The sequence below is a fragment of the Odontesthes bonariensis genome, chromosome 6 (assembly GCF_027942865.1).
Source record: "Odontesthes bonariensis isolate fOdoBon6 chromosome 6, fOdoBon6.hap1, whole genome shotgun sequence".
Classification (NCBI taxonomy): Eukaryota; Metazoa; Chordata; class Actinopteri; order Atheriniformes; family Atherinopsidae; genus Odontesthes; species Odontesthes bonariensis.
This window is the reverse complement of record NC_134511.1, coordinates 26304523-26555564: the sequence shown is the minus strand read 5'-3', so window position 1 is coordinate 26555564 and position 251042 is coordinate 26304523. Positions and strand designations below refer to the sequence as shown.

The 251042-nt window shown below is 40.3% G+C and overlaps 8 protein-coding genes across 14 annotated transcripts; 3 read left to right on the top strand and 5 right to left on the bottom strand.

The window, feature by feature from the left end:
- The first annotated feature begins 8123 nt into the window (after nucleotides 1-8123).
- ube2l3b (ubiquitin-conjugating enzyme E2L 3b) lies at nucleotides 8124-15185 on the top strand. Its single transcript, XM_075468168.1, has 4 exons — nucleotides 8124-8181; nucleotides 12394-12489; nucleotides 12572-12758; nucleotides 13714-15185. The coding sequence occupies exons 1-4, from the start codon at nucleotides 8155-8157 to the stop codon at nucleotides 13866-13868; spliced, it is 465 nt and encodes a 154-aa protein (XP_075324283.1). The 5' UTR covers nucleotides 8124-8154; the 3' UTR covers nucleotides 13869-15185.
- Nucleotides 15186-17631: 2446 nt separating this feature from the next.
- Nucleotides 17632-54743, bottom strand: ydjc (YdjC chitooligosaccharide deacetylase homolog). Of its 2 annotated transcripts, none has more exons than XM_075468165.1 (6): nucleotides 54622-54740; nucleotides 50358-50533; nucleotides 36351-36510; nucleotides 28112-28211; nucleotides 26227-26404; nucleotides 17632-18244 (listed from the first exon to the last, which is right to left on the bottom strand). In XM_075468165.1, the coding sequence occupies exons 2-6, from the start codon at nucleotides 50519-50521 to the stop codon at nucleotides 17914-17916; spliced, it is 933 nt and encodes a 310-aa protein (XP_075324280.1). In that variant the 5' UTR covers nucleotides 50522-50533; nucleotides 54622-54740; the 3' UTR covers nucleotides 17632-17913. The 2 variants fall into 2 exon arrangements, with proteins under 2 accessions (XP_075324280.1, XP_075324282.1); XM_075468167.1 differs by having other exon boundaries at nucleotides 18011-18244; nucleotides 26280-26404; nucleotides 54622-54743.
- A 3976-nt stretch (nucleotides 54744-58719) lies between these two features.
- Nucleotides 58720-70343, bottom strand: ak6 (adenylate kinase 6). The gene is made up of 6 exons (XM_075468164.1): nucleotides 70012-70343; nucleotides 69850-69920; nucleotides 68552-68644; nucleotides 59725-59783; nucleotides 59274-59419; nucleotides 58720-59152 (listed from the first exon to the last, which is right to left on the bottom strand). Exons 2-6 carry the CDS (start codon nucleotides 69878-69880, stop codon nucleotides 58963-58965), a joined length of 519 nt encoding a protein of 172 aa, XP_075324279.1. The 5' UTR covers nucleotides 69881-69920; nucleotides 70012-70343; the 3' UTR covers nucleotides 58720-58962.
- On the top strand, nucleotides 70101-89279 carry rad17 (RAD17 checkpoint clamp loader component). Of its 3 annotated transcripts, XM_075468160.1 has the most exons (17): nucleotides 70101-70200; nucleotides 70375-70464; nucleotides 71260-71475; nucleotides 71913-71987; nucleotides 72252-72390; nucleotides 74455-74585; nucleotides 78449-78501; nucleotides 78868-78993; nucleotides 80351-80420; nucleotides 80503-80614; nucleotides 80750-80944; nucleotides 81345-81448; nucleotides 81541-81687; nucleotides 82042-82170; nucleotides 83655-83775; nucleotides 84189-84246; nucleotides 88470-89279. In XM_075468160.1, exons 2-17 carry the CDS (start codon nucleotides 70423-70425, stop codon nucleotides 88660-88662), a joined length of 1911 nt encoding a protein of 636 aa, XP_075324275.1. In that variant the 5' UTR covers nucleotides 70101-70200; nucleotides 70375-70422; the 3' UTR covers nucleotides 88663-89279. The 3 variants fall into 3 exon arrangements, with proteins under 3 accessions (XP_075324275.1, XP_075324277.1, XP_075324276.1); XM_075468161.1 differs by having other exon boundaries at nucleotides 70178-70464; XM_075468162.1 differs by lacking the exons at nucleotides 83655-83775; nucleotides 84189-84246; nucleotides 88470-89279 and adding an exon at nucleotides 82892-83645.
- A 9176-nt stretch (nucleotides 89280-98455) lies between these two features.
- noxa1 (NADPH oxidase activator 1) lies at nucleotides 98456-131425 on the bottom strand. The gene is made up of 16 exons (XM_075468163.1): nucleotides 131351-131425; nucleotides 129458-129646; nucleotides 127362-127444; nucleotides 126043-126151; nucleotides 123544-123678; nucleotides 116650-116757; nucleotides 115909-115968; nucleotides 115780-115817; nucleotides 115495-115633; nucleotides 111046-111114; nucleotides 110846-110933; nucleotides 110322-110428; nucleotides 107747-107910; nucleotides 106293-106401; nucleotides 100100-100223; nucleotides 98456-99944 (listed from the first exon to the last, which is right to left on the bottom strand). The coding sequence occupies exons 2-16, from the start codon at nucleotides 129629-129631 to the stop codon at nucleotides 99838-99840; spliced, it is 1614 nt and encodes a 537-aa protein (XP_075324278.1). The 5' UTR covers nucleotides 129632-129646; nucleotides 131351-131425; the 3' UTR covers nucleotides 98456-99837.
- Nucleotides 131426-132337: 912 nt separating this feature from the next.
- Nucleotides 132338-147598, top strand: dpp7 (dipeptidyl-peptidase 7). Its single transcript, XM_075468159.1, has 13 exons — nucleotides 132338-132516; nucleotides 133358-133484; nucleotides 133558-133697; nucleotides 134856-135019; nucleotides 136412-136547; nucleotides 139921-140002; nucleotides 140181-140347; nucleotides 144218-144278; nucleotides 145065-145183; nucleotides 146280-146436; nucleotides 146727-146791; nucleotides 146875-146945; nucleotides 147047-147598. Exons 1-13 carry the CDS (start codon nucleotides 132430-132432, stop codon nucleotides 147150-147152), a joined length of 1482 nt encoding a protein of 493 aa, XP_075324274.1. The 5' UTR covers nucleotides 132338-132429; the 3' UTR covers nucleotides 147153-147598.
- On the bottom strand, nucleotides 144431-181931 carry LOC142382378 (endoplasmic reticulum mannosyl-oligosaccharide 1,2-alpha-mannosidase-like). 4 transcript variants are annotated; one of them, XR_012769933.1, is made up of 15 exons: nucleotides 181649-181931; nucleotides 180897-181016; nucleotides 179274-179382; nucleotides 178978-179096; nucleotides 176745-176878; nucleotides 174541-174647; nucleotides 174169-174348; nucleotides 173872-174020; nucleotides 169900-170088; nucleotides 167760-167950; nucleotides 162048-162168; nucleotides 160014-160208; nucleotides 152796-152927; nucleotides 150696-151206; nucleotides 144431-144766 (listed from the first exon to the last, which is right to left on the bottom strand). XR_012769933.1 is itself a non-coding variant. In XM_075468155.1 (14 exons), exons 2-14 carry the CDS (start codon nucleotides 180999-181001, stop codon nucleotides 151000-151002), a joined length of 1938 nt encoding a protein of 645 aa, XP_075324270.1. In that variant the 5' UTR covers nucleotides 181002-181016; nucleotides 181649-181931; the 3' UTR covers nucleotides 148529-150999. The 4 variants fall into 4 exon arrangements, 3 of the variants coding, with proteins under 3 accessions (XP_075324270.1, XP_075324272.1, XP_075324271.1); XM_075468155.1 differs by lacking the exon at nucleotides 144431-144766 and having other exon boundaries at nucleotides 148529-151206; XM_075468157.1 differs by lacking the exon at nucleotides 144431-144766 and having other exon boundaries at nucleotides 148529-151206; nucleotides 174169-174345.
- Nucleotides 181932-197195: 15264 nt separating this feature from the next.
- top3b (DNA topoisomerase III beta) lies at nucleotides 197196-249986 on the bottom strand. The gene is made up of 18 exons (XM_075468154.1): nucleotides 249747-249986; nucleotides 246868-246999; nucleotides 245492-245598; nucleotides 242427-242501; nucleotides 239194-239390; nucleotides 235363-235519; nucleotides 234704-234817; nucleotides 228542-228632; nucleotides 224557-224711; nucleotides 221578-221683; nucleotides 220273-220419; nucleotides 216257-216430; nucleotides 211548-211676; nucleotides 211143-211292; nucleotides 206627-206727; nucleotides 202328-202529; nucleotides 200799-200986; nucleotides 197196-198253 (listed from the first exon to the last, which is right to left on the bottom strand). Exons 1-18 carry the CDS (start codon nucleotides 249814-249816, stop codon nucleotides 197978-197980), a joined length of 2571 nt encoding a protein of 856 aa, XP_075324269.1. The 5' UTR covers nucleotides 249817-249986; the 3' UTR covers nucleotides 197196-197977.
- Between the last annotated feature and the right edge of the window lie 1056 nt (nucleotides 249987-251042).

Genomic DNA, 251042 nt, shown 5'->3' with positions numbered 1-251042 from the left:
TCCATTGCATTAGTCCAGATGGGAGGTGATGAAGGCATGGATGAGTGTCTTTGCCACAGAGTTAGAGAGTGAGGGTCGAAGTCGAGAAATGTTTTTAGGGAGAAAAAAGGCTGATCTTAAGGCACTGTGATACAGAATCCAGACTTCACAGACAATTCGTAGGGACATTCATATGTAAAAGGTTGCCTGAGTCAAGTACAGGAAGAAAGGTGGCAGCAACCAACTTTTTCCTGGCAGCAAAAGAAAAACAAGATCTGTGAAGAAAAAAGAATCCCAGTTTCAACCTTAATCTTTTTACCAGGTTTTCTGTGTGAGTTTTAAAAGAAAGCCTATCATCAATCAAAATGCCAAGATACTTGTAATAGGTCACATGTTCAATCTCACACCCTTGTATCGTTAAAATGGTGCGGCTCGAGTACTTTCCTGCCATTGGAGAAAATTATCAGTTTGGTTTTGGCTGCATTTAAAACAAGTTTTAGCTCAACAAACTGACATTCCACAAGGTTTAAAGCGAACTGTAACTTGCCAAGAACCTCAGCAAGGGTGGAGCCGCAGCAGTATATGACTGTATCATCAGCATTAAAATTTTATTTGACATTAGGGATATTTCTGCCCAATAAATAAATAAATAACAAACATAAGAGGGCCCAGCAATGATCCAGCGAGTCTATTATGTCATTAGTGAATTTGAGGGAGGCTGTGATAGTGCTCTGTCATTTTCCTAAAGCCAGACTGAAATGGAGAGAGAATATTGTTAGTGTGGAGAAAATCCTTCAACTGATCATTAACTAGACCTTTGAGGACCTTTGACAAAATGGACAACTTGGATACGGGTCAATAATTATTCAAGCAGGTAGGGTCCCCCCCTTTTAAAAGGGGTAGAACATAAGCAACCTTCCAAATTTCAGGAATGCTATTTGTAGTAATAGTGAGGTTAAAGAGACATTGGGGTTTAGCAATAAAATCAGCAGCTAACTTTAAAAAATAAGGTTCTAAACGATCTGGGCCTGCAGATTTGGTTATGTCCAGAGAGAGGAGAGTTCTATGGACCTCTTCCACTGAGAACAACATAAAACTAAAGGAAGGTTGATAAGCAGATATGTGACCAGGATCTGGAGCAGAAGGTTCAGGATTAAGGGCAGGTGTGGCAATGGGGGGAGAAGACCTGGAGAACAGGGAGCCAGAGGCAATAAAATGCTTATTAAAACAATCGAGCATGGAAGCCCTATCAGTTACAGTTGTGGCATCATTAACAATACAGAGTGGGAGTTCATTATGATTATCTGGGGCTGAATTAGATTTGATCACTTTCCAAAATTTTTTAGGGTCGTTTAAATTTTTGGTAGTAGCAGAGAGATAAAAATCAGACTTGGCCTTTTTGATCAGAAATGTAAACAATTTCTGAGCTGCCTAAATATAAGCCTATATGCCTCGGCCCCGGTCTTCCTAGCCCTTAGCCCAAGCAAGGTTTCTATTGTGCAGTACATCGGCTAAATCAGGCGTGAACCATGGATTATCCCTTCCTTTGACCTTAGGTGCTGTTTACACATACCCGGGTATTTTGATAAACGAAGACCTTTCCCTTCGTTTGTGCCTTTCGTTTATACACAAACGGAGTTTTTTCCTCCGAAAACGAAGCTAAAAAAAACTCCGGCAAAAGTGGAGATTTTTTAAAAACTCCGTTTAGCGTTAGTGTATAAACTGGTTGAAAGAGACAAAAACGGAGTTTTGGGAATGGAATGAGGAGTTGTCGTCATAGTACAGAGCACCGCCCCTATCCGCCATGTTGGCAGGATGCTAGCGTGAAAACGCCATTCTCTCCGTCCATTGTTTATCTGGCAAGCATGGAGGTACTAGCAGCATTTCTGTTGTTGACAGCTATACTCGCTTGTGTGGTTTTGAAAATTACAGTCATACAATGTATTGAACAACAAAGACATTTTTCACGGCCTTAGCAGTTTTATAGTCCAGCGCAACGTGTAAAAGTAGCTCAGTCTCGCTATCAGTCCACACACATGAGCCTGGCGCCATATTTTCTTCTTGAAAAGGATCCGGAAGTTCTTCCTGTCAACGGTTCTCTATTAGGCTTCTGATTGGCTTGTGTGGAATTCTCATTGTTCTAACACTGCCACCGTCAGGCTTGGCGCAATTTAACAGCTCTTGATAGCGTATTTATGCGGATCAATGTAGACGTGGTTTTTTTTAAAAACGGGGCTGTGTGCACCTAGTTTTTTTTTGCAAACGAAGGTTAGAAAATATGCGTTTATCAAAATACCAGGGTATGTGTAAACAGCACCTTATATTGTCACAGCCACTGCTGTGACACTGGGTCCCTGACACATCTTCCCTTGATTGCCCCATTACTTTAAATACCTGGTCTTCTCTACCATTCTTCGCTAGTGTGTTCATGTTTTTTTGTTATGCATATTTGGCTAATAACCCTGGACCTTGACAGCTAGTGTTTTTTGTGGATTATTTTCAGTACTTGGAGTACCCACGGTTTTTGTGCCGCCATCTTGCTGGCCGACTCTTCTGCTACCCAGGCCAGGTTTTTTTCTGTGAGAGTTTGTTCACAAATAAACTTTGTTTTAACTGAATTTGCTTCACCCTGACTCTGTGGCCCGCTCCGGGATCCGCACTTCAATAGAGTGTGACATATATCTTCTGAAGGAGACATGTTTGTTAACCAGAGAAGAAAAACTTTCAGAGAAGAATTCCCATGCAGTCTCCACATCATTGATTAATTCAATACATCCCCAATAAAAACTATACAGACCATGAAAGAACCCCTGTTCAACAAAGGCCCTAATATTACGTTTTATCAAAATACGGGGTATTTTCGGGACTTTGGCATTTATGACTGCAGGAATCACAACGTGGTCATTTACAGTATGTCATTTGCAAGAACACCTTATATAGAGTACTTGTGTGGAGCATTAGTCAAGAACAAGTCAATCAAAGATGATTTATCAGGTAATTTTACATTGGAATGTGTAAGATTTAATGACACACAGACGTCTTTAGAGGTATCAGATTTAGAATTTAGAAAATGCCAATTTAAATCACCATTTAAGATTACTTCATTATTTAATTTTATTGTAAAGGTTAACTAACAACTGAGTCAAAGTGGTTAGGGCCTCAGCAATAGCTGATGGGGGTCTATAACAGCCCACAGCAGTTACGGGAAATCCGTTTGACATCTTAAGGTGTCAAACGGGTTAAGGAACTCGGACTGTTTACTGAGTGATTTGGACAGCAAGACATTTACATTAAATTTGGATTTTCAATAAATTGCTACCCCAACCCCTTTCCCGGGACGATTGGCTCTAAATATATTGTAGCCTTTAATAGAGATGGCTTTATCAGAATAAGATTTACTGAGCCATGTTTCAGACAGAATAATGACATCTGGGTAAGTTGATGTTTCCCAAATGCGCAGCAAATCAATCTTTAATGGCAAACTCCGAGGATACAGGTGGATTATACCTAGCCCCGTCCGATCAAAAGCAGGATCAAAACAGCAGGATCAAAACTAGGCTTCTCGACGATGGGAACTATGGAGGTTACTTTAAAGCTGGGGGGTAACTGCACCAGATGCAAGGGGGGATTTAATAATGTTTTTGATGAAGGGGCAGAGAGTTGGAAGGCAGGCTTTCACAAGTGTCCTGGACATGGGGTCAAGGGAGCAGGAAGAGGATTCTGCTTCGGTGACCAACTTAGATACAAGTGGAGCATCCACTTGATAGAAGGAAGAAAGAGAGCGCTGAGGAAGGAGGGTTGGCGGTCTGTCCAGTGTGTGAGTGCCAGGAGTTGTTGGTGAATGGTTTCCACCTTAGTTGGGAGAAATCCAGGAACTTAGAGCAGAGGTTTATGGCAGGGGTCCATCCAAGTGAGGGACGCAGCAAGAGGGTGGAGCAGATGGTTGATGATTAAGAATAGTGTTCTGGGATGGTTTTGCTGTGAGGTAATCAGGGTAGAGAAGTAGACAGTCTTCGTTCTGGAGAGAGCCTCCTTATAATTCAATTCAATTCAATTCAGTTTTATTTATATAGCGCCATATTACAATAAATGTCATCTCAAGGCACTTCAATCGTACAGTCCAATTCAAGCCATTGGAGTTCAATTCATTATAATCATAATACAATCAAATCCAATTCATCAAATTTAAAAATTAGTCCAATTGATACATACAGAGCCAATTACAAAACAATTTCTGAGCAAAGGAAACCAACAGATTGCACCGAAACTTCTCTTCAGTCCAATCTCCCGTCCTGAGCGTGCCTGAGGCGACTGTGGAGAGAAACGACTCCCTTTTACCTTTTACCTGTTGGAACAGGGAAACACAATTTAATGCCAAAACAATAATGCCAAATGTACATAATGTCATATGAGAAATTGAATGGAGGGAAAAAAGAGAACATAAGCCGCATTCGGACTGTAAGAACCTTCTGCAGTTCCCATAACCTTTTAATCCACAGGGCCGTTTTCTCCCGCATTCGCACATACAGGAACTCGGGACCATCGCCCTCAGTTCCTATAACCATTTTAGCTCCTTCTCCGAGGCTGGGTCTGTTCTGGGTTCTATAGGAACACATCTGACGTAGGTGTTTGGTGGTCGGTAGCTACGCCCCTTGTCATGCTGTCATGGCTGAAATGTTTCCTCATACCAAACAGACACAACCTGCGGGTGTTTGATAAGTTAAACTCACACGTGGTCTCCTTTGTCTGCGGCGCTCTGCTCTCCTTCCTTCATGAAACGAAATATGGCCTGCGCTCCATCCTTCGTCTCCTGACTCTCTCTGTGTGCTCTTCCAGCCTCGATGTTAGACGCCTGATGTGATCGTCCATGATTAATATCACCATCATGCAGACCATGAACACGGTGGCCTCCCCGCTCTCCATATTAGCTTCTTTGTGGTGTTTTTTTCTTCTCTCCTTACTTTTACCGGGTTTTGTTTTGTTTTGTTGTTGAATGTGGCGCTAAAGTAACACGTCACTGACGCAGATGGTTGCACCGCATCAGTCCCGACGTGGTCCCGACTCATGTGCGAATGCAGACTGAAACAGTTCCCCTGGGGAAGGGCAGTTATCAGAACGAAATTCGAGGTGGCCCGTTCTTAGAACGGTGTTCTTAGAACGGCTCTGTCCGAATGCGGCTATAGTGAGAAAAGATGTAACATTAAAGGCCCCCCAGCAGTTTACGCCTATATAAGCTTAACAATTGATTGTTTCAGGGTCACCTGAGCCATCCCTAACTATAAGCTTTATCAAAAAGGAAAGTTTTAATCTTAAATTTAGAGAGGGTGTGTGCTTCCTGGACATTTACTGGCAGCTGGTTCCACAGAGAGGGGCCTGATAACTGAAGGCTCTGCCTCCCATTCTACTTTTAGTAAACCTGCGGTTTGAGAGCAAAGTGCTCTGTTGGGAAAATATCTAACAATGAAATCTTTAAGACAGGGATGTCAAACTGATCCTTGAAAGCGCAGGTGTGGCTTCAGGTTTTTGTTCCAACCCTGCAGCAGCACAGCTTATTTATTTCATTCAATCAACTGAACTGTCTGCACTGAAGGTCTTAACCAGTTCAGTTGATCAGTATCAGAGGCTAAGAGGAGATCATTGGTAACTTTCACCAGTGCTGTTTCTGTGCTATGATGCACTCTGAATCCTGACTGAAACTGTTCAAATTATTCATTTTTTCTGTTGTTGTGTAAATTATCACAAAGTGATCCACAAGTTTTGCTGGAGTGGCACATGACTGTGAAGAAAAGGATGGTGAAATTAACTCTTTAAATCTTATAGCATTCTCTGAAAGACACCTTCTATATGTAAATTTCTTCTCAGAAGGTATATAGTCAAGTAATGTGAACTCAAAGGTTATCAAAAAATGGTCAGATCAGACAGGGTTACGAGGGAACACTTAAAGGGGAAGTTCATTTGTTTTAAACCTGGACCTTATTTCTGGCTTAAAATACGTTCATCCTCTCACCGATAACAGTTTGGTGAAAGTCGGGGTCCTTCAGAAGATATTTCTACACATACGTCTAGTGGGATGACTTCATCGCCGCGCGCCGCTGCAGCACAGCTTATTTACTCCGGTAAGGACGTCAATCGTACTCAAAGTCATCGTCTACGTCGTTAAAATCTGATAAATATCCTGCCATGTTGCACAAAACTAGCAGTAGCAAACTCCGTGTGAAGTTAGCCGACCGTCACAGAGCACGGAGTAAATAAGCTGTGAAGGGAAGAAAGAAGGGACTGTTACCTGTTAAGTACAGCACATTTCCTTATATGGAAAGCCTCATCGGAATGGTGGGACGTTTGCATGTTGGAATGGCAGGATGTCGAAATAGCGGGATGTTGGAATGGTGGGATGTCGTAATGGCGGGATGTCGGAATGGCGGGATGTCGGAATGGTGGGATGTCGGAATGGTGGGATGTCGGAATAGTGGGTTGTCGGAATGGCGGTTGCCGTCATGCTAAGCTAAAGACCTAGACACAACGCTAAAAAGTGAAAATGAAAACCAAAGATCTGTAGGAGTGAGAGTTAGAATATAACAAGTATGCGATAGAATTAACTATGCAAAAATGTGTAACTTATAACAAGAAACGTCCAAGAGGAGAAAGAAATTCCACAGAACACAATCTAGGTAACGGGAAGTGATGCAAATGCATCTTACAGCAAAACGTCAGAGATCACGGATCACATATACTGTATATTGTACTGTCTGCTTATTTTTGCCACTGCCTTCCCAGTATTTCTGGCTGAGGTAAACAAGTCTATTCTATTCATTTTGAACGATTTTCATTTCTTTCTCCTATCCTATTGGATCCACACTGTCTTTATATTTTCTAAACATATATATATATATTTTTTTTTTAAGTATGCTGTACATGCTGTAATATTGCCCCTCATAACTCTTTCAATGCATTCCACAACATAGGCGGATCCACTCCCCCAGTATCATTCAGCTCAAAGTATATTTGAATTTCCTCTTCCAGCTCTGTATTGTATGTTAGGATATGATAATATTTTTGTAAATTGCGAGGATGCGAAAAGTGGGTAAAGTCCCACACTGTTGAACGTAAATCCTTCAACACATCAATGATTCCCAGCTCTTGTGCCACTGGGTTCATTTTCTTCACAAATTTTACAGGATCATGAGAAACCCTTCCCACTCAATTTAAAAAAGTACATATGTACCTAATATATGTTCATAGTTAACAGTGCTTCAAATTAAGATAGCCACCCCTCTCTTATTGCCAGATACATGTGACGATAAGAAGACATGTTTAAACCCCAGTCCATCTAGTTTTGTGTGCTCTATGTCATTTAGTTGGGTTTCCAGTAGGAAAGCTATGTGTTTTTTCATCTTAAATTTGGATAAAATCTTGCTCGTTATTATTGGATTTTGGACACCATTTACATTCACTGAAGTACCAGTTCAAACTTGCTCTTTTATGTTTTGATCTCAAAACCTTTAACCATTCCTCCACTTTATCAAGAAAAAGTGAAGAACAATAAACGTCTCAACATCGATTCTTGAGGCATCCAAATGAGTAATGAGAAATTACTGTGTTCCCAGAATACACAACGTGGCAAAATGAGTCTGATCCTGAGGAGCCGATCAGCAGTCAGCATCCTAAATGTCTAATTAGGCTACATGACTCACAAAGTTTTATTTTTTATCATTTAAAGGATTTAACATATTTTGCCTCCACTTTGACGAGGTTACTTAGAAACATGATATCATTAATTGAAATCATTTCAATTCAATAATGCTTTATTAATCCCCAAAGGGAAATGACTCATGACGACCTCTGAAGATTTCTACCACACTTTCCTTTATGCAACACTTCAACATTCTATATATTTGTCAACAGATTTTTATTTTATTTTGTTATCTATCTTCAACAATTCTTCATCAATAATGAATACTGCAGCAATATAATTTACCTCTGGGGATTAATAAAGTCATGTTTTAATGATCTCATGTTTCTAAGTAAACTAGTCTAAGTGGAAGCAAAATACTGAAATCCTCAAATGAGAGTCATGTAGCCTAATAAGACATTTAGTATGCTGACTGCTGATCGGCTCCTCAGGATCAGACTCATTTTTTGCCGCGCTGTGTATTCTGGGAACACAGTAATTTCAAGATGGCGGCGAGCAGGAGGCTAGCCAAGGTAAATGTCTTGATTCCGTCATTTTCAGTTATTCTTTTAACACTTAAAGACTTACTTTTGTACAGATAATGCTTTCATCTTTTGCACAACATCATATGAAGTGGTATTGTTATGTGAAGACACAATTAGTACCAATTTTAAGCCTCAGATGTTCTAAAAACGAGAGGTCATTGCTGGCCACCTAGCCAACCAAATATTAACGTCAGGCAGCAAAGCACCGGTAAATTAGGCCAGAGAGTTTAAGGTTAGCCTTTCAAAGACATAGAAGATATGAATGTTTCAGTTTCTAGCTGCAATTGAAATTCAGTTGTACATCGGCCGTTTTACCGATGAAGGGTTTGGGAGTGGCGAGCTTTAGACGCTGTGTTAAAATTTATCGGCCTACGCCGTGGGCTAATAAGCTAAATTGCTATCTCCAAGTATTGGTTGCGTATGAGCTAGCCGACCATGGAGTTCGTTTAACAGACAGCATAACATGTTTTGGAGTGCGTAATTGGGGCATAGGTGGGCATTTTGGTTCTAATTCCCAGCTAACATTTCCTGTACTGTTTCGTGTTAGCGACATGTGTTTAATGTCGGTTTCGTTTTGGAAAGCGCCCGGAGCACGTTGCGCAAACTGTCTTATTCCGAGTGTTTGCACTAACGGTTGTTTGTCACTTTTTACGATATGAGGTCCCTCAGTTCAGTTAGATGGCATTCTTTTCTATTTGGCAGTTGGGAAAGATTCTGTTGTAGTACAGTAGTTTAGCCGCGGATAATGATTGGTGCTATGTGGACAAAAGTGAAACCACGCAGAGCGAAAGACGGATGAAACGCGTCGGTAGCTTTATTTTATCATTCCACTGTGCTTCTGAAGAGGCTCAGCTGTGTGGAAAGAAACAATACTCCTACTAAACGAACATATCAACAACCCATAATTGACTTGATATACAGTTGTCTGCGTTGATGGTCGGTACCATAGTTAGCTCTACTGTGTGCTATAGTGACAAGTTGCTATCCACAGAGCTTTGACGAAAACGCTTTGACCCCACCTCCATCTTGACTGCATCACTGATATATAAATGGTTGGGTTGTTAACAGGCGTTTTACAGAAATTACTTAGCTTCAGTACCATTTGAAAGCAAAAATGTCATGGAGTGAAGTAGTACTTTGATTAGGTATGACTTTAAGTGCATTGAGATTCTTTAATATGAATCCCTTCCTCTGACATGAAAGTACATGACATGAAGTCTCTTTGCTAAAGTCTGTTCATCGCTAATACCTTTTATCAGTCATGATGTTAAGACTAAATTTGACTTGATAATACCATAATATTCTTCAAAGGGAAAAACATTGCTATAGGTAGTTGTTATAGATAGATTACAGAATTAAAATAAATATCAGCTTACAAACATGTAGAAAGTCTAGCAGAGGGAAAGGGGGGGTAGAAATCTTCAGGGTTTTGTTTTTGTAGCATGGCATGATGATGTCACACACAGCATCAGCCGGTAACACAGGGGAACTCTCTCTGCAGACGACATGGACAGAAACTCCCAGTTGAACATCTGGGGTGCAGAGACACTCCTTCTCAGTGACATGTCCAGAATTACAGCATCTGTTGTTAACCAGCCCTGTCCAGGGTTCCCGCAGGGAACCTTATAAATTTAAAAAGGGAACCTTATTTGTAGACTTATAAAGTCTACAAATGTCTCAAATTTGGAACTTTAAATTTAAAGTCTTAAAAACGCCCAGATTTTCATCCAAGGTCTTAAATGTCATTTTGTCAAGTATTTAAAAAAAAAAATAATAATAAATCTACTTTTGTTAATTCCCAAGAAGTGTTGGCCACATAAAATACACTGAGTAAAACATGGTAATCAGAAGTTGATTGTGTGTGGTCTGTCCTTCTGAGGGGCTCTAATAGCTGCCGGTGTTGGTATGTGGTGATTAAACTACAAATCTGAACCATTTCCTGTTTGCAGCTGAGATTGGTGCTAAAAGGGATGAGCTCAGACATATGTAGGGTGAGGTTGTATATCCACATATATTATTTTTCTGTTGGGGAAAAAAAAAGGTTTTGAATTTCTGGGATCATTTGAATGTTTCTGGTCATGACTCGTGTTGATCTAAGATTTCATTCATAATGGCCTTAAAAGGTCTTAAATTTACCTTACTGAAACCTACAAGAACCCTGTCTGTAGTCATCCTCCTTTACTGTTACCTCTGTCTGCCCCTTATAGTGTTAAAACTGAAGGAGTTGTTAACAGTTGTTCTCGTAACCATGTCTCAGTGAAACAAATAGTATTGCCTGGGCCTGACTGACTAGCACCTAACAGCAAGAAAAGCACACAGTTATTGTGATCTTACTGCTGATCACGATAAAGCCTCTAGCATGGTTGCCGCGTCTGCGAGAAGTGTTGATGACGTCACGATTTCGTGCCCGCCATATATAGTGGCGCAAGTCGATGCGCCAGTAGTTGCAATCTTCTCCGTCACAGAGGTGGCGCTGCTACGTGAAGGTTACCGCTAACTATTCTACAACCACAAAAGTGGAGAAGAAAACAATGCCCCTGTCAAGAGCAGGAATAATGTCATTAATGATATTGCTGCAGTATTCGGATCATTTTAATTTTTTGATTCAGTTAAGAGGTGAAGGTCTGAAGCCACCGGCATCACCACTTGGAATCTCTGCCCTCTTCTTTGCCTTCACGTATCTGTCCCGTAGCTTCTTCCACACATTCTTACAGAACTCTCCCTCTTTCCCCAAAGTTCTGCCAATCTGTGCACCAGTTTTGCCAGTTTACGTGGTCCCTGTGCTGTTTCACTGCAGTTTCGTGCAGGTGTCTGTACAAATGCACCTCCTGACTGAGCCTGATCTCACATTGGTCCATCCGGTTCGTCGTTCTTGGCGCAGCCAAGTTACAAAAATCGAGTGGTGCACGACAACGCGCTGCGCCGTCTTTTCAAGGCAAGCGCCAGGCCTGAAACGTCATTTTGACGTCACGGTCCGCCACCGCCGTGAGTGACGCATCAACTATAACTCCGGCTTAACACTGCTTCCTTTACACTTGTGTACTTTACATTAGTGATGGGTAGATGAGGCCTCCTGGAGCGTTGCGGCACATTACCAAACTGTATTGATGCTGTGTTGGTATTTGCTGCCCAAAAATGGTCTCCAGTGAAGAAAAACAATGCCAAAACTTCCTCGTGTTTTGGTTCTTTGTTTTATTTGTCATTCCTTATCTTCACTACTAAACATGGTTTCTTTCTGGGATGGGTTAGTGGTGAAGGTAATTTTTACTTGCTCAGAGGTACTTCTATAGTATTACTGTTTCTGTTACCGTAACTTTCACTAACTTCACCTAATCTCTATGTGACACTTTGTTTGTTAATGGCAACACCAGCTACCTTTTTTCTCTTTCTCTGTCAACTCCAGGGCAGCCCAGACGCTGCTGTGCCTCATGTCCCATCTAGTGGTACAAAGTGATAATACAGAAAAGTCTGCTCAGCCCCCTTTTTTTATCCTCAGTCAAATATCTCAGCTGCATAGTAGATGGATGTTTTTTTTTTTAACACCATAGTTGTTGCTTTTTCCAACTCGGTTGATGGCTGCAATTGCATATTTTATGTTTTTATTAAAAAACATTTTGTATTCTACGAATGGCACCTTAAAGTTTGTCAAGTCGTCCATAATGTTGTCTCCACAAACGTTGGGTCGCAGTGATAGCCATAGATGCATCTTTACCTTATAAACTGTGACTGTTAATCAAGGTAGTGTAAAAGCATCATTCAACGATAGCGTCTGGTTTTAAGAGTCTTTGTTGCTGAATGTGTCTGGCACCTTATATTCCCCACACAATGCTGACATGCATGCAGCCAAAACCCTTTTTATTTTATTTTTTTTACAATGACTCCCAGATCCTGTGCCTTGTGTGCACATTCTGTTTCTTGAGGTTTTCATTTGCTCCACCTATGGGCTCCGCTAAAGCCACAGACCTGACACCATACATGTTGTTGACCTTCAGGCTAAAGTGTAGCTTCTTCAACACGCATCCTTGGTCATAGACTGAACTGATTACTGAATACCAAAATAGAAATAATCTAATGAAAAAACTGCATTTGGAGTGAAATACACTCATCCATTGACTATGGTTTTACTTCCATGTCATCATGCTCAGGTTTTGGGATCTTTGTGTTGATGTTTCTTGCCTTTTTGTATGTGTGTTCTGTTAGGAGCTCGAAGAGATTCGCAGGTCTGGAATGAAAAACTTCAGGAACATTCAAGTTGAGGAATCAAACCTATTGTCATGGCAAGGGCTCATTGTTCCAGTAAGTAGTAGTTCCTGTTTAACTGCTTCGACACCTTTAAGCCTTTTAGTTTTCTTTACTAACCTGCTCTGCTGACTTTCAGGACAACCCTCCTTATGACAAAGGTGCATTCAGGATTGAAATAATTTTCCCCACCGAGTACCCTTTCAAGCCTCCCAAAATCACATTCAAGACAAAGATCTATCACCCCAACATTGATGAGAAGGGCCAGGTGTGCTTGCCTGTGATCAGTGCAGAGAACTGGAAGCCTGCCACCAAAACTGACCAAGGTGGGTGATGCCGAAGGCCCTCTAAGTAGGCTAATGCTACATAGTACTTTTTAATTTTAAAGTATCTCATTATGGTTCTGTATTTGCTTACAAAGTGTGCCCTTGGATTAAACTATTTGATCAAAGGGTTAACATGTTTTTGATCCTTTTAAAATGATAAAGCTCTATCAGTAACTGACAGATGTTAACTAGCTAAGGTCTTAGCATAAGAGCCACATCTGAACAAGCATGAAATGTATGTATCATTATTTTCTTAATGGCAGATAAAACAATACCTAAAATCCGGCACCAACCGTTTGTTGTTGCTTCGCTGTTAAAAACAATCCAGTCGTAAACATTACTGTCAATATCCAAAATCTGTAGGTCTTATACCTTTAGCCAAGTTCCGACTTGAAGTTTTTCAGTGTTGGATTGTTGTGGTGTTCACACTACAGTGTGTTTCTCTGGTGTTGGACAGTTTTGAAATCATCCTGTGTGTGAACTGTATCACGTAGTGCCTGCTGTCATGCAGTTTCTCTCTTAATATTACTGTTGCACTGCACATTATCCCAGTAGCTCCAAGTGCTTCACTCTTTTGCTCACCTTATTGGAAGCCTGTCGTGATGTTGCATGCTGGAAACTTCGGAGACGTTTTACCCAAACTCCGCATGGTTTCCTAATCATCATGATTGCTGTATGTTTGTTTGTTTCCGGATTATTCAAAGTGGCATTCACAGACCCCATCCCATGTGCCCTCATTGGTTGTAGCTCCTCGCTGACGGCCCACTGAACTCTTCTCTCCCACTGACTACATTTTCAGTCAGAGGCTGAATATGTAGTCGGCAAGCCTCATAAATCACATCCCCTGGTGTTTTCCTCCTTTTTTTTGCAGCCTTCATATTCCGAACAAGTGGCAGAGACACAGAAGTATGATGACGTGAAACCTGATTTTTCTCTGGCTTTGTTTGTCTTGCAGTTATTCAGTCCCTCATTGCGCTGGTGAATGACCCTCAGCCTGAGCATCCCCTGAGGGCAGACTTAGCAGAAGAATACTCAAAGGACCGTAAAAAATTCTTGAAGAACGCCGAAGAGTTTACAAAGAAACACGGAGAAAAGCGGCCAATGGACTGATCACATGACAAGCTCATAGCCCTCTCTGTCTCTGTCTCCCCCCTCCTCTTTTCTCCTTGCCCGACCAAATTCTGATCCTTCTCTCTCGTCCCTGCTCTCGTCACTTCCTTCCTTCCTTCCTTCCTTCCTTCCTTTCTTCCTCCCTCCCTCACTCTCCTCTCCTCTTGTTTCCCACACCGCTCCTCCCTGCAGCCCTGGAGCACCCAGCTGAAGGCAGGCTGCAACAGCCAAAGCCTTGCTCCCCGTCCAGGACTCTCTGTGGATCAGGCAGCCTCTTCATCCTCCTCCTCCTCAGCCACAAATCTTCTGGCCATTTCTAACTTTATACTCTTTCTTAAGGCGAAAAATGGAAAAAAGAAATGCTAAGGGAACACGATGCTCATATTTGGTTAGATGGAAATATTCAGATTAATGTAAGACTTTTCTGCTGGCTTATTCGCTGTTAAACAATTCTTGTTGTAATAGATCTCCTGTAGACATTTCTTTTTCTTTTTTTGATAAGCAGAACAGAACTGTCTGCTTTTTTAAATATTTTGACCCATCATATATTCAATACTTTGTCATGATTTAAAAAAAAATGTGACAGAAGAAGCTGTAGCTTGGATGTGTGTGCTGGAAGAAATGTTTATCCTCTTCACCTCCATCACTTGTAGAGTTGCACTGTGAGTAAAAACAAGTGATTACCACCAAACACTCCAGACTTGCAGTTACCAGCACACAGATCAGTACACAAACTCCCCCACCCACCCACCCACCCTCCCTGATGTTCTTTTGATTATTTTTTGCAGTTAAGACATCACCATCCTGTTTAATTAGTTTATTGCATGGCAAATGGCTGTTGTGTGTTTCTTTTCCTTTATCATTTGCTTTCTCGACTGGAAACTGTTTTGATTGGCACTTCACGTATAAAATGGTGGGACGAATCTGGATTAGTTTGAAATCTTCCATGCATGAAACTTCATTCACAGCTGGACCCTAGAGTAGAACCACCTGTCATGTTAGAACCAGAGCCCGATATCACACAGAGACAAATTCTAGCTGCAGATCGACTGTCAGCTTCACCGCTGGAAGGGAGCTAACTTGTCGGAGGGGTAAGGAGGAGCTAGAGAAGGATGCCCTTGCTTGAATAGTGCTCAGCTCCCAGAGTCAGTCAGAAAACAAGCATCTGTGAGGCAGCTAGGAGAGTGCTGGCTGTCTGGGGATGAGTCAGGACATGGAAAGGGACTGCAGTGGCTAAAAACCACCATGTAACACCTTTTTGATCTGGTCCCAGTATTGTTTCATAATAAAGATGGCTAACCATTTGGCCTCACTGTGTCCCTGGTGAAATGAATTTTGCGTGTATGGCTGTGTGACAAGACCAACGAATGACGGCTTGGTAGAACAAAGTTAATTTAAACATTCTTTTAAACACAACACAGACATATTTGGTTTAATGAATAAACCGTTGTTCTAAAGTGTGATTTGTATCGCGACTCAGTTCACTCGCAACATTTCAATCTTCATAACAAAGTGACAAAATGTTCATTTTGAAGCTAGTAAATGGACCTTGGTTGTGTTGTCCGTTTCCAAGATAAAGATTGGCTCTTTCTGCCTCATTTGTCCATTGAGTTATATTGGATGCATGTATGTGGGTTTGTATTCCATAGTGGTCATTTTACAAACGCTTACAAAAGCCCCCCCCCCCCAAAAGGAAGACGCCTCAAGCAGAGCCAGACTGAATGGTCTTTGGTTGTGAGAAGAGAGGAAAAGATCAAGGAGATAAAACACTGAGCAGTGCTTGGTTGTTGTAGCAACATAATTAAAGATGTTTCTGGGTCATCTCAGCTGGCTCTAATTTGAAAGGGCTACTGTCAGAAAGAAGGTAACTTATTACGATATATATATCAATAGAAGAGTCAGTGGTTCCAACTCCAAACAAATATTGTATTAACATAATTTCAAACTTATAGTACATCACAACCTACTCTTGATCCAGTACTGTAAAAAATGTTGCAGCTCTACTTTGTGTTCATTTCCACAGAAATAATCTGTTTGAAGAGTTTCAGTCAGGATTCAGAGTGCATCATAGCACAGAAACTGCACTGCTGAAAGTTACCAATGATCTCCTCTTAGCCTCTGATAGCGGACTTGTGTCTGTGCTTGTCCTGTTGGATCTCAGTGCTGCATTTGATACGGTCGATCACAGTATCTTCTTACAGAAACTTGAACATGTTATTGGGATTAAAGGAACTGCATTAGGCTGGTTTAAGTCATATTTATCTGATAGATTTCAGTTTGTTCTTGTAAATGAAGAATCTTCCTCACACACCAGAGTAAGTCATGGAGTTCCTCAGGGTTCTGTGCTTGGACCGATTCTTTTCACTTTATACATGCTTCCATTAGGTAACATTATTAGACAGCATGGCATAAATTTCCATTGCTATGCTGATGATACTCAGCTGTACATATCTATGAAACCAGATGAACCCAATAGGTTGGTCAGACTACAAGCATGTCTTAAAGACATAAAGACCTGGATGACTCAGAACTGTCTGCTTCTAAATTCAGACAAAACTGAAGTCGTTATCTTTGATGAGGAGAGACGGCATCCACACTTCTATGCAGCTTCACACCTGCTTCTACCCCCCCAAAACTCCATAATGACTGATGTCTGCTCCCATACCACCCAAATTAAATAAATCAATAAACACAAGAGTAGAAAATCCAGAATTTAAAAAAAAATGAAGACATAAACTAGAACTGAACAAAAACATGAAACCATTAAATGTGATTTGCTGAATATCAGATCTCTCCTTTCCAAGTCTCTGTTAGTGAATGAGTTGATCTGTGATCATCATATTGATATATTTTGTCTTACAGAAACCTGGCTGCAGCAGGAGGATCATGTTAGCATTAATGAATCAACTCCCTCTGACTGTTTAAATGTTCATGTTCCTCGAACCACAGGCAGAGGGGGAGGAGTGGCAGATATTTTCAGATCAGGGTTACTAATCAGTCCCAGACCCAAGATTAGTTTGAGCTCTTTAGAATCTCTGATTCTCAGTTTTTCCCAAAGTGGAAATCACAGAAACCTCTTCTCCTCACATATAAAGCTCTTAATGACTGGGCTCCATCATATCTTAAAGATCTCATTGTTAATGTTTTCCTAACAGAGCACTTCGTTCCCAAACTGCAGGTTTACTTGAGGTTCCCAGAGTTTCTAAAAGTAGAATGGGAGGCAGAGCCTTCAGTTATCAGGCCCCTCTCTTGTGAAACCGGCTGCCAGTAAATGTCCGGGAAGCAGACACCCTCTTGATAAAGCTTATAGTTAGGGATGACCCTGAAACATCCCAGAGTTAAGCTGCTATAGGCCTAGCTTGCTGGGGTGGGGGTGGGGGTCCTGCCCTATTTCCCCCCTTTCATTTCCTCATTTGACATTATGTACATTTTGCATTATTGTTGTCATTAACTTGTGTTTCTCTTCCTCAGCAGGTATCCCTGACCTGGTGTTACGGTGTTTGTTGTCCCCCCTTTCCTGTCCTCTCAAACCCCAGCTACTCGAGGCAGATGGCCACCCTTCCTGGTTCTGGTTCTGATGGAGGTTTCTCCCTGTTAAAAGGGAGTTTTCTTCTCCATGATTGCCTTGTGCATGCTCAGGAGAGGGGATCAGTTCAAGGAAAGCGATATGTTGGTTTTCTTAGCGAGACTTCTTTATATGAATTCATTAAAATGATACAGAATTGGATTAAATTGATTTGGATTGAATTAGCTTGCGTGACACTGAACTTAAACTTCTTTTAATTCTTTTACAGTTCTTTGAGAGGACCTCTGTAGTGAATTGGTACTAAATGAAAAAAAAAAAAAAAAAAACTTGTAAAGCACAAAGAAGCAACCAGTCGTCGTCAATCACTAGCACTACCAAGATGGTAAAAACACAAAACAAAAAACTTTCAAACTTTACGCACAGCAGATTTAATAGATGTCTGTATGCATATTTTGGATCTTCTACAACCCAATACCAGTGTCAAGTCATTTGATGAGTATGTGTAAAGCCCAGAGGCAGTCAGAGGTCTTTAAAGCCACAGAGCTGCACTCTCTCCTGGCTGTAGAGCGACAACAGGGACGGGTCTCTGAGCACACTCAGCTCATGCTGTCTGTCAGCCGACTGGGAGAAGTCATCAGGGCCCTCTCCACAGCCACCTTCCTTGGAATGACTGGGATAACCTGGATGAACCATAAGCTCTGCTGTGACCACAGGCTGATCAAAACCCGATGCACTCCTGGAGGTAGTAGCTGAAGACCCTGCAGCCAAAGCATATTTGAGGGCCCTCTGCAAACTTGGGATGGACATGTTCTGACCCATGGTGGTCAGTCCCAGGTACACATCTGGCCACCTATGGATATCACAAATGTAATTAACATGTGCTGGTTTTGACAAGACTAGGCCTAGGAGCTCTGTGGATGATCAATCCACCTGTTTACAACAGCTGCAACATTCAATAACACACATCTGTGTCAAGTTAACAACACCATGACAACCACAATACATACACATTGATTCATTGTTAATGTTATTTAATTCTTTATTGAGAAATTGGAGAAAAAGACTTGTCAACTTCTTTTATTTTGTGGCTTGCGATAGCAAATAAAAACATAATGTTTTGACATGTGCAGCAATTAAGACATTTGGGTATGATATGTGGAATTTAGAGTTATCTAAAGCTGAAGTAGCAACGAAATAACTTACTTAATAAACTTACATGACAGGATAATTAGAATTTTTCATCATTTGGGATTCTGTTTCTTCATAGTGAAATGATATATACATACTAAAACTAATCCTGTTCTGTTTGAGTAACCCATGTTCTCTGCCGGAAGTGATGGACCAACATGAGACGGATTACGGTAAATAAGAGAAAAAAACGTAAAATTAAAAAATTGTACGAAAGTTCAAATTTGAAATCAAGAAAAGTAATTGAAAAAATAACACTTAGGAGGTCCTTTAATATCAAATGTGTTAAATATTAATATTTAACACATTTGTCCCTAACAACAAAAAATGTGATCTTCCCAAAAAATGCTGTAAAAATATTACATAGTAATATTTTATTCCACTTGAACTGTTTCGGCCTCAAATATACATATCAAATATTAATTATAGTTTGGGGATTTTAACCCTTTAAAGGCTAGTATGTTTACATTGACCCACTGTTTTTTTGTTGAAAACCCCCCCCCCCCCAAAATAAACTAAAATAATTTCCATAAAATATATTTCAAGGAGTATTTGATTATTCTTGTTAGGCCCTAAGATGGGTCAATGATTGGCAAAAGCATTGATTTTCATGCATTTTTACTTGCAGAAAACAGTAAAAAGTGTGACATCTTGCTCGATGCTTTGAACGGTAATAATTAGCGCCATCTGGTGGACAAATATGAAAGAATAAAAAACTGAAAGCTAGTAGTCCAAAATTGAATCTTAACATAAAGAAATACATCAGCAGAGGTTAAGATAAATATGTGATCAAAAGTAGCATTTTCAATGATTTTCAATGGGACATGTTTTTTCATTGGGAACAAATATTCAAATTTTGTGTAGCTTAGCCGTTTAAGGCTAATTTAAGAAATTGAGACGACAATAAAAAAAATAAAAAAAAAACGAATATCCTCAAAATTTGAGGCAAATTTGAGCTATATTCATTCAGCATGGTCAAAATGGCTTGGAAATAAGAAACTGAATGGCAAAATATGTTACTCAGATCTCCTAAGGGTTAATGAAAATTAACTGAACTTGCTGCACTCCACTTCTTTTGATTTTCAATACAATTTTTAAATTTTCAAATTTCAAGTTAAAAAAAAATCTGACTTTTAGTTTCAAAACATATGTTTTCAATTTCAAACATTTGTTTCAAAATAACAAACATTATGACCCTGAAATGGCTCCACAAAGAAGGGCCATCTCTCAAAAGTGAGAAGAAACAAGAAAAGAGATTTTTGTAATGTAACTATCTGATAATTCAGCACACTAATAGTTTGTTGGTAAGTGTTTTCATTCAGCACGTTCAACAGTGGAACTGATCTCATGCCAGCTGTTTTCACTTGCCTATTTGTCAGTGTGCAGTGTCAAAGGTGCATCTTAAATATGTGCCTAACTGTAGACTTTCTCTACGAGCTTATAACAAGCCTTCCGTTCACCTACATATCGCAGCTTGCGTACATGTACTATACATTTATTTTTCTCGTTTTTATTTAGTTGGAATCTTTAAGAAAAATGCATCTTCAAACTGAGAGGTGACTCTCTGCTTTTAATCTGACTCTGCTCATCTTATTTCTCTACTTCTGTTATTGTGCATTATTGTTGTGCACTTTTGTCAAATCTGGTTGGTTTAAATGGGCTTCAGAAATAAACTTGGCTAAGTAATTCATTCTTAGAACTTACTGGCAGTTGAGACTATTGACTACATGTAACAGTGCCACAGTCTGGAGTCATAGCAAACTGAGAGTAGAATAATTGCTGTTCATCTACTGAATCAAATATTGCTGTTAATCACTGTAAAATCCTAAATAAACATGAGGTAATTTGCTTCATGAAGGAGCACGTGGGGAAGTGTTTGGTTATGTGTTAAGTGTTTGGCCATATCCAGTCACTTCTACACAGTTGCTGTAAGTGTCACCATGTGAGGAGCTCCCACTGGGTGTGGGGAGCACAGGGGTGGATGCAGGCTGCTCAGTGGGACTTCATGTAGAAGGCACAGAGTTGTTTAAAATAGACTACTTGATCAGAATTGCAGTTGAGGGCAGTTCATGGAACATTAAGAAACTAATAAATAAATTCCGCACATACTCACAAAATGGACACGCTATCATCCAGCTGCTATACCAGAGGTGCAACAGTACTGTAGAATAGATTACCAGATAACTCCTTTCAGATTTTGTGTACTCTATATTAGTCTAAAGTACTGCACAACATTCTGAAGTAAGATACTCATTTCATTGTTATGATAAAGTAAATTAAAAAAACTCACGTGTATGAAAAACTGTGAATGGAATATGAAAATATATATACTAACACACAAGAAGTGAATGTTTTTTTTTTTTTAAATGCAGTGGGTTTTGGCAGAAAAACAATGGTGAAAAATAAATTTGAGAACATTTTAGATCTGCCTGGTACAGGTTTAAACTGGTTTGTCCAGCCAGAGAACATACATGACACCTGACACATGAGATGTTGGTGCTGCTGGGCAGAAGATAGCTTTTTTTTCTTTAAGAAAAGGCCGAGTTTCAGTTTTATGCTCCTAAATAATACAAATCAACTTGCCTTGCCTGAGCCCAACGAGAAATGAAGTGTATAAAAGCTGTACGATGCAACTTTAAAATCAGTCATTCCCCGGATAGACTGGACTTTACTCTCTCCTGTGTCTATTCTGGCTGTTTTTCTGACTCCAATAAACACTTAGGGCAGGGGTGGGCAATTCATTTTTAAAAGGGGCCACATGAGAAATCTGAATCCTGTCAGATGGCCACACCAACAATAACTTGAACTCGATTCTGCTCAACTTTCTCCCACAGTAAAATGTACGGAATTATTTATTTTTAATAGCTGGTAATCAGAAGAATAAAAACAGTCTGTAAATATTTGTAGAAATACGTTATGTTAAATTGTGGTGTATAGCTCAAATAGGAAAGTACTACAAGTACTAAGTAATAAACAATAACAAAAATTTAAAAAAACCTAATAACAACTTTATACAAAAACTATAACTTTTAATGTTTTTCATTTCATAATATAAAGGATCTATTTGGATTTGTTGAATCAGCTGATCTTGTTGACAAGAATCTTCTGAGCATGCCTCCTCAGGTGAGGAAAGCTCTCCTCTTTGAGGGCAGAGTAAAAATCCAGCAGAGACTGACCTGAAGTGCTCTGCCAGAAGTGACTGCAGCTCAGTGAGTTCCATCTGAACATCACTGGGCGCATCATCCACACTGCAGTTGAAGGGAGAAAAAACCATGTGCATTTCACCCTCAACTGTTTTGAAATTGCCTTGAAAACTCTCCATGCAGAGCTTCTAACATGGATGAGTACTTGTGGAGGTGATCAGCTGATCCTGGGGCTTCCTTTAGTGTTGGCAGGTGGGTGAGAATGTTTTCCTCCAGTTGGCTTGAGAGAAGCAGCAACTTTCTCATGAAAGCCTTCCCTGCACTGTACATTTCATGCACAAAAAGGCCCTTGCATTGCAGTTCAACATTTAGTTCATTCATCAGTGCAGTCACATCCACAGCAAATCCCAGGTCTGCCAGCCAGTCTTCATCTGACAGCTGTGGGATGTGACTTCTTACTGTGTGTCGGAAGAGTGGCACGTTCTCAAATGCGCCCTTTTTCTCCGGGCATATCAGGGCAACAGAGTCCTCTAAGTACTCCTTAATAAACTCTCCCTCAGAAAACGTCTTACTTTTTCTGGTGATTTTGTGAGAAATGACGTAACTCGTCCTGACGGCTGCATCTCTTGGTGTGGAACGTTTAGTAAAAAGTCCTTGTTGGGTTTGCAGCTTTGCTATGAACGCACCAGACTCCCTTGTGCACTCTTCATCAGACAGATTTCTGTGTTTATCCTTATGTTTGGTCATGTAGTGGCAATTCAAACTGTAATCTTTTTACACAGCGACCTGTGTACCACAAATTAAGGACACGGCTTTACCTTTGACTTCTGTGAAGAAGTACTTGTCAGCATAGGCGCCGATGCTTCGGGGCCGGGTGCTTTAGGTTACATTGACATTAACTTCTCGTATGCATCACCAGTGTGTAGACTGTGTGTGTTTGTGAAAAAAAGCGAGTCATGCAAGCACGGTGAGCACCCACCAGCAGAAACACAAATCGCCGCCCCTGCTTGTCAGACCATGTCTTGTTGAAAACACGGCATTCATAATCAATTTTTTTTCTTGGCGTGAGCTGACATCTTGAGGGTAACCTGGCTAGCATCACTTGTCGCTGTTCACTGAAGTGATGTCAGCGCGCACTGAGTGCGTCCATACGGAGGAAATACGAATGTATGGCTTTTCAGAATAAAAGCAACACAGTGGTATTGCATGCATGGCTTAAATATTTTTTTTTGATTTATGATTGACCTTGGGGTGGTCGGTGGCGTAGTGGGTTAAGCAGCCACCCCATGACCAAGAGGCTACAGTCCTCGCTGCGGCCTGCCCCGGTTTGAGTCCCGCACCGGACGGCCCTTTGCTGCATGTCTTCCCCCTCTCTCTGCCCCCTGCTTTTTGTCTCTCTCTCCAACTGTCTATCCATTAAAGGCATAAAAAGCCCCAAAAAAAAAAAAAAATTATGATTGACCTCGCGTGGGCCGGACAGGGACACACAAAGGGCCGGATGTGGCCCGTGGGCCGTAGTTTGCCCAGGTGTGACTTGGAGGGAACTTTGGTAACTCTTGCTACCACTGTTCCTGTAATGAGGCAATTTCGCTAAATGTTTGTGTAAAGTCCAGTGTTAAAACTGGCCCTGTCCTGGATATTTTTACACAACAGTATGAGGATCTAACATCAGCACAGAAAACAGTGTTTTTTTCCCCCCCTCTTTTCTGTCTTCTCAAACCCCAGCTGGTGGAGGCGGATGGCCACCCTTCCTGGTTCTGGTTCTGCCAGAGGTTTCTTCCTGTTAAAAGGGAGTCGTTCCTTTCCACAGTCGCCTCAGGCACGCTCAGGACGGGAGATTGGACTGAAGACAAGTTTCAGTGCAATCTGTTGGTTTCCTTAGCTAGGAAATTGTTTTTGAATTGGCTCTATATGAATGAATTGGATTGTTTTAAAAATAATTATGATTACAATGAATTGAATTCCAATTGGCTTGAATTGGACTATACTATTTAAGTGCCTTGAGATGACATTTGTTGTATTTGGCGCAATATAAATAAAAATGAATTGAATTGAATTGAAAAGTTAGATGCATGTTCTTCACCTGGTTAATTTATCTCTCTGTCTTTCTGTGATTGTAGATTATTTCACTTCAGTTACACAGAGATACAATCTTAACATTCCTGTTTTAAGCAATGAAGTCCTCCTACTGTTACATCATCATCAAATAGAGGGTATGTATTTGATGTCATTTGACATGTGTACTGTACCTCGTTAGGCCTGTGTTTGCCCATATGGGTTTCAAGTTGCTGTGTGGCTTTAGTTGGACTTTGCATTTAGCCAATTTGAATGTGAACATTCTTTTACTTTGTGTGATGTGTTTATCTGTATTGCCTTTGTAATAATTTAAGGCTTAGGGTAACCCTAACCCCTAACCCTTCAAGTTGCACTTTGAAACCCATATGGGCAAACACAGGTGGGGCCACCGTGGAAACTGCGGACAAACCCACTTGGGACCCTTATCAAAATGACAAAATTGAAGCACTCCAGTTATCCCTTATCACATCTTCAATTTGGAAAGAGAATAGTTCTTTGTGACACACAAAATGGGAGCTTTTTGTTGAGTGCTTCGATAAATCAGTTTTACTTGTCCACATCTTTTCTTGTGTTGCTATTTTCCTTCATGTATCCATCCCATCCATTTAGCTTGTCTTTCTTACTGCTGGCTTGCTATTCTTGAGATATGCTTTTGGATGTACTGGAGTTGCATTGGGTTGTTCTTGGTCAGGATCCTCAAAGCCTTTATCAGTTCCCATCTTCCTCTTGAGTTGCCATGGCAATGCCATCTACTGCATCCACTGTGGATGGGAATGTATGTGGTGGAGTTGCTCTTATGTCCATGAACAACCACAGGAGAATTTCGATCATTCAAAAATAAAAATGACATTGCTAAAACCTAAGTGGACATTTATTGACTGTAAAGTGGACTACATTATTTCAGGGCAAGATTCACAAACAAATCAAGTACTTATCGTGATGTATGTGTGTGTTTCTGTCTGTGAAAAGTTCCAACAGAACACACTCCTCCACATGCAATGATGATCCTTAGTGCAGCTAATGACATAGTATCTATTTTAGCTTCCACAATGATTAGATGTAATCAAAGGCAATATTTGACTGGGTTGATGAACAGCATTCACTTTTTTACATGTAACCTGTTTATTAATGTTAAGAATAATAATAATAATAATTAATGTTGGCACACGATCAAATGTAAATGTCACTGTCTAAAGCTTAACCTGTCAATGTGTGCGATCAAAATATTATTTTCCACGTATTCTCCACAACAGGGTGGCAGAATGATGTGCACAGCAGAACAAGCAGTCTGTATGAACATCTTTGCACACTGATAAACTGCGACATGCACACTCATTTACTTGACATGAAAATGCATCAAGAGTAAACTAAGTCTTATTTTACTGGTGCTGATGTGTGCTTATAAAACGTGTCACAGGTGTCAGACCTCTGCATCACAGCCTTGTGGATGTGGGATACCTCAGTTGTGATGACACGCTCGTCCAGTGTTAAACTGTTGCATCCAGACTAGCTAAACATGCTGTTTCAGGCCATTCTCTCCTTCAGTGCCATGTAACTGTAGGAGACCAACTCCAAAACAAAAGTCTGTAACAGCTTATCAAACAACAAACTTCTCTTCTTATCTTTTGATAGAGGTGTACAAGTCTAAGGTGGCCATTTATTTTTGATCAAAGGAAAAAATGGGACAGATTCTTCAGAAAAGGCTGCAGATGAAGTTTTGGAGATTATTCTATGTTTGTGTGTGTGCCTGGTAGGGAATCACAGCTTATTTTGTAGATATAAATAGGGAAGGCTTGTAGAAAAAAAGGTTGAAATCACTGTTCTAGACTGTGGCACTACCAGGTACAGTCATGACTTTGTTACTACTCAGTTTGGAGATACATCCCTCATGTAAATGTGTACAGAGGCTCTCTTTCCATCTTAACTTTCACTAACCTGAGTATTAAAAACATCCTGAGTGATGATGTTTTAGTAGTTGGTTGAGATACCCATTTCTGTGCTGAAAATCACACATGCGTTGTTTTTGTGGACCTCTGAGAAACTCTTTCTCTCTAAGGTGCTCTTGTTGTACCCAATCATGTTCATAACTTGTTGCCTATTGGCCTTAATAGTTAGATGTTTCTCCAGTTGTTTCTTATTAGTACCACTAACTTTTCCAGTCTTTGGTTGCCCCTGTCCCAACTTTTCTGAGATGTGTTGCTGCAATCAAATTCAAGATGAGCCAATATTTTTCATAAAAAAGTCAAATGTCTGACTTTCAACATTTTTTATTGTGTGCTGTGAATAAAACAATGTCCAATGAGGTGTGCAAATCACTGCATTCTATTTTTATTTAGATTTTACAGTGCCCTAACTATTTATACAAGGGGATGTATATAGTAGAATTTCTTGTCAGATAAACAAAGATTAACCCACACTCACATACCTGATTCCATAGTGTTTGAAAATTGGAACAGAGTCCAGAGCGTCCTTTCCCACCTGCATGTAGAATCTTTGGAGGTGTTCTGGTAGCCATGGGCAGTTGCGTAAACCTGGTTCTACTGGAACACGAGTGTAGGGAATCCTGAGATCTGAGAGGACTTGTGCAAACACCTCACGCACCTCTGGAGAATATTCACATAGTACAACAAAAATCACTACTCTTTCATCCTCCAACATCCACTTAATGCAGTCATCAGTGTGGCCAACAGTAAATGAACATATATCCACCTGAAATATTAAGGTTTGTTTGGAAATAGTAAATGATTGATAACCAATAAAAGATTTATATAAAAAACAACTCTGATTGTATTCCAGCACCAAATCTAAATGTAGGATGTGTTTCTTTATCCTGTCCAATGAGATTATTGAGACTATTTATTAATTTATTTATGTCTTTAGTTCTTGAAATGTGAGATCACTGGCAGATAAAATGAAAGAGCGTAAGAGCCGTGACAAGGAAGCAGTGAGAATATCAAGAAGACCAAATTCTTTATTTCACTGAGACATGGCTGCAGGTCATACTCTAGCACCTCTCTACTAAGCTTTCAGATTATATGAGCAGACAAAAACTGTCGACAGAAAGAAAGAACTGTTAGCTGTGAGTTTCTGTCAGTGTTGTCCACTGAGAGAGATCACCTGTGATACCTGCTGACACCATCAGCTAAGTTGTTCCCTCTCTCTGCAACACTTCAAATTTCTGAATGATTTTTTTCTTATTTTACTTTTAATTTATTTTGTCATCTCTCTATGGCAATAACATATATATATATATATATATATATATATATATATATATATATATATATATATATATATATATATATGTGTATATATAAAAGGACAATAAGTCATACTACAAGAATGTAGTCTCTCTTTGGGGATTAATTCAATTCAATTCAGTTATATATGTAGCGCCAAATCACAGGAAAGGGCACAAATAGATTAGAAGTTAATAGAGTATTAAAACAGAATAGAATAGAAAAATACTTTATTCATCCCCCAGTGGGGGGAAATTCAAATTAGTCAAGTAGCTCAAAAAATGTTTAATATTTACAATGATTGTATATTAGAACAACAATTCAACAACAGCAACAACAACAACAACAATAATAATAATAATGAATAAATAAATAAATAAATAAACGAGAGAAAAACATGCAGTTGCTATGAGATGAGCCTCTCACTGCAACTTCCCCTCTGTCCTGCCAGGATGCTTTGGAGAAGATTATATTATTATATATTTATATTATATATATTATAGAACTGAACTGAATTCAATTGACCAAGTTACACAATGGGGAACTTTTAAAAATTTCCATAGTAATTCATTTGCTTTGACTGTATAGATCATGTATAGATGTATAGATCAACTGCTCCAGTAAATTGAAATATTTTCATAGCATTTTAGTTTCCACTGATTTCAAAACATTAGATTTTTTCACAGTACAGCATATTTTCTTTGTAAAAATGATTTTCAATCAAAAATAATTTCTTTAATTGGTCCATATTTACTTATTATGCAATTACAAAGAGCTAAACTTTTTTTACTCCCGTTGCTTGAAAATAGGAGCATGAAAGGATGTAACTCTGAAACATACATGACTCTGTACTGCTACAGCTAACAATAACCTCATTAAGCGCTGAAAAAATCCATATGACCCACTGTGGTCACCATATTGTAAAATGCTTTGCGTCAGCCTAATTACAAGAATCTTAGCTTTCTAACTGTATGTCATATGTCCCCCCACTTATAAACAGCACAGGTGTCCACAATAGAAACTATGTACAGCTGACAGCCCACCAGCAGCTCATAATTGGCTATGCATTACCTGGCAGTACATGAACATGTTGGTGTCCGTCCATGTGTTCAGGTAGGTGGCCCATCAGTTCCATGAACTTCCTGACTTGAGCCCTCAGCTCTAGCTCCACCTGCACATGAAGGAAAAAAACACCTTGAAACCATTACAGAAAGCTTGCCACATGGCTCTTCTCTTTGTAACCACATACAAACCTGATCTGTATTGCTAAGTGGGCCTGCTCCTTGTTACCTGCCTTTTAGCAGTGTGCTACCATAATTCAACTTCCAAATATACAACATAGAGACACAGCATTAATCATCATCTTTGTGGTGACATCAGTAACATAATGCATCCCCCAGTCCCTTATCCTAACACTAACCATCACAGCTGTGCGCCTAACCTAACCTTAACTAAACCCCAACCATAAACCTAAGTTTTCATGCAGTGTATACTTCTAAATTCATTCTATATCCCAGCAGATAAATTGCTGTGGTTGGTGTCAAATGATGAGAACCATTGTGTTTCAGTTAACTTGTTTTATTATAAGACATTATAGAACAGGTTGCATACAGTCTAAAGTGTATCCTAGGTATTTTCCCCCCATGGATTTCCCCCAAACTCCCAGCCAATCTTGGTGCTTGGACATCATATATGACATCATACACAGTGTGACCATTTACAAACTGAAAAGATAAGATAGATCAGAAACCCAAGACGTTCCCTACAGAAAGATCACTCTGATTGGCTGATCAGTTTGGTGAATGAACACTGTATCAGATTCTGCTGAGATAAAACCTCCAGGACACACTTTCTGAGACCGTGGCTCTGATGAACATCCTCATAACCACTCCCACTCCCATAACAAAAGCTGAAGCTAGGAGATGGTTCTCAATTTAAAAGAGAATCAAGATGTTCCTGCAAAATGCAAAGGGCCAGGAATGTCTCAATGCATTGGCCATGCTTTCCAGGGAAAGACAACTGGTTAGGAACATGCCTGACTTCAATGAGAAGGTTATTGATCATTTTGATACTTTTAAAGAAAGACGAGCAGTAATGCAGTTTAGTGACACATGTCGCTCACTCTCACACACATACATACATAGTCAGTGAGCATCAAGGCTTCATGTTGTCACTGTGAGAAAATATTGTGACTTTTATGTGCTTCAACTGCATTGAACAACTTAGGATCAGAATTGTGATAGGTTACAGGACAAAGCCAATGTACAGGACTGTTTGACTTTCTAAGAACACACTTACAATCATTTCACTGTTGATTTCTTTGTATTAATTTTTCTATTCTAATGCTGTTTTAAGACAAATATGTTCATCATTGCTCATGCTTCTTCATGGTCATTGTATAGAGTGTATAGACAGTTCTTTAGAAATTATATTCTGAGATCGACGGACTTCCGGTGACATGGCAGCAGTTTGAATAAGCCCGCGCTACCTCCCCTGTTAATAAGACTTAATTCTCGTTTAGAATCATGCTGTAAAGAAAATGAATGAGTGAGATAACTAAGTAATGAATCTCCGTTCCGGGATAGATAAAGATTTCCACGAACTCCAACCAAAGAAGAGGAAATCTGCAAACAAACAAACGGGGGCAGACGAAAGCCGCAGCATGGCCGCACAGGGCAAAATGCACAAACTTTTTGCTGATTTGAAAGAGTCCTTATGCCAAGAGTTTCAAGTGTTGAAAACGGAATTGAAAGATTTTCGTCGGGAGACTGAACGCGACATTCAGAAGATTATGCAACAAACGGCTGATCTGAACGAAAAGCTTGAAGCGACAACAACGCGCGTGGATCACTTGGAAAGTCGGGTGAGCGATTTGGATGATGCTGGAGCCAATAATCAACAAACTATGGAATGGATGAAGTCTCGAATTGATGAACTTGTTGAGCAAACTGACTACTTGGAAAATAAGTCGAGACAAAATAACATGTGCATCTACAATGTCGCTGAAGGACGTGAGGGGAAGGACATGGTGGGATTTCTCACGCAGCTGATTAAAGAACTCGGAGTGCTTGATGAACTGAACATAATTCGTGCACATCGCACTTATCAAGAGCGAGGAAACTTTGTCCGTCCGATTATCATTGCCTTCCTTAACAACAACATGAAAATGCGTGTGCTGCAGGCTGCATGGGGAAAGAGGGAGGTGATGCTCAAAGATACAAGGATTTACTTCGATCATGATTTTACGCTCAAGGTGAGGAAGTAGAGAGCGATGTACAAACCAATCAGGACACAATTAAAGGCCCAGGGGATGAAATCGCACATTGTGGCGCCTGCCAAACTAAAGATTTTCAACGAGGACGAGTCCACTACGACTTTCCCAACCCCAGGGGCGGCGATTCAAGCATTAGAAGAAAAAGGACTTTATAAAGCTGAATGAACTCGCAAGGAAAAAAGGATTATGCTGGCCGAATGAACCCCCTGATATGAAGATGCGCACTGCTTGGACATTGGTTACGGTAGGCTCCGTGATGGAACAAGTGAAAGTATGGCTCGGTCTGATTGAGATTATTTTGCAGCTAAATATAAGTTCATTTTGGACATGACTGGAAAGGATCTGTTTAATTTTGGACAATTTAGGGGGAGGGGGGGCTTTCAAGCTGCTTTTTTGGGGTATGTGCACAAACGTGGTTACAGGTACCCTAAATTCTGAACTAACAACTCTCACCACAAGATGCCACCAAATTAGCCGGTGGTGCAGATGGAACTTTGTGGTAGAGCCCTGCACTCCCGCGGGAGTCCCGCGGGACTCGCGGGACCCAACGCAAAGCAGTGCGGCGCGGGACACATTTTGAAAGCTCATTGCGGGCGCGGGCGGGAGGGGGAGTGCCCAGTGCAGGAGCGGGCGGGAGCGGTGATAAGCTGCAGTCCCGCAAACTAAAAACGTGAGAGGAAACTGAGAAACTGAGAAGAAATAAAGCCTAACTAAAAGAAGTTCAAACGCGCGATCCATCTCTCCTTTTATTCAGGAGATGCGCATTGCACAACAACGAGGGACAGGGCATGGTTACTTAAATAATAATTGGATTACATGTTACATTTTCAACATTCCGGGTTTAGAAAAGGTAGGGTAATTAATAACACATATTGTTTTCATTCCACTTGTTTGCATTTAAATCAATGTAACGTGAGCTGTAGGCTTAGATATTTATGCTCAAATCCACTCAAAGTAGGGGGCGGGGCTCCATCACGCAGTGTTTAAAATCATATTAACTAAAAATATATACTTTTACTTCCAAGAATGGAAATGTGAGGTGTGGCATATAACATATGTACAATGTATTATTCTTAATATTCACAGTAGATTTTGGTGAGTATGTTGGGTAGGCTTATTGCTGTAAAGCCTCAGCTGCTTGTGCCATCTAATGCGCTCCTACACTATGTGGCCCACGTGAAGGATCAGTGGTGTGCGCAGCTAAGATCATGTTTCTTTCCTCAAGCCAATGACAAGAACCTCCGTGAGAAGTAACGCGAACGTCTGAATCATGCGGGAATTGCGGGCGGGAGCGGAACTAAAAATCCTATCTTTTTGCGGGAGCGGGACTGTAAATTCTGTCCCGCGCGGGCCTCTACTTTGTAGATCTAAATGTGTATGAATGTGTGTGTTTTTGTGTTGAATGTTTATTTGTTTCCTTTTTTGTTTTTATTAATCCTGCCTATCACAGCCTGAAGGTTTTTCAGAGTATTTTCTTAAGGTTTTTCCATAAAAAGTTATCATGATACCATTAAAAGTAGTTACATGGAACGTTAAAGGTATAGGACATCCTATTAAAAGAACCAAAATACTCACAGCACTTAAAAAAGAAAAGGTGGAAATAGCTCTACTGCAAGAAACCCATCTTACACCAGAAGAACATCTTAAACTGCAAAAAGACTGGGTTGGACAAATATTTTTTTCATCTTTCAAACAAAATAGTAGAGGAGTGGCTATCCTAGATCATAAACACACACCCTTTGAACTCATGGAACAGATTTCAGATACAGAGGGAAGATATATTCTGGTTAAAGGGAAAATAGGAGATAAAGAATTAACACTGCTTAATATATATGCTCCTAATAAAGACACGCCTTCATTTATTTCTGATATGATCTCACTTTTTAACTCTCATTGCACAACATTAGGACCAGTAGGGGGGGACTACAACCTAACTCTTTCATGCTTAGATAAATCGTTTCATTCCGGTGGGTCTAACTCTAAATCTGCAAAAATATTGAATGCTTTGGGACATGAAACAGGTTTAGTAGATGTATGGAGAGTTAAAAATCCCACAAAAAGGGACTATACTTTTTTTTCTAACAGACATAAAACGTACTCTCGGTTAGATTATTTCTTTCTCCCAAAAAACTGTCTGAATCTGATTTCCTCTTGTGAAATACACGAAATCTCCAAATCGGATCATGCTATGGTTTCTTTGGAAATATCATTACAAAAAGCATACAAGTCTAAAACGTGGAAGTTCAACAACTCACTTTTGGAAGATAGAGTGTTTTGTAAGAAAATGGAAGAGTGGATTGAAGACTTTATTATGCACAATGTAGGCCTATCTGACACAGCTCCTCATATACTCTGGGATGCAGCAAAAGCAACTTTGAGAGGACATATAATATCATATTCCTCATATAAAAATAAGCAAAGAAAGTCAATTACAAATAATTTGAAGGAAGAGCTGCTGTATAGAGAGGCACTCCATAAGCAAACTCAATCTGAAGAAAACTGGAAAAACTTACTTAAAGCAAGAGGCGATTTTAATTTAGACCAATCTAATTACATTAAACAAAGAAGCAAGTTTTTGAAACGAAACATTCATGAATTTGGAAACAAGCCAGGTAAATTCCTAGCACACTACTTGAAAAAGGAACAGGCTAGAAGAACTATAATGGCTATCAAAACTGAGAATGACTTAGTATATGACCCTTTAGAAATAAATAAACAATTTGTTAATTTTTATAGTAACTTATATAAATCCGAAAACGTGTCAGCCTCTGAGGTAAAAACATTTTTGGAACATTTAGATCTCCCCCAGGCCACCGTATCAGACCAACAAATTATAAACGATGCTTTCTCTGAGGAGGAGGTACTTGCTACTATAAAACCACTGCCAGCAAACAAATCTCCTGGCCCAGATGGTTTTTCTGGAGAATTCTACAAAATGTTTGGGCTACAATTTAAACCTGTCTTTATGTTAATGGTTAACAGCTTTTATACTCATAACGTAATTCCTGCTTCTATGAAAACAGCCAGAATTTCTGTGATATTAAAGGAAGATAAGATCCCCAGAGTTGTTCCTCATATAGGCCTATACGTTTGCTTAACTGTGACTATAAAATTATTACAAAACTTTTGTCTAAAAGACTAGAATCAGTTTTACCCAAGCTAATCAAATTAGATCAAACTGGATTCATCAAAGGGCGTCACTCATCTGACAATACCAGACGGCTATTCAACATTATACATCTTCTAAATAAAGAAAAAACGCCCTCCCTATTAGTATCCCTTGACGCCGAGAAGGCATTTGACCGTTTAGAATTTGATTTCCTTTTTTTAGTATTAGAAAAACTTAAGCTAGGTCAGAACTTCATTGAATGGATTAAATCAATATATAACTCCCCAAACGCCACTGTTTATACTAATAATGTGGAGTCAGCTCCTCTGCAACTAGGAAGAGGTACCAGGCAAGGCTGCCCTCTTTCTCCATTATTATTTGTTATGGCACTAGAACCATTTGCTGAGATGATTAGAACTAATCCTCTGATAAAAGGAGTTACTGCAGACACACATTCTCATTCAATTTCACTTTATGCCGACGACACATTATTGTTTGTTACTGACCCACTGTCATCATTGCCTCATGTTTTAGCGGATATTCAAACTTTCTCTAAAGTTTCAGGTTATAAGGTAAATTTACAAAAATCAATTGCTTGCCCACTTAATATTATGATGGACGATGACATTAAAAAAGAATGCCCTTTTTCTTGGTCAATACATGGTTTCAAATATCTTGGAATACAAGTAACACCTTCTTCAGAAAATCTATTTACGTAAAATTACAACTCTTTGTTGGAGGTTTGTCAAAAGAAGCTGCAGACTTGGTCTACTCTCCCACTCTCTCTCATTGGTAAAATTAATGTTGTCAAAATGAGTATACTTCCTAAATTTATTTATGTTTTTACTATGTTTCCATGTTATGTCCCGTTTTTCTTTTTTAAGCTAATTAATAAATCTTTAACAAAATTCATATGGAACAACAAAACACCCAGGATTAAGCTAGCTACGTTATTTAAATCCTATGTTAAAGGGGGGTTAGGACTCCCTAACTTTCAGTGGTATTACTGGGCCTGCCAGGTTAGAAATATTTTAAGTTGGAAATTAGAAACTAGCGCTCTATGGGTGTCACTTGAGTCGTTAACATGCTATCCATTGGAGATTATATCTACACTTTATATTAAGGCATTACGTCCCCCGACAACTGTAGAGGGGATGCCTCCACTACATGCCACTCTGAAAGCATGGCAGGACTGTAACAGGTTCTTAGACAAAGACAGTTTTATAAGTGTAAACTCTCCTATTGCATTTAACCCAGATTTTTTGGCTCTTTCACAAACAAATTTTCGAAACTGGACACTTAACGGTTTGAAGACTTTCTCCGACATGTTTGACGAGGGTTCTGAGTCTGTGAAATCATTTGCTGACATCTCTAGAGAATATCAAATTCCTAGTTCAGATTTTTTTAAGTACTTGCAAGTCCGCCACATCATGGTTAATTTGCAGGAAAAGGGACAACTTAGACTCTGCCCCACTGAGCCGGAACAGTTTCTATCCTCGGCCTCATCTGTTAAGGGGAAGATATCTCTTTTTTTACAAAATGTTAGCCGAAAGATCACAGAACACTTTTCTGTCCTTGAAATCAGTTTGGGAACTAGAACTAAAAAAGAATTTCAGTGAAAAAGATTGGTTAATGTTGTGTACAGACTTTACTTCTCCTGTGGCCACAAATATTAAAGTTAAAGAAAGTAATTATAAATTTATTTATAAATACTACATAAACCCAGTTAAGCTTAACAAGTTTGATGGAGTAAATTCTCCCTTGTGCAAGAAATGTGGAATTGAACTGGGGACATTTATGCATCTATTTTGGGACTGCAAAGTTGTTTATTCTTTTTGGGAGAAGATTCATAAAGCAATTCAAGACATGTGTGAATGTACTTTTGATTTATGGAATTATGGGATGGGAAATGAGCTTCCTTACGCAAAGAAATGTGTTTTTGCAATATTGTGTTACTTTGCAAAAAAATGTATACTCACTACTTGGATATCTCAGTCAGGACCGACTCTTTTACAATGGCTGGATCAGATAATAGACTTTTTTAACAACTGAAGAAAGTATAAGTACACAACACTTAAAGCAGCTGGATGTCAGGTCTACATGGTCATTAGTACATAAGTACATAGACACAGTAAAACTTACTAATTAATCCTCTCTGCGAAATAGGTAGGAACTTTTTATGTATTTTCTTTTTTCCCCTTTGTCTTATTTTTTTATTTTTTTTTGGTTGTTGTTTTCCCCTATCTTGTGGACAAGCGCTGTCCACCTTGTGTGTGATGTATGTGTGATATGTGCAAAACTGTAAATAGAAAAAAAATTTAAATTTAAAAAAATTATATTCTACATTTCTTCATTAGCCCTCAAGAAAAGTTGAACATGACAGAAAAGAAAATAATCAAAAGAAAGTTTGGAGTAAAAATGTGTTTGGAGTGTATGTGTTTTGGATTTCAATCTTGTTTAAATCTGATCTGACTTTGAAGCACCTCATCTTTCTGTTTTGGTCTTTTTGTGTAAGGCCAAGATGCTCTGATCACACCAAGACAAGCCATCTGGGATTCCCTAATTCTGCTTTAGTTACTGTAAAAAGTTTTATGATCGTATCTTTGAGAAAAAACTAATTATATGTGAAGGTTGGCTTGGCTTCTCTGTTTTGTTTTGTTTGTTGTTACTGCATTCTTTCAACATTTATAGTTCACTGATGAATGTATGCACTTTAATTCAATTTGCACTTAAAGATTATTATGTTGCTGATCTGTTCAAAGAACCAAAGACTTTATTCACTGTCCTCTGCAAATAGTGTTTAAGCAGTCTTGAGGGTTTTGAATATATTACCTCTTGTAATTTCATTTTTGTTCAGTTGTTCTTGCACTTCATGCATGGAACCTTTAACTTAAACAACTAACAAATTAAACCTTGCTGATGTGTACCTCTTTCATATTGAGCTGGCCTCTCTCCAAGGCCTGGCGAAAGCCCATCTTCCCATGGAAGAAGCCTTGCTGGTTTATGAGTGTGGAGGCCTGCTGGAGGCTTTGACACACTGGAGTGCCCTCTGACAGGTTGGCATGGAGGCCAATGGGGATTTTGTGTCTAATTAGGGAAAAAAAAGAAGAAGAAATTTTTGTTACATTAGATGGTGCTGATTGAAATAGTTCAATCTCCTAACTTAGAAAGATTACACTATATAGACACATTTCTAAGGTGTCATGATAACCATAGGCATATACTGCTGAGGGACCTCCCATGATGCACCTCTCCTCCCTCTGCTCTCTTTACTCTCCATGTACATATGACATTATTGGTGTCATTAACTTATGTTTCTCTTTCTCAGCAGATATCCTTTGAATGGTGTTACGGTGTTTGTTGTCCCCTCTTTCCTGTCCTCTCAAACCCCAGCTGGTCGAGGCAGATGGCCACACTTCCTGGTTTTGGTATTGATGGAGGTTTCCTCAAACAGAGTTTTTTCTTTCCACTGTCACTTTGTGTTCACAACAGGGGATTGTTGGTTTCCTTAGCTAGCCAACTGTGCATTGTGTTATATGTGCATTTTAGTAAACTGGATTTATTTGGATTACAATTGGCTTCGATTGGACTGTATCTTTGAAGTCCCTTGAAATAACATTTGATGTGATGTAGCATTATATAAATAAAACTGAATTGAGTCAAATAAAGTGTTCATTTTGCTGAAACATCATGTTGTCACTTTTTAGAAGTGGTGATAATACAAGGAGCAGAAGTCTGGAAACTTAACTGTTGGGCCATCTCTGATGCAAACAGAACACCATACTGAATCATTTTCAGGATTAAGATTCAGGATCCAAGATTAAGGTAAATGGACTGTACCAATATAGTACAGGCAAAGTGGGATTTTGTCTTGTCCAAGGACACTTCAACATGTGGTTCGGGGAAGCTGGGAGTAGAACCACGACCTTCCAATTGGCACACGACTGCTCTTCCTCCTTCCACCTTCCACCCTTAAGTAGGTCATTCAACTTCATCGGAGTTACAAGCTAAAGATAAAAGCTAGTACCTTCAAATTCTAGCTGCTCTATCAGCCAGTAGTGAAGAGCCAAAGATGTGCATTTGAAAACATAATTTGTCTTGTTTGCATTTCTGAAACCTGAATTTGACCCACAGACATATTGTCTCTGGTGCATGGTCCTTGTCAATTCTTTTTAATTATTTTTTGGGGCTTTTATGCCTTTAATGATGTGGGACTCAAACCAGGACCAACTGCAGTGAGGACTATTGCCTCTGTACATGGGGTGCCTGCTTAACCCATTACGCCACCGACCAGCCCTTGATGTGGGCATGTTTACCATGTGGTTGATGAAAGTGAACATGACATGTTCATTTATAGTCATTTAATTCTTAACCTTGATTAGCTCTGCATTCCCTCAAAAAGTTTTATCATATTTCTGAGTGAGAGAGAGAGCTCCCTCCAGAGGTAGGGTTCATCCTGAGAACAAGAGGATCTGGCTAATGTGTCTTCTGTTTGGTTGAATTCCTGTGGGCGCACAACACTGGTCTGTAAGCTATAACTCGAAAACAAAGGAGAAAGTTAATCAAGTATCAAAGTAACTTTTCGAATCAGATCCAGAACATGGAAGTGAGCAGTTTGTCAAACCATCACAACAAAGTTTACAGCCAGACAGCTGTTTGGTAAGTATGCTCATTACTTGCAACATTATGCAATATTACAGATATGTCTTTTTTCAGTCCCTCATTTTATATAGAAGTTTCTGTATACTCCCTTGGTAATGGGTGCAGATGGGGACCGTCAGCTTTGGACCGTTTTCAGACCGTGCAAAAATGCGGCAGCAAGACTTTTAACTGGCACCAATAGAAGATCTCACATTACTCCAGTCTTGGCTTCTCTTCATTGGTTGCCAGTCAATTTTAGAATTCATTTTAAGATTTTAGTCTTCACTTTTAGGGCCTTAAATGGTCAAGCTCCACAATATATTGCTGACCTGCTGAAACCCCATTCTTCTTCTCGAATTCCGAGGTCGACAGGTCAGATGTTGTTGGTTGCCCCACGTACTCAGTTTAAAACTCGTGGGGATCGGGTGTTTCAGGCAGTGGCACCAAGACTGTGGAACTCTCTCCCGCTTTCCTTACGCTGTACTGACTCCATTGACTCTTTTAAAAAGCAGCTGAAGACATTTTTATACAGAAAAGCTTTTAAATAATTAAATTGGTGTTTCACAGTGTATTATGTTTTATTTAATTGAATTTGTTCTATTGGGTTTTATCTGTGAATCGCTGTGTTTTATTCTGTTTTATCTGCGAAGCACTTTGTGATTTTTATCTGTGAAAAGTGCTTTATTCAAATAATGTTTTTTACTTACTTAATTACTTAAGTGTGGTAAAATACCAACTATGGCAGAAAACATCTGGCTCAAGAAGTTGAAAATGTAACAATGCTTACACACTCCTCTGTTGTTAGCTCAGGGTAAGTTCTTTGTACACAATACCTGAAGCGCATGGAGGTTGTAAAGTTAGACTATAGTTCCCTTTTGTGAGAAACTCAGTTGTGCAAGCAACAAATGGACACGTTCAGTTGTTTTGTGTTTAAATGTATGAACATAAAGTAAGGTTAAGGTTAGACCCTTGGCTGCCTTTTCACTGAGTGTAACCATAAAATCTGTTCATATGTCTACTGTAGTTCTTTATTATTGGGCTGTTCTCTGAAAAGCCTGCAGCTGATCCAAAATGCTGCAGCCAGAGTTCTGATGAGATCTAACAGGAGAGATCATATTTCTCCAGTTTTAGCTTCTCTTCATTGGCTCCCTGTTAAATTCAGAATAGAATTTAAGATTCTTCTCCTTATATATAAAGCTCTTAATGACTGAGCTCCATCAAATCTCATTGTTAGATATTTTCCTAACAGAGCACTTCGCTCTCAAACTGCAGGTTAACTTGAGGTTCCCAGAGTTTCTAAAAGTAGAATGGGAGGCAGAGCCTTCAGTTATCAGGCCCCTCTCTTGGGGAATAAGCTGCCAGTAAATATCCAGGAAGCAGACACCCTCTCGACCTTTAAGATTAGGATTAAAACTTTCCTTTTTGATAAAGCTTATAGTTAGGGATGGCTCAGGTGAACCTGAAACATCCCATAGTTAAGCTGCTTTTCTGTCTTATCAAACCCCAGCCGGTCGAGGCGGATGGCCACCCTTCCTGGTTCTGGTTCTGCCAAAGATTTCTTCCTGTTAAAAGGGAGTCGTTCCTTTCCACAGTCGCCTCAGGCACGCTCAGGACAGGCTCTTGCCACATTTGTCAGATTACATTTAGGCCAAATCCGGTTATCTCTCCTGCTCCACTACAACCAATCCCAGTGATAAGAGCACTATTTGGGCACATAATACTTGATTGTGTCAGAACACTTCCCAAAACCAAATCGGGAAATCAGTACATTCTTCCTCGGATGTGTGTTACAAAACATTACCCAGAAGCAGTCCCGTCGCACACACTCGCACAAACTTCTTCTCCACCTTTGGTCTTCCAAAGTCCATTCAAACAGACCATGGCGCTCAGGTTCCTTCTTCTCTATCAATTAAACACCAAACGTCCAGCGCATCATCACCCACAAGGTGCACTCCAACGTTTTCACCAAACATTAAAATTCACAATGAAGAAATTCTGCCTTGACTCAGGAGAAGAGTGGGATAAGGGTTTAGCTCTCCTTCTTCTTGTGGCACAGGAAAGCGTGCAAGAATCCACAGGTTTTAATCCTGAGGAGCTGGTGTTCGGACACACTCAGTGGGTTACATGGCACTGAAAGGATCGGATTATTGGCTAAATTACAATAAGATTGAGTTATTAAAGGACAAGACCGTTTTTTTGACATTGAGCCCTTGATTTCACATTATAACATAATGTTCTACTCACCCCTGCTTGTTGTTGGTAATTTGGAGCTGTTCCGAAGATATTCGAGAGGCGTCTGGCTGCTCTCTTGAGATATTCGGCCATGAAACAGTTTCCTATGGGCAACGTTATACAGGCACAAACTATGCTGTTTATAATTTATTAATTACTCTACACTAGCACTGATAACGTGGAGGTGCGTCGCTTACTTAAAAAAATTCGGGTTACTGTAATTTTGCATTTTTGTCGTAAAGTGGGTGTTACTGACGTCATCATCGTGCTACTACCACAGACAGCCCACAGACCCACTTTACGACAAAAATTCAAAATGACAGTAACCCGGATTTTTTTAAGTAAGCGACGCACCTCCACGTTGTCAGTGCTAGTGTACAGTAATTAATAAATTATAAACAGCGTAGTTTGTGCCTGTATAACGTTGCCCATAGGAAACAGTTTCATGGCCAAATATCTCAAGAGAGCAGCCAGACGCCTCTCGAATATCTTCGGAACAGCTCCAAATTACCAACAACAAGCAGGGGTGAGTAGAACATCATGTTATAATGTGAAATCAAGGGCCCAATGTAAAAAAAACGGTTTTGTCCTTTAAGTGCATGTAGACACCTTAATCGGACAAGAAATTGGATTGGCTCGGGTTACTCGCTATTAGATTAAGACGCCGAGATAACTCGGTTGAAAGTCAAATTAAACGTGCTTGTAGACGGTGAAGCACGTGGTGAATTGGACTTGGCGTTCTGCGCATGCTCGAGATTTTTTCCCGGGGTCGTAAACTGGAAGTCGGAAGGCACGATATTACTGTTGTTGTCGCCGCCGTCGGAAAGAAACAAACAACGCGATGGAGAATGCTCCGTTGTGCATCGCGTTTGTGCAAAAACCAGCTCATCATAGACCAAATGTAGAGGGACGTAGCTTCATCTTGCTCTTTGTTCGCCATTTTCTCGAATGCCTGAGTTTGTTGTTGTTGTTGGTGGTGAAGCGTCAACCCGGAAGTGGCTCTATTAGCAATAGTTGAAATGGGTACAGCGCCACCTATCGTATCGGAGTATGACATGCTTTGTGCCTCTGATCCGATTCATTCACTGCCATATATCCAAGGAAAATTACCCTTGCTCAAATAAGGAGCAACTCATTCTTATTGTAATTTAACCAACAATCCTATCCTTTCAGGGCCATGTAACCCCACTGACTGTGCGTGGCCCTCTGTGGTTGTTCTGAAAGAAAATACTTATCTGACACGACTACCTCCATCCAAAATTTACAAGACTATGTAAGCTCTTTCAGGGAACGACTCCACAAGGCATGTGAAACAGCCCGAAACGCTCTCACCATGTCCCAGAAAAAGATGAAAAGAATGTTTGACAGAAAATCAGCAAACAGCATGACTTCTTTCAAGCTGCTGGATGCAACTGCTCACAGTAGCAGGAACTTAACAATAAGCTGTCTCTCAGCACATGCCACTGGTAAAAAACAAATTTCTCACTCCAAGAGAAAATTCAATGAAAATCGTTTAATCGGTTACTCTCACTACTTGTTTCTCTTTGGATGTTTGCCAAGAACTTGAAGAAATAAAACTAGAACTTAGATCACAGAAAAACAGACCATAAAAGTAAACCGAGACTCTTTAAGCTGCACTGAAAGAAGACAATTTTGTCATTGTAAAATCAAGTTTTATTTTATAAACCCTGCGCCCTTCACACAAAAACACACACAAATACAATTATAAATGTACTCATATAACATGATAATTTAATAAGTAGGGAAAGTCACATTGACACAACTCAAGCAGAGAATGACAAGCCAGTAATGAATTAAATATTTACATTTAAAAAAAAAAAAAACATCTTTAAGCTTGGTCTTTGTATATGTAGACAGGTCTGTGTAAGCATGTCATATGTGCAAAACAATAGCAAATATGAAACCCGTATAAATACTGATGTACAATAAACCCCATAGTTTCCAAAAGAAAAAAAGAAGAAAATCTGTGCAAAGACACTTTCGGGTGGGTGACAAAGTGTTAACGCACCTACCAATTCCCAGTTCTTCCCTTCAGGCAAAGTTCTGTGGCCCTTATATTAATAAGGAAAAATTGAGTCATACTGATTATGTTATTGGAACTCCTGATCGTGAACGAAAGTCCCGCATGTGCCATGTTAACATACTGAAGCCGTTTTTTGCTCGTGATGATGACAATGTCACTACAACTTCGCCCCCTACTCCGTCCTCTGTAGTGATTGTCACATCAACCCCTCCTTTTTAGTATTCTCCTGAGAGTGATTGTCTGTGCTGTTGATTCATGTGCACGTTTTCAGAATTCTGAAATCCTAAAAGAGTTTAGATTTAATTTTAATTTTTTCAGCTGGTGGAAAATAACCATCCTGTGTTCTCAGACACTCCATCACAGACAACTATTCTCGCTCACGACATTGATGTTGGTGATCATTCCCCGATTAAGCAGCATGCTTACCGTGTGAATCCAGCAAACCATGCACTTTTCTAGCACGATGTCACTTACCTACTGGAAAATGGACTAGCAACTCCAAGTTGTAGCACACCATGTATTCTTGTGCCAAAACCTGCCAAAACCCCACGTTTCTGCACTGTTTTCCAAAAAGTAAACGCCATAACAAAAGCTGATTCATATCCACTTTCCTGTATGGAAGACTGTATTGGTCCAGCCAAGTTTGTAACCTAACTTGATTTATTAAAGGGTTACTGGCCAGTACGTTTAACATCACATGCATTGGAAATCTGAGCTTTTGTCATTCCTGATCACTTCCTGCAATATGAAGTCATGTCATTTGGTCTCCTGAAACCTTTCAGAGACTCATTAACATGGTCTTGAGCGGTGTACAAAACTGTGAAGTATACCTTGATAACATTGTTTACTCCAACACATGGTCTGAGCACATTAACATTTTGTCCATTTTTTTTTTTCCAGATTAAAACAGGCTTCCCTAACACTGAATCTAGCCAAATGCGACTTTGCCTTGGAAAGGTGACTTGCCTTGGAAAAGAGGTAGGTCAAGGACATGCGTGAACACTCACTGCTAAAGTCCAAGCCACCTTAGATTTCCCTGTACCATCATCAACTAGACATGAACTCTTCCGGTATGGCGACGAGCTGAGTGGACGTGTGTTAACCTGCTCTGCTACCCTGTTGGCTAAATTCTACTTAAAAATTGTGTTTGAGTGGGTGAAATACCTCCATTTCGATAGATAAGCTTAGGGTAATGCCTGTGTCACAGAAAAAAGTCAGTCATGGTCGAAATAAAACTCTTCAGGCTAAATTGTCGGACTTTACGAGGTCGAGTACTAGCAAGACATCTTCAGCTAACATTGAAGCCATGGAATCCGACGAGGCTAATGCTAGCTCAACTCCGGAGGATAAAACGTCGGATAGAAGCAATTATACTGCGGCGGCAGAGAGTCCGGTCCTACGTCGGCCGCCATCTTGACGATTTAAAATTTTCATGTTACTCCGGTGTACATAAGTCCTATTCTAGAATTGACTTCTTTGATATCTGCAGAGCTAAGGCATAAAATTAAGGAATGTTCTTATGATGCTATCCTAATTTCAGACCCTGCTCCCAATTCATTGGTATATCAGGACTCAAAACGAGTGAAAGACGCTAAGATTTGGCGTTGCAAACAAAAATGGTTGGCCGACCCCGGCTTTGTCTCGTTCCTGGATGAACAAATTAGTTTTTAATTTGAAACTACTACAACAGAAACTTCAGCAAGCATGAGATGGGAGGTCCTCAAGGCTTTTCTCAGGGGGCAAATAATCAGCATCACTAGCTCGAAAGCAAAATTAACTTTTCAAAAGGCAAAAATTTTAGAGACGAAAATAAAGGAAGTAGAAAATGATTATTATCAGACAAAATCCCCAGAATCTCATCAAAATCTGTTGCTGCTTGGAGCACAATACAACGAATTATCTGCATCAAAAGCGTTGGCCAGTCTACTGTGACTTAAGCAGTCTATGATCAGGGTGAAAAACTTCTTGTATGGTGTCTTAAGCAGCTACAGAGCGAAAGAGCAATCACCTCTCTGCAGTGATCAAGGGGAAACCATTGTAGATCCAACTGAAATAAATGAATCCTTCAGGAAATTTTATGAAAGTCTTTATAGCTCAGAAATAATTAATGACAATTCGGAACTGAAAGTGTTTTTAGATAGTATAAATATACCCAAGGTACCAGAAAACCTTGGGACTAATTTGGAGAAAGATATTACAGTAGAGGAATTATCTTCTGCAATTGATAGTATTAAGGCAGGAAAACCCCCCGGACCTGATTGGCCTTCCAATTGAAATCTATAAAAAAAATTGAAAAATAAATTGCTAACTCTTGTTTACAGAGCCCTTCCAAAATGGTTCCTTGCCATCGTCTCTAAGGGGAGCATTAATTACTTTGCTCCTGAAGGCAGGCAAACCAAATAGTACATGTGAAAACTGGAGACATATCAGTCTGCTAAACGCAGATTTGAAAATACTTAGGGAGTTTGGTAAGATCTCAGGTTATAAGATATTTTTCTGAAATCGTCAAAAACTGCAGTAACAACTCTCGTGTCCTGTTTGCTACAGTAAACAGATTAACAAACCCTCCAGTTTCACTGCCTTTAGAACTCATTTCAACATCCAAGTGTAATGAGTTTGCAATATTCTTTAATGACAAAGTTCAAGGCATTAAAAATGCAATAATTTCCACAACACAAATAACTACTCTGCAGCCAGCTAGACACCTAGAGCTGACACATTTCACACCTGTTACTGACAAAACAGTCGAAGAGACCATCTGCAGTCTGAGTTCATCAACGTGCTGCCTTGATGAGTTGCCCACTAGATTCCTAAAGTCTGTGCTGAGCAGTTTGTTACCACAACTTGCTCATCTAGTCAACATCTCACTCCAGACTGGAACATTTCCAAAGGTCTTAAAAACTGCTGTCATTAAGCCTCTTCTAAAGAAGAGCAATCTTGATGCCACAGTACTGAACAACTACCGGCCCATATCAAACCTGCCATTCTTAGGCAAAGTCCTAGAAAAAGTTGTGTACCAACAGCTTAGTGACTTTATCCTGTCTAACAATGCTTTTGATACTTTCCAATCAGGCTTTAGGCCCCACCACAGCACTGAGACAGCTCTGATCAAGGTGACAAATGACATCCGTCTGAACACAGATGCAAGTAGAGTCACAGTCTTAGTTCTGCTGGACCTGAGTGCTGCCTTTGACACAGTTGACCATGCGATCTTATTACAGAGGTTAGAAGACTGGGTGGGAATCTCTGGTCGTGCTTTAAACGGGAGCAGGTCGTTTAGGCCATTGGCGTTTAGGCCGCAGTCGTTTAGGCCCCCCTGCAGTCGTTTAGGCCAACATAGGAGTCGTTTAGGCCAGGCTACCTGCAGCTGAAATCTTTATTATTGTACATTCGTTATTATTCGAAGTGGGCGTTTTATTTTGAAGACGGTTTGTGCAGTTCCTCTTCCTTTCTTCACGTTCACCACTCGACATGTTTACACCGGTGCGGCAGTCACTGACGATGTAAGTTATGTTCATACTGATGTGAAATGAATGTGTACATGTTACTTACCTTTCTGATAGTGTTTTCTTGCTCCTGGTGGTTATTTGCACTCTTTAAAATGTCCGTTTCTGCTCGTTGGCATGATCGCGATTTAGCATTGTTAAGCTAACCAAATTTGTATTATACAGCATTATTGTCCAATGAATGCGGCAATGCGGATGATTATTTCCACAATTTTATGAATTTATAAATCACCATTTATTAAATAAAAAAAACGTTTCCACACTAAAGTTGGTTATTAAATAATTTACCATAGTTATGTAGGCTACCCAGACAGACCAGTAGAGCTGACTTATATCTTATAATAACGAATGTACAGTAATAAAGATTTCAGCAGCAGGTAGCCTGGCCTAAACGAATCCTCTGTCGGCCTAAACGACTGCAGGGGGGCCTAAACGACTGCGGCCTAAACGCCAATGGCCTAAACGACCTGTATCCCTTTAAACTGGTTCAAGTCCTATCTGGAGGACAGGAAATATTTTGTTGAAATTGGTAACTGTGTCTCAGACCAAATGGCTATGACCTGTGGGGTTCCCCAGGGGTCAATCCTGGGACCCGTATTGTTCAATCTGTACATGCTTCCACTAGGCCTGCTAATACGCAGTTATAATGTGTCCTACCACAATTATGCAGATGACACTCAGATCTACGTGTCACTGACGGCAGGAGAACACGGGCCTGTAGATACACTGTGTCGCTGCATCGAACAGATCAGTGTGTGGATGCAAAACAATTTCCTCCAGCTAAACTCAGACAAAACTGAAATCATTGTCTGTGGCCCACAGAAACAAAGAGAAAGTGTTATCAGTCACCTTGAGACTCTCTCTCTAAAACCTAACTGTCAAGTTAGAAATCTCGGGGTAATATTGGACTCAGACCTGAACTTTAACAGCCACATTAAATCTGTAACATCAGCAGCTTTTTACCATCTAAAAAACATTGCCAGAATCAAAGGAATAGTGTCTAAACCAGACTTAGAGAGACTGATCCATGCGTTTGTCTCCAGCAGGTTAGACTACTGTAACGGCCTACTCACTGGGCTCTAAACGGGCTATAAGACAGCTGCAGTACATCCAGAACGCTGCTGCTCGAGTTCTGACTAGAACCAGGAAATACGACCATATTAGTCCAGTGCTCAGGTCTCTGCACTGGCTTCCTGTCGCTCAGAGAATAAACTTTAAAACAGCTCTGCTTGTGTACAAGTCTCTTCACGGTCAAGCGCCAAAGTACATCTCTGACATGTTAGAGCCATATGAACCAACTCGGGCTCTGAGAACCTCAGGGAGGGGTCTCCTGCTGGTGCCCAGAGTCAGGACTAAACAAGGTGAGGCTGCGTTTCAGTTTTATGCTCCTAAAATCTGGAACAGTCTTCCAGAAGATGTGAGACAGGCCTCAACTCTGACAATGTTTAAATCCAGGCTGAAAACAGTTCTATTTAGCTGTGCATATGACACCTGAAAGTATTTTATCTGCACTCTTCACTTTTTAATTACTTAATGATTATTTTAATGGGTTTTAAATTTCTTTCTTTTTTAATTTCTTTCTTTTATTTTTTTATTCCTTTTTAATGGTTTTATTGCCTTCTTGTGATTTTATGTAGCTGTAAAGCACTTTGAATTCCCCTGTGTATGAATTGTGCTCTATAAATAAAATTGCCTTGCCTTGCCTTGCCTAAGATTAATAAGTCTAAAACATCCATTATCTTATTAAACCAAGCAGACAGGGAAAATCCAACTAATGTAGTTGCACAATTTAGGGCCGTCAATTGCTTCACTTATTTAGGCATTCAAAGTGTTCCATTGCTTAGTAATATCATAGAAACTAACAAAAGACCAGTCATCTCAAATTCTTTAGATAGATGGGCTGCTTTACCAATGTCGTTAATAGGAAAATAAATACTCTCAAAATGAATGTACTTCCTAAACTGTTGTATTTATTTAAAAATGTACCTCTGCCAACACCAAGTAATTTATTTTCTCAGCTGAAGACACTTTTTAATCAAGTTTTGCGCCTATCATTGTTGTACTTGCCTTATGATAGGGGAGGGCTTAAAAGCCCAAATCTACTGTGGTACTACTGGGCAGTGCAACTAAGAATATTGATGTTCTACTACTCAGAGGAGAATGTGCCACTGTGGAGAGAGATGGAAGGTTATACACTGAAGCTGCCTTTGCCCATTTCCCTGTACTCAGATAATTTTAAGAAACTCAAAATTAACACCAAGAATCCCATGGCTAAAAATATGATTTGTGTGTGGCAACATATTAAGAAATATCTCAAAGAAGCTAACTCAATCTCATTATTTGGTCCGATATGGGGAAATTATCTCTTCCCCCCAGGTGGAGGTGAGGGGGGATTTAAAATTTGGGCTGAACAGGGGTTACAGAAAATAGGAGATCTTTATAGTCCTGATTATAAACATCTGATGTCTTTTGATGAAATTGTTGTCAAGCACGACATATCTCACAGCCAGTTCTTTAGATATTTACAACTGAGAAATTTCATTAGAACACAACCAAAACAATCCTTGTCCATTCCTCGCCTATCAACACTCGAAGAAATGATGGTGAAAGACTGCCCGGGAAGGGGCTTGATTTCCAAAATATATAATGAACTGGTTGGGGAATCTTCAGAAACGTCAGTAAATAAGCTCCTGAAGAGAGGACCTACAGGAGAATATCTCCATTCAAGAGTGGGAGAGGGCTTGTAACAAAGCACAATCACAAACAGTGAACACATGTCTAAAGTTTCTGCAATACAACTGGTTTATGCATATGACTCCAGTTAAACTGAATAAATTCAATAGTGCCATGACAGATGTCTGCATAAAATGTGACAAGGAAAAGGGCACGATTTTCCATTGTTTGTGGCAGTGTTCTCAAATAAAGAAATTCTGGGAAGAAGTGAAACAGTGTATTGAGGAAATATTAGAGATACAATTACATTTAGAACCAAAACTTGTTCTACTGGGTATCTATCCACCTAACTGTATAATAAGAAAGAAACATCGCTTATTTTTGGACATAGGTCTGCTGTTGGCCAAAAGAGTCATTGCAATGGCTTGGAAAGAGGAGGATAGATAAGTAAATGGCTTTCAGAATTAACATTAACTCTGCCCTTAGAAAAGATTACGTACGCAATCAAGGGTAGGAAACCAATGTTTGATAACATCTGGGGCCCCTTTAGAAATTTTCTTGCAAATAAAGACTTGTCTTGTTTGGTGGAAACTCCCAGGGATGAGCCATAAGTAGCCCTCTGGGTTCATTCATTTGGAGAAAATATTAACTGTGTGGTGTTGAATGACCACTATCTAATTTATGTGCAATGCATACTTGTGAGTATGAACAGTGAACAATTGACTTTGTGTATACTTATTCCCCCTTTGTTTACTTTTACTTACTTATGTACTACTTGTATTATTATTTTATGGTGTATTTAAGTCCTTTTTTTCTCTTTAGTTATTTTTATTTACTTATCTGTGTTGCTGTTTGCTGTTATGTCTTGTTCTGTATGGCTTGGGGCAGGAGCTTTGAATCCCAGTGGGCATACATGTGTGTTATTACGTTGGAAATAAATAAAGATCTTGTTGGAAAAAAAAACTAGACATGAACTTTGTCGATTCCAGGATATTACCGTGGTTTCTGTAAACATTTTGCATATGTTGTTGCGCCACTCAATTCCGTGACTAGTTCTCTCACACCATTTGCATGGCCATCTCCATGCCAAACTGCTTTGACTCTGCTAAGGCCTTTCTTTGCAGTTCCCCATTCATTGCAGCGCCAAACTTCTCTCGTCCTTTCAAGTTGGAAGTTGATGCTAGCACTAATAGTGCAGGTGCAGCATTACTTCAAGAGGATGACCAAGGTATTGATCATCCTGTTGGTTTCTTCCCCAGAAAGTTCAATAAACATCAGGACAGAAAGAAGCACTTTCCTTGCTTCTTGCACTATAGCACTTTGAAGTGTATGTTACCTCCACTTAATGACCTGTCATAGTTTACACAGACCATAACCCACTCGTTTTTCTGGCACAAATGCGTAACACCAATCAAAGTTGGAATATTGAGTTTAAACTGAGTTTTAAAGGTCAAATGTGATCTGTTGGAGCCTATCCCAGTTTTCATTGAGTGAGAGGTGGGGTACACTCTGGACAGGTCGCCAGTCCATCACACTCACTCCTAGGGGCAATTTACAGTCACCACTTAAAAAAAAAAAACATGCTTTTGGGCGGTGGAAGGAAGTCAGAGTATCTGGTGAGAACCCACAGATACATGGGGAAAACATGCACACTCCACACAGAAAGGCCCCAGCTGGGATATGAACCAGGAACCCTCCCACTGTGATGCGACATTGCTAATCACCACACCACCATGCAGCCGCAGAACCCCAACCCCTCCATCAATTTAGCATCTTTCCAAGTTTGCTCCACCATGTGTGTGTTACACTGTATATGTAAAATCCTAACACTACAATACCTTCGAGCCAGATCTGCTGCCTCTTTGACAGCACAGGCATTAACCAGCAGTGACACATTGGAAATGCCTCCAGCCAGGAAGCAGTCCACAATCCCTTGGTTCCTCCTGTGACAGTAGCCAAAATCATCTCCCGTGATTACCAGCATCAATCTTGGCTGTGGCATTTTTGCTGTTTTCTGCGGTGGACACACAATGAGACAGATCAATATTTAGTGTTAGGTTGGCGAGAACTCTGGAAGTTGATCAGGCTGTCCATTAAACAGTTTACATGGTCCGCATTCTTGTTTCTCTTGTTCACATGTAAAGGTATCTTTAAACTGAATGCAAAACTGCTCCCAGTGCTTCATCTGTACCCCGCAACTATAACACACAGGAGAAGTAAGAGACATCCATTTATCCATCATCCATCCATCCATATATATTTATATATATAGTGAAGTGAGGAAAGAAATTATACAAAAAGTTTTTCCACGGTTGTAAAAATGACAATTTCCTCCGGTTTAACCTTCCTTCTCAAGTCTCTGAGAAATGTTGTGGGACAGATTTTCTTCTTCTGTGCGATTTCTATGTTAGCTTCTCATCAAGTTGTCAAAATTTCATTATCAGTCCCCCTGAACTGAAAACTCATTTAAGAACTCAGTTTGACTCCACACAACTCTCTGATGTGTGATTGGCTGCAGAGAGGCATTCACATCTGATGGACTCCAGAAGGAACTTTCTACAGAACAATAGTTTATAGTTGTATTTAATGTGAACAGAAACACTCAGTATTGATTAATGCTGGTTTGTTAACTCCACAGATGCCTTCATGCTGCATGGATAATTTGGCCTTTTCTGGGAAAAAACTAAGTTGCAAGAGGTGCCCTCACTACTGAACGTTTCCCCTTTCCAATGAAAGAAGAAGAATCTGTTAAAAGATGACCCTAAAGAGGTTCTTCTCAGATGTAGAACTGGATGCCTCCCTATAGCTGTTCCATCAGAGACTTTCAGTTAAAGATGGAGAATATTTGTCCTCAAATAAAAGACTGAACACTGACAGAAACAACTATGTGTTTGAAACTGTACAACATCTCTGCTCTGCTGGAGTGTCATCAAACCATTTTGAAAATCTTTTCCAGACTGGATGTTAGAAACAGATTCTCAGTCAGCCACTGGAGAACATAATGATATCATATTCTGGACTGTAATGGATGATAAGAAACAGATTTTTATGGCTTCATAATTAACACCAAATTCTTTTGTCAAAGACGTAGATCCGTGAATACCAGACGCTTTTATACGCTGAGAGGACAGGGGTCCGTTTCACAAAGCAGGTTCAACAAACTCTGAGTCTATTCCTGATCTCTGAGTTGATCTACTCTGAGATAGAAAACCCTGAGTTTTCGGTTCCAGAAACGCTGATTTGAGTGAGTTTAGTCAACTCTGAGTAGTTTCACCTTGAGTTTAACGTGTGTGCCACAACTTTAAAAAGCCAGCATCAATGGAGCCCCGATTCGACGAGTCACCATGGCAACGGGGAAGAGGAGGGGCTACGTTTTTCACCAACCTCGAATTGGAAATCTTAATGCGCTCATACGGCGAGTTTCAATACGTTTTTAGAAAGAAGTGCATTGCAAAAGCGTAAGTTTAAATGTAGTCCTTTGTAATCACACTAATATTACAGGGGAAAACTGCTTGAATGGTAGCCCATTCATTTATTTCATTTAGGTGCAATCCCGCGGGGGAGAAGCATTTCACCAGTTTAAGAAATATAAAAACATTGTTCAAACAAGTGAACAAGTGCTGTGCAAATATCCTGGTTCACGTGGCAGTATTACTGGCAGATGGAGAAAAGTCACTAAAGTCACATGCCTCACACCCTGACAAAGGAAGGGATGTAGAAATATGTGAAACCTGTTTCACATCTACAGATAAAAAAACAAATGGCATCATCATCTCAGTCGTCAAAGCACTTACATTCGTATAATGTATACATGAAGCCTCAGCTTTGCTTCCTGACACTGATCATTCCACCTCACTTACAGATTTTAAAAAGGGAGTCTTTTGTGGACTAAAGTATTTTCAAATTCATTAACATTCAGAACATTTCATTCAGAAAGGCAGCAACATATTATGCAGTAAGAACAAAAGAACACGCTCACAATCTGACTATTTAAGGTAAATTAATCTAAAGGTTATCCATCCATTTTCAATTCCTGCTTAATCTGTCGGGGGGAGGGGGGCTGCGGAGCCCCCAGCGGTCATCAGGCGAGAGGCGGGGTACACCCTGGACAGGTCACCAGTCCATCACAGGGCCACCCAGAGACAAACAACCACACACACTTACCCGCGCATACTCCACACAGAAAGGCCCCGGCCGGGAGTTGAACCTGGAACCCTCTTGCTGTGAGGCGACGGTGCTAACCACCACACCACCGTGCAGCCCTCAAAAGCTTATGTCCACCATATATACCAAATTTTGTCATTGGTGAACACCTGTTTAATTCATTCTAAGCTTCCAGTACCATAGGTAAAAGTCTGCCATTCTGACAAACCAAACTGCTTGAAAACCAATCAGAAATTGACGGAGTTATGATTATTCTAGTTGCCTCTACAGACCTGCCTTCATTTGGACTTCTGCTTGATTCAACTGCAATTTGATGGAGGAAAAAAACTGGGTCTGATAAAGCCTGTAAATATGCTTTACACTATCACTGTTTTTGTTTAAACAGGTTTTGAAACACGTGCGCACAGCCGATCAAAGTCATTGCGTGCACTAGCTGTTTTATCATCAGTGCTCTGAGCTCACTCACTGGTCCAGTATACCTCTACCTCCCAGAGGACAGCCTGAAAGGATGACATCACACTATATCCTGCTGGTTGTACGGTTGATAATCCCAACTCTGAGATAATCCCAATTACTGTGCCCATGTTTGTTGCCCCAACCACTGCATCCTCAAAAAAAAAAAAAAAAAAAAAGTGTGTACACCTGGGTGTTCCCACTATTGTGAAACCAAGCTGGAGAAAACTATGCCTGATATACAAGTTTGAAGAAAGAAAAAACCACTAAGCAACTGAAGATCAACATGCTTCTTGTAGTTTGGTGGTCTTGTTTAAAGAAATGCAACATCAATCTTGTCTAAATCCTGGTTCTTGGTTTTTGTTTTTTCGCAGGACAGCAGTTTGCTAAATTGTGTGTAAGAGCTGATTTGCAACATTCCACATTTGAGCAAATTGACTTAAAACCAGTGAAAAATCACACAAAATGATCATGTGACTTGCAACAGTTATGACTTGAATACTTGTTGGGTGTGACAGGTAACCAACTGGAACTCTTGACCAGGGCTACAGCACAGAATTAGAATATCAAGCTGTGAGCAGGAAGGGAAACAGCCAGTACTAGAAACGCTACCAGTGCGCAACGTCATGCCTTTACACCGACAAATCATAGAGGTTTAAAGTTTACTGTTGTTATAATTGGCTTTGTTCTTAGACATTATCTATTCATATTCTGTATTTTACCAAATAAGCCATGTTCCTATCTTGTACTTTTCCACTCTGCTCATTCTACGCAATGTATGTCCTGGAATGGTCCAAGACCTTAAGACGGCATAAAGGGAATAAATAACTTGGTCAGATGAAGCTTCTCTCTCGGGTCAGATAGGTCTAGTACAGTAGATAGATGCCTGAAACAACACACACACGCACACACACACACACACACACACACACACACGTTGTTTATCTCATCCCAGGAACATGACGTGGACTGCTCATGTCACTAATAACTGGCCAATTATACTCGGTCGCGTGTCCCTCTGCCAGATAAAGGTGAACAAGATAAAAGGTAAATATTTACTATTTCCAGAGATGGGCTGACGGATTTCCTGCCAGCTGATCTGTCACTCCGCTGTCATCCTTTAGCCTACATGTGAACAATAATCGCTTCTTGGTCTGTGAACTCTAAATTTCTCCGGTTATTGTTCTTGGGCTTCCAATGAAAGAATCGGGCAAAAGCTGAATTCCGATCTGCTTTTCAACTGTGGATTGTTCTACATTTACTATAATCTTGTCAACATCTCTCAGGAAAGCGCAACTAAGGCTCGCTCTTCATCAGTCACCAGGAGGATTCCTCTCTGGGTAAAACCAACCGAACCGAACCGAACGGAGGCAGAACGAGCGGCATTTCCCCTGTCTTTCTCTGTTATATAAGTGTCCTCTTTAAGAGACTGTCCCTACTGGTCATACAACATGACCGAATGACTTCGAATAAAACTCAACTTACCCATTGAATCCCACGCGTTTGTCCAGGTTTGTCCAAGGCCACCACAGACTGCACCGTGGGACGCGACCAGCCGCAGGTCGGAGATAAGCTTTACTTCCGACTAGCAGGCTGCTTTATATATAGGAAGGAACATGGAGTTTGTCTTAATCTAACACGACACCCTCTGCTGGAGAAAGCGTGACATCGCCTAAGGGAGGTTCGGAAAAAGAAAATCAACTTAAAGATGTCATACCTTTTAATTCAATTCAATTCAGTTTTATTTATATAGCGCCAAATACAACAAATCATGTCAAGGCACTTAAATAATAAAGTCCGATTCAAGCCAATTTGAATTCAATTCATTGTAATCCTAATTATTTATAAAATAATCCAATTCATTCATACAGAGCCAATTCAAAAACAATTTCCTTGCTAAGGAAACCAACAGATTGCACTGAAAACTGTCCAATCTCCCGTCCTGAGCGTGCCTGAGGCGACTGTGGAAAGGAACGACTCCCTTTTAACAGGAAGAAACCTCTGGCAGATCCAGACTCAGGAAGGGTGGCCATCCGCCTCCACCAGCTGGGGTTTGAGAAGACAGAAAAGAGGGGACAACAAACACTGTAACACCATTCAAAGGATACCTGCTGGAACAGGGAAACACGAGTTAATGACCACAATAATGTCACATGTACATAATATCATTTGAGAAATTAAACAGGGGAAAAATAGAGTGAAGTGAGGAAAGGTGTGACAGGTGAGGCCCCCCAGCAGTCTGGGCCTATAGCAGCTTAACTATAGGCTTAACTTAGCTTAACTATGGAAAATGCCAAGCTGGTTAGATAGTTTGCGTGAAGAAAAAAGGAAGGGCCACTTTATGTGGCACTTTTTATTTCCAAACCTGAAAAAAGTCCTCCCGTGGTTTGCTGTTGTTCCAACAGATGCTGCCATCGGTAACACTGGCATACACACCTGCTCATATACAATGTGTTTGGGACACGTATGGAAGAATGTCATATCAAATTATTATTAAAAATGAAAAAAACTATCGACATTTGTTTGTTTTTCAACTTTATTTCTCTTTATGTTTATATTTCCAGCCTCCTCTCACTTATTACTTCCCACCCTCCCCAGACCCCAACTGAATTAAGTGGGCATAGAAAAAGGGATGGATGGATAGATTCGTTCACAGACATGTTTCTATTCAGAAGCTCTGTAGTCAAGTAATGTAAGGTCAAAGGTTATCAAAAAATGGTCAGATGGGGCGGTCGGGCCCCATGGAATGCATTTCTCTCCAATGCCATTATGGAGCATGTAACTATGGAGTTGCCAGGTTTTAACCAGTTACCAGGTTTTTTCCTCATCAAGTGAGTCACTGAGTGGGGAAATGTAGTAAAAGTGTGGACACGTTGGTGGTGAACCACAAAGCTTGACATCAGAGCTACACCTCCTTTTCCTGACCACCACCCAGCCAGGCTGGGGCCCCAGTTGCTCGGAGTCTGCTGAGGAACAGATAATGGGATTAGATATAAGTGGTAGGTCCAAACGGGCTAATGTGGCTTGGCTAGCTACAGGGTTAATAGGCTTTGGTGATTGATAGCCAAGCTTCCAATTCAGAAAGCCTCGCCTCCAAAACTACAACATTTGTTACATGTACCATTATCGCTAAAGGAGGCAGAGGAGTAGCTACTCATCTGACACTCTAAACAAGTGAAAGCAGAAGATGAACCAAAAACCCAGTGTTATAATGATTACCTGGAAACGTGGAGTACTTTCCATGTAATAATCAGGTAATCATTATAACACTGGGTGTTTGATTTAATGCAATATTCCTATGAGATTATATGAAAACAGATGACAGGTAAATTTGCAGGCCTTATTCAGGGTTAATACTAAAAAAAACTACCACACAGGTAAGTACTATGCATCTAGATGTTTGGTTCAAGATACTATTACCATGAAATAAAACAGAAACAGGTAATTCATCACTGTGCAGCTCCGATTTATGGTTATCACATAGAAACTATCATCGGTGATTGCTGGTTGCGGAAACACTGGGTTTAATCAGCATTACCCTTAAGCTGATAATGTTAGATCATAAGGGATGGATTTCAGAGCTATATACATGGTAAATACCAGTTTTGACTTCTTTCATGCCATCTTGAAGGTAGGTGGATTCTAATCTAAAATACTATGGAAAAAACATCTTACACCTCATTATGTTTAACATCATAGTACTACTTTTAAAACCAAAATTTGACATCATCTTATTTTTAGCAGGTAACTATATTAGGAGTGTAATGTTAACATATTTTTACCAAACAGTTTAGCCTTGTTGCCATTTCTTTAAAAGTGTTTCCTTATTACTGTTCTGGTTTCATGCCCCTCATCACCCTGTAACTTCAGTTCTGGTCTGTTATTACCATGATGTATTCACTGATTGTTACAAAGTTATAACTTTTAGATTACCATGCTGTTACCACACTACTACCATCTCATTATCAAGCTGCAATGTATAGTGCAACCCTTTAGTTTTAAAAAAAGTATGTATTATTTCAGTAATATATACAGCACAGGGACTCTGTCAGAGCTGTCACTGAATTTCATTGACAAACTTAGCCACCTTACACAATCGTTATGTTCGGGCGTACACATGTGGCGTGTAAGGTGACAGAAAAGGGCGTGAGTGTGTGTGTGGCTGTGTGCATGTGGCGTCTCCAGACTTGCACAGTATCAGAAAATATTCTTGAAAACTATCAAGACAGTTTTTGAAAATGATTTAAAGGAGCAGTTTCTTTTTTTTTAAACCTGGACCCGATTTCTGGCATAACATACGTTCATCTACTCACCGATAACAGTTTGGTCAGAGTGGCCGATGCCCCCGTTCACTCCCGTTTTATGGATATACGCGGATCTCGAGTGATCTAAATAGGGCCCGAAGGATGCTGACTTTCACCAAACTGTTATTGGTGAGTAGATAAACGACTTTTATGCCAGAAATAAGGTCCAGATTTAACAAAAATGTACTTCTCCTTTAATGTTATCTGGCGTTTTGGTAGACGCCAACAACTGATGCTTTGTGTGACATGAAACAAAAAGAAACTTGGCTTTTGTTCACCACCTCACCATCTGGGCCTGCCTGAAAAACGTTTGCATGCATGGATCAGAGTTTTGGTGCAGGTGCACACATTCCCCCCATCCCATCCATCATGTCTCAATATGCAGAATTACTTTCCAAGCGCCATGCTGTGCACATGCAGCAGACAGAATTAAGGTCCCCTGGAACATCTCATAAACCATACAGGATCACATGTGATGAGGCGTGTTTTATGTGCAGCACTTTAAAAACTACGATCTGCTCAAAAATACTTTCAGTCCCATAGCAAAGCTTCAGATGTTGCAAGAAAAAAAAAACTTAATGTTCACAACATAGCTTTAATTCCTATGTCCTCTCAAATGTAAAAATCTGGCCAAGATAATCAATAACAATCACACAGCATCACACAATCAATACGTGCAGCTAGTTCTTAAATGTGATCATGACCTGAACCACTTGTTTGGGCGGAAGTTTAGTTTTGCTTATAATAAAAACTGCAAATACAACTTGAAAACTACATCAAACAAAAAAAAGTGATCACATTAATGTTCACCTAATGTTTCCTCGACTATAGAGAGGAGAATGGGGAGAGCGCTGCGCTCATGGTTCCAACACAGTAAGGAATCTGATTTTACTCATGTCTTGATAAGTAGGGAGGAAACTATTTCCAGACAATTATTCTTTACTTTGTGATCATCTGTATTAATATTCACACTTACAGTTATTTACATTACTGAACAGATTGTGGTCGAGTAGTGAACCAATTTAGTCGATTTACTTGGACTGTCCCAAGTCTGTTTGAGAGGTTGATCTTGCTCGTATAAAACTATCACCTCAGTTTGTGTGCATGGAAATGGGAGGGCTGATGTTGTGAATGTGTGTGGCAGAGGAAGTGTTGCATAAAGATCTAAAGTTGTAGATTTCCCTATTTTGGATAGTAAAAACTTACAAAATAAATATATGATTTGCGAAATATTTGGAATGCGTGCCCAGAATTCAGAATGAAACAGTGCCTTGACTCATGCAATCAAACTGGCTTTATGTAGTTAAATGTGCCAGAACGTCTCCCAGCTGCTTTACACTGAACCCGTTTACAACAACCCCCTCAAACTAATAGCAGGTGAGTTTGGCTGCTCAAGAAAATATACACATCTGAACATATCAATCTTCATGTTGGGAAAATCTATGAAAATAAACGCAGATTCAAAATGACTATACTGGTTAATATTCCAAATAACTTGTGATGAGCCTGCTGCGTTTGGCCTCTAGTTATGGTCCTTTATCCACTGTTCTGTCCACAACAATATTTGTTCCAGGTTTCGCTCAAGATCTTCAGGAGTGTTGCTGGGTAACTGGTGGACAATCTCCTCACTGTAGGCATCCATGGCCTCCTCGTAGATGGTCTGGAAAATCTCACACTGGACATTGTCCTGCAGCTTCTTTCCCGTGTAACCCCTGTCAGCCGGACAGAAGACAAGAACAACACTGCTGATGAGGGATCAATAAAGCACATATAGTCAGGTAAGAATCTAGCTTGAAGTGAAATCAGAGCAATATATTTGGTGAGGTTGTTTACCTGCCCTCTAGCCGTGTGTACAGCTGAGTGTTGTCTGTGCGGAGGACAAAGACGATGTGGAACCAGCGTTCAGGGAACAGGTCACAGCCATGATAGTCAACAATCACACCACCTTCCTCCATCTTTTCATCCAGCTCGTCCACCACCTGCAGGATCCCAGGAAACCAAACCAAATCATTTCAATCAGTTTAAAATCAGCATTTTCCATCCACTCAGCTGAATATAATGACATTATTATTGTCTACGTGCAGTCAGAGCCTACTTAAAAGCCAACATTTCTTGAGAAACGCAAGATCTAAGAAAGAGAAAATCTTGAAAATCTGTTGCTGCTCCATTATTGATATCCATTTAGTAAACTGTCTCTAGTTATTCCCCAGTCATTATCACAAGAAATGGGATTCTAAAAATATTCCTTTCCATGTGTTTAAAAGATCAGTGGAACTGAACTCACCCTGTCCTCGTCCAAAATAGGACACTGGTACTCTTCATCATAGCCATCGTAAAGTTGCCCTGGGGAAAGACATAATTGGGACGGCTTTTAGTATTTATCTGGCAAAACACACTCCCAATTATTTTCTACACACAAAGACCACACCAATGAAAGCCCTTTGTTTAACTTCATAGTGCGCTGTTTGCAGCACTGTGGCCCGAATGATTAAAAAAAATTAAAATTCACTCCTTGTTAAACCCTGCTTCCATAGTAGCTCTTTCCCCTGACATCTTGCAGTCTTTATGTGTCCCCTGTGTAAAACCATGTTAATGTCAAGAAATAGCCCAAAGCACACAACACTCTATCCTGTCATCACACCAACGATGCAAGACAGCCCTTGAGATTGGCTCTATAAGGTGAGAAATCCTGTTTTAGTTTTATCTGGGTGACATGCTTTTCAGCCAATGTTGATGGGACCAGCTTTTATTAACTCAACTTTTTTTATATAGCACCTTTCAAACACAAGTGTGTCGCAAAGTGCTTTACAGAGCAAAAGCAAAATTTAGATAAACAGCCAAGGCAAAAAGACGAGAATAAAGATGTTTTTTTTCCTTCTTTTGCTTTAACCGTCCTGTCCAGCATTGGCACAGAGACCAGCAAGCAGAATGCTGGTCTCTGTGCCAAACACATTTCCATAGCCAAGGGAAGCTTTATAGATATAAAGCTGCCGATGATGTTTAAGTACCATCTATTTTTTTTTATTTATTTTATTTTTTTTTTTTTGTGAAAATTATATATTAATGCTGAACCTGACAGGGGGAACGAAGCAAGGGGGAGAACAAAGAAAAGAAGGAGACAGAGATATTTGGATAACATAAGAAAACAACAGTATAAGAAAAACAAGACAAAAGCAGACAGCCAGCTGCTACATCTGTAGAGAGAATGAACAGAAGACATCCTACAGCCTCTGTGGGGAAACCAGGCAGTTTTTTTTGGTTTCAAAGACAAAGAACATGGTTACTGATTTTAGAAAGGACTGTACTGTCATCTTACTGGTGGTTATTTCTGGTAAAAATGTGGAAATTGTGAAACTGTATAAACACCTGGGAACGGTTATTGATGACAAGCTGATTTTCTAAGCCCATGTGGATTCACCTTGCAAGAAAGCTCATTAGTGAATGTATTTTTAACAGAAGCTCTGTAGTTTTAATGTGGATTCTACTTTTATGAGACTGTTTTACTCTGGTTTCATTAAGTTTCTGCTTACTTTGAACTTCATCTGCTGGTTCGGACTTTTAACATGTAAAAACAGAAACAGATTATCGGGAATTGTCAGAGTGTGCAGCAAAATTGCTGGCACAGCCCCGAGTAACCTCAGTGACCTGCATGGTCATGAGGTCAGTGAAAAAAGGCCAGACTGATCGTGGTAGAGCCGCACCCCCCCCCCCCCCACTGCATGGAGAGTTCCGGTTGCTTCCATACGGACGCAGATACTTGCTGCCAAGATGCAGTGACTAGACTCTGAAGTGACTTACTGTGATTTTAATGATGTATCCTTTCATTCGTGTTGTTTTTATGTTGTAACTACTGGCTGTGAAACTAATTGCTCCTATGGGATAATAAAGATACTTGAACTTCAACTTGCACTTGAATCATCAGGAGCACCTGCAGGAAGAGAAACTGAGAAAAACAAAGAGCAACCACAGAACCCAGGCAGCCCACCGCAGGGACAACCACGGCCCCAGAAGAAGAAAGAAAGCCCTAAAACAGAGGTCGGCAACCCGCGGCTCTTTCATTCTTATGCTTGGATTAAAAGGTATCCATTTGAAGTGTATTTTATTTGTGCTAGTTTTTTTTTTGTTTTTAAATTGTAGTTCTAAATTGGAAGATTATTGTGATCTTGAAATATGAAAATAAAACTGTATTTTATTATTTATTTGTATAGGCCCGCCAAAATGCTGTGTTTATCGAGACTTTCAAGCCCAGGTGGGCTAAGTATGGAGAAATGTAAGAAAATATCTGAAGAAAATAGAACACTTAATGATGCCTGGGCAGATTCCTTAGCATTTACCTCTGACGAGAGTGGCTTACCAGCATGCCTAATTTGTGGTGAGAAAGAGACATTCAACTCGGCGTGTTTTTCTTTATTATTATTGATATTTTTAAGAGTTCAAAATGTGTTCATTACATAAATAAGGCTCAGGTTTGTAAGGCTCTCTGAGTGTGTTTAAGGTTTTTAGTCATTCTGAAGGGTCACTGATGGGTAGATCAGTCTCCCATTTTGAGGTCGGTAGGAAAATTGACTCATCCATCTTGGACAGTAATCTATAACTTTTTGATAGCAGTTTTGGGGTATGAAGTTATAGACATTCTGCTACCCTAATAGGAAGTTCTGAGTCTAGTTGGTTGAGGATATACTTCTCATTTATTAAGGAATCTATTGCTGCTTATCCCATGTTGTGATGTGGAGTGTGTCGAAAGACAAAGTTTCTACTTTGAATTATAAATTCAAAATTCTTTATTCCTTTGTTGTTCTACAAAGTGAAGTTTTGCATTTTTTGTTTTGCAGGATGTCAGGGTTGTTCCAGATGGGTGTAAGCTTACACGGGGTGATTGAAGAGTTGGTTATTTTAAGAAACTTCCACCAGGCTGTCAGAGGGGGGCTGATGTTAATGCTTTTAAAACATTTGTGATGTTTGATACCTGAGCTGATAAATGGAAAGTCAGACATGTCCAGGTTATCACACAGTGCTTGCTCTACATCCAGAAGTGGTTTATCTAGTGGGCTAGATTTGTACCATTTGGAGATATGTTGTAACCTATTGGCTAAGAGATAATGATGAAAATTAGGTAGCTCGAATCCATCACTGTCTTTGGTCTTCTGTAGTTTTTAAACTGGTAGTTTGTTTTTCCAGAGATATAAGAAGATGTTCATTGTATTGTATGAATCTAGTAACTTAAAACAAGTAGAGGACGGTTTGAAAGGAATCATTGAAAAAAGGTAATTTACTTTGGGCAGGACCACCATTTTTAATGGTGGCTACTCTCCCTATGAGTGATGGTAAGGACTTCCACCGTGTGTAATTTAGCTTTTTTAGTTCTGAAAGATGGGAGGGGGGGGTAAAACCTAATTATGTAATATTTCCTGAATGTAAAGTGGTAGTGGGCATATTTTTGAAACTGCAGTTGGGCAGAACTGTAGTCTTAGACCAGTTCATAGCAGTCAGAAACTGAAGAGAATCTCTATATGATCTTATATCTTGAAATACAAGTGGTGTACTGATGGAAGAAGGTGTAATCTCTAGGAGTGGGGTGATGGGAGCACCAAGCAAAATCCTTCATGTATTTTTTAAAAAGTTTTTGTGGACTGTTAATTCTACTTCTACTTTGACTCTTCTACTTATCAGAATGGCTACGCCTCTTTGTCTGGAGTTGTAACAGGCTGAATACGCATGAGGAAACTGTGCTGTGGTGAGAACATCAGCTGCTGTCTTTGATAAATAAATTTCCTGTAATAAAACAATGTCTGCCTATAGATTGTTCAGTCGATTAGAAATGTTTAATCCCTTCTCCCTGGACCCAGCTCCATGCACATTCCATGATATAAACCTTTGCGTGGACATGCTCAGACTAAGTGAGTGCTGGATGCTTGCTAAAAATGCGTCTGCATACACGTGTGTGCGAGTATGTGGATGTCCGTCAGCTACTTACATGTTGAATGTTTCAATGTGTTTGCTTTTGTTTGGGAGCGTGCAATAATTGTGTGCGTTTGTGTGGAGTGAGTGTGTGTTGGCGTGTGTAAATGTGCTGTCGGTGCTGTGTACGTGTTGTCTTTGGTTGTATGTGCTGTGCAAATCTCTATATGTGCCGTGCATGTTCACATGAAGATAGTGTACTAAAGTGAAAATGCAGCTCGGTGGGAAATAAAGAAAGAAAAGAAAAACCATTTGAGCGGATTCAGATCACCTGTAGAGCAAAGGACTAGTGTTCTGGTCACGGTGCAGCCGTCTGTTGACATATAATTTATCCACTGGGATGACAGCACTGGAGCCTCCTTCCATTAACTTCCTCTGGATCGGGAAAAGGACCTCGCTTCTTTCCAGGATCTCTTTGAGGAACTGGTCGTTCACACATAATTCTGTTCCTCTCAGCTCCCTGCTACAGCTCTTCATTTTCTCCTTCTGTTTGAAGCGTTTGAATTGAACCATAATAGGTCATGGTACATGCCCATTGGGTCTCTTCACTCCCAGTTAATAATATTCTGAAAATGTGTGCAGAGTTTCCTCTGTGGCTGCTTTACAGGGTGTCTAATTGAGATTACAATACGCATACAAAACGTTTTACAAAAAGAATGAGAGAAGAAAGAGCTCTCAGAATGATCCGTGTTCTGTTCAGTACATACAGTTGGAACAACAGGTATATCCAAACAGCAGGTGTTGGACTTAAACAGTCAGTGCCCATGGGCGAGTGAGAACTGTGTGCTGCATATTGGCCAACACCATCCCTCTGCCTTTTGGTGTACACCGTCAAATACGGCCAGTGGTTCCAGAGCAGATTAAAATAGCCAATGAAGCCCACATTATTTTGTTCTACAGTTGACCTGCAACCAGGTAGGAAAACTAAGAAGTCTACTGAAACGGCCAATGACGTGGTCCATTGTAGGGACGTTGGCAGAGAGAAAACCCGACTTCCCACACTTTCAGATAGCTCAGCAGCTGGGTCATGTGAGATTTGGTCACCTCAGACTGTTGAAGAGAGGTGCCATTTGTTCCAACATCAGGGATGGGAATCGAGAACCGGTTCCGATTGGTTCAATCCATCGACATCATTTGCATTTATGCTTAACGATTCCCTTATCGATGCCGGGCCCCGCGTGCCCATCAAAACAACGACGTCACGCTCGCGCGAGAGGCGATCAGCGCGAGCAACACAGTGTGTCAGAGAGACAGAAGCGGTCCAAAGTGTGGCTTAATTTCACTAAAAAGGAAACTGACAGCAACATGTAACCTGTGTCACACCATCATTTCATGTAAGGGCGGAAACACCAGCAACACGCAAAAGCATTTGTTGACAGCGCACGGCATAAAGTATCAGGAGTGCCGTGTATTTGACGCTCGACGTCGCCAGTCATCCAGTCCTACACGGTCTCGCAGTGAGGGTAATGTCCTATGTTAAAATTAGCACAACGCAAGTAATGACAGATTCTGTAACGTTATTTGACGTAGGTGAAAATTAATGCTGTACAAATAGTATCTCATTTGATCCATTTTAGATGACAGCGGTGAAGAACCGAGTACTGCTACTTTTTCTACCTCCCAAGCTAACGTAGCTCCATGTCCCAGCCCCACTCCCCCCCTCTTTAGCCAGCAGCAAACACCATTCACACTTGCCGCAAAGGGCAAAATGACGCAGGAGAAGTTAGACGACTGTCATCGTGCAGTCACACAATTTGTTGTGAAAGTTTATCTTGAATCTTGAAAATCCACCATCCACATGCAAAGTTCTAAATAGTTAATTGATGGACAAAATAAGTTTTAAAAAAAAGGATACAAATTTAAACCTTTCAGTACTGATTACTGTCATGTTTGTCTTTCAGATTAATTAATTAATTAATTAATTAATTAATGTCTGAAAGACCTTTGAAAAACTATAGACAGAGATGCAGTGGACATGCAGTGGTACATGACTGATCCACTGGAAATAGACCCTCTGGATGAATGATCTAAATGCGTATCCTCATCTATTTCTGCTGGTAAAACTATGAACCTTGTAAGTCTTCTCAAAATATGAAGGAGTTGTGAGCAAAAAGAGAAACTGGCTCAATCTAAATTCCACTGAAAAAAAAAAAAATCATGTTCCCTCATAAAAACCTTGTTCCCCATCCCTCATAATCACCCCCTGAAATAGATACACAAGCACACCCAACCTGTGACATATTTTTCCAGCACAGCTCTGATCAAGGTGACAAATGACATCCGCCTGAACACAGATGCAAGTAGAGTCACAGTCTTAGTTCTGCTGGACCTGAGTGCTGCCTTTGACACAGTTGACCATGCGATCTTATTACAGAGGTTAGAAGGGTGGGAATCTCTGGTCGTGCTTTAAACTGGTTCAAGTCCTATCTGGAGGACAGGAAATATTTTGTTGAAATTGGTAACTGTGTCTCAGACCAAATGGCTATGACCTGTGGGGTTCCCCAGGGGTCAATCCTGGGACCCGTATTGTTCAATCTGTACATGCTTCCACTAGGCCTGCTAATACGCAGCTATAATGTGTCCTACCGCAATTATGCAGATGACACTCAGATCTGTGTCACTGACAGCAGGAGAACACGGGCCTGTAGATACACTGTGTCGCTGCATCGAACAGATCAGTGTGTGGATGCAAAACAATTTCCTCCAGCTAAACTCAGACAAAACCGAAATCATTGTCTGTGGCCCACAGAAACAAAGAGAAAGTGTTATCAGTCACCTTGAGACTCTCTCTCTAAAACCTATCTATCAAGTTAGAAATCTCGGGGTAATATTGGACTCAGACCTGAACTTTAACAGCCACATTAAATCTGTAACATCAGCAGCTTTTTACCACCTAAAAAACATTGCCAGAATCAAAGGAATAGTGTCTAAACCAGACTTAGAGAGACTGATCCATGCGTTTGTCTCCAGCAGGTTAGACTGCTGTAACGGCCTGCTCACTGGGCTCTCTAAACGGGCTATAAGACAGCTGCAGTACATCCAGAACGCTGCTGCTCGAGTCCTGACTAGAACCAGGAAATACGACCATATTAGTCCAGTGCTCGGGTCTCTGCACTGGCTTCCTGTCGCTCAGAGAATAGACTTTAAAACAGCTCTGCTTGTGTACAAGTCTCTTCATGGTCAAGCGCCAAAGTACATCTCTGACATGTTAGAGCCATATGAACCAACTCGGGCTCTGAGAACCTCAGGGAGGGGTCTCCTGCTGGTGCCCAGAGTTAGGACTGAACAAGGTGAGGCTGCGTTTCAGTTTTATGCCCCTAACATCTGGAACAGTCTTCCAGAAGATGTGAGACAGGCCTCAACTCTGACAATGTTTAAATCCAGGCTGAAAACAGTTCTATTTAGCTGTGCATATGACACCTGAAAGTATTTTATCTGCACTCTTCACTTTTTAATTACTTAATGATTGTTTTAATGGGTTTTAAATTTCTTTCTTTTTTAATTTCTTTCTTTTATTTATTTTTTTTATTCCTTTTTAATGGTTTTATTGCCTTCTTGTGATTTTATGTAGCTGTAAAGCACTTTGAATTGCCCTGTGTATGAATTGTGCTCTATAAATAAAATTGCCTTGCCTTGCCTATTTCCCAGTCACTCCATCCCCAGTAACACACATTCATCAATCTCCATTTGTAAAAAGATAATAATATATGCTCCCTGTCCACCAACTATATCAGCCAGAGACCGCTCGTGTCTTCTTACCGCTCCACCATAGAGAGCATCCTCACATACTGCCTCTGTACGTGGTTTGCCAGCTGCACAGTGGCAAAGAGGAAAGAACGCCAGAGGGTCACCAAAATGGCTGAGAAGGTCATTGGGTGTCCTCTACCCACACTGGAGGACCTTCATGGCTCTTACTGTCTCAGGAGAGCCAACACCATCCTGAAGGACTCATTCAACCGGGACACTTCCTGTTTGAGCTGCTGCCGTCGGGCAGACGGTCCACGGCCATCAGAACCAAGACAAATAGACTAAAAGACAGCTTCTTTCCAACTGCTGTCAGAGCCATAAATGCCTCTTTACGGTGAAATCTGTGCAATATACTGGTTTTCTCATAAGTGCAATATTGTGTTAAATATATAGTCATATTGTTTTTTTAAATGTAGTATTTATACTGTTTTTTTATATAGTACATACTGTCCCTTTATAGTTCTATTGTGTACAAGTTGTTATATGTCTGCACTGAAAGGCCTGCACCTTACTTTTCGTTGTACTTGTTACCATGACAATAAAGAAAATCTGAATCTGAATCTAAAGGCTGTTGACTGGCTGCAGCATGAAGGCTCTAGCATGGTTGCCGCGTCTGCTAGCGCGAGCGATTTCGTGCCCGCAATATATAGTGGCGCAAGTCGTTGCGCGCCAGTAGTTGCAATATTCTTCGTCACAGAGGTGGCGCTGCTACGTGAAGGTTACCGCTAACTACTCTACAACCACGAAAGTGGAGAAGAAAACAATGCCCCTGTCAAGAGCAGGAACACTGTCATCAATGATACTGCTGCAGTATCTGAATGATTTTAATGTTTTAATTCAGTCACTAGAGGTGAAGGTCTGAAGCCCCCGGCATCACCACTTGGAATCTCTGCCCTCTTCTTTGCCTTCACGTATCTGTCCCGTAGCTTCTTCCACACATTCTTACAGAACTCTCCCTCTTTCCCCAAAGTTCTGCCAATCTGTGCACCAGTTTTGGGAGTTTACGTGGTCCCTGTGCTGTTTCACTGCAGTTTCGTACAGCTGCCTGTACAAACGCACCTCCTCACTGAGCCTGGTCTCACATTGGTCCATCCGGTTTGTCGTTCTCGGCGCAGCCAAGTTACAAAAATCGACTGGTGCACGACAACGCGCTGCGCCGTCTTTTCAAGGCAAGCGCCAGGCCTGAAACGTCATGGGCCGCCACCGCCGAGAGCAACGCGTCAACTGTAAATCCGCCTTGATGCTTCCTGCTGGTGCTCAGAGTGACAGCAGTCAACGCAAGGCCTTTTAGAGCAGCACATCTTTTTAGCCAATAAGGCTAAATAATATATGGGATAGAACAGGAATGCCTCCACATTCTCCAAGAACCTCAGCCAGTGTGTGGTGTTTACTGCTGCTACTCTTACCTTCCTGAGCCAGGTCTCCAATGTTAACATACGTCAGCCCTGTCCGCTTGGCCACCTCCTTCCCTAAAGTTGTCTTTCCAACACCAGGGGTTCCTGTGGATGGAAAGATAAATACTAGTGTTAAGAGAAGATCCTTTCAAGTCTGCAATCAGAATTCACCATTTGCTGATTATGATGATTTCCAATATGCCGTTCTCTAAGGCATGAGGGACTGAGGTCAGCTTTCAGCCTGTGCCTCTGTATTGAAACTTTTATCTTCAACTAGTTCAACTATTTCTTTTTAGACAGTAACAAGTTCAAATGAGTAAAACATACTCTGATATGATTACGCAGTGGAGAGGCTGTAACCATGTCTGAACTTGAAACAAGCAGAGGGTGCTTTCTGTGTGTCTGAGTTGACTAAGCTGCATCATGTATAGTAACAAGAACACCGGCAGTAAATCATAAGTACGGAAGCCCAGAGTGGACGTGGTACGTCTAAAAAAATTTCTGATGGTTTTCTCGAGATAACGAGTTAATTTACCGATGGTTTTCTCCCCAGTCCGCCCCTGTTTATATGTGTTTATGTATTTCTGGCAAAGGTGTACCCATTGTTACCCCCCTTTCATTGAAAACTGAATAAAGTAGCCGGAGACGGCTGGCTCGACTGCAGCTCAATAGGCGTTTACACCCAAGTGATCCTGCTGATATAGTCAACTTCATCAGTGACCAGCTGAGGGGACCAGGCCGTCTCCATGGTTACTGAATGATGCACAAGAGGTGCCGTTATCGTTTTATCGTTAAAACGATAACGGCATGATTGGTGTGTGTTAAACCTGATTCCATTCTTCAAATACTGGTCACACCAGCGGGATTTGCTTTGTGCTTTTTCACAGCAGAATTGTTACACAAACGCTCCACATTCCATGTTTGATTCATAGGCTACTTTATTCAGTGTTCAGTTAAAGGAGGGTAAAAATGGGTACACCTTTGCCAGAAATGCATATAAACACATATAAAACAGGGGCGGACTGGGGAGAAAAAGTGGCCATCGGTAAATTAACTCGTTATCTCGAGAAAACGATCATTGTTTTCTCGAGATAACGAGTTAATTATCTCGTTATCTCATGAAAAACATTTAAAAAAAGTTTATATGTAGTACCACGTCCGCTCTGGGCTTCCGTACGTAAGGAACAGTGTCGGCAAACATTCAGCATACAAATGTAGACAATAGAACATAATGAACAGTGTATTTGTAGCTACAGTTTCACAGAGGAAAGAGCAGGGGAGCCCCCTGTCAGGCCACACAGGAACATCACCTGTTAGCAGAATATTGGGTCGCTTCGTCATCCTCACGCGTGCATCCGACACGTGTCTGATTAATGTCGATCTGAAAAAAAAAAGAATAATCCTATTATTCCGTTGCTTCTTTTCAACTCAATTTACATTTCAGTTTTTACAAACAACGACATGAAACAAACCAAGAAAAAGTATGGAGCCAAACAAAGACGAGACTTGTGTGACTCCTGGATGTTGCGAATCAATCCCGCAAACGTCAACAGGCGCTGCCGTAAACCGAGGCTTTACGTCAGTATTACGTCAATCAGTCTGTTTGTTTGTTGCACGCTGAGTCCCTGAAGTTTTACCTTCGCTTTTTATGGTGTAACAAGGTAAAGTTAACTCTGAGAGAAACTAGTGAGCCTATCTCATCACTAAAATGTAAAGTTCGCTAAACAGCCGTGGCTTCTTTCTCATAGACAACTATACGAAGACGTTGTGTTGGAATGCCGACAGACTTTGGATTTGAGTGGGTTTTCACTAATGTGTCATTTGTCCCGTGTTAGCTCCATCCCCTAGCATCACCAGCTGCCCGTTGGGAAACAGGCTCCAGGATGAACAAGGTTCCGCTGAGAGATAAAGCCGCTTCAAGCAGAGTAAGTCATTTTTATAAAGCACATTCCCAAATAACGTTTGGTCGCTAACAAAGCACAACCCTTTCACAGCTAGTGGAATTGACGTTCAGTAGAGTGCAAGGGGGCAAAAAATATTTAGGAAACATTTCTTACTCCTGCCCGCGGTGCCCACTGTTTTCACTTTACATGGGTCATTTTTTCACCACATTCTAAGAGAACTTATACCTCCCTCACAATGTAACTATAAGCCAATAGATTTATACGGTTTGCTCTAGAAGCCTCCAAGTGACAGTAAAACACAGAACTGCCTTAGTCTCCAATGTGAACTAACAGGATTTTCAGAGAAAAGGAAAGAGACTGTTTAACTTATATTCCCATTTTTACACCTGAAACATAAATACCATGCCATTAAAAGTGACCTTTTTCTTTAAATAAAAGCCATTTTGGACAAGCTGTCTTGAAGTTGGGCTGCACAGTAGTGGTTAGCACCCTCCCCTCACAGCAAGATGGTTCCTGGTTCGAATCCCAGCTGGGGCCTTTCTGTGTGGAGTTTGCATGTTCTCCCCGTGTATGCGTGGTTTCTCTCCACATACTCCGGCTTCCTCCCATCACTCAAAAACATGCATGTTAGGTTAATTGGTGGTAATTGTCTCTAAATTGTCTGTAGGAGTGAATGTGAGCGTGCATGGTGGTGTCTCGCTTGTCTCTGGGTGGATAAGAAGGCATAGAAAATGAATGGATGGATGTCAAAGAACCATTTCAGTTAACAGCCTCAGTTCTGATAAGAAACACTGTCTTCCTCTGGGTTTCTAACAGGTAAAGCACTGGGTGGACCCATCCTTCACAGATTTGCCAGAGAAAAGCTTCTCTGTGTCGAGAAGGAGAAAGAGCAGCCAACTTTTGGGCTCCAAACCTGAGACGAAAAGGCCCACAAAGAGGAGAGGAGAGGCAAGCATCTCTGACCCGCTGATAGAGCCAACACCAAGGGACTGGGATGGACCGTGGGTGGACAGATACTCGCCCCGTTCACAGGTCAGCTTCAGGACTGATAATGTTTATTCTGCTATCAGTGCACACATTTAAACCAAGCTACTAGCTGCTCTGCTAAAAGCCACCTCTCCTAAAATGATGAAAAGGTCTTTTGTGCACAATTGAAAATATTTTGATATACCTCTTCATTTAGCCAATTGATCCGGTCCTCTGTTTTACCTGGATTTTTACATTATATAAAATTTCTAAATTGCTGTCTCATTCATTTTTGAAAACATTGCAAAGGTTGCCAATCCTTATGTAATATAGCTGTAACAAAGCACGTACCCCATGGCTTCATTAATCGCAATTTCTTTGACATATACTTTAATGTTGAATCAGGAAAACAGATTGAATTGGTCAAACCCTGGTTTATTTGACGGTGTCCCTTTCTTGTAATGCATTCTGCAATTGTGTGTGTGTGTGTGTTTTTTGTGTAGGTGGAACTAGCTGTCCACAAAAAAAAGATTGAGGAAGTTGAGAACTGGATGAGAGCTCACACAAACACATCAAAGGTAACCCAAGGTTATATTGCCTTTTGTAGTGCACAACAACTTCAGTAGCCTAGCCTTAACTTGTAGACGTTAACCCAATTATTGCCCTGGTCGTGACCTTTCTTTTAGTGATATGAATAACATAATTTGTAAACTGTTGTGAACAAAATAAGTAAATACTAGATTGAAACTTGATTTTCAGAGGGGAGGATCTTTAAACAGTGTTTTCTGTAAAGGTCAGTGAAGCTGAAGATTCAGGTTTAGCTTACGTTTTCTCTTCTGAAGGGTGGTATTTTGATACTGACCGGACCATCGGGCTGTGGAAAGACTGCAACAGTCCAGGTTCTGTCTCTGGAGCTGGGCATCAGAGTTCAGGATTGGACTAACCCATCAACCATGGACCCGTACAGCAGCAGGCAGCAGGGTAAGGAGAAAGCTTTAACACATCAACACCTGAGATCTCCTGGACAATGTGCACACATTTTGGACCACACGGTCTCTGCCGTTGCTGTTCACGTCTCTGTCGTGAACAGCATGCAGGAAGCAGGACATGCATCAAAAGACATGCTGTCAAAATAGCTTTTTATTTTGTTTACAGTATGTCACATGGATGCTGAGGCTCCCAGAGAATTGTTTTTGTATTTAACCTATTCATCGTACTGTTGAGGAACTGAAAAGGGACACTTTGGAAGATTAACTGCTACGTTCCGATTCAGACACCTGAACTCAGCTGAACTGGAATTGTTTTGGGTCTGAACCTCACATTGGGCCTCATGCAACAACCATTCGTACCAACAGATTTGTTCTTAAGTCGTGCGTACGAGTGATTTAAGAGAATTTGCGCATTCACCAATTCTTTCGTATTTTAAGTTTTCTTTTGGTGATCCAGACCTGTTGTAGGAGTCACGTAAAATAGTCCGCTGTTATTCCAATCAAGTGTGCTTGACTAATGGATTGTTTATTTAATTACTTTGACTGCTCTATAGCCCAGGGAAGGCATGCCAGATTATTCTGGCATTCTGCGTTTTGCACAATATTGCCATGAACAAGGGTCTCCCACTGCCTGAACCAGCCCAGGCAGACAACATGCCAGAAGACCCCCCTCATGGACCGCCCCATCAAAGTGCCATCATGATGAGGCAACAACTGATTGCACGGCTTTAGTTGCAGTCATCGAGCGCCTGGCTATGGCGAGACGTTTTTTTTTAAGCCACCTTTTTGCACCTTGATGTCATTCTCATGACTCAACACTTCATGTCACAGGAGAGAGGAAGCACAGCCTTATATGGTATTATTTTGGGCGTGGAGTATGCAAATCTACTATCCTCGTGCACGTGCACTTAAATGCGCACGGGTGGCATTCATCATTTACACAGGTCGTTTACACACTTTTTTTTAAGTTAAGAGCGTTTGTTGAATCTGACGTGGCGTGTTAGTACGAGATCTTTGTACGAAAAAAGTGAGAGAAATTTAGAATAAAAATACGAAAATGTTCTTGCATGAGGCCCAATGTGTCCCGGGCTGTTCTTGTCTTTCTCAGACAACCCATAAAACCAGCACAAATTAAAAAGAAAATGTTTAAGGAAAAATGTTCATCTTCCCCAACAAGTGAACTCTTTGGTGACCCTGCTTTGCAGTTAAGGGTTAAAGGTTGCAGATGGTAACCCCAACTTACTTATACTTAACATACGTCACATTGTGGCCCAAGTAATGCTCATCAAACCATTTTTCAAATGCTGCAGGCACAGGCACAAACTGTCTCGTTTTATGATCTTTAAATTTCAACAACAAGTCAAGAGACATTTGCTAACTCATATGCAGCCCTTCTGGAACATCTGTAGTGCATGTTTGATTGATAGATAGATAGATAGATAGATAGATAGGAAAAGGGAAATTAAAAGAAAGAAAATAGCTTTATTGTACCAACCATAGAGCAAAGTCAAACTGAAAATCAGCATGATTTTTATTGATTCATGGCAATCTACATTTAGTTCAGTTTCATCCTAAAAACTTTTCTTTTCTCTATATACATTCAGATATGTAGACGTGAACAAAATGATGTCCATGTAACCGGTGTATTTTTGTATTGTGCTGGTTCCATAGATATAACTTTAAGTATACAAAGGAGAGAGATTAGGGGCCTGAAAGGAATTCATAGCTGGTACCCCAGAAGGAGAAGTTAGGAAGGGGGCATTGAAAAAAATTAAACTTGCACAACAGACACAATGGTTTTAGGGGCATTAAATGTCAAGCATATGAAAACTTTTATTTTTGAAGAGATTTTGTGTAATCATAACAGCAACTTCAAGACATCCTGGTTACATCCACTCAGTGTTTACCAATGGACACAATTGTGCTTTTAAGGGAAGAATACAGGCAATTGCAGTGTGATAGATGAAATAGATTGCCTTCAGCATTATTCTAAGCTTATGCAGACTTCTCTATGTTGTTGTTTTAAATGCATCTTTAATTATCCATCCTTTTGCAGAATGGAGGACAAATGGCTTTAGCTCCCAGTTAGCCCAGTTTCAGGAGTTTCTCCTCAGAGCTAACAAATACAACTGCTTGAAAATGGCAGGTGATGGAGGAACTACAGAGAGAAAGCTCATACTGGTGGAGGTATGCACAACACTGTCAACTCTGTTCCTGTGTTTTTCTGAAATGTTTCTCCTATTCCTCTTTAGTACCCCGTTACAACAGTGTTCTGTTACACAAAATTAAAACTCTGACTCCTCCTCCATCTATCTGAGCACAAAACACGTGTATGATTTTCCCAATTAATATGCTAAGTGAAAGCATGCTTTAGGTTGCAGAGGGAATTCAATATCGGTAAGTTTTCCTAGGACTTTTTGTGATCAATCTATCATGACTGTGAAGTGAATTAATCTGCAGATCAGAACTGAATTTTCCGTGTTGTGTGTGAGTGGCATGTGTGGAACGTATTTGGTCTCCTATGTTAAGTTTAAAGCACTTTAATGGCATTTTAAACCTCAGCTACAATGCATGTTTTTTATGAAGTATACAACCCACTTGGATTAAGATTAATTGAAACAGATCTCACTGGAAATGGTATTACTTAGGATACGTTGACACTGATGTCAGTTGGTTATATGCCATTTCAGGATTAGTGGGGAATGAATTTCAGTTTCAAAAGAGATGGCAACTTACAAACTCACACATCGGCACATACTTACGAATACACAGACACTACAGACTACACATACAAACACATCCATATCGGGGCACAAACCAACAAACACAAAAGAACATGTGCACACACTGAAAAACGTGCATAACAACACACAGCACATAGATACATACAAACATGTAACAGGACACTTGCATAAAAAAAACGAAGTTTTAATCATTTTAGATTAAACACTTTATTATGATCATCCTCTGGACTGCATGGCTCATAAATAACTGATTTGTTCTTAAAAAACAAATTACCCAAATGATAAACATTCTTTAAAACTTAAAAAATTGTAACAAGGTAGTAGTTTATAACAACAAGTTAAGGTTTTTGGTGATTTGTCCTCTTTGGTATAAAATTGGTTGCGATCAGTCCCTCCTGCCACGAATTGGGTCAAGCTCATTTTTAACCAATCAGCATTTGATAGATATCGATTCCTCTTTCTTAGCAGGTATACCTGGCTTTCTGTTATGGTGCTCTTCCCTGTCCGCTCAACATTAAAATGACCTTACATTACATTAAAATGCTAACATCTAGTTACCTTGTGTTGATTCTACTCTGTGGATAGTATGCATTGTGTGCCACAGATATCAGTTATGCGCCCCTATTAAATTTAATTAGAATAGATTACTCTCCATTTAAATACTGCCAAATCACGGAGGCGTTGCTGAAACGCGTCAAGCTCAACAGAGCAGATTGCACCAGCACAGGAAATCCGACACAGAATCAAAAAAATAAACTTCCGCCCCCTTTCAAAATAAAACACAAGACGTAGTTCATGTAGCCTATCATAACTTTACATCAACATTACGCCATGACCAGTGGCACCAGGTCAGCAGTCAACAGGTTCTTCCATGTCGGAGAAGCAAAGTGAGGTGTTTGTTGTTGTTGTTTCCCTTATACACTGTCAATAATGGGGTGTTGGCAGGACACGGATGCCGACTTCAGGGGTGAAAAGCAAACTTGGTTTATTTTTCAAAACAATAAAAAGTCAAAACAAAGGTGCGGCTGAGCCGGATGACGTAACTAAACTGTGGAAACAAAACATGAGTATTAACGTGACAAAAGACTTGACATGACTTGAAAACACTTAACTTGGTAGACGTGGCATGGCATGAAAGGTGAAAACAGCATATGGTGAAATCGGGGTATGAATTCACAAACTGAAAGGGGAAACCGGAAAACTAAATACTGAAAAGGGTGATTGGTAAATGGGTGCAGCTGAAGACAATGGACACAGGTGACGTGAGTGAACTAATGACCAGAACATGGGGACTGAGGAAAAAACAATGGCAAAACTAAGACATGGCAAGACTTAACTAAACATGAACTTAAAAACTAAGACCTGAAATAAACTAACACATGATAAAACACAAAAGAACTGAAAACATGGGGAAAACCCCATGGACATGACGTACAGTTTATTGCAGGATCTTGCAGTCTTAATTACGTTCCGGATTATTGCGGGATCTCCCATGAATACGGCTGGCTTGCAAGCCGCTGCCATGTGCTCCCGGTGGGAATTGACGCCAGTCAGAGGCTGGAGGGAAACCGTGGTGCAGCCGTTACGTGGTCCCCGGTGGAATCCCCCAGTAAGTGTACCGAACCACCTTAGGCCAAAGGTTGATGATCAACTTTGCAGTTGTATCATCAGACCTAAGTGTCATGGTACCAGCTAAAGGTTCAGCCCACATACAGAACACACTCAGGTTACATTGAAAAAATGTTTATTTAGAAAAGGTGAGATGATGGAACACAGGAACGGGACATCCGCTGTATAATGAGTCGGATAGTTAAATGCAAATAAACAATGGATTGAGGAGACTAGTTTTTCCAGGTCCTGCTGAGACATCAGGTCTTTTAACCTTGATGTAGTCTTAAGGTGATAGTAGGGTGACTTTGTTATTGCCTTACTACACCCAGATTTCTGGCCTGGTTTGTAGTTTTTAGGTGTATAGATTGAAGCTCTGTGGTGACCTGTTATCGTTTCGCTTTGGCTCCAAAGACAATTACCTCAGTTTTGTTTTTGTTTAGCTGGAGAAAGTTGTGGCACATCCAGTCATTAATCTAACCAAACCAAGAGCCTGTACAGGGCCTCGGTCTCCTGGTGACATTGTAATGTATATCTGCGTGTCATCTGCATAGCTATGGTAGTTTATTTTGTTGTTTTTTATAATCTGTGCCAGTGGGAGCATGTAGATGTTAAACAGAAGAGGTCCCAGGATTGAACCTTGGGGAACTCCACATGTGATTCTTGTCTGCTCAGATGTAAAGTTACCTATTGACACAAAGTACTTCATGTTCTCTTAGTATGATTTGAACCAGTTTAGTACAGTTCCGGAAAGACCCGCCCAGTTCTCTAGTCATTTGAGTTATATATTGTGGTCAACTGTATCAAATGCAGCACTGAGATCTATTAAAACTTAGACTGACATTTTTCCACCGTCTGTTTTCAGACATATGTCATTAAACACTTTGGCCAGGGTAGTCTCAGTGCTGTGGTGCTGTCTAAAACCTGACTGGAAGGTGTCATAGCAGTTATTTTGTGTTAAAAAGGATGGACACGGTACATATGCTGAACCTGCTGCTGATGTACCAACTGCTTGTCTAATATTTTGGATTTTGTCTGTGAAGAATTTGGCAAAGTCATTGCAGGCCATGGTGGAATGAAGTTCAGTTGCCACTAACACAGGAGGGTTTGTTAGCCTGTCAACTGTAGCAAATAAGGCCTGAGCATTATGACTGTTTTTGGTGATGATGTCAGAGAAGTAGGACTTCCTTGCATTCCTCAGTTGTAAATTATAAAAGTGAAGTTTCTCTTTATAGATCCTATAATGAACCTGGAGATTTGTTTTTCTCCATCTGCGCTCAGCTTTCCGACACTCTCTTTTCCCATTTTTCACCAGTGTGGAATTTCGCCATGGAGACTTCTTCCTTCCAGAGATAACCTTCACCTTAATGGGAGCAATAGCATCCATAACATTTAACATTTTAGCATTGGAGCATTAGAGAACACATTATGTTTAAGTTCATGCACAGGTTTGAATCTTCATGTGACAATTGAAGCTTCATGAGTCCCTTGAGAGTCTTTCAGCACCTAGTTCGACCTTTTGTATCATAAGCTTGTCCACCGGAACCTCAGACCCTTATGTGAATGTATACCCCACTCGCTGATCTTCTCTCCCCACTTCTACTATCCCCAACTATTTTGATTCAGGTTATGGCAATAAAGTCTATTCTAAACTATGCTGTGTCAGTTTATCTTCTTAGACATGCTTGTTTTCTTCAGGATTTCCCGAACCAGTTTTACAGGCAGCCTGGCAGCCTGCATGACATCTTGAGGTAAGAACTTAACAACTTACATTTTACAACTGGCAACTGCCTTACCTTTTTCACATAGGAAGCTGAGAGATGTAAAGATTTTGTGATTACACACTACCCTCAATAATGATATACATCTTATTTGGACAGTCTTATTCCTTCTGGTTTAGTTTTTGCCTAAGTTTTTGAGAGCTGCTTTGCCGCTGCTAAGCAAGCTTTATGATTCACTGTTAGTATGAGGAAGTGTTTCACCTGATGAAGAACATACTGCTCACTAAATGTGTTCAGTTTTTTTTTAAGGTTTTGTTATTGTCCACAAATAATTGCTATAGTACCTGCATGTTTCCTTTCTCTGTTTGAGATGGTGTTATCTTATATGTCTTCCAGGCACTTTGTGAAAACTTGTCGATGTCCCCTGGTGTTTATTGTGTCAGACTCTCTGAGTGGAGATGGCAGCTTACGCTCTCTTTTTCCCAGAGAGATCCAGGAGGAGCTGGGCATCAGCTGCATCAGGTTCAAGCAATGGACCGCTGATTGTGACAGGGCTAGTAGGCCTTTATGAAAACCCCAAATCACTGTGTTACATAAAGCTTAGAAATTCTAAATTCGATGAAAATACAGATGTGCTCTGTGGTTTTCATTGAATTTGTGTTTGCATTCCTCACATTTTGCCATGTAGTTTATTGAGAGAGCAGTCAGCTCCTGGACTCATCCTGGAGCTGACCAGTACCCAGTTTTCCCATGTGATGCTCAAATTATAGATACAGAAATATTGCAAACAAAAGAATAAGAATTGGTTGTGATAATATTCCTAATACAGTTAATTTACGTTTGCATTTACATTTATGCATTTAACAAATGCTTTCATCCAAAGCAACTTACAAGGAAAAAGAAGACAATTACATTGTCAAGAGTCAGGTAGACCACACAAACCTATGTTTAGGTTAGTTAAGTGCTGTTCAAGAGAGAGCTGGGTACCTTGTTGTCAGGAATGGCCTGATCTTTCTTGTGTTGAATAGTGCATAGCGGCACTACCGGGCAACAGAGGCCACATTGATGACAATCTTCAGTTGAACACAAAGTTTAATTTTTTTGCTCTGTTACAGTTAATGTTTGTGTCTGAATGGGTTTAGTCCTTCAAAGGTTACTATTAGATTTGTGTGTGACCTAATCACTATAGTCTTCCTGTATGTTTTTAACTCCACACTTGCTCCTTTGTTGTTGACCTTTCAAGCTTGTGTCCTCTTCCTGAGATCTGGGAGCTTAAGGGATGAATGCAGAATCTTAACTGATCATTATAGAGATAAACTAGATACTAAAACAAACAAATGAAAATAGATAAATTGATTAAACAAAATTAAACTAAAGACAATGCAATTAAGATGCACTTGTATACTAAGAAGTAAAACGAGCTAAAATTAATCGATTAACAGACAACTAAATAACTACAGTGAAGCTGCCCAATGTTTATTAATTGTTTCATGTAAAATTCCGATGATGTACAGTTAATCAGAAAGAAATACACCATTCTCATTTAATAAATCAAGCTTTAGCTAAAACAAGGTGCACCTCTACATGGCAGTCAAGGCTGGATATGTAAATAACATCACATTTTTAATATATACCCTACAGCTTTGTGTCGCGCAGAAAAAAGAATAATGGGATATCGGTTTTAGTGACACCCCATTTATATTAATGGTCTCTGTCTAAACATCCCTATAAACATTTTCTGGCTAAGTTACTGAATTAAGGCTGTGAACGTTTAGAATACACTGCAGAAATTTGTAGTAAGTTTCAATGTTTTGGCATTTATCTTGATGTTGTGCAATTATGTCTTTCAACTGGATGGTGCATTGTGGGGTTTTTTCAGCTTTAATCCAGTGGCCCCAACTACAATGATGAAGGTCCTGAATAGCGTTTTGACCCTCGAGACAAGAAGGGTGAGGGAAGCCTCACAGTTAATTCCACATAGAAAACCTTTTTTATTCTTACATAATTTCCTTTGCTGATCACTTTCAACAGACCAGTGGAAGGATGGGTCTCCCAGACCAGACAGCACTGGAAACACTGTGTTCAGGAAGCTCTGGGGATGTTCGTAGTGCCATCAATAGTCTCCAGTTTCTCTGTCTCCCAGGTCAGAGTTAATCCACACACCTCACCATACAGCACAGGACAAGTAGTCAAGAGTGTACACATGCCTACGGTTACATGTTTTACATTTGATTGGTGCTTTAGCCTTGTTTAAGTAAACTTTAGTATTTTTTTTTAGACACTTCATTGGAAAAGGGGTTACTGTGGAAGAAGGAGAAACCTGTAATGGCACTGGGAAGAAGTGTTTCTATAAGGAACCAGAGGATGAAAAAGTCAAGGAAGACGAAGGAGCTTGAAGAGCAGCAGGCTGTTGGAGGGAAAGATGCTTCTCTTTTCCTGTTCAGAGCACTGGGAAAGATCCTGCACTGCAAACGTGAGTCATGTCTCATAGTTTTACATGCAAGCCCTTCCTCTGGTTTACTTCCACGTATGATTTCTGCAGTGAAAAGTATTCTACATGCAAGTGTTGTTAGATCAATTTATCTTAGTCCTCTGTGTATAGAAGCTCAGAGGGCTTTATGTCAAAAAGCATATTTCCTTAAATAGAGGCTGGGTCCTTGTTTACTTCAACAGCTTTAGGGTACCAGGCTTCTATCAGAGGCAGGACTTTATTTCTCATTTGATTGATTGATTTGTCATATTTTTCTTCAATTAACGCTTTAAAACAAAATCTAGAGAAAGTCCTTCACACCAGCAAGCATCTGATCACTTAGGAGCTGGACTGCTGCACTGTGGCTTTGATTGTTGAAATTGTATTTTGATGCGTTCAACAGGAGAGAATCCCAATGGTGCTGATGCAACTGAGGGTGCCTCTGCACCTAGCTTACCGTGTCACCTGTTGCAGCATTACAGAGAAGCATTGCTAATTAACCCTGAGGTAAATGTTTTTTGTTTTTTTTGTTTATAGGATTTCTCCTTTTAATTTGTTTATAGAACATTCAGAACTTAATTTTCTGTCTTTTCATTCAGTTAGTTGTTGAGCGTTCACACATGTTGGGAGAAATCTTCAACCTGTACCTTCACCAGAACTACTTGGACTTCTTTTCTGAGATGGAAGATGTGGACCGAGCCAGCGAGTATCTATCTGATGCCGACCTCCTCACATCTGATTGGACAGTAAGTCTTTAGAAAGAAATGATAAACTAATAACCATGCTTTGATCAATAAACTTAACAGTATTCAGTAAACTGAAAAGTTCTTGCTTTTAGCATACTTAACTGGTGTTTGTACAACAACACTATCTGTTCATTTCTATCCCTCCAAAACTCTTGGTTGATGGAATCTGAACCAAGTCTGTTGTGTTCAGCAACATTAACAGGCTATTCAAGTGTACACTGAGAAACTCACGGACTCCCACACACAAAAGTCAGAAAAGAACATGAAGTTCTTTTTAAAGATGATCAGTGCTTTTCCATTACAGCAGGACAGCAAAGGTGTTATATATCTGTGTTTTGTTTTGTTTTGTTTTAGAGTCGCAGCATAATGAGTGATTATGGGTCTTCAGTGGCTACCAGGGGTCTCCTTCACTCAAACTCACACCAAGTGTCTGTCGGCTTCAGGCCACTCCACAAACCCAGTTGGTTGCTAGTCAGCAAAAAGGTATGACACACTGGGGCTGATGCTCTGCTCAGTCACAGTTTGAGGGTTTGGACAGATTTAATTCTTTGTTGTTGGGGACAAGGAGATAAAGTCAGCCAATGCTGTGTCCTCATATGATGCAGTCAAAGTCTCCTTCACCGTAAAAAAAATGATCAAGAAGCAAGTAATTAAATCTGTAACACCTGTTCCTACTGCACTGTAAGATAACACCATGTATTTCCTTATTTCATGATGATATGTTATGTGGGAAATGTTCCGAAAATGTATTTATCAGCTACTTTGCTGTGTCAAGTGCATACGCATGTTAGATCAAGGCAAGCTCTCAAATCCCAAAAAACTTATTTGGAAGTTTCCTCACTTGTTGTGACTGACATGTGCACTTCATTATGACTTCATTTCATGCTACATACTCTTCTATTTCAGTAAGTATTCAGACAAGCAGTGTTACTTGGGCTTGTGTTAGTGAGATGCTACTGTTACAGTTGCAACCAAAAATACAGAGCTTGTTTTGATTATCTTCTTATGATTATAAGTGTTCTAAAAGACCACTGAAGAGAGGGAAGGTGTGTGTGTTGTTGTTGTCCTTAAAACATGGTATTGGCATCCATCACACTTGCAACTCAACTCTTTCAACTCTTGGTTCTTATTTTTTAATGTAAAAGATTATTCAAACCATCCTGTGCCACTCATGCCACTCTCTATCTCCTCTTCCTCAATGCAGACTAACTGGTATGGAGTTTTAGATCTCCTGAAGTCCACCACCAGCTCTTTGGTCTTGGTGGTGTTCAGGACCAGACAGTTCTTTTTTGGTCCAGCCATTTAAGGACTCTACAAGGTCCCTGTACTCCTTCTTCTGTCGACCGAGCACACATGCCTCAACAGCCGTATCATCAGAATACTTCTGTATGTGGCAGGACTCTGAGTTGTATCTAAAGTCTGACGTGTACAGGCTGAAAAGAAAAGGAGCCAAAACAGTACCCTGCGGAGCCCCAGTACTGCATTCCAGCGTTCCAGAAACACATTTCCCCATCCTGACATACTGTGGTCTGGCAGACAGATCGTCTATAATCCACAATGTCAGGGAGGGTCCACCCCCATACCTAGAAGCTTGTCTCTCAGTATGGGAGGCTGTATGGTGTTGGAGGCACCAGTGGTAATTGGAGCACTAAGGGCCGTGACCCCCAAACTGGGAGAGTGGCTCCAACAGATCCCAGAAATGGCATCAGAGATTTTTGCCCAGAAGAGCTCAGTTCTAGGAACAGCTTTGATACTGAGGAGAACCCTCAAGCTCCCAGGCCTCTGGTAGAGGACCCGAGCCTGAAAGGGTGAACAACCACAAAAAGGGCGAGGGTGTAGGTTGTTATACCCCCAACATAACTACCTCCTGCATATACACTCTCCCCATCATCTGCTGGTATTTATGTGTAGCAGGTCAAGGTAGATTTTGTAAATATCAGTGCAGTGACAGTCATTGTTTCTTATAGCACCGTGACAACTGCCTGGCTGCCCAGTCCCTGTTCACGAGCTTCTGTCTTACACCAGTCAACCTGCATACTCAGCTTCTGCCATATATGGCCAAACTCATCCATCCTCTGAGGAACCAAGGTAACTCTCTCTCACACTTACATTGCACAAGTAACGTTATTTACTTAGTTACATCTGCTCACATCATCCCATTCGTATCGGCCATTGGCAATTAAAATCAAAGTTCTGTATAAAATGTGATAAAAGTATTGCGTTCTGTTATCGACCTACTTTAAATATAGTAATTATTGTTGTACTTCATCTCAAGTTCATATTGTTTTTTTGTTTTTTTTAAAGACTGTTGTACTTTTTCACACAACTTTCATAAAAATGTATTGATGAAGAAGACATTTTTTTAAAAATATTTTTGAGTGATCGCAATTAATTGATATGTTGTGGCATCTCATAATAATCCATGGAGCTTTGTTAACTGATTTGAATTAATGTGACTGTTGATGAATGGTAACTCACGTTCCCTATATTTTGGTCCCAAGCCCAGATCAATTTTATCCAGGATGTGGCTCAGATGTCATTGAGGAGATACCCCAGCAGGTACAGCACACACTTGATCTTCCTGCAATTTGATTCAAGAATGTTGGGGAGTCTGCAGTAGAACAGAACCAACCAGCTTCAAACGGCAATAATCTATACTGTAGCCTTCTGAACAGCAACTGCTGAAAGTAAATCAGCAGAGTTGAGTGTGTGGAGTCTGCACAATTTAAAGAGCATACACTTAAATATCCAACACCAGAAGCAACATATGCACACACTTTAACCACCTCCATTTATGTAAACGCAATAAGGTAGTGATGATGCATAATGACAAACTTTATTCTAGTGTTACAAAGTGCTTCACATAGAAATGAAATCTTGTAAAAACTAATTGAAACAAATCAATACAACAGTGTAAAATATGATACAATTGCAGGGCAGTTTTCCATTTAATCAGTCAGAACAAAATCAGCAAAATCAGCAAAATTTCTCCAATAAAATTACACTGTATTGCCAAAAGTATTCACTCACCCATCCAAATAATTAAATTCAGGTGTTCCAATCACTTCCATGACCAAAGGTGCATAAATTCAAGCACCTCTGCATGCAGACTGCTTCTACGAACATTTGTGAAAGAATGGCTCGCTCTCAGGAGCTCAGTGAATTCCAGCATGGTACCGTGATAGGATGCCACCTGTACAACAAGTCCAGTTGTGAAATTTCCTCTCTAAATATTCCACAGTCAGCTGTCAGTGGTGTTATAACAAAGTGGAAGTGATTGGGAACGACAGCAACTCAGCCACGAAGTGGTCGGCCAGGTAAAATGACAGAGCGGATGCTGAGGCTCATAGTGTGCAGAGGTCTCCAACTTTCTGCAGTCAATCACTACAGACCTCCAACCTTCATGTGGCCTTCAGATTAGCTGAAGAACAGTGCGTAGAGAGCTTCATGGAATGGGTTTCCATTATTATTTTTTATTTTTTTCCTTTCCTTATGGTGACCCTTTTTATGAAGTGTTTTGAAGTGATTTCAAACACCAAGTAAGTACAGGAGCTTCAGAGAAAGTTGGTAGACATGCTAACCAACCGACTTTAGATGTACCAACAAATGAATTTAACATGTCAGAATACTAAATGTCTGACATGCACTCCATTTGATTAAATTCTTGATTGCTCTCTTTCAGGTCACTTAAGAATCTGTTGTACCCGTCATCATATTGCTGACTGTGATGCACTGAATCTCTTGTCACATATTTCTGGTGTCCCTAAGGTCTCTCCAGTCTCTGCTTATGTCTTTGCTTTAGTTTATATAACTACAAAATATTAAGGCGTGATCTTATACTGGATCCTGCAGGCTTCGTTGACACAGTTTGTAATAATCAGGAGCTTTGTACACACTACTGGGATGACGTGATCACCGCGCACCGCTCCGTGCTCTGTGGCGGTCGGCTATCTTCACACGGAGTTTGCTACTAATAGTTTTGTGCAACATGGGAGGATATTTATCAGATTTTGACAACGTGGACGACAACTTTGAGTGCGATGGACGTCCTTACCGGAGTAAATAAGCTGTGCTGCAGCACAGTTGCAGGACAAGCAGAGATGTCCTGCTGTAATCTTTGCTGTGATGGTACTTCATGCTACTCACTTTGATGTTCTGGTTCGGATTCTGACTCCAACACATACGTCTGGATCTCACGTGTTGCCGCCTTCTAGCCGGCAGTTGGAGTAGTTGCATGTTCACAAGTCATGGTCATCTCCTTTCTGCGCTAATCTCCAGGAATTCAACCAATCAGAAAACACTTTAGCCAGATCCTCTCGTTCTCCCAGGAGAAAGCTCTCCCTTGTTCTGATCAATTACAAACTATTTGCAGTTATGAAGTGTCAAATCTAATCTAGAGGTAATCAAGATCAACCCATTTAGGCCGGGAAAGCATTGCCGCATTTCTACCTTTAAAACCGGGGGCGCTGTTGCGTTATTCTACCTTTAAAGCCGGGAAAGCGTACACGTCTTTTTTCCTGCAAAGGGTTGTTTTGCACCAATTTTCTTCAGATACTTTTATGTTCTTACATTTCTCCATACTTGGCCTACCTGGGGTTGAAAGTCTCGATAAATGCACAGCGTTTTAGCGGGCTTATATAGCTACGGCTTTCGGCGAGTGTGACGCATATTTTGAGCGACAAAAAAAAATATATATATATATATGTTAGATCGATTCTTTAATTGGAAGCTTAAGAACAAGCCGGAGTAATCTCAAGTTAAATGAAGTCTTTATTTCTGGCAACAAATGAAGTATCTCAGCGCTACTCGGTATGACAAAACTCTCGCAGGAAATCCGTCAGACAGAAATATTTTAATATTTCAAGATCACAATAATCTTCCAATTTAGAACTACAATAAAAAAAAAAGTAAAAAAAAAAAATAAAAAAAACACAAATAAAATACACTTCAATTGGATACTTTTTAAATTTATTTAAGCTGCAGCATAGTGCAGCAGGTCTCTGCAGGTGAGTTTTACTCCTCCAATTTCTTTTTCCACCAGATTTTCAGGTGACAGAAGTGCTGGGATGAGGTTAACCAGCACTTGAACTCTTCTTGAACTCCACATCGATATCTTAGACAACGCACATATCAGAAAATGTCACCGCTTAAACAAGGTTTTTAATGCTTCAACAAATGCTGCTGGAAGCCTGTTTGAAATCAGCATTAGGCTGCTATGCCAGGTTTCTTAGTGACAGCAGTCTGCAAGTGTTTTGGGCAGATTATGTGGAATAACAGCCATTTTTTATACAGGAAAAAAGACGTGTACGCTTTCCCGGCCTTGAACTTTATGCAAATTTGCCACGGCAGACGGAGTGCGTTATCCAATGACAGTCCTCGCTCGCAGATCCGGATCCATGGTGCAATATGAAATAATGTTCCATTGCTGACGATTTATACACATTCATTTCCCTCCAAAACTCAAATTTTTAGAGGGAGAAACTTCGGTTGGTTAAAATCACAAGTTATTTACTTTCCCCCGGAGCCATTCTACACGCCCCTCTGTACACACCCACTGTAGTAGCAACACGGCGAGACTAGGCATCCAATCCGGCGAGTTAAGTTGACGTGCCGGAACAATGGACGGCTACCGTTAATGGTAGAATAACGCAACAGCGCCCCCGGCTTTAAAGGCAGAAATGCGGCAATGCTTTCCCGGCCTAAATGGGTTAAGAATTGAGAAACTGGAAGTAATCACACCATGTCCACTTTGTATGCTTTTCCATTCCACTCAAAAGCCAGTTGTTAGTGGAAGTGGACCTGTGTTCATTTGGATGTTCATATTTCCACACTATGTCATGTTGCTGGCCAATTTAGTTAATCAACAGCAGGTTGGAAACCTAACTGTGAGATGATTCTTGAAAAATTTGTCATGTTTTTTAGTTCTTCAATGATAATATTTCTCTGTTTCAACATTAGTTGTATTGTCTTTGTACAATTTTCTGTTAAATATAGGATGTAAATATTTTGCTAATCGTGCCCTTCGGTTTTGATCACATCTTACAGAGTCTGAGCTTTTTCTGAATGTTTGTTCTCAGAGTTTGGAGTTTATCTAGGTTAAAACATTCTAGAAATGCATCATTTGTCCATCCATACTTGATCTTGGAGCAGTAAACACCAACTATTGAAAAGTGTCATTCCTGATTATTTCTAACTATGCTGACCAAGTTTGGTCAACTACTGCCCTATAACTTAGGTTGGTTGCTGCATAAGACGGCAAAAATGTGACCTCTTTATTCACAAATTTCCACAAACATATGCAAAGTGAACATTGTGGTATTTTCTGAAATCTCTAAAGAATTCTTAAAAACTGTTTCATACATATGCAGAATAAGCCAGCAGTTTTCACACTTGTGATTGGTGCCGTGTCTTAGTTTTGATTCAGTGCTCTGAAAAGACCAAGCAGAATAATATGCTTTACAGAAAAGCTGAGCAGGTAATACACTGACAGTGTATATTTTTAAGGTATTTTTCAGATGTATGTGTTATCTTTGATTGAAAGCCCATGCTAAGTGTGTGCATTGTGGTCCATAAGTTGTGAAACCAAACGGAGGTCACAGATCACTAAACATACTTGTAGTTTAACACACATAACACGAAGCACTGATTAGATACAATAGGATGGTGTCCTGTTAATGTAAATATGGTATTAAATTTCACACGGGTGTTTTTCCATGAATATGGTCATGCATTACTTTTGCACAATATCTTAAATTCACTCTTCGGCTTTGTAATGTGTGTAGATTCAAACTGGAGACTCTAGCAGACAAAGAGACGGGTCAGCTGGAAGAAGAAGAGGAGGAGGAGGAGGAGGAGAAGAAAGGGGGCCAAGGTGGGGCAGATGACAGTCTACCAGCCAGTCTGCCCCAACCTGTTACAAACCAAGTTCTATTGGAGGACGAGGATCTGATCATAGAGGAATATACGAGTGATTAATCCAAACAGCTCTACCATTCTTTCTTTGCTACAGTTTTTTTTTTTCATGCTTGAATGTTTGTTTTATATGTATATACATATATATAGATTATTGGCTGTTATGTGAAAATATTCATGCTTTGTGAAATAAAAAAAAAATGATTACTCAGTTATTTTTTTCATAAGAAGAGAATATTTTTGTCATAAAGTTCTTATTTCTCATATTAAAAACTAAATTTTGATGTTTTTCTTCACAATTGTGATTGCAACCCTTCTTTTTTTGGCTTCATATAGATGTCATCTTCAGCAAAGGGTGAATCTGTTGTTAGAATCCAATCAAGTGACACTAATGGATCACTTCCATCAGTTCAGACAAATAATTATAGTATTTTAAATGCATGTTTAGCACTATTTTTTTTATTTTTCATATTATGATTTAATTTTTCTCAGGGACTGTTGAAGCTCAAGTAGCCTCTTATGGACCATAAACAAGTACAACTTATCACAAACTTATTTTCTGATGTTTCCCGTGGCTGAAAAAAACCCAGCAATGTTTATTCAGACCTGTTTAGATGTGGATGAGTGTGTTAATAAAAATGAGAAATTCACTGAATTGGTTTCAACCTCAAATCAAGAAAGGGAATGTTCTAATGTGGTATTTGGTAAGTTTATTGTGTTGTTTTTTCACTGTCAAGTCAGTTCCAGGCCACCTTCAAACCAAAGGGGAATGCTTACTTTTCAACTTCATGCAAATCTTTGGTATCACTAAAAGATGGCGCTTCGTTAACATCAAAATGATTTTGCTGGCATTACAGCCAAAGTATCACATCTGCTGCCAAAAGCATGCCTTGTTGAAATCTCAACATTGAATAAAGTATTTTTCTATTCTATTCTATTGATTTGATGCTATGATGAATTAAAATTGACTTCCTTTCTTTAGTATGTTTATCTTTACATGTACCGTATGTATAGAACAATTTCTATTAAGAAATAATGTTTTCTGTGATTCCAACTTATACAAGACGACAGATGTTAGAAATACTGTTTTTATACAAATTTTTAATTTGTTTCCTTATATTTATTTAGTTTTTTCCCCAAGACAGTGGGGTGTTGGGAATATAAATCTGCAACCTACATTGTTATTTCAGTCAAACAGCCTGACCACGCATGTGACTGGCATAATAACCACGAAGGAAACTATTTTTGATACACAAAATATTTTAAGATATCTTTATAGTCTAACAAGCAATTTATATGAATGAGATTAAAAGCTGACAGAAGGTGAAAACAATTGAGTGACACATAGTGTTCCTCTTACCCATCTCATGTACACAACAGCCTGCTGCCCACCAGAGGTCCGTTTCACAAAGCAGGTTTAGTGAAAACTGAGTTTATTAACCCTGAAATTAGGGAAACCCTGAGTTTTCCGTTTCACAAAGGGAGGTAACTCAAACCCGAGAAAGAGGGGTAAATCTACCCTGTTTCACAAAGGGAGGTAACTTAAGCTCTCGGTCAGTTACCGTAGTAACAGACTCTATGAACCTAACCTGGTCGGGACCAGGTTTTACTCAAGAAACCTCGAATTTCTCTTTGTCTCTGCCCTCTTTCAGCCACACACGCCATTTGATTTCCTCATTCATTCAGTCAGCAGAGCGAGTTCTTCTACTTACTTAAGGCCAGCCATACTAACAGATACTTAACTTCGTTGTGACGAGTGAGGATCTGGCAATGAACATCTCTCTCTCTCTCTCTTTTTTTCGTTTTTTTTTTTTATTGCGGTTGGCAAACAACTTATGGAAGCATTACCATAACTAAACAAAAACATGGCCCTTAAAACAATAAAAACCTATTTGATAACAAAGTGCCCTTTGCCCTTGCAAAACTCTCATCTGCCATACATTTTGTGTGAATAAATATTGATATATTCAGACTTTGTTTCCACTGTAAGGAGTGTGGATCACGTGACAATTACCTAAGTCTATATACATACTGTTTATATATATACACCCATATATACACACACACATACATACACATCCACATATACACCCACATATCTACATGTGCCTACACATTTACATAGACCTTACTCATATACACTAATTTATATACTCTTACATATTTACATAAACTAAATTCTATAATACAACTTGCACTGTTTTAAAAAATAAAAAATAACCTGATATCCTCTGCTTCCTGATTCTTTTTGCAATAAATCAACAATAAATTTCATTTTCATCCTACTAAGATTTCTAACCAACTTATTTCTCTGAGCCTGATAATTCCTAAAATATAAAATAACATGTTCAATTGTCTCATCTTCCCCACACTCACATTTCCCTGACTGATGTTTTCCTATCATGAATAAATGTTTTATTCAATCCATTATGTCCAATTCTAAGACGTGATATGATCGTCTCTTCTCTCCTACTTCTTTCTGATCCTCTCATTTTTCCTATTTTCTTTGTATTTTATACAACCAACGTCCTTTTCTTCCTTCCTCCCATAACTTTTGCCATCTCTCTTCCATTTTTTGTTTTATAATACCCCTTTTAACTCAGTCTTACATTAATATCAATCAATATTCGTTTTACACTCTGTTTAGCCATTCTATCTGTCATTTAATTTCCCTTAACTCCGTAATGCGCTGGTACCCATATAAAATTAACTATAATTCAATTCAATTCAATTCATTTTTATTTATATAGCGCCAAAAACAACAAATGTCATCTCAAGGCACTTATATAGTAAGTCCAATTCAAGCCAATTGGAATTCAATTAATTAATAATAATCATAATTCATAAAATAATCCAATTCGTTCATATAGAGCCAATTCAAAAACAATTTCCTAGCTAAGAAAAGAGCCCCATCATACTAATTCTATAAAGAGTTTGCTGTATTTCAATTAATATATCTGGTCTACTATCTGACTTACTATTTTGCAGACTAATCAATGAAGAACTAGAATCTGAACAGATAATTGATTTTAATGGTTTAACCTCTTCTATCCATTGAACTGCTAAAAGTACCGCAATCATTTCTCCAGTATATACTGATACTCCATCACTTACCATTTTCCCCACTTTAATATTAAATTGAGGTACAATGAGACCTATCCCTATCCTATTACCTATTTTTTTGATGCATCAGTATATATATATATATATATATGTGTACATAATTATAGTATTGATTTATATGTTCCAGTACAATATATTTATTCATACTAAAATTATATTTATTCTTCTTTTCTAATAATGTCAAATCTACTTTTGCTTCAGGCATTATCCATGGTGGAACTGTAGGTAATGGAACCATCTGACTTATGTCTATTTTATCTAAATATATTTCACTAATTTTAGTGTTTACTATCGTTCCAAAACTTTTAATTTTCTCTTTTCCCCAACCTGTTTCTAATACTTTTAAAGTTGGATGATCTTTTCTCTGTCCTTGTAAATTTGACCAGTAGTTTAAGGATAATTGTTCCCTTCTCATTTTTAGAGGCATTTCACCCATTTCCACCTGTAATGCTGCTATAGGAGATGTTTTAAAGGCACCTGTACATATTCTTAAAGCCTGATATTGAATATAATTTAACTTTTGAAGATTTGTATCTGCAGCTGAATTATAAACTATGCACCCATAATCCAAAATTGACCTAATTAACCCTGTATAAATAGCTTTCAATGCCCTCATTATATTCAATACCTTCCTACATTTATCTATTATTTTCTTAATGTGTACACCCCAAGTCATTCTTTCATCAAACCATAACCCAAGAAATTTAAATTGCTTAACTCTTTCCAATTCCTGACCATATAATTTCAACTTAATTTCTCCATCAACTCTTTTCCTTTTAAAAAACATTTTAGTTTTTTCCACAGAAAACCTAAATCCCCATTTATATGACCAATTTTCCACCATTGAAATTGCTTCCTGGAGCTTCTTTACAATAAATTTTAAACTCTTTCCTCTTTTACACATTGCTCTATCATCAGCAAAAAGTGAACAACCCATTCCACCTTCTGTTTCCTTAAACATATCATTAACAATCACAGAAAATAATAATGCTTCCTTGTGGTGTCCCATTTTCTATGTTAAAATTCTCAGAATATTCCTTCCCTATTCTCACTTGTATTTTTCTTCCTTCTAAAAATGTTTTAATCCATTTAAACATGCAACCATTTATACCCATTCTTCTAATTTTAACTAATAACCCTTCCCTCCACATCATATTAAACGCTCTTTCAATATAAAAAAATACTGCTACAACACACTCTTTATTTACTTGAGCCTTCCTAATTTCATTCTCTAGACATATTACTGGATCCATTGTACTCCTCCCTCTCCTAAATCCACTTTGATATAAGTCCTTTACTTTCTATATAATATAACAATTTTTCATTTATCATTCTCTCCATTATTTTACATATATTGGATGTTAAAGCTATTGGTCTATAATTTTCTGGTTTTGATTCATCTTTTCCTGGCTTTCTAATTGGTATAACCACAGCTTCTTTCCAATTTTTTGATAATTCTCCCCCTCCCAAATTCAATTGAATAATTCCAATGAAATATTTTTAGAAAATTCACTTAAATTACTTACCATTACATAACAAATCTGATCTTTCCCTGGAGCTGATCATTTATATTTTTTAAGTGCCCTATTCAATTCCATTATTGTAAATGACATATTCAATAAATCATTCGATTCTACCATTTTCTCCAATAGCTCCTTATTTTCCAGAATTGTTTTTTCTCGCCATTTTTCCCCCTTCTACACTGATATTTTCAGAACTATGAATTTTAACAAACACTTTTGCTAACATCTCTGCCTTATCTTTATCTTTCACTGCTGCTATTTCTCCATTATTTAATACTGGATATCCATTCACTCTTTTAATTCCTTTCATTATTTTAATCATTGTCCATACCTTAGATATTTCTGTCTCCCTCCCTACTGAGTTACAAAAACTCCTCTAATAATCTCTTTTTGCATTTTTAACAGTTCTTCTTATACCTTCGCCTGTAATTTTTTGTATTCATTCAAATTCTGAGGGTTATGATTGCTTTTTAATACTTTAAACCCTTTATTTTGTTTCTTAATAGCTGCAGTAAATTCTATTGTCCACCATGGTACCAACTTCCTTTCATTTTTCCCACCTTTTATCCTTATATAGTTTGACTAGCCACCTCTACAATAGCAGTACATATATAAAGATTAATATCCTCAATACTACTATTTAAATCCACTTTTCGTATTTTTAATTCACTATTATTCCTAAACGTTTTCCAATCTGCAGATCTAAAACACCATTTTTCCATCTTATTTGTACAATATTTCTCTATATGCATTTTAACTTCTATCATGATAGCGTAGTGATCACTTCCTATAGTTGTTTTATTAAGTACTTTACATAAACTATTACCTGCTAAAGAATTTGAAACTATTGTTAAATCAATGGCTGACTCTGTATTATATCTAAAATTAATTATTGTTCCACTCCCATCATTTAACACTACTAAATTTTTAACATCCATTATTTCTTCAATTACTTCCCCATTATGATCATTATCACTACCCCATAATGAGCTATGCCCATGAAAGTCCCCACACCAAATCACTTTACCCTCTAAATACTTCCCAAATTCCTCCATTAACTCTAAAGATAGTTTTTTACATGGATTATATTTTTTCAATGTAAACACAAGAAACTTGTGCTAAAGAAAAATAAAAAATAAATTACCAGACTCAGTGAATCATTCCCTATACTCCCTATATAGATCAGTGAGCAGTGCTGACCAACATGTCATTGGGGTCATCAGGTGGGAACCTCCTTTCATCAGTAGCCCCTTTCACACTGCGACCCGCTACCTTAGCGGGTCCAAATTGCACCTTCGACCCGCGTCGAGCAATGTGAACGCTTGGCGTGTTAGGTGACCCGTGTCGCCTGAAGCCGAGTTCAGGGGGCGTTGCCTAGTGGCAGAGCGTCACACGAAACACATAAAATGCTGGGCGTGTACAATGACGTAGGCACAAGCCATGCGTCGGAGGTAGGGTTAAATACACCTTGAGGACTCGTTTTTGCAATTGTATATGCAGTTCATGGAGATGTTATTTTACGGGGTGTGGATGGTTACAACGTGGGATGCCGCCGAAGAACATATGCGGAGAATACAAGAGCACTATAGTCCCCGAAATGTGGCGGTAAATAACGTCCTCTGCTCGGAGGCTGAGGAGCTCGCGGACCTCCTTGTCTCCCCAGTTGGCCATATTAAAAAATGTCTCGGAACTTGATGTAGGCTAAAACAGAGTAAAACTTGTCGTCGCCTGTCGCTCTTGTTCTGAATCAGCTGTCCATTCTGTCTTTTAAACTCCTCAAGTCACGCCACACCCACGTCCACGTCCGACCCGCGTCAATTGCGTTCACACCAAACTCGGCTCGGCAAAAAGACTAGGGTCCGGCGCGGGTCGAAAGGCGAGTCGAGTTGACGCGGCAGCCCGGGTCGGCGGTGTGAACGCAACAGCGGACACGCTAAATTCGCGGATTAAACGCGGGTTATTCGTCAGTGTGAAAGGGGCTAGTGTTTCGTCTAGTTGGGCCCACGACACCTCCAGGAGGCTAGGCAATGACCACTGGCGTCCCAGAGTCACCCCCCTAATGCCAGCCAACACTGCCCCTCACACCACAACAACCATAATCTACCTCAGCCTCTCACCAACTGCACACCAGTCACAGCGGGGTGGGGATGCAAACCCTGGTTCGGGTAGGGGGAGAAATAAAAGAGGTAAGATGAGTAGGAATGGGATTCAAACCCTGGTTTGGGTAGGGGGTAATGAAAGTATAGAGGGTGCCAGAGGTGGAGGCAGGACAAGACATACTAGCAGATTCAGCAGACAAACTTACCTAAACAGTCCTATAATCACTAAAAATGCCAGCAAAAACAAAGCCATACAACTCACTCAAAGCCTACTCACCCAAAATAGCCGCCTTGTTTCAAAAGGATCACATGTGCCAAACCCTCCACTTAAATATCTTGAACTTCTTCTTTGCTTTTTCAAAAGTCTGTTTACCCTAAGTGCTCCCCCTCCTCCAAATCCACTGACTGGACTTTACTGCCTCATCTGACACTTCCTTCACTATTTTCCTCACACTCTGTCCACTTACACCCAGCTCCCTCAACAATGAGACAACAGACTTTGCAACAAATCCTCTACATCCTACTTCTACTGGACAGATTCTAACTTTCCATCCTCGCTGCTCTGCTTCTGCCCCCAACTCCACATACCTAAGCTTTTTCCATTCATATGCTTCTGCTACTAATTCCTCCCAAGGAACAGTCAGCTCTATGAAATAGACTCTCATTCTATGCCATCAGATACCATCTGGGACGAGCCCACAACCGACATGATTTCAAATGGGGCTCTTTTTTCTTAAACTCGTGCATGTTATTGGATGAAGAATCTGTCCGTCATCTTGACTGACACGCCACTTCAGCCACTCCCAATGACTCAACCCATGACGTAGCTCAGAGTTTACCTGACTCCCGCCCTCTGGAGCATGAATGGGCGGACATAACGCAGCCATAACGCCGCCCATTCATCCAAAGTCCCACCCAGTGATTAATGATTGGCTCTGATTATTTTCTAATCGGACGAAACACATATGACTCCCAGGCTCCTCAGATGGTTGTGTGAGGAAAGGGAACGCCCCCGCGAGTAGTTGGTGAACGTAGCCAGATGACGTGAGTCAGGTTAGGATTTTACTGCCTTATCTGACCCCTCCTACACTATTTTCCTCACACTCTGTCCACTTACACCCAGCTCCCTCAACAATGAGACAACAGACTATGCAACAAATCCTCTACATCCTACTTCCACTGGACATATTCTAACTTTCCATCCTCACTGCTCTGCTTCTGCCCCCAACTCTACATATCTAAGCTTTTTCCTTTCATATGCCTCTGCTACTAATTCCTCCCAAGGAACAGACAGCTCTATGATATAAACTCTCATTCTACTCCTAGACCACAAGACTATATCAGGCCTTATATTTGTAGAGGCTATCTCCTGGGGAACAACAAGCTTATTTCCTAAATCTACCTGCATCTCCCAATCACAAGCATCCTCCAAGCTGCCATGCCTCCTTATCGTCTTTTTAACTTTCTCCCCCTCTTGAACAAACTGAATTGCAACTCTCTTCACCTTGGACCCTCCTAAGTTTACCTGCCTTCGTTTATCTTCAATACCTGCAGCTAAGCTTCTTAATACTTGGTTATGTCGCTACGTATACCGGCCTTGTGACAGACTAACCTTACAACCTGACAAAATATGCCTTAGAGTTGCAGTACCGGAACATAACGGGTCTCCATTTACCCAGAGTTTTAGGTTCTGGGGAGTTGACAATGTTGCCCCTATCAAAAATCTAATACTTCTTTCCTCCATACTCCACAGTTCTTTCCAACTAAGCTTTTTCTTCTCTACACCCAGTGGCGGTCCGACACTGATTTACGCCCCGGGCGAAACCCAGTGCTGGTGCACCGGGTTTCGACCTACCACTACCACTACCACATACTTGAGTCCAATCTCCATCATCCATCTCATCATCTCCCTCATCTTCAACCTGAGACGCCATATCAATCCAGTCACAAACCAGTTTATGCCAACCCCCCTAACGCCACGTTGCTCCAAACCTCCAACTCCTCCGAACTACGATTCTCAATTCGCGCAGTCGCAGTCTACAACCCTGCGAATCCTCCTGGCAATGAACATGAACAAACCGGGAGACTAAATACTGTGGAGGGTGATTGGTGATTGAGTACAGCTGATGGGAAAACACAGGTGAAGGAAGTGAAGCTGATGGCAGGGCAGGAGAAAGACTGAGGAAAAAGGTGGCATAGCATGGAAAAACTAAATACGAGACCTGAACCTAAAACTTAAAACTAAAGCCCTATTCGGACGGGACTAGTTCAATGGGGGGACGTATGGTAATGTTGGTTAACCAGACGACGCCAGGGAGAAGAAATTACCAATTTGGACGGGACAAGAAAACCCTGTAATGTTCATCTAACATGCGAGGAGTTGTTGGTTACGCACAACCGTCACATCCTGGATGCTATGCACGTCTTCATTTCACTTCCGTAAACCCCATCTGTAAACAGACATGGCGCCGACCAGGTCGAAGCAGGTGCTTGCAAGCAGCGCTTCATCCAGAACCTCCATGTTTGCAAACAGACACACCTAATTGTTTCTCTCTTTAAAAGGATGTGACGACATATTCCGTACTTATTACCGAAGGTCGCATTCGCACGGGATTAGTATTACCTATGGTAGATACTCCGGACCGTTTCACAGGAGGTAGAATTCTCGGCAAAGTTTACCGACATACTCCGCTATCTTTACTGACTTTACTGTGATGTTCTTGTGTTTCAAATACATGGGCCAGACGTGGCCATCATACAGGCCAGGGGGATCAGGCACCAGGTAGTTCCTCGGACCGGACTAGATTTCCCGGTTATTATTACTTTACCCCAGGTCCCCCCATTAAACTAGTCCCGTCCGAATAGGGCTTAAGACATGAGAAAACTAAAACATGGTAAAACTAAGAACTTAAACAGAAACTAAAAACGTGGCAAAAAACCCACAGATATCACAGAGACACAATATTTACATTTACAATTGAAGTAGCCATATCCTGAATCACATCAGGGGCTCACTGATGACCCTTTTCTTTGTTTAGTTAACGGTACAAAATAAAAAGTCTTTGCTCTACGTTGGTTCAGAACAGAGGCAGACAGAAGGCCAAATTTTCAGTTCAGTAGAAACTTTAATGTGAGTATTATAAGATACAAGAACAGTATTGTAAATGATGCCACGAGACAGAAAAAGGAAAGTCTATATGACAGATGGGTCATGCACTGTGTGCCTGGTGAGCGCTCGTACTACATCACTACCACATACATGTATACAGGGCACTGACAGCAAACAGCTGTGGTGAGAGTGACAGGCTTGGTTGCTTTCTAATGTTACTTGATTGTTCAACTGTTTACAGATATTATATGTATGGAATAATTATTGGATCTTGATTGCATGTGGGCAAAAACATAAAAAAACAAATCAATGTAATGCTTATGCACGTCATGTCTCCTAACTTACATAAATACGTGCTGTTGCTTTCTGCTACGACACATATTTTTTGTTTTCTGACTTTCATACCAGCTCTATCTCCTCTGTCTCTGTCTCTAAAGCGTACATTCAAGTTTTTCTTTTTTTCATTTAAACATGTAGAGTGCTATATCTACAGCGTCTACTGCATCCGAGGGGGGACTGTTGTATAAAAGTACTGCAAAGCTAAAGTAAAAATGTAAAAGTAAAGTAGAAGAGTGCCACATGAATTCACAATCTCTTTTAACCCTGACATTAATTTTGAGTCAATATAAGGAAAATCTCTCACTGCTGATTTACGACTTCAATATCACATACAGTGAGGACATTACTTTTAAGAGAATGGATTGGTTAGATGAATAAGAACATCACTATCTCTTTGAAAAACTTTTATCAGGTTGCAGTTAAAGGTAATGATTAAAAATTGTATTCAGCGAACATACTCGCTTTTAATGACACGTTCATGTATTCATCCTTGCTGCCTCGTGCATTCTCTGTTTATTTGGACGGAGTGTCAGCTGTGCATGTCCTCTGAAGTTAACACTACATGTATGCAAGATGCAATGTAGAGGCAGTGTAGGGGCAAATCTGATTGGATATCCAACATTCTTTAATCAAGGGGCTTAAATACCATCTTTTATACCGCAGCTGTTGGTTTTTCTTCTGTGATTTTAACTTAACTAAACTAAAGTCCTACAAAATGTCCAGACATTTAGTATAAACATTCTTGGCTATTATATACATAAGAGGGAATTATTCACCTTCAGGGCCTTCAGGCCCTAAAAATATCTAATTCACATTTTAATGTGACCTACACTTAAAGATAAAACTCTTCTCTCTAGATATCTGGAGATGTATTACCAGGGGGAGTTATATCACCAATATTCAGAGCACTACAGAAAAATCAGTAATAGCATTTTAGACATATTCATATTCAAAGCATTAAAAAGGCAATACTACTGCACTTTGTAGAAGGCTGTTGTTCTGATTTTAGGGGTTAATGGGTTTATTATAGATAACCCCAAATAAGCTAAAGTTCTGAGCCCTGGATGATGCTGTCATTCTCCCTGTAGGCAAAGCAGCTGGGAAAGATGCCAATATTTCCGGCACAATGTCCCTCCAGCCATTCCTCATTAACTATGACAGAATGTGAGAAGGAAACACAAAAAAAGCAATGAACACTTCTTGCATCTGAGTCGAAGACAAAGCAGCATGAAGATGCACTCAAGAAGATAAAACTCTTTATGATTCAGCAATTTAGAAATGTTTGTCATTAACCTTGAGAACCTCACCTTCACCCAGGATATCTATGGTGTCACCTTCACTGAACTCCAGGTCCTCTGGGCCCTGAGCAGCATAGTCATACAGCGCCACCATCTGGTAGAGGATGGTGCGACTAACCAGGGGATCTTCCCTCTAAAAAAAAAAAAAAAAAAATCAACAGAACAATGAAGGAAAATTAGTTCAGCTGTAAACTACAGTGTACAATAACCTGGAAGAATTGTACCGTATATTCCATTAAAAAGTGGTTGAAAATACTTCAATTAAAAAAAAAAATTATGCCTGTGCTTGGCTTGGCACTGCCAGAATGCTCTTGTGTCAACTGTCATGTTTTTTTATGTTGTCATATCAGCCCTAATATTTACCAATTGCCTCTCTGCTGTTTTGATTTATGATCATCGCTCTCTGTTCCACATCAAGGAGTCTATGGAACGCCTCTTTAATAATTGGGATAGCTGCAAACAAACTTTTCCTCCATGGTTTGTGTGCTCTTCCTCCTCACCTTAATATTTGTTACTGTTCACAACCAGGGCTCCAGGTAATCCTAAAAAGAAAATGAGGAAAAGAGGCTCCAGGGCAGACCTCCAGGATAAGATTAGGCGAGCATCCTGGTCAGCGGTATTTACGACCAGTTATTCTCCAAGATGTGGTTGGTAATGCGCCCTCGCTACCACAGCCATGTTTTTTTTCTCGTCTGATGCTCTGGGGTCTGTATATTGATGTAAACACGGTGGTCAGATTGTCAGGCCTTCATCACTCACACCGCTGGACGAGCTCCTGACCTGCCGCAGCTGGATATGTCGTGACTGCGCAAGGCGTTTATTGTCAGTCCCGCTTTGAATAGCTGATAGTTGAATCTAGTCGGATTGCCCTGCTGAACACTCATTCTATTGTCAAAAAAAAAAAAAATCATACTCTCTTAATAAGCATTTCATCAAAGAAAACCTGAATATTCTGTTTCCCACGGAAATGTGGCAGAAGGACAGCGAGTTTATTCACCTAAATGAACTCTGCCCTGCTGGCTGCTCCACTATCGGGGTTCCCCGTTTGAGTTGCCGCAGTGGAGAACATGCTGCTGTGTATTCGGACAAGTACGCATGCAGACAACAGCATAGGACAGTGCACTCTCAATGACAATGTGATGAAACATGCACAGTATATCACTGCAGACATTGAAGGACCTGAGCCGACCTCAGGAAGAAGAGACGCTCTGGCCCCTCCTGTACACCATATATATGTTGGCAGACCACTCCAGTTTATTATCCAGCACCACCCCCAGGTATTTGCAGGTCTGAACGGTCTCTATCTCCCCTCCATCAATGCAGACTGACTGGTATGGAGTTTTAGATCTCCTGAAGTCCACCACCAGCTCTTTGGTCTTGGTGGTGTTCAGGAGCAGACAGTTCTTTTTGCTCCAGTCAGTAAAGGCCTCCACAAGGTCCCTGTACTCCTTCTCCTGTCCACCATGCACATATGCTACAACAGCCGTATCATCAGAATACTTCTGAATGTGGCATGACTCTGAGTTGTACCTGAAGTCTGATGTGTACAGGATGAAAAGAAAAGGAGCCAAAACAGTACCCTGCAGAGCCTCAATACTGCATTCCAGTGTTCCAGAAACACATTTCCCCATCCTGACATACTGTGGTCTGGCAGTCAGATAGTCTATAATCCATGATGTCCATGAACTCCTATTTATGGCAAACAAATTGGAAAAGCAGTTTCTGTACAACCTGCTTCCTGTTTGGATAAAAATGTCATTCATGATCATTTCCAGTCTGGTTTCTGTAAAATGGATTACACTGAAACAGCACTACTTAAAGTTTCCATGGAAATTATGATGTTTTCGCATTCTGGAAAATACACAGATCATGTCTGAGTCTACAGGGCTGTCATGTGGAGTCCCTCAGGGCTCTGTTTTTGGACCTATTTGGTTTTTGTTCTTGCTTTAGGTCAGATAATTCAGCAGTTCAGGAATGTTTCCTACCATTTCTTTGCTGGTGATATTCATCTGTACTGCTCATTTAAACCCTCTGAGGTCCACAAATGGTCCTACTCAAAAACTAACTGCCTGACAAGCATTGGGCAGTGTTTGAACAATAATAATCTACAGCTTAATTCAGACAAAACTCAAACTTTAATTATTGCACTGGACAGTGTCATCTGAGTTTAAACAGGAACTGGGTGATTTAGGATTCTCACAGAAGTCCAGTCTCACAAATGTAGGTGTAATTTTTGATCAAGCTTTATCCCTGGAACATCACTAAAAACAACTAATAAGAAACTGCTTTTTTCATTTGAGGAACATCTCAAAACTCAGATTAATGGTGTCAACAAGTGATCTAGAGATGATAATTCATGCTTTTGTCTCTTCATCCGGTCATTTCTTTAACATTCAACTCGACATGAAAAGTTGAGAGTCTTTCCCGTCCAGGCCTTCTGGTATACCAATCATTCTTAGGTTTTGCCTTCAAGACTGATCAAGTCCTCAACCACAGATTGTAGGTTTTCATTCATCTGAGTGGTAGATTCCAGTCACCTCCTCCTCCAGACTGGAAAGATCGTCAGAGTAAGAAGATTAAGTAGCTTCCATCCTGGAAATAGTGGCAGTGTGCAAGACTACTGTTTCATTACTGGCATGGAGAGTGGCTTGAATTGGAATCAAAGTGATATTAAGAGATGTAATAAGTTCACTCATATTTTTCCGAAGTTTTCCAAGCTCGCTGAGTAGCATATCCAATGTCAGGGGTTGAGCATTACTTGCATCAAAGGCCGCCTTGCTGGTGGTGTTGGCTTGTGGGCTAAAGTGTTGAGTAAGCTGTGCTTGGTTTTTAGAACAACCTCCCAGTGATTTACTCCTTTTGGCTAATAAAAGAAACAGAACGCTTGTAGAAGAAAAAAAAAGAACAATACATGCAAGAAAATCAGAAGCTTAAACCAGATTACTGTTAAAAACAATTATCCATTGCCACTCATAACCTCTACTTTTGAACACTTGCATGATGCCACTATTTTCAACAAACTAGACCTCTGTAATGTTTATTATTTAGTTCACATGAGGTAAGGAAATTAATGGAAAACCCCCTGACTTCGACAGTAGTTTAAAAACTACAGTCAAGTTGCTTTGCCCGTAATCAGACTCACCTCAACATCCAGGCTTTTCACATGATCACCCAAGGCAGATCAAGCCTTCCAGAAGCTAAAGGAAAAGTTCAGTTCGAGAAGTAATGAACAGTTTATGGTGGAGGTGGCTGCCTCCGACTGTGGGGTGGGGGCAGTGTTATCTCAACGTGTAGACCCTGTAGGTAAGCTACATCCTTTTGCTTTCTTTTCTCAAAAAATAACACCAGCTGAGACAAACTCTCATGTAGAGGAGGGTCGAGCAGCCTTTCATTATATAAACTTATCACAAAAACATGTCATATCTAGGTGGCTGGTAGGTGGCAGCTAGCTTGCTGGGAATTAAGGTTATAGGTTATTTCAATTTCACCATAACTTTACCGCCCTGGTTCCTGTAGCGGACATAACTGCCTGCAGGTCAGCTTTGTCTTGTACCCACTCCTTGTCGACTCTGGTCACATATTGCTCTGGATTTGGTTCCCAGTCTGCCCCCCTCAGAAAGCAACACAGTAATTCTCGCTGTAGTTGACAGCATTCTCAAACCAGCACATTTTATTTCTCTCCCTGAGTTGCCTTCAGCCCTGGAAAAGGCTAAACTGATAATTGATAATGTATCAGTGTCCATGGCATCTCTTTCAACAGTCTCTAACTGGAGTCCACAATTAACTTGGGTGCCATCCTTAATTAGTTTGACTTGCAGATACTATCCTCAATCCAATGTTCAAACAGAATGAATTAACCAGGAATTGGAAATAGCCCTCCACTCCATAGTTTCAACCAACCCTGCCTCTTTGAGCACCCATCTGTCCAGGATTGAAAATGTACACAACACACAAAGCTCACATGGTCTTGATAATTGCCTCTCATTTCCACCTGTTGCCTGTTCCATTTGCACAACAGCAGATGAAATTGATTCACAATCAGTGTTGCTTCCTAACTGGACAGGTTGATTTCACAGAAGTGTTATTGACATGGAGTTACATTTTGTTGTTTAGGTGTTCCCTTTATTTTTTTGAGCAGTTTATATATTGATGTCAGCAAATCTGGAGAGGGACTAAAGAGGCATTCATCAGGACAGCAGACCAGAACCAGCACCTGGCCAACAGAAGGAGGACCATGGCTTCACAATACCACCCAAGTCAAAACATTTGGTTATCCTCTCAAGACATTCCTTTAAAATCCATGTCCAAAAAGGTCTCACCTAGCTACCTTGATCCCTTCGACGTTGATAAGGTCATAAAACCTTATTGCTATTGAGGTGTCTGATACTTAAGAGAACATTTGAAAATAAGCATCACTAAGGTTGCTGAATGCATAGGCTCCAAGTGTATCACTGATGAAGGCCACTGAGTGTATGTGTCCCCAACCAGAGGAGCATATAGTCAAATATAGAGATTCGGAGGAAAATACATGCCAAAGATGTGAAGTCGTATACATTATTTTCTGGCTAGATGCCTGGAGACAGGGACATGGAGCGTCTTCGGGGCTACCAAATAAGGGAAAGTTATCCCACATAAAAAGGAGCTGCAGACGAAAAAGAGGGAGAGATATCATTTGAACATTGGGCTCATTCATCTCTCCAGACTTGATGCATCTTTTCTGTAAATTCGAGACGGACCTGATGAATGCAATAAAGGTTTCTATGTTCGAATAAGTCCGTGTCAGCAGAGTTCTTCATCACCAATCTACACATCGGCTCATTGAAAGCGACAATCCCTCATATACTACACTATCCATCTCAAGCATCCTCCTGAAGAGTCATCCCAATATGCATGCCTCTCTCAGTTGAATCCAGTGTCCTTTAATCCTCTGTACCCTCCTGCTGATCCTCCACCTCCCGCCTGGGTGTGTACAGTGAGACAGATTTTGGACGTCTGATTATGTGGGTTGGAGCCTCCAGTTATGGTCTGGAGGACTCTTGGATTCCTCACTTCTTCATCCCCATCTGTTGAGGGGGAGTACTGTTTTTCACTGGGTTTTCCCTCCAGGTGGAGTGGTGTGCAGAATTGTTCTTGTCTTCACCTTTGGGCAGAACTGTCCTAAATGGGATTGCAGTTACCGTGTTTGTTGGCCTCTTCATGCCATGACCTTCAGCATGCACTAGAGTGATTTGCTAGGATGAAAGTCAGTCCCTCCAGGTCTGGGGTCATGGTACTCAACCACAAAAGGGTGGAGTGCCTTCTCTGGAGATGGGTTATTGCCCTAAGTGGAAGAATTTAAGTATCTTGTTCACGAGTGATAGTAGTAAGTTAGAGTGGGAGATGGACAGATGGATTGTGGCTTTCTTAGCAGTGATGAAGGCACTGCTCAGGTCCATTGTGGTGAAGAGGGAACTGAGCCGAAAGGCAAAGCTTTCAATTTACTGGTCCAGCTTTGTTCCAACCCTGACCTATGGTCATGAGATTTGGGTAGTAACCAAAGGAATGAGATTGCAGCTGAGATGAGTTTCCTATGGAGGCTGGGTCAGAAGTAGGTTAAGGAGCTTGCAGGCATGGAACTTGGAGTAGAGCCTCTACTTGTCCACATCGGAAGGAGTCAGCTGTGATAGTTCGGGCAACTAATTAGGATGCCTCTTGGTCACCTCCCTTTTGGAGGTTTTCTGGACACATCCAGTAGGTAGGAAACCCCATGTAAGATCCAGAACTAGCTGGAGGGATAATTTTCCCTTCTGGCCAGGTCGGAGTCCCCCAGAAGGAGTTGGAGAGTGTCGCTGGAGAGAGGGATGTCTGGGCTTCCCTCCACAACCTGTAGCCACTACAACCCAACCTCAGATAAGTATAAGATAATGGATGGATGGATCAGTGGAAATAACCTCATGATCAGTGTGATGTTGATGTTGCCATCTTCACTCAACTTTAAGAAAAACCCTTTTCCAACTTGAAATCCTGTTCTTGCGAAGTATTCCTCAATTTTCAGCCTTCTAATTTTGACGGTGTTTGCCGTTGGGAACAGTGGCTTTATCAGAGACAATGAAAACAGTAACAGATAACTATTAGGTGGTGAGTTTTGATAATGTTAAGGAGCACTGTAAATCTGTTGGGTTAACTGATGTGTTTCTTACATGTTGTGAGTTAAAATCCTTACCTGGCACCACAGGGTGACTCTGCCAGCCTCAGCAACTTCTTGCAAGGTGTGGCCTGGCTCGATGTCCCCCATCAGAGGTGTCAACACATGGTAGCCGTGCTGTTTATGTCTGATGGATGAGAAAAGAAGATTGAAAGAGAGATAGAGCTGAGAAATTAAGTATGAATGAAATTAAGAATGAAGCAAACTCTTGGAAACGATGGAAAATACATGTCAGAGGATTCAAGTCCTAAAGCCTTGATGCTCTGATGCAATTTATTTGTTTTTAGACACAAAGTTATGTAGAATAGATGTCTTTAATTCCATCATTATGCTTGTATGTGGAACAGGAGCTCTGCTTCAGTATGCTGTGTCTCATGTCTTAACAGGAACAGATATTGAAGAAAGAGAGTGAAGTTGCCAGAGAAAAGTATGTTTTCAGATATTGGTTCTCCAGATTCTCCGAAAAGCCTCTAGCATATCAAAAATGCTGCCATGAGAGTTTTGGTGAGAACAAGCAGGATAGATCATATTTCTCCAGTTTTAGCTTCTATTCATTGGCTTCCTGTTAAATTCTGAATGTAATTTCAGAACTTCTTCTCCCCACATATAAAGCTCTTAATGGCCAAGCTCCATTACATCTTACATCTCTATTACATAGTTTGATATTTTTCTGATAAAGCACTTTGCTCTTAGACAGCAGGCTTACTTATGGTTATTAGAGTTTCTAGAAGTAGAATGGGAGGCGGATCCCTTCGGTTATCAGATCCCTCTCTCGCAGATCCGGCTGCCAGTTTGGGTTCGAGAGGCATACACCCTTTCTATGTTTAAGATTAGGCTTGAAACTTTCTTCTTTGATAACGATTATAGTAAGAGGTTGGCTCAGGTGTCCCTGAAACATCCCTTGATCATGCTGCAATAAGCCTAGATTGCTGGGGTACCTCCCATTACTCACCCTTCTTCACTCTGCTCTGTTTACTCTCCATACACATATCACACTGTTGTCTTTAGCTTGTGTTTCTTTTTCTGAGGAGGTATCCTTGGCCTAGTGTTGTGGTGATTGTTGAACCCCTTTTATGTCCTCTAAACCCCAACTGGTCAAGTCAGATGTCGGCCTTTCCTGAGACTGGTTCTGCTGGGGATATCTTACTGTAAAAAGTTTTTTTTCCCACCAACACCCTCATGCAAGATAGGGGATTGAATTAAAGAAAAGTTTCAATTTAATCTGTTGTTTCCTTTGCTTTTGAATTGGCATTGTATGAATTAGGCTAATTTGGATTTTAATGAATTTGATTTGATTGGATTATGATTTAATTAAAGTTAACTGGATTATAATTGGGTTAACTTGAACTGTATCTTGAGATGACATTTATTGTGATTTGGTGCTATACAAATAAAACTAAACTGAAAAATTGAAGTAGAACTTGTTGATATTCAACGGTGTGGACAGGGGATGGTGGGGCATTTGTGTATACCGAAGACGTAGCTGAGATGCATTATGGCCCAATTTCTTTGCGATTTGTTCCTTCAGTTCATGGTATGGTGTGTCCAGAGGAACAGATAGAGCCATGGTGTATGTGTAGTGGACCTTAACCACCACATTTCCTGCCTCTGCTCCCTGAGCCAGTGAGCCAGCATCCTAGGAACAAGAAACAAAAGACAATTTCAGGATAGAATATACTGTTGCCCATATCACTTGTCAGAGGTTTATAATGAAACTCAGATTATTTTTAATGCATGCTTAATGACCACTTTGAGCAATCCTAACAGACATTACACAACATACCTCAGTACTATGAGCATAAAACAAATCACTTACAGTTTAGTAGTCATTATATTATTAATATTATTATTATTAGATTATTATGAGGATTATTGTAGTTTTGGTTTAGGGGCTGCACAGTGGTGTGGTGGTTAGCACCGTCGCATTCCCAGCTGGGGCCTTTCTGTGTGGAGTTTGCATGCTCTCCCCGTGTATGCGTGGGTTCTCTCCGGATACTCCGGTTTCCTCCCACCCCTCAAAAACATGCATGTTAGGTTAATTGGTGACACTAAATTGTTCCTAGGTGTAAGTGTGAGCGCCCAGCCACTGGGGAGCACAAGACAGTGTATTTCTAGTCCCAAGTGGATAAATGGTGAGGGTTGCGTCAGGAAGGGCATCCGGCGTAAAACATGTACCAAATCAGTAATGCGAGATCGACTCACTGTAGTGACCCCTGATAAAGGGGAGGCTGAAAGAAGAAGATTATAGTTTTGGTTTGTGCTGGCTTTTGCGATAGAATATACAGTATGTGTTCAAGACAAACCTTGAATCTAACATTTCTTTTTTTAAATCTAAATTAACATACACAACCAGTTTTATGCAATCACATATTCCAAGATGTATTGCATGTCCTTGACTGATTCCTGTTGACCCACAATACATAAGGCCCCCAACTGTAAGCTGTGAAACTTTATGTTCCCGAAAGCAATAATCACACTATTGCCTTAAAAGTTGTGGAACGGTGGTATGTTTTTGCTCCTTTCAAATGTTTACATTGGGACCCACTGCTTGCCAGTTTATGACAGCCTGTCTATTTTTTTTCTCTTTGTCCTACTCAGAGACCGAGTATATCCATGTCAGAGCTACTTATGCAGTAACATTTTTTTATATTAAAATCCTTTGTAGTCTTTAGTTTTAATCATTCCTTTGATAGATTCAGTGACTACAGTACAAGAGGCAGCAGATCAGTGCCACAGAGTGATAGAAACTCCATCCTGTTTTACTATACAGTAGATAGGGGTGTTATTTTTCTTATGAAATAAAATTTTTCACCGGTAAACAAAATTATGCAGCTATACCACAGAGCAGTACTGTTTTGGCATCTGTCTACAGAACATCCAAGAAAGTAATGGCTTTTCTGTGCAAGTTTTTGCCTTTTTGTGATGTCCTCCTTGGCTCCAGTGTATGATGGAACTTCCCTGGAGCTTATGCTTGATATTTTTTCTTCACTCCATACCATCTTTTGTAGACTTTAGAGACTGTAGAGTTTTATCCTTATACTGTTCATATTTTGAAACTTTACAATAACATAAAATGTCTGAAACGCTGAGGCTAGATGCATTAGTTTCACGACTAAAACTGTGTGTACACAGATAGACATACTTATTATTTTCAGCAGAGTTATAAAGCTGCTTATATGGATGGATCTCTTTCATAAGTCTCAATTATCGTAAAACTATACGCACCTGCATCAACCCGATTTCCATTCCCAGTTACAGCCATGAATGGATGGATACTCCCTTAATGAAGTTGTTTTCATATCATTTGCACCACAGCTAAATAGATATGACAATGAAAGTCACAGTAAAGAATTACCACTAAATGCAAAACTACAACTCTAATCAGTGAAACAGATAACATTTGTTTCATCTTGTAGTCTCCATTCATCCATCCATTTTCTATACCCGCTTAATCCAACTTGGGGTTGGGCTGGATTCTATCGCAGCTGTCACTGGGCAAGAGGCAGGGTACACCCTGGGCAGGTCACCAGTTCAACACAGGGCCACAAGACAAGCAACCATCCATGCTCACACTCACTCCTTGGGACAATTTAGAGTCACCAATTAACCTGACACACATGATTTATTTTGACTGGAGTACCAGGAGAGAACCGCTGCATACAGAGGGAGAACATGCAAACTCCACACAGAAAGGCCCCAGCTGGGATTCAAACCAGGAACCCTCCTGCTGTGAGGCGACAGTGCTGACGACCACACCACCTTCTGGTCTCATCATGAATAAAATAAAAATTACTGAATACATTTTTTTTTTTTAAAACCTCTGTAAGTTCAGAGTAAAATTCCCTGTTACAAACAAAGCAGTTTCTTCACAAGTCATCAAAAATCCCTCTTTATTTAGATCAGGCAGAAATTGAAAGAGAGAGAATGTAACTCTCTGTCAATGTTTCAGAGTTTGTGGCTCATATATTTAACATTTGCAAAGAAAGAAGCTGTGACTAAAACTTCTAGCATGCAAAATGAATCTGTTCTAATGAGGGTTGATGTTACCTGATTGCTTGTTGCGTTGGCTGTATACTTGGGGGGTCCTGAGGGTGGTGGTGGTGCGTGGGTAGCAGTGGTGTAGGATGGAGGTGGAGTGTCTGTGGTAAAGTTTACTGCAGGGAAAACACCATGTTAGACCACAAAGAGTAAAAAGCTAATGGCACATTTTCCAGTAAAAGGTTGTGGACTTTGAACTTTCTGTGCAGTTTCTGAGATGAATACACTTACAGACTAACAATGGGAAATCTTGGTCTACACGCAGAGTACACATACTTTATATAAACACAGTGGTTCAGAAAGCTTTTCTTTCCTAAGCAAATTCAGGGTAACAGTAAATTTCATGGAGACTAAAATCAAAAGCAACCTTCTGGTAAAATAAATATAAGATATTGCGATCTGAAATTATAAAAGAGTTAATGGAGTGCTTTGTTGGAGCAGATCAGGGAAGAGAAAGTGGAAAGGTCACCCTCACCAGAGGTGGAAGGATTTCAGATAAAAAAAGAATCAGGAGATGTGATTTAGAATTTTACACTGAGGTGGAGCAGCACGGCTTGGCTGGGCCTGCGGGCGAGTGGGTGGCTTAAGTCCTGGTGGGAGGGGAATTCCACTGGGAGCTCTCTGTGGAGTAAGTCAAGACACAGGGGTCAGTGAACCATCCAGCAGGAGACCTACTTTTGTTTAAATAACCAATGTAATGTCATAACTGTTACAAAATAGACAAATACATTACATTCTCATTTTTGTCTTTTGACGTCCTCACATCTATAGGTTCAAGCATAGACACTGGTAGGAGCCCCCTCTGAAAATGAAAGACTTACCAATCAATACATGATGTAACAATTTTTACAGCTTTGTAATAAGCACTTAGAGTCAAAGACACTGAATTATCTGTATTCTGAATGCAAATTTGAGCGTTCTTGAAACTTAAAGAGGAAAGTTTTCTTGCAAAATGATTGCATACTTTTTTTCTGGCTTGTTTGTACAAATGAAATGATAAATTTGTTACAAAATTATTTACACATCTGGCATTTTGGCAGAGATATTGTCATTCAACTCTAAAACAATAAAAACAATAAAGCATAACAGAAACAGAGTCTCATGCTGGGTTAAAAGCCAGGAAATAAAAATGGGTTTGAAGACGAGTTTTAAAAATGGAAGTGAAGGGGCTTGTCTAATGTGGAATGGGAGGTCGTTTCATAATTTAGGGCCGGCAACGGAAAAAGCTCTATCTCCTCTGAGCTTCAATTTTAGCCCTAGGTACCTCCAGGAGCAGCTGATCAGCTGACCCGAGGCACCGGGCAGGAGTAAAAGGATGGAGCTGGTCAGGGAGGTGAAGCGGGGTGAGCCTATTTAAAGATTTAAAAACAAATAAAAGAATCATAAAATGGACTCTAAAATGCACAGGCAGCCAGTGGAGGTTGGCTAAAATGGGACTAATGTGCTCCCTCTTACGTGTTCCAGTTAGGAGGCGAGCAGCAGCATTTTGGACTAACTGGAGACGTGCGAGGGAGGACTGACTCCAAGATAGGCTGTTTCAAAGTGCGTATGTGCAAAGAAGGGCTTCACCTTTGCCAGCAGCCTAAGATAAAAAAAATCTGGACTTCACTAATGCACCAATTTGCCCGTCCAATTTAAAATCACTGTCCTTCTTAAAACCCAGGTTTGTGACTGTTGGCTTCCTGTATTGCACCAAGGGGCCCAAGTCAGGAGGGGGCTAGCAAGAGCTACTGGGGCCGAACACATCACTTCTGTCTTATTTTCGTTGAATTTAAAAAAGTTTAAGGACATCCAGGCTTTAATGTCTTCAAGATATAACAGAAGTGGTTTCAGAGAGAAAGCCTCCCTGTTCCTTAGTGGCACATAGATCTGGCCGTCATCAGCGTAACAATGAAAAGAGATACCATGCCTCCTCGGAATGGAACCCAGGGGCAGCAGGTACAATGAGAAAAGCAGGGGGCCTTAAATTGAACCCTGTGGAACCCCATACGACAGCGGAGCAGACCGGGACTCAGAACCACCAAGGTTCACGCACATGGCTCTGTCTGCCAGATAGGACTTGAACCAGTCCAGGGCGGTACCAGAGATGCCCACTAGGTGCTGCAACCGAGGCTCTAAAATGTTGTTGTCCACGGTATCAAAAGCCGCTGTTAAGTCCAGGAGGACAAGAGTCACATAGTCTCCAGAGTCATTCGCAAGGAGGATGTCATTAAAAACTCTTAATAAAGCTGACTATGCTATGCAGTGTTTTAAAGCCAGACTGGAAGACCTCCAGGACATCATGCTCATCTAGAAATGATTTTAATTTAGTATAAACAACTTCTCCCAAAATGTTTTGAATAAAAGGCAGCGTGAAGATCGGTCTAAAATTGGCTAGCACACCAGGATCAAGACCGGGTTTCTTAAGCAAGGGTTGCACCACAGCATGTTTAAAACTTTGGGGCACAATACCAGAAGACAGACTGCTGTTAATAATGGCCAGAACCAACTGCCCTATACTAGGGAAGACCTCTTTAAAAAAGTGAGGCGGCAAAGTGTCACAGGGAGAACCTGATGGCTTAATCTGGCCAACCATATCTTCTAAGGTCTTCAGAGACACAGGCTCAAACAAATCAAACACAGCCGAGCAAGGAACAGGGTCAGAGGGGTCAGATGCAGGAATAGAGATGAGAGCCCTTGCAGTAGTAACCTTGTCCATGAAAAAGTGCAGGAAGCTATTGCACATTTCAGGGGACACCTCTGTGCACACAGACGGGGGGGGGGGGGGGGTTAAGAACAGTTTCAATGGTTTTAAATAGCACACAGGGGTTGTGACGATTAGAGTCTATTAGACATGTATTCTCTTCAGGCCTCTTCAACAGTGCTCTGGTAGCAGCGCCAGCAGTCTTTTATGATTTGGTGGGAAACCTGCAGCTTGTCCTTCTTCCACCTGTGTTCAGCTTTTCGGCACTCCTGTCTAGCTGCACGAGTTCTCACATTAAACCAGGGTTCAAGTTTAGCTTTGGGCTGCACAGTTTTTAATGGCGCCACAGAGTCCAGTATGGTCCCGCAGGAGGAGTGAAACCAAAAACCGAGCTCCTCCGTGTTTGCAGATATTGAGCCAGAGGGGACACACAGCTGTTTAAAAGCAGACGAGAACTGACCGGCAGTGACAGGGTTATAAAATCCCCAACAAGGAGGACATGATCTTACTTGGGCATAATTTCAGCCAGAAGATCAGAGAAGTCATTCCTTATTGCATTTGGGGGGGGTCGGTAGATGATGGCACACAGCACCAGATAGGAGCGATCCACCTTAAATAAATTTGCCTCAAAACTGGAAGAGGAGAATGAGACGACACGCTGCTTACATTTAAAATAGTGATGGGATACTTGATTCCATTTACTGACTCAAGTTTGTATGAGTCACTCACTAAAGTGAATCGGGTTTTCGAGTCACTTGAATCAATCACCCAGAGTGTGCGCCATGGAATGTGCAAACAAGTTCCAAACCACATCCCAAATCATTGTGAAAAAGGCTAAAAATCAAGAAGTCTCCAAGGCGAAACATTTATTTTTCTTACTTTCTCTCTAAATAAATTCAAATAACCCAAAAAGCCAATAAATTAACATTCAGTGCGAAACGGTGCAAAAATATAATAAAATGTATGAAACTGTGCACAAATAGAAAATTTAAATAACCTAAACAATAGTGCAAAAATAATAATATTCTAACATTCAACACTGCACCATTAGAATAAAATAATTATGTACAGAATGAATGAACTCCTGCTTCCTTCAAAATAAAGCCGGGAGGGAGAGGGAGCAAGTGAGCTTCGAGCTGCCTGTGAACTGTGAGTCATGCACGAATCATGAGTCCTGAATCGTGCGGAGCAACGAGTTTCTACAAGCTGGGAGAGAGAGCGAGGGAGCTGTGAACGGCGAGTCCTGAATCATGAGTCCTGAACTGTGCGGAGCAGAGAGCTGTCAAGTTTCTCGGGTAAAGGCTGATTTATGGTCGCCGACGGAGAGCCTCCCGGAGACGCTCTCCTTTGCTTGCGTGCGAAGGTAAACAATCAACCAACGACTTTCACGTCGCGAGATTGGGCCGTTTAACGTAGCGACGCCTAACTTCGAAAGGACGGACTACGGAGACGGATTGCGACGGAGAGGCATACTGAGGCCTTAAGCTGTGAGCTGTATTAGCTCCGCTTCAGCCACGGAGCTAATACAGCAATTAGCTTTATACATTTACGCAATTGCAGTTAGAATAACAGTTGTGTGGCATGTGTCCTCTTTACAGTTAGCTGGCAGTAGCAGCGATGAGTCAGTGAACGAGTTAATGGAGACAATGACTCGTAACTCCCGAGTCAGTAAAAAGAATCTCGAGTTTTGAACGATTGACTCACGAATTGCACATCACTAATCTGTTCTCAACAAGCGCCATCTATCGGCCGGGTAGGTTATGTCACTTAATGTGCTGGTCCTTCATCCACAGAAAATGCTGCAGAAAGTCACAGTCTTACGTGGAAGTTAGTTCTTGACAAAACTAGATGGTGCCTAGTTTTATATTTTATGTTGCAAGGTTCAACAGGCTCACACCTGAATTGGCTGTAAACTTTAAGCTATACATCCATCTGCTATTATTATCAACTCAAATCTACATTACCTACAGGCAATATGCTATGTGAGCTAGCTAACCAGTCTCGCTATGGTCATCTATTACAAAGTTAAAATCAGCAAAGAGACAGATTCACCCGCTTTCCATCTGTATAAACAAGTACATATTAACAGTTTGAACAGTTTACTTACAGTGTAGGAAGTTAACGATCTGTCGAAGGAGACGTTTTGCTGTCGCTGCCCAACTTCCAACTCCGAATGACGCTATAACGAAGAATCTTTTAAAAATAGCGCGTACGATGTGCGGATCTGCCTAGAGTGTGCAGCGCTTCTGCTGTTTGACAGTACATTGTTTGGAGGCGGGGCGTGTCGCTGCCCAACTCCGAATGCAGCTGAAGCCGAGGTTTGAAAAGAGCCCATACGATGTGCGGATCCACCTAGAGTCCGCTGCTATCTGGGAAGCCACTGTAGGAACCGCAGGCGGCCAGGCACACACACTGGCGCCATATTGGCAAACATCAAGCCGACTGACTAATAACTAAGTAACAAAATAAGTAATTAACTTATTACGGAGCTCCTCTCACCTGTCCATCAAATATGACATTTATCATTCCATCCCTGTCCTCCTCTCCAAACAAAAACACCAAGGCCCTTCCAGGCACAGTCAGCTCTTCCGGGCCCCGAGCCATGTAAGGGGCCCGCACACGCATATATCGAGAGTCCCTAATAAGTAATGAAAAGACAAAATGATTCACACGTCTGCACGTATTGTTTTGCTACAATATACTGTTTAAGAGTTGTATTACCAACATATAGTCATGTTACCAGCTCAGGTAAATCCTTTCTGTGTGATACTGTGGAATACTTACTGAGCTCCAACCATCTTGGGTTCATAGAAACCAGGTTTCTGTGCAAAATACAGCGGGACAGTTAGCAACTGGAGTGACTGAACGCCATATCATCATTCATACACTGAATGACACAATGGTAAGACTTACCTGCTGCCTCAGAGGTTCAAAGCCTCCAAAATCATCATTGGGAATCATTGAAGCAATCACCTGTAGTAACAAAGCAAACAAATATTAATGAATACTCCACATGTGACTTCATGTAGGTGAACTTCCATTAAAGATATTTGATGATTGATGTTATCAAAATGCCCAAAATTATGTAGCCACATTGGCCTAATGGGCAGGTTCATCTGAAGCCTATAAGGTTACTTATTACTCCAACTACAGTTCCTTTATGCCTCAAAATAAGTTAAACAATGGTCAGTCATACTGAAAAATGATTCCATCACTATATTCAAATTCAAGAGAGCACTGTAGAATACAATGCTCAAAAAAATTGTAATCAACTATACGACAGGCAGGATTAACTTAAAAGTGTTCTCATTACTAATCATTTAGTTTTATCAGTTCTTTAGTAACTTTTTTTAACCATAATAAATGCAGCTATTTGACCCCAGAACTGCTGGAACTTGTTTGGCTGTAGGATCCAGGATGGCAAGTTCCTGCATTTCTCCAAACCACATAGTAGTTATAAAGTTAGGCAGCAACAGATGACTACTGAAGGGCCCACATAGCTGATATGAGGTCCAATCAGTATTTGTTTCCCCCCCTCATAGTAATATAATGAATGTAACAACGATAAGTCAGATTAGTTCCAGTTATACTGGTAACGATGAATCGTAAGCATCATGTTCCTGTAAGATATTATTTACTACAAGGACCAACTACCTTTGCCTTGCCCAAGAAGTCTCTTTGTCGTAGCTGCTCAATCTCCTGTTTCCTGGGACGAAACACCACACCCTCAGGGACAAGGAGAGGAACTGGGATCATCTTCCTCTGTTTTCAAAATCACAATAAATGTTTTCAATGTTTAAAGACACCATTTAACTTCAGAATACTTGAGGAACCAAACACTGAACTGAACTGAACTGAGTTAAATGATACTTTATTAATCCTCAAAATATGAAATTAGTTTGCAATGTAAAAAATCTAAATAGTTTAGTCATTATCCATCCATCCAATTTCTATACAATTTCTATGGGAAACTGGAAACTCCTACCTTCTTATTGGGCAAGATGCAGGGTACACCCAGGACAGGTCACCTATCCATCATAAGGCCAACATAGAGACAAATAACCATCCATACTCACACTTTCTCCTACGGTCAATTTGGAATCACCAATTGAACTAACATGCATGTTTTTGTACTGTGAGAGGAAGCCAAAGTACCCAAAGAGAACCCACCAATGCTCAGGGAGAACATGTGGCTCAGGTGATCCTGGAACATCCCATAGTTAAGCTGCTATAGGCCTAGACTGCCTCGGGGCCTCCTAGGGGACCTCCTATGACTAACTTGCAGAAGGGACATATAATCCCTCCAGCGAGTCCTGGGTCTGCCCTCTCCCAGTAGGACGTGCTCGGAAAATATCCAAAAGCAGGCAACCAGGAGGCATCCTAACCAGATGCCCGAACCACCTCAGCTGACTCCTTTCGATGTGGAGGAGCAGTGGCCCTACTCTGAGCTCCCTCCGGATGGCGAGCTCCTCACCCTATCTCTAAATTTTTATTTTTTCTACAGATTTTATTTGTTTCAATGATTTCATTGTTGGTTGATTACTGTAACTTATTATGGTAAGAAATACTTTCAGTTATTCACGCTCCTCCTCACCAAGATGGCGGCGTGTGCGGACACAGCGGCCCCCCTCTGTCCCGAAAATGTGGTGTATACATATTTGTCTTGTCGGTGTGTTCGAGTGATTTTATGTTCTCGTCATGTTTGTCCATCCCGAGGCGCACATACGGCCGGGGGACTCTTATTGATATCGGAAAAACCTGGCACACACTAAGGAGCTATACAACCTCGGTCTACTCCGGCGGCCCACTTCAGCATGGAACCCAACCACTGCAGTACACCCACAGAGGAAGCGCTGCAGGCGGTGTGCGAGGAGGCAGAAGTGGGGCAAGGGTATCCGGACCAGGCTAGCGGCTAATCCACACAAGCCCGCTATATCATCCATCGTACTCGCCAATGTACGCTCCCTGGACAACAAACTGGATTACATACACCTGCTAAGATCGACCCAGCAGACTGTGAGAGAGTGCTGTGTTTTTTTGTTCACCGAAACATGGCTCAACAACAACATACCGGACCCTGCCATCCAGTTCGACTAGCTAACATGCTACAGAGCAGACAGAGCCTTCATTGGAAAAGGTAAGATCTGCAGTGGCAGGGTCTGTGTTTACATCAGGGATGCTTGGTGTCAGGACACTGTGGTGGTTTGCAGACATTGCTCACCCCTTGCGGAGATTATGATCATTAAGCGTCGGCCTTTCTATCTACCGAGGGAGTTTTCTGCCATCCTGCTTGTTGCAGTCTACATCCCTCCCAGCTGTAACAACAACGATAGAGTGATCAACAGACAGCCCATCCAGCCCATTGTGGCTGGAGATTTCAACCATGCAAATCTCAAAACAGTGTTTCCTCAGTTGTACCAGCACATTGACTTTCCAACAGGGGCAAACAACACACTGGACTTGGTTTACACAACACTGAGAGGAGCATACAAGGCCTCACCCCTCCCCCATATTGGCGCTTCAGACCACGTCCCTGTACTGCTAATGCCAGCATACAGGCCAAAGGTTAAGCCTGATTTATACTCGGAAACCAGGTTGTCTGCGTGTGTGTCGCAGTTAACGCAGACATGCCCCCCCCCCTACGCAGACACTACGCAGACACTCTGGTGCACCTCCTCAAAATTGTAACTCACCGCAGACAGTGCCGCAGACATCGCCGCAGACATCGCCGCAGACAGGAGAGAAAGGAGGCCTCTGATTGGTCAACTCTACATCCGCTAACCGGCTGACGCTAACCGTGCTAACCGTGACGATTCTTTCCCTCTCTGGCAGCTCCAGTAGTAGCAATATTTCTTCTATTTCTAGATCGATCAGCTGCATCTCAATCAAAGTGCGCATTCGTCCAGTCGCCATTGTTGTTGAATGACCTCCGTAATTGTGTAGCGTGCTCTCAGGAAAGACAGAGAACGGAGAAGATTCGCCCTCTTGTCATTTTACTCTCTTGTCATTTACTCTCTTGTCATTTTACTCTCTTGTCATTTTACTCTCTTGTCATTTACTCTCTTGTCATTTTACTCTCTTGTCATTTACGCTCTTATCCCTTACGCTCCGCAACTCTCTTGTCCTCTCTCTATTTTACTCCGTAACTATTAATTCCCAATTTTTTTAGACTTCCTTTTTTTATAAAGTCTGGTCCGACACACGCGAGTGTTTGCTAAATCACACCGCCCGGCCCAAGAAGAACAGCCGACTCAACGTCACCCAGCCGGTCACCAAGGAAACGTGGTCTCCAACAACGACGCCCAGCCGCTGGTAACCAAGGAAGCGTGGTCTCCAAGGACTGACGCTCACCTTGTAAAGAACCACGATACTCTACGGCAAAAGTAAGGCGCATAAAGTCTGATATCTTTGGAGCAGTGGAACTCTGCTGAACTCGGAGTGCTGAATCCTTCCTCTGGAGGTGATGGTTGTGCAGAGATCCGTAGGAAATAACCGGCCGAAGTGATTAGCCATAGCAACTCGTGAAGGCCCAGACTGTATTAACGTTTTAACCCCAGGTCACTAGTCCTCCCGTTTAGCTAAGTTATCTCTCCCTTTCAACCGTGTTTCCTTATAACTATTGCAAAATACCCATATTCTGTCTCTTATCAATTGTTTATACACCTATATACCTGTGCAATGTTGAATAAATGTTTGTATTAATCCATTTAAGAGTGTAACAGACAGTTACTAAGTCGGTTGTCACTTCAAACAGAACGTACGAATCAGAATGAGACTGATTATTAATTGATTATTAATTTAACATACCAGGATCGTAAGATTTTAAACAGTTTTCCTCTTTGGACTGTATAACTTAAATAAGTCAAAACAAAACAAGAGGTGGTGCCCTGCTATTTTCGAGGTAAATATTAATTAATAACGTGCCAACGCTACAATTGTAACACCCACAATCCTAGCTTGTTCGTGATTGTCCCTCTTGCGTTGTGGCGTGGGATTAACATAGCGCAGACAGCGCTTCAAGTCATAAATCAAAAATAACTGCGTCGTGTCTGCGACAAGCTCACTGCGACACACTGCTGCGAAGTATACACGAGCCTTTAAAGTCACCAGACCGGTCCAGAAGCAGGTACGGGTGTGGCCAGAGGGTGCCTCCTCAGCACTTCAGGACTGCTTTAACACCACAGACTGGGACATGTTTAAGCAGGCAGCCACCTACAACCACCAGATTGACATCCAGGAGTTTTCAGACACTCTACTGCCTACATCAGTAAATGCATTGATGATGTCACGGACACCAAGACCATCACAGTACGGGCCAACCAGAAACCATGGCTGACGGAGGAAGTCCATAGGTTACTGAGAGCCCGGATTGCTGCTTTCAGAGCAGGTGATGAGGCTGGTCTGAGATCAGCAAGAGCCAACTTGTCCCGTGGCATCAGACTAGCAAAGAAGCAGTACAGCAGCAGGATTACGCACCACTTCACTGACAGCAGAGACATGAGGAGCCTGTGGCAGGGGATACAGACCATCACAGACTATAAACCCCGACCACAGACCTGTGACAACGACATCACTCTACTGAACAGTTTGAACAACTTCTTTGGACGGTTTGAAGCTGACAATGGCACCCCTGAAAGAAGGCACCACTCGCTCCAGATGACCAGGGGCTGTCCCTGTCTTCAGCCAGCGTGAGGAGATCCCTCTCCAGGATCAACACTCGCAAGGCTGCAGGACCTGACAACATTCCTGGCCGGGTGCTTAAGGATTGTGCAGAGCTCACAGATGTCCTCACAGACATCTTTAACACCTCCCTGAGCCAAGCTGTTGTTCCCACCTGCTTCAAGAGTACCACCATCGTCCCTGTTCCAAAAAAAGCCTCTCCATCCTGCTTCAACGTGCCCTGTGGCACTGACCCCGATCATCATGAAGGGCTTCGAGCGGTTAGTCATGCAGCACATAAAATCTATCCTCCCACCTTCCCTGGACCCTTACCAATTTGCATATTGGGCCGACCGGTCCACTGATGATGCAATTTCCACCACCCTCTACTCAGCTCTCACTCACCTGGACACTAAGGACTCATATGTGAGGATGCTGTTCTTAGACTTTAGTCCAGCTTTCAACACGATCATCCCCCAGCAGCTGATACAGAAACTGGACTGTCTAGGACTGAACACCTCACTGTGCAACTGGTTGCTGGACTTCCTGACCAGGAGACCACAGGCAGTCCGGGTCGGCAGCAACGCATCCTGCACCATCACACTGAACACAGGGGCCCCCCAAGGATGCGTGCTCAGCCCCCTACTCTTCACCCTGCTGACTCACGACTGCACACCAACACACAGCAGCAACCTCTTCATCAAGTTTGCGGATGACACTACTGTGGTGGGGCTCATCAACAACAACGATGAGTCAAACTACAGGGACGAGGTGAGCCAACTGGCCGCGTGGTGCAGAGACAACAATCTCTTTCTTAATGTGGGGAGATTGTTGTCGACTTCTGGAGAGCCCCCACCCATCACCCTCCACTGACCATAAATGGTGATGCTGTGGAGAGAGTGAGCAGCGCCAAGTTCCTGGGTGTGCACCTCACTGAGGACCTCTCTTCGCTCAGCAGCGCCTCTACTGACTAAAAACAGCCAGAGCACCAGCCCCCATAATGCACACCTTCTACTGTGGAACCGCCGAGAGCATCCTGACCGGCTGCATCACTGTGTGGTACGGCGGCTGCACTGCATCCTGCAGGAAGGCCCTGCAGCGCATAGTGAGAGCAGCTGAGAGGATCATCGGCACCCCTCTCCCCTCCCTCCAAGATATCTACAACACACGCCTGGCCCGCAAAGTACTCAGCATTGCGGGTGACTTCACCCATCCCACCCACTGCTTCTTCAGACTCCTGCCCTCCGTGAGGAGACTGAGGAGCCTCCGGGCGAGAACCAGCAGACTGAGAGACAGCTTCACCCACCAGGCTGTCAGGATGCTGAACTCACTCCCAGCACTATCCCCCCTTCCCTCTCTGCCCCCTGCCCCCACAAACTCTGGACACTGACACCCCCCTCCCTCCCAATGCACAAACCAAATGGCACCAGTCCCTTCACCAACTCTGAACAATCGACAAACCAAATTGCACTGTGTATAGTCAATTAGTGTACATGAACTGTACATAGCTCACTGTAAATTCTGTTTATACTGTTAATCTGTTTATACTGCCATATGTATATATATATATATATATATATATATATATATATACATATATATATATACAGATTTGCCACTGCTGTTTTTATATATCTTTTCACTTGTATATATATTTTTTAATATATTTTTTTTTTACCTCCTACTTTATATATATTATATTTTACTTCATGTTTATTGCTGTTTTGCACCACGGATAAGAGGGAAACACTATTTCAATTCTGTGTATGTCCTGCACATATGGCAGTATTGACAATAAAGTTGACTTGACTTGAAGTATTGAAATAAATACTTGAAATATTCAGTCTGCAACATCAGTGTTGTGCAGTGCTTGGTAAAGTTTATAGTAGGCCTATTTGTGTACATTCTCCCTATATCTCAAACTAATCATGTTGCGGGTTTGTCACTATTTTTTTTTTTTTTACATCTAAATTATCTCTTGCATAACAATGTCTGGCCAAAAATCTAGCACATGCTATTTCCTAAAATAATTTTTTTTTTTATAAATGTGTTTTTTTTTTTATCACAGCAGTGTGAAACTGGCTGCAATAGTGTGTGATCATTGAGGACTGTGTTGGGTAAATGAAAACTAATAGCATTTTCACAAATATGTATGTTTTGACTGAAGTGTGTCATTTTGCCAACAATCTAAGAATTATGCAAATTGAGTGTGGTGTTTGGATAATTGTGATTATATTTTGAAAAAAACAACCCAGTTTTCAAAATTGCGTGTAAACAATTGAAAAAAAAACTAACAAAAAGGTCTCGAAAGATATTGACAAAATGTTATTAAACTTTATATGGAGAAACAAAAAACACTATCTTAAAAAATCAGTAATAATGAACTGATATCATAATGGTGGCCTTAACTTTTTAGACTTTTACACTTTAAATACTTTCCAAATAAATTGGCTTAAACAGTTTATCAAGAACCTATCTTCAATTTGGAACTTCATAGCAAATTTTATTTTCTCTAAATTAGGCCTAAATTTGTTTATACTTTGTAATTAGAATGTTGAAAAAATCCTCTCAAAACTATTCAACTTTCATAAACAGATGCTTCTTTCTTGGTCATTGATCTATAAACATATTTTTCCCACATATATACTACATATGGAACAATAACGACATCATATATGGAAACAAATCCTTATTTTGCCCTTTTTGGTTGTGGTTTGTCAGTTGTGTTTTCTCTTTTGCTGTTGTGATTTGCACTTCAGGGCCACCGTACAATGGGGCTATAGCATCTTAAGAACTCTGACGCACATATAAATTGTATTTTTGTGACTTTAAGGATTTTTTACAAGTCATAAGTACTTTCAAGTGTGAAATAAAGGTTGCAACTCTCACTTCAATGTTGTCCAAAGCCACCTCTATGTTTCCTCTGCGTCCTGTTCCTCTGTCCTGGGAGACTGACAGCAGAACCTCCCTGGCTCGTTCCCACTGGCCCATCCGGCAGTAAACAGCTGCTGCATTATGTAATACCTAGGGGACACATTACAATTACAAATTCAACCAATATCTATTTAATCGTAAGGTTGATGAAAAGTCTCAATTCTCAATTATTGCATAATTTTCTACAGCAAATAGTACAGTGTGAGAGATGATATGATTTTTTTTTTTTTGTCTTGCTTGTCAAACTTATTTCCTGGTTTTGGAACAAAACCCCATGCACTGCAGTTTTGACTGAGAAATATAATATAATTACATAATAATGTAATTCTTCCATAGTCCTGAACTCAGAGAAGCAGCATCACTGTTCCAGTATTTATCAGGGTGACACGTCTGTAAAATAGGTGTTTCTGTTGGAGCAGTGTTTTAAATTAACAGAGGTTCATTCCCTTTTTTCCACGTTGAAGAATAACATTATTGGAGAAATGCAGCAGGGTGCACTGTTTCTCCTTTTCTGTATCATAAAAATGAACAAGCTATCTTTCTGATGTTTAAGTTCAGTATGGATTATATTTTAAATGTTTGCTCTTTTCAGTGTGATAAGAACTAGCAGCAATATTTTACTCAGAATATTTGTTTTTAGAGAATACACAATACAGAGCAGGGACACTGATTGTAGAGCAATAAGCAATAACAAACATCACACGGATTCAACGGAAAGCAGAAAGGGAGGATACAACATATCCTGACATTCTGTTACATGAAATTCTGTTACATCAAAAACAAGGTTTTTGATGTATCATTTCTATACATGGATTACAAAATATGTTGATCTGTTTTAGTTTTCAGTGAGCAGTGTTGTTCTGTCACATCTGGATTTAAAGCATTTTCCCAATGGGTTTCTCATTCATTCACACAGTCATATAGTATTTCTTATTCTACACATGCACACCATCACCTCACAGCAAGAAGGTTCCAGGTTCGAATTCCAGCTGAGGACTTTCTGTGTGGAGTTTGCATGTTATCCCCAAATATATGCATGGGTTCTCTTTAGGTACTCCAGCTTTCTTGCACCGTCCAAAAACATGCATATCAGGTTAATTAGTGACTCTAAATTGTCCCTAGGAATGGGTGTGACAACTCATGGGGGTGGGGGGGCAACAATCTCTTACCCCAAAAATGTACTTCTGGAAGAATGGTGGTCAATAATTCCCATATACTGTTATGATTCTGATTCGTCTGCCTACTCTGCTCTCCCTGTTTGCATTTAGTTCATCTCATCCACCTGCCTGCTGCTGCTCTGCAGAGCAATCAGACTCATTTCTCACACCTGTTCATCAGCCCTTTTATGACAGGCAGACGACGCCAGATTTTTTAAATCCTTATGTGTGTCGTTGGATATCTCTGTTCTGGACACCGACCCCGTTTCTGCCTCTAGACCATCGTCTCCTGCCTAGCCCCATGAAAGGATTGTTTGCTTCTGGCTCCCTGGTTCTGACCTTGTTTCTGTCTCCCGGATTCCGAGCTCTGTTCTGCCCCTCAACTGAACCCCAAAGGTTTTCTAGACCTCGCCTCTGGTTCATGCCTAACCATCCCACGAAGGAACGGAACCTCTGCCCACAGTCACGAACGGATTCCGAAAAGGTTAGTGGCATCCTTTCAGAGCTCTCGATCTTTGCAAGCCACTAACCTGTTTCTCCGTCCCCAGTGGTTCCAGTCCTGCTGCTGGTGGTTCCTGTCCAGAACTCTTTTATTGCAATAAACCTGTTAACCTTTTATTTTGCTGTCTGGCTGAAATTCTGGGTCCTCTGTCCCGTCCATTACATAAACACACACCTAAACCTTGTGGAATGCTTGAACAAAAGAGTTATAAGCTGTTATAGCTGCAAAGGGTGGGCTGACGTTATATTAAACCCTATGGGTGTAAAGGCAGATGAGAGAATACTTTTGGCAATATAGTGTATGTGAAGACTTGACATTAAGAGGTCAGTGTGCTAATTTCTATGAACATGGTGGTATGGACTTCCTGGACTTTTTTTTTTTTTTTTTTTTTTTTGCACATTAAATAATATCTTTATATATTTTTTTTTTTTCTAAAACAGGGGGTCTAAATTGTTTTCCTACTATGTAGCTATAATACAATCCCTCAAATTGTCAAACTCTCAAATTTTTCCTGGAAAGACCAGGCAACGTTTACGAGAGCTTTACAAATACAACTTTTCCTTCCCTAAACACAAATCTTTATTTTTAGATAACTGGTTTGCCCAAGGCATTCACCTTCTCTCATATTTATTTTTTTCCTCTATGGCCTCAATCAATGAAACTTGATGTGTTTGCTCCCACATGTGTTTTGCCATTTCGACTACACAATAGAGAACCCAGCTTATTGGGGATTTATTTCCTTATATTATCATGTGCAGAGTTAGAATGTGTGGTGTGTTAGGGTGAACGTCTGACCTGCCAGCTGAAGAGTTTGAATCTTAGTCCCAGCTGTCTGTAGTCAATGACAGTATTGCCTCTCATATGCTTCTGTGCCCAGATACAGTCTGAGAGTGCCTCCTCTAATCTGGACAGAGAACATTGACACAAATAAACAGAAATTGATTTTAAAAAATCCAAATATGGTTGGATAATTTTTTTTCTTTTTCAATCCATTAACTTAGTGTTTCTTTCTCGTGCCTGGGTAACATTTGTGAGCATTGTAAGCCTGAAGTTCAATTCATTTTCATTTATATAGCGCCAAATACAACAAATGTCATCTCAAGGCACTTAGATAATAAAGTCCAATTCAAGCCAATTGGAATTCAATTAATCGTAATCATAATTATTCATAAAATAATCCAATTCATTCATATAGTGCCAATTCAAAAACAATTTTCTAGCTAAGGAAACCAACAGATTGCACTGAAAACTTTTTCTTTTTCGGTCCAATCTCCCGGCCTGAGCGTGCCTGAGGCGACTGTGGAGAGAAAGTTGTTGCCTTTGGACTTGAGCACCAAAGGGAAAAACTATCTAGCTATATAGTTACTCTCGGTGGTATTTCCTTGGCTTCTCGTACTACAGTGAGGAACCTTGGAGTTATTTTTGACCAGAATTTATCATTTAACCCACATATAAAACAGGTTTCTAGGACTGCCTTCTTTCATCTTCGTAATATTGTTAAAATCAGGAACATCTTGTCTCAGAGTGATGCAGAAAAACTGCTCCATGCATTTGTTACTTCAAGATTGGACTACTGTAATTCTTTATTCTTGGGCTGTCCCGCATATTCTCTGAAAAGCCTTCAGTTGATCCAAAATGCTGCAGCCAGAGTTCTGATGAGAACTAACAGGAGAGATCATATTTCTCCAGTTTTAGCTTCTCTTCATTGGCTCACTGTTAAATTCAGAATAGAATTTAAGATTCTTCTCCTCACATATAAAGCTCTTAATGACCGAGCTCCATCATATCTTAAAGATCTCATTATAAGATATTTTCCTAACAGAGCACTTCGCTCCCAAACTGCAGGTTTACTTGAGATTCCCAGAGTTTCTAAAAGTAGAATGGGAGGCAGAGCCTTCAGTTATCAGGCCCCTTTATTGTGGAACAAGGTTTCAGTTCTCCATAGAAGAGACAGATAAATCCAGTCTTACAATCAGAAGTTGTAGGATGTAGGCACACTGATTGTCTTGAGATAATTTTAAATACTTTCTTTTTGTTTGTGACCTTTGTGTGACATTAGTTGGAAAGGTTATAAGATCTATCCAGATAACCTATCCCTGGACTGGAAGTCTTACCTGTCAACCTGCATCATCACTGCTGCCCTCTGGAAGAAGCCAACAGCAAGGCGTTCATCCTTAGCAAGGGTGAGGTCTAAAGACTGGACATCACAGTGGGGACAAGGCAAGTTTAGGTTCAGGATAAATAGATGAAGACATTATCATGTACTTTCATTTAATTTTCCAATTAAAATCATTCAGTCATAGTTAGCAATATATATATATATATCAGACTTACACAGCCTTTTTTTTTAAACCATGATTTCTGCTGATACTTGAGAACCAGTTGTGATGAATAACCATGCTATCGAGAGAGTTGTTTAAAGATTGGAGCAGCTAATTGCTTTTAAAAGCACAACTAACTGATAGAATAAAAGCTCAAATGAATGTTCTATGTGTTTCACGGAAAGATGGCCACAGGAACATATTCCTGACTCCCAAAGCCTCTGTGCACAGCTTTTAGACTGTAGAGAAAATATACCCTACAAGCAGAGTGGCAAAAGTAAAGTTGTGGTGGACATGTTACTATGAAAAAGGATGTTAGCTGTAAGTTCTTAATCAATCAATCAGACTTTGTTCCACATTCAGTCACTATGAAAACTGCAAAGTGCTTTACAGAATGCAAATGCAGAAACCAGTGAAGACAATAAACACAATATATACCACCCCATAGCCTCAGCTCCAATATACTAAAGGATTGTATTCTGAAAAACAATATAAGGAATGAAAAACTAAGGAAACCCTATCATGTGTAGATCTAAAAGAAAATCGCACAAATTTGTGTGAGGGAATTACTAGAGGCAGGTAAAAAAAAAAAAAAAAGATGTAAAAAGCTGATAAATTTTTAAAATAGAAAATCCTTGAAGGTTTCTTGGGACCAAAATATGCTGATTTGTAAAGCAATGAATTGACAAAAAATAAATAATGTGTCCATGCGATTGGTAGCCCCCTGCCAACATCATCACCTCAGTTGTTGCTACAAACACAGTACTCCATTACATTTATGGTTATTTCTGGATATTACAAGCATGTCACTCTCTCTGCGACACCTCCCATTTTTGTACAGTTTTTTCAAATGATTTACTTTATTTTTCCTAATTTTTTCTTAATAATTTAAACGGGACAAAAATTTATTTTTCTTTGGGTGTTATTCAATAAATTCCCACTCAAACATGCAGTACATACTTCAACAGCAGCAACTTGGAATAATCAGTATAAAAAAAGCTGTGTGCTGATAATGTACGCAACTTTTTTTTTGCTATGTATTCAAGTTATTTCAAATCTACTGGAGGTCACTTCTGTCAGAATGCGGGTTGGCAGGACACGGATGCGGACTCCAGAGGTGTAAGAGCAAACTTGGTTTATTAACGAAACAACAAAAGACAAAACAGGGCGCGGCCGAGCCAGGTGGTGACACTAAACTGTGGGACCAAAAACATGGATTTAACTGTGACAAGAAAAACAAAACAAAACAAAACGCATGGCATGGCATGGCATGGCATGGCATGGCATGAAAAACACTTAACTTGGCTTGGTGTTGCAAGACAAGGGAGATGGTGAATTCAGGGAAAGGAAATCACAAACTGAAAGGGGAGCCTGGGAACTAAATACTAAACTGGGAGTGATTGACAAATGAGTGCAGCTGGAGACAATGAATGCAGGTGACGTGAGTGAAACTTATGAACTGAACATGGGAAGTGAGGGAAAAACAATGGCAAAACTAAAACATGAACTCAAAAACCAAGATATGAAACAACCCAACACATGACAAAAAAAAAAAACTAAAAACATGTGTAAAACCCCATGGACGTGACAACTTTTTTCCACTTTGCATGAGCTCTTTTTTGCATGTGTGTTTAAACTGATTGAAACTGTGCCAGTAATTGTATCCAAGTAAAATTTTGTGTTTGTATTTTTATACATATACATATACATATACATATATTTGATACTTTTTATATATACAATTTTTTTTTAGTCCTGTTCAATACATTTTGTGATATTGTTAAAGGAGAAGTTGAGTTTTTTTTAAACCTGGACCTTATTTCTGGCATAAAATACGTTCATCTACTCACCGATAACAATTTGTTATTTGTTTAATCACAAATACTAACCTTCAAAGCCATATCCAGTTGTCCCAAGGCCATGTGAGCTGAGGCTGCATTAAACAGTATGCGAGAAGTGGGTTCATTAATCTGCTGAAGTTTTGCCAGCGCTCCCTGCCAGTCCCCGGCATCCACGGCCACAACGGACTCATTCCACATCCGCAGTAAATCACTGTAAAGCATTTTGGGTAGGAAACACTGGAGCACAACAAAATAAAGGACATGATCAGACATAAAGAAATGTTGTTGTTTCTTTTTTTTATGATGAAACATAAACTTAATAGTGACATTTTACAGGGCATTTCATCTGTGAAGTAGTCAAATACAAAAGGTCTATACTGATTATTTTTAATGTGTGTGACTTAACATCCGGGTAAACAGGGAGAAGCAATCGATCCCTGTCTCAATTCATCCAACGGCAGCCAATCAAGTTACGCTCCATTGGACAGATCAGCCATGTCCACCAACGCGGGTGATGGTGCTGCGGTGAGTGAGTTTACTTTATTTGCCATTTGTGTTAATAAATTTGAGTAATAGATATTACTCAATATCTATTGAGCTGATCTGATGAATTGAGACAGGGATTGATTGCTTCTCCCTGTTTACCCAGATGTTGAGTGTGGTTCTTTTTCCACAGAATTTTTTTAAGTTGAATTTTTTTCCACTGAATTTTTTTTTCCACTGTTGGTTTTTCAAATTCAAAGTCTGATTTTGATGCTGTAAAAATTCAATATTAGAAATTCGTATTCAAACTCTGATGGCACAGAAAAACTTCCAAACATTTCGCTTGTTCATTGACCAAAGTGGCAACTGGAAACCTTAGTTCTGTTTCAGACTAACGTGGAAATAAGTCATTCTCATGCAAAAATGATGGGACAGTTGTAGCAAATTCATAACAAGATCTTGGAAGTTTGCAGCTTTACCAAATTTCCTCAGCTATTTTTTGCAATAGTGTAATATATACATTATGCATAGAGAATGCTCACAAGTATTGATTTCCCACTACGCCACATTCAAATCCTTGAAAAATGTAAATGAGAAAAAGCAAAATTATCAAACTCTTTTTTTTCTTCTTTTGCCTTTTTGAGAGCATGTTTGTTCATCACTTATAGTATATAAGAATATGCTTATTTTTGATAGGTTCTTTAACATTACTCTACTTTGAGGCTTGTTTTTATTGACAGTGGCATTATACCCCACAATTATAGGGAGAGCCAAAAAGCAATAGTCTTATGATGATAAAACAACATTTTTTAAATATTACAATGGAAAGATGCAAAGTCCCCGCAATATGTCAGCATTTATACCATCATTAAGTATAAATAGTCAGTAGATGTAAAATCCTTAAATATAAAAAAATCTTGAAATGCTGACTACAGTATTTATATAGCTTAGTACCAAAGTATGGTATGTGACATAAGGAAATATGTATCATGTATCAATTCATGTTATGTATCATATATCAAATATGTCATGTATTAAAAAAAAGTAATAGAAGAGAAGGTGAAGAAATTCCTAGCCAAAAGATGAGCGCGCGCGCGTGTAAGAGATGTGAATAAATGTAATCAACAAAACTCAGAATGTTAACTGAATACCTAGAATTAGAATTCTCTGAAATCATGTAAAAAAATAAATAAATAAAAAAAGTGAAAAAGGGAAGAAAAAACTATTGGCAAACTATTTTGATTCTAATCTGTTCCATTCTGCAGAATATTTATTTCCTTGTGGCTTTTCCAGTGTCTGCCAATCCAGGCTGTTCAGTTCTGCACACACAAGATCAATAGTCTCCCAAAGAAATGCCACAAATCTTTGACATGCATAGACTCTGCCAATAATATAAGATTCATTTTAGACTAACTTAGTTATTCCTATGTAATTCCTAGTTTTTTGTTTTTCACTTACCACTTTTTCCAGAATGTGTAGTTGGTTAGAGTTCCTTCAGCCTCGGTCTCACTCTGTACCTGCTGTCAATGCTGAAGTGCAAATAAGAGAAACTAGCCTCATGAGGAGTCTCCGCCCAGTTGCTACAAGGAAGTTTTCTATTCACATTCCCCAAAGATGACCTATGCAGGCTGTAGAATTCACCTGTTTATGTGGCATATATACATGAAAATATCCACATCCATTGACAGCCCATATTTATGTAAAACAGCTATAGCTAATGGCACAATGAGGATCAATATGTTCTTATGATCTGATGAACTGTTTTTACATGTGGACTGTTTCTGTCTCAGGACAACAGATGTGAGGTAAAACAGACTTGAGTATATGGAAACATTTACTATTTATTATTTGTCTGTACCAGAGGTTTTTGTCACAGTGAAATCCTGTATCATGCCATCTGCGCAGTAACAATATGCTTGTTAAAGGCTTCTGTGCTAGGTGTAATTAAACTGACTCACAGTATCACCCTTCCTTAATTCTTTTTACATCATAGAATTTCTGGGAAATTTTGTATGAGATCTATTCTGAGTGACCTTTAATCCCACTGTAAGGGATTTCTTTGAGAAGGAAGTCTTTGTCTTTGTTTTCCAGACGTCATCATTTGTCACATTTCCAGTACTTATCCTCCTGGGTCAACCTGCTGTACAGGTTGGATTTTGTAACCCCCCCACTACAGAAACTCTACAGAAAAATGCGACTTAGTATTCATATTCTATGCTTAAATAAAAAGTCGCAGTACCAAAATGAAAAAAAAAAAGGCTTACAAATGAAAGTCCTACATTCAAAATGTTTAAAATGGTATTTGTAATATATATACACAACATAAATGTAATATATACATATATACGTAATTTTGAAATCGTATTGACTTTGTTTACTTTCTTTGTAAAGTGTTGTACATTCACCTAATTACGAGGCGTACGTAAATGCAGCACACGTGAAAACAGAAGTCATGTGACGTGCGGGGGTCGACGCATTTACGCCATGAACGAAGAAGTCACACGACTCGTTAGTTTCTGTAACTTTGTCTGTGGAATATGAGCAGGATATTAGCTCTAATGTGGGTGGCGGCAGGGCTGCTGTGTGTCGGCACCCTGCACGCGCTGCCACACACTCTTTCACAGGTAACTTTGCTCCTTTATCTGCGCTCTGCGGAGGACGTTTGATTCGGAAGTCTCCGTGCTGTGCTCACAGCTTTTTTTTAGTGGTATTTGCTGTTCGATTAGAATTACTTTTTTTTAATTATTATTTTCATGTATATATATAAACTGTCTTGTCCAATTGCATGTGGATCGAAGCGCCAGAGAATAGATATAAACATGTATTTTTACTCTTTCTTTTTTGGCAAGGTTGGATAATGGAGATTCATTTGACCTGATTCGTGTAGATTTTCTAGTGAGTTATATATATCTATGAATATATCATCCATAAAAATAAAGCTAAATAGAATAGATCGTCTTTCCTGTTATTTATTTTTTTTTTTTTAACATTCTGACCAGCAAAAGAAAAAGAATGTTATAAAGAAGGACGTTGAAGAATCCAATGTCGTATTTGTGTTACCCAGAGAAGGCCATGTAGTTTTTGCCCATATCTTTTTCCTCTTGATATCAGGGAATAAAGATCAGTATGACATTGGTGTCTCACCTTAACCAGCCTTCCAGTGAAGGCAGTTACTACTAGCCAGACAAAGGCAGAGACAGAAAGGCTGAATAACAGAAACGGACTTGCAACCCACCACTGAATGTGATGCACATCGGTTCATTTGGAAGTAGGAGTATAATATGACTGAACATTAGTGAACATTACTCCATATATCTGCGTAAAGCCTGCTCCACACCGCTGACTGCAAGTGCATGTTTGAGTGTGCATTTTTAGCCCCGTTGCTTATCATCTGAAGAGCTTTAGCAATAACAGGATTGCTCTGTATGACATGTGCTGTCTGTGCATTTCAATTATTTTTCCTAGTCAAGAAAACATCCCGGTGCCAAGCCAGATCCTGAATTCACAGAGAGGTACTTCAGTCAGACTGTGGACCACTTCAACTTTAACAGTATGGGGAACGGAACATTCGATCAGCGTTACCTGATCACAGGTGAAAGCAGGTTTCTGTAATAAACATAACAAATGCGACAACAAATGGTTGATTCTCATTTCCTCTCCTTTAGAGAAGTACTGGAAGAAAGGCTATGGTCCCATCTTCTTCTACACTGGCAATGAAGGGGACATCTGGGAATTTGCCCTGAACTCTGGATTCATAATGGAGTTAGCTGCTCAACAGAACGCACTGGTCATATTTGGTGAACATGTATGATAGCACTGGTACAACTAATGAAACATGACAGTCAAATGGAGTTTTTTTTTTTTTTTTGATAAGTTATGACTGAGTGGAAGTATATCATTTGATAAAGTGAAATATCTAATGTCTAGCTGGATGTTTAGAGTTGGACTCAGTTTGTCAGAGGATGTTTATTCCCCATAACTGGTTTGTGCTGGAATTGGTTTGTCAATTTATACAGTCTTTTTTTCTGTTTTCATAACGTATAAAACAAAACATGACATGGAATTGTGATAATTATTAAGATTCAAAATACAGAAGCAGCATAGAAAACACTGAGAGCACATTTACAAGAAAAGTGATTTTTCTGGTGTTAGAAAGCTCCATCACTTCATCTTGTTTGACGAGTGATACTTACAGCTCATTGGAGAAAAGAGAGTAGAAAAGTTTCTGGAGAGGAGTCATGACTTTGGGCACTGCAGAGGTACTTTGTTCAGCTGAGGGAGGGGGAAGAAAAGGATAAAAACATTGGGCATGAGGAGGGCATTCTGGAAATTTGGGCAAATCTTGTGTCACATCTGTTACTGGTTACATCTGTAGTCGATTTGATGCTACTGTAGACCTGAATACATCTGATAATACAGCTAAACCTCCTCACTAATGGGTGTTTGCAGTTCTCTGTTTGTACTGCTGACATCCAGGCCCTCCACTCTTTCTTTACTTGGACTTGAATTTTGAGGCAGAGCTGAAAAGATGATCAATTTGGCCCATGTGCATGTCCTATATCATATTGCAGGGCTCAAACGACTTGACAATTGACAAATAACGATCACATACAGCAGTGTTTCTCATTTCCGGTCCTCAAGTACCACTGCCCTGCATTTTTTCAATGTTTCCCTCCAGCACACCTGATTCAAACGATCAACTCAGTGCAGTGGCCTGATCAGGAGCCATTCATTTGAATCAGGTGTGCTGGAGGAGGGAACCATCGAAAACATGCAGGGCAGTGGAACTCGAGGACCGGAATTGAGAAACACTGACATACAGCACTTAGATCTACCATTTATAGAAATGTATAGAACATTTACAGATTCATAGAAAAGCTTTAGCCTTTCTGCATTTGTTTTGAATTCTTGAGTGACCTCATCTCTCTCTCTCTCTCTCTCTCTCTCTCTCTCTCTCCCATAGAGGTACTATGGCCGATCTCTGCCATTTGGCAAAGACTCCTTTAACATCCCTCTAGTGGGCCTGCTAACAGTAGAGCAGGCCCTTGCTGACTATGCCGTCATGATCACTGAGCTGAAACAGCAACTGGCAGCCCCTGACTGTCCCGTGATCGTGTTTGGTGGCAGGTAATATTCAGCTGAATGACTGTGGTGTTGGTGTCGTCCTTTTGTGCTACTAGCTGAGCACTTCCAGGGTAGTGCTACTACCAGGGTGTTTCAATTAGGTGTTTCAGATCCCTTTTATTTACATGTAATAATGATTCCTTTTGACTGATGTTATGTAATGCAACCAGCGTTCATGGCATTAACATATTATTAATGTTAGGGTCAAGAGTCCAGAGCAATGAGGAGTGTGGGAAAAGAAGAGAAGAAGCAGGTTGGAGGAAAGTGTCAGAGGTGCTGTGTGATAAAAGAGTATCAGCAAGAATAAAAGGAAAGGTGTATAAGATGGTGGTGAGACCAGTGATGTTTTATGGCTCAGAGGCAATGGCACTGAGGAAAAGACAGGAGGAAGAGCTGGAGGTAGCACAGAGGAAAATGCTGAGGTTCTCTTTGGGAGGGACAAGAATGGACAGGATCAGGAATTAGTACGTCTGAGGAACAGCGCATGTAAATGGAACGGTAAATGGACTGTACTTGTGTAGCAGCTCATTGTGTGTCTAGCTGACCACTCGAAGCACTTCTAACACTACATGTCTGGAGCCAGACTGAGATGGTTTGAATATGTACAGAGGAGGGATACTGAATAAATGGGTAAAAGGACGCTGAGGTTGGAACCACCAGGCAGGAGACCTAGAGAAAGACCACAAAGGAGATTACTGGATGCAGTGAGTGTGAGGGAAGAGAATGCAGAGTGTAGGGTTAGACGGAGGCAGCTGATTCGCTGTGGCGACCCCTGAAGGGAACAGCTGAAAGGAAAAGAAGAAGAAGAAGAATACCACTAAACTTACATTGTTGAATAATCTCAAATTTAAAAAGGCCAACTCAGGCTTGTCTCGTAGCCTTGATTTGTATACTGTTTTTGAAATAGTTTTAGCCTTGAAGTCCATTGTTGTTCATTTAAGTGTTATTTTTGTTGAGTTACTGATTGAAATTGGGTGTTTTTTCAGACAATAAAAAAAAAGCCTTCCCCTTGAGATGTTGAAAAAGGGCTTCACTCAATGAATACATTATTTGTTGTTGACTAATATTGTGATTCACATTGTTGCATATCAACAAATCATTTCAGTTTTAGATTGTGCATACATCATGTATCCACCTCTGCAAAGAAATCCTTTGAGCTAAACTGGAAGCTGCAGTTCTAGTGACAGCATGTAATCCTTCAAAACCTTTCACTCTGAATTATTGTTGAAAATCAAAGACCCAATATAACAATAGCTCAGCCATTTTTTCTCCTTTCAATACCTCATTGACCAGCTAGGCAGAAACCCATTTTTTTTTTGTCTTGAGCCCTTTGGATGATAAAAAAAGTAAATTCTTTCATTTGCTAATCCTAGACTATCTCATCTGTGCCTGCAGCTATGGTGGAATGCTGTCAGTCTATATGAGACTCAAGTACCCAAACATTGTGGCTGGAGCTCTGGCAGCCAGCGCCCCCATCCTATCTACTGCTGGTTTGGGAGACACAAGACAGTTTTTCAGAGATGTTACAGCTGTAAGTGCCTACATCATGTTCTTTCCTTTGTTGGCAGACCATTTCTGATTTCTGGATTTTGTGTGATTTGAAGACAAGAACACTGACACTAAAATGTATGTGATTGTTTTTTGGTCACAGAAAGGTGATCTAAACACCAAGTTGCAAGTATAGACAAACACAGTGCGCTTAAGATAATAAAAGGCTATAAATCTGTTAGTCTGTAAATGGCACGATATGCTTAATGCACAAGACACAGATCGGAAGTTCATCATTTACGTTTGAGCTTCTGATAAGAAATATAACATGGATACAAAATGTTGCTGTTGTAATGTTGTGTATTTCCCATTGAGTCATGATACAGAGCACCAAAGTAAATGTAGTGTATGAAGATGTTTCATGAGTTTTGTTATAGAAAGCAACCACAGCTTTAATCAGCCCACACAGAGCAGAGATGATGATGTGCATATTCTTTTCACTATTTCTAAAAGATGCGATCACAAAACTTTTTACTGTAACAAAAGCAGAGTTAGGGAATCCCAGGTGGCTTTTCACTTGTGTGGTCAGTGCATTTACACTTTAAAACCAAAGCAGGAAGATGTGGAGCTTCAAGGTCAGACAAGTTTGAAATGCAAAAGACATATAAAACAGCCAAATAATTTTTTAATCGTGTTAAACTTTTTGTTGAAGGCTAATAAAGAAAAGGAAGAATATTATTTTTGAAGAGGGTTTGTGTAAATGCCTATTAAATCTTTAAAATGACTATGAACAAACATGAACATTATCAACCGACTTTGTATGCGTGCGAGAGAACCAGCAACTTACTTGTATTGCAACTTGTTTCTCTACGTTAGTATACTTACTTGTATTGCAACTTGTTTCTCTATATTAGTATACTTACTTGTATTGCAACTTGTTTCTCTACATTAGTGTACTTACTTGTATTGCAACTTGTTTCTCTACATTAGTATACTTACTTGTATTGCAACTTGTTTCTCTACATTAGTATACTTACTTGTATTGCAACTTGTTTCTCTACATTAGTGTACTTACTTGTATTGCAACTTGTTTCTCTACATTAGTATACTTACTTGTATTGGAACTTGTTTCTCTACGTTAGTATACTTACTTGTATTGCAACTTGTTTCTCTACGTTAGTATACTTACTTGTATTGCAACTTGTTTCTCTACATTAGTGTACTTACTTGTATTGCAACTTGTTTCTCTACGTTAGTATACTTACTTGTATTGCAACTTGTTTCTCTACATTAGTGTACTTACTTGTATTGCAACTTGTTTCTCTACATTAGTATACTTACTTGTATTGCAACTTGTTTCTCTACATTAGTATACTTACTTGTATTACAACTTGTTTCTATACATTAGTGTACTTACTTGTATTGCAACTTGTTTCTCTACATTAGTATACTTACTTGTATTGCAACTTGTTTCTCTACATTAGTATAATTACTTGTATTGCAACTTGTTTCTCTATATTAGTATACTTACTTGTATTGCAACTTGTTTCTATACATTAGTATACTTACTTGTATTGCAACTTGTTTCTCTACATTAGTGTACTTACTTGTATTGCAACTTGTTTCTCTACATTAGTATACTTACTTGTATTGGAACTTGTTTCTCTACATTAGTATACTTACTTGTATTGGAACTTGTTTCTCTACGTTAGTATACTTACTTGTATTGCAACTTGTTTCTCTACATTAGTATACTTACTTGTATTGGAACTTGTTTCTCTACGTTAGTATACTTACTTGTATTGCAACTTGTTTCTCTACATTAGTATACTTACTTGTATTGCAACTTGTTTCTCTACATTAGTATACTTACTTGTATTGCAACTTGTTTCTCTACATTAGTGTACTTACTTGTATTGCAACTTGTTTCTCTACATTAGTATACTTACTTGTATTGCAACTTGTTTCTCTACATTAGTATACTTACTTGTATTGCAACTTGTTTCTCTACATTAGTATACTTACTTGTATTGCAACTTGTTTCTCTACATTAGTGTACTTACTTGTATTGCAACTTGTTTCTCTACGTTAGTATACTTACTTGTATTGCAACTTGTTTCTCTACATTAGTATACTTACTTGTATTGCAACTTGTTTCTCTACGTTAGTATACTTACTTGTATTGCAACTTGTTTCTCTACGTTAGTATACTTACTTGTATTGCAACTTGTTTCTCTACATTAGTATACTTACTTGTATTGCAACTTGTTTCTCTACATTAGTATACTTACTTGTATTGCAACTTGTTTCTCTACATTAGTGTACTTACTTGTATTGCAACTTGTTTCTCTACATTAGTATACTTACTTGTATTGCAACTTGTTTCTCTACATTAGTATACTTACTTGTATTGCAACTTGTTTCTCTACATTAGTATACTTACTTGTATTGCAACTTGTTTCTCTACATTAGTGTACTTACTTGTATTGCAACTTGTTTCTCTACATTAGTATACTTACTTGTATTGCAACTTGTTTCTCTACATTAGTATACTTACTTGTATTGCAACTTGTTTCTCTACATTAGTATACTTACTTGTATTGCAACTTGTTTCTCTACATTAGTATACTTACTTGTATTGCAACTTGTTTCTCTACATTAGTATACTTACTTGTATTGCAACTTGTTTCTCTACATTAGTATACTTACTTGTATTGCAACTTGTTTCTCTACATTAGTATACTTACTTGTATTGCAACTTGTTTCTCTACATTAGTATACTTACTTGTATTGCAACTTGTTTCTCTACATTAGTATACTTACTTGTATTGCAACTTGTTTCTCTACATTAGTATACTTACTTGTATTGCAACTTGTTTCTCTACATTAGTATACTTACTTGTATTGCAACTTGTTTCTCTACATTAGTATACTTACTTGTATTGCAACTTGTTTCTCTACATTAGTGTACTTACTTGTATTGCAACTTGTTTCTCTACATTAGTGTACTTACTTGTATTGCAACTTGTTTCTCTACATTAGTATACTTACTTGTATTGCAACTTGTTTCTCTACATTAGTATACTTACTTGTATTGCAACTTGTTTCTCTACATTAGTATACTTACTTGTATTGCAACTTGTTTCTCTACATTAGTATACTTAAGCCCAATTCGCACGGGATAAGTATTACCTATGGATCACTGGTAATTCATTGTCATGGGCTGCTCTGTTATGAGGATGTCTCAAAAAACGTGTCCTGGAGGTGGTATCTCAGTAGAATGATACAACGCCATTTCACCATAGAAGCCTTTAAATTCAGAATTCTTATAGATAAGAGTTCTGTCTTGAGCCTGAAATTCTGTCTTAACAATATTACCTAATAGAAGCATGTATGCTTTGCTTTTTCATTCTCAGGACTTCGAGAACATTGCGACGGAATGCAGAGATGCTGTGAGAGGAGCTTTTCATCAGCTGAAAGAATTAGCTGAGTGTCAAGGTAAGTCTTTCTGAAGAGGTTGGCTGTAATTTGACGGTTTCACCTAAACAATCAGAATATGGTTTTTTGTTTGATTTCAAGGACTTCTGACAGTGTTATATGTCAGGTGGAAATCTTAATGGAGACCCAGGTCAGAATAAAGAACTAACACTCACTACCGTCTTTCTGCTGGTGTCAGATTACAGTCGCATCCAGTCAGAACTTGCCCTGTGTCACCCTCCATCATCCAGTCAGGACATCCACCAGCTCAACGGCCTTCTGAGAAATGCCTTTACTCTGATGGCCATGCTGGACTACCCTTACAGCACTTCCTTCATGGGCAACATGCCGGCCAACCCTGTCAAGGTAAATGTGCTGTATGAGGAGTAAAATAAAAAAATAAATGAAGTCCCTAACATGTAAGAGTAGAATAAGCAGTGAACATCATGTTTGAGCATTTCCATTTCAGAGCTTTAGTGTACCAAAACATAGTTTCAGACAGCCGGGGTTCCATCCACAAACTAAGTAAAACAATCCCAGCTGCTTGTGCGTCAGATTCAGGGGCATTATCAGCGGTTGCTTAGTCAAGCAGAGGAGTCAAGACCATTTGAACTGTGAACTGCATGTGCAAATGTCCGTACTACTATGAGGTCTTCCACTGGTTTATGAACTGATTTTCCATTCTATATGAAAGTTTTCCATTTGGTTGTTGCCTTGTGGGGTTTGTGGGGCCAGAATAGGACATCTGTCTGGATGAGCTATGGCAGCTCTATGCTATCAGCAAATGCTAGTGCGACCTTGGTCAATCTCATTATACCTAAAACAGCAAAATAAACATTTAACAAAACATTTAAGAAAATACTTCTACTCATTAGAATGGACTGCAAACTGTGTTAAATTAAAACCATAAAGAAAGTAAATGCCTATTTACTAAAGGAATTGTATATTAGAAAGTATTTAGAGTTCAAGTAACTGAACCACAATCCATAAGGACAGTGCACCCAAAATGAATAAAACAAAATAAAACTAGCAAAACTGTCTGTGGAAAGTGTCAAATGGCAATAAAATAGCTAAATGAATAACTATTCACCCATAAATGAATGTCCTGGCCAGAGGTTTCTCTCATTGGGCCTTATTCACCAACAGTTTTTAAGAACAAATTTCTTAAGTCCTACTTATGCACTTTTTACCTGTCCTGGATCCTGTTCTTGGGTCAGAATAAATCCTACCAACACTCTTACGTACATTTGAACATTGTCATCTTTAAACAAAATAAGCGTTGCTGTCTTCTGTTGGGAAGTTCAATAAAATACAAGCATTGGAGTCATTTTTTTGTCAGAGAGCTGCACGGTGGTGTGGTGATTAGCACCGTCGCCTTGCAGGAAGAGGAATCCTGTATACTTTCGGTGTGTAGTTCTCCCATGTTCTCCCGTGTTGTCTCCCTGTGTACTCTGGCTTTCTCCCACCGTCCAAAAACATGCATGCTAGGTTAATTGGTGACTCTAAATTGTCCCTAGGAGTGAGTGTGAGCGTGGCTGGTTGTTTGTCTCTGTGTGGCCCTGTGATGGACTGGCGATTTAGAGTTTCCACCTTTTTCATACTTAGCGTATGAGTGGCTTTTCTTCATCACAGGCCTGCTCACAAAATGGCAGATTTACTGTTGCTGCTAGATATTGTAGATCAGCCCCTTCAGGCCCTTTTATTACCATGCAGAGCGTGATGAGTACTTATTTGAACGCTTTAGGCTACCAAGAGCTGTTCTCATGGACCTTTGCATTGATTTAGAGCCAGCACTGCCGAGCCATACACAGTGGTCCAACCCTGTTCCACTACATGTGCAGGTTCTCCCAACCTTGGGTTTTTTGGCCACTGGAAGATTTCAGCAGCAGCAGGGAGACAGGGTGGGCATATCACAGCAGCCCATCAGCTGCACTCGTGGATGCAATAAATCAACTGGCCTCATATTCTTCTCTGTCCTGACAGAACAGTGTTTTTTTTGTGTTTTTTGTCTCCATCTCGTCCATCCGTCCTACAGCGCACTTACACCCGTGAGTTCCAGCTCGACGTTCCTGCAGAACCATATTTATGGACCTAAAACCCGCAGATGCTGAAGAGCTATAGGATTGCGGCCAATGGAAAGCAGTTTGAGGGATTATTCCATGTCCTTGATCAAGGCAATTCCTTCTCTAGTTTGCACTGTGTCAGCACTACTTGGATATGTGGTCACACTAGTTAGACATGCTGTCCAATTAGTTGAACAAAAAGTCCTACTAGTGACTCTTTTTCAGGAGCTAGTGACACTTTTGTCGAACTAGTTCCAGTAAAATCCTAACTAGTGACACCAGAAGCTGCACTAGTAGCAGCCAAATCAACACAAGTGAGCTTTTTGACTGGTGTGACTCGTGACATCTCCACTAGTTCACAAGTAGTAAATGTTTTAGATCTCACTAGTTACACTAGTGAAGACAAAAAGTCTCAGACTGGTGTAACTAGTAGGTTCTTGAGCCTCACAAGTGTAACTAGTAACATCAAAAGATGTTTTTACTAGTTAACTAGTAAAGTTATAAAATTCTGTACTAGAGACACGAGTGTTACTTTGTGGCTTTCACTGGTTAACAAGTGCAATAATTGTCAGTTACTTGTAACTAGTAAGGTATTTAGCTGCTAAGTGTTAACATGTTGGAGTTTTTGCTGCTTACTAGTTAACTAGTCAGACTTTGATTGTTACTAGTCTGGTTCAAGGGGCCACTAGTCTGTCATTTCGCTGCTACTAGGGCAGCTTCTGGTGTCACTAGTGAGGATTTTGCTGGAACTAGTTCAACTAAAGTGTCACTAGCTCCTAGAACTTTTTGTTCAACTAGTTGGAAAGCATGTGAAAAGCAGTGCAGTAGTCTGTTCGAGGATCCAAATCTTTACTACTACTGACTGCTGTGCTTTTAATACTTTAAATGCTCCAAAATCTTTATTGTATTCTTTCCCAGATCATGTTTGTGTTTGCATTCGTGTAGAATCTGCTCAGAAAGATTTACATGGTCAACATTCCCCACCTTTTCTTTTCTTGTTTCCTTCCTTCCTTTGCTTATATTATGTTATTGAATGGCGGTATAATAGAAACTGGGATTTATGAGTAATCTGAGTTTATATTTGAAGTTCACAAAAGAGTACAGTTAAACTAATTATACTTTCACATGAAAGCCTTTCTGTGTTCCCTGCAAATTCCCTTAAAGTAGATATTTTCGGCTGTTTTGGAGGCATCGCTTATTTAAACAATGAATTTCAGTGTTCAGGTCAAGAGACTGAGAAAAATGCTGTGATTTTAATCATAGTCCTGTTGAAGAAGCCAGTCTTTTTTTTAACCTTCTTGACTGAATGCTTGAGATTTGTGAGCAGAAGTTGCTGATGGATGGTGGAATCCATTCTTTATCTCCACAATGTTTCTGCACATTCTGATTTTAGTGCTGACGTGGCGTATGAGGCTCTTTTCTACGGATGCCACTGTTAATGTTGACCCTGCTTGTGCATCAGTACTGTACTGTGCATAATCCTCTTGTGTCAGTCGCAGGTTTGTGAAACACCCTGCTGTCAGATGGGGGTTTGTTTGGCCTTGCTGCCCAGCAGACTTGCACTCATATCTTTTTTTTATTCTTGCTTTCAACTTAAACTCAGCGGTTCACCTTCCTTCATAACATTTTACACAATGGAAACTGTGTACTTGAAGTGCTTGTCAGGCATCAGAGGACTTTCACTTACTGCTTAGAGTCGTCTGTGAGCTACTATCAGCTGAATTCAGAATATTAGTTCTTGGTCTGCATAATTAATCTTACTGAGAATTAAAGCCTAAGAGCTTCATGACGTTCTGCAACTTCACAAATAGGCTTGTTGTCAGTTTTTCGAGCTGATTAAATGAAGTAAAGTGAAGTCCATTTAATGTTTGAAGAAATGTTTCCGTCACTCCTTTTCACTTAGAAATCAAAGTCATTAAGACTTACACTTTTGCATCTTTACATATTGACCAAACATAAATAACACTGATATATAAAAATATATTCCAGATGTGATCTGTATGAAACTCATACAATATACTGTAGATTGTTGTATACACAATAGTTATTGCCAAAGTTCCTGGTATTTCTATTATGACCAATGAATGGAAAACAGTGATGGTTGCTAGATAAGATCTTTAAATTTAGAATTCTATAAGACTGAAGTTGACGCATTGTGTGACATGCTTTCCAGGTGGCCTGTAAAACCATGCTCAGAGGATCTGACCTGCTGGCTAACCTCAGGGACACTGCAGGTACATCATGCAAATCAACACTCGTACGATGAAGTGTAGAATTTTGCGTGCATCGCTTTTAACAGAATTAGGACAACTCTTAATTGCTGTACCGGGTAGCTTGTAACTAATGTCTGAAGTCATGCCAGTTTGTTTCCAAATGAAATGTTTATTTGAAATGATACAGAGCATACAGCTTCTTGTGTACAGGGTGTGTGGAACATCTGCTCGCATTGTAGGTTTTCTTTAACAAACAAAATAAGCATCCAGCACATCTTGATCTAGATTTGTTACAGGCTACACGGTGCTTTTTTTTCTCCATCACACATTCACAAACAGATGGACACATCAATAGGCAATGTTGAGTTAAGTGTCTTGCCCAAAGACACTTCAACATGTGGTCCAGGAAAGCCGGGAGTTGAACCACGACCTTGCTGTTGGCAGACGACTGCTCTTTCTCCTGAGCTACATCCGCCTCGGCTTTATTTGAAGTGAAGTAGTGTCCAAACCTGAAAATAAGACCGAAAAGGATATTAAAATCAAGCCGTCTTCACTAAATGGTTGCTGCAAATGGGATGATCTATTCACATTTCGTCTCCTTACTGATTGTTTCAGCTTAACTTGCGACTACTGTTTCAGAGCTAGATTTGTAAAAGTCTGAAAAATGTATGAAAGCCAAAAGTCTTTTTATTAACTCGTCTGCTTAAGAAAAAGAGCACAAGTAAAATGTGGAATTGCATCGAAAAGCAAATAACTCCCAAAGCCACGCTTTAAAAAAAAAAGTCGTGTGTGTATTCCGACCTGCAGGGATTGTGTACAACTCTACTGGGCTGCTGACTTGTTTTGACCTGTACAGTCTGTATGTGGAGTGTGCTGATCCTACTGGATGCGGACTGGGCTTCGACAGTCTGGCCTGGGACTACCAGGTACTTCAATATGCACTGACACACAATATATTCTGTTGTTGTTATAAAGAGTATTTATAGTGAATGCAAAGATATTCTGATTTCAGGTTGGTATCAGTTTGCACTGCTTAACGTTGTCTCAGTGCAGGGTTACACTTTGGGTTCATTCTTTAAGACACACTCACACCATGCTCGTTATGACCTCTTCACCTGCATGTTCATGCAATCATCCAATCAGCCAATCATCTGGCAGCAGTACAAAGCATAAGCTGAGAGCTTGATGACAGCCAGTCATTATTTTCTTTTGACTGTGTGGTTCCCTTTACTACCAGTTTACCATCTTCTAATGGTTGTATCCGATTATGGATACAACATGGACGCGTTGCACAGCAAACTAAAGCACTTTGTAGAACCTCGAAAAGGTTGGCTTTGCTTTCAGAACTGCCCCGATTCTTAGTCACATAGATTCAACAAGGTGCTGGAAGCATTCCTCAGAAATAATGAATAAGCTTCTGCACTTGTTGTATTATGTAAACCTCCTGTTCCACCACATGCCAGAGGTGCTGATACACTGAACCGAGATGTCCTTTAGGTGATCACACAGCAGCTCAAATCAGTCCGGGCTTTCTTTGACCGTTACCTGCAGAGCAGTTGCTTACTCGTCAAAAAATTCTTAATAAACCCAAGAGATTGTTGTGGGTTCAAATCTGATTAGACTCATCTACAGTGCCATGTTTAAAGTCCCATACTCTGCCTCCATTTGTGTATGTTATTTTGAACTTCATCAATCCTCTTGACCAACTCTACATGCTGACTTGCACTGGTGTTCTACATGTAATTGGCTGATCTTTAAAGATTTTGAACAAACAGTTGAAATGTACTTGATAAACTGTCTGGTGAGTAAAGACCAACTTTTTGACGAGTAGAAACCTCACAGATGATGCAGAAAGTGGCCTAAACTACAGCATTCCTCACCAATCAGAATTAGAATGAAAATGTTTATATTTGATAGAATTTTGCCTCGTTTTTTATTATGTTGGAACAATATCTCAAGTCGTCTGTGGTGTGTTACTTTGAAAAGAATTTTGACACTCCCCATTCCTCTTTATGATTGCAGGCCTGTACAGAGATTGAAATGTGTTATGAGAGCAACAACTTGACAGACATGTTTCCTCCCATGGCATTCACTGAGAAATCCCGTGAAAATTACTGCTCCAAACGCTGGGGTGTGGTTCCGAGACCTGGCTGGCTTCAGATTCAGTTTTGGGGTGACGGTGAGCCCTGACAATACTAACATTCACTCGAGACTGACTTCAAACATGTACTGACAGTCACAACCCTGATCAGAATAATAGGCACTTATTGTGGGAACAGATTTGAAAATGCCTTCAGAAACAAGTGCACACTACTGATGTCCAAAATGGCTTTGACAGAATGAGCTTAAAAAAGTGCTAATACTAAATGTATTCCTGGACACAGTTGTATTGGTATTATTAGGAAACAACAGCCTTCAAAACTTTCTAGCCATCTTGTTTGATGCTTTAATGAGCTCTCCTGTGTTCAGCACTCTCCACAGCAAGCAACATCATTTTCTCCAACGGTGACCTGGACCCGTGGGCCAACGGAGGGGTGAGTGTTTAACCCAAAAAATAACTTTTTAGTTCACTTTGCTTTGCTTTCCGTCCGAGTTAATCAGGTCTCAACTGTTCCAGGTGCGCAAGTCCCTGAGCTCGTCACTGATAGCCCTCAACATTTCTGGAGGGGCCCATCATCTGGACCTGAGGTAGAATAAAGTGTTGGTCCCTCAAGAGTCTTTCCCGTCCCTTACATGATGTCCATCAAACACAATCTAATGGGACTTTTCTCTCTGCTTGTTTTATGCAGAGGACATAATGAGGCTGACCCACCATCAGTTACCAGTGTTAGAAAGACGGAGTCGGAGCTCATTGCACAGTGGGTGAAGATGGAAAGGAGGAGATTACGAGAGTGAACACGTTTTTTTTCTCTACTGGGATTTATGTACAATTTATTTACAAGACTTCTTTGGTAAAAGTCCATTTCACTTTAAAGCCGTGTAAAAAGTTGTGTTGGAAAATACTGAGGTCATTAAGTTTCCATTCATGTTCCACTCAAACTGAAAATGTGTACAATACCTGCAATACTCACCTTGGAAAGGAGGCAGTGGACCTGATACCAGAATGTGCCATTAACCTGAGGGCTTGGACTAAAGATTGCAGGAGGAGCTCAAATGGAAGTGTTGGACTTAAATCAGAAAGATGCTTAATGTCTTCCCCAATTGAAGCTGATGCCTAACCAACAGACCAAAACCCAAAGATATTCACCTGAAAAACTCTTGACATACCACCAACCATCTGTTTGAGTCAATGATCAACCCAAATATTCTGTTTCTGCTCAATAAAACCTCTTTCCTATCAACATGTTTCATTTTTCAAGATAAAAGGAACTTAATCAGTTATGAACGCATCAAAAACAATTTCTTACTGACTGGTTGAAATAAATTGAATGAAATAAAACCAAAACAGTGAGAACTTTTCAATATTCCAAACAGATTCTGTGCAACGACACCAGGGCGGGATTTCTAATCTGCGTAGGCACTAAAACATGTTTGTCTTTCAAACACATGGACTGAGATGTCTAGAGGAAATGTGTGTGTGGAGGATTTTAGTACCTCATACATTTTAAACCATGCACACTCTGTTTTTTTTAAGGGCAAGTGACAATTGAATCGGTGAAGGGAAAGTGAGTCCTTCTCATTTATTCCTAATTGATTTTGTTCTGTTTGGATACGATTCTGTTATCAGCGCTTCCATCAGCAATTTACAATTCACTTAAAGTATTAATTCATTGTGTACTAATCTTATCCAATCTCTTAAGTTTGCAATGTAAATGTATTGGTTGTAATAATGATGTTTTTGCACAGGCATCCGTAGTCTTCTTTTGGTTTTTCTAAACTTGGTCAGCATCCTTAGCTTTTCTGTTATTCTTCAGCACCCAGTTCCATTAATGGACTACTATACAGTACTTCCTTTTCTTTGATGACTGTCTCAACTTCAGTCAAACTGCACCTTTTCTTTTCCGTTTTCCTTGCCATGTCAACCAATATTTTGTGAAGCAAACTCTTTTTTTTTTTAAACATAAACAAAACAAAATCAAAGCACATTTCGGCCTTTGCACACGCACAAATTTGAATTGGTCCATTCTAAGATGGAATGCTTGGAGGCTCTGAAACAAGCCCTTCTGAGCGGTGATGATGAACATGACACGGTGTATACATGGTGAGGTGTGTGTGCAGCGGTCTGCCTTAACATAATCAGTCTAAAAATACTTCAAACCCACACTGATGGAAGTCTTTTTAGAATAGTTCATATATTTTCAAGTGGTGCCACAGGCATGGCTTTTCATCATTTAAAGCCTCAAGTAAACAACAAATACATTTTCAGCATACCTCAAGAATTATGCTGCAACACATTATTCGGTGGAGAGTTCACAGAGTTCTTGCAGGCAGGATTTACACTCACACTGATAAAGATTAACATTATAAAAATCCTTTTGACTGGTCAGGGGGTTTTTTCTCTCCAAAAAAATGTCCCTTATTTCACCTGGAAAAATAATCTGCAATGATCCCAATGACCACAAATCTGTGGCGAATTTGCAACACGTGCCCATAAAAATAGTTTGAACGGACTGAATTTATCTGAGCAAACACGAAAGGCACATGTTGTCACATGATACAGAAAAAATACACTGCATATACAAGTTTGCTCTCAATACAGATTCACCAAGATCTTTCAATCAACAAGAAAAGCTGGAAAGTAAATTAGTGGCGTTTACTGTCTGAGGACAACTCCTGGAAAAAAGTGCTTACCATGAGCAATTGCAGTTTTAAATACGCATTACAAATCAATTCTAAATGTATGAATCATTTTCTTTCATTTGAAAGAGACTCATAATCTTATTCCCACAAAAATATACATAAAAAATGCTGCTATGGGACAGCACAGGTTTCACAGTTTGTCAGTACATACATTATGTGCAGCAACTCAAATGAGATCAAGGCCATTTGAAAGCCACACAGCAGATGCTGCATTCATGTCATCAGGCAGGGTGAAGAGGTCAGGAGGTCAAGAGCATCACAACCACACCGTGTGTCCACAGCATCAGGAGACGATGACTGTTAGCTCCTTACAAATGCACATTAAGTTCATTTTGCCCAGCTATTAGATACTGCATTTAAATAAAAACAATGTGACAAAGCAGAAGTAATATACAATGATATACAAAGTAATTCTATGACCTGGTCCTTGTAAACTGTTCCAGTGATGTTTTCCTGATATAGTGCATTTTGGAGGATGTAAGCACACAGAAATCTTTGTGTTTGGCTGATCCTGATACAAAAGGAACTTTGTAACAGCTAAAGTCCCAAACAAGTGTCCTGTGCATCCAAACTGAGTTGTTTCTGTTAATAACAATCATTTAATGAAAATTTGAAACAAAGCGATGCTGTCCAGCCTCGAAGCACATTGTAGAACTGGCTCATGTAAAACAATGCTAATGCTAAACTATGTAAAAGTCTTACAGGCAAACAATGATTTAACAAGCAACATATCAGAAATTCCTCGACTCCAAGGTTTCTGAATGCCACCTCTTCCCCTTCTAGAACTCACCAATTTCCACACTAACAAAGGTTTATTCTGTTGTTCGCTGATTTGATGCTGATTTGTTTCAGTGCATTTCAACACTGAATAAGCAGGTGTACTGAGCTATCAATCAGTATTCTTGATGCCTAATGTATTTGTAGGCATCTGTACTTAAACACAAGCATCTGCTTGAAATAAGTTAGGAGAGCGATTCATCATACCGATATCAGAACAGTTCACAAAGAAATGACGTAAATAGCATTTTAAAACAACGTTACAACAGGTATTTTGCCACTTTTTGTGATTCCCAGCCTGAGGAAACCTCTTGGTCAAATAAAACTGGTGTAAATTCAAATTTGAATTGGTATGAATCATTTTGGGCTTAACTGATATGTCTCCAAAGCTGCTAGCAGATTGTTCCTTTATGTAAGCCGCTCACTGCGATGAACTGTCAGCCATCAGGTGATTATTCTGCTGAACAGCGAAGCTGCCTTTAAGACATGAATGGAGCAGAAATATCTGCCCGAGCAGGATGCTCCAAAGTGATCATCTTCAAAGGGAGGGGAACAGTACAAACTGGGAAGTTATCCGCTTCTCCTTGCCCTTTAATGGAAACTCAGCCAGGGAAGTCAGACTGCAAGAGAGCTGGTGTTCAGACAGCTGACAGCTTCTATTTAAGGTATCCATCATGGAATGTCTCAGAATGGAGATGCAAGAGATTACTTGCTGTCTTATAATGGACTTGGGTGGGTATGGGGGGGGGCAACTTGGAAGTTGTTTTGAACACTTTTTCTATCAGAAAACTTGTAGCTATCACAGACAAACAGCTATTGTGAGCTTTCAAAGTGGAAATGTCAGCATCAGTTTGCATATACCTGAATCATTCCACATTCCGTTTGAATCCCGGTCAGATTGTTCATCTCTGCCGATATCGGAATGTTGGAGGGGGACAGAAACCTCGCTCTGCTTCTTCTGCACCGATGCGCTCATTATGAGAAGTCCACGTAATGAACACACAAACAGTAAGGAAAAGAATGAACTTGACGACTCCACAGCATGAAGGAAGTTTCTTGGGTTCAGGGCCACTGTTCAGAAAACCTTCTGTGACTCCCACAGAAAGCAAAGCCTTTCTTTTGGTGTCACACCAACCCTGAGAACGTTGTTGTGTTGCTGTGGTTTTCACACAGTGGGGGGCCATATGGGCAGGGGATGAGCTTCAGTGTTGAAGACGTACTGATCTAAACTGATAAGGTTGAGGTCATCTGAGAAGAGCAGGTAGAGATATTTTAGCGTCTCTCCCAAGAAGAAGCTTTCCATCTTATCTCTGGGGCTCGGATACTCCGGGTCACGCACGTTGTTGATGGAAGTGTAGCCACCAGAAGAAACCTAAGGAAGAAACAAAGGTTTGTTCACATCAACCCAGTGTTGTTATTTCCATGCCACAACAAAAATGAATGTGTTCCAGGAGCGCTTCTGTCTGTGTGAGGAAACAGATGATCATTTGTGTTAATGTAGGAATGAATTGAATGGATTTATATGTACAAATAATCAATCACTTTCCATCCATGTTGGGATTACCTACACTTATTTACCAGTTTATTTTGGCACCTTACCTTTCTCCCTCCTCTATCTATTCTGAGGATTTCAGATGTTCACTAAGCGTCTCATGTTCCTCCTTCCTGATGTTGCTGTTACTTGGAATCCCCACATCTATCACTGCTGCCTTCTTCTGTAATTTGTCGACGGTTAGCCATCACCAGTCTGGATCTGGAAGCCCCACAGCATCTTAGCTCCGTCACTCTCCACCATCTTTGGAGGACTCTCCAGCTTTGACTTTGGGACTTCCAACCTATACTCGGCACAGATGCTTCTGTACATTATTCCCGTCGGCGTGGCGTTCCATCTATGCCGTACCTGCCTCCATGCTGTCTTTCAGACAGGCTTTTCTAGCTCTAGCTCTGACACTCACTCGCCTGCTTCCTCTTAGTGCACACGCTCAGGGTGCTGGACTTGGGGTGGAATCCTCTGTGCATTGTGGGGAGGCTTCTGTCTCCGCTCAGACTTCATTTCTCATTTTCAGCTGATTCTTCAGGACCTCTTTTGTAGGTGTTTAGTTGTGGCTAACTTCCTTGTTGTGGCTAACATCGTGGTTGCCATTGGCCTGTGGGATCCTAAGGTATTTGTTGTTATGTTTCCTTCTGGTAGTTCAGTCACTTCTGTTGTGATCATCTTTCTTCTCTTAGACATCAGTCGGCCGCATTCATCTCGTCCGAATGACATTTCAACATCCTTGCTGTATATGTCAGTGAATTGATGTCTTGCTCAGTCCTCACACACAACTTGAATCATGTCCACATATAAACAAAATCTCAATACTCATCGTGAGTTGTTGAAACATTTTCCGGGCTTTCTGTGGCATCAGAGGACAGAAATATTACCATAATAAGCAGGTGTACTGAGCTATCAATCAGTATTCTTGACTTTTTGCAGGGGCCCTGATGATACTTTGATTTTTTTATCCTGTAAGTGACTTGTCTGTATCTCTTTATATTACACACACACACGCTTGTTTCATTCGGGGGTAATATGTACCCAATCAGAACAAAACAGAAAACTTGAGAAAGCCAACAATTGTGTGGCTTCCTTTCATCACAGAAACCAGCATCTGTGAAATTCCCCGCCCTGGTTTTAGACCAACCTATGAAGAACCATTCTTATCTTTAGTCTTCACATGCAAAGGTAGTTTTGAAATAGAGCCTCTGTGGATCAGCTTTTGTATCACAAATGTATCACTCCTCCTTTCCTTAGATTTTGTCTCTGTGTTATATGTTGCTGTGTGATTAATGACAACACATGTAACTCAACTGTATTAAAGCCCTGTATTCAACAGCATTTGACACAATGTTGTTCGACAAGAGTCTCCCCGAAGTACCGATCCTTCCATTTCAATTTGACTTTCATTTCATTTTACTGACCTTGGTGTGCTTGTTAAAATTTTGGAGAATCTCCCAGCCCCAGTCTTGGTACTTGTGATCCTTTGTGAACCTGTACAGGTAGAAGAGACTCTCCACTGTCTCAGGTCGTAGGAGGTTATGTCTGTCTGCAAGCTATTTAAAAAAAAGAAAAAAAGAAGACAGACATGAGTCACAGTTCACTTATTTGTAACCAGGGGAAAAAAAATTGTTGTTGAGAACCCCTTTGTTTTTTGCTACCAGTTTTGTACAGCAGGGGGCGTAGTTTGTCATCTCGATGATTGCGATCTCACTAAATTCAGAATGAGCTCTCTGAACGCGAGTGGCTGTGAAGGCTAGCGATGAGGAATTTTTCTTTTAATCCTTCACCGTTTAAGAATTAGTCAGCACAATATTCTTATTTCTTATATTATAGTTCAGTTTCATCTGATGTATCTAATGAAATCCATATTTTGTACTATTACTGTACTAGGAGTGCAAATCGTTACGGCCGGAAAACATTGCAAATGTCAACTTGGAACTTTTGACTGTGTGTTCGGTAGAAAACACTTTTTCATGATCTCCAACATCCTGTTTTGTATTTTTGGTTAATGTAATATGTGGTTTTGTAAATGTACATATCGTGTGTAACAGAAAAAAAGCTTTGTGACGTACTTTATACAACTGCTGAAAGGAGATGTTATGGTGCAGTGTGATGACTCATTTCAATTCAGTTCAATTGAAAGCACCAAATCACAACAAATGTCATCTGAAATCACTTCAAAGATACAGTGCAGTTCAAGCCAATTACAATCCAATTCATTGTAATACAATCATAATCCAATCAAATCGAATTCATTCAATTCCAAATGAGTCCAGTTCACACAATACCAATTTTTTATAAAAGTTGCCTCGTTCAGTGAACTCACAGATTGCATCAAAGCCACCCCTCGATCCAAAGAAGAAACCTCTGGCAGAACCGGCGCTACCATCGGCTTCCACTGCCTGTTTGTCCATTTAGGTGCCACTCTGTGTTTTTGCATTGCCGGTTTTTTTCTCACCGCCTTATTTTCGTACTGTCATAATTATAGTTTTTCACCGTATACATTCTTTTTCATACACCTCCACTGTGCCAAACCATTTCCTTTCTTCTGAACAACCAAAAAATTTAAGAGAGGAAACAAGGACCCAACGGAAACTGTAATTGAAGTTGTGTGCGTCTTCTATCCAGCTTCAAATAACCCCCTCATTTATATTTCTTTTCAAATTTGCTGAATTGTTTGGTCAAATTTTTTCTGTCTGCACACACATAAACAGTGATTGTTAGCAATGAGATATTTGGTTTTATATAACCATTCCACAATAACTTTTTACTTCACATTGGCAATATTTTATACTATTATGGCATCCTTTATCTTGTGAAACTGCTGGCAGTATCTACGGCCACATTTTAACCATTATCTTTGGTACTTTTAACTGTAACTCTTAATTATGTGTTTTGGTCTGCAAAGTTTTTAGAGCTTTTTTGTGATCAAGCTGGTGCTTTCTGGACTTTAAGCTCTGGGAGGTTAATGCTAACTGTTTAATGCACCATCTTTAATCTATGGACCTCCAGACTGCACAAAACTAAGTTGCAATCATTCACCCCCCCCCCCCTCAATTTTAAGGAAAACATTTCACGGGCTCTCTTCTACCTCTGATCCCTAAGTATTTATGCCGATGTCTGTTCCTTGTTCCAGAGGTCTGTTTGTGCCCAATTGAGAAGTGGCATCTTGCCTCTGGCGGTTCAAACTGGACGTTTCCATGCAATCCCAGAAGAGAACAGAAAGTGTCACCTGTGTGACTTAAATGAGGTGGAAAATGATATGCATTTTGTGTTGTACTGTCTTTTTTACCATAAAGTTAGACTTAAGCTCTTCCTTAAATTGACCTTGGAATGTCATGATTTATTTTCTATGTCCGATGAGTGCAGACTTACATATTTGTTGAGCGAGAAGGTGTTTTATTTAGCCCGATATGTGTTGGAAGCTTACCAACAACACAGGAGAGCGCTTTATGTTTGAGTGGGGTTTTTGTTTACTGAGGACTGTGTACGCTGGATTATCAATTATGAAGATGTTCTTTTGACTATTGCTTTTTGTTGCTTGTGGCGTGTCTTGTAAGCCCATGTGGGCTGGGCACCTTTTTGGTGTATGACACCGTTTAATAAAAAAAACAAAAAAAAATTGAGATCTCTCCGATTTTGAAATGTCCGACTGTTAGAATTCAGCGCTCTGGGGCTCTAGAACAATATGCCAGAGGAAATGAAGTTGTTTACCTCAGCAACCTCCTTTAAATTTGTCCTTAAAACAGATTCTTATTTTCCTTAAAATATTTGTATTTTTATTTTAGAATGCTTTGATGTTGCTGTAGAGCACTAAAGTTAGAAAGTCATTCATAGTCCAAGAAATCCTGGCAGATAATGTGTGTGCATATAAACGCAGGGAAAGAACTGCAACTGTTAGAAATGTTGTCATAAAAGACAACAAATCTAACTAACACGTTTTGGATACATCTAAAGTTATTCTGGTAAAATAGCCTGTTGTTGGTGTGTATTTTATTGTATAATTAAACGTTTAAGGTATTCAGATCAAATGCTCGCTGATATATTGCTGGTTTTGGGAATAAAAAAAACTGTCTGAGCAACAGATGCTTTACAAAATTGAGATTTTACAACCTGAAACCGACAGAGAAACCATATGACATATGAAATTATCATTGGATTAAAAACAGCAAAGTCAGACAGTCAAACAGTTTCTTATCATCTTAAAGCAGTAATCAAGCATCAAACCAAGCTGACACTTTTTCTAAATTTGCAGCTTCTGCATGAACATCACAAGTTTTACCAGAAACATGAGAAGAAAATGTAGAATTTAACTTATTGATGGCTTTCATTACATCTGAGTGGTCAGTTTCCCTAATCTTAAAGGAACTGATATCACATTCATCAGAGATTGTAGCATTTATATTAGTTACATCACAAGCCAGATCTTTAACAGCTTAAATAAAGAACTCATTAAATCTGTTGGCACAAATGAGTTAATATTTCTTATCAGTATTTATATTTGATCTTATTAAACCACTGCAACAGATCAGAGCAGCAAAGTGCTTTACAGAAAGGTTTAAAAGATTATTAGGATAGTAACAAAAACAATTTAAAAACAACTACGATGGACCAAAGAGCTTTACAAGATGAACAAAATATGATTTTTAAGCAACTTCTGAGCCTGCAGATAAATATGAATTAAATTAAACAGCAACACATTGAATAGAACGAGTGAAATAGAAATAAAAACCATGTGTTTATCATGTGTTTACATGATAACAGTTCAAAGATGCCAATCAAACAGATTAGGCTGTTATCTTTGCTGTTTTAATTGATTAATTAAAGCACTTTGTGCTACATATTTTGTATGAAAAGTGTTGTACAAATAAAGATTGATTGACAGAATGATGATGCTGTATTAAAATTCGGCATTTTCTCCAAGATTATCCGGGGTGAATTTCACCTAGAAACAGAAAGTCCTTTTATCTGACACATACCACATTCAGTCTTCACCAGCTTTGCATATTTTGATGAGAGTAATGCCCTGAACACAAAACCATGAAAATATCTTGTGGGTGAGCCAAAATAGCTCTCGATTATCCACTTAAACACTTGGAAGAACTCAGCCCAGCCACTTCGTTAACTGACATGGGGTGAAGCTTGGTACATGTGACATGTGTGGGAGAGCAGGGCCTTGACGTTGCTCGAAGCATTCTCAGCATGTCTGGATGCTGCTCGAAGCATATATTGTTCAAGGTAAGGATGAACAAACTACACAATGACGAAGATGTAGCAGCATTCTCAGACAGCAGGCGTCAGATAGAGATTAGGTCTGGGCCACATACACACAGAATGATGAAGAGGAGTGTAAGAGGTGGTAACAAGCTGAGGTCATTGAGAATCTCTGTGCATGCTGAAATTAACATGTCTCGGGACGGTCTGTTTAATAAATTCCCCATAAGAGGCTGCAAAGGTGAGTCCAACTCCTTTTTCTCCACAACATATGTAACCTGTCAAGACCTTCAAAAAAGCCTCTTAAAGCCATATGCTAAATCAAACAGGAAGTTGGTTATTTTGAATCAGAGGTGCAGTTTTGGCCTTTTTTGCCTTACATTTTAATGAACTCCTAAAGGCTTCGTCATGAAACCCAGTTTCACTCAGTATAAGCATACAGCTCTTGCCATTAAAAGTAATTGAAAACTTGACCTTTTGTCTAAGGGTGTGGCCGTGGCAACAGCTCGAGTGTGGATGTTTCACTATTTGATAGGAGGTTGATAATTTGATCTTTTGCTTATTACTCTGACTTTCTTTACCACACAAACTTCAAATGTTGACAGATAGCAGGCACCAATTCACCATTCCTCATTTTGAGATTTCTGACTTTTCACATGGCAGCGTGGCAAATTTCGATGTCACGCAATGAAAACTAAAGTCCTTAAAATGACTTATATACTGTATTATCCGAGTGGCACTAAATCTACAGGGTTTCATCATCGTTGTGCCCTGAACATATCTATATGCCGTTATTCTGTCTATCTATAGGCCATAGCCCCGCCCACTGAGGACAGGCAGTGATATCTTTTATATGTTACTCGCTGCTTCTGAATTATTAACCCAATAAACTTATAAGTTTGGTAGAAAATGCCAAAGTCTTTCATGATGCTACTTTCCTAAAGTTGTGTTTTTCTCATTGTTTCTATCAGAGAAAAGATGAATGGAATCCTTCCCACTATTATCACTGATGTATCATCAAGTACAGCAGCTTTAGAAATATCTTTAGAGCCTGATTTGTATTTAGACAGTTTCCAGTTGATGAAAGCTCTCTGAGCTAACGACAGCAATAGTCTCTTTTAAACCATCTTACTTGTATTTTAGACCCAATCCCAACCAGACTGTTCAAGGAGGTTTCCATATTGGATTTGATCAATCTGTCTTTGTTGACAGGATATGTACCTCAGCCTGTTAAGGTTGCTGTAATTAAACCTTTACTTAAAAAACCTACTCTTGATTCAGAAGTGTTAGCTAATTATAGACCTATATCCAATCTCCCTTTTGTGTCTAAAGTTCTTGAAAAAATAGTTGCAACTTTGTGATGATTTCCACAGAAATAATCTGTTTGAAGAGTTTCAGTCAGGATTCAGAGTGCATCATAGCACAGAAACTGCACTGCTGAAAGTTACCAATGATCTCCTCTTAGCCTCTGATAGCAGACTTGTGTCTGTGCTTGTCCTGTTGGATCTCAGTGCTGCATTTGATACGGTCGATCACAGTATTTTATTAAAGAGACTTGAACATGTTATTGGGATTAAAGGAACTGCATTAGGCTGGTTTAAGTCATATTTATCTGATAGATTTCAGTTTGTTCTTGTAAATGAAGAATCTTCCTCACACACACCAGAGTAAGTCATGGAGTTCCTCAGGGTTCTGTGCTTGGACCAATTCTTTTCACTTCTAAATTCAGCTTCAGGGAGAAATTGTCTAGTTATATAGTTTCTCCAGATGGTATTTCCTTGGCTTCTAGTACTACAGTGAGGAACCTTGTATAAAACTATATAAAACGGGTTTATCTTTCACATTTGTAATATTGTTAAAATCAGGAACATCCTGTCTCAGAGTGATGCAGAAAAACTAGTCCATGCATTTGTTACTTCAAGATTGGACTACTGTAATTCTTTATTATTGGGCTGTCCCACATATTCTCTGAAAAGCCTCCAGCTGATCCAAAATGCTGCAGCCAGAGTTTTGATGAGAACTAACAGGAGAGATCATATTTCTCCAGTTTTAGCTTCTCTTCATTGTGTCACGTTCATGGGGTTTTCCCCATGTTTTCAGTTCTGTGTTTTATCATGTTTTAGGTTATTTCACGTCTTAGTTTTTAAGTTCATGTTTAGTTAAGTTTTGCCATGTTTTGCCATTGTTTTTTCCTCAGTCCCCATGTTCGGGTCATTAGTTTCATTCACTTCACCTGTCCATTGTCATCAGCTGTACTCGCTCACCAATCACCCTCCACAGTACTTAGTCTCCCGGTTTGTTCATGCTCATTGCCAGATCCTCACCTGTCACTGTCACAGTAAGTTGTTAAGTTAAGTTAAGTTAAGTTAAGTTAAGTTAAGTTAAGTTAAGTTAAGTTAAGTTAAGGTCAAAGTCTTTTCTTTGCCATAGTCATGTTGTGTTTCGTCACAGTTTAGTTTTGGTATCCGGCTCAGCTGCGATTTATGTTGCCCTTCTCTTTGTGGAACAAACCAAGTTTTGTTTTTGAAGTATCTGCATCTGTATCCTTCCACGCCTGGCACCCACCCTTACCTGACACATTGGCTCCCTGTTAAATTCAGAATAGAATTTAAGATTCTTCTCCTCGCATATAAAGCTCTTAATGACCGAGCTCCATCATATCTTAAAGCTGCCGTCGGCAACTTTTTTTTAGTCATATTAGCTTGAACTGTCATGGGATTCTGGAAGTAGAATATAAAATAGGCTGTTTAGGAAATATCCCGAATTCTGTAGCTGAGCGTGAGTCTGCCCCAGCTTGTGTGCGCTCACACTGGTGTGAACTCATGTAAACAACCTCGTCCACAGAGGGGGAGGGGTTTGGGGGGCGGTTCAGAGCTTGGTAGAGGTTGGGGGAGGGACCTGAAAGTTGTATCAGATCGAATTTTCCGACTTTAGACTCGGAATTTTGAAAACCTGCCGACGGCAGCTTTAAAGATCTCATAAGATATTTTAATATCACCCTTCCTGAGTCTGGTTCTGCCAGAGGTTTCTTCCTGTTAAAAGGGAGTCGTTCCTTTCCACAGTCGCCTCAGGCACGCTCAGGACGGGAGATTGGACTGAAGACAAGTTTCGGTGCAATCTGTTGGATTCCTTAGCTAGGAAACTGTTTTTGAATTGGCTCTGTATGAATGAATTTGACTAATTTTGAATTTAATTAATTGGATTTGATTGGATTATGATTACAATGAATTGGACTCTAATTGGCTAGACTTGGACTGTATCATTGAAGTGCCTTGAGATTTGTTGTGATTTGGCGCTTTATCAATCAAACTGAATTGAATTATCATTTCTGATTCAGATTTGTTTTTTTTATTTTATGTCATTACTATTATTTCTCATTTCCTGAATTAATTTAGACATTGTGATAACATAATGACAGCACTTACCTTTACATCAATGTCTCTTGTGCTGCCTTGATGCATATTGAAGTGAACAATTTCTGGACTGAGGCCCGTCTCCATTTGTATGTACATCTGATAGCAAGTCTCCATCAGCTGTTTGGCCAGGTTCATGTGCTCAGCAGGCAAACCGTTGTGAGCACCAAGGGCAAGAGTGCCAGGCAGGAAACACACAAGATGGTCCTGAAAAAGTGGTAAGCTCTGTTTGGTTGTCACTTTAAAGGTGAAATTAACAAAGAATTTAGAAAACTCAAAGACCCCCTCAATTTTTTTACTTTACATGTAAATTTCAAACCTCGCTGGATCATAAATGATAACATATTCTGAACGTGTAACCTGCTCTGAAGGAGTCTAGCACCAGTCTTCACCAGCTTTGCATATTTTTATGACAGTAATACACTAAACACATATTTAGTGGGTGTGCCAAAATAGCTCTCTAGCTCCCTATAACAAATCAAGTACTCAACTCAGCCCCCTGATGACTCTGACTTTGTACACCACAAACTTCAAATGTGATCAAACAGAAAGATTATCAAAAGTTGATTATCCCTCATTTTGAAAACTTGAACTTTTTGGCATGTTCCTTTAAGAGAGGTCCCCAGCCTGCTCAGGCCTTGACACCAGTGGCCCTCCATTGTGACAAGGGCCAGAGGGCCGTTCATCTCTCTTATAGCTTTAAGTTTATATACTGTATATTTTTAAGATGACAGGATTAAAGTGAATATCTGACTCGCAGCTCACTGGAAGTGACTGATGGGTCGGTCAAGTAACTTTAGTCAACATGTAGCTTCACAGGTTACTGTTCCTTTCTTTATCCAGTGGCTAGTTCAATATGTTAGTGTAGTCTACTACCACACATTTCTTGTGCTGTAGACAAGACTCAGCTATATCCTGGTAATAACAATAATAATGATACACTAATAATGTTATTTGGTCACAGATCTCATTGATGAATAAATGGTTTGACAAGGCAGAAGGGGTTTGCTTTAATTTTAACTTGCAGATGCTTAGTAGCTTCCACAGCATTTAAAGAGGCACAGGTGGCACAGAATGGTTTGACAAAGCTCCATAGATACATAGACTCCTTGTTCAAGTCTCTGTCAGTCTTTGTCATGGACACGGATATGTAGATTATGATCTTTTCATCAGGATGATTAATATCTCACTGCGCTTCAAACAGGCAGGTGAGCCAAATGCTTGTGGTAAATTGAAGTATCTATGACTGACATGATCTGGAAGAGTGAAATGTGAACAAAGCTCCCAGTTATGACTTTATTGAAGCTTTCTGAGCAGAATCCACAGCTCAGCGTGGATCTTTGGGGTCAGCAGCCTATTCTCACATGCGGTTACCTTCAGGTACTCCTGTGTCCTCATAAAATGGGTGTAAGATGGTTTGATTAAACAACACATTTTCGGTGTTTAGTCATTCTATTCCTATTTCTGTCACCTGCAATGCCATTTCAACTGGCTGTCCAAGCAATCTCAGAAGATCTTTCAGTTGATCCTAAATGCTTTAACCAGAGTACTGACCAATACTGCCAAGAGACATCACATCTCTCCAGTCTTTCCTCACAAGACTGTCTCCCTACAAAGTTAAGAATAGGTTTTAAATTCCTTCTTATTATATGTAAAGTCTTTCATGGCCAAGGTAGTACTTATAAGAAAGATATTATTATTCCCCATCACTCCACAAGATTACTTCGCTCTCAGCTTCAGTCTGGCTTCACTCTGGTTTACTTGTTGTTCCCAGAATCACTACGACTAGAATGGGAGGCAGAGCCTTCCACATGGCTCAGAGATTCTACAAGTGGAATATTATTTACACTTTTGTATTATTCTCATTTCTTTTCACTAGTCTTCTTCATTAAGTCTGCAATAACTAATAAACTCGTTGTATTCACTTGAATTTATTTATATCAAATAATTCAATGTGACCCTTGAATTTAGTGAATGACGACTCTTGAATTTTCATGCAATTTCAGACTTTCTGTAAAAAATACTTTTTACTAAAATATTACTGACCATTTTAGGGCTGAACTGTCCATGTGAGAGCTCTCCAACGAAAGTGAGACCACTCGGCAAAGACTTCTGCAACAGGTTCTTCTTTAAACCCTCTATTGCTAGTAAATAATCCTCCAAGAGCCTAAAAAAATAAAGACACGTCACTTATTGGACACCACATGCTATCACTGCTATATATACATGTGTGTTATGGCATGCCGTTCAGGAAATTAACCTTTGAATATATGGAGTGAACCTTTGAATATATAGAATGAACCTTTAAATATATGGAATGAAACTTTGAATGTATGGAGTGAACCTTTGAATTTATAGAACGAAACTTTGAATATATGGAATGAAACTTGATTGACGTCCGATTTCGCAGCAGTGCCTGGGGCCACCTTGTGTTGCCGATCATCAAATATGTTCAATACTAAACTAAATATTCAGCCTGCATTGGTCTATGAATGTGGGTGATTCTTATTGTATCTATATCTAAACAATATATGAAGAGCTTCTCTTTCAGTTCACGAAACCCGTTTCCATGTATATGACGGCCAACTGATTTTCCTTTTGATATTGAAAAAACAAAAATTGGGAAACAAGCCGTTTCCCTATGACCAATAATAAAAGGAGAAATGGGAAACGACTCGTTTTTTAATTTTTTTTTTTATTATTTTATTTTTTTCGAAATGAAAAATGGAAAACAAAAAACCAGCTGTTATTTTTTTTTTCCCGACGGCATCTTTCAAGATAACTTAAAATCGGAAGAAGACGGGAAAATTTTCATTTTCAATATTTATTTATGGTCTGACTTTCCATGGAAGCGATCCTGTCCCGACACATTACGTGCCCACGCAGTACATCAAGGAAAGTTGCTCAAAGGTGTTGAGGAATGGATGGGGAAAGTTTTGTTCTCTTGAGGAGGAAAACGAGTGATGCTGAATTGCAGCGACATGTCAGTGTCAAATTCAAATGTATTTGTATAGCACATTTCATGTAAAAAACAATTCAAAGTGCTTTGCATAAAATAAAAGCATTGCAGCAGGGAGTGGAAGAAGCATTTAAAATACATAAAATAATATAAAGAGAAACAAATAAAATCATTTAAATGAATTTAAAAGCAAGCAACAATCTAGATAAGTTCAAAGATACCGTGCAGATTTCATGCATAGACACATGAGAACAGAAATGTTTTTAACCTGGATTTAAAAATGTCTCCATTTGGTGAAAGTTTAATCTCCACTGGCAGTTTGTTCCACTTGTTGGCAGCATAACAGCTAAATGCTGCTTCTCCATGTTTAGTCTGGACTCTGGACTGGACCAGCTGGCCTGAGTCCTTGGATCTAAGAGCTCTGCTGGGTTTATATTCTCTGAACATATCACAGATGTATTTTGGGCCTAAACCGTTCTGGGATTTGTAAACCATCAGCAGGCTTTTAAAATCTATTCTGTGACTGACTGGAAGCCAGTGTAAAGATTTTAAAACTGGTGTGATGTGTTCAGATCTCTTAGTCCTGGTTAAAACTCTAGCAGCAGCGTTCTGGATGAGCTGCAGATGTTTAATGCTCTTTTTGGGAAGTCCAGTTAAAAGAGCATTACAGTAATGGAGTCTACTGGAGATGAATGCATGGATGAGTTTCTCCTGGTCTTTTTGGGAGAGGAAACCTTTAATTCTGTTGATGTTTCTGAGATGGTAAAAAGCTGCCTTGGTGACAGCTTTGATGTGGCTGCTGAAAGTCAGATTCGAGTCTATCAACACTCAAGATATTTACCAACGCTGACCCTCTTCTCTTTGCTACCAAACAGAATGATCTCATTTTTGTCTTAATTTAATTGTAGAAAATTCTCTCTCATCCAGGTGTTTACTTCCTCCAGACACTGACACAGTACGTCTGCTGGGCTGCAGTCGTCTGGTGACAGAGATGCATAAAGTTGTGTATCGTCTGCATAACTGTGCTAATTGATGTTAAAGTTGGCCACTCGCTCAGATTCATAGCTGCCAATTAAAACAAAATAACTCCGGCCTTCTAAGTAGGACTTGAACCAGTTAAGGACCGCTCCAGAAAGTCCAACCCAGTTTTGCAGCCTGTGCAACAGGATTCTGTGATCTACAGTATCAAACGCAGCGCTGAGGTCCAACAGAACCAGGACTGAAACATTAGCAGAATCAGTATTCAACCTGATGTCGTTTAACACTTTGACCAGAGCTGTTTCAGTGCTGTGATGACGTCTGAAGCCTGATTGAAACTTATCAAGACACTTTCATCCAGAAAGTCATTGAGCTGGTTAACTCTTTCGGTGCCATTGACGTCTATAGACGTCAATTTAAAAAAAACGTTGACTGCCAAAGACGTCTATAGACGTCAATTGCGTTTTTTAACGGAGCGGGCTGGGGGACAATCTAGCGGAGTTTGTCACTAAATCTTAGGCTTGTAAACACTAAACAGAGAATATACTGGCAACATTACCCGCTAGGTGGCAGCAGTGCCACTTTGCACAAAAAAAGAAAAAGCGTGTTTTCTCCGTTTTTTGGGTCAAACAGCTGATTTTGGTGAAACCAACCTATGTTCTACTGTCTATTACTAAAAGACTGAAAATGGTAGAAACAAACTTTTTTTTCCTGATCAAAGAAGAGAGTCTACTCTTTCTTTTGGTAATTTCGGTGTGTACATAGTCATAAGACACACTTTTCTGTGGGTCTTGGAAAATCAGTCAAAATACTGAAAAACACTTGGCAGTATGGGTGGCTCTGAACTGAAAATGGCTGGCAGCCAATGAGTTAAATACAACTTTCTCAATAATCTTGGATATAAAAGAGAGGTTAGAGACAGGTCTGTAGTTGTTCATCATAGAGGCGTCTAGAGTTCTCTTCTTTAGAAGTGGCTTAATGGCAGCTGTCTTTAGTGACTTGGGAAAAATGCCTGATGCCAGTGAGCTGTTAACAATAAGTATTTTGTCTAATTGTTTTGATTTTTTTTTTTTTGGCTAAAAAAGTTGGCAAATTTGTTGCATTTCTCAGTGGAGAGGAGGTCTGGGTTTGCTATGGTTGAAAAACTCACAAATCCTCCTAAACAGTCAAACAGAGTTGGAGAGTTGTTGACATTCTTATTAATCATTTCAGATAAATGCAGCTGTCTGGCCTTGCACAGCTCATTGTTATAACTACGCAGGCTTTGTTTGTACAGCTCATAGTGAATCTGAAGCTTTGTTTTCCTCCACTTATGTTCAGCTTTCCTGCATTCTCATTTCAGGTTTTTGACCGTAGTGGTGTTTCTCCATGGTGTTTTCTGTTTGCTCAAAGTGCTAATTCTTATCGGTGCAACAGCTTCCATTACATTTTTAAATTTTTAAGTTGAAATGATCCAGCAATCCTTCAACCGACTCTGCGCTCATTGTTGGTAACAAAGCTATGGCCTCCCTAAACTGAGCACTTGTTTTCTCATTAATGTACCTCTTCTTAACTGAGAAGCTGGTTGTTTGAACATTCTGAGTGATAAATAAATCAAATAAAATACAAAAATGGTCAGACAAGGCCAAATCAATAACCACAACAGAAGAAATATCAACACCTTTAGAAATGACCAGGTCCAGAATGTGACCTTAAAGGTGGGTAGGTTCTGTTACATGTTGCCACAAACCAAACATGTCCAGCACAGAAGAAAATTCTTTGGCATTACCATCCGTCATATTATCTATGTGAATGTTAAAATCCCCGGTCAAGATAAAATGGTTAAAATCAGTCGAAATAACAGACAATAATTCAGAAAATTCATCAATAAAACTTGCACAGTCTCCTGGAGATCTGTAAATGATTAAGAACAGGATTTTAGGAACACCCTTTAAAATAAAACTCAGATATTCAAAAGAAGTGAATTCACCAAATGAGATCTTTTTACACTGGAATATATCTTTAAATAAGGCAGCCCCCCCCCCCCACCTTTCCTCCCATTTCGGCATTTATCCATAAAACTAAAGTTTGGGGGGGCTGCTTCATTAAGAACAGTAGCACTTGTGCTCTCTGTTAACCATGTTTCTGTCAGAAAAAGAAAATCTAAATTGTGTGAAATTATGAAGTCATTAACTAACAGTGACTTATTGGACAGAGATCTAATATTAAGTAAGGCTAGCTTTGTGGAGTGTACACTGGTCTCTGTTGTATTCTGAGTTGTATGTGGTACTGTTAACAGATTAGATAGATTCACCCAGCAAGATGGCTGTTTTCGATTCCTTCTTTTACTAACTAATACAGGAATCCTATTGGGTCCCAGCTTGTTCTCAGAACAGCTGTCAGTAGTAGGACTACTATAGCAGGGACCCTGAACGCATCAGGCCATGGTATCTTTGTTTTGAACTGTGCTATCTTTGTTTTGAACTCTGGATGTTCTGCTGCTCCTTGAACATCCTGCGAATCTCCTTGTGCCCTGCTCTGCCAGGACAGATGATGTAAGAGGAGGAGGAGGGGGTGCCCTGCATTTCTCGATAGATGGTGGTCGCTGGAGTCCTGGCTGGGATAGAGACATCCTTTGGAGACCTTGGGTGATGTGGAGTAAAGGGTCTGGTGAGGAGGGAGGGCTGGGGGTTGTTTGCCTCGCTGCTGTGTCCTTCACTCTAATCTGTACAGTCATGTTTGGGTTTTCCGTCCCAACAGCATGACGCAAGTGTGCACCAAGTAATCTGCATCCAGTTCGATTCGGATGCACGCCATCAGGTCTGAAACGCTCCTTACAGTTCCAAAAGATATTAAAGTTAGCAATGAACTTAATGCCATGGGCGATGCATGCATTTGAAAACTTTTTGTTGTTTTTTTTCAGTATCAAAAAAGGAAAATCTCTTTGCCGTCATTTACATGGACCCATCTCCAGTGCTGGAGAAGTGCTGGAGAAGTGCCGCGTCAGAGCGCTGAGATATAGAATATGATCTATATTTCTATATGCACTATGAGAGCCCTCATCTAATTTTAAATAGGTCTGCCACGATTAAAAAGGGAGCAAACTTCTTCGTCAGAATAACAGTATTGGGCAGGAGTATCGGGAGGATTTTGGCCCTTATACGCACTCGCCAGAGTTTTAATGATGTCCTCATTGTTTAATATTCCTGCTACGAGATTCCGAACGGACTGACTCATTGTCATTTACTTTTTGCTGCAGTATCCACACGTTACACAAGATGGCCGCATGCACTGCCGTGAAGTCTGACGTCAGTCAAGTTTCATTCAATATATTCAGGATTCAGTCAAAATATTCAGAGGTTCATTCCATATATTCAAGCTTCACTCCATATATTCAAAGTTTCATTCAAATATTCAAGATTCACTCCATATATTCAAAGTTTCATTCATATATTCAGTATTCAGTCAAAATATTCAGAGGTTCATTCCATATATTCAAAGTTTCATTCAATATATTCAAGCTTCACTCAATTTATTTAAAGTTTCATTCAAATATTCAAGATTCACTCCATATATTCAAAGTTTCATTCAATATATTCAAGCTTCACTCAATTTATTTAAAGTTTCATTCAAATATTCAAGATTCACTCCATATATTCAAAGTTTCATTCAATATATTCAAGGATTCATTCCATATCTTCAAAGTTTCATTCAATATATTTAAGGATTCACTCCATATATTCAAAGATTAATTTCCTGAACGGCATGCCATGATATGTATATTTATGTGCGCGTGGGTGTATGTATGTATGTTAATCTTTGGCATCTCAAGAGGAACTCACTGGTTCTCCTTCTTGCCTCCTTGGATCCATTGCTTCAGCAGGTATTCATAGTAGCTATCTGCTCTGGCTCCCATTGTGTAGATACCTTGATGGGTGAATTGTCCACTGTTTGTGTTGATGAACATGGGCACAAGACCATCCAATTTGCCATCCAGCTGGTGGACCCGTTTCATGACTTCAGCCACTGCAGACTGGACAGAAGTCAGGTGAGTTAGGCTGTAAGTATATCTGTAAAATTAACTCACCGAGTTAAAGAAACACATAAATTATCCCCTCAAATTTCTTAGCCTTTATAAACCTTTATAGTGCAGTTTTAACAATTAACTATATTTCTCAGGCTATCCAAGTAGGTACTACCAACATATGAATGTATATTTGACATAAGGCTTGTGTGGGTTTCAGTAAAAATTTGTTATAAACTAGTGCGGTCAACAATTGATACAAATTAACACCTCTTACAGTGAATAAATAACAGGAACATTAAGCAGTGAGAATTTTACCGGATTATAAGCCGTGGGTGTCCACATTGTAATATGAGATATTTACACAGAGAGATGTTACACATGAGGATTTTTAAACTTTTAATCAAATGTGTATGGTAATATTAAATACATACTGCAAATGCTTTTTTTCCCCGAACAGTGCCTGGTTTTAACTGAAATACCTACGTGGTGTAAATGCTTTTTTTTCCAACAGTGCCTGTAACACGGCTGGTTAAAAAAAAAAAAAAAAGACAGTAGCCTACCAGGAAAAGTCATTGATCGCCTTTAATTTAAAAGCTGCATCATATGCATTTCTACGTTTGTTTTCCATGTTGAGGGTGAGTACAAATTTACAATAATTTAGTAGTGTAAGTGTGTTTGATTTATCGTACAATTTCATCTGACCACTGTGAACTATTTGTTAATCTTATTGGTGTAATGTTACGAGGCAAAATGTTTTTGGCGGCATTAAAAAAAAAAAGAAAGAAAAAAACATATTAGCCGCACCTTATTATAAGCCGCGGTGCTCAAAGCCTGGGGAAAAAGTAGCGACTTATAGTCCGGGATTTATGGTATATAAGGATATATATATATATACATGAAACAACATGTACCATCACTTTACAGCCATATCCCCAAATACTGAATGGTAGACCTGGTACACATAGTAACTACTACATAAATTGCCTTAGAAATACTGAAATAAAATACTTTTTTACATTTAAGATGATGGGGATATTTTTATGAAGTTTGTCTGAATGGCAGATAAGTCTTGTGGAATCTTTTGAGTCTCTTGTTTTAGCTTGCTGTTATCAGCCAACCACGGCCCAAAGTTTTAGTTGCTGTACCTTCACTTTTAAGCCAAACTTTGCTACTTTTTAGCTGTGTTTCCATCTAATTGTAAGAAAAACTTGAAGCCAGGTTTTGTAATATTGCTTCATAGAAAAAGTGTGTTGAGTTCCTTCACATAATCTAGTTTGGAGCGTATAAACTAAAGTGTGTAGAATCATCAGCAGTTGGCAGTATAGGCTACGTCCCACATGGCTGAAAAGTAGCCACTGACTGGGAACACAACTTTGAGGAAATAAAACTGATAGGCCTATATAAGAGAGAAAAATGGAGACGGCTCTTCGAGATTTGTTTTCCACTGAGTGAACTGCTTTTATTCTCTCATGAGAGCAGGTTTTCACCATGTTTATTTTCAAGAAGGAGAAACAGCTGATCATTCATGTGATCAGTCATGCAACATGTTCCCTACGTCAGAGCTGGTTTGCCAGTGTTTGATGGTGTTACCATCTGCTCCGATGTGCATAAGCTCTCAACAGGTCAAAACTACCACAAACAACCATGAAGACCGTTGCTTTGTTCATCAACCTTATTTGATACTTAACTTCAAAATCATTGATGATTTTCAGTTTTTTAAGCTTAACATGAGCCCGTAACATTGATTAGACAATATAAATAATCTTGAGATTTAAAGTTTATAACGACATCAGATGTGGCACCTGTCAGCGCTATTAACAAATGCTACAATCATGTGTTTGAACAACATTACAAAGCTATAACTATCAAATTAAAAGAACAAACAAAACTATATTAGCTTGTGTCAGTACCTGTTGAGATGACAAGCAGAGCCACTCTTAAAACTTACTGTTTACCTGGTAGTGAGGTTCCTGGGTGAGGCGGCTGAGCTCTCTGAACTCCAGCTGAATGCTCGTAACTTCGGCAACAGTGCTGTCTGAGGTCCACCGTGGGGGGTGGGCTGTACCTTTCCCAATATTGACATCAGAGTAAGGGATTTTGGATTGCGTGTTGAAAGCTGGCATCAGCCTAGAGCCAATGTCTTTCTGTGAATGGACAAAAAAAAAAAAAGAAGCCCATTACATGTGGACGTTTGCAGCTGAAAGCCACTAAATGACAGTTTTCTCAATACCGACTAACTTGGGAACCTTTCAGGTAGGCACTGGTGCCATCGCTGTCACAACTTTTCAGGCAACCGATCATATCAACAGTAATTGCCACCCCTGTAATTAAGAAAGTGGACAAGATGCAGTTCTGGCCATGTCTCTTTATCAGAAGTTTAACGAGTAATATCTGTCAGACAGAAATTCTCACAATACCATAAAGCCCATTTGTAGGGACTGACAGTCCAGACGCTGAGTGTTCCTGATTTGCGTTGTGTACTGCATCACAGTGTAATGCCCCTTTTCCACCGCCAAGCTAGCCCTACTCTACTCGGTTAGATATAGCGCGACACTACACGACACGACACGGCACGACACGGCACGGCACCAGTACCATTTCCTTTTCCACCCAAACCGTGACCTGGAAGTGGGCGGAGTCGGCCCGTTCACCACTAACGTGACGTCGGTTTCAGGCGAAGAGAAGAAGAGGCGAGACTAAATACACTTGAAAAAGAAAGGAAACTTTGGCAATACCTGCACCTCGCTCACTGTCAATGGGCTGGCTTTCCTTCTCTGGTCTTCCATATTCGTAGTTCTGTTTACTCTCTGTTGCTCTCGCAGGTGTGTTTTCATACATGGCGGTTGATTATTTAAAGCTCCCAGAGCTTCGTGGTGTGTATGACGTAATTTCACCTGACCAATCAGTGGACAGCACTGATCACATGACGTTTTAGTATCGGCTAGTACCGACTAGACCCACCTCTGAAGCAGGTACTAGCCGGTACTAAAAATCGTAACGGGTCCCACCTTCAACCCGTGATGGAAAAGCTCCCAATCAGGGTAGAGTCGTACCGTGTAGAGCAGTACCGGTACAAAAATGTTGGGTGGAAAAGGGGCTTAATAAAGAGTTACAGGCTTATTGACAGCTATTTAATCAAAACTCACATGAGCTGGATGATGGGAGTTTTTTTTCTTGATGAGGTGATAAGATGAAGCATTCTTTTGCACCCCGCCTGGACTTTGTGGCAGGACAAAAAAACAATGCTGTATGGACTTTGTTCCGTTCTCTCTTTGAATATGGGACAGGTTAAATCTTTGATTGGCTGTTTCCAGTCCTTATATTACCATAGCAGAATTCCATATTGTTCATGTTTGTAGGATTAAAACGTGATTGGTTTATCATTATTGGGCTTTTATTGCTTGTCAAGCAGCTGACTGAAAATTAATCCATGTCCTTGAAGTTTTTCACTAATTTGTCATGTACAAACACCCAAAATACACCATTTGTATATCATTTACAATTTACTTGAATGATACTTTGTTGTTTGAAGAAATAAACTTTGAGTAAAATTAAAACTGATTGTAAAAATGAATTGCAGTATTACTACATGAAAGCAACACCAATTTAGTCTGTCAAAATTTCAGAGAAATTATTTTTAGATTAAACAAGACTTTATACTTATTTATAGACTTTTTATTGTTAAACTCTTTATACCACATTCTACACTGTACTCCTGAGTCCAATGAGGAATCAAGTTTGCTAGAAATCCTGGAACAGGATACAAGTGCTGCATTCAGTGACTCTGGCAGGTGGATAGTCCTGAGTTTTACCAGGAACACCAGGTAATGGAAGCAGGAAACAGAGGCAGGAAGCAGCTTCTAAGTACTGCATGGCATGGTATAAATACTGCAGGCAAAGAAATACCCCTTTTTTTTTTTTCAGTTAAATGTTGCATTTCCTTCTTAACACAGAAAACAATCAGATTATTGGCTAAATTCATTTTGATGAATTGACCTTGTACCATTATAGAAAAGATACGAACGGTGGCCTTTTATTAGAGCGTCAGAGGTTAGCTTTTGACGAGTTGACGTGTGATCCTAATGTTGACCATTTGCTTCTGTTTTGACGTCTGGGTGGCATTTGAACAGATACTTTGTGAAAGCATTTTGTTGCCATTTAAGAATCTCTGTGCACAAGACCAAATGGTCCAAATCATTAACAGAGTATGCTTAAGTTGCAGATTTACAGTAAAAACATGGTGAGGGCCACATTTAAAAGATTCGGCTTGTGTTTCCTAAAGTTGTACTTGGAGAATTTTGAAATAGGACTTGGTTTCACTGATATTTCAAGATGGAGATTTTTTTTTTTATTTTCCAGCTTTCGGCAGCTTTGTGGGAATAAATCAACTTCATTTAGTAACGTCAGTCGGTAGCTTTGAGTTCCTGTGACATTATTATACGGTCTGACGACGCATAAACTCTTGGATTATATTCAACAGGCAATTCCTAATGACAGCTCTTCCTTACAAGAAGTGACCAGACAATTTAGTTCTCACCGGATCAATGTTCCCTCTAATTTTTCATGTGTCTGGGCATACACACAAGCATGTTATGTTATATGTGAGAGTCATGCTTTGGCCATGGAAAGTCGTGCTTGCAGCCTTGTTTTGCAGAGTAGATCTGTCTCACTCGAAAAAGAAAAAATCTCACCCAGTTTCTCACCTTGTTCTTCTATTTGCACATACTCAGACAGCCATTCCATCCTAAAAGAACCGCATTTCTTTTTTACTTTGGCTTGGTGAGTGGCTGTGTCGCTGGCGCTGCCCGTTCGTTTCGCCATGATAAGGGGTTGAGTCTCTTAACTCCTTACTCCGCCGCACTGTTGTTAGCTAGCTAACCTGCATGGCGCGTATGGGCAGGGCACATATGCAAGCACTATCAATGCTCTGATTGGCTGCATAGTGTAAGTAAACCGTATCATTGGCTGAACACCTGTCACTCACTGCGTTACATTTTACATTGAAAAATGGTACAGAAAAACATTAGGTCTGGTATTAGATATTAATTAATACGTTTATGGTGAATTTTATTTTATGCGCTACATAGATTTTCTTGTGCGCTGAGAATGTGTGCAGGCGCACAGCTTAGAGGGAACATTGCACAGGATAATGAAGTTTAACAAATTTTCTAGCACCTTTGTGATTGAAAAGTTTTTGTTCACAATTTCTGTACTAATAATTAGAAGTCTGTGAACTCAGGGACGTTCAAAACAGACTGTACTTAAAGACATGGAGAGAGCTGTCAGGATCTGGATTTTAAGTTGTGTCTTGTACTTGGTTATTGGTGTCTTTATTCAGTACTTTGTGTTTTCTGTATTTAGATTTAGTCTTTGTTTCATTCTAGTTCTGTTTATTCAGTATTCAGTTATGTTTTATTTTCTCCTTGTGTATTCCCTTAGTGTGCTCTCTCTCGCCCCCTGTGTTCTGCCATCTCTCTCTCTCCTCAGTCTCTCTCCTGCTCTCATTCACTCACCTGCAACCCGTTTCCAATCAACCACCAGTTCCTACTCCGGTAATCACCTCCGCAGTATATATGTCTGTCTAGTCCAACCACTCCTTGCCGGATCCTCTTCATTACCTTCCCAACTTTGGTCTTTGATGCTTTTGTCTTGAGTCTTGTCATGTCCCCTGGTCTGGTCTTGTCCCCCCGGTCCCTGGTTTTTCCTAGTCTGTCCTTTTGTTTTCTAGTTTCATGTCCAGTTTAGTTTTGATATTCCAGCTTTGCTGCGCTTTTGGTTTATATTCCTTTGTCAAATAAACCCTTTAACTTTATTTTGCCTCCCGTCGTGTCTGCACCTGGGTCCTCCCCGAAACACATCATGACAAGAGCACTATCTGCATTGATCAGTACCATCAACATGAAATGAATGGACATGTGGAGACTCACAGCTTTGTCCAGGAAGAGAGTGTCTCCAGTCAGATGATAGGTGCTCAGCAGGCCTCCCAGGATGCGGATGGTGCTTTCAAACAAATTGACATCTACATTTTTGTTGAATGTAAGCTTTGTGGCCGCCCATGTCTTTGCTTCTTCAAATTCTGAAACGAGCAACGCAAATTTCACAACAGTTAGAACATTCAAGACAAATGATTTACAGTTAACTTTTTAAAACAGAAATTCTTGGTGTAAGTCATGATGTAGCCAAGGCGCAGATGTTCACAATGCACTGCATGAAAATCACTATACCTTGCTTAAGCCCAAGAATCCACATGGTATCCAGGGCATCGATGAGTGTCAGACCCAGACCAAACCACTCACTGTAGGACTTGGAGATTGGCCTCAGCTCGTCGTGGCCCCAAGCATAATCTTTATAACCCTTCCAAGCATGTCTGAAAGCTTCCCGCACTGCCTCCTGCCGGCTAGCTTCTGGAAGATACAAGATGCCTGTTTATCACCGTGTACAGAGGAATATTCTACTTATTCATTTCATGGCTACAGACATCACATTCATACTTTTGTTATTACTATCACTATTATATGGAATAACATTAGTGATTCAATTTGAAAAACAATCCAGAACCAACACAGACAGGAAGCGGTGAATTAAAGAGCAGATACCAGAATCATCTGAGATGTTGAATTCCCGGTTGGCAGGTGAATCCTTATTTTCCCAATCCTTCCGGCCTTCCGTGGCCTGCTCAGTATCAATCACCTCCCCATGCCAGCTGGAAGTCATCATAAGATTTCAAAAAGAAATGAGTAATACAATCATACAGTCAGGTGAAAAAGTAAGCTCACTAATGAAACATGGAGATGAATAACATATCGTGTATTTTACAAAACTTTTACAAAAAAGTTTTAAAAGAATACAAAGCCTGAAAGATTGAATCTTGTGTGAGTGTGATTATTGGGGTGAAAGGGGCTGGTTACCAAACAAAGCAGACAACCAAAGAAGTGATATCCAATATTTCACCATTATAATGTCTCTTGGTACTTTCCTTGAAAAGATACTTTAAAATTCTAAACTCAATATAACTTCTATTACATAGCACTTTTCAAAAGTCCAGAGTTTATGGAGCCGATATGCGACAGCAGAGTTACAACACAAGTTCTCAGCGGTATTATTTACCAGGCAGCTGCCATTTTCTTATCTGGTCCATCATTCAACAACTTTGGCCGGTTCCACGTGACTCTTATTACAATAGTTGCTCCAAGGATTAGTAAAGGAACAGTCACTGCTCCTCTCTAAATGCACTTTTGATCAGATCTGTCAATGTATCAATGAACTTCAGTGAGAATCCATCTTTTAGGTGTGCCACAGGCATGTAAAAAGGTCAGCCAATTATTGCATTTGAGCCTGCGTGCGTCTACAGATCGCTGCAGGGACAGAGCAAGAGCAGGAAGCGGACACCGCGGTATTGGCTGAGTACACAGTAGTGAGCAACTTAAATGTTCAGCATCAAGCACCACAACAGCAGGCAAGAAAATGTAGACTGTATTGGATAGAAAAGGCTACAACTGCAAAAATGGTTGGATAAAGTAAGGGATGAAATTTTTTTTCACAAAAGCTACAGCTCAGTGAACCACACAGCCTGAACACAGTTGACACCATGGTTGCTGTTTTCTGCCCGAAAGGTCATAATTGACTTTGTATCGCGAGGAATTATTTGATTTCAGTACTATACAGCGAGCGCAGCTATGTAGGTAAACTGTGTGTTAGGCGATGACTGCACTACAGTTTCTGGTGTTAGCCAGTCTACGTTGCTGCTCTCCTGGTTCATGTGCATACATTGTAAAGGTGTGGCTTTGGAGGGAACTATGATTTTTTTTCAGCTGTGTAGTTCAACATGTAGTTTTTTATTGGGATGGGATGGGGATACATAGTCCACTGCAGCTTTAAGTACTACAGATCTCAAAAGAGGCTGGCCCTTAGGAAGAGTGGGTCACTCCACATCCCTAAAATGATCCATTTGAATGGAGGTGTAAATTAAGAAAAAGGAGCTGTTGTACTGTCTGTGTTATTTAGACCAAAGCATGTCACAAACATTTCATTAAAACCTCAGGAAATTGTGTTTGCTCGTAAAAAGATGGCACATGTCCCCTTTAACCGGCATCTAGTAGTAAAGCTTTACCACCAACACGAGATGGCCAGTAATGCATCGAGCCGTTTACCAGCTGCCAATGTGATGCTAGTAGTGTACTAATAAGAAAAATATGCAAAGAACACATCTCCTTCAGAAATATAAAGAACAACTGGACCTTGTACAAACCATTAGTCTGCTACGAATCTGCACAGTCATTGGAGAACAAACAGTCATCTTAATTGTTTGAAAATTTGTTTTAACTTAACAATTTAAAACATCATAAAACGCATTTTTAATATGCTTAGGGGCTCAACTCTGCCAAGCAAACAGGGTTATGGGCTGCTTTCTGCCCCCTAACTGTGCACACATCTCTGTGATGACACCCAACAGACACCAGTCTATAATCAATACAAATAAACACAATAGCAAAATATACAAGGGTGGTGAAAATATTGTATAGTTCTCGCTCTTTCCGAAGTGTTTGTGTGCATGTAGTCAAATAAAGCCAATGATTTAGAATATTATTTCAACTTAAAAAGTGCATCCCTAATAAATAGCAGTAAAAGCAACATTGCTAAATCAAATCAAAAATACAAAAATTTTACACATTAACGAAAAAAACATTGCGATTTAAACACAAGCTTCGTCAACCCCGAAGGGTTTCCGCTTTGCGTTCTGCCATTTCCAGACTGGGAGTTAGTCCACCGGGACAAGAAGCCGACACACCTCCGGTCTTACCTGATGACTCGCCCCTCTTCTCCTTCCCTCTTGCTGTCAGCTCCCTCATCTTTAACCGCAGAATCTGAGGTATTTCCTTTCTTCTCAAGACGATTCTGAAGGACAGGGGGTCCTCTCTTGTTGGACAATTTCCTCTGTGGTGATTGGTAACACAAGCAAGAAACCATTTACAATAATACCTCTATTCATAGAAGCAATTGTGTTTGAAAGTAAAATCAGACTAATAGATTATAGACCTGTAAGTTCTACCTTCCCCTAAACTAACTGTCAGTTTGAAAGGCTTTAGAGAGACCAATTGCTCTGTTAACACATTTTCTGCACGTCAACAATGCTAATCAATGTTATGCCGTCATTAAAATTAGAATCCAAGACAACTTGAATCTACATTCAGGCTACGGCTACACGAAAACGAAACGAGGTTTTTTTTGAAAACGGGTACGAAAATTCTTGCGACCACACGGAAACGCGCTGCTGTCCAGACGAGAACGGATGAAAACGATGAAACGATGCAGTACACACGCCGCTGTGTCACGCCACGCTGTGAGACAATAGAGAAGTGTTAAAATTGGCTCACAGCGTCAACGTGTGACTGACGCAAAAACGTTTTAGCTGTAACAATGGAAACGAAACGAGGCCGTTTTCAAACTTTCCCACTCTGGAACCCGTTTTCAAAAACTATCGTTTTGGGGTAGTGGGAACGCCGGCTCCGTGTGGCCGCGACAGCGAAACGATAAGAAAAAGTATCGTTTACAGTGAAAAACGTTTTCGTGTAGCCGCAGCCTCAAACAGCAAAAGTTTAGATGACATTTATTGCTTTAAGAAATCTACTCTGCATGTTTATGTCAATAAAGCATTGGTTAGTGGTGGCTGTTTGTTAAAGGTTTAATTCAAGTTCTGAGGGCCTACTTGAGACTTTTGGGTTTAATGATCTGTTATCTCACAAATATTTACTGTATTTCATTACATAATTTATTTGTCTCAACACCTCTTTGGCCCAAAGACAGAGTTGTGAACAGCTGTCAAATGCAAATTCTACAGATCTGTTCCCCCTTAACTTGTAAGGAAAGCCAAAAAGAGGCCGGAACTCCCTCGGCAAGTTCTTAACAGTTATAGCAATTTCTCTGTGGTGAACTACATCAAACTAAAGTTGAAAAACTACATTTCAATTACATGTCATTTGTGTCATGTCATATCAGTTGAGTATAGTGCAGCTCAGTTGTGTAGAGTGCTCGTCTTTGAATCTTAAAGTGACGGTTTGATCCCAGTTGAAGGCAACACAAGACACAGAACGGCCACATTCCCCCCATTATGTTGATCTGTGTGATTGTAGAGGAAAAAAGAGCTGCTTCATTAGAGTGCTATTATACTGCATATCAAAAAGCACCAAATGAGTATTTGTGGGAATGGGTGAATGAGAACCACATTGTAAATTGTAAAATTACCAGCAGAACTGAAATCAGCCCCAACTGTAAGCACTTTTAAATCCAGGTTAAAAACATTTCTCTTTCGCTGTGCTTATGGTTGAGTTCCTTTAAATAATTTTAAAGCATAATGCTATAAATCCTCTTAATTGTTTTATATTTTCCCCCCTCTTCTTTGATTGTTTTTAACTGCGTTTTAATTTGTATTCTATTTTTTTATTTTCTTTAAATTGCTTGTTTTTATGCTGTTCTTTTAAATGCCTTGTCTTTATGTAAAGCACATTGTAGTATTAAATGCGCTATATAAATAAAGATGCCTTGCCTGCTTAAATGCGAATGTAGAGAAAGTTAAAATGTGCTTTACACACCATTGACACTTTCATTCTGTGAAACCAAAATTACAAAAAAGTCACTGTCCAAATACGAAAGGAAAAGAATATTGAGAATGGCAAAGAAATCGATTATTAACATATGGCAGATATTAAACTATGTACCGTAACTGTATTTAAGAATAAGAATTCCTTTATTCGTCCCACAGTGGAGAAATTTTCACGAATTTTCAGAAACTTCAGCATTTCAAGTCAACAAAGAAATATTAATCCTTACCAGTATGTTCAGAGGACTTGGTTTCTGACTACAGTTTCTGGTTTGTTGCCCATAAACAGACTAGGTTATAACACCCATGTGAATTTAGTCTAAAATGTATTATTACTTCAGAGCTCAGTTGAAATTTGGTACTTTTCTGTGACACTAAAATCACATGATGGTGTGCTAAATATTGCAGTTGAATAATCCAAACTAGATATACAAACCTCAGAAGGCTGCTCTGACTGCAGCTGCTGCCACTGTTGAACAGGATCGGGGGGCACATGAGAACTGAAGGGTCTCGGGATGCTGCTTCTGTCTGGGTCTTGCTCCCTTTCTGTCAGGCCTGCCTCAGCATAGATGTAGTACTTCAGTATCACACAATTCAAGCATGCCCAGCCACAAAAAAAAACCCCAAGACAAACTCAGCATACAACTCCATCTCCCTGAAATCATTGACAGACTACCAGCAACTTATATGCATAGGATACCGTGGGAAATGTTAATTTACAAGCTGCCCTACCTTTAAAGTGTTCAGTAACAGTGGGAGAGGAAGCAAGTCCACAAATGAAAAGGAGAACAAGGATGAAGAGGATGAGGCTTCGCTGCAGCCTGGACAGCTGCTTCCACTTCTGGAAGCACACAGAATGGACAAAAATGTAGAGCAACATCAACTTAGATCCAAAATATTTAATGGCACAGCATTTGTAGTTTTCTTCTGGACCAAACAAGCAACTTAACTGAAAAGTCTCACATGATTTTACTGGATTTTGTGGTGTTCAGCTGCTGCAAAGTGCTCAACAGGACAACAATACACTGATTGCTGCAATTGCATATTGCTTAACCAAGGTGTTAAAATCTTATAAGTTATTTCCACTTGGCCTCAACTACGGAAGCCCAGAGCAGACGTGGTACTATAAACTTTTTTCTGATGGTTTTCTCGAGATAACGAGATAATTATGTTGAGATCTCGAGAAAACGATGCTATCTCGAGATCTCGACATAATTATCTCGTCTATAAAGAGTTAATTTACCGATGGTTTTTGAGGCCACTTTTTCTCCCCAGTCCACCCCTGTTTATATGTATTTCTGGCAAAGGTGTACCCATTTTTACCCCCTTTTCATTGAAAACTGAATAAAGTAGCCTATGAATCAAACATGGAATGTGGAGCGTTTGTGGAACAATTCTGCTGTGAAAAAGCACAAAGCAAATCCCGCTGGTGTGACCAGCATTTGAAGAATGAAATCAGGTTTAACACACACCAATCATGCCGTTATCGTTTTCTCCAGATAACGAGTTATTTAGCTCGTTGTCTGGAGAAAACGGGTTATTTCTCTCGTTATCTGGAAAAAACGATAACGGCACCTCTCGTGCATCATTCAGTAACCATGGAGACGGCCTGGTCCCCTCAGCTGGTCACTGATGAAGTTGACTATATCAGCAGGATCACTTAGGTGTAAACGCATGTTGAGCTGCAGTCGAGCCAGCCGTCTCCGGCTACTTTATTCAGTTTTCAATGAAAGGGGGGTAACAATGGGTACACCTTTGCCAGAAATGCATATAAACACATATAAACAGGGGCGGACTGGGGAGAAAAAGTGGCCTCGAAAACCATCGGTAAATTAACTCGTTATCTCGAGAAAACCCATCATTGTTTTCTCGAGTTAATATCTCGAATTAATTATCTTGTTATCACGAGAAAACGGATGGAAATCTGAGGTGCATATCAACACCAGGGCTGGTTATTACTGTCACTGAGGCTGATCACACCATGTAATCTAGCTAAAAAGTGGTATTGACTGTACCCTTTTCTCTATTCACATCTAACTCAGGGACAACACCACAATTCCATGTCGTAAAATTCAGCAAAGTAGGTAATTAAATTAACAAATTTAATAAGCAAAGGCAAAACCATGGAATTCTGGAGATGAAATAGCTGTTAAAGAGTTTGTAAATAAATGAAATATTTCATCTTTGTCACATGAGCAGTTACAGCAAACAACAGGGGCAGACACTGTTCACTCAAAGGGAAAATAACAGCATCTATGCCAGCACTGGGAGAAGTGGGACACAACAAGTGTCTCTGTTGGCAAACCAGTCAAAGAGGGGAATTGCTTTTCCAGCTCATATAGGCAACCGACTTACCCTCCAGAATGACTGCCTCCTCCACTGCTTATTATTATTGTAACTCCCACTCCCTTGTCCAGCAAGGTTTATAGAAACATAATCTTGTCGAGATGGTGGGTGCATTTCTGTTATTAGGCCCTGAAAGAATAGCGAGAGGAGAGCTGGATGGAAGCTGCAGGCTTATTAGTTCAACATTAGCATGTGATCCTGGCTGGGGGGGACAAAAAAACAAAACTATAGTTTCGCCCCTGTTCGTCTTTTCCACACTGACATAAAGTGCAACAATCGGACGTTAAATTTTCTGCAAGCCTGAGTAACACATGATAACATAAACTGATGGTTAGCATAGCACAACGAGCTTTATGAACGTCAGATACAGACACCACCAAGTTGCTATCAACAGGCTAACCTGTTAGGGTGAACTCAACCTAGAATGAATGCCCATATTTAAAAAAGCTCATTCACTTGGCATAACTTTTACATGGCGTAGCAGTCAATAACAACATAAGGGGGCTATTTTTCCGCAAGAGGGAAAAGTGTGATGTAGCCCTCAGTAGCAGCCGCTACGCCAACTTGTCACCGCTTCGAGTTCATTTCTTGCCGGATTCACATCCTAATTTAGAACCGAGGCATGGCTCGAGGCCTACAAATACCAACATATAACAAGTTAGGCACGTGTACAGCAGAAATCTAATTTGAATACCGTCACTGCACAAAGTATTTCAAAGCAGGTCAGGGAAAAATTAAATACGTGACCTGCATTTTATTACCTTTCAAAGTCAAATATACAACCTGCCAAATCCACTACGAGGCGGATACCAGCAGTCAGTGTTCTAATGGCAAATAGCCCAGTGTTGATTCAATAATTTGGGGGGGTCTCCTCATGTTTAAAACACTCTCCGATACCACTATCACACAACTATCTATCAATATTCCAATAATAATAAAAATTTTGCGAAGATCATAAAAAAACTGTGGTAAATTTCCTCCACTTTGGCTGTGATTCCGCTCACAGGCAATAACATCGATCCATGATGCATTCATAGGCCTGTCGGAAATATCGTAAACACGAGGACTTCGGAAGCATGATACCAGAACTGTAAAATCGTGAAAATTAGTTTCCACAACTGGTATGATCTTGCATTATGAAATAATTTGCTTACGCACATATTATGAAGGGTTTGCGATCGGTAGTATTATATTTCTCTTTATTATCAATATAATATATTTGTCGTGTGCAAAAAACACACTTTTCTATAAGACTCTTAAATTTGGTTCCAATACGCAACTTCCGATTTAATTTGTGAAAATGTAGATTAGGGTTAGCCTGGGAATTCTCATGCTGCTTTGCGCGCGATTTCATTCACACTGCAAAGGCAGCCTGGAAACCACCGCCCTTATTTTTGCCTGAGTTAGGGAACCAATCAGAGAACGGGGGGGGGGAGCAAGACGATGATGATGTCTATGCGCGACACCGAAGCTTGTAGAGTGTTAATCCAACATGGCAGCGGACACAACGTTACCGTTCGATGAAGCCTTAGAAAGTGTTTTAAATAGCTTAGAACGCAAGTTTACTTTTAAAAAAGAGCAACGTTTGGCGTTTAAAGATTTCATTGCCTTCTTCCTCGTCGAATTTCTGTTGCTCTACTAACGTCATCTGGTATAAGTGATACAATTGGCTATGAATCGCGTGCAAATCAGCATGGGAAGAACCAGACACCATGTGATAGACATTCGTAGCGCCCAATAAACGGCTCTAGGCATTCGTAAACCACGCCTCAAATACGAGAAAATGCACACCTAGTTCCCAGACCACCATCTCATCGAGATGTGGACGCATCAGCCAGGCTAGATTAGGGTACTTTCCACATGCAGAATACATTTGACGAGGTAGCTACTGTATGAAAACCACTGTAGTAAGAGTGGTCATATCTAGACTGAATTAGAGAGTATTGTTTAATTAATGACTCGTTTGTGATTTTCTAAACCTTTATTTAATTTGTGAAAATGCAGAAAAGTGCAATTTGACTGCTTTTTTTTTTTTTTTTTTTTTTACATGTAAATCATTCTACACGTCTCTAAAACTGTCCTTAGGAGTGAGTGTGAGTGTATGTGGTTGTTTGCCTTGTTTGTCTCCGTGTGGCCCTGTGATGGACTGGCGGCCTGTCCAGGGTGTATCCCACCTCTTGCCCGATGACGGGAACATCTTGTCTCAGAGTGATGCAGAAAAACTGCTCCATGCATTTGTTCAAGATTGGACAACTGTAATTCTTTATTATTGGGCTGTCCCACATATTCTCTGAAAAGCCTTCAGCTGATCCAAAATGCTGCAGCCAGAGTTCTTATGAGAACTAACAGGAGAGATCATATTTCTCCAGTTTTAGCTTCTCTTCATTGGCTCCCTGTTAAATTCAGAATAGAATTTAAGATTCTTCTCCTCCTCACTTGAAGCTTTCAATGACCAAGCTCCATCATTCGTTAAATATTTCATAGTTGGATATTTTCCCAACAGAGCACTTCGCTCTCAGACTGCAGGTGTCATACCTGCGGAGGAGACGTGACTACCTGCACACCTGATCCTCATCACCTTGATTCCCAGGCGCTGTTGTTTTATGGCGGTTGGCAAACTAACGTAATTGGTGCATTACCGCCACCATCTGGACTGGGGAATGAACTTGAGTATCTCAATGTAAAGCACTCAATGAGATCCAAAAAAGAAAAAGAAAGAAAGAAAGAAAGAAAGAAAGAAAGAAAGAAAGAAAGAAAGAAACAAAAAATAGACAAACAAAACAAAAATGAGAAATCTGAATTCGTTGCATCACTCCTGTACTCCTCAGGAAACTAAAAACATAATTCAAACTGATTTCTCCTATGCTTCTTTGGAATATGTTTTTCAGGTCAAACCGTATTTTTTCTCTTTCCAACTGTAAAATTAAATGTTGCCTGTCTTCGTGGAACTTGGGACACTGAAGAAAAACATGCTCTACGGTTTCAGGACCACCACAGTATGAACATTTACCATCAACATGTTTCTGCATTAGTAACAAGGTACTGTTGAGGCATGTATGGCCAAATCTTAGCCTTGAAAAAACATTCTCCTCTTTCCTACTTCTGTTTGTCATCCTAGGAGTTCCAACTTTTTTGTGAATGTTATAGAATTGTCTGCCAGTCAGCCCTGAGTCCCATAATGTCTGCCACCTCCCCTTCATTTTATGCTTCACAATACTCTTCACTTCAGCTTTCCTGATGCTGACTTGCAGGTCTACACGCTCATGTTTAGTCGCCTTTTTTGCACATTGGTCCGCCAGTTCATTTCCCTGAATACCTATATGAGGTGGTACCCACACAAAGGAAATATCCACCCCTGATTTCATTAGATTATTTGCCATACTTGCAATTTCATAGACAATGTCTTGCCTGGATTCTGAGTGACCAGTCTTAATGCTGGTTGGTGCTTAACTAGAATCTGATGCCACCACTACTTTGGTTGGCCTTTTCTCCTCAACCCATTGCGGCGCAACCCACATCGCCATCAGTTCGGCTGTGTAAACTGCCGAACCATCATTCAGCCCTTTCCCTTCTTCATGTTTGAGCACAGGGATGACATACCCCACCCCAACCCTACTGTCTGTTCGTTTTGATGCATCGGTGTAAATTTTCAGCCCATGTTCATACTTCCCCATTAGGTAACTCTGCACCTCATATTTATCAAAATCACTCTTATTTTTCTTTTCCAGCAATCCCAAATCAACAGTGAGTTCTCCTAATGTCCACGGCGGAGCATTTGGAAGTGGTATTGCAGGACTCACATTCAGTTCTGAGAGACCCATTCCATTTACAGTCATGGATCCTCCAGTCAAAACTTCGTTTCTCAGTACATAGGTGCTCCTGACATTGCTGCAAAACTGCCTGGCTCATGTGATTGGCACAATGTCCCTTCAAGTTCGCCCAATAAACAGCAGCTAGCTGCTCTCTCCTGAGGCACAGAGGTGCTTCCCCCATTTCCACCTGGATGGCTGCGACTGGTGTGCATCTAATAGCTCCACAGCATATTCTAAGTGCTTGGTGCTGTATGACATCAAGCTTTTTCAGCAGCGTTTTGGACGCAGACCCATATATTGAACTCCTATAATCAAAAATAGATCTAATTAGGCCAGTATAGATATTTCTAAGGGCACCTCTGCTTGCTCCCCATTCCGTTCCACACAGGCACCTCATCACATTCAGCACTTTCTTGCTTCTGTCCACCATGGTTTGGATATGTTGTGCCCACGTACGTTTTTGATCAAACCAAATACCTAGGTATTTGAATGAGTTTACTCTTTCCAGCTCATTTCTGGAAAGTTTCACAGGAATATCCTTGATTCTTCTCTTTCTTGTGAAGATCATGGTTTTGGTTTTGTCAATTGAAATTCTAAAACCCCACCTAGTGGCCCAATCATCCACAGTACGCACCGCTTGCTGGATCTTGTTCGTCACAAAATCCAGATTTCTCCCTCTCTTCCATAATGCTCCATCATCGGCAAATAATGCAACTTCCACCAAACCCTCAACATCTTTAAAAACACAGTTAATCATTAATGAGAACAATAATGGGCTAATTATTATCCCTTGTGGAATTCCATTCTCAATAGTGTACTGGTTGCTCATTACCCCATTAACCCTAACTGATATTGTCCTGTCAGTCAGGAACTCTTTGACCCACCTGAGCACTCTTCCGCTGAGCCCCATTTGATGCAACTTAATCAGTATGCCCTCCTTCCACATCATATCATACGCCTTTTCGATGTCAAAGAAGACAGTTACTACTGACTCCTTGTTCACCTGTGCCTTTCTTACAGTATCCTCTAGCATGATTAACGGGTCGATAGTACCTCTGGCCCTTCTGAACCCACTCTGATAATGTTGAAGTAAGCCTTTAGATTCAACAACGTACGTTATTCTGTTATTAATCATCCTTTCCATCGTCTTACCCATTTGAGAGGTAAGAGCTATGGGCCTATAATTACTAGGGATATGTGCGTCCTTACCAGGTTTTTTAATTGGGACAATTACAGATTCCTTCCATCCATTTGGGATTCTTCCTTCCACCCAGACCTTAGGTGCTGTTACTTAAGAACTGGGCTTCCTCTTGTACAGCGCCAGATTGTTGTGAGGCCAACTGTGATAACGCACACAGGCCAGTTTTTGTCAGTGCCCTTGTCTGTTTGACCCAGCACTGAAACCTGTTTGTCCTTTCTCCCACAGTCTCTAACCTCTCCTTGTTCCTGACCTTTTTTCTTGCCTGTCTGACCTGGATTTCCCTTTGTCTATCATAAAAGATAATCTGTTTATTCTAATGCACAGTCTCAGAGTCCATCCCTGCCTGAAGTGTGACGGCAGGTTATCTTGTGGTTCCCAGAGTTTCTAAAAGTAGAATAGGAGGCAGAGGCTTCAGTTATCAGGACCCTCTCTGTGGAAGCAGCTGCCAGTTTGGCTTCAGGAAGCATACACCCTTTCTGCCTTTAAGACCAGGCTTAAAACTTTCCTTTTTGATAAAGCTTATAGTTAGGGATGGCTCAGGTGACCCTGAAACATCCCATAGTTATTCTGCTATAGGCTTAGACCCATGATGCACCAATTTACTCTGCTCTCTTAACTCTGTATGTACATATGAAATTATTGTTGTCATTAACTTGTGTTTCTTTTTGTGAGCAGGTGTCCCAGCTCTGTTGTTGAGGTGTTTACTGATCCCTCTTTCCTGTCCTCTTGTTCACATAAGTCCTTGTCTCTCCATAATAAAGTCTTTTTTTGCATGAAGATCTCCTGCTTTTTGTTACATAGGAAAATGAAAGCCGTTCATAGATTTTTATTTGAAAATTAGTTCCAAGATTCTTATTCTTTTGGTAATTCAAATTTGTAATTCAGACTGGCTACTTAGTTATAAGTTGTTAAGTTGTTGAACTCACTCACTCATTTTTAACATCCTGACAAACTCTGGGTATCTTTACATGAACAGAATTTTCAGATATGAACCTAGTTAAGACCTTATTCTAAATAAGACTGCCATGAATACATCATTATCTGATAATATCAGAAGTAAGGAGTAACAAAACCAAACTTTGTATTCTTATTTTAGTTGCCTTAAATAGACATCTACACAGCTTCATGGCATTACTTTATGACACATTACCTTGGTTTCCAACAAAGTGCAGAACAGAATTGCTATAAAAGAAAAAGAGGGAAAAAAACTGCATTGTGGTTAAACCTGAGTAATAGTTTTGAGGAATGTGGATATAACAAAGAACCTGGTATGAATACTGACATCGCATTGGCAGACAGGGCAAAAACTCTTTTATCAACATGGCTCCAAATCACATCAAATATTATTTCAAGGTACAAGGTAGTGTTCATCTTTTGTTTCCAGAAGAAAACTGAAGCCACATTTTATCCACCCACCAAAAAAACTGTAGTACACCTTTGGTGAAATAGAGTGATAACATGTATTCGTATTTGCAAAAAAAAAAGTCACATGTTTATACATATGCTGTTACCATAACAGCATGATTTCTTATCTTAAAAAGCAAGGCACTAAATAAAGCAGTTCGAAGAACATGAACAAGGCACTCGCAAATTTACACTGAATGTTTATCCATCACTTTATTCATTCAGAATAATGGGTTTTAGCCCAGCTCAAATATGGTTAAAATAAGCTTTTATCTACAATTCTCCATAGTCTCTACTATCAGAGAGAATCTCGCAGGCTATCCCTGCGAGATTTTAAAATCTACTTCTGGTCTTATGTGCTACGCCCTCTATTACCCTAGTTCCTCTGTCTCTTGGAGACCAATTGAGGAGAGTCTTGCTCTACTTCATAGTTTGCAGGACCTGGTGTATGCTAACATACCACTGAAAAAAGCCAAATTACATTTGGGCCCCATTATTTCATTTCTACTCACATCTTACCGTACTGTTATGAAGCAGGTTGGCACAGATTATAAATGGCATAATCACACACCGATTTTCACTAATTTCTCACTTCTTCCTGGTAATAAGGCCGTTTCATTTCCGCATTGGAAGAATAGGGTTGTGAATGTACTAAAAGATCTGTACAGTGTCCATGGTTTTCGAGCTTTTAATGATCTACAAGTTGAATTTGATCTTTCAGACTCATCTTTTTTCTTCTGTCTGCAGTTAAGATCAGCTATGCAGGCATACGTGTCCCGTGGGATACAGATCTCCCCACACACCCTCTACTTCCCTCAGTAGGACCTACACTGGGGATGGTTTCTAAACTTTACAAACTCATTTTTGGGCCTTATAAACCTTTACCAGTTGAGGGTATTTGGAATAGAGATTTAACCCTTGTGTGGTGTTCGGGTCTGTGGGACCCGTTTTCATTTTTTATTAAAAGAAAAATGATACAATTAATTAATTTTTCAAACTCAGACTCACTGGCCTTGGCTCATTTTCTGTGAAGAACATATATCAGAATAAATTTTTAATGACCACACATCGTACACCCCCCCTACACATTTCTATTACACACAAGATGTTCGGGTCCACTGGACCCAGGGCTAAAAGAAGTGTGGAAATTGATGTTCTGTGTACCTACACTCTGTCCTCCTCCTGTCTGGGCCTGCTGTTAGTGTGTGTGTGTGTGTGTGCGTGCGTGTGAGTGACAGAGAGAGTTTCTGCACCTGCGGTTCCCACACAAGTTTGCAACATTTTTGCAAAATTCAAGCATCAACACTCAACACATCAAGCATCTACTCTTGTTTTCCCGCACATTTGACCCTCTGTCTTGCGGGAATCTTTATTTTCTCCCACTCTATCTGCTACAAATTGGAGGCGGGACACTATAAATATAGCTTTGCCAGTGTGGTTTCTTATCACAACCGATCAAGATGGCCAAAAAGATCTCTGCGCAGAGGGCCTTGGAAGTGATTTTGGAAGATAGAGAAGGTTTTGATGATGATGTAGAGGGAGAGGATTCCCAAGATGAGGTTTCAGAATTTGAGGATCACATTTCTGAAAATTCAGAGTCTGAAAGTGACTCTGAAGAAGATGAGATTGAGCATCAGCCAGTTCCAAAACAAAGACGAGCCACAGGACCAGGCCGTCAGCAGCCAGCCCCAGGACCAAGCCGTCAGCAGCCAGCCAGAGGACCAGGCCGTAAGCAGCCATCCCCAGGACCAAGCTGTCAGAAGCCAGCCCCAGGACCAAGCTGTCAGCAGCCAGCCCCAGGACCAAGCTGTCAGCAGCCAGCCCCAGGACCAAGCTGTCAGCAGCCAGCCCCAGGACCAAGCCGTCAGCAGCCAGCCAGAGGACCAGGCCGTAAGCAGCCATCCCCAGGACCAAGTTGTCAGCAGCCAGCCCCAGGACCAGAACAAGACAGTCAGCATGGAGCAAGTGAGGAAATATGGATGTCAAAAAATTCTGAAATTGAATGGTCTTCTCGCCCAAGAAAAGAGCCACCCCGCAAGGCTGCCAATGTGATAAGGATGCAACCGGGGCCAACACGGATGGCTGTTACTCACACACAGAACATCAAGTCTTCTTTTGTGCTATTTATCACAGATTCCATCCAGAAAATTATTCTTGACTGCACTAATTTAGAAGGAAGACGTGTTTTTGGAGAGAGGTGGAAGGAAATGGACCAAACCCATTTACATGCCTACTTCGGGGTTCTTATCCTTGCTGGAGTTTTCAGGTCCAAAGGGGAATCCGCAGAATCCCTGTGGGATGCAGAAACCGGCAGAGAAATTTTCCGTGCAACAATGTCTCTGGAAAACTTTCACATAATTTCCAGGATTATCCGCTTTGACAACCGAGATGACAGACCAGCTCGACGGCAGAGAGACAAACTAGCTGCCATCAGGACAGTGTGGGACAAGTGGGTGTGCCGCCTCCCCCTGCTGTACAACCCTGGGCCAAATGTCACCATTGATGAACAGCTGATGCCGTTTAGAGGCCGCTGCCCCTTTCGGCAGTATATACCATCTAAACCTGCAAAGTATGGTATAAAGATCTGGGCTGCCTGTGATGCCACTTCCTCATATGCTTGGAACTTACAAGTCTACACAGGGAAACCTGATGGAGGAGCCCCCGAGAAAAACCAAGGAATGAGAGTTGTCCTGGACATGTCTCAGGGACTCAGTGGACACAACATCACATGTGACAATTTTTTTACCTCGCACAAGCTGGGACAGGAGCTCCTAAAGAGGAAGCTGACCATGGTGGGAACAATACGGAAAAACAAGTCAGAGCTCCCACCTCAACTGCTGACTACAAAGAACAGGCCTGTCAAGTCTTCCATGTTTGCCTACACGGCTGACACATCCCTGGTATCCTATGTGCCAAAGAAAGGCAAGAATGTGGTACTCATGAGTACACTGCACGGGGATGGAAGAATCTGTGACCAGGAACATCACAAACCAGAGATCATCATGGATTATAATGCCACAAAAGGAGGGGTAGACAACATGGACAATCTGGTGACGGCCTACAGCTGCAAACGGAGGACTCTACGCTGGCCACTGGTGATATTCTTTGACATGTTGGACATCTCAGCAAACAACGCCTTTGTCATTTGGATGGGACTTAACCCAGAGTGGAACAGAGGGAAGCTCCAGAAGAGACGCCTTTTTCTCGAGGATCTGGGAAAAGCATTGGTGAGACCACAAATTGAGGAAAGACAACATGTCCCCAGAACCCCAGCCTCTGCAGCCATCGTGAGGAGGATTCAGGAGGAGAATGCTGGTGCCCTGTCCACCCAACCTACAGAACCACAATCTGCAGAAGCTGAAGTAAGTGTGTTATGCTGTTGCAGTACATGTCTGGCACTCATGTCTTGTGAGAGAGAGAGAGGTGTTAGAAAAATTCCTGATCTTTTCATTATTCTAGGTTGTGAACACCAGCAACAAGAAGAAGCGGTGCGAAGTGTGCGGACCCAAGATGGACAGAAAAACACAATATACATGCATCAAGTGCAAAAAGTATATCTGCAACACACACACAGTAAAACTCTGCCCCTCATGTGTTGTATAGGCTAGTGGCTAAAGGCCATGTGTTCAATGGGGCTCATGTGTTGTCTTGACTGATGTGTTTACTCTATGTGTTCATGTGTTCAGGTTGTGTTGTGCACCTGAATGGGTTAAATTTCTGAGTTCAAAGAAATAAAAGTCAGTAGTTTTGAAAAACCTTGCTTCACTTGTGAATTTGTTTCCACTCATATCTTGATTTTAATTGATTTTCTTTATTACGTTTTAAATAATAAGTTATAAATGTGATCTAACAAAGGTAAAGGGCAAATATTAACCATATATACTGTTTATACAGCTTGTAATTGGGATGAAGTAAACATCTGTTGAGTTTTTTAACATAAAAGTGCTTGATTGTGAGGCATTAAAAACCAAAAAATGCTACGGGTCCACCAGACCCACAAACACTGGCTGAGTAACAACAATAGGAACACCACACAAGGGTTAAATGAAGTAAATGATAGAGAGATCTGCTGGAACACAGTGTGGAAACATCTCAGTGGTACATCTAAAAATCCCAACCATCAGTGAACACAAGTATGTTAAAGGGGAACTCCGGGGCATTTGAAGCGCATTTCCATTGCTAGAGGTTGTCAAATACTGATAGTAGGACACAGACAGGTGCAAATCTGCGCTCCCTGTGTGGAGATCGCGCTGTTCGCACAGCCTGTCATGCGAGGCTAATACGTGGTGGCTAGGGGCAAGCGCTAACCCTTCCACGTAAAACAACAACTTGCACACTGCAGAAACGTCACACCACTTTATAAACCATCCGACAATAAAGTCACAAGCCATACTATCAAAACCATATGCATGGTTCTCACATTACTGGCATGGGGACGTTACCAAACAACTTTATAAACAGCATGTAACTCACCGGTTAGTTGTACGCTCGCGCATGTGAAAGCCCAAAAGAGTACATACATGCCCAGTAATATTGTTGTAATGTTTTAAATACTTGAACGCAGTTTTTCTAGAGAAGATAATTGCTTTGTATATGGGAGTTTCGTCCATTGACTCTTTTGGGCTTTCACATGCGCGAGCGTACAACTAACCGGTGAGTTACATTCTATTTATAAAGTTGTTTTGTAACGTCCCCATGCCAGTAATGTGAGAACCATGCATATGGTTTTGATGGTAAGGCTTGTGACTTTATTGTCGGATGGTTTATAAAGTGGTGTGACGTTTCTGCAGTGTGCAAGTTGTTGTTTTACGTGGAAGGGTTAGCGCTTGCCCCTAGCCACCACGTATTAGCCTCGCATGACAGGCTGTGCGAACAGCGCGATCTCCACACAGGGAGCGCAGATTTGCACCTGTCTGTGTCCTACTATCAGTATTTGACAACCTCTAGCAATGGAAATGCGCTTCAAATGCCCCGGAGTTCCCCTTTAATAGGATGTACCTCACCCCCAGAAGGCGTTATTCTATGAAGATCACCACATGTCCAAATTGCAATCTTTGACCACTTAATACCCAGGGATCATTCTTGCCTGTTTTTTGGGAGTGCGTGATTAGTTTCTGAAAGGAAATATCTGTCACGCAAAGTGACTTAAGATCAATTCTTAAGATCAAGATACCAACCTCCCCGGCCTTATTTCTGCTGAATGACGACTCTTCTTTAAATTCGTCCATGCAACATAGACACATTCTATGTTGGCCTCACAGCAGCCAAGAATATGTTGGCCACATTCCTGGGCTTGGCAGCAGTGGGCCAACTCATTTCTTGAAATTGTCTTGATTGAGTGGTCTGTGGCCCATATGCACGGGGTCAGCCATAAGACTCTGCAGGCCCGGGGGGCAGCACACAGGTTGGGTAAAGAGACGGTGTAGCACGGCCGACCTTGATTTTCTTTTCCTGGGTGGTAGGTTCGTAAGAGTTGCCGGGGGGAGGTCCTAATATTGTTATCTCCCTGCAAATGTAAAAGTGACTTATTTTTTGTTTGCACTTAATGTGTGGGGAAGGAAAAAGGAGAAACAAAATTGTATCTTGATGTGAAGATATACACTGCTCAAAAAAATAAAGGGAACACCTAAACAACACAATGTAACTCCAAGTCAGGGCTACCCAAATCCGGTCCTCGAGGGTCGACGTCCTGCAGGTTTCAGATGTTTCCCTGCTTCAACACAGCTGATTCAGATGAAATGGAGCTCTTCAAAAGGTCGTTAAACCAGCTGATGAAGCATCGATCTGAATCAGGTGTGATGGAGCAGGGAAACATCCAAAACCTGCAGGACGTCGGCCCTCGAGGACCGGATTTGGGTAGCCCTGCTCCAAGTCAATCACACTTCTGAGGCGTTCTGAGGCATGAGGCGGTGTCTACAACCCACAGAAGTTGCTCAGGTAGTGCAGCTCATCCAGGGTGGCACATCAATACAAGCTGTGGCAAGAAGGTTTGCTGTGTCTCTCAGCAGAGTGTCCAGAGTATGGAGGAGATACCAGGAGTTAGGCCAGTACACTAGGAGACGTGGAGGGGGCCGTAGGAGGGCAACAACCCAGCAGCAGGACCGCTACCTGCTCCTTTGTGCAAGGAGGAACAGGAGGAGCGCTGCCAGAGCCCTGCAAGGAGGAACAGGAGGAGCGCTGCCAGAGCCCTGCAAGGAGGAACAGGAGGAGCGCTGCCAGAGCCCTGCAAGGAGGAACAGGAGGAGCACTGCCAGAGCCCTGCAAGGAGGAACAGGAGGAGCACGGCCAGAGCCCTGAAAAATGACCTCCAGCAGGCCACTAATATGCATGTTTCTGCTCAAACTGTCAGAAACAGACTCCATGAGGGTGGTATAAGGGCCTGACGTCCACAAATGGGGCTTGTGCTTACAGCCCAATACCATGCAGGACGATTGGCATTTTTAGATTAGATTAGATTAGATTGGATTGGATTCAGCTTTATTGTCAAAGAGCAAGTACAGGTACAAGCCAATGAAATGCAGTTAGCATCCAACCAGAGGTGCAAAGGTGGGCTTTTATATATACAGAATAAATAGTATGTACATAATATACACAGAATATATACAGGACTAAATATACACACTATATATACTATGTTACTATGTAAGTAACTGAAGATTAATGAATTAAATAATTAAATATAAATAGTGCATACACAGTGCAAAACAGAGTGAAATGAAAAAGAACAGTGCAAACCAGAAGTTGTGCAAATGGCAGTGGAGCAAGATGGTGCTATTGGGTGGGAGGAGAAGACTGGGTGGTTGGAGTAGAGTGGGTGGGTGGAGTAGGATGGAGGGCTGGAGTAGGGTGGAGGGATGGGGTTCAGCAGGATCACCGCTTTGTGGAAGAAACTCTTCCTGAGCCTGCTGGTGCGGGAGCAAAGGCTTCTGTAGCGCCTGCCGGATGGGAGGAGGGTGAAAAGTTTATTGTTCGGGTGGGAGGAGTCTTTTAAAATGTTCCTGGTTTTGCCGAGACAGCGTCGACGGTAGATCTGATCAATGCTGTCCAGCTGTTTGCCGGTGATCCTCTGGGCGGTTTTCACCTGATGCGGAGCAGTTGCTGTACCATACTGTAATACAGTTAGTGAGAATGCTCTCAATGGTACAGCGGTAGAAGTTCACCAGGATCCTAGGACAGAGGTGAGCTTTCTTAAGGCTCTGCAGAAAGTAGAGGCGCTGTTGTGCCTTCTTAACCAGGATGGAGGAGTTAATGGACCAGGTGAGATCATCGGCGATGTGGATGCCAAGGAACTTGAAGCTGGACACACGCTCCCCTTCAGCTCCGTTGATGGAGATGGGTGTGTGTGGATGACTCCCAGCCCGCCTGAAGTCCACGATGATCTCCTTGGTTTTGTTGTTATTGAGTGCCAGATTGTTGTCAGCACACCACGTAGCCAGGTGCCGAACCTCATCCCTGTAGGCCGTCTCATTGTCGCCTCTGATCAGGCCTATCACCGTGGTGTCGTCTGCAAATTTAATAATGGTGTTAGAACCACACATAGGAGCGCAGTCGTGGGTGAATAGGGAGTAAAGGAGAGGGCTCAGCACACAGTCTTGCGGCACGCCGGTGTTCAGGGTGATGGTGGAGGAGGAGAGGTTGTCTACTTTAACAGACTGGGGTCTGTTAGATAGAAAGTCCAAAGTCCAGTTACAGAGGGATGAGTTGATGCCAAGATGGTTGAGCTTGGAGATCAGCTTGGAGGGGATCACCGTATTGAATGCTGAACTGAAGTCAATGAACAGCATTCTCGCGTAACAGTTTGGGGAGTCCAGGTGTTACAATGAGAGTTGAAGTGCTGTGGAGATGGCATCCTCAGTTGACCTGTTGTGGCGGTAGGCAAACTGATGGTCCAGAGTAGCAGGTAGGCACGGTTTTAAGTGTGCAAGGACCAGTCTCTCAAAGCACTTAGCGATGATGGGGGTGAGGGCAACAGGACAGAAGTCGTTCAGGGCCGTAGCGGTGGAGTGCTTCGCCACTGGCACGATGGTGGTGGTCTTGAAGGTGATGGGAACAACTGCTTGGGCCAGGGACAGGTAAAAGATGTCCGCAAAGACCCCTACCAGCTGCTCTGCACAGGCTTTGAGTACGCGCCCAGGTATTCCATCGGGGCCAGCTGCCTTCTGGGCGTTCATCTTCCTCAGGATGTTTACAGACCTCTGAGGTGGAGAGTGTGAGAGGCAGATCATTGAGAGGTAGATCTACCTTGGACATCACATCCCTGTTTTCCCGGTCAAAGCGAGCGTAGAAGTGGTTGAGCTCGTCGGGGAGGGAGGTGGAGCTGGTGGGTGGCGCAGTGTTGGGTGGTCTCTAGCTGGTGAATGTCTGTATGCCCTGCCACATACGCCGGGGGTCAGAGGAGTTGAAGTGTTCCTCAACCTTCAGTTTGTAGCCATGTTTGGCCTGTGAGGAACAGGATCCGGCACCTCTTGGTTTTGGCCTGCCCGTGTTCCGGGATTTATTTAGGCTGATCCGGTACCTCTCGTATAGAAAAAAATATTAATATTAAAAAAAAGTTGAAAAAATTTCATGTTGTTTATTTGATATAAAACAACGTCATTTGAAAGACTCGGAGAGCTGTTGTTGATGCACTGAAAACTACTGGTCATCAAACCCTGCTTCGCAGACAAAAACTTTTGAAATTTGCGGCATCTGGGGAGCAAGCAGCAGACAGGAACAAAGAGTTATCTTTTGAATGCAAACATGTCAAAAAGACAGTTAAATTTACTGTCTTTTTTCAAAAAGAAGGAAGATTTGCATAACGCTTCAAAACGAGTCAGAAAAGCCACGACAAGCGGTGACAAGGGCAGTTGCAGGGGTCATGCTGACGAGCAAAACCGGCCGCAGCAGGAGACTAGCGCCGCAACCGCTAGCCAACTTCACCGATAGCTAGCCAAGCCAGGGCAGGAGGCCGGTACCGCGGCAGCAGCAGGTCAGGTTGCCCCCCAGCCCTCCATGTGCTTGCCAGAGGTACCCTGACTGCCATTAGGTACCGGGATGAGATCCTCAGACCCATTGTGAGACCATATGCTGGTGCAGTGGGCCTTGGGTTCCTTCTGATGCATGACAATGCTCGGCCTCATGTGGCTGAAGTGTGTCAGCAGTTCCTGCATGATGAAGGCATTGATGCTATGGACCGGCCTGCCCGTTCCCCAGACCTGAATCCAATCGAAAACATGTGGGACATCGTATCTCGTTCCATGCACCAACGCCACGTTGCACCACAGACTGTCCAGGAGTTGACTAATGCTTTAATCCAGGTCTGGGAGGAGATCCCTCAGGAGTACATCTGCCGCCTCATCAGGAGCGTGCCCAGGCATTGTAGGGAGGTCATACAGGCACGTTGAGGCCACACACACTGCTGAGCCTCGTTTTGACTTGTCTTGAGGAATTTCCACTTAAGTTGGATCAGCCTGTGATGTGATTTTCCACTTATTTTGAGTAGGATTCCAAATCCAGACCTCCATATGATAATAATTTTGATTTACATTGATCATTTTTATGTTATCTTGTTCTCAACGCATTCCACTATGTAATGAACAATTTTCAACTGGAATATTTCATTCATTGAGATCTAGGATGTGTTATTTTAGTGTTCCCTTTATTTTCTTGAGCAGTGTATTTCAAAGTGAGTTGAAAGCACATCGTTTTAAGGTTCACAAACTTCTCTATTGTTGCTTCCAATCTTTCCAGTCTCTCAGTTTGAGGTATACAGGGTGGAACCACGGGGTGGCGCTGTGGCTCCATGCTAGACAACGCTGCCCAAAAAATCCCTTGTGTGATTAGTGCTGATTTTGAAACAAACCACTCAGAACAACAGTTAACTCTTTTTATGTTAACAGTTTGTATGATACAAAGCAAAATGAGGCAATTACACAGGTGTAACACAAAAAGTAAAAATCCATACTGATATGTGGAATTGTCTCCGTCTTTTCGTCAGTAGATACCAGGAACCAGTTATTTCCGAAGGGGGTGTCAGCATGGCCTTTATGAGAGCAACCTGGCCTCCTCTTATCTAAAGTTAACATTTAGGTGTTATGGTACTTTCATCTAAAAGTTTGATGGACCACTTACCAAACATAAATCTGGACACATGATTGGTCAGGGTCTAACCAATGACTGTGTGTGTATATATATTTGTATATATTCAGACCCCCAATTTTGTCCCCAAAATTCTGATGTGATTACAAAGGTTGACAATAGAAAATGAGAAGTTCAAATCATACCGTTTTGAATTTCAGGTATGTAGTGTAAGTGGGGCAATTTCCTGGCATTGGAATTGGATTGCCTGGTTTCTGCACCACTCAATTCCTAAATGTACAATCCTCTTTGGAATCGATAATTAAGTGTTACATACACTAACTCCATTAAAAAAAATCCCTCTCTGTGTAAATGTTGTGACATGGTTCTAACTGAATGTGATGACATGTCCTGAAAAACCTCTACCATATACAGTAGGAATATACAGCTCTTTTCATGGTGAACAAACACTCTTATGGCAAATTTTGTTCTCAATAAATGTTTACTTCAGTGTAATTCACAAACATACACAAAAAAACAGAAAACAATGTATTGACAAATGCTTGTAATATTATCTACCAAACAAATAACAGGGCCCTCTACACACTACATTGAAACTATACAAAGTAGGCTGCCAGGGCAGACATTTTATCTTTGGGTTTTTTAGGATTGCCACGACGTCCCCTACCCCGCCCCCTTCCTCCTTGTCTCGGACCCCGATACATGGCATGTCTCATTGTGGCATGCTTGAGCTCAACCAAATCTTGGAAGACTGGATCACAGAAAACACAGCCAGTGTGTTGGGTCTCACTGTCAGGAAGAGGAGTGCGAGTTTTGTTGAAGTCCACTGCAACCAGAGAGGCATCACATGCTTCACAGCTCTCTTGAGCAGCCTAAAAGAAGAGACAAGAACATGACACTTTTCTTTATAGCTCTCCCATTTCATTTTTTACATGATGATTTGTCACTTTTTTAAACAACAACACTATAGATGGAAGTCTGAAAAATGCACCTTCCCCCACAATCCATGTCTTTATGGAAGTTCTTGGGGAGGGCTTTCAGACACTATCCAATAAATGGATGTAAATGTAATTTCGACAGAGCCATAATTTCCTGCATATGGGATTTTTTTAAATGAATAATAATAAGACTATAATGACAATAAGTAAAACAAAGAATGAACCCAAATGTAAAATTGCGAGTAAAACCCAGTCAACCCATCACTGATGTAGCGTGCTCTCAGGAAAGACAGAGCACGGAGATGTTTACATTAACCTTCCCCCTTTTTCAAATGTCTTGACATCGAAAACATTTTCACTCTTTACGACCCTCTCAACGGATCAGCTCAAAGGAGATAACGGAGCCAGATGTGAGACCAACCAAATGGGGTCCTTTGTTTCCGAGTCTTCTCTCCCCCAGACCAGCTACGAATAATAAATTATGTAGGACACCTCCTGATAAGGGAAGCAGATGTAAGCTCAACTCTCCTGCTGGACCAACCAAAGGAATGCCACACTTCCCTATTTTCAGAGAGTGAAAATTCCACTATAAACCTCACTTTCCGTAGACTGAAAGTGTGAAAATCATTACTGGACAAATCTACAGATCATTTTGAAACATTCGCCATTCTTGTACCTTCAGTACTTACCAAATTATGGGATATTGGATTTAATAGAATCCCTTTCGTGGAGCCACAGCGCCCCCCAAAGGACATGGATAACGGACACTTTTCACTATGTCAGCCTAAACAACCATGGACAATTTCAACTACGGATGTTTAATGTTCTCATTATGTGCAATGCATAACCTAATAGTGTTTAATTCCACAGGTATTACCCAAACAGCTGCAGATCATTCTAATTAACAGTAACCAAAAGTTGTCATACTATTTCTATCATGATAATATGAAGTATTGTACGCTGATAACTGTTCCATGTTCATATGGGTGTTTATGCCTGCTTGTATGCAACATTATTGTCTGTTAAGAACATTATATTGTCTAAAATCACTGTCATATGGGTTAAATACGGTATAAGAAAGGAGCAGAAATCCCCCCTTTTTGTCTCATGAATTCAGCGTGGTCAACCCCCCTTTTTCCCTTGGGTCAAAAGCCAGCTGAACTCTGATTGGACGAAAGCTGACATGTGATCTCCAGCTTAAAAGAGAGGCGCGCAGGAAATCGCTCTCTTGCCTTGCTCTTATCTCTTCTCTTGCTCTCAGCCCTCTTATCTCAGCTCTTGTCTTTTTCTCCGTAACTATTAATTCCCAATTTTTTTAGACTTCCCCTTCTCTTTTATATAAAAGTCTGGTCCAACACACGCGAGTGTGTGCCAACTCATACAGCCCAGCCAAGCCGCCACTCTTCATCCAAGGACCAAGGATAAAGGAGTCGATTCTACGTCATCCCGCTGGTTACCACGGGAACACCGCTTCGACACCAACTCATCAGAAGGAAAGAACCACGGAATCCCTTACGCTGCTACGACAAAGTAAGGTGCTGGTTTGAGATCTTTTGAAACCGTGGATAAAGTGAAAACTTTCTCTGAAAGCGACGAATGAGCAGACCTCCGCGGGCAGAAGACCGTTGGCACAATATCCGTGTTATGAACCAGATTTAGTCACATTTTTGATAGGTAACCCTGTTAGTGGCCTGCTCCTTTCTTCCCTATTATCCCCTTTGAGTGTCCCCAATAATTCTAATTTCTGTCTCTTTATCAATTGTTTATACACCTATATACCTGTGCAATGTTGAATAAATGTTTGTATTAACCCATTTAAGAGCGTCACAGACAGTTACTAAGCCGATTACCACTCCAAACAGGACGCACGACTCAGAATGAGACTGAGTATTAATATAACATACTAGGATTGCAAGATTTTAAACAGTCTTCCTCTTTGGACTGTAACGTAACAAATTAAAATAAAAGAGGTGGTGCCCTGATCATTTTCGAGGTAAATATTAATTAATAACGCCCAGATAACGCTACACTGAGTTACCCTGAAGTTGCATTAAATTGACAGGGTTCAGATAATATGTGTTTTTAGGCATCAACAGTCTAACTTATTTACTCTGAATGGGACGATGTCTTATGTGGCCAAATTGAATTCTGCCACCATCACATGCCACTGTCACCTGTTATTGTATTGTGTCTGTGTGCATCCCGCCTTTAAGAAATCAGCAGCTGATTTCTTAATATTAGAATGACTGTATGTGCTGTGTACGTAGCTGTGCCTCTAGTGGTAGAGCGTTCGTCCAGTGGTTGACCATTCAATCTCCAGTCCCTCCCCTTGAAGTGTCCTTTTTTGGGACACTTGTTGTCATATGAGTGTATGTGATGGAAATGGGTGAATAAAAAGCATGCTTTAAATAATCTTCAAACTTTATACATTTACCATTTCTAAATAAAATTATGTTGAGATTGGACAAGATTTTCTTACCTGCACTTTGTGTGCATGTTCAAAAAAATGCACCACCACATTGCATTTATTACAGGCCATCTTCCATTTTGGTCCAGAAGTAGGATCCAGCACTAAAACTCCACTATCACACTCCACACATTGTCCAATCCCCAAAGAGTTCAGAGAATGCTGGCAGGATGGATGGGTACATTCATTGCATCCCATGCCTGGGAAAAGCAGATATGAAAGTTGAATTACTCCATCTCAGTTGTATGTGTCTGTCCATCTTTTTATCTTCTTAAGAGATTTGTTGGAAATATTGTCATAGTTAGCATATCCGGATTTACAGTAAAAAGTTAGGGTTAGCTTTTTCATCCATCCATTTTCTACATATGCTTCATTCAATTCAGTCTTGTGGGAAGGGCTGGAGCATATCCCTGCTGTCGTCGGAAAAGAAGCAGGGTACACCCTGGACATACCGCCTGTCCATCTCAGGACCAAGACAAATGAGATGAGCAAACATCCACAATCACACCTACGATTATTTAGAATCCCGAATACGAACAATCATAATGGATCTAGCCTTTGCCAAGAGTTTGCAACAACAAATTGTGTGTATTAAGCCTTTTCTTTATTCACTGATTCATTACTGTTCCTTGTGACTTGCACAACCACTGCTAAAGAACAATTCATAGGCTAATTAGTTCATTTGTTTTAGGTTTGAATAGAAAGAAGAAATCACCAAACTTAAATTGAAACCCAAAAATTGTAATATGGAGTAAAAAAATAAATATATCACTGGTCATAATATTCGGCATTAAAGGATAAGACCGTTTTTTTGACATTGGGCCCTTGATTTCACATTATAACATGATGTTCTACTCACCCCTGCTTGTTGTTGGTAATTTGGAGCTGTTCCGAAGATATTTGAGAGGCGTCTGGCTGCTCTCTTGAGATATTCGGCCATGAAACGGTTTCCTATGGGCAACGTTATACCGGCACAAACTATGCTGTTTATAATTTATTAATTACTGTACACTAGCACTGATAACGTGGAGGTGCGTTGCTTACTTAAAAAAATCCGGGTTACTGTAATTTTGAATTTTTGTCGTAAAGTCTGTGTGTGTTTGTCTGTGGGATGTCTGTGGTAGTAGCACGATGATGACGTCAGTAACACCCACTTTACGACAAAAAAAAAAAAAATCAAAATTACAGTAACCCGGATTTTTTTAAGTAAGCGACGCACCTCCACGTTATCAGTGCTAGTGTACAGTAATTAATAAATTATAAACAGCATAGTTTGTGCCTGTATAACGTTGCCCATAGGAAACCGTTTCATGGCCGAATATCTCAAGAGAGCAGCCAGACGCCTCTCGAATATCTTCGGAACAGCTCCAAATTACCAACAACAAGCAGGGGTGAGTAGAACATCATGTTATAAGGTGAAATCAAGGGCCCAATGTCAAAAAACGGTCTTGTCCTTTAATTACATTTAATGTATTAAAAATGAAATGTTTGTTTATGAATATGAAAAAGAAAAATAGGTGAGAAAGAGCTGATGAGACAACCTTTTTTCATGTCCCGAAATGGTGGGTTACTGAAGCAGTAGGGGCACAGTGGGTAGCTCTTGCCTCGGGCCCCAGATGTCCAAAGCACAAGCTCAAAGTCATCCAGTGGACAGCGGAGCTCCTTGTACAGCTTGATGGCTCCATTTTGTGGAAGACTGTAGGTCTCGTCACAGTGGGAGCAGTGCAGCCTGCTGGGCTTGGCCTGCAAGCACATCTTGGGTTCAGATTTTTGAAGTAAATTTACACTGGTTAAAAACACAACTCTCAGGGTGATCCTTGACATGTAATCTCTGTTCATGGTGGAAAACCAAATGTGCTCTGGATGAGAGATCAAAATGTATCTGCGCTCTCCTACTGCGATGGGAGGGTCTGCACCCCTTAAGATTAAGTTTTTTTTTTAAATCAAAGATCCTGTTGAAAATGCATCTGGAGCACAGTTAGTCCAAAACCATAAATGAGGATTTGACCAACCTGAATACTGATATTGTCACCTAGTATTAAAAGTTGTGTTAGTTGTTATTTACAGTCTCAGTCATGTGAAAAAAAACCACTTCACATTTCAATTATAGACTTTAAAAAATCATCTGGTTCTTACCAAGTCTGGAAATTAGGTAACCCACCCTCTGATGAACATCAACACATTACTGTGTTTTTATTCATTGAAGCCAAAATGCAGGGGCAGGGCAAAAACACCCTTACAACTTCATAAGGAATCATTAGAACAAGTAGTTGCCAGGCCCTGCTAATCAAATGCACTTGATACATTTTTATTTTATTTTATTTAAATCAGAAAATGTGACCACCTCGGTAAAAGCAGAAGTTAAAGTCCGACCAAATGCACAGCTTCAGCTCACATGAAGCAATCTCAACACACAAATTGATTTATGTATTTTTACAAGGATGAACTGTGGCTTCCACCACAACACTCCTCTGTACAGTCACACTACCCATTATGCATGCATTCAGATACAATGACAATGATCAAAAGTTCTGCAACTTCCCAATCCAATCATGAATGGGAGAGTGGCCCACTCATCAAATGGAAAAGTCAGTTTGTTTCTGAAGGTCAGCACTCAACAATGTGACATCATCTGGTCCACAAAAGCACATAAAAGATGCTTTGGTCATATAAAATTAAGTATTTTCAGTATAGACAAAATAAGCACGTAACTTCATAACTTTATTTCCTTAAATATTACCAATAAAACAGTAAATGTGCAAACATAAATGGAAATACAACATATAAGGCAAAAACTGAGTTTTTACAATTGTATTGAGCTTGAGAGACAGTATTGTATTGCAGTATGACAATCCTATTCTTCAACACAGCCTGAACCCTCTTAGGCAAGCTTTATGGAAATGTCTTCCAATAGTATTCAGGAATAGTTCTTCAGGTTTTCTTGAACATTCAATAGCGCTTCTTTGGATGATTGCCTTTTGTTACATTATTTTCTGTAGTCCTGCCACTTCTTATTTAGTCCTCCACTTGGACACACTACACACCATGCCAAGATACGCCACGTTTTTGGCAAATAGCTTTTTGAGAATCACTATTGCAAATTTTCTTAATTTTATCAATCAAATTGTGTTGTCTTTGCCTTTTTTCAAAGCAATGGGAACAGATTATGTGTTTATATCACTGTCTTCTTATTCTTAAGTGACTAAAAATGCCATTTAAAAGGGCAAAACCACTTTTATGTGCTGGAGTACATATATTTGAGTGTCTGAAGTCAATTCCATTTAGAAAAACTTAGAAAACTCATGACCCTGCTATAATGATATCAGAAAATATGTAATTCACTGACCTGTTCAGCCTTGCAGGGGAAAATTACGTTACAAGGTTATTCAGGCCATATTCTCCCAATCTACACCTAGCTTAAAATTCAGATAATGTCTTATTTGCTGTATCTTGGAAGTGGGAAGTTGAAATTATTTTGCTCTTTCTTTTTGCTGTGCTGTTAACATCAAATCGCATCATTCGTTATATAGTTCACTTAATTGAAGAAATAACTGAGCAAATAATGCTATACTACTACTAAAATTTCAAATAATGTTGTTTGTGGAACCAGTCAACAAAATTCAAATTAAAGTTTTCAATAGCGCTATTAACCAGTCATAGCACCCAATGTCCAGTCCCTTATTTGGTATTTTGATAATGGTGGTGGATGATGGAGAACACTGTCCTACATGATGGGTCAAAAACTAACAAAAGAGAGTCTTGTCCAAAATCTCTTGGTATGCTGAAGCATTCAGAGTTCCTTTCACTGGAACTAAGGGGCCAAGCCCAGCTCCTGAAAAACAACCCCACACCATAATCCCCCCTCCACCAAACTTTACACTTGGCACAATGCAATCAGACAAGTACTGTTGTCCTGGCAACCGCTAAACCAGAATCGACCATCAGCTTGGCAGATGGAGAAGCGTAATTCGTCACTCCAGAGTTCAGTGGCGGAGTGCTTTACACCACTGCATCCGACGCTTTGCATTGCACTTGGTGATGTATGGCTTGGATGCAGCTGCTCGGCCATGGAAACCCATTCCATGAAGCTCTCTACGCACTGTTCTTGAGCTAATCTGAAGGCCACATGAAGGTTGGAGGTCTGTAGTGATTGACTCTGCAGAAAGTTGGAGACCTCTGCGCACTTTGAGCCTCAGCATCCGCTGACCCCGCTCTGTCATTTTACCTGGCCGACCACTTCATGGCTGCTTTGGTGTCGTTCCCAATCGGTTCCACTTTGTTGTCATACCATTGACAGTTGACTGTGGAATATTTAGTAGCGAGGAAATTTAAGGACTGGACTTGCACAGGTGGCATCCTATCACGGTACCACGCTGGAATTCACTAAGCTCCTGAAAGCGAGCCATTCTTTCACAAATGTTCGTAGAAGCAGTCTGCATGCCTAGGTGTTTGAATTTATACACCTGTGGCCATGGAAGTGATTGGAACACCTGAATGTGATTATTTGGGTGGGTGAGTGAATACTTTAGGCAAAATAGTGTACAACATCATCATCATTCCCACCCGAGAATGGGAACCAAGCCCCATTAGAAAGCCTTGAAAGCCTTAATACAAACAGCTAATTGGAGCCTGGAGGCACATCATCACAAAGAGTGGCAATGGATATCGATTCCGAAGTGGAGTGACCAACAGCCACCTCTTCTATATTGACGACATCAAGCTGTATGCCAGGACTGCGTGAGACATCAACAATAAAAATAGATATAAAAAAAAAAAAGAGACAAGGTGATCATGACGGAAGGATATGAACTACCAGAGAGCACCATAACCGACGTTAAAGACAACTACTTGGGATCCCATAGGCAAATGGAAACCACGAGGGGGCCGCAAAAAGTCAGCAAGGAAGATGGCCTCCAGTGCTGAACTGCTAAGTGAATGTCACAAGCTGCTGAAACCCAGGGGAAGCAAGGAGGAAAAGGAGGAATAGTCATGGAAAGATAAGCCTCTGCACGGCATGCACCACCGACAGATTGAAGAAGTGGCTGATATCAAGAAGTCCTATCAGTGGCTATAAAAAGCTGGTCTGAAAGACAGCACAGTTGCACTAATAATAGCAGCTCAAGAACAGGCCCTTAGCACAAGAGCAATAGAGGCCGTCGTCTACCACATCAGTGCCAAGTATGAATTGGAAGTGGAGCATGACTGAGCTAAGATCCTGTGGGACTTCCATATCCAGACTGATAAGCAGGTGATGGCTAACCAACCGGACATTATGGTGGTTGACAAACTACAAAAGAAGGCAGCAGTGATAGATGTAGCAATTCCAAGTGACAGCAGCATCAAGAAGAGCGAACATGAGAAGCCTGAAAAATACCAAGGGCTGAAGGAGAAGGCTGAAGAGATGTGGGAATCAAAGGTAGTAGTAGTACCAGTGGTAACTCCCAAACTGGTATAGTGGCTCCAGCAGATTCTGGGAAGAACAAGAGTGTGGAGTTTGTTTTTATATTCATATACATATATATGAACAAATAAATTAAATTCATTTATAGATGATACATTACATACCATCTGATGTAAAGAAAGTTGTGGTATCTCACTGTACTATCTTGATAGCATCTAAGTGGTCAGAGTAACCAAAATTTTCTGATGTTCATATATACTAAGGAAGGCTCAAGTGCTTTCAAGATCCATCTTGTTGTCTTGTGTCTGCATTATGCATTATTAATTGTTGGACAGGGCCCGTATTAAAATGCACAAATACACCAAGGTCTTGCTAATGATGAAAACTGTAGTCATAATTTCTCAAAAATCCAAGAACACCTTTGACTTTGTCAACTGACCTGGATGTACTTCATGAAGCGGTGGCATTTTCCACAACGGGAAAGGGGCTTTCCAGTGGATGCAATGGGGGAAAAGGAGACCTCCATCAACTCATCCATGCCTGCAACACAATACAAACAGTTAGGCTGAACTGGAATAAAGCTGTAACATATATTACAATGCTGTGCATTTTGTATGGTGTTTTCCCATTTTGTTGCAACAACTTGTAATTCAAATCAGGGCTTGGACTTGTATTGAGTTGTTCAAATAAGTAAAGTGAAATTATTAGAAAAAAAAATATATTGGGTTACTGGGAGCTTACAAGGCCTTTTGACAAGGCTAAGAGACAAAGCATCTGAAAGCATTCTGAAAGTCTTTCAGAAGATGTGAATGCAGCACAACATACTATACCTTGGCGGATCACCACAGAGACCAATAAGCCAAAGCTTATGCACACCAAAGCTGCCGTAAGGAGTCAGCTCTGCACAAACCCGTGTAATTAATCAGTAAAGTGAATCAAATGACTCCGTAATAGTATGTAAGTGTGTTAAATAGTTGTTAAATAGGATCAAACTCCTACAGATTTAATGGTAACAGCTCCAAACTTGTCCAGGTTACTCTTAAGACATGGGGGGAAAAAATCATGGAGAAACTTTTTCAAACCTCAAAGGGCGTGGCCGTGGCCAGGTGGTGAAAATCGTGTGATGGCGTTTGTGGTTTGAAAGCCTTATCATCATCGCAAGGTCATGAAACTTGGCACGCACGTCCACCCTGACAACCTCGTACGTATGTTAAGGGTATTATGTGTGGGTGGAGCAAAATGGCTCAGTGGCTCCCCCTAGAAATTTTCAAAAACCCCTCGGCATTGGGGTTATTATGTGCTCGTACGTACGCAGAGGGTATCGTGCGTGTGGCCAGAGCTGCGCTACTACAGCGTCCAGCGCATGCCCCAACGTGCGCACATCTCGGTATACAGCTGCTTACAGCTTTCTAGTTTTATTTGTTTCTCTTTATATTCCTTTATGTAATTTTAATGCTTCTTACACTCCCCGCTGCAATGCTTTTATTTTATATAAAGCACTTTGAATTGTATTGTACATGAAATGTGCTATACAAATAAATTTGACTTTGACTTTTGACTTTGTCTCATAAACCAGCAGATGCCCACCAATACCTTCCTATTCTTCAGCACTCAACCCAAATTGCTTGGCTTGTCTCAGTATAAACAGAGCTTTTCATGCATTTGGGAAAATCCTGTGGTTTAAATAGGGAAGGCAACAATCTTCTGGAGAGCATGGTGTGAGAAGGGAATTGCTACCATAAAAGATTTATTTGAAGAGCGGGTAGTGTATTTATTTCAAGGACTTAAAGCTGCCGTTGGCAGGTTTTCAAAATTCCGAGTCTAAAGTCGGAAAATTCGAACTGATACAACTTTCAGGTCCCTCCCCCAACCTCTACTAAGCTCCAAACCGCCCCCCAAACCCCTCCCCCTCTGTGGACGAGGTTGTGCACGTGAGTTCACACCAGTGTGCGCGCACATAAGCTGGGGCAGACTCACGCTCAGCAGCGTGTGCACAAGCTGTGATTGACAGGTAGGATTCCTCCCCCCTAACTTGATTGGTTAAAAACAGCCGGGAGCGCTTGATTTTTGCAAGCACGATTACAGGCTTTAGAGGGAGCTACAGAATTCGGGATTTTTCCTAAACAGCCTATTTAATATTCTACTTCCAGAATCCCATGACAATTCAAGATAATATGACTAAAAAAAAGTTGCAGACGGCAGCTTTAATGAAAAATATGGTCTCAATGATAAAGGGGACTTTTGGAAATACCTTCAGTTGTGTGCAATGTATGGGTCACACTGTAAGACAGGATGAGAGTGTCCTGCAGAGGTTCTGAAAGTTTCACAACATGATGCAATCATCCTCTGTTTTCTACAAAATGTCTGCTAATGCTCTGTATGGTAAAAGTGAGGATTTGAGGATTGTATGGCAAAAAGATTTAGGCATTGAAATGGAACTAGAAGTGTAGGAGAATATTGTACATAACATGGGGTGGCCAGTGAGAGACATTGAAACAAAGTTTATACATTACAAAAATAATTAATCGTTATAACTGGACTCCTGTTAGACACTTGGTTTAAGTCAAAGTAATGTGTGCTGGAAATGTAAGAGTTCTATCGGTACTTTTCTACATCTCATGTGGGACTGTCCACTGGTTTCCCCTTTTTGGGCTCAGGTAATTGCGACTTTGGAAGAGTGGCTGCAGCAGCCCTTGCCCAGCCCAATGCGTTTTTGTCTACTCTATGACTAAACTGGACTAACAGTTGGACTTAAAAGGCACAGTTGGGGCTAGCTATTGCAGAATCCCTGACTGCTGCCATGTTTATTCTAAGAAAATGGAAAAGCACAAGTACACCCCGTCACAAGGACTGGATCCAGCTTTTGGCAAGTACAGACTCATATGAACTTATGCAGTGAGAAAGTCACTGTCTATGTTCTCTGCTGCGTGGGATAGCTTCCTGACATATATTAAGAAGGGACATCAGTAGAAAGAGAGGTTTACTGATGGATATGGATATGTAATGTTGGTATTTGATGTAATGTATGTGTCTAAGGGGGAAGGATACTATCGTGATCTGGTTCTATGTGCAGCTGTGTAGTGTTTTTTTTCTTTGTGTGCGTATGTTTATTTTTCTATCAATGCCTCTTTGTGATAAGGTAGAAAATCACCTGGATTGTCTTCTGTTATGTTGTATTGTGTTTTTTGAAAAATAAAAATTAATCCTAGAGATGCTTGGCTACAAGATGAACAACACAAGTAAGGGGCAGTGTAGAAGGTTGGAGGCCAAGATCACGGCAACATGGAGGGAGGTTAGCCACCTATCAAAGCTTCAGAGATGTGCAATGATGACAGAACTCTGAAAGAAATACAATAAATGATAAATGGACTGTACTTGTATAGCACTTTTAGAACTTAAAGCGCTTTCATACTACATGCCACATTCACTCATACAGCACATCTTACTCCATACATGCTACATAGAGCTTTCCTCTAAGCATTCACACACATTCATACACCGATGGATGCATCGGTAGGCAATGTGGGGTTCAGTGTCTTGCCCAATGGCACTAAGACAGGATGTGGCCCAGAGAAGCCGGGAGTCAAACCACCAGCCTCCTTATTGGTGGGCGACTGCTCTTCCCCCTGAGCTAAAGCCACCCCAACAAAAGTATGAAGAGCTGGACTACACCAGGCCCTGGTGAATGCCGAGCAGCACAAATTAATCAGCAGCTGATGGATCAGACCCGCCCAGACTGGTTAGCCCCAGTGTCTGACAGTCCTGATCATATCAAAGGTTCCATGGAAAAAAACAGTAAATAACCTGCCTTTGTACAACATGGAAGTTCTTGTCAGGCATAATAACGGATAAGATGAGTCGCACATGACTCAATATATGAGCAGGGTCCAGGACTGTCACTGTCAGTAAGAACTGTAAGATCAGACATACAAATTTGTGCACAGCTTAGATTGACTACAGGACAGCCTACGACTCCATGCCACACACAAGGATACTGGAATGCTTGGAACTCTACAATATCCACAGGACACTAAGAGCATTCATCAAGAACTCAATGGGACTCTGGAAGACAAAGTCACCATTAAGTGCTGTATCTACCAAGGAGATGCTCTGTTCTCGCTGCTGTTCTGCATAAGCCTGAACCCCCTTGGCTAAAGCATTACAAAGAGCGGCTAGGGATACCGGTTCAAAAGTGGAGCAACCATTGATCACCTTCTCTACATGGACGACATCAAGCTGTATGCCAGGACTGAGCGAGACATTTGACTTGCTGATGAACCTCATTAGAATATACAGCAAAGACATCGGGATGTCATTTTGACTAGATAAATGCGGCTGAATGAGAGTCAAGGTACAACATATATATTGAAGAAGTGGTTGATATCGAGAAGTCCTATCAGTGACAAGAAAAGGCTTGTCTGAAAGACAGTACAGAAACGATAATCATGGCAGCTCAATAACAAGTCCTGCACAAAAGCAATAGAGGCCACACAAGACAGGATTACATCTGCAACATCAGCATCATCACAAAAAAGGAACACGAAAAGCTGGAAAAACACTCAGGGCTGAAGGACTTTTAATTTTCGAGGGCGCTGCTGTCCTCAACCTTGCAAACAGTGCAAGGTTGAACTAAGCATTAGGCAAGGCAAGGCTATTTTATTTGTAGAGCACAATTCGTACACAAGGCAATTCAAAGTGCTTAAGGGTCTAAACGGGTATTGTAACAAACTGAAACCTCTCGCTTTAAGCCGAAATCAAAAGTTGGCAGCCCTGCTGGTACAGTAATAGGCCCCAATAGTTAGAAAAGGCTCCAGCCCACTGCAACCCTAAAATGGATTAGCAGGACAAAAAAAACTGATAGATGAATGTTTCACTGTCAGTTGTAATGAAATTTTATCATAAAGTCTCTTGAAGGAGCTTGGGATTGTGTGTTCCTGTGGACACGGTGAACTTACCATTGATGGAATCCACAAAGTAGTGGAACTTCCTCTTAAAGATATCCAGTCCATGCTGCAAAACCTGCTGATAGTTTGCTTTCCCCAGAGCAATAAGATTCAGCTGCTTCTCCACAGCACTACGTATGGTCGGCAGCACCAGCTCTGCATCTGCAAAAGAGCCACACAGCCCAACTTTGATATATGGCAATCTATAAAAGCCACTTAAAATTTCCTATTTTCATAATTACGGTGGCTCATGTATTTTAATTAACTCAATTTGGGTTCTACATCCTAATGATCCAATGTTTATCGGTTGCCATAGTGTTCAAAGATGATTCAGCAATATTCTAAAAAACCCAAATAAAGGCTGCACAACAAACCTTATACATCTAAGAGTGTATGCAAAAACTGAAGTAAAATTACCTATCTTGTAGTAGCCATGTACTAGGACAATGCCAAGGTTGGTTGGCTTCAGCTTGCGCCCATTCTCTACGGTTACATAGTTCCTCTGACAGACGTTATTGATGTGGACTGGGATGCTGGCATCAGTACCTGGAGGAGGAAGGAGAAGACATGTGTAAAACATGTATCATTATCCCATTGCAAAAAATACCATCATGCTGATCCTCTTTACCAATAGGGCTTTATAAGAACCATTATCAAGTAGTGAGTGAACAAAATGGAATTTCTTGGAATTTGACAAGTTTGAAATTATGTAAAGTGAACTGATGTGACTTTATTTCTATTTCTGTGCTGCATAAGTTATTGGAAGCAGATGATTGTTTAGACGCCCAGTCTTTCTCCTGCTATAAACCTCCACCCTTTTCAAGCTGAGTGGAGCTTTTATTTTTCCCACATCTTTTTTTTTAATCCTCTACAGTTCCATTCAATTCAGTTTTATCTATATAGCACCGAATCACTACTGATGTCATTCTCTTAGGACATCTGCAAAATTTCCTGAGCTTTTTAGCATGCTCAGGCATAAAAAAAAAAAAAAAAAAAAAAAAAAAAAAAAAAAAAAAAAATTCAAATAATTTAGTAGAAAAAGAAGCTTTGATAGCTTTTAATAACATATCTTATGGACCAATTTTCAGGCCTCTGATTGAAATCTGTAGTAGTTACATTAAAATGTAACATGTGTAAAACGCAAAAATTGGCCTAAATCGACTGTTAGATCGAAAATGGCTGACTTCCTGTCGGGTTTTAACTTCACCTCCAGGATGCTTCTTTTTTGGTCCTGGCATGTTCTATATCTGTCCCAATTTTCATGCATGTCAGTGAAAGTAGCTGGAGGGGCTGAAGTTTAGGGGGCACTGTTGAGCCATTTTGTCTTGCCCATTTCTGAGATCCATAAAATAATAAAATGTTCACTTGAATTTTGTGCGGATTTTCATGACTTTTAAGACATGTTCAGGCCCCGAAAAAGGCAATTAATTTGCCAAGAAACCAAAAAAAAAAAAAAAACTAAAGATACAATAGTTGTGCTCAGGCCTAAATATAAATAAATCAGATACAATAGGCCTCAGCACTACCTTTGGTGCCCTAATTAACCCATTTAGGCCTAAAACGCCTGGAAAAGAATGCCTGTGGGATTTCAGAAAGACCCCCTAAAACCTGAAGTTTTTCTGGAAAAGCAATTGTGTCAACGCCTACTAAATGATTGATTTCTCAGCCTCTGTAGCAGAAACAAAATTCAAAAAGTATTTGAGAGCTTACACCTGCGGCTTTCTTTGGATATTGAGTTTATTTACATACACCTTCACGAAAATAGAAAATGTAAAAAGTAAAGTGCAGGAACAGCCCTATTTTCAATAAAAAAAAACAAAAAGTAAAGTGCAGGAACAGCGCTATTTTCAATTAGAAAACAGTAATAAAATAAAATAAAATAAAATTTTATATTTAAATTATTTATTTATATATTTATTTTATCGCCAGTAATCTCTTCGTACTGGCAGCACAAGGAGCCCATACACATTCCAATAAACGTTTTTATCTCCGGCACTGTTACGTGTGACCACCTTGCCATCTTTGCTCGAGCTGGAGTCTGAAGTACCTGGTCACTGTATCTATTCGTCTCGGAAACGAGATGCGCCCAAAGCTCCTCAGTAAAAATATGATTAAATGCCTGCAACGGTGTGGCATCTGCAGGTAAATCAAATTTCTCCCCTGGTGTGCGGTTGAAATCTCTCCGTCGATTACGGTGGTAATTGTCAGTCTTCCACTCACATTCAAACCCTTCAAAATCATCCTCGCTGTTATCGTCATCTTCAAACATATGTGCTAGCCATAAATCTCCATCAATTGGGTCAGCACGTTCATCAGCATCATCAAAGCCAAGAAACTCCTCAAACTGCTACCGTCTGAAATGTCTTCCCACTGAAAGTCCTCCATGCTTGTTCGATGTAACTTAACTTCAAAACAATGACACGAGGAACATGACGACACTCTCACGTGTCTATTATAATGCATTTAATTGGCGCAAAGGTCAATATTTGGTGCAAAACAACCTTATACATGAAAAAAGACGTGTACACTTTCCCGCCTTAAAAGGTAGAATAACGCAACAGCGCCCCCGGCTTTAAAGGTAGAAATGCGGCAACGCTTTCCCGGCCTCAATGGGTTAAAGACCACATGAAGGCTGTCAACATCTATGTGAATGTTAGGGTCACCTACTACAATGATCATCTGTGATCAGCACAAACTGAGACAAAAAAATTCTGAGAATTCATAAAGAAACTCAGAACAAGTGGATGATACACAACAACAAAGAGGTTTGTACAGAGGTGGTTATAGTGATTTCCACCATGGGAAAGAAAAAATAGGTCTAGAACTGATTGGTAACCCTGATTTGAAGACACTCCTCCTTCACCTGTGGTTGTAGGAATGTGAAAATTCAAATTGCTAGTGGTGTGGGAAAGAGCAGTGCCTTACCACTGCTCCCACCACATATTGTTTGGGGTCAGGGTATTCTCTGGTGAGGTCAACAACAGAAGATGTTTGCGGAAATCTAAGACACAGTGGCGTCAGATAGAGACTGGGTTGTGGCCACGTACACACAGAACATTATCAGAAAGTATAGGGGAATACCAGTCCACTCTGCTGTGTAACATGTATGCCTGATAATAAATTTCAGACGAGTTCGACTACTCTGGTCTTTTACCCACAACAGTGGGTTTTGATTCATTGATGCTAATATGATCCTCCTGCTGCAGCCAGGTTTTTGTAAGGCAAAACAAAATAAACAAATTAAATTTTGATGATCATCAATCAAATAAATTCCTAATGGAGACTTACAGAGATCTAATGTCAGCCAAACTACATTTAATGGTTTTATGTTTTTGTTAAGTTAAATATGCATTTAATTTGAATGATTTGCTCCTCGTGTTTTTCTAATTTATTCTATTTGGGTGATCGGGGAGCAAACACAGACATTACGGGGGATCCCAGTAGATGTGTGTGTAGAAAGCCCCCGATAACAACAACACGGCAGCTCTGAGCGACTTTCACCAAACTGCTATCGGTGAGTAGATGAATGTATTTTATGCCAGAAATAAGGTCCACATTTAAAACAACTGAACTTCTCCTTTAAGTCTTGCACAACTTGATTATCTTGTTGATGGTGCTAAAGCTTCAATGCGTACAACATTGGACAATTTTGCCCAATGTTCAGTCAAAGGAGACTGGTTCCCTGGTTTAATTCAAAGCTTTGTGCTTTGAAGCAGACTTATAAAAGCTGGAATGAAAATAGAACTCCAGTCATTCAGAAGGATCTCACTTAGTCTGGAAAGACAGTTTGACAACATATAAGAAAGCAATCTGCAAAGCTAGAACTGCTTATTATTCATCGTTGATAGAAGAGAATAAGAACAACCCCCGGTTTCTTTTCAGCACTGTAGCCAGGCTGACAAAGAGTCCTAACTCTGTTAAGCCATGTTTTCCTTTAACTTTCAGTAGTGATGATTTCATCAGCTTCTTCATCGATACATTTTTTCTATTAGAGATAAAATGAACGGAATCCCTTCTACTATTCTCACTAATGTATCATCAAGTACAGCAGCAGTAGAGGTGACTTTAGAACTTGATTAGTACTTAGACTTTTTCCTTTCTGTGGAGTTCTCTGTGATAACAACAACAATTGCTTCTAAACCATCAACGTGCATTTTAGACCCAATTCCAACCAGATAGTTCCAGGAGGTTAATTAGCACTTCCATATTGGATTTGATTTATCAATGTTCGTCAATGGGCTATGTGCTACATATTTTTAAGGTTTCTTCCTGTTAAATGTTAGCTTTTCTTTTCACCATTGCCTCATTCATGCTCAGGACAGGGGAATGAACTGAAGAGAAGTTGCAAGAAGATGCAATCTGTTGGCATCCTTATGGATATGAATTAATTTGATTTGATTGGATTATAATTGGCTTGTCTTGGACTTGAATAGGCTTGACATGACATTTGTTTGTTGACATTTAGTGCTATATAAATAAAACAGAATTGAACCGAATCTAAATTAAAATGATTACATTTGTATAATGTGAAAGAAGCCTGTGATAAACCCATTGTCCACATCGCTCTACATCTAAAGAAAGTTTTTTCCGTCTATATCTCATTGTTGTAGTTTTCTAGCCTCGACTTCCACTATCACTGACATTGTTTCGAGCAGCTACTTTTCATAACAGTAGCAAACCCATTGCATTTGTCTTCCTACAATACACAGCTGTAATTAAAAAAAATCTCTGATGAACATAACATGGAGGACTTGCTGGGGAGTAAACAAATAGATAATAAACAGGTAAGAATAAAAGAAAGTGAGTCAACATTAATAAGGGGAGCTAACGTGGACATAAAATTCTGTATTTGCCTTACAAGTAACGTAAATAAATAAACAAACAAACAAGTCAATAAATAACCACTAAAATCCCTCATTGCCATTTTAACTGTGTATATTTTACATATCTTCTTTGCATTTCTCACAACAGAAAATCTGCTGGTTTAATCCAAATTTCTGTACTGATGTTGATTCCATATTAAATTTGTAACGCTATTTTGAGGCTGACACTGTGCTCAGGTGGCTTTTTCTCTTGTTTGTAAGAAGTTATGAAAAGCAGTTATCCACAGTGGGTAGTGCTGGTACCAATGCCATGTTTCTCCATGAGCGTGATGAGTTCAGCCTCTGTCAAGTAGTCAGGTGGGCTTGTCTGCCTTTCAATCAGCTTGACCTCTTCGACTGTGAAAGTGTCTCCACATTCACAAGCTGGCATGGCCTCTTGCAAAGGGATGCCCTGCCATGACATCACTGTTGTGTAACCTGAAAGAATACAAATTTAGCAAGGATTAGGTTGCACCATCTGCAGCTTTGCACATTTCTTCAGTGAATGCCAAATTGTACATGTTTATTTTCAACAAAAGAAAAGGGAGTGAGTGAAGGCACTGCAAAATAGCATACTGTATTCTATGCACTGTAAACAAAAGCTTTGTTTTTCAGCATGGCTACTTATAGGAGCTAAAAGGGTTGTAGTACTATTTGTTAAAGTATTGGAATGCACCTGCCAGAACAACTTATACCAAACATGCATAATAGGCACATATGCAAGTTTATGTAAATGCTATTATTTTTATTTTCAGTATTTATATCGAGGTCATTCAAAGTGCTTTTTGCACTACATGTCACGTTCACAATTTCACACACACACACACACACACACACACACACACACACGCACGCACACAGTCTATACAATGTTAAAGGCTACTCAGTGCTTTCTTCTCTATCACACACCAATGAAAGCATCTGAGGCGTGTGTCTTGGCCAAGGACCCTTTGACATGTGGTCCTTGGAAGCCAGGAATCAAACTGCCATCTTTCCAATTGGCAGATGACTGCTCTTCCTCCTGAGCTACAGCAGCCCCAACATGTTCATGCACCATTATCCAATCATGCAATTGCATGATGTTTAGGTCATCTGACATTTAACATGAGTCTTCAATGTTTTGCACATTAAAGATAAAATCCTTTTGACGATCACATAGCTACTCTGACATTCTTTGTATACCAATATATTTCTCAAGTAAGGAGACTTTAAGACGGCATAAGGGGACTAAATAACTTGGGTCAACGTTGTTTATCTCATCCCAAGAACATGACGTGGATGTGGTTGGCCTTCTCATGTCTCTAATAACTGGCCAATATACTCTGTCGCGTGTAAGTCCAACCTCTGTCAGATAAATGTGAAGATAAATTTGAAATGTTTCCAGATATCGGGGCTCAGGCTGACGGAGGCCCTACGAGGGCTCTGTCACTGAGTCCAGCGCTGCCATACTTTACACGTGACCGCCAATAAAATACTTTGTTTAAAGGATAAGACCGGTTTTTTGACATTGGGCCCTTGATTTCACATTATAGCATGATGTTCTACTCACCCCTGCTTGTTGTTGAACATTTGGAGCTGTTCCGAAGATATTCGAGAGGCGTCTGGCTGCTCTCTTGAGATATTCGGCCATGAAACGGTTTCCTATGGGCAAGCTTATACAGGCACAAACTATGCTGTTTATAATTTATTAATTACTCTACACTAGCACTGATAACGTGGAGGTGTGTCGCTTACTTAAAAAAATCCGGGTTATTGTAATTTTGATTTTTTTGTCGTAAAGTGGGTGTTGCTGACGTCCTCGTCGTGCTACTGCCACAGACAGCCCACAGACCTGCTGCCTATTTATTCATTCGGCTAAAATTCAAAATTAGTAACCCGGATTTTTTTAAGTAAGCGACGCACCTCCACGTTATCAGTGCTAGTGTACAGTAATTAATAAATTATAAACAGCATAGTTTGTGCCTGTATAAGCTTGCCCATAGGAAACCGTTTCATGGCCGAATATCTCAAGAGAGCAGCCAGACGCCTCGCGAATATCTTCGGAACAGCTCCAAATGACCAACAACAAGCAGGGGTGAGTAGAACATCATGTTATAATGTGAAATCAAGGGCCCAATGTCAAAAAACCGGTCTTATCCTTTAACTTAAAGGAGAATTCCAGCATTTTTACAAACATATCCCATCTGTTGGAGACCAAGGAAAGTTGGCCAAAGGGAAAAACGCGAGAAATTTTCATGCCCGCTGCGATTAATTTGTGCGCACGCCTGTGGAACACAGAAGCTGAGAAAGGTAAGTACGCTGTTTTTGAAATCTCAAAATGTATAATGTCTGTGCTAGCTAATGGTATGGTTAGCCCCTGGGTTGAATTGTATAGCTACTGACACCACGGCCAATTCGGTAAAAAGTATTTTGATACACGTTAAGAGCGTCAGGAAAGGTTAAAAGCTTGCCCGATAGAGCCCGCTTTCATGGAAATCAGCGCAATCGGACAACTTTGCGCAGCGGGCATGAAAATTTCTCGCGTTTTTCCCTTTGGCCAACTTTCCTTGGTCTCCAATACATGGGATATGTTTGTAAAAATGCCAGAATTCTCCTTTAAGATAAGCTTGTTCTTGGGCTTCCAATGAAAGAGTCGGGCTAACAATTTGTGCCTCTGTATTGCTGTTCTCACAAGCCCCTAGCTGAGCGCCTCAGCGTTGGAGTTCTCCCCAGTAAGCAAGAGGGTCGCCTCGCTGTGGCAGCAAGTTGCAGGAGGGAAGGTTCTGACGATTGTTTGTGCATATACACCACACAGCAGCTCAGATTATCCAAACTTCTAGGAGTCTATGAGTGGTGTCCTGGAGGGAGTACCTCCATTGTTATTCTGGGGGACTTCAACGCACATGTGGACAATGATGGAGTGTCTATCAGGGAAGGCTGGGGACATGGAATCTAAATGGACCATGTTCAGGACCTCCATTGTGGGTGGTGCTTCCAGGAGCTGTGGCCTGAAGGTTGTCGGCGCCAGTTATGGCAGTAACCGGAGGTGGACACCAGCAGTGAAGAGTCAAGGATTTTCGAACCTCAGATTTAGGAGGAGCAGTGTGTTTTTTTGCCCAGTTTTTGCTTGGAGTAAGTGGAAGGTATTAGATGGATAGCTGGATTTCATTTGCAGGAATCCATGAGGCTCTCTTGTGTTTAGTCTTTGGAAGTTTGTGAAAGAAAACCCAGACTTCTTCCTATACCAGTTGTTAGAGGCTATTGTACAACAGTTCTTCATTCTTTTAGATACGTTTTCAAGCAATCAAAGATCATTGAGTCAAGTGCCTGTTGGCCACTCGGTGGGCATAACCCCACTACCGGAAGATCTCCAATGACATCCGTTGCATTTATTAGACCACCAAGTATATTGTGTCACACATCACCGCATGAAAACTTTCTTCCATGTTACTCAATGTACGATTTATACAAATGTCATGAATGAATCAACCTACTTTAAATATCACCACGACAGCTTTGACCATTAGGCTTGCTTTTATCAGATCTCTTGCATGACAGACGTTTCAATTCTGACTTTATCGTTTATTGCAAGGGTTCCAAAGCACCAAGTGGTTCAACAAAAAGAAGAAAATGCTAAAGTGCAGAGTTCAACAAGAATTTTTTTTTACATTTTCAAGCAAATAATGCTCACTGGACCTTAAGAAAACAAGTCAAAACTTTTCATCTGGGTTCAAACAGCTGAAGTACTAGGCCGAAGTACAAAATTGCAATTGTAAATTGTCAATGTATAAAATACTTCGATTAAATTTAAAAGTACACCTTCCCAACTTTCTCTTCTTCATCAATACTAGGTCCGTTTTAAATATTTTTTTTTCAAATTAGGCAACAACTTTTAAACCTTTACAGAATTTAGTAAAGTCTAAATGTCTCAAGAATTATAACCTTGATGCTCTGAAATGAGAATCAGAGGGATCGTAAACCAGCCTTAAAGCACAAATAAAAGACCAGAAGTGATTCAAATTATAGGCTCAGGTCATAAGAATAACAAAAAGAATGTAATACAATATTATCATAAGTTTAAATTGTCTCCAAAGTTTCTTCCCAGAAGAAACTGTGATAAAGTCATGTTGCCACACCAAAAACCTTGCCACTAAGCCAGGTTTTGTGATTTAATAGGGGAACTATGTAGGCTCAAAAGCAACCACCACAAGTTGAATCTGAGGTTTGTTTTTATATGACAATTTCTTACAGTTTGGAGATGAGAAATTTGCAAAATGACAATTCTAGCCATGAGGCTTTACCTGGTGATATGGGTGTTTTTCCACTACAAAAGAAGACCTCTGTGCCGATAGTGAAGTTTATTGTGGTTTCGAGATACTTGCAGTCCTGACTGAGAGTGGCAATGAAATGCCGTGTGATGTATTCGTACAGGCGCCAGCCATCACTTCCTGTAAAACAGCACAAGAGGAAGAACCTGGTATCAAAAGGTATGTTGCTGTCTGAGCATGAGGGAGGGTAGTTAGACGAATATTTTTTTTTAGAGTGCATGATAAGAACCACAAAAATAAAAATGACACGCATATATATATACTCCAGTTTTAGCTTCTCTTCATTGGCTCACTGTTAAATTCAGAATACAATTTAAGATTCTTCTCCTTACATATAAAGCTCTTAATGACCGAGCTCCATCATATCTTAAAGATCTCATTGTAAGATATTTTCCTAACAGAGCACTTCGCTCCCAAACTGCAGGTTTACTTGAGGTTCCCAGAGTCTCTAAAAGTAGAATGGGAGGCAGAGCCTTCAGTTATCAGGCCCCTCTATTGTGGAATAAGCTGCCAGTAAATGTCCGGGAAGCAGACACCCTTTCCACTTTTAAGACTAGGCTTAAAACTTTCCTTTTTGATAAAGCTTATAGTTAGGGATGGCTCAGGTGATCCTGAAACATCCCATAGTTAAGCTGCTATAGGCCCAGACTGATGGGGGGCCTCATCTGTCACACCTTTCCTCACTTTTTACCCGTTTAATTTCTCAAATGATATTATGTACATTTGGCATCATTGCGGTCATTAACTCGTGTTTCCCTGTTCCGACAGGTATCCTTTGAATGGTGTTACAGTGTTTGTTGTCCCCTCTTTTCTGTCTTCTAAAACCCCAGCTGGTGGAGGTGGATGGCCACCCTTCCTGAGTCTGGTTCTGCCAGAGGTTTCTTCCTGTTAAAAGGGAGTCGTTCCTTTCCACAGTCGCCTCAGGCACGCTCAGGCCGGGAGATTGGACTGAAGACAAGTTTCAGTACAATCTGTTGGATTCCTTAGCTCGGAAATTGTTTTTGAATTGGCTCTGTTTGAATGAATTTGACTAATTTTGAATTGAATTAATTGGATTTGACTGGATTATGATTACAATGAATTGGACTCTATTTGGCTTGAATTGGACTGTATTATTGAAGTGCCTTAAGATGACATTTGATGTGATTTGGCGCTATATAGATAAACTATAGATAAACACTGAAACAACATCACATTTGGAAAAAATAAGGTATTGCCCTTGAAGTAATCTTTTGTCTGAGATGGTATTTGTTTTTTGCTGTTGCTTGTATGACTCACCCAGTTCCCCCTCAGAGGCAGCGTGCATGGGTGTAATAGGTGGATGGTCTCCAGCATCACTTCCTTTCCTAGGTCGGTTTATCCCAGTTGAAAGCAGAGCTTTCACCTGATGTTTAAAAAAAATAGAGAACAAAAGTTTTTTTTATAATAATTCTGTTACTGTATGCATTAATCATTTAATCGGCTTAAAGCTGCAGTCGGCAGGTTTTCAAAATTCCGAGTCTAAACTCCGAAAATTCGAACTGATACAACTTTCAGGTCCCTCCCCCAACCTCTACCAAGCTCCTAATCGCCCCCCAAACCCCTCCCCCTCTGTGGATGAGGTTGTGCACGTGAGTTCACACCAGTGTGCGGCTGTGCGCTCACACAAGCTGGGGGCAGACTCACGCTCAGCACGGTTGGTGACTGTTCTGCTCAGATGATAGATAAATAACCCCCCTAACGTGATTGGTTAAAAACAGCCGGGAGCGCTCGATTTTTGCAAGCACGATTACAGGCTTTAGAGGGAGCTACAGAATTCGGGATTTTTCCTGGTGAAAGTTTCTGGACTGCAGGCAGGCCAATCCCACACCCAGAATCTTTGACTACAAAGCCATGCTGTTCTAATAGATGCATTTTACAATTTAGCATCGTCTTGCTGGAATATAGGAGGCCTTCCCTGAAATAAATGTCATCTAGAAATAATGTACATACGTTTTAGAGCAACACATGGAGTATGTGTTGCTCTAAAACCTGTATGTACATTTCAGAATGTGTACATTTCCAGATGGCAACTTGCCAGTTTCACAGACAATTATAATAATAACCCGTATACCATTAGGGATACAGAAACTGAGCACTGGTAACAAACTGGATTGGTGCCTCTACATTTTAGTTTCGAAGACACTGCGTCCATTACTGCCATTGCCACTTGAGGTCCCAAGGTTGACAGGCATTAAATACTGATTTTGGGCAATGTCTATTTTTTTTTGCAGATTGGTGATTCTCTTCCCATCTTTACCTGTGAGAGACTAACTCTTTAAATTGCTCTTTGTTTGCCCACTCATGTTACTGACCTATTGCCAATCATCGTAATTAGTTGTAACATACTCTTCTTGCGATCTATTTTTAGTACTATATACAGGTCCTTCTCAAAAAATTAGCATATTGTGATAAAGTTCATTATTTTCCATAATGTAACGATAAAAATTGAACTTTCATATATTTTAGATTCATTGCACACCAACTGAAATATTTCAGGTCTTTTATTGTTTTAATACTGATGATTTTGGCATACAGCTCATGAAAACTCAAAATTCCTATCTCAAAAAATTAGCATATCATGAAAAGGTACTCTAAACGAGCTATTAACCTAGTCATCTGAATCAACGAATTAACTCTAAACACCTGTAAAAGATTCCTGAGGCTTTTAAAAACTCTCAGCCTGGTTCATTACTCAAAACCGCAATCATGGGTAAGACTGCTGACCTGACTGCTGTCCAGAAGGCCATCATTGACACCCTCAAGCAAGAGGGTAAGACACAGAAAGAAATTTCTGAGCGAATAGGCTGTTCCCAGAGTGCTGTATCAAGGCACCTCAGTGGGAAGTCTGTGGGAAGGAAAAAGTGTGGCAGAAAACAATGCACAACCAGAAGAGGGGACCGGACCCTCAGGAGGATTGTGGAGAAGGGCCGATTCCAGACCTTGGGGGACCTGCGGAAGCAGTGGACTGAGTCTGGAGTAGAAACATCCAGAGCCACCGTGCACAGGCGTGTGCAGGAAATGGGCTACAGGTGCCGCATTCCCCAGGTCAAGCCACTTTTGAACCAGAAACAGCGGCAGAAGCGCCTGACCTGGGCTACAGAGAAGCAGCACTGGACTGTTGCTCAGTGGTCCAAAGTACTTTTTTCGGATGAAAGCAAATTTTGCATGTCATTCGGAAATCAAGGTGCCAGAGTCTGGAGGAAGACTGGGGAGAAGGAAATGCCAAAATGCCTGAAGTCCAGTGTCAAGTACCCACAGTCAGTGATGGTCTGGGGTGCCATGTCAGCTGCTGGTGTTGGTCCACTGTGTTGTATCAAGGGCAGGGTCAATGCAGCTAGCTATCAGGAGATTTTGGAGCACTTCATGCTTCCATCTGCTGAAAAGCTTTATGGAGATGAAGATTTCATTTTTCAGCATGACCTGGCACCTGCTCACAGTGCCAAAACCACTGGTAAATGGTTTACTGACCATGGTATTACTGTGCTCAATTGGCCTGCCAACTCTCCTGACCTGAACCCCATAGACAATCTGTGGGATATTGTGAAGAGGAAGTTGAGAGACACCAGACCCAACACTGTGGATGAGCTTAAGGCCGCTATCGAAGCATCCTGGGCCTCCATAACACCTCAGCAGTGCCACAGGCTGATTGCCTCCATGCCACGCCGCATTGAAGCAGTCATTTCTGCAAAAGGATTCCCGACCAAGTATTGAGTGCATAACTGAACACAATTATTTGAAGGTTGACTTTTTTTGTATTAAAAACACTTTTCTTTTATTGGTCGGATGAAATATGCAATTTTTTTTGGATAGGAATTTTGAGTTTTCATGAGCTGTATGCCAAAATCATCAGTATTAAAACAATAAAAGACCTGAAATATTTCAGTTGGTGTGCAATGAATCTAAAATATATGAAAGTTCAATTTTTATCATTACATTATGGAAAATAATGAACTTTATCACAATATGCTAATTTTTTGAGAAGGACCTGTACTTTTCCAGGCTTTTGTAGCCCCCACCCCATCTTTTCTGAGACAGACGGCTGCCATCGAAGTCAAGATGAGCTTATACTTTTCATCAAATCTAAAGAATGTGTCCTAACAATTTTGATGTTTTCGTTGTTGATTTGAAAATTAAATATTCATTAATGCATCTCATAACATTCTTTTTATTTACATTTTAAACAACTTCCCAATTTAAAAAAATAAAATAAAATTTGACCCAGCATGAGACCCTCACCTCCTCTCCAAATATTGGATTGTTGATCTGCTGCTTCAGTGTTCCCTTCAGGTCAAAGTTTTCCGAGTAGTGGGTTGTCTCAGTACGTGGGTAGCTGATGTAGCCCTGTGTATACAGGCGCTCTGCAATCTGCATGGTATGTTGGGGACCCATGCCTGAAACATAATGAAATATCAGATTACTTATTTTCTAATTCATTCATCCATTTATGTCTTCCTTATAATCCCTGACAAAACTGGAAGCTCACTTACTTATACTTCTAACTCTTTCATTACTGAGGTTATTGTGATCCTAAAATTTCAAATTTCAAAACCTATAATTAATTGGCAGAGAAAATTTGTCCACTAGCAGGTCTGGTGGTGATAACTTAACATAGGAGTATTAGCATGAAAAGGACTACTACTTAAATCAACTTAAATAAAATTCACTCTGTGGTCTGTGACGGTCGGCTATCTTCACACAGAGTTTGCTGCTGCTAGTTTGGTGCAACATGGCCGGATATTTATCAGATTTTGACGACGTTGACGACGACTGAGTACGATGGACGTCCTTACCGGAGTGAATAAGTTGTGCTGCAGCGGCGCACGTCGATGAAGTCATCCCAGTAAAAGCGTGTGTAGAAAGCCCCCCGATAGCCCCCAATAACAACAACACGGCAGCTCTGAGCTAACAGTGCAATAGTATGCGTTTATTCATTCATTGGTCTTAAAGTATAAGTGAAATAAAGACAGATAATGCCTTATTTAGAGGCTGTATTGTCAATGCCCGGTTCTCTCCCGTTATATGGATATACGCGGATCTGAGTGATCTAAATATCTTCCGAAGGACGCTGACTTTCACCAAAATGTTATCGGTGAGAGGATGAATGTATTTTATGCCAGAAATCAGGTCCAGGTTTAAAAAAAACAAACGAACTTCACCTTTACTATCAATATTTTCCCTTAAAGGGACACTGTGTAATTTCTACCCCCATCTAGTGGTGCAATTTTATTTTGCAAAGTGGAATGAATTTGCTCTCTAGCGCCTCGCGTTTTCAAATGTGCGCTGCAACTTCTTGAACTACAGCAGGCGGTATGTGTCAAGATTCAAGAAGCTATAGCTTCAGACTCATGGTCCATACAAACAAAAAGAAATCCAAGACACACAGTACAAAGGATTACATAACACACATACAATAACACTATAAATACAGATGACAGATAACATGTCAGATAACATAAGTTGACATAGCCTTTGGTGTGCAAGCAATGCAATTAGTCATATTCCGGGAGTTACTGGAAGTGACGTCGACGCAGCGGTAGCGTTAGCAGCAGTGTGTGGTTGCTGGAAAGTGTTCTTTTAAATAAACTCCCGGTAAACTTACAAACTTTCTAATGCCTCGTTTTGTGAGTTAAGAGCCTATGTGTACTACGGCAGAAGTCTGGTAACAATCAATGCATTATTAGTGGGATAATTTACGAGATAAAATCTATTTACCATTAGCGCCAGCAATAAGCCATTCGGCGGAAATGACGGCACAATGACGTCATTTCCGCTTGCAGGCCTGGCGGGGAAATCGCGATTCGAAGTGCTTTTTGTCCCTCTCTGCACTTCATCGTTTTTCATAGACCGGAAGGACATGGCAGCCTCCATAGAGCTTACCTGCTCTATGTAGATACAGACAAGTTATTCTTCACTCAGGAGGATAAGTGAGATTGTTGACAGAGATAATTTTACACCAATGAGGACTAATTTATGAATGAATATGTTGATTTGAGCTAATAAATGACTTTATTTATTATATAGTGTCCCTTTAAAAAAGAAAAGCAGTCTGTCATTTCTGTGGGTTAAGCTGTCCATTCATTACCAAAATGTTATCAGTAATGATGTAAAATATAAATAAATATTACTGTGTTGAGTCTACATGTTGACTTAATTTAGTTGACACATAAGTGTCACTTTCAATGAGCTGTATGCATGCAGTTCATTTGACAGTCAGATTCCCTTAAACTTTGTTATTTGAATGATTAATTAAACCAGTGAATGGCAGCTCTTCCTTTACACAGACTTTTATTGTCATTTCCGTTTGTCCTACAGACTGATCAGCCGATCTCTGCCTTTCAACATGCTGCTGACAGACTTGCAGTTCACCAGTGTAGCTTATGCATCGTGCTGTTTTTGCCCTCACAAGTATCACGTTTAAAGTTTGTCACCGAGTCTGCAAACTAGTTATCTCCACAAATGCTGGGCCACAGCAATAGTGGGACACGAAATAAAGTACTCCTCGCATTCATATCTTTACCTTTTCAACTCTGCAACAGTTTCACGTTGGAGGGAGACCTCACCTTCGCAGTGTTTCCCACACACAGACTAATTCGTGGCGGTGCGCCAAAGATTCAACACCGGCTGCCACATATTGCGTTTCGTTATTTTTTTTTTAACGCTATTTAAAAAATACCCTGCTCTCCCTCCATCTCTCTGTCAGTCACGCGTCTCTCTCGCATAGCCTACTCTCTCACACACACACACACACACACACACACACAGCCCCTCCCCTCCGTGCACACCGCGTGTGTCTCCATCAGCGAGATCATGCCTGGAAGCTTGCTAGCTTCAGCGTCGCGTTAGATTAGCTCAACCGAAAGAAGACGGCTGGCGAAATTCACAAAAGGTTGGTATCACGTGCACCTTTATAAAATCACACATTAAAAAGTCCTATAAAAATATTTTATATTTTGAATACAATGTTGTCCCGTCCCGACCCATAGCAAACAAGCGATTACGCCTTCTTTATAAAGTTAACTAGTCGCAAGTTTGCCGTAAAAAAAAAAATGTAGTTGGGTTGTCGAGGTCAAAACACTAGCAGCTGTTAATCAAATAAAGTAGGTTTTTTAAACTCTTACACTGAATGTTTGCTGCTTCAATCCAGATGAGTATTGAAAAATATTTTCTGCGATTGAAAAAGAGACGTGCGTGTTGAGGATGAGGAGCAGCCTGAACCGGAGGTATCAGTCTGAAACAGAGCTGAACAGTCCGACCAGTGTAAATAGCTATGTTATTCATTTGTTTACAATGAAGATGTGAATATTAATACAATAAAGTTCTGTGTGACCAATTATTAACGAAGGAATTATTTTGAAGAAATTTTATTTTTAGTAGTTTTCTCTATGTGGTAAACAACTGTGTAGACCAAAGAGTTAGTTTATCAGCAAAAAACAGTGGATTTAAGCTAATTTAACAGCACAAGATTTTTATTCTTCCCTTAGGGGAGCTTTGTGTTCATAACATGAATGATCAGCAGCAGGACTCACACACCACAAGACTTTTTGTGACACTAAACCTTCAGTTGGTCTGATTAAGTCTTTATAAAGCTGTTCAATCGGTCATGCAGACAAGTCTCACTCATTATTAACATACATGGATCAATTTTGCTCACCTTGCAGTTGAGGAGAACTGGTTTCTCTCTTGAGTTTATTATGATATTGTACACTGGAAATCAAAGAGGCATGGATGCTTTCACCAATGTTTAACCAAAACTGAGCAAACTGTAGTTTCCTCACCATACTCTCTATCATGTGTGTTGCATGTTTATTATCAGAAAAGTCTTTCTTGACCTACTACTCCAGAATACAAAAAAGGCTAAATATTAGGTCTGTGATTGGGATGTGTCCACAAGCCTAGGAAATCATGTCTTTGGAGTGTTCATGCATGGATATTATCTGAGATCTGGGCTATTTGTCTTCTACCTCCAACTATGTGTGATGTGTCATCTGATTTCTTGCAATCTGAACTGAGTTAACACACATTAAAGATAATAGCATTTAAATGCAGGGTCAGTGCTTAAAATCAACACTGGCTCTACACCTGTAAGAAACTGATTATTACATGCATAAATATATTCCCAAATAGTCTCTCCCATTACCTTCATTAACTAGAAGAGAACAATTTGTGTAAATATTCTACTAATAGGAAGATGAAATAAATAATGGCACATTAATATAAATACCTAAGGCAGAACTGGCCACTCGCAACATCTCCACTGTGTTCAAAGCCTGAGGCCTCTGCTTGGTCTTCTCTTTTTTACTCACCGACTCCACCTGCAGAGAGAGAGATAAGCAATGAGAGCTTAAATCAAAGTTAAGAAACTTCACCTACATCCAGTAGAGTATATTTCTGGTTGGCTTTGCCTTGGGTCTGGATATGTGGAATAAATTTACAGGATATTTCACAAAAGTTCTCTTTCATTACTGTATGAGGGACTACAATATTTGGTGAGACACAGTAGATATACTCTGTAATGGCTACATCTGACTAAAACCTTTCCTCTCATTGAACAATTTTATTTTATGACGTACATTCAGGGATTCCCACATTTATTAACCTTTATTTATACAGGTAAAATCTCATTGAGACCCAGGGTCTCATTTACAAGAGAGGCAGCAGCAAAACACAAAGTTACACGAACATAGGATAACTAATACAAGCTACCAAAGTACAAGAGAAAGAGAACTAGTTGAGTACATGTGCAGACCCCCACTGGCTGTCTTGTCTCACCAGCCTTCCTACATGTAATTTGAAGTTCCCTAGCGAAATAACGCTGGACAGCTTCCGCTTCTGCTAGAGCCCGTTCCAGGTTCCAGGCGCAGCGTAGAAGGCCTTTTTGCCAAGTTCAGTACGGACTGAAGGGATGGCAAACAGGATGCAGTCCAGGGACCGGAGGCTACGATCAGACTGTTTCCGTGTCATGCATGTGGACGAATAGGAGGAGAGTAGTCCGATGACGGATTTATAGACAAATAGATACCAGTGAGTGGTTCTGCGCATGGAAAGTGAAGACCAGTCTGTGAGAGAGTACAATGTGCAGTGATGTGCGAGGGGTTTACAACCAGTTATGAATCTCAAAGCTCTGTGATATGCAGCATCCAGTAGGTGTAGAGAGTGAGCAGTATTCATATAAACAACATCACCATAATCCAGGAGTGGCAAGAAAGTGGCCGCAATAATACGTTTTCTGGCATTAAAAGAAAAACAGGCTCTATTTGTAAAGAAAAACGAAGGTGTTGAAATGACCCTTTCAAAGTCCAGACCTCAACCTGATTGAAATGCTGTGGCAGGAACTTAAAGAGTTGTGCATAAAGTAATGCCCACAAACCTAAACAAACTGAAGCATCATTGTAAAGAAGAGTGGGGCAAAATTCCTTCACAACAATGTGACATACTGATATGTCATACAAAACTTTACTTCAAGTAGCTCAATCAACTGAAGTTTATGTCATGTCAAAGGTCTATATTTTATCCTATACTCTTAACATGACTTTAACATACTGTTCATCTACTGTAGATTCAAATAATTTGAATTTTCTTTTTTATGTACTACATTTGTCGAGTTACCTCAAATTACTTTTAAGGAAAAACTGCCCACCATGCCAAGATGGCCTGCAGTGTAGTTCTATTTTGAACACAATAATACCAAACTAGAGCTGGCCTTCCAGTAGACCAGAGGAGGCCAACCCGCAGCTCCCGAGCCGCATGCAGCTCTTACGTTCATATCAAAATTTGTGTTTTTTTTAATGTGCCCTTCGTTTGAGTTCAATACGGCAGCAGTCTCCAACCTTTTTTGCTCCATGAACCGGTTTAATGTCAGACAACATTTTCACGGACCGGCCTTTCAGGTGTGGCGGATAAATACTACAAAATAAAATAATATAACCAACACAGACACTGTGGCATTTAGTAAATAGAATAATAAACTTGAATCCACTGTGTACTTGTATGTAACTTTATTAGCAGTGTCCTCCTGACATAACATCCTCTCTGCGTCCTAATGCTCTCTGGTCGCTATGGTAACGCTTAAACATGCCTTCAAAATGCAGCTCGGAAAATCAGCAAACCCCTAACCCTCAGCCTCTCAGGGACTACTTTGTTTTTTGAGGTTTTTTTGTACTTTAGTCAGTGACTTAGTTCTGCTCCAGTGCATGTAACCATGTCTCAATTCAACTGTGCCGACTCAAGTCATCAGCCCTGTGGACCCTGTGTTTTTTTAATTTATTTTTGTATGGCCAGAAAATGCACAGCTGTGACTTGAAAATCTTAATAAGAGTATCAATAAACATCAGTATCGATGAGCAGTGTCGGTACTGATACCAGTATTGCTTAAAGTCTAATTATACCAAACCCTATATAGTATATGTAATAGCAGACTGATTACTTTTAGGTACAGTACACCTGGTAGGCCAGGTAAAATGACAGAGCGGGGTCAGCGGATGCTGAAGCTCATAGTGCGCAGAGGTCTCCAACTCTCTGCAGAGTCAATTGCTACAGACCTCCAACCTTCATGTGGCCTTCAGATTAGCTGAAGAACAGTGCGTAGAGAGCTTCATGGAATGGGTTTCCATGGCCGAGCAGCTGCGTCCAAGCCATACATCACCAAGTGCAATGCAAAGCGTCGGATGCAGTGGTGTAAAGCAAGCTGCCGCTGGACTCAGAGCAGTGGAGAAGCGTTCTCTGGAGTGATGAATCACGCTTCTCCATCTGGCAATCTGGCGGTTGCCAGGGGAACGGTACTTGTCCGACTGCATTGTGCCAAGTGCAAAGTTTGGTGGAGGGGGATTATGGTGTGGGGTTGTTTTTCAGGAGCTGGGCTTGGCCCCTTAGTTCCAGTTAAAGGAACTCTGAATGCTTCAGCATACCAAGAGATTTTGGACAATTTCATGCTCCCAACTCTGTGGAAACAGTTTGGGGATGGCCCCTTCCTGTTCCAACATGACTGCACACCAGTGCCCAGAGCAAGGTCCATAAAGACATGGATGAGCCAGTTTGGTGTGGAAGAACTTGACTGGCCTGCACAGAGTCCTGACCTCAACCCGATAGAACATCTTTGGATGAATTAGAGTGGAGACTGTGAGCCAGGCCTTCTGTCCAACATCAGTGTCTGACCTCACAAATGTGCTTCTGGAAGAATGGTCAAAGATTCCCATAAACACACTCCTAAACCTTGTGGAAAGCTTGCCCAGAAGAGTTGAAGCTGTTATTAAGAGGGCCAGGAGCACATTTTTTCATGTCCCTCCCAAATGTTGATACCACCATATCATCATTGGCAAAGATAATCAAACAAAGCATTTTTCCTGCAAATAAATCATTTTAATTTACCTCCCATCTACAACCATCACAGTATCTTAATATCTGATCCATATACCTTACCAGACATTTACTTTCGTACCAAATCTTTTGAAATAGTTAAAGGTTAAGGTCAAGGTTAAACTCCATATTACTAGGATAGGACTAATTAACAGTTCTCACACCCCGTAATTTATTCCAAGATGATGGATATCTGGTTGTGGCTGCACTGGCTCTCAATAGCACCAGTAATAAAACCAAGAAATAAGGCATCTAAATCTCTGAATTTAATACTGAACGTTTTAAGGCTAAACAAAATTGTGATCACCAGACCTTACTGTATTCGAGGTAGGCTAAGAGGTAAGCTAAATACAAATACATGTAGAACTCTAGTGCTCTTCAAACATTGAGTTTTTGACTGTTAAATGCAGAACTTTTCACCTGCCTAGGGAATTTACTGTCACCACCATCATAGCTGTGGACATCCCCTCACTCAGTGGGGTTACATGGCACTGAAAGGATCAGATAATTGGCTAAATTACAATAAGATTGAGTTATTACTAGTTATACGTGGTGAATTAGACGTTGCGTTCTGCGCATGCTCAAGATTTTTTTCCCGGGGTCGGGAACCGGAAGTCGGAGGAGACAATATTATTGTTGTTGTCGCTGCCGTCGGAAAGAAAAACACCGCGATGGAGAATGCTCCGTTGTGCATCGCGTTTGTGCAACAAGCAGCTCATCACAAACGAAATGTAGAGGGACGTAGCTTCATCTTGCTCTTCATTTGCCATTTTCTCGAATGCCTGAGTTTGTTGTTTTTGTTGGTGGTGAAGGGGTCAACCGGAAGTGGCTCTATTAGCAACAGTTGAAATGGGTACAGCGCCACCTATCGTATCGGAGTATGACACGATTTGTGCCTCTGATTCGATTCATTCACCGCCATATATCCAAGGATAATTACCCTTGCTCAACTCATTCTTATTGTAATTTAGCCAATTATCTGATCCTGTCAGTGACATGTAACCCCACTGAGTGTAAACACTAAGGAGGCCCTGAATGTTCTTTATCATTCCACCAGTGATTTGCAAACCACATATCCAGAAGGTGTCTTCTTCGTTGCAGGAGAAGAGAATCAAGCTGACATGAAAGATGTTCTCATTCATTTTTAACATTATGTGGATTTTGCAACTAGGAGTGCCAACACACTGGATCCGAATCAGAATCATCTTTAGTTGGCCAAGTTTGTGCACACAAACAAGGAATTTGACTCCGGTTGCCTTTGCTTTCTGCATGCAAAAAACTAAAAGAACCAAAATAAAAAAAAACTTTTAAATGGGCAATATACAGAAGAAGATAAAAATAAGTAAAAACAAAAAACTACAACAACAAACTATTGTGTTAATAGTGCAAGTTGAGTGGTGCAAATGTGCATCGATATGAAATATTATAATGACATGACAGTGGGTTATTGCACAGTGTTCATCAGAATGACAGCCTGGGGGAATAAAAATATCTCTGAGGTGATTGATGCGCACAGGACAGACTGGATGATGGCAGTGTAGGAGGTGATCAGCAGCTCCTGTGGCAGGTTGAACTTGAGTTGCTGCAGGAAGTACAACCTCTGCTTGGCCTTCTTCCAGACAGTCTATATGTGACCAGCACTGTATTGTTGAGGATGGTAGTGGGGGGGGGTTTCTCTGAAATTTCACCACCATCTCCACAGTCATGAGCAGGTTCAGCTCCGGGTGGTTCTGACTGCACCAATGGACCAGCTGGTCCACCTCCTGTCTGTACGTGGACTCGCCGTTGTTCTGGATCAAATCAATGTCAGTGGTGTCATCCGCTAACTTCAGGAGTTTCACAGAAGGGTCCCCTAAGGTGCAGTCATTTGTGTGTACGGAGAAGAGCAGCGGGGAGAGAACACACCCCTGGGGGACGCCGGTGCTGATGGTCTGTGTGTGGGATGTGATGTTCCTCAGCCTCACCTGCTGCTGCCTGTCAGTCAGTCACAAAACTGGTGGAGGCAGGTACAGTGAGCTGGGAAGTCTGCGATGATGGTGTTGAAGGCCAAGCTGAAGTGCACAAACAGGATCCTGGCGTATGTTCCTGCTTGGTCAAGGTGATGCAGGATGTAGTGCAGTCCCGTATTGACTGCATCATCGGCCAACCTGTTTACCTGGTAAGCAAACTGCAGGGGATCCAGCAGGGGGCTTGTGATGTCCTTCCATATCCTCAACACCAGTCTCTCAAGGACTTCATGACCACAGACATCACGGCGACAGGCCTGTAGTCATTCAATCCTGTGATGGTGGACTTCCTTGGGACCGGGATGATGGTGGAGCATTTGAAGCAGTTGGTCACTTCACACAGCTCCAGAGACCTGTTGAAGATGGGGGCCAGTTGGTCAGCACAGACATTCAGACAGGAGGGGGCAGTAGAAGTTGTGAAGGTCGTTAGCCAGTCTGGGATTCTCCTAAGGGTGGACTCCTGGAGCTGGTGATGTGCTGCAGGCCTCGCCAAACTGATGCAGAATCGTTGGCTGAGAAGCTGTTTTTTCTTACTTCTTACTTCTCACTGTAGCGCCTCTTAGCTATCTTGATCTCCTTGGTCAGCTCGTTTCTGGCCTGCTTGTACAGGGTCCTGTACCCTCTGCCATAGGCTTCTTCCTTGATCTGGTGCAGTTTCATCAGATTTGGAGTGAACCATGGTTTGTTGTTATTGTATGTGCAAAAGGCCTCGGTCTGCACATAAATGCCCTCACAAAAACTGATGTATGATGTCACAGTGTCAGTACAGTTTGGTATGATGCAAAGTTCTCCACAGAGCCAATACAATAAAAGTGCAAGAATTTACCTGTCTGTGCTGCCTGCAAAACAATTCCCTGCTATGTATATATTCAGATGTTTTGGTGCTGCCCAAATTGGTGACATTTTCTAAGAATGTTTTCAGTCTAAGCAAAGCCTTGGGTGGGAGCTAATAATGGTCACTTACAATAATGACCCAGAGAAGCTGGAAAGATACTTGACATGGCCACATTTTTAATAGCTCTTACCTTGGCCTCCCTGGATGTCTTGGCCAGATTCATGAACATCTGTCCCACCTCCCTGTCAAACACTCTCACTTTATTCCAGTCCAGTGTCAGTGGATTGTCCTTTCCTTTAAAGACCTGACCAAAACAATGCATGTTTGTCAATATAGCTTAGAGTAAGAAAAGGACTGAGTATTTGTCTTGAGACTGAAGATTTACCATAGATTGTACAAAAAAGATTAACATAAACTTTAGGTTTGAAGAGTGATGATAGAGCAATTTCTTTAAAACCTAATTGCCAGATTAAGGTTATACTTCTAATGGAAAAGAAAGCTCTGATTGCAAAGATTAAAAAAAAAGAAAAGATAAAATACATCTCATTTTTAATTTAATTAGGCATTTCTCCATTGACTTTTATTGGCAGCCAGTTTCAAATAGTCTTCTTTAGCACAGAATGATGTCATTGCATATGGTTCCATTAGTAAAATAGCAATAAAGCCGGGTCTGGCTTTCCATGGGTTCTCAATCAGATCCTTTGCTCATCAAAGAGCAGTTAAAAAAAAATGCTAAAGCCAGCAGACAAAATGCTAATCTCAAAATATTTTAATTCAAGTCAACAAACCAATAAGTGATGACATGATGGCTATGCTCATCTTTTCTATGCAGTCTAAGATTTTCTGTACCTTTGCCTGGAGAACCCAATATGTCTCTGGTTTAAAGGACTGGATCTTGTCATGCCGTTCGACACAGAAACCAAGTGTTGGGGTCTGGCATGGTCCAAATGAGATTAAGGAGGAGTCTAGATTGCCATATTTGCCCTGGAAATACTTGGTCTGGAACCTGAAAAAAAGTCATAAAACACAGGCTTGCTTTACATTTATGAATGGACTTTCAATTAGCTTTAATCAAACCTGTAAAGAAAGAAATGAACCAAATGGGAAACTGGACAAATGTGATGAACTGTGGAATATATCTGGCTTTCATTTGTTTTTATGTGCATCTAATTAGAATGCCATAACAATCGTAAATTATGGGCTTCTGAGAGAAATGTTAGTAATTTTGAGCTGCCTTTGCATGTGACCTTTAAATTTGAATGCTTTACCAAATTCAAATATATCTGTCTGCATATAGACATGGAGGAAACATTCTCAAATAGGTTCCTGGTGTTCTGACCTGTCCGTCACAACACTATGCTTAGAACATCTGATTTAATAAATTGTCAAAATAAATGTTTCCAGTCAAATAAACCAAGAAATTATAGAGAAATGTTTCCAGAAATCAATGGGATGGGTTCACTGGTAAACTTCTATATTATGAATTACAATGACTTTGGTGGGAATCTGGCCCCTGATATTTTTTGTCATTATACCTTCTACTCTGGAGCTGTGCAATGAAACCAAAAATGTCAAATAAAGCTAAATAAGATCATCAAAATTTTGAGAATGATAACCAGTGTGATCGTAAGATGATGTCGTTGATGAAGATTCTCAGTCATCCAGTTCATGATAATCATAAGAGCTTAAATAAGGGCAACTGGGCTTCTTTTTGGTCCTTGAAGACGTTTCCCCTCTCATCTGAAATGCTTCTTCAGTTCTGAACGAGGTGGTGTGGAGTATCAGTTTATAAGCAGAGAGGGTTGTTACAGTCACGTGTGTCACTGAACCCCCTGACCAATATGCATGTTGTTAAGAGTCATTATCACCTCTGAATTGTCTACCTGCCTGAAAGGGTGAGTTCTGGTCACAGGACCCAAGGTGTGAATGATTGTAAACTGCCTGGGAAGGAGAGAGCATGCTGCATGGTAGGTGCTGGGAAGCTGATACCTGAGACCACCTCCTCTGTTCAAAGATGCTTTTTCCAGTTTAACATAGATGACTTCCTTGACTCTTCTCTCAAACCATCTGTCTACTCTGTCCAGAATGTGTACATTACTGTCCTGAGAGTGTCCCTTTTCCTTGGGATGGAGGTGCGGTGCTGAGTCTGGACCTGAAGAGGTGGCTCTCCCATGCTGTGCCATGAGCTTGTGGAGCTGTTGTTTGGTCTCTCCTACATGAGGTCTCCACACTCTTTGCTGCACTGCCCTGCATACATGACAGCACTCAGGCTACGGCTACACGAAAACGTTTTTCACTGTAAACAATACTTTTGCTTATCGTTTGGCTGTCGCGGCCACACGGAGCCGGCGTTCCCACTACCCCAAAATGATAGTTTTGGAAAACGGGTTCCAGAGTGGGAAGATCTGAGAACGGCGTCGTTTCGTTTCCATTGTTACAGCCAAAACGGATTCGTTTACATCTGCGTCACAGCCACATGGCCAACGCCAGTGACGTATACACATACGTCAGTGACCAGGACAAAAAGCGGCTTCCATTCAAAACCCGGAAGAAGCAGACAACACAACAAGGACAGACAGCGATCATCATGGACCCCACAACATTGATAGCAGCACTGCTGCAGACACTGCTAACTACAGCTGCGTTGTTGAAGGAACAACGTGAGCTTCGTGCTGGTAGAAGTAGGGGCGTACACGCATGCGCATTGCTTCTTCTATTGTTCTGGTGTAACCGGTGGGGGTGGCTTACAGCGCACCTAGAGGTGTTTCGTGTGCACTGCATCGTTTTCAGCAAGCATCGCGTTTCCATGTGGACACAGAAGCTTCCCTGTGTGGTCGCAATCATTTTCGTACCCGTTTTCAAAAAAACCCTCGTTTCGTTTTCGTGTAGCCGTAGCCTCAGTTTGTGTTTGGGTGTTCTGTCCTTTGGGTGGAGCGGTCTCTGTCTGAGGGTGTTCTTGGGTTTGAAGTAGAGCTGGGCGATATGACGATATATATCATGAGGACGATAGAAACATGTCTATCGTGACCTTTCTCCTCTATTTTTTCTATCGTGATAAACTTTTTTTTCATCATTACAGCTAATATACATTATAATATAATTTCACATGTTAATATAACATTTTGCGTTTTTGCAATGCAAACTCTAAGTTTATAAAACTGTAAAAAAAGAGAATAAAATTATATTTTTAGAGAACGTGGTTTTGCGACACTACACCGCTTTACGTCAGGCGGCTTTGCTCTTAGTTAAGTTGCTAGGAGCCAAGCCGTGAGCCATCGCTGGATTGCAGTCTGAAAAGCAACGCCGAAATGCACGATTTAAAGACCTTTCTGTATAATTACTATGGTATTAAACAGATCGAATTGACAACATATTGGATAGGCGTATTGATGAACGGATATAGAGAGGCTCACGGACTTTTGGAAGTTTGAAGGAAGGGTACCGGTAAGTCAGTCATGTTTACTTAATAATAGCACCGCCGAGTGCATGGTGTTCAATGATTCTACACTGCTTTGGTACTGATAACAAATCAAGTTGTTTACTGTCGCGGGTATTTTAGCACACATGTGCTGGTTGTGAGTCGTGGCCGATGGACTGAAGCTAGCCTAGCCTTCTAGTAGCCGTGCAGAGTAGAACTACCAGGGAGGTTCTAGTGCTATGGCTATTTGCAGACCGGCTTTTAGAGTACCAAGAACTACCGTTTCCTCTGTTAGTTGTACTGACAGCGCAACCTTTCCTGACTGTCATCGCGAAAAACAGTAGGGTAAAGCCTGATCTGTTGGATAAATCTCTGCACGTGTCTTTGTTTTTTTTTTTTTTTAAGTGCTTGTGGTGACCAAAGCGCTGAACACTGAGCAGACGCACGTCAGTGTGAGAGAGAGAGATCTGCAGTTTTTGTTAAAGCAATTCAACGAGACACAGCAGACGCAGCAAAATGGACTCCATCCTCAAAGTTGTGAATGTCGAGCAGTGAATGTCGAGTAAAAGAGCATGTATTCACAAAGCTGTTTGTTTACTCTTATGGCCCCGAGTTGCGCTTTGTTGTTCCCGGTTCGGGGTTGCGACTCCCACATTGGAAAACGAGATGACTGGTTAAAATAGGCGATGGCAGATTTTTTTCGACCCTGTCCGTCAAAATAACGGACTATGAAAAAGTCTAATGCAACCTCTGTTGTGGTATATCGTGATATGTATCGCTATCGGGAAATAAAGTAATCCATATCGTGATATACTTTTTTTCCCATATCGCCCAGCCCTAGTTTGAAGTGCACTGGAATGGACATATGGAACATATGGACATATGGAACTACAGTATGTTTGCAGCTGTTCTTAGCTTCTCTAACGCTGTGGTTTGGTCCAGTTGTTTTTGCTGATTTGATAAATGACAATGAATACATGTCATATGTCAAATTTTGTGGGTGTTATAAAAAAAATATCAGCAACAATAACATAGTGAATGAACTTCATTTGTATGGCAGTTTTTTACTTGATCATTTGAGCTGCCATGGAAGGTGCTTGACTGTCATTATGAGCAGCTTAGGGTTCAGCATTTTTAACCTTAGATAAAATATCAACCCTGCGATTGGTGAAAAATACATTCAAACAGTTAAGCCACAGCTAAGATGAGGATACAAGGCTTTGTGCGTGAGAGCTAGTGTGTATTTGAAGGAGACACTGTACCGGGTAAAGGCGCAGCCTATGCGCAGATCCAGCTCCTGACGAGCATCAACTGACAGAGCTTCATTTTGGTTTGGCTCTTTAAGGCAGTTCATAGCATTCAGGAGGTCTGTGTCAGTTATCGAGCTGAACTTTGCTCGATAAACGCTTTGATCTCTGACACTTCCATTATTCATCACAGGCTGGATGGCATCTAGTACCTGGGAGCAAAGAAAAACAATTTGCTTGAAGTGTGTTTACTGACTCGTTTTATATGATTTTAAACTAGCTTACATGATATGTCATTTTTTACATCAAATATTCTCCTGAAAAGTAGTTTTAATAATATCTATACATTTTAAAATGTAAAAAAAATAAAAAATAAACTTAATCCTATAACTGCTTTGTATGTTTAGTTACTTTTCTGTAAATTAATGCACATAAACTCAAAATACAATTATTGGGTGTAGGGTTGTCACAATACTATAATTTCAAACTATATCGAAACCAAAGAAAATACGTAATGCTCAATATCATTAAAATTCTAAATCAAAAGGCATAAAATCTTTGTACTAAATATGGCTTCAGACAAACTTTTTACACTAGTAACACTGGTGCTCCTAACTGAAAAGAAAAGCACCAGAACAAAATTAAGGTGCACCACCTAAATGTTTAGGTTAAGAAATGAACCCCAATTCTCTCAAACAAGTGAGGTATCTCACTATGAGACACGCCCCTATGTGCTGTCCCCACTGGCTCCTTTACATTTCGCCAGTCGTGACTGGCAGACAGAAGTGACGTCTGCTCCGTAGAGGAGGATTTCGTCCAACTATAAGCCTGACATAACCTCCTCTCTTAAGTCTTGGCAAGCACACCACTTCCTTGCTCCAGGCAAGTAGGGTGGTCTGGTGATACACCTCACTCATGTTTCAGAGAATCAAGGTGAATTTTAACCCAGAGTTCTCTTTCAACATTTGTTTCAGTATCTCACACTGGGATGTAGAGACTCCTGTATTGCAAGACAAGTTTAGGCTGATTAGCTATTTGTGTTAACAAGCAAGTGTCATTAGGTGTACCTAATAAAGTGGCTGGTGAGTGCAAGTCTTCCACAGAGATACTTTGGAGTAGTGCCCATGACGAGGCCACGCAACACGTGGAATGAGCATGCAAGCTGATTAAACTCTGACTGTAACCCCCCACTCTCATAAGCAAGAGTGACAGTCTCCAAAATCCAGTGTGACAATTGTTGATTTGTGAGAAGCTTCCAAAGATGGTGAAGACCTGCTCTAATTTCCTGAATCTAACTGTTCTATCAACATAAGTGAAGGACACTTTATTGTCCATTCATCTATTTTCTATACTCGCTTAATCCAATTTAGGGGGGGGGGGGTGGAGCCTATCCCAGCTGTCATTGAGCGAGAGGTGGGGAACCAGTCCATCACAGGGCCACAATGAGACAAACGAGACAAACAACCATCCACTGTCACACTCACACCTAGGGACAATTTAGAGACACCAATTAACCTAAAATGCACATTTTTGGATGGTGGGAGGAAGCCGGAGTACCCCGAGAAAACCCATGCATACGCAGGGAGAACATGCAAACTCCACACACAAAGGATCCAGCTGGGAGTTTGATTATGGGTGTGGTGAGGGGCTGTGTGTGCCTGCCTGCAGATGCTGTTGTTCGAAAGACGATAAAACTGGCAATGGTGCTGTTTCAAATGAATATCTACAGTGCCCTCCATAATGTTTGGGAGTAAGTCACATTTTTCGTTGAGTTACCCATCTGCTCCTCAGTGTTAAATTCTAAATCAAACAATTCAGTCTAGACTTCAAGTTAAATTCATTTTCATACATTTCATACAAATTACAACACAGCAAAGGGCACCATAATGTTTGGGACAATTAGCTTCCCAGGCGTTTGTGATTACTCAGGTGTGCTTTATTGCTTCATTAGTCCAGGGATACGATGCCTAGGCTCGCTTCTACAATTCTAAAGTTCAACATGAGGAGAGAAGCTGTGCCAATGAAAGTCAAGGAAGCTATTATGAGGCTGAAAAACAAGAATAGAACCATTATAAACACCGGTCAGAGCTTAGAACTACCAAAATCAACAGTCTGGAACATTATTAAGACAAAAGAATGCACTGGTGAGCTCTGTAATTGCAAAGAGTCTGGTAGGACAGAAGAATCCTCACTATGGTAAAGAAAAATCCTCAAATGTATAGCCACCAGATCGGAAACAGTCTTCGGGAGGCAGGTATGTCTTTGTCAAAGTCTACTAACTGCAGAAGATTTCATAAACATAAATACAGAGGCTACAGTGCAAGATGAAAACCGCTAGTTAGCCACAAAAACAGGATGGCCAGATTACAAAAAAAAAAAATAGTATGCCAAAAAGTAAAAAAAGGAGTCTGCAGAATTCAAATAAAAGGTGTTATGGATAAATGAGACCAAGATTAACACGTACCAGAGTAATAACTAGAAAAAAGTTAGGACATAAAAAGAAAGTGCCCAAGCTCCAAAGTATACCTGTGTGCCACAGGTACTGGCACCTGTATTTCTGTGTTGTATTTTTTATGTCTTTATGTAAAGCACATTGAGTTGCCTGTGGTATGAAATGCGCTATATAAATAAAGATTGATTGATTGATTGACTTATCTTCAGTTATGAAGTAACTGCTAATGGAAGGTGCTAAATTAATTCTGAGGGGTACAGAAACACCTTATCTGCTCAAGTTCGAGTAAATCCTCCAAACTCACTGGACAGGGCCAGTTGTTTCTCTAAGATTGATGCTGATTAAATGTCACGATAAGATAAAAAGCGTTGGTATTTCTGAGTAATTATTAAATTATAAATTACTGCAACTCTGGACAGAAATGAATGCTGTAACATTGCATAAGATTAGGCCATGGCAAATGTGTGAGGTAATCACAGCTGAATATGATCCAACAAAACATTAAAAAGTATATTTTTGGCCAGCCGGTGTATATAGACATGTGTATGACATATAGACATATTATTTTGACTTCTCACAATTGTATATAAAAAAAGATAAATCAAGACAAAATTATCATTTTTCAAAATTCGTTGTTGCAATGACGTTCTTCATGTCTTGTATTATATAGACATAGATACTTACATACTTGTGATCTCAATACTGACAGAAATAATTGTGAATATGATTTTGCCCTTATCAAGCAGCCTAACTTGACAAATACAGATGTCATGTGAATACCTGGTGCCTACGTTACCTCAAAACAGATGTTCTCGCCTTCTTTATCACAGTCCAACCATAAAACCACATAGTCACAGCCTCTGGCTTCAGCCTGTCAAAACACCAGTAACTTGGGGTGAGAAACATATACAATCAATTAGAAAAAAGTTGCTTTGCAAGTAAAGAAAAACAGAATATGATGGTTTGCAAATCTCAGACACATTTTATTCACAATAGAATAGCAAACACATATCAATTGTTGAAAGGGAGACATTTTACTATTTACAATATTATAATATGAGTTTCTCAGATGTAAAGATTGGAAGGGATCCATCAATCTGCAAAAAATGGCATCTGCAAATTGTGGAGCAATTTTCAGAATAATTTTCCTCAACGTGAAATTTTGAAGACATTAAACTAACTGAAATTGACTGGGACCTATCTGCCGATATTGGTCCCAAACAGTTTGTGATCCATGGTCACTAAAAAGATTGATTGTGAGAACAAACTGATGGTCTTTGGTTTTATGAAATCGTTATTTTTAAATAACTAGATGAACAACATGAGGGCAATGCAAGTACTCAGAACTGACGTTAAATTAACCAACTATCGGCATTTTGAGTCATTCAGGCTTCATGTCCAGGTCAGATCACACACACAAACCAGTAAATAACAAACAAAAAACCTTGCACTCTTCTGATAATATCAGCAAAATAAGTCAACTTTTCTATGTTGCAAAGATAGCTTCAATGGAGATGACAACAATTCCTTGTGTTAGTGTAACATTTTCAAATAATGATACAGACACCATCACCAAAGCCATTTTTCAACCGCGATAGTTATTCCGTCACTAATAATATACACGCAGCTCTTATTTTTCTTGCACATGAAAACAAGTGCAACTTAACAATATCCATTAAAAATGGGACATGGTACCACCAAACAATGACCAGAGAAAATAACACAGCTGCATGCTCCAGTTAAACAGGTGGCAAACAACGCTGCATTCCATATCATGACAGTATAATATGCTGCATTCGATACAGTTACAAAACAATGAATCTTTAGAAGCATATGCTTGTGTTTGTCGGTTTGACAGCTTTGAATTTGTTTGAGAATTCTCCAAAACTGGACTTTAAAATCTTGTATATGCATTTTAAAAGTCCAGTTTTGGTCGGATTAACACAATACACAATATTTTTCTCTAGTGTTGTGTAAACATGCTTATTGTAAACTTGTTGTGTTATTTTCTGAATTTTTAAATTTATATTTCATTAAATGTTACTTATTTCAATCCATGAGAAAACTGCATTTTTCAAGGTCTAAGCTTCTCCCAATTATCAAGGACCAAAACTGCTATAATCAAAAATATGAGGAAATGAATAATTAAATACGAGGGTTTTCACATTTTCCATTACTTATCAATTATATTTCACTTACTTTATATTTATTTCCACATTTATTTATTTATTAATTTTCAAACGTATTAATTAATCTATTTTCACGTTTCCTAATCGTTTCCCACTTTTCCACATTATTACTTTTGTTCACCCTTTTTTTCCCCCCCTCAAGTGTATGGTAATAAGGTGGGCGTTACTAACTTTGGTCGAAAGCATGATTGATCATTTACGAGAAACAGCGTAAACCAATCAGCTCTCAATAAACCCAGATGATTTAATGGTTTCTCGTCAGCAGATTGCTGCTGAAAAAGGAAAATGGCTGACTTAGCTCAGAATATTACAGAATAGCTCAGAATAATTATCTATTTTGATTATGGTAGTTTTGGTCCTCGATACCCAATAATCAACAACAGTTTCCTGTGGTATAGAAGAGTGATATAATGCAAATGTTGCCCAATGATAAATCAGCTGCTGTCAAATTATGATACCTTCTCATTTCTTGATTTAGAACTGATCGTAGAATGTTGTTATAAATAGAATATACACTTTCAAGTATTGATGTATATAAAAAAAAAAAAAAAAATCAAAGACTTCAAATACATTGTGTAATCCTGCTCCAAGCAATCAGTATTCACCCCCCAAAATCCTAATCAGAGCGCCCTTACCATGAATATTCCATCATGTAAATAATATTATCAAAGTATTAGAGAACCTGGAGACATTTTTGGACTTGAGGGACAAGGTGAAAAATGAGTATTGGATGCCAGTTATCTTTAGACCCTCAGATTGCACTGTATTAAAAACATGACATGACTACGTCTGCTTGGGCCCCGAAAAACATCCAGATCTATTTGTTTGTGGACACAGTTCACCATGCCATGTCTTCTCAGAGCCAAAGCTTCAAGGCAGAAAACAATTATATGGTCAGAGCCATCAGAGTTTAGATTCTTTTTGGAAACCATGGACATTACTAAAGACGAGAGGGCGCTCAGTTCAGAGCCAGCATCTCTGATTGTATAAGCGGTGCATTAGTACCAATGGAACTAGCAGTTTGTAGATGTATGTTCTGGCCTGAACACATAAACCCATCCAGACCGTGGTTCATTGCATATCTTTATGCATTACAACAGCATGGCTTCGTAGTTGAAGAGTCTAGGAGTTAGACTGCCCTGCTTGCAGTATTTGGCGCACTATAAAGCGCAAAATACACCAAAGAAAGAGCGGGACTTTTAAGAGGATATGTGCAATATATATCATTTCTGACAATAACATTACAAAATTCCTCACCCAAAGATCCAGAAACTGGTCTCCTCAGTTTCCAGACATTTACAAATTGCTGTTAACAACGGGTGCCATACAACTGTAAACGGGAACCAATCCCAGCTATTATGAGACGTTTTGCTGCTATCAAATTCAGTCCAATGAAACAATGTGTGCAAATTCCACATTTGAAGGATTTTCTATATTCTATCGTGAATAAGATGTCGGTTTATGAGATTTCCAAACCCTTAAATTCTGTTTTCATTTAAATCTTAAGCAGTTTTTGTTTTAAAATTGAAATTGTACAAGATATAAGATATATGGCCTAACAGTTGCAGTATATATATATATATATATATATATATATATATATATATATATATATATAATGTAGTATAAATATTTTGTGAAAACCAACAAACAAACAACCACAGCAACCTACTTGGAGAAACTTCACCATGTTGAGTTTGGGATTCGCCTCCTTCTTTTCTGTAGGAGCTTTGCTGAAGAGTTCTGCAGGGTCCACTTTGTCCCAGTTGTTGTATTTCCCTTGAAAAAGAATAAGAGAGCTATAAGGAAAATCAGAATCAACCAGTTAAAGACTAGAATACTGAGTCATTCTAGTCATTTATACCCTCAAGTTCATTGAGGTTATAAAGACAAGTTTTTTTGATTTCTTTACGTTTATTGATTTATTTATTTCTATATTCATGTTGTTTTCATACATGTACATTTTGATCCATGCAGAATTCCCAATTAGGTATTACTGTTTTAAAAGACATACACCATTCAAACACATATATAAATGGATATCTTTTAAGACTTTATCATTAATGTGTGATCCGTTTAAAGTATTTTAGTCTGGTGTTGCTTGCATTATATTTACATAATACACAGAAAGATGTCTACATATTAGATGGATGACTGTGATTTGTTTCTGCAGGTCCAACAATAACTATTTAATTCATCCATCCATCCATCCATCCATCATCTTCCGCTTCTCCGGGGATCGGGTCGCGGGGGCAGCAGCTTGAGCAGAGAGACCCAGACGTCCCTGTCCCCGGCCACTTCCTCCAGCTCTTCTGGGGGGACCCCGAGGCGTTCCCAGGCCAGCCGAGAAACATAGTCTCTCCAACGTGTCCTGGGTCTTCCCCGGGGCCTCCTCCCAGTGGGACGGGCCCGGAACACCTCACCAGGGAGGCGTCCAGGAGGCATTCTCACCAGATGCCCGAGCCACTTCAATTCAATTCATTTCATTTATATAGCGCCAAATACAACAAATGTCATCTCAAGGCACTTAGATAATACAGTCCAATTCAAGCCAACTGGAATTCAATTAATTGTAATCGTAATTATTGATAATTCAAATCTTGAAATTTTATCTCATTTCTTCTCAGAGGCAGAGAGGACAGTTATTTGTTACCCACACCAAGGCAATCCCCCACGGAGCTTCTCAGCTTATTCTCAGTTTCTTATCTCTTCATCTTGTGGTCTAGTGGTCTTTCGGTCTCAATGTCTAGATCCGTAGTAACACAGTACTCAACATCACAAACTATTTATTTTAGTCTATCGGAAATGTTTTTCAAAACCAAAAAAAAAAAAAAAAAAAAAAAAGATTTTCCTTAGTTACAGTATTCATCATAAAAGATATTGGCTGGTTACTGGGCTGGCTTGCCAATCGGTCCAGATAGGGACCAATAAGAGCTTAACCAATGGAGGACATTACCCTGAATGTCAACCAAGTCTCTAAAACAATTTAGAGGAATATGTTGCTGGACGACATAAAAGGCTGCACTCAAAATATATGCATATACTCACCAATAAAATCAAGACTCATTACATGTCCACAAACACTGGTCATCTTAAAGCGGACAGTTTGGCCTTGGAAGCTGCCGGTGTATTCGTGTACCGAGCATGCTCCATTAAGCCCCTTACGACTTGTACAATTTCCTAAAGGACAAAAGAAAAAGAAGAGTTTTTTTTTAGATCAATAGAATCATTTCAAGTCATTTGTTAAATATTAGTCTATTCATTTCTTTGTAAGAAGCCACAGAAAGTACAGGTGGATTCTTCCACTATCACTCGGATAAGGATTTTATTTCATTTTTCAAAGTATTTTTAGTGGCCTATATTCAACAGTGGGTAGACAGGAAAACAAGCTTGACTACATGGCATGCCTGCTCAACCAGTCGAGCTATACAGCACCCCATCACTTGGATTATTGACTCCATAACAGACCACAGTTTGTGAGACAGAAGGACAGTGCAAATTAGAATGTGGTCAGATTTCTGCTGTGTTTTAATTTTAATAATTAATAATTAATAATTAAGCCAGCAATGTATTATGTCCGAGAGGAGAGGTCTGCAGCACAGGAGCACCACAAGGGACGGCACTCTCACAGTTCCTCTTCACTCTGTACACCTCAGACTTCCAGTACAACTCGAAGTCCTGTCATCTCCAGAAATACTCAGATGACTCTGCAGTTATTAGATGATCCCAGGGGACAAGAGGCTGAATATAGGGAAATGGTCAGTCACAGCTTATGGTGGACTTAGGAGGACAACGGATAAACCATCTTAAAGGGATATGCCACCCCCAGGCCAAATTAAGTGTATCCCGCATTCCCGAGACATAAATAAGTGTGTGGGAGCGTTTTCCTGGCGACCCAGGCATTGTCCAAATCTCACAGCACTGACCACTGCTTGGTTGCTCGTAATACATACATGCTAGCGTGGCCAATCGAAATATTTCGCCCAACGTGAATTAATTTACTTGATTTACCTTCTAATTACTGTGTGAGTGGTGTACTTTCACATCGAGTGCAAATGACTGTGTAAATCAACACGGAAGGCTTGGTTTGATCATGTCGGTTTGGGAACTAGTTTCCGGTGCGGAAAACACAGCCGAAGCACACTCCCCGCTACGTCTTTGGGAACCCCCACCCCCGACTTCCTCAAACAAACCAGCGTGAAGCAGCCTCAAAATTTACACTGAAAGATCAGTTGTTTCTTTTTCATCTTACATTTGCTTAATACATTACTAATTAATTTGCAATTCCTACATTTATTAATGTAGATGGAGAGCTCTATTTTGGAACAAGAAGGGCAATAAAAGTAAAGAGGAGACTAGGAAGCTCTTCCATGAGTTCCATTCCTCTCCTATTAGTAAAGGCCTCCACAAGGTCCCTGCACACTGGGGTTCAGAAGATTCTGACTGCCATGTGCTCCACATTTTACTGGTTTGGCATGTAAATTGACATCAATAAGTGGGTATGTATCATTTGGAATTTGAATTGAATTGTAATAATTTTATATTTATATGTATATATATACATACATATACACAAAAATAAAAATAAAGAAGTTCCATCTGAATAAAGAGCCTTAATGCTTCTCAAGGGAATGCAGAAGATTACTGCGTGGTGTGTTCCATGTTGGAAGGGAATGCTGAGCTCAACATGATTGAAATGGTAATGAAAATCAGAAAGACAGATTATTTAATATGCATGTTTTAGCATATTAAAACACACACACCCCAGGTACAGTGTGATTGTTGCAGTCGATGGGCACATTTTGACAAGAGTCACTCTCAGTATACGTGTGAAAATGTAGGACTGTGTTGTAAATAAAAAAAAATTCTGGATTTGAAAGTTCTACCTATGTATAAGTCAATTCTGACAAGTGAAGCATAAATAGTTCCAAATGTGTGTAAATGAAGAGGTCTTCTTTTTTTCCTCTCCGTCTTCTGTTAAATCTGACATTTCTCTTTGGAAAAATTTAGGATCAATATAGTACCAATCTAACTATCGAGTTTAGATTGTTTAGACTGTCCAAACCTGGATCCTACCTGGATAAATTCATATGGAAGCATACTCTGATGGGGTCATTTAGACCGTCGAAACATCCTGCCTGAATAACTTTATTCGCTGTTTGATATTTCAATACATATGACGTCATTTCTAGAGGCACTATCAATATGGATTAATGCTGCAAACAAGTGGAACAAACTGCCAGTGGAGATTAAACTTTCACCAAATGGAGACATTTTTACATCCAGGTTAAAAACATTTCTTTTCTCATGTGTCTATGCATGAAATCTGCACGCTATCTTTTAACTTATCCAGACTGTTGCTTGTTTTTAAATTCATTTAAATGATTTTATTTGTTTCTCTTTATATTCTTTTATGTATTTTTAATGCTTCTTACACTCCCTGCTGCAATGCTTTTATTTTATGTAAAGCACTTTGAATTATATTTTACATGAAATGTGCTATATAAATAAATTTGATTTGATTTGATAATGATCGTTAAAGAATGATTTTTTTTTTTTGGTAGCCGAAAACTGTGAATTGTATGGAAAATACGCAAGGTATTGTTTTTTAAGGAGGTAGCACAGATGGACAGATATAATTAGAAAAGCAGCCTTTAGGAGGACGTTCCAACACGGTAGCGTCAGAACAACGGCAATCCTTAATGCATGTAAAACTCACAGGGACAATCAAACTTTGAATCAATCCAAAGTGGCTCACAAAGGGAAGGATGTTTTTTCAACACCAGGTTAATATATTACACCTGTAGTTTACTATACAATCTAAACGCCAAAGATTAACAAGCTAACGGACACACTTCTAAACAACCAAATTTGTAATGACTCTCATTTTATGGCATATCGACAAGTAGCGATACATTTGTGCTCACCTTTGGACAGAATTTGGGCTATGGATTGAGCCAAGGACGGTTTCTCTGCCACCATCAAAACAGTTCTCATTTTGAATAAAGTGTTGACAGCAGCTCCTCTACAAAACTCCAGTCCAGTCACTTCTCTCAAAACGCAAGAACGAATGTAAAGTGGAAATGGTGCTCAATAGTAGCAATAACCAGTAAACATTAAGGTTATGTATGTGTGATGAGTGTTAGCTACTAATGCTAGGTTGTGTGTGAGAGAGAGAGAGAGAGAGATTCACTTCTTCTTCTTGGGTTATTGTGGCGGTTGGCAGCTTAACGGAAAAGGTGCATTACCGCCACCTGCTGGACTGGGATGTGGATGCAAGAGAGCCAACTCCAATGCTTGACTGGGGGGATAGAGAAAAAAAAAAAGGAAGGAAAAGAAAAGAAAAGAGAAAATGAGACTAGACCCTATGAATAAGGCCTGTATCCCTCAGAAACTTAAACACATAGTTGAAGCATATGTGGCAAGAACTTTTCTGTAAAATTTCTTTAAGATTTAGTCCTAACTTGTCCCTTCTCAGCTGCCTTGTTAATATTGCCCTTTCTTTCTGGTACTTAGGACAGTGACATATCACATGTTCTATGGATTCTGGGCTATCACAAAAGTGTGATTCACTTCCGGTGTCAAGTAAGGTTTTATTCTGCTTTTTCAGAGTTTGAATACGAATTTCTAATATTGAATTTTTACAGCATCAAAATCAGACTTTGAATTTGAAAAACCAACAGTGGAAAAAAAAAAATTCAGTGGAAAAAAATTCAACTTCAAAAAATTCAGTGGAAAAAGAACCAGACTCAACATCCGGGTAAACAGGGAGAAGCAATCGATCCCTGTCTCAATTCATCAGATCAGCTCAATAGATATTGAGTAATATCTATTACTCAATTTTATTAACACAAATGGCAAATCCAATTAATTCAATTCAAAAGTAGTCAAATTCATTCATACAGAGCCAATTCAAAAACAATTTCCGAGCTAATCCAACAGATTGCACCGAAACTTGTCTTCAGTCCAATCTCCCATCCTGAGCGTGCCTGAGGCGACTGTGGAGAGAAACGACTCCCTTTGAACAGGAAGAAACCTCTGGCAGAACCAGACTCAGGAAGGGTGGCCATCCGCCTCCACCAGCTGGGGTTTGAGAAGACAGAAAAGAGGGGACAACAAACACTGTAACACCATTCAAAGGATACCTGCTGGAACAGGGAAACACGAGTTAATGACCACAATAATGTCACATGTACATAACATCATTTGAGAAATTAAACAGG

Excerpts from the sequence above, each read along its gene's own strand:
- noxa1 (XM_075468163.1), bottom strand. The coding sequence starts at position 129,631 with ATGCTTTACAGTGATTTACTGCGGATGTGGAATGAGTCCGTTGTGGCC. Across the intron at positions 127,445-129,457 it reads AACTGGATATGGCTTTGAAG|TCTTTAGACCTCACCCTTGC; the intron begins GTTAGTATTTGT and ends TGTGATGTCCAG. Across the intron at positions 111,115-115,494 it reads ATGTCATATTTGATGGACAG|AGGGGGCTCCTACCAGTGTC; the intron begins GTGAGAGGAGCT and ends TTTCATTTTCAG.
- ydjc (XM_075468165.1), bottom strand. The coding sequence starts at position 50,521 with ATGCCACAGCCAAGATTGATGCTGGTAATCACGGGAGATGATTTTGGC. Across the intron at positions 28,212-36,350 it reads GCCAGCTCAATATGAAAGAG|GTGGAGCTAGAGCTGAGGGC; the intron begins GTACACATCAGC and ends CTTCATGTGCAG. Across the intron at positions 18,245-26,226 it reads TTCAAACACTATGGAATCAG|GTGGCCAGATGTGTACCTGG; the intron begins GTATGTGAGTGT and ends TGATATCCATAG.
- rad17 (XM_075468160.1), top strand. The coding sequence starts at position 70,423 with ATGAACAAGGTTCCGCTGAGAGATAAAGCCGCTTCAAGCAGA. Across the intron at positions 72,391-74,454 it reads GTACAGCAGCAGGCAGCAGG|AATGGAGGACAAATGGCTTT; the intron begins GTAAGGAGAAAG and ends ATCCTTTTGCAG. Across the intron at positions 78,502-78,867 it reads AGCCTGCATGACATCTTGAG|GCACTTTGTGAAAACTTGTC; the intron begins GTAAGAACTTAA and ends TATGTCTTCCAG.
- top3b (XM_075468154.1), bottom strand. The coding sequence starts at position 249,816 with ATGAGAACTGTTTTGATGGTGGCAGAGAAACCGTCCTTGGCTCAATCC. Across the intron at positions 235,520-239,193 it reads ATAGGCTGCGCCTTTACCCG|GTTCCAGACCAAGTATTTCC; the intron begins GTACAGTGTCTC and ends ACTTTTTTTCAG. Across the intron at positions 234,818-235,362 it reads ATTGGGTTCTCCAGGCAAAG|GTCTTTAAAGGAAAGGACAA; the intron begins GTACAGAAAATC and ends TGTTTTGGTCAG.
- ak6 (XM_075468164.1), bottom strand. The coding sequence starts at position 69,880 with ATGACGAAGCGACCCAATATTCTGCTAACAG. Across the intron at positions 59,784-68,551 it reads TGGAGACCTGGCTCAGGAAG|GGCAACTTTACGATGGCTAT; the intron begins GTAAGAGTAGCA and ends GTCTTTCCCCAG. Across the intron at positions 59,153-59,273 it reads TACACACGGCTAGAGGGCAG|GGGTTACACGGGAAAGAAGC; the intron begins GTAAACAACCTC and ends TCCGGCTGACAG.
- dpp7 (XM_075468159.1), top strand. The coding sequence starts at position 132,430 with ATGAGCAGGATATTAGCTCTAATGTGGGTGGCGGCAGGGCTGCTGTGT. Across the intron at positions 132,517-133,357 it reads TGCCACACACTCTTTCACAG|TCAAGAAAACATCCCGGTGC; the intron begins GTAACTTTGCTC and ends TATTTTTCCTAG. Across the intron at positions 144,279-145,064 it reads TAACCTCAGGGACACTGCAG|GGATTGTGTACAACTCTACT; the intron begins GTACATCATGCA and ends TCCGACCTGCAG.
- LOC142382378 (XM_075468156.1), bottom strand. The coding sequence starts at position 181,001 with ATGCACCCACCATCTCGACAAGATTATGTTTCTATAAACCTTGCTGGA. Across the intron at positions 179,097-179,273 it reads TGTTACTGAACACTTTAAAG|GCCTGACAGAAAGGGAGCAA; the intron begins GTAGGGCAGCTT and ends ATGCTGAGGCAG. Across the intron at positions 167,951-169,899 it reads CCCAGGAACCTCACTACCAG|TCTGCAGTGGCTGAAGTCAT; the intron begins GTAAACAGTAAG and ends ACTTCTGTCCAG.
- ube2l3b (XM_075468168.1), top strand. The coding sequence starts at position 8,155 with ATGGCGGCGAGCAGGAGGCTAGCCAAG. Across the intron at positions 8,182-12,393 it reads CGAGCAGGAGGCTAGCCAAG|GAGCTCGAAGAGATTCGCAG; the intron begins GTAAATGTCTTG and ends GTGTTCTGTTAG. Across the intron at positions 12,759-13,713 it reads TGCCACCAAAACTGACCAAG|TTATTCAGTCCCTCATTGCG; the intron begins GTGGGTGATGCC and ends TTTGTCTTGCAG.